Here is a 288,358-nt window from a genome sequence, read left to right on the forward strand (position 1 = left end):
AAAATGAAAATACAAAGACATATATTTAATCCATTAGCCACAGTGTCAGGTTGGACTATAAGGATTCACACTTCCAAACATCTGGACAGACTTTGATTTACAAACACAGAGGAGTCTCTTAAAATCAGGAAGAACTTTCCGAAAAATGTTCTAATTTCAACCAACCATACATGCAAATCATCTCCTTACTGAGAGTAAGTTAGTGCATTTGACTTTATTAAGTTTAATAAATTTTTTACTTGATTCAAAATGTATTTACCTTTACTTCTCTCACCCCAACCTGGTCACAGCAGATGGCCCCGCCCCTCCCTGAGCCTGGTTCTGCCGGAGGTTTCTTCCTGTTAAAAGGGAGTTTTTCCTTCCCACTGTCGCCAAAGTGCTTGCTCATAGGGGGTCATATGATTGTTGGGTTTTTCTCTGTATGTATTATTGTAGCGTCTACCTTACAACATAAAGCACCTTGAGGTGACTGTTGTTATGATTTGGCGCTATATAAATAAAATTGAAATGAATTTAAAATTGAATTTATTGCGTTTTCTGCACTTTGCGGCCACATACGTATTAGTTTAGTTCAGCATCTCTACTTTTGTTTTTCAATAACGAAACATTTCTGCACTGATGTGTAAAAGTTCATCACAGTTATTTCAAGAAAAATATTTTCTTTGTGATTGTGATGATTTTTTCCAGTCATGTTGTGTTCAGACTTGAATTCGTCTAAATGTGTCAGATAGTTTCTAATGTTTTTATTTTATTTTTGTAGGACAGCGTATTAACAGGCCACCATGAATGCAACTTCTGCAATGATCAGTGACTGTTCAGTGCTGCTCTTCAAATGTTAATAAAGCCAGTGTTCCTGTAAGTGTGCAGTCACTGGACACATGGATAAAAGAAAAAACTAAGATCTCATCTCCTAAAATATGGAGTAAATTCTGTACTTCCAGTTTATTTAAAAAAAGAGCTAAACTAAGATTATAGAAATTAAATTAAATTAAACATGAATCTTGTGTGAACATAACACACACCTCGGAAGGTGACATTACTCACCTGCAGAACTTTTTAAAATAACCTAAGTGCACCTAGATAAAGAAAAGGCAGTTGCTTTTCTTCAGTGCACATCTTGTTGTCCTCATCAGTGTTTTACCCTAAACTAAAACATACATATACATCATTCTTCTTCAGTGAGCCCGGCACTTTCCACTGTGTAACAGCCTTAACCTTCACACGATCCACACAGGTCCACAGAGTTGTCTTACAAATGCCCGAGTCTATTTGCAGGCGCCGCAAGCTGCTAACATAATTTTTTGCTCCTCTGGCTCAGGACTTGTTAGTTCGAAGCTGTTAGTCCAGATCAGAAGCTAAGAAGGCACGAGCATCCCGAATCCTGGCTGCTGCCACTTCCTAAGATTTCTAACATCTTTCATGAGAGACTTAATGAAGTTATCCCAGGGATTAAGAGGTGATTTTGTTTCAGGTTAAGTTCGAAACAACACCACGCCTTTGAAGCGTCACAAACTTTCAATCCTCTGGGTTTTATTTATCTCTCTTCTCTGAATACAAGTACCACAACAGCAAATTAAGAAGCTGTTGCTTAATAACGTAGAAAGAAATATCACAAACATGCATCAGGGGATGCCATCAGTGGCCTAGGCTGCCAGCTGTTCCTGGCAACACCCATGTGTGAATGTGTGAATGCTTGTAGCCCTCAGCTGCTCCCTGAAGCCTTTGCTGTGAATAAGAATCTACTATCACGCTGAAGCCGACCCAAACAGAGTTTATGAAATACTCCGTGTCTCCTGCCTTAATGCTCAAAACAATGTCTGGGTATCAGGAAGCATAACTGCTCAAAAGCACAAATAAACCTGCAGTGCTAACAGATACATCAACATAATGGTAAAGGCCACATCCTTGATTGTTATGAGATCTTGCATGTTTGTATGAATGCTTCGCCCACAGCTGTTATATTGAGTGTTTTTTTTAAATTAGTTTTTATTTTATTTTCAGTCCAGTTTCAGATGGATGGATGTTAAAATATTTTACTTTTAATAAGGAAACTTTTAAGTGTTAGTCTAAAACTAGGCAAAAATATAAGCCTGTTGTAACTGATTATAATAAGTTATGCAACTATGCATGCACACGTTTGCACACACACAAACTGAATCTGTGCAGACTATTTTATCCTGTTGCTTCATGAGTGTCAGAGCTGATGTACAAATCTTTTAACAACACATCGCTTTAACATCAGGGGGAAAAAAACGAACAAACTTGGATTATGTGCTCACGTCAATATTGTGTTATTCGGTATGTAAGTGCTTCTGAGTTTCAGATGAAAATCATTACAAATGAGTCACACAGTGTTCCTGGTTTACATAACTGTCCTTGGTGCCCGTTTCCCCCAAGGCAGCTGCATGGTTCTGGGGATGTGTTGGAGGGCGGAGGGGTGGAGTGCAGTATGGGCGAGTGCTGGGGGATAGGGTGACAGTCTAAACTGGGATGCTGGAGCTGTGCCTCAGTGGCAAACGAGCTACAGAACTAACCGGTCTGAATGGGCTGAAGACACACACACAGCAGATACCACACGTCAGTCAGCCTGACCTTTGAGTTTTATTGAGGAGGATTTGTGTTGAAAGGATGCAGTGGAGGGTAAAACTGCACATTAAAATGTGAAATAGAGTTTAGAGACCTGTTATGGGCTGCTAGATATTATATTATTCATGCAATTGAATCAGATATGAACGGGTATCCCTTTGTTTTTCATGTTAGAGGTATGTAGGGGATACATTTATCTGTTTGCTGACTAATTAAAAGCTATGCATGAGTGTCGCTGTTTATATTAAAGAGCACACACTGACGTCCTGTTACTGGTTGTTATGGTAATAAGTGGGTGCACATTCATTCATGCGAGCGCGTGTTAACAGCAGGCGAGCAACATGCAGCGACATGAGGGGAAGACTAATTTGGAAAGCCATGTCTGTGGATGGTCAGGCCACAGCTGTGAAACTGGAGCCCGTTGGTTGATTTAGAGCAAAGGAGCAGAGACTCAGGGTGACTCTCTAAAGTCCTGCACTCATGAACACAACACTCTTGCAGATATCTGAAGCCACAAATGTGCAGAAACGTGTTGTGTGAAGACAAAAGTTGTTCCACACTGACTGTGAAAGTACACTGAATCACAGATGATCCATTTATATTCAAGTGATAGCAAATTTTTAGAAAACTGGGCATTTAAATGACCGGTGGACCGTTTAACCTGAACACAGTATGACGTCCCTGTGACGGTTACTAAACAGAAACGTCTTTTGTTTCGTCTTTGGTTTTGTTTTCTCTACAGGTTTGAATGTCAAACTTGTTCTGCTACAAAATAAGCTGATTTAAATGCTCCACACTCTGGGCTCTACCGTGCATTCACTGCTACTCACAACGACTTCAGAGGCACAAGTTAAAGGTGACCTACTATGCTCACTTCCACTTCCAAAGACACAGTGCCCAAGAAGACCATATAAGGAAATCTGTGCCGAGCTGACATCAGCTTGATGCAAAGGTAGCACAAAAAGTTGTTGCTTTCATCTGACAGGTATCACTTCTAACTACACAGACAAGGGCAGTTAACACTTATAAGTGATTTGCAAATCTCAATTTACTACAGGAACCTCTCTCAGGACAACAAGAGCTGCTTCTAAAACATGGAGGTCAAAGAAAGTAATGCTAGAGATGTATACATAATCTACTCGTCTTCTAAAACCCAGCCAGCAATGTCCGATTCTTCAAAGAGAATAAGAACACAGACAAGAAGACTGCAAGTATCACGCATTAAATTATACTTATTAACATTTATATACAGCACACAGTGTCCGGTTAGTTCACTGGGAAGACGGATGTCCACAGGCGGGCTGTGAGCTCTGACTGTAGGTCAACATTTGTCCTGCAGGCTGGAACACACTGCATGCTTACGCTTAAGCAACCATGGTACAAGTGACACAAGTATGCTACAAGTAATTTCTGTGAACAGTTAAAGCTGCAGCCAAAAAGAGTTTAGAGGAAGGAACGTGAGCTATGACTGCCACAGTCTCAGAGACGTCAGCAGAGCTGTGATTATTGTCAGATGCAGGGTCAGTGTTCCTGCTAACATGTAATCATGCTGATTCCAAACCGGTTCTGCAGCTTTGTACAATCTCCTTCTTTTGTACTAAAATTTCCTCCAGGCTTTTTTTTTTTGCACTTATCTGTTACATATTGCACCAATTTTTATTCCCATCACTCTGATTATTCATTTAGTTGAGAAGATAGGAGGTTTATTTGGTGAGATTGAAGGGATAATTGTAATCCATCTCTTGATATGAATGCATAGAAATATGTGAGATATGAAATGTGGCGTAATCTCAGTTATTGCTGGATCTTACCCGAGACTGCCATTTGCGTCACAGCGCCTCTCAGCTCCACCCCACAATGTCTACTTTCTGTCACATGATGTGGATGATTTAGCATCTGTCTACGTGTAGATTACCCAGGTTTATCATATTACTGCTGGGAGGGTAATGATGCTGGCGCTTGTACATAACAGAGCAGGACCTGAGCAATCTGAACCACACGAGACAGGATACTGAGTGGAACTGGTTAAAATCCAGAGGAGAGAACAGGAAGCAGACAGACGCTTAACTTCTCACATCTTCAGAGATAAACTTGTAAAGAGGCATTCAGGTTTTCTCTTCTCTGACTTGCCAAATGTTTTGAGTTTGCACAGCCTGTCACTATGCATCCCAACAACAAGCAGGGAGCTGTACCCCATATCTAAAAGTCACACATGGAGACTCCTCCACTTAGCAAATTGGTCGATGAGAGGGCCACAGCTCAGTGAAATCCAATCTGTAATCCAGAATATCACGGTGATGTAATCCAAGACAAAGTGGTTATTTTAGCTGCTAAATGTGATAACAGGGAGAACTCCGGTCACTCTGCTCCAAGAACACTTATGAAACACGAAAGCAGGGTTCAAATGCCCATCAGAGTCTCCCACTCTTACTGTAACAAGTGACCAAGTCAAACCAGATTAAAAGCTTCATGCATGATCGACACAAGGCTGCACAGTATTAGCCTGAACATATTTGGTGACAACAAAAATTACTTTTTAGTATGTTTTTAATTAAAATCATTTATAAAAATTGATGTTCTTCCATATTTTAAGGGTTGAACTAAGGATTTTCCTCCTCCCACTCTTCCCCCAAGATATATTTTAAGGACTGGTTAACATAAAAAAATGTTAAACATAAAAAATAAAACAACAGATGAGGCAAATGTTCTTCTAAATTAGTATTTCACAGTATCTTACTAAACGCTAGATACATATATTCCTTTGCATGACTTTGGGATTTTGACATTTGTACCTTTTATCTAAATTCAATCACAGTTACTCTGTAACCAGGTTAAATAACTTGGAACATGTGGACACAATTTCCCTGCTTTGCATGCATATAATACACAGATATTTCCAGATAACCGTGTCCTTTCCTGCAGGCTGCTATGAAACAGTTACATGCAGACAGAAGGTGAAGGGTTGGACCTCCCGCTGCAGCTGTTGCCTTGTCTGTCCCTTGTCTCCAGTGTTGTGTGATCTCGGTTCTTGCCTTTTAGAAACTCAGCCGGGCACGGAAAACCCTTTCTGCCCAATCAAATGAGGTGACCCCAAGTCCAGTCAGCCAATAGCAGCAGAGGTCTGAGTATAAATACTTTAGTCCATCACCTGGTAGAGCTGGGCGACCCCTATATTTGGTGGATAGGATCTGATCCCGGGATCTGTTACTTCTTTCTTTTCTCCTAAGCAGGTAAAAGAAAAAAAACAAACCCTGAATGCAATGTTTCAGTTTGACTTTTTGGTAAATGAAAGGGAAATATTCTGATGTTTTTCCCATTTAAATATGGATCAAACCTTTTGAGAACAAAATTGGTCTGAGAGGGCAACCAGAAAACTGAATGGTTCCGCACCGCTGGCGAACACCGAGCCGTGAAAACGTACTCCCCCTCTGCATTTCTGTCTTGGATTTTTGTGAAACGTTTTTTCTGGGATGGAAGCTACTAAAATAAACTTTAAATACTCTTCTACCGATGCACACTGTAACCTGAAACGTAGGCATTTCTTTGAAAGATTCTTGGATGTGAGCAGCAGTGTGGGGTTGAGGGCATATCCATTTGTAGTGCTGTAGTGTCGCGCCAGCAGTTGCGTCTATCTGTCATCTGTTGCTGACGCCTGCAGCACTGGCTTGAGGTATGTCTTTGAATAGTTTAGGAGCGCTTGATATAGTCATGGAACTTGCACAGCCGTCTGTGAGGCATGCAGGCTTTGACCTTTTCGCTGCACCAGGTGTCATCATCAGTTTAATGCACCTCCACTAACTGAGCTCGGCCTCAAGGAAAGAGACACTGACAGCAAACAGAAAAAGAAAGAAGTGAGGAGGAGTTGCATATTTATTCTTGACAACAACCTGATTGATTATGAAGCTGCAGCGCCTGTTGCCTTTTCAGATTCCTAAACTGTTATTGAATTAATTTCTGCAGAAGTTAAAAAGGTTACGTGACCAAAGTAGTTTTCTTCTTTCTTACTGCTTTTTCTCAGCTAAAAAGGAATTAAATGAAATAAACAAAATAGATCATAGAGCATAGAAAAATAAAACTGTGAACCTCATTTATTTCTGAGAATTAATATTTTCTGCTGTTTTCATTTTGTTAAAGCTATTTTAAAAGCTGAATTACTTCTGTGGAAAACTACTCCATGCAGGCTTTCGCCTCCCTTGGAAGCCATTCATCGTTATGAGCTTGAGGTGGGACGGGTGCAGTGCAGGAGGGGGCATGACTACGCTATTAATAATGTTTGCTGTGAGGGGGAGACAGGTGGTGAGACGTCTGGGAGAAAGGAAGAGCAGGGGGAAGAGGACATAGACAGCACAGCTGACACATTTTTTTCATGGATGCTTCTGTCATATTATTCTGATAAGGGAAACATTGCATGATCCCGCCTAAATAATTAAAACAGCACACTGTCCTCTTTTCCCCCCGTCTCCTGTCAGGTGGAGTAAGAATCACAGCCATGACGAAGAACTGCCACAACGACTACAAAATGAAGTTCTCGGTGGACGACGAGTACCCCGATCTGACCATGCACAATAACCACATGGCCAAGGTACAAACACGGACACTTTACTGCCACACACATGGGCTCAGATGCTATTTAGTTTCAACGACACACGATTCAGGGTTTTGTGAAGAGGCATGTTGCAAAAATGCTGTGATTACTTCTTTCGGGATCTCTTAGATTGAAGACAGGAGAGTCACATGGCTGACCTGCATGTGTTATCTGCTGTAGGTGCTGAGCAAGGAGATCTACGGCAAGCTGAGAAGCAAGTCCACCCCCAGCGGCTTCACCGTGGATGATGTCATCCAGACCGGTGTCGACAACCCTGGTGAGAAGCAAAGGCAAACAGGCACCACGAGACATGAATAACTGTAGCACAACCTGTAACCAAATACGACCTGTGATTAGGTTACTGGCATTATAGGTTTTACTTTTATTTCATTCCTAGTTTGACATTTTTGTTGCCGGTTCAGGAACGATTCACTTCATTTTCAAAGGCATTTAAATTTTTGTTTACTTTTAATACGGGTGGTGTTAGTCAGGCTGTAAGATTTAAGAAGTTCACACCTGTACAACAACACAGCACAACATCCCAGACTCGTCAGCATCTGCTCGTCAGGCTGGTTGTGTTAATGAATTTGACCAAACGGACAAAGATTAAGAGTGAAGACATTTCCTGTATACTTTTTGTTTTACTGCTACTTTATTTGATATACAGCACGGTTAAAATCTTTCCTACTCGCCTTCTTGTCCCAAGGTCACCCCTTCATCATGACTGTGGGCTGCGTTGCTGGTGATGAGGAGTCCTATGAGGTCTTCAAGGACCTGCTGGACCCAGTCATCTCCGACCGTCATGGTGGATACAAGCCCACCGACAAGCACAAGACCGACCTGAACTTCGAGAACCTGAAGGTGAAGAGTCAAGTGTTGTTCGATATTCCACATTTACACCAGCCTAATCACATTCATTCCCTAAACTGTGTTAAAGCTGATGTACTTAAACTGGACTAACTTAGAAGTTAACTTCCACATCCCTCAAAATGTGGGTCCACATTTCATTTCTTTGAGTTTGTCAATGAAAGACGCATTCATTTATTATAGAAATGAAATCAAAATATATACTATGAAATACTATAACATAATTATAATGTCTGTGTTGTGTTCCAGGGTGGTGATGACCTGGACCCCAACTATGTGCTCTCCAGCCGTGTCCGTACTGGCCGCAGCATCAAGGGATTCACCCTGCCCCCCCACAACAGCCGTGGAGAGCGCAGAGCCATCCAGAATCTGTCCATCGAGGGTAAACGCTAAATGTCAAACCTATAAGAACAACCCACATGTTTATAAAACTCATTTTATTCACAGACTGACATCTTTGTGCCGCACACCTTCCTTCCTCAGCACTGTCCAGCCTGGAGGGTGAGTTCAAGGGAAAGTACTACCCCCTGGATGGCATGACTGATGCCGAGCAGGAGCAGCTGATCGCTGATCACTTCCTGTTTGACAAGCCCGTGTCCCCCCTGCTGACCTGCGCCGGTATGGCCCGCGACTGGCCTGACGCCAGAGGCATCTGGTGAGAAACAGAAATGGGAAATCAACCAATAAATCTGAAGACAATTCTATTTTCTTCCTCCTCTTTAAAAAGCAGGGTGATCAGATACGTGCTGTAATCAGCCGAGACAGCAGCTTTTCTCCGTTTATGAAAACACAAACACATTAGAAACATCTGAGAGAAATTCTCCCATCTGCCCTTCCTCTGCAAATCTTTGACATCATTACCATCTGTCTGCATAATATGAAGAAAACACCAATTATTTCTTCTTTTAAACATCTCTTAAAGCGTCTCATGTCACTGAAGCTGCAGTTTAAACTTACATCCTTTACAAATGATGTAAGTCATTTGATTACATCCACAGAGATCTTCAAGGTCAACTTAACAATTTATTGGTTGAATATAGAGAGAAAGCCTGCAAGTGTGGCACAAATTTCTTTAAGAAGTGCTGCTTGTTGCTTGTAAATCAAATAAAACTGAGCTGGGTTTTATTCCTCTAGGCACAACGACAACAAGACCTTCCTGGTCTGGGTGAACGAGGAGGATCACCTGCGTGTCATCTCCATGCAGAAGGGAGGCAACATGAAGGAGGTCTTCAGACGCTTCTGTGTCGGCCTGCAGAAGGTAATACTCACAAACAGGACTTTCTATGGTTTCCTTTTTTGGACTCGCTGGGCTCTTAAACAACAGTAGGATGAATAATTTCTTACTCTTCACCGTTCAGATTGAGGAGATCTTCAAGAAGCACAACCACGGCTTCATGTGGAACGAGCATCTGGGCTACATCCTGACCTGCCCCTCTAACCTGGGAACCGGACTGCGTGGTGGCGTGCACGTCAAGCTGCCCAAGCTCAGCACACACGCCAAGTTTGAGGAGATCCTGACCAGGCTGCGTCTGCAGAAGCGTGGCACAGGTGCGGAAAAATGCTTTTGAAGCTATAAACAGACATATTAAGCATTTAATGTACAAACAACCACCTCAGTGTCACTTTTTTGGGACGGATGATGTGTGTGTGTGTGTGTCTAAGTTCCAGTAAAATTACTTGATGTGGGAATGAGCCTTTAATTTCACGTCATCCAGCTGTGCCTCTGAAACAAGCTGATAAAAGGGAATAGTTGTCTTTGCTGATGGCATGTACTACGTCAGTGGCTAAAGGGTAACTCCTCCTCCCCCTACACCTCCTCTTGAGCCTTCTTGTTCTTATTGTCCTCATCTTTTGACACAGGCGGTGTGGACACAGCCTCTGTGGGCGGCGTGTTCGACATCTCCAATGCTGACCGTCTGGGCTCCTCTGAGGTGGATCAGGTCCAGCTGGTGGTCGATGGCGTCAAGCTGATGGTTGAGATGGAGAAGAAGCTTGAGAAGGGAGAGGCCATTGATGGCATGATCCCCGCCCAGAAGTAAAGTGGACAGACATCCCACGATCGAATGACTGTCGGAGTTTGTTTTGTTTTTTTATTTTATAAAAAAATGAAGCGGTAGCCTTGTTGTAAAGTTATTTTACTGGTTTCGGCCAACTGGCTACTTTCTGCTTTCTTCTTTCCGTCAACAGACACTCCACTTCTCTTCATCCTCCTTCCTTTCTTACTTATTTCTGCCATCATTACTCCTCTCATCCTCTCCTCTACTGTCTTTGGTTTCTTCTAACTCTAACCATCTCTCTTCTCATCATCTCGGTAACATCCTGGGATCAATCCATACATAGTCTGACCATGGCTATGTACACGCACACCAAAGGAATTTTTTTTTTTGGTTGTACAATATAATGGACTATTAAATGATGCCCCATGTGACAATCAAGCTTCCTGGTTATGTCATCTTTTCTTTATGAGATCTCCTGAGAAGAGAACATTAATTTCACTGGCAGCAATCACAAAACAGACATAAAATAAGAACGAGGTTGAAAGTCTTTATTTTTGTGTGACACATTATTTCCAAGGAGACATGCAGGATTGCAGGTCGATCATTTCTGTAATTTCAGCCCATAAGTTAAGTTTTACTGATAACAGCGACGGCTTTAAACACACTACACAACAGAACTGTAGCCTTAAAGCGCGGCCCTAACCGTATCTAGAGAACAGCCCCACGGGGCGAGGCTCCGTTATACACGAAATAAAAAATAAAACAAACAAAGAAAGAAATCTGCAAAACTAGCCCTAAATCACAGCTTCACATTATCAGACAGCGGTGGAGACCTGCCGCGGCTGAAATCTCCCATGAAACAGATAAATTGCTGTAGTGAAAGATCACAAATCTGCTCTAACATCCAACATTTCCATTCCCAGTGTTTTGTCAGATGCTGCATACTTGAAAAGGACAAGTTATAGTTGCGTAGCTTTATAGAGTTACAATAGACGTACAACAACCTTTTGATTTTGGAGTTATCAGTGTCCGTGCACCAATGTGTGATCACCGTAGCGCTAAGCGGAGTCTCTGTTGGTATAATTTTGGTAACTATGATCTTTAATGAGCAGCAAAGTGTTTGTTTTTATAAAAGAAAAATGAATTCTTAAAGGTCATTCAAGGTCACATTCCCCCTTTAAACTACTGCCTCATCAACGCGCAAGCCACAAGCTTTGATAAAGCAGGAGTTCGATTGGTTAACAGTCAAAAACCTCTTACAGCAATACTTAAGTCTGGTTGGTCAACAGTCATACACCTTTCAGCAGTGCTGCAGTCTGATTGGTAAACAGAGGATAAAGTCTACAGTTTGGTAAAGATGTTTCAAAGAAGAAATCAGTGTAATAAAGCACAAAAAAAAAGACTGATGTAAGACAGATTTTCATTTGAGTTGAGAGTTCATCAGAAATTTGGTACTTTTTAAACGTACCTGTACATCGGTTCCCTCCAATTTGGTTACAGTAACGTCACTGTAACCAAGTGGCACATCTACCTGGAAACCTGAAGACGTCACAGCTGGTTTTACCATGTAAAGTCAAGCAGCCATATAAGCAAAGAAAGACATTCAGGATGATTCTTAGTATTCTTTGTAGTGGGCTTTAAATGGGTGAAAGAAAAAAATGGGATGTTAAAAAGAAAAAAGGGGAAAAAGTTTTTAAAAATAGAAAAGAAAGTGCTCAACAAAATTCAAAAAGGTTACAGCAATAAAAAAAAATAAAAATAAAACAAACAAGGAGCCCTGTTAATCGTAATCGGTGCTTATTCAAGTCTTGATTCTTGGCTTTGTGTCTGCATTGCACTACACTCAAGTGAAGCAAAAAGCTGGGATACTGTTTCGTACTGTTAACTGCCCAGTGAAGCATCAGCTCCTACACTACAGCATTTGCTTGGGGATACAATTATGAGGAAAAAACCTAAAGGTCTCTTTCTTCCTTTTATGAATGTTTTTATTAAAAATATGAGTCATCACTTTTGGAAAATGGACCAAGTTTTTAACCTCTCAGCATCTGCCAGCTCAAGCGTTTATGGTTAGGTGAAGGGAAAACAGCGATTCCAGGGTGAACTGATAAGACTTCGTGTGGCATGTGGCTAAAACAAAACCCTGAGCAGGTCATGAGTGATCCAGGAGACTGTCAGAAGCAGGAGGTTAAATCGTGTTTGGATTAGCCTGGTAAAACAGGAAGTGAATCTTTTTAGTTGCCATTTTTTTAAAGAAGTATTCCTTCTTAAAATTTTGATGGGCAAAAATGTATTTTCATTAAATGCATTTTACTCTTTATTTACTGGAACTACTTTCATCAGGACCAGTGCGTAGGAGTCCCGAAGCTCCATTAGCAGAAATGTATATGGCATTCATAGTTATGTTTACATTAGTGTATAAGCACATGTAACTACGCATTGCACATTTTTAGCTTAACTTTAGCCATTTGTATCTACACAGTGAGAGCTTGTCCTGCATCCAGAGCATCGAACCGTCAACTGGGTCAGACTAAGAAACCCAAAGACCGGCTCAAGAGAGAGCCTAACATGTGGTTGTAAGGATGTTTTCCCCAACCTCACTCTTAGATGCTACAAAATCCTACACACTGGTTGTTTAACTTGTGTGTCTGTGTCACAATAATGCACTCCGATTGGCTTGTTGTTTTTGTTTGTTTTTTTAAGAAAAATACAACATAAAACTGATGAAACCAACATGGATACAGGAACTTCCTGTTAGGTATTAAAATTAATTTCTTCTATTGCAAGGAACACATTAAACTTAGCACTTTAAAGGACAAACATTTGGTGAAGTTGTATTTGTTTTTAAGGATCAGAGCGAACGCTTAAATAATCAGGTTGGTCCTGTATTATTAGGCAGCTTTGCTTGTCTGTAAGCGCTTCACCTGCCAGCTATGAGCCCAGCAGGCAGAGAAGCGGTTTACCTGAAATGATGCAAACACGTCAGACTCCCAAATGAGCAGAAACACCAGTTTTGTTCATGGTTGGGCAGAAATTCTGCAACGCTTGTCTTTGCATTTCTGCATGTCTCCCTCTAGAGGCCGGAGGTCACACTACGCCCTCGCTTAAATATGTGACGTTTGCCAAATGTCTGCCCGTTTTAAAAGCACTAAAGAAAGAAAATAAACTTAATACACAAAAATGAAAACATTTCTTTAAATAGCAGCTCTTTAAAAAGGAATGACAACAAATATGATACAAAAGGAATAACAATGTCAACAACAACAACTTATTCAGCTCCATCATTCGCACCATCCCCATCATCATCATCATCAAATATGAAATCATGAAAACAAAAACAGTCTGACTCTATGGGCTCATTTTTTTATAGTGGTGGTGTTAAGCAGGGATTGTAGGTCACTGACAGCTCCAAGGTCAAGGGTCATCATAAGCCTGCAGCGGTGGGCTATCCACATCTGTGTATCCATTTGTCTGCCTGTGACTGGTGGCATCAGAAGAAGAGGGTCTTTGGCGGAGGCGAGGCATCATTAGCCACGCCAGCTGAGGTGGAGCCCAGGGATGAAGAGAAGAGGGCTTGTGACCCTTCTCCTCTTCATCCCTCATCATTCATTAACCTGTCCTGTGCGTTGTCAATCTGCCCCACCCCCGGTTGCCCTCAGAGCTCCAGCTCCTTGGACACTTTGGTGGCAATGTCTCTAAAGGCTAACGGTGCCCCCCAGAGGCGCTTGAACTTTACACCGCTGCTCTGGCCCAGCCCGCTGGGCAGCTGGCAGACCTCGGCCTCGAAGGCCACGCGGGCCCCGGCTGCTCCGTGGGTGCAGGACAGGAGGAAAGGCCCGGCCAGGTGGACCTGGCAGCCGCAGCCCTGTGCCGCCTCACGCAGCGCAAGCACCACCTCGGCCGGGTCGCGGGGGCTCCGTACCCTCACATCCCAGCCGCATCGGGGGGTCCGGGGCTCGGCCGCTTTCTGATGCCCAGATAGATGGCGACTGAAAAGGTTAAGAAAAGGGAGGGGTGATGCAAATGGAGGCGATAGATGGAAAGTTTTTAAGAGAAGAGCAAAGGCAGAAGAAGAGATTTAAATGTAGGATGATGAATGGTAAAGTGTGAAGACAAGTGATTGAATGTGTGGTTGTGTGAGAATATGAGTGGTTAGGGGGAGGGGAGGAGAAGAAAGACAATTAATATCACACACATCACTGCATTTTGATTCTGTTCCTAGGACACAGATGAGTCAAAGTCTATTTTCTACACTAACACATAATTGCTGTTCAAATAAGATATGAAAATAAACATTTCTTCTTTAAAAATGTTTTATAATGAGTAACATGAAAGTGGTCAGTGTTCAGTGTAATCAATAATTATCGTCTGTAATGGACTTCTTGTTCTGGAGCAACACGTGACAACAAACAGCATAAAACCTGCTGGTAAAAAATATAATTTAATGCATTTTCTATTAGTCCAGCATTATAGTTCTATTATCTACCACAGGGAGACACACTCAGCATCTACCACCACAGTCCGTTTGCTAATGTTAGCCTGGTGCAGCTGGTTTACCTGCTGTTTTTAACCTGAGACTGGGCTGGAGCAGCTGAGGCTGAGAGGGAGCGCACACCAGTTTGAGTAAAATAAAAAGAGACCGAGACTCAGTTTACAGAGATTACAGTACAAGAAATGAATGCGACCTCTGAGCTATGATTCAGTGGTCTCATGTGGCTTTTGATTACTGACAAAAATATTTTTGAATTTCATCCAGAGGTGAAAAATATCTCTGTGTGCTGTGTGCTGGCCATGATTTCTGTTCAAGTATGTCTCATATAAATAATATGAAACAGCATGAGTGTGATTTCATCACACGTTCATCTCTGTAGCCTCTCAGTAACAAATAAATGAAGAAAAGAATAGACAGCAGTAACAGCCATTTATAGCAGGTCACATTTCTGATACAGAGGTTTACATACGTCTTTTTATTTTTTATTTAAGATGCTTGCAAGGAAGAGACTTTACATGATGTATCAAGTTTTGTATTTGCCTTTAAACTTGACAAAGACTTTAAGATGATCTAGATGTGCTATAGCACATTATAGAGACTGTAGAGAGGGAATAGAGCAGGTCATTATACAATACACTGAAAAAAACAAACCAAATTTTAATTATTCTTTATAGTGCTGAGTAACTTAATCTATACCTAACAGTAAAGCCTAAGATTCTCTCCTTAATCTACACTACATGGATGGGATAATTTCCTTAATTAATAATTTGAATTTGAAAAATAATCGGTAACTAAAGCCTTTTATCTGTAACAGTTCACAAGCGTTGACCTTTGGCGACAAATGTGACAGAGGCACTCACACTGCTGAGCTTTCTTATAAATAGCCTGATGCGTTTCATTATTCATGACCTGTTTCGGCTGCGTAAGGGGAAAAAAAAAACACTTTGTAGGGTATCGAGGGTTACTGCTGCAAACCTGCATCACATGTGAACCTGTGATTGGTGAGAACATGGCTCTGCTAACTGAACCCTGAATTCAGTGAGTGTGCACGATGTGTCTTCCTGCCTCCTGCGTGCTTCGACATGTTTCCGTGTGAAAAATAGCCTCTGTTGGAACTTTATTCCCTGTACTGGTTAAAACATGTTTACTCACCTTGTGACCGGAGATCTGCTGATTCTCTCAGGTTCGTCTGTGACCCTCAAGAAGAAAAAAGAAATTTATCTGTTAGAAATCAATCGGCCAACCGCTTTCTCACACAACCCCTCCCCTTCTACACCCCCCCCACCCCCATTTCCTGTCAATCAGCAGCACAGCTAATGGACCAATCCACTAAACACGACACAGAACATGATCTTCAAATCACAGATGGATCACCGACCTGCACTCACTGCACTGAAACACTGGATGGATGTGAAACCACAAAAACCGACAAAACGAGTGAGAAGGATGAACAAATGCCGAGGGGGTGAATTTATGGCAGCAGACCAGGTCTCAACACATAGTTTGTGTTACACGACTCACGCAAACGCAGACTTTAATGCTGGTAGAAGCACAAATTAGTGAGTTACAAGATGCCAGCAGGGTACTCATGAGATACATTTGTACTGACAGCTTTTTCACAGGCTTTACGACTGCATTTCACGACTTTTGTTTTAGCTTATACTGGACAAATAGACTGCCATTTTCTACTCCTACTGCACTGCGAGCGGTCGTATGCATCCATTCACGCACACTCACGCACACCACACATTCAGACAGTGCTCTATTCTGTGCACGCCCTTTTTTTATATGATGCCCACATCTCACGCTGATGGATGCATCAGCAGCAATTTGTGGTTCGGTGTCTCGCTGAGGACATTCAGACTAGAGGAGCCAGGGATTGAACCACCGGTCTTCCGGTTAGTAGATATAGGACACTATGACATAGAGCCTTCATCTGTAGTTTGGATTCAGGAGACAGAGCCCTTTCTAATTTTAAGATTAGGATTCAAACTTTCCTCTTTGATGAAGCTTATAGTTAGTTAGTTCCCATGATGCACTGGGCACTTCTTCTTCTCCTCCACCCTCTTTAATAGCTGCATGTCATTGACTTTCTGTCTGCTCTCTCCTGTAGTTTGTGCCGTCTCCAGGACCATATGATTTGCTACGATTACTCACACAGACGGGCTGGTTAATACAGATCCCATCTGTGTCCACCGGGGGCCACTGTTGCTATTCACGCACTTGACTGATGGCTTCCTTCCCGCCAGCATGGCAACCTGATCTCTATTCCTGGAAATGGGGGTGACTTTGAAGGAGCCAGCAGTGAGTTTTCACTGACAGATTAAGTTTGAAAAATGAAACCTAATATGAACTAAGATGACCGTTGCTCTGACTAAGGAGCTGTTGTGGTGCAGAGGTTTTAATCAGGGCTAAACAAATGTTTAGATTGCGTAGCTCAATGTTTTGACTGCGTCACACAAAATAAAAAGTAGAGAGCGATCCGTCCTAATCCCCAGGAATAACCACTGGGATACACCTTTATGGGAAAAAGTTATCCAAGTAATTATTGAGCAAATATCTCGAGGGGAATTCTTTAGGTTTAAGAACACTAAACTTGACCATTATAATTGAGTTTGAGGTGCTCTATAAAGATTATGACCTTGACATCTTGTCTGTGTAAAGAACGAGAATAACACTCCTGCTCCTCCAAAACAAGGAGCATCGCATCCTCATGAAGGAATTCAAGTGTTTTGTGAGCAACGAGTGTGGAGTGGCAGACTGACCAGACTCTGCTGTGAGTCAGTGACTGTGTGCAAACGCTAAAGTATGTAAACTGCAAAAAAACAGATTGTGTGGGGGAGAGAGAAGCAGAACAAAAAGAAGAGGACAAGGACGCAAAAAGGGAGAGGAAAAAAAAGACCGAAACTGGGACGAGAGACAGACAGAGACAATTTGCGGCAGTGTAACAGAACAATCTGCTGGTATCGTGAGGGAGAGCTGTGCGCGATCCCAGTTTAAGACACAGATAAACTGTGGTTATATAACTAATCCTGGTTTAAGACTGCAGTGATGCTGGGTCAGTCGGTTAGGATGACTGTAGCAGGCCCAGATGCTTCTTACAAGCCTCTTCTCCTGCGGAGCGCTAAGACGCACGCTGGGTACATTTACAGTCACGGTTCAACATATTTGTTGTATCGCATTAATTGTCAACAGTTACAGCATGATCCATTCGCTTTCTGACACCTTGTATACCATTACAGCAATCTCCACATTGCCTTAGTCTAAATTAAAACGTCCTGTGCATCCTGTGCACAGCCTTCTAGTCTCCTAATACCAACCTGAAAAACCCTTCAGACCTTTCCTCAGTTTGTTTGCTCTAGAAAGAATCCTTAGCTATGGACTGATGTCAAAAATATCTTTTTAAACACTTGAAATAATATTTTATAACATTAGATGTGAAGAAAAAATCAAGACCGTTATCTAGAAGTGGATAAAAGTGATATTTTTGACATACGTTGCTGCTAAAACCCATTCAGGAACGCACCATACGTCACACTTTTCAGAGGGATAGAACCTGCCTGTCTTCATCTCAGCTCTTCTTCCTTCACCCCCTGTGTCTTTCTTGTATAAAATACACCCCCCCTTCCTTTCTGTCCTGGTTTCTCTGCTTTCTCTGAGAATCCAAAGCCCTGCTGCTGCACGACTGATGATTTGTTAACAGCATGGACAAACATATGGTGTTGATTTTGTGACTCAAAGTAGTGCAGTTGATCTGCAATAAACTCATACTCCAGGGAACGCACAAACATACACACACATCTCCATAGTGTTGTTTATTCTACACTCTGCATGAACAACAGTGTGTGTGTTGTCCATGCGCTTGTTTGTGAGTAGTGATTTCTAGCTATAATAGCTAAAAGACCTAACATCCTACCTGATGGTAACATTTAAAGCCATACTACAGTAAAAAGGAAAACTTAAACATACATTTAAAATAGAAATAATTCACATTTTTGTTGCTTTTAAGTGCTTTGCTAGAAGCAGGTAATGGTGCTGTGCTGTTTACAGCCTGTAGTGAGTGCTACAGCCTAAAGCTGAGCCACTGGAGATGGGAGGAGTGACAAAGAGACACTAAAGCAGACAGCAGCTGATCAGAGTTTTAGAAACACAAACACGCTGGTTTTGAGATAAAGCTGCTCTACTGGAAGAAGCAACCATCAAACATTTCATCAGTGTGGACTAGGCCACAACTTTAAGTCACGGATCTGCAGAGTTTAGTCTTACTGCATTTCAACTTTCTAAAGGGAAGTTTGAATCCTGGATTTTTATAACCTTTTACGTCAGTTAATGGAAACATAAAACCGAGTGTGTACAAACAGTGACCGAGCATGGGTGAATAAGCACATCAAGTAACATAAAAGGAGAAGATGTATCACAACAAATTTCTGCATGGTAAGCAAGTTAAGCGTGGGACTTTTAAAAAACCTTTTAATGCAGCAACAACTGTTTTTATCCGTTTTATGTATGAATGCACAATGAATAACCAGAAAACACAACGTAGCCCAAAGTTATGCACTATTATGTTTTGAGTACTCATATATTTAAGTAAAAGATTTGATCGGACTTGATCCAGATAAGAAGATGGATGTATTAAAAATAATAAATAATAAAGAGATTTTACAAAAATAAAAATGTCTTTAATAAATCGAAGAACTTTTGAGCAGTTATGTCGATGCTGCAGATCAAATAGTGCTGACCAACATAAAGAAAGGCAGCATTTCACATGCACACGCAATGCTCACAAGAACCCCGCCTTTAGTCTATAAGCATTAAAGTGTATTTTAACGGCCTGCAATCACAAGACAAATATGCTTTATAACTAAATTCCAACTGCATATTAGGCTTTTTCATATTTTCTCTCACACGTATCCTGCAAACTGGTTCTGGGTTTGAATCCACTGGTGGGGCCGGACGTTTTGCATACATGTCTTTGGATAGTACTTCAAAGGCCATCTAAGATTTTTTTTAAGACCTGCTTATGTTATTTCATTTATCAACTATTCTTCACTTTAAAAAAAATCTAAATTTTGATTTTACCACCATGAAGCTAAAATATTAATTTTAGTGGAAATATTTGACTGAGACAGTTGACTTATTTATATTAATTACTACCTTTAGAGTAGCTTTGCCTCAGATAAAACTTCATATAACTAAACTCTGACCTGCAACAGACTGCAACAGTGAATGAGGGGTAGAGGGGATGACTGAGCACTGGCAGGCAGACAGACAGTCAGATGGACAGAAGCAGCCAGAAAACATGGGAAAGGAAGACTTACTAACTGTTTTTGTTCCCTGCGGGAGGGTGCAGCCCGACATGGACTTGTTTGAGCTCTGACGTTTAGAAGGGTCAAGAGTGACCCTAGGAGGAGAGAGGAAGAAGAGAAGGAGGTGAAGAGAGGATGAGAGGAATGGAAAAAAATGGAAAATTGAAAGTTTTTGAAAGAGAGACGTGAGTGGAAGAAAAAGCAAGTGAAGGGGTAGACAACACAGAGTGACAGTAAGAAGCACAGGTAGAAGAGGTGAAGAATTCAACATCAGGTACTGTAGTTCAAGAAAAGAAGGATAGAAGACTGGAAGGTGACTGGCGAGAAAAAGCCAAAGTGGTTAAAGAATCAAACAAACAAACAGATAAAGCAACAATAAGCAGCCAAGAACAACCGTGAAAGACATACAGTGTGTCCACCTAGCGCGCAGACCTGGGTCAGATAGGTTATCATTTACCTTTTTAGCTTTAATTGCCAGTAAGGTGCAGTAAGGCGGAGGTGCCTCAGGAATACAGTTCATGGGAGGAACTGAAAAAAGGAGGTAACCATGCTGAATAAAATCGAATTTTTATAAATTTAAACTGGTCTTCATATACTGTCCATCGATGTCGCAGGATTGTGTGGATGTGTGTGTTTACTGTTGGTTTACTGTTACATGCAGACAGCTTTACTTCTTCAGGACAGAGTAATTCATATTCTGTCTTGTAGTGTAGTAAGATGTACACACTTGGAACATTACACAGCCCCCACACTCAAATCTAAATAACTAAAAATGAATTAGTGCAGTAAACGGTAACTTTAGTATTCTGTGATGTTTGAATCTGTGGTTAGCAGTGGGTGGATATTTCCATGAAGATGTGGATGTGGCGAAAAAAAAAAAAGACTGAGAATCTTGAATGTGAGAAAATTAAATTGGCGAACAATATTTGAACACTATTAGACCCAGGTCTGACACTCCGGAGGACAAGTTCTGAAGCCTGTAAAGCTGAATTATTAGAGAAGGAAGGCTGGTAGGTTAGTACTGGTTAAGGAGACGTGACAGGCAGCAAGGTTATCGAAATGATCTTCATGTGCAGAACTACACTATCTAGTTGTAAGCTCATAATCAGACAGGCCTGTACTGTCACTTTACCACAACGATTAGCAGTATTACTAAACATTTAACAAAAATACGTGCAGATTTGTTAACAAGCCACTGTGTTTCTACCAGTTAGCCCCGTCCACTCCCTGTTTCTTTGTTACTTAAAGCTTTCAAAAACAGTAAGACTTGACATTCAAACATCTAGCTTCTCCTCTTACCTGCGAGTCAGCTTGGAGGTGATTTTGCTGAGCAGGTTGGTCGTACCCCGGGTCCTGGCATGGGGCAGTGGGCTGGCATCGTGGGACAGCGTAGGAGACGCTGGAGGAGCGTGAGAGGGAGGCCGGCGGTCTCTAATCTGCCCTCCGTGAAAAGTGCTCCTCACTGTGGATCCCCGGGACAGACGGGAGGAAGGCGTGGAGGATGAGGAGGAGGTCCCAGAGGCACCTGCAATGCTGTGGGTAGAGGGGGAGGCAGGGGGGAGGCGGTGGGATGTGGAACTGGAGAGGTGGGTGAGGGTGGAGAAGTTGCAAGTTAGACTATTAGAACAAGTGCAACTGTTCAGGAACCATACAAGCACCAAACCATTTATACATATTTGATTACGGCTTTTCCAAACATCTGGAAGGAAGCGCGTTCAACATAAACAGAATCAAACCAGAGAAGTTACATTCACATTATAACTGCAGCGTAGGCTGTTTGAGCCAGTGTTAGGCAACAATCACAAAACTGCGCATTTTCACTTCACTTTCAGACCCCAAATAGACCAGTGTGACCCATCTTCACTGGAAAAACACGGCACCTCGAGCAGTGATGTGACTCACTGATGTGTTTGTGACAAACAAAGGCTCGAATGAATCGGTGGCAGAAAACACTCGATAGCAAAATAAGAATTTTTCATCTTTCATTTGGATTTTTTGACATCAAGTGCAGATTATTAGCAGACTTATGGCTTTAAGTTGGATTTAACATGCCAAGTGCATTTAAAAACACTTAATCATTACGTAACTGGGTTTCTTCATGGCTTAAACTGGGGTTAAAGACAAGCTCCATCATTAGTTTGCAGTATTAAACAAAATCTATGGACACTGATAACTGGCTGGCTGATAAAAGGTGAATTATCCTTGAGTATATTTAACAACCTAACAATTAACAATTTAAAAATAATTATTTGTCTGGTTTGATTTTACAATTCTAATCAAAGACGTCAACAGGTGAAATTATAATGAGCTGTTCGCAAACAGACTTTATTTCAGACTTTTCAAGAAAAATGAAAAGTCTGAAAATAAAGTCTAAAAGTAAAAGACAGAAAGACCAGCAGAGCTAGCTGTCATACATTTCACACAGGTTGTTTTCTAACCTGAAAATTAACCCAAAATATTCTCTCTCTTGTGAGCGCCTGCATGCCCCACTATCTCATGTCCAGTTCCCCTCTCCTGTCACACATTTATGCACCTACGCACATAAACCACATACACACACACACCTCTCCACCCCTGACTCTCAGGCTGGCTGGTGGCCTGAGGCTGCTTTTCATAACGCTCTAGATAACACCCACACACAGGGTTCAAGTGGGACAGAGCCATTAGATGGGTTAAGCTGAAGCGCAGCCGTTGCAGAGCAAAATCGTTTAGCGTCAATGTGAACTGGCTGCCTACTGAGGCTCACCTCAGGGGGCACACGGGGGCTGGAGAGAGCAGAGGACAGCGGGACGGGGGATGGTTGAAAAAAATACATTTTCTGTTCTGTAGCTGTGTGTGGTTTTGTACACAAGTTTCACCAGTGCCTCAAACTAATGTGAGTGCTTGATTAGTTAAAGCAGAGATGTCAAACTTAAGGCCCGGGGACCAGAATGGGCTCGGCAAAGACTCCTATCCAACCCAGTGGATCGCTCTGGAAAATGTAAACGAGGCATAAACTTTTAGACTGTATTTTCTGAGGTTTTAATAGTTTTCCTACTGATGAAGACCTCCCCTCTGGCCATTGGTATAATACCAACGTAATTAAGAATTAGTTAAACAATTAAAGGTTTACAGATGTCTTAATCGGTCACAGACATTTCAGTTTTTTTATAATAGGGGTCACCATTAAAAAAAACTAAAACAAACCTGAGGCATACTGTTGAAAATGTTCCCTCCTACATTGAGATATTTTGAGGATTAAACGTGTAATTAAGCTTGTTTACATTGACAGATAGGGGAGTTTTATTGGTCTGACCCATTTAAGATAAAAATGGGCTGTAAAATGTAAAATGTAAAATAAGTTTGACATCCCAGAGTTTGAGGAACTCCTCTGATTTCTGTTTTTAATGTATACATGGATTATTACAGCTGACCCATTGCTCTTTTCATATACCAAAGAGCATCTGCATTATGTCCTGATAATGAAGTTCCTTATCTTCCAGTCTTATCACAAGCTGACCTCAAACATGAACTTTGGACAGTGTCTGAGGAATCCGGGACACAGCTTCCCTTTCTCACATGTAGCACGCCCCAGGAAATGACCCGCCTAATGCTTTGTCATTACTGCAAATACTTTGTGTGCTTTAGGTAAGGGAGTTGCCCTGGTAGAGCGTGCAGGAGGCAGGACACATGATGCCCACTTGCTAGCTGTAAATGCACTCAGCTATTACCCGCCCTGGTCACACATCAATCCCCAGAATCCGATGTCCTAGGTTGCTGGCAGGTTAGAAATCAGCTAATATTCGATCTGACTGCATCAGATATTTGTGCTCTCACGTGCACTTCTGTGAGGTGAGGCCTTGAAATGTTCAGGGCTGCAGCGCATTTGTGAAAACAGTTTCTTCAAACATAGTTTGAGCTCAGCGGAGGACCTGATGTAGGCAATCAACAAACGAACAGTCACGTAAATTCAAGTACCGAACATGCGCAGTATTTTGGGCTTTTATTCTGATCTTTTAGGACTACAGGTTAGACAGTTTTCATGTACAATTTGTGCGTGTGTTTGTTCTTCCATGCACGTGATTTTCCCATCAACCACTCTGGCATGGCATCACATTGACAAGGCCTCTGAGGCAAATGGAGGGTTATGTTGGTGCAACGCCAGTCCTCACTTCATCCTGCTGCTCCCTCCTGTTCACCTCCTCTCCCGTCTCTTCCTCCCCCCTCTGCTTTCTCTTCTCCTCAACCTTCCTTTGTTTAGAGCAGACATTTATCCTGCACGCGCTAACACCACCTGTTAAATCATAACAGTGAGCTACAGCAGAGGATGCTGCCTCGGTGCAATGCCTAAATCGAACAGTGTGGGGTGTGTCGTCTTCTCTGCTCGCAGGAGAGTAAGCGTCTCCTGAACAGCAGTGATTCAGCGTTTCATCCAAATCACCAGTTGATGTTTTTTGTTTTTTAACCCTCTTCCTCGTATCTATTTTGAAAAGCATGATGGTAGGTAGACACGTTTGTGCAGTTTACTGATGTCACACTGTTGGCATTTTTTTCATACCAACATTCACTACTTCTTTGTCGCCATCATATGATACCCCCTCCTACCAAAAATGATTTGCACAAACACTTCATTCATTTTTTGTGCGCTGATTTGACTGACTAAGATCTGAAAACTTGTATGCACTTGATACACCCTTCGCCTGGCCTACCCCTAACTGCCCCATGTGTGCAAATGTTTTTTACTGGAGGTCAGACAGCAGACAGAAACCTTCAGGCTCTCCCTCTGAGAGACAAAATTAAAGCGTGATAAAGAGACAGAGGCGCAGAAAAAAGGGCAGACAGACTGAAAGTGAGACAGTGACCACAGGAAAAGAGAGAGAGAGTGAAGTAGAGTGAGACAGACACAGCAAGAGAGGGGACGTTGACTGCCATGCTCAGAGACCGACAAGGAGACAACCATCTGTCGTAACAACAGACAGTTCACACTGGGTACACAGAGCTGCACACAGAACAAAGACAAAGCCACTGATGTGCAGTGTTAAGCCCTTCATCCTGTCTTGAAGAGACAAAATGTGTGTGTGAAACATGCTAAGCTTTGTGCTAAAAGGGGACAAGCTGTACCAGTCAAACCGGTCTTTACAAAACTTATCAGTGACATGTTCCACTGTACTTGCAATTAATACAAACGCATTTCCCAAAGTGTTGAAAATAGTTAAAATAGATGCAATGTGAAGATGCAATGTGCCAGCGAAACCAGCCATTTAATCACCAGCCTGAGCTTCAATTCTATACTTAACTCACTGCCTTTAAGGCTCTTCAGGGACAAAATGGGTGTAATTTAGAGCTGTCTGAACTGAGGTGAGGGTGTAGCTATCCAGACCTAACAGTCTGTAAATGGAAGCCAGAGATTTTTATCATATTTAAACAAAATTCTGATCTGAGGTTTGAAGTGCGGGCGATTTATCGGGCTGTGTTCTACTAATAAATATATTGATATACATGAATGCTACTGAATGTGGTCCAAATTCACGCAAATAAAGCTAATCTGCCCCCTTTCAGTTTAAAATGATTTCAGAAGAGGCCTCTAGGGAAATAACGAAGAAACAAATTGTCTGCTTTTTGAAAGATCTCATTAGTACCTGCTGAGTGGATCTTATACTTCATATACACATTTGCAACTCTCACCTGTTTTCCTTGCCGTTTTGTAGCAGGGAGTGTCTATCAGAGTTGGATCGGTCTGTGCACACATACGTGTTCCTTCGAGTCATAGCACTAGCAGGGATGTTATTCTGGAGGAGAAGAAAAGCCTGTAAATTATGTGAGATTATGTGAAAACAAAGATTGCCCTGGATTGACCTCTGAGCTCTGCCTGTATCTGCCGTGGAGAACATTAAAGAGTTAATCTCAGATTATTCTGACTGCAGTCTTCAACCCTTTGCATGCAAACTATGCTCTTCATTTCTCATGATTAATTTCTAATTTGATGATTTATCTCAAAACATGTAATAGTTTTACTTCTCTGATTGTCTCCAGTCTGTGGAGGATATTTTATTTTTGGTTCCCATTATATTTATTTTAACGTAGCCTTAAAGGGCTGTAATCTGAGGTGATTGGATTAGGTGGACTGTTAGGGCTCTGCCATCTGTTGTATTGATAAGGGGGTTAAAAAGTGACAGATTAGATTCACTAGACGGTTCCTCCCACCCGCACATAAACCTTTTGGGCTTACCGTGGTTGAGTTAACCTCCTTACGCCGGTCAGGTATCTCAGATTTATTTGGGTTGTGAGCAGAGCTAACCATGGGACTGGAGGGGGTGGGGATGCTACGGGAGCCAACAGTGTTGGTGCTTGGCTTGCGTATCGACAGCCGTTCCTCTCTAAGCCCCGCCCCTTCAGCTACACCGCTGGGACTTCGTTTTGGGTGTGTTGATCCTGGAACAGCTGGACCGCCTAACAGAGCAAAGGTTCTCAGTGAGCTAAATTTATGCAGATTCAAAGTCTCAAGATGAATAGAAACAAATAAAAGTCATCAGTATTTTGCCTTACAGAAATCAGAGTGTCGTCTCTGGCGGTGGTACGTGGAGGCACTGCGCTGTGCCTTATGGCCAGAAGAGGAAGACTGTGCACCCGAGGAGCAAGAAGAAGTGGAGTGCTTGCTTGTTCCGTTGGTGATGCCGCCGGGCCGGATTCGAGCCAGACTTAAAGTGCTGCTAGACCGAGAGTCAGTGACCTCCGTCTGAGATACAGACATGCACAGACACACAAACGATATAAAATTACAACTGGACTCGATCATTGATCTTCATCAACCGAGAGCAACAGAGGCCAGTTCATATGTCAGTCTTAATTAGTCTGGGTGTCATGACAGTAGCACATCACAAGTGTAAACAAATTAGGAAGCGATGGCACCAAAACTATCTTCTCAACCCTGTTTTACTGCTATGTAAGCATAATATCTAAGTATTAACCATGACAGCTTATTAACAGCGTCATCGTAAGGTCAGGAGCAAAGGAAACGATTTACCTCCGTCTTGCGTCCCAGCAGCAGGTATGTGGCAGTGAGCTCATTGTATTTTCGATTGGCCAGCGCATCTCTGATCTCTTCTCTGGTGAATCCCATCCCAATCATCACATCTAAAACAAAAAAATACTTCAGAACTTCTGTACAACGAAACGTTCTGGACAGTTTAAAATTATGGTGCTAAATGGTAACATTGTACTGACATTTTACTTAAGAGGCTTAGCCTATAATATTCCAGTGTTTGCTCAAAAGCTGAAAATTAGGCCACTTTTGAACATCAAGGCACCCACTATTATTTTTTATCTTAACCTCCCACTGAATAAAGAGGAATGCCTCCAAAGGTTTAGGGATAAAAACTCTGCCTATAGGACCTTACTGAATATTTCTTTAACCCTTCATTTCAGTAACCTCATGAAAAGATATCATTTAATGTTAAATTATTAAGAAAACATATTAGTGATTAAGATATTTCTCACCAATGCGGCCGGTATCGTTAAAGTCTTCCACAGGCTCCATGTGAGGCTTCAGCTCATCGCCATCATGGCCAATATTAATCCACTTGTCTTTCATTATTTGCTAGTCATGAAAGAAAATGAGAGAAAACACAGAAAGCTTAAAACTGCCATGTTTGATTTAAAAAAAAAACATCACAAATCTGACATTTATATTTTCTTTTTGGATATTTTCTGTGTATGCGTCTTGGATTTATTCCACTGAATGTGCAATAAACCTGTCTTCACCTCCAGCGAGCAGCGCTTGGTGGGGTTGAGGACCAGGAAGCGGCGAAGGATTCCCTCGCAGTCCGTTGACATGTAGAAGGGCACGCGATATTTCCCCCTCAAAACACGCTCTCTCAGCTCCTGAACACAACACACATCCGGACACCATTAGTTTAAACTACAGGTGCACTAAGACATCAACAAAAAAAACAACAATAACACAATTAAATGGAAGTTTATTGTTTTTCAGAATTGTACATTATGTGATCCTGCAGCTGTAAATGGGCTAAATGTAGAGAGAACTGAGATTAAGAGCTATTTATAATGACTTCAGACAAATTAAAAACTAGTTAACATTGTAAATGTAAACTACAAGGTTAGTTTTTGCAAAACTGTTTAAATTTCTCTAATAATCTGGGCTTCAGAGGCACGTGACTGTATCTAAATTAATGCACAAAAACATCTCCGTGATGGATTATTCTCAAAAAATAAAAAATAAATGAAGAGGAAAAAAAATCAAACAGATAAGGCTGTAAGCTCTGAGCCACTTCAAATGACATTTCAATCTGAAAAGCCCTGGCCTGATGTCACCCACCTTTAGGTTCTGTCCGTCAAAGGGCAGGGACCCGCTGACAAGCGTGTACAGAATTACCCCCAGGCTCCAGATGTCCACCTCTGGACCGTCATACTTCTTCCCCTGGAAGAGCTCGGGGGCAGCATAGGGCGGGGAGCCACAGAACGTGTCCAGTTTATTACCCGTCATGAACTCATTACTGAAGCCAAAGTCGGCTATTTTAATGTTGGAGTCGGCGTCTAGAAGCAAGTTCTCCGCCTGCAGCAAACATGGTAGACAGCGGAAAACTCTGAATACAGACAAGGTTCATAAACTCAAGAATAACTGACTATTATTTTGAATCTATAACACACTTTGGGCCTAAATTAAGCTTTGTAGCTTTGAAAATGTTACAGGTAATTCAGTAAATTCTGTAAATAATTTACACTTATCTAAAAGGAGGAATTTTTAATATCTTGTGCCAAGATTCTGGGTAATCACCTTCAAGTCTCTGTGAACAATGTTCTTCTGATGACAGTAGTGCACCGCTGAAACAATCTAAGGAGACAGAAATACAAAATGAGCTCATACAACTGAACCTAATGTTGTCCTTCAAATGAATGGCTCCTATACTACAAGCTCAATTCAAAGATGCCAATGCCCGCTTTCTAAACTAAATTCATAAATAAATTGATAAATCCTTTAAAACTGAAAGACTAGCTGTGCATGAGGTTTAGGCTGTGACGCACTCAGACATACGGTTGAGGCCAGCTGTGGAGTTTCACTGACCTGTCTGAACTTGGCCCTGGCCTCTTTCTCCTTCATCCTGCCATGAGCCACGAGGTAGTCGAACACTTCCCCTGAAAAAACACAAAAACATTGAAAACTTCCTGTATTTAAAGTGGGCGTGGAAGTCACCAGTCGGACTGTTAAAGGTATTGTGGGGCGATCGTGGCTCAAGAGTTGGGAGTTCGCCTTGTAATCGGAAGGTTGCCGGTTCGAGCCCCGGCTTGGACAGTCTCGGTCGTTGTGTCTTTGGGCAAGACTCTTACTGGTGGTGGTCAGAGGGCCCGGTGGCGCCAGTGGGGTCCTTAGGGACTAGTAAAGCGCTATACAAATACAGGCCATTTATTGTTCTTATTTAATGAACCACCCATTAACAAAGACTAAGAATGATTTAAAAAAAAAAAAAATTAGCAGTACTTAAATAATTCTCAGTTTTTTTCAACACTCAATCTACTATCATTAGACTGCATTAAAATTTGAGGATTGTAGTGAGTGGGTTTACAAATGTGCCAAACAACATTTGGTTCAAAATCAGAAGGAGACAAAAATCTCTTTAGCGTTGCATCAGGAGGGGAAAAGATTTGTAAAATTTGTCAAATCATGTGCGCCGTTTCCTGCTGTAGTGACTCCTTGAGAATAAGGGACCAAAAGCAGCATCAGTGCATTTAAAACATCACAGAAGTTATTAATTCGACTTATTAAATTCAGCAATTTTCACAGATTGCGGATCCATCCAGAGAGCCCTTTGGCAGCCCGGCTTTGGACCCTGGGCCATCTCGTGTTTTAGAGCATTTATGGCCATCGCGGCCTTGCCGTATTGGTCCATTTGATCGACCTTTGTTGTTATTATTTATTTTATTTTATTTTCAGTTGTTACAGACGGGACAGACATGACTGAGAGATAGGGAAGGGAGAAAGAAAAAGACAAGAAAACAAGCAAAAAAACCCCCAAAAAACAGCAACATACTAAACACAACACCATCGCATTAATCTAGCTAAGTGTAAACAGCAGTAAATACTAAATATTGAATGCTGTTGTGCAGCACGCAGGACCGACAGTCCACAATGTGCCTTGAAGTAGCAGTCAAGAAAGGTGTAGTTTATCTCTATGAACAGTGAACACCCGTGTGCACACCTGTGTGGATCAGCGCGCTTGTATTCAAAAGGTTTCCCCATGTAATGATCTGCTAGAGGATGTAGAGAGCCATAACTCTGTCCCCCAGGGCATGAAGCAGGCATGGAGGAGATCCAGGCCCCAGACATCCAGAGGCCCCAGAGTGCGAGAGCCCAAGGAGGACCACCGGAGGGGCATCCGTGCCACCCTCCGGGGAAGAGCTGAGGAGAGCCCCAGACGAGGGGTCGCCCAGTAGCCACGGAGCAGAAACCAGAGGGGGCTGCACCGGCGTGCCCGCCGGCCCTGCCGGCAGCCAGCTGTGCCAGAGTGAATCGAGCCGCAGGCCTAGAGGCCGGAGGCCCGAGGGCCCCCTTTGCCCTGGAAGAGGCCTGACCAAGCAACAGGCGCCATGATATAAGCAAAGTAATTGGACACACTATATTCGGGAAACATAAAGTATGAAATCCTTTTGTTTACCCGTCCTCCCTCTAAACATTTAATTTGTTAAACAATGAAGCAGGCTGAGCTGATCTGAGCTGCATGTCTGCTGGTGAGCTGATGTCTCCTTATTAGGCATTGTAAGTAAGAGATCACACAACATACAGAGAGAGCAGGGAAGAGAGATTAAGGGATCACGAAGACAGAAGAAAAAAAAAAATAAAGACGCTGCAAAAATAGATTAGTGCCTGGGAAACTGCTGAACAATGGCTGAGAGCAAGATGAATAGAAGAACAGCTCCGAAAAAGACGGAGGAGAAAACATTAAAGTAGTGAAGCAAGACCTCACTAATGCAAATGGAGTAAATACTCTAAGTTAATTATCTCTTTGGTTGGACTGTACAGTTCAGAAGTAATGAAGCTAATTGGCACAAATCTATACTTGGCAATGCAGATGAGGGAGGTGATGGTGTCACTCACCTCCGCTAGCGTACTCCATAATCAGGTAAAGTGTCTTCTCGGTCTCAATCACCTCAAATAACTGGACTGTAATACACAGAGAAAGATTTCAGCGCAAAGGCCATCGTGGAAAGATACATATAGAACAAAAAGTTGTGTGAGTTGACTCACCTATGTTTGGATGGTTCAGAGTTTTCATGATGCGTACCTCTCGAAACACCTGAACAGGAGAGGAAGAAAAAGAAATCTCAAATGGATACATGATGCAAACGCATGTAAAGGATGAAGGTCATTTAAACTGCTGCTTTTGGTCAATCGTGCCGTGAAAATAACACCAAAGTAGGAGCCGTTTATTTGTGGGAGAACACAAAATCAAAAAATGCTTTTATTAATTTTAAATGAACCGTTTAACCTGTCATAGGGACAACACACACTTAATGAGGATACAGAGGAAACTGTCAGAATCGCAGCTATTTTTAATCTGGCTTTTTATAGATTTCACAATAATAAACTTATAAAAGAAGACACGGCAATTAAAACTACATCAAACTTGATGCATTTAATCTACATCTGAATCTCTTTCAAAGTACTACTTTTATTTTGTTTGTAGCTGAGGTCAGGTCAAGAAAAGGGCAGGAATTCAGGTATATCCATCATTACTCTAATTTATTCTCCAAATGAACAGTTAGTTCATACAGTTCACAGCTGGTGTATATACTGCTCCCATCATTCATCTTATCCCTCCTCACCCACACACACACACACACACACAGAGACGCTCATCTTTCTGACCACTAGTGCTCGGGGTCACCCAAGGGAGCGTCCCACTGATGCTAGGCTGACAATAAGGCCTCCTCTCCAGGGTGGCTTTCCCTGAGGACCCTCCCTACCCCCCTCCCAATCCATCACTGAGCTCCAGACTGCTGCCTCATCCTGCCACTCTTATGCAATCACCCTCTCTCTCTCTCTTTTTCCTTCCATCTCATTAAAGTAATGCATTTGACTGGGAACACCATTTAAAAGATTACAGAGAGAATGTGCCAGGACTCACAGTGAGACATCCCAATGGCGAGTCATAAATTTTTTTTAAAAACACTCATTTCACCACAGAAATGAATCAACATCAGAGAAAACTTCAAACAAACCACCTGCACACTGAACAAATGCAATTAACTCCATTCATCAGTCATCAGTTAGGTTTCATTTTGTTATTCGTAACTATGAAGGGGGAATGGGGCTTCACTGACAGGAGTGTTTCAGCGAAGCTAAGAAAACATGCTAAACTAAACAGAGGTATAGAAACATATATATTACTGTTTGTGTCATTTTCCCTATTCAGAGCGCTGCCGCAAACCTGCCTCATTAACAATTCTTTGAGAAAATATTACACATGAGTGAAAAAAGTGAAAGCGTGGAAAAAGAACAAAAGACAGAGAGCAAAGCCAGTGAAAAGAACCAGAATACAAAAACAGGAATGCTCCGATGCCTTCATTCTGGTCGCAGAACCTCAGCTGCCCTGGGAAACGCGCTCCTCCCTTATCTCGCCCTCTCACTCTCTGACTTTTCATCGAACAGAAAACCCAACGCCACTCATGTTTTCACGTCAGCTTCAGGCTTATAATTCCATTTTGAATCTCTGCATCTTTTCATCTAACAATACATAATTAAACGAAGGATATTTCAGATGACATACCGGCTAATTTCTGCAAGTATGAATACATGTATAATTTGACATTTTGTACTGCTTTCTCCACCGTTCTGTCATATTACACACTAAACAATGGGTTTCTACACATAAATCTTTAACAGACATTTGCTTACTTACAAGAATTTAAAAAAACAACAACACATTTCTCAATTTAAAACCATTACTTATCCAGTAATCCTGGGATTAGTCTGTGTACATTTATCTACATACGCTGCAGATTCACAGAAATTCAATTTTACAGCAGGCTGGTTTACTGCTAAAAACAAATCGTCGAGAGTCTCAAGTATTTAGCCCGTGGTCGGGGTTGTCCCCTTTAGAGGTGGTCCTGAGGGTCATCGACCCATTATTGATCATCCGAGTCTTCACATGAGCCGAGGTGTTAAGCTCTCTAGACTACTTGACCTGGTAGACTGAGAGGTTACACAGACATGCATCCCAGGAATTTGCTTTTTCACATTGCGATAAAAAACGTTCCCCGACGACATTACAGTCACCTGAGGCAGCAGTGCTTTACGTGCCTGCACCTGTGTCGGACAGATTCCTCGTAGCCAGTGGACCCAGAAGAAAATAAACACTTTGGTTTGCCTACATAAGAAGACGTCCTCTCACAGACTGATTCGCATTAGAGCAGCCAACACAGAAGCTTCCTGTTTGTTGTCGACTGGTCAAAAGTGTGACAACGAGCTAACAGCCAAGATGCAAGAAGTGTTAAACTAATTTAAGAGTTTACGCTTTGACACACAGGAAGAACTGGATATGAATGTCAAACATGCAATGACAGTAAACAGAGTTGAAAACAACAGGAAAAGGAGACATAAAACAGAAAGCATTAATATGAATAAAAAGCAATAAAACACCTAACAACACCAAATCATAAACAAGTCTGAAATTTCACTTGTTTTTGAGTTTTGGATCCTCGGTCACACAAAGAGCCACGCTGTGTAGGAGACGCATTCACATATAAGAACCACAGAGGATGTTCTCTAATGTGTTATTAACACGAGTTTCTCTTCTTCTGTTAGATATTTTATCTATCCTGTGCTCCTAAAATGGGAAGCTGCATTGTCATAAACACAGACACAGTGAGTCCAGTGGGAGTGTGTGTAATTGAATTAGGTGCACCGTGCATCAGCTGTTCATCTGAGCTTTAAGAAGTATTATCAGTTAAGCCTGTCCTCCCTCACCGGCACACTCATTCACCTCTCTCCTTCTCCTCCATACTCAACTAACCCTCGCTCTCCCACATTTTCTCTCCTTTTTCTTGCCTGCTCGGTCTTCCAAGTAAGAAATCAATCTGTGAGCGCTGCTTGCTGAGATGTTGCATATTTAAAGATGTGAATGACATCTGGGAATTGTTTCCAAAATGGGGGTATGTGTGAAAGGAGACTTTAGCAGCTGGCCAGGAAATTGTTGAGTCACCAGTATTGATCCATTTAATCCTCAGCTGTGCTGCTGTAGAGGCAATAATGAAGATTCTTATTGCACTTTAGGTCCATTTTGAAGATTACTAAGAATTAGCGTAATGTTATAAAGGTTTTTTTGGATTGTGATTAAATGCATAATTAATTTCAATATTTGTGTGCCTTCTTAAATTCATACTCCATTTAATCACTTCCTGGGTCTCTCTCACGGTGATGGCTCCGCGTCACAGTTGCCATGCAAACCCAGGTAATAATCCCTGGATCTCCTGCTGCCCAGGGGATTGTGGGAAGTCATGAAATGCCAAACACATGCGAAGACACAGACCCGCAGCTACTGCCATATGGTCCTTTTATAGCAAAATATTGATTTTGGGTCTAAAATTTTCAGGTTTAGAAAGCGAATTGTTCGCCAAATGCAAATATTTACACAGGAAATTAATCTGCATTCTGAATGCAGCCTTCACGTTCCCTGCCTTCTCCTTGTGTTTTTTTCTAAGCAGCTTTATTTTCTTCTTAAATGCATTTTTTGTCACCCTTTATTTCTCTCTCCTTGCCAGGACACAGAATTCAGTGTTGCTTTTCTGAGGATTTACACTAAGCAACTTAATGACCCACTGCTGCAGATTTTTACTCTTTCTCATAATGTGAGGAGTACTGCACACTTTTGATTAATGTGTCTGGTCTGCCAAGTCTATTAACCTTTGACCAGTTCATCCATGCTGGGTGTCTGTTTTCTCCCCCTAACCATCCGGACAAGTATGCTCTCACAAACACACACAGAGTTAGCGAAGGAGCAGAAAGAAAGCAAACAAGCTGAAATAGAGAAATGAGGTATTGATAACTGGCCCCTTCAAATATCCACTGCAGGGTGTACAGTTTAACACACTAAAGAACTCAAACCATGAAACACACTTCCTCTCGTCAGCTGAAGCCAATCACAAGACCAGAGAATCTGAAGGGAAAAAAGGGAAGAGAGTGAAAGACAAAGAGCAGCAAAATGATGGTGACGAATAAACTCTCCACTCCCACGTCAGAGTACTTGCTGTGAATAACCCTCTATCTGTGAGTGTGTGAACACTCTGAATGAGAGAGCCCCGCTCCTGAGCCCATGAAACATGGACGTCAGTCTGTTGTTGGGAACTACTCGCTCTAAAACTTAGCACGATGCATCGTCTGTGTGTTTATGTGCGTTCTGTCGTGTCCCTGTATATTAACTGTAAAGCTTTACGTAACCCACAGTTCAGCTCAAATTGGCATGTTTACATCTTATTATTTTATACTGAAATCCATTACCGTGAGCTGTCCGCGTGAAATAAACACATTTAAAAACTGCATTTGTGTCACGCCCACAGGCTTTTAGGCACCAGCCCTCTTCAAACAAAAACACACAATTAATGCCATTTTCCCCTTCAGCGCGGCACAGTTCGATCAAAGGCGGTCCATGTGCACAAAACACTACAGATCATTTGGTGTTCCTGATGTGTTAGCAACAGTTTGTTGAGATACTGTTGCTGCTGATGTATTAAAAAGACACTTTAGCCTTGTAGCTTAAGGGGAGCTTCTTTCCCTCATGTCCAGCTTTATATTTGTATTTTCTGATTGCACTGAAGAAGCTTTGCATGATTCACAGTTCAAAATAATCATTGTTCATCTTGTACTGGATCTTGGTGCAGCTCCTCAGTTCAGAACAAGGTGTTTTAGTTTCTTCCCCTTTAAGGCCAAGCTCTTGCAACCACTTTAATTTCTGATTAGCTGCCCCTCGTTTACAAAATGTTTGGTCATTGTTCGAGATGAAGTTGGGTTTTTTGCTTTAAAGGCTGAGGTAACAGCTGATGTGTGTGGACTCCAAGTGTTTTCTCTTTCAGATGAAGAAATAATAATAATAATAATAATAATAATGATAATAGCAGCAGCATCATTTCAGATCTGGATAACTAAACATGTCTATAAACAATCTCAACTTTGGACCTGATAAAGTGATTTGCTAGAGATATTTTAAATCAAGTTTGTCCAGGCAAACATCTGAGAAAAAGCCTGAAGCTAATGAAGCACTTCAGCATGCGTGGCTGCTTGTGTAGCACGGTTTAAAGCAAACACAGTCTAATAAGCTGCACTGCTAAAGGGTTTTGCTTCTTTTGCTCATTGCCAGGGACCATTTGCATACATGTTTGACCTTGCGTATCATTGATCCTGAAGGAAAAGCTCCCACTAAACTCCTGCTAAATGAGCACCTCCCAGTCCCCCCATTCACTGAATGCACAGCAGTAATAGGAGCTCTCAGGGATGTTGATAAGAGAAGATGAATCATTAATGAAGAGACGCTGGAGTTAAATTCTGGCCTTTTACTGCTTGGTGTTTGACCCAGATCACAGGAATCCTGGCTCAGCTCTAATAAAAACGGAGACATATAGTTTTATAGATGTTGTCTAAACCAGACACAGTAAGCGGAGGGAGAGCACTTGTGAGAAAACCTTCTGCTTTTGGTCTGCCCGCCCTCTTGTGCCTTTATTGTCTAATTATTCCCATCACAGACCGGCACAATAACAACAATGCATACAGCAGCAACAATATGATTATGCGCAGACACCCACACAGGAACAATATGCAGCGTAGCAATCCAGATAATGGCATTACACATCCATACAAAGGCAGAGCTGAGAGTGTTTTGGACAGTGGCTTTATCTGCTTGTTATAACCCATGTAGTCTTATACAAACACCGTCTGTTGTCTTCAGTTGCGCTCTGTATCTTGTCTTTCTTAGGGTCCCTGCTCCTGCTCCAGTGCCCCAAAGCCACCCCCACCTCCCCATCCCTACATGACGGCCTCTTTTGTTTGCCTGTCTGGAATTTAGCTCCTGGCTGAAGGGGCCTGGGCAAGGGACAAAACATACTTCACAGCATTAGATAGTGGCTCAAACAGTTATTTTACTTTTTGCACACTCACAAAGTTGAGCGGCTGCCCACAAAATTCTCCTGTTCTTAAAGTAACACCAATCTTTTTTGTGGGGCCCTGCATAGTCTGGGTGATTATCCAACGACACACACCACAGGGGAAACAAGGACAATGACATTTGTTCCTGTATGTTGCTATTAGAGCTCAAAGATATGAACACAAACACAAGACTGTTTGGAGTCCACAGCCAAAAACTCACAAGGAGATTCATCTAAAAATCATTGGAAGACCTTCTTCTTTTCCTGCCAATGTGCAGTTTTAAATGTCTGTAAATGTTCTGCTACACTCAGTCTGGCATCATGATTTCCACCTCATTATACGATCTCTTCTAAGACCATAAACACCTAAAACTTTGAACTAACATAAACTGTTTACAGAGGGTGCAGCTTTGTAATTTGGAAAAGCTCTGCAGAGAAGCAACACTGGCAGAGATCTGCAATCTGCTGAGGGCCACAGCCTGCGGGTACAACAACAGAAGATAATACCTGGATTTATAATATTAACAATAACCACACACTTTATTTATACAGCACTTTTCTTAAGAAAGGTACAAAATGCTCCACAGAGAGTAACTGAAAATAAATAACATCTACAACAGTAAGAAGACGCCCTGAGATTTAACGGTCTAGGACGCAGTGCTTAAATGTTTTTTGTCTAACTGCACATTAATATATCAATGCCACTTCAGGTAGTTGGACAGATATGCATCTGATTTTGATGAAATCTGAAGCTGTTGCTTTAATCCTTTTATTTATCACGCCTGCATCAGTCATGTGGTTGATCTGTTGTGTGTCAGCTGCAAGTGAAGGTGGAAATTTGGCAGTTCTCTAGAAGCAGGATACGCTTTTTAAAGTCTCATAACATGACAGTGCCTGTGTCCCTGTAGCTTTAAACAAGTGTACTGTAGACTACAGATGGCAAAGAGTACAGCTGTGATTACAGTAGAGCTACTACTGCAACACACCGCCCGGGGAGAAAGGCAGGAAAAGTGGGACGCAGTGTTACAGTAAAGAGAACAAAATAAAGAGATGACGAAGAGGAGAAAAAAGAGAAAGTGGAGCAGCGGGGAGAAGAGAGAGGTAAGTGGGGCATAAAGCTACAGTTGACAAAACATAGATTGAGGCACCGCAGCGTGAGCTGCTAGGAAGACCGAGATGAAGCGAAGAGCTTTCGTGGAGAGAATTGAAGCGTTGGAAGAAGCCCGTGCGTGTTTCTATTTCAACTCGACTGTGAAGACGACAACTTTTGAATATTAATGCTGTCAAAATTAAAATGCAAATTGTGTGCTTTTCCACTAGGTACACTAAAGCGAATCAATCTTCCACGAAAGACAAAAGACTGATTAATATTGACAAATATTCTTCACTCTGAGCTACGGCTTTACTTCTTATTTTCCTTTACAGGATGACATATTGGTGAAGGTTCTGACATTTTCTAGTTTCACAAGGACATTCGCCAAACTTAAACCATGTCAACTGATGAACCACATTATTTAGCTAGTAAAATGTATTTTTATCCACAAAAATAATGAAAAACATTATTTACAGTGTTCCCGTTTTATGTGTCACTCCATGGAAAATCAATCAGGCCCTCCCAACTTGACCTCTTCAGAATCAGTAAAACCACTTCAAGTTAGATTCTAAGGCCAAAATCATAACCAAGTCTGAACATCAATATCATGAACATACTATAGTTTCGATTTAATGCACCGATTCAGTGACGTAGAGTAACAGAAACCCCGGCACCCTGAATGTTTGATCTGTCTTCATTGGTAAAAACGCCTAAAGAGCCTACCACCAGATGTGATAACTGGCTGATCAAAACAAGTTACAGCACATAAAAGGCCTTTTTTAAACCAACATTTTGATACCTGTGGATATTTGATGTCTTTAGGAAGTTATGAGGGGTCAAGAATGTTGAAAAGTACCAAAGGTTCTTCCCCTATGGTTATTAAGACCTGTAAATGTTAACAGTAAAATTTTATATTTGCTAACAACACAACTGTCCAACCCAAACAAAGTTCGACTTATTACTAATTTATCATAAGCTGGAGCTTTATATTATATAAACATAACATTGAAATTGATTTATAATGAAATTCAACACTTTTTCAGCACACACAGAAAGTGATAACTGGAGAAAGAGACGGGCAGTGAGTGAGTGAGGGGGAAAGTGGCAGACAGACAGAGAAAGAGATGGAGAGAGACAGTGTCACCTGGCAGCATGCATATTGTCCTACACCGGCTACAATAATGCTGACAGGACAGGACGCAACGGGCAGCCCCTGCCCCGATACAGCTGCGCTATGCAGCACTACACCACAACCAGGCTGCAGAATACACACACACACACACACAGCTCTGAACCACGCCTTGTAAAACCAGGATCTGAGATTCAGCACTTGAAGAGCAGATAAATGGTGTGATTAAGTCGGCGTATCACCACCGGAACCGAAGGCAATTTCTGTTCTAAGAAAGCCCGGCCATTCTCATGACTGCTGTTCAGCAAAACCACTGTCTGTGTTCCCAGCAGACACACACAATCCACAAATTCATCCCCCAGATTCACACACAGTCTTTTTCGCTGCATTGAGGAATTATTTGCAGCCCCTGAAAAAAAAGGTTTTTGTCAGAGGCAAAAGGAAAGCCACCAGCAGTCTAATAAAGTTATTTATCTTTCACCAAATACAAATAATGTACATTTTTGAAAAACAAAAAAGAAAAGACACCAATTTGTGTTAATAAATTGGTGAATTTTACAGAGTAATTGCCTTTAATTACTGATAGGAGGACTTGGATTGGGATACCAACTAACTTATGTTTTCATTTTGTTGACAAGTGGAGAAGCAGCGTCATCAATCAGTCATCCTGGCCAGAATCTAGGCCAAGTGGACCAATAGTCACGGACAACCATACGTCACCAATAACACAACTTTGTGTTATCAGTTGAGCCAAACCTAGCCTGGACTAGTTACCTAACCAGCTGAGAATTCATCAATAGGCCAGTTTGTATGTGTGTATGTGGTGCAGTATTGATCCAGATGAGGTGAGAGAGTGTGCTTTTTGTTGTGCACGATAAAGTAAAGTCATAATTGAACAAGGACAAAGGTTGGTCAGCAGGGTTGAGGCTGTACAAAGAAATCCCTTGTTAAACTCTGGGAACGGTTCTTACAGCTGTGAGTCCATCACACAAATACACAAGGTTAAACCTGCAAATGACAAAATGAACAGCCAGAAAAACCTGCTGCCAATCTGGGGAATAAAAGCTTGTGGTACAGCTCTGCTTCTTTAGTCTATTAAAACGATTTCCTACTTCAGATGTCTGAAGGTGAAGAAATAAGTAGCACATTTCTTTAACCAACTAACATTTCCAGAACAGAGCAAACAAAAACTAGCAGCACGTTTTACAACCCATAGTATTTTTTTTTAATAGTACTCATTGTATTTTTTAAATTACAAACGTTTAATTAAGCAATTTTTAGACATTAAATGGTGAAGCTGCATGTGAGACCAGACAGTCAACTGTCTTTAGCCTGCCAGCTTCATACTACTAAGTCCATGTGATGTCTGATTGATTGTCTGGTGAATTCACAGCCAGTGGTCCTAAAATAACCAACACCTAAATCAAACTGTTTCCATTAGTGAGAAAAGATCTGATGTTAACTATCTGCTGGCTAAATGTGGGAAAGCAAAGCTGATTCAGCTGCCACTGTCTGGAGTTCACATGTGAAAACCGCATATTAGTACTACATGCAACCGATAACCGAACCAATGTCTAAACCACAGTCTAGCTTTGACATTAGCATAGGCAGTAAAAGAAATATGGACGCAGCCTCTGGGTCTGAAAAAATAGCCAATGCTTAAGTGTTTTAAATCTGCATTTTGTTTTTTTAAAGTGACCAACAGGGGGCGATTGATGTGGTAGCACAAACACTTGCAGTCATATAGAAATCTATGGAAAAACAGCCCTGGGCTCCTTTGCTCTCTGACCTTGGTAAACAATCTCCTGATGATTTATGGGCTCAGTCACGACTTTCTGGTTTTATTGAATAAAACATGAAGATAATTTTGTAAATTAAGGTCATTACAGGAGTCAGAAAGGAGGAATATTTCTGTATGCTGATTGGTTAGTCAACGGTGAAAGTTCACACTTTATTAACCACTGGGTGACGTCACAGCAGCTACCCAGTCAAGCTTTAGATATTATGACAATGGAGGTATGATGCTATAGTCCAGTGAATAATGATTAACTTTACTGCTCAACTATCTAAGAGGTCCACCTTAAATTACAGGTTGGGGGGGGGGGGACATCACAATAAAATCACATGGAGCAAAATATAAAATCATGCACTCAGTGAAGACATTAATATTTCAGTGCTGCATTATTAAACACCATCATAGCTGAATGAGAAAATACCGCAACTTTCACTGCTTGAAAACAGAAGACAGCCCTGAGGCAGTGGTCGATTCTGTTTCATTAGATTGTGCTCAATTAACACATGCACCGCACACAAAAACACAAATAGATGCAAGCAGTCTGAGCTGAGACAGGAAAGGGTTTAATCTCATTAAGGACACAAATGCAACGCATGTAGTTAATACATAACCCTAAATGTCACCGCAGAAGCATACGGTGACGTACGTTACTCCAAGTCTTTGTCCGGCTTTGTTCTGGAGGACTGAGTGCACATGTGACGGATGCATTACAATGACACAAAGCAAAAGTCACTGCTTCGCTGGCTTCTTTGAATGAATATACTATACCGAGTTCACAAAAGATATAAATAACCCATAAAACTGGACAGGCAGGCCTTTTATCAAGCAGCACTGCAAGAGCTGAAGATGGAGAGACGAATCTTCCCTGCAACCACTGACAAAGCCAACGCAGATGCCTCAGTGCTTAAATTCTCCCCGAACTGTTGCTTTTGTGTTTTTCACATTTTAACCGCATAACAACCAAAAGGTAAAAGGTCAGATGACTACAGCACACAAAGCTCAACTGAGGGTTTTAATCTAAGGCATCACAAATAAGCACACACAGGATGCCACAGGTTAAAAAGAAAAAAAATCCTGCACTCTTACTACAAGAATTATTAAATCTAGAGTTCAGTTGAACGTTAAGTGACCAGCTCATTAAACTGATATACACCGGCTGATCCAGTAACGTGTCACTCACCTTCTGAAGGCTGGTTGGGTTCAGTTGTGTTTTATCGATGATCTTTATTGCAACCTGGGAGAAAAAAACAAAAACAAACAAAAACAAAATAAATACAGAGAATTTATCACACTTGCCCAACAAAAACTGGCTTATTTAACGCCAGCATAGCTCACTGGTTGAGTAGGTGATCGCATGCCACACGGCTGAAATGTAGCAGTTCGAGTCCGATCCGTGGCCCTTTGCTTTTCCCGTCTAATTTCCACTGCTTTCATTTTTTAATCAATTAATTTGCTGGTTTTTTTTGAGTTGTATTTATTATCAGCCACTTCAGTGTCCATATTGACAGTCAAGACAGTCTGACACTTGATGGCTACTGAAAAATATGCTTAGATCATGAGTTTACTCCAGCTTCCGGACTAAATAAACCCTGAACTAGAATAATCTGAAGAATCTTTAGCATTGGGTAATACTGCTAGCAAGCACAACACAATCCAATAGTCTTAAATGAGAAAATACACGTGAATCAAAACAAACTGTAATGAGGCCAAAGAGTTCAAACCACGCCATGTTTTACAACACAGAAAAGACATAAAAGCTAAAACTTACTTAATAAAGCAAGAGGTTTAACAGCATGTGTTGACCCGGACATACCAGTACAACTTTAAACCACCATATTTGTCTTCTGCTTTATGTGGGTGGAAACAGCAGCTATCACATGATTAAGCCAGTGGCAGACACACAAAGTTTCTTGAGCCCAGAGTTATCAATTGAGCTAATGTAGGTCAAGGGTTTTATGAGAAGAAAGACTACAGTGTATTTAAACACATGCATGTACACCCACACACACACACACACACACACACACACACTGTCTTTCTTCAAAAGGTTCAAAGGCCTTGACTGCGCTACAAGGATCTGCAGTATTTACTTCTGCTCCAACCCCTAAACTCTTTTCTTTTAGCCTCATATGAGCCACTGTGCACGGCTGCCCTTCAGCGTAATAATTATCAGGATTTTTTCTGCTTTTTGTTTTCTGTGCATTGTTTTTCTCTCCTTGTTTCTTTGAACTCACCTCTCTGCCGGTCAATATGTGTCGCGCCAGTTTAACCTTGGCGAAGTTGCCTTTGCCGATGGTTTTGAGCAGTCGGTAGTTTCCAATGTGTGGCTGTTCATCTGAACACAAGGCGATGGAGTTACGACATCTGGCACCAAGTGAGCGGCTTGACCAGCCCGTGCCCTTCTCTGAGCGGCTGGCCGACAGGGAGGTATGCTGAAGAAAGACAGAGATAAATACATAAACTACTGTGACTGACACCATTCCTTCTTAATGAACAACACAGTGGAATCTTAAGAACTGTATCCAATGTGAAATCTTAGATGTGATACTCTCTAACTGTAAGAGAAAACAAATTTTGCTTGAAAGAGGACTCACACTCACAGTTCGTTAAATAAAAACAACATTACAGCTGAATGGTTAAAAAAAACCTACATTTTTCAAGCAAAACAGTTCAGTTGTGCAGCTCTCCCTTGAAAATAAATGATAGTAGATGGAATATACCTATTAAATTTTATATCTATTGAATTTTTAAGTATTTTTTCACCTTTAATTGGCTAAATTATTATTTAGGTGGAAATTTAACTAGTTGCAGACCGAACATATTTAAAATACTTGCACCGATGTTGAAAGAGTGAAAGAGAGTCACAAGCTCCAAATGATCTGCATGCCTATAGATACCTTGTGACACTAAGTAACTGCATGCCTGAACCAGACACCAGAAGTTGAAAAAAAAAGAGCACCCAGCACCCCTCGATGTTTTTATTCAGCACACTCGTGTGGCTGCAGGGTCAGTGACGTTAGACTCGTGTTCCTAATGATGGTGGTGGGAAACCGATCTGGCCTTCACACCTGAGCGTCTGTCGATACTCACAACATGCTCATACCTAAAACTATCACAACAGTCTGAATTTAATCACCCTTTAAAGAATAGATCGGTGAGTGAAACAGCAGGGTAACTGCGACAGCCAACCAACCCACACTTCATCATCTTCGTCATTTTTTCACAGTGATGAGGGAGAGACAGGTAATATAGGTCTGACAAATGTTACGCTCTGTGTGTCAGCCAGACCCAACTCTACTCCAGCAATATGAGTGCAACACTATCATTGGCCTTTGGTTCTACTGACTTTATATTGATCATGTTTCATATTTAGATTGGAGCAAAATGTATTCTGATCATTTATCTTTATTGGTTTATCTCCCAGGCTTGACTGTCGGTTTTATTTGACCGCTTTACTTCAAGTTTTAATCTCTCCATTTGCTTTCCCGAGCACTGAATGGACACATAAATACCCATCTGCAGTAAGGATGACATGCGGAACAAAGAAACAAGAAAATAGAGGAAGCTTCAGGGCAAACGCAGGTACCTGACCTGACTACAATGAAAACAAACATCTGGAATGAAGGGTGAACATTACTATTGTAAAATCTCAGCATTAAATGTTGTTTGTTAGCTACAAAGTACTTTCACAATCAATTAATGATGCAGAACCTTGTTCCTGACAGTTGTATCAGTTTTTACCTTGTAACTCAAAGGCGAATGAGATTCAGTCCTTCCTGCAGATGACTTGCTACACTTTTCACTATATTTAGCAAATCACCACTTTTCTCTGTGAAAGCCATCAGGAAATGTTCCAGCTATAGACCGCTTCATTTGGAAAACTGTAAATAGCAACTAAATATTCATTACTCACTGTGTTACAGGGTGATATTTCATGCAAAGCATGAATAATTAGCATTATTTTCAAAGGACGAAAAAGTGCCCCGTCATTGCAATCAATTAAAAATGAAAAAGCTCAAATAAATTGCATAGCACTCCATACAGATGTCAAAGTTCGGCATTAAGATCTGTTCACTCGTCTGAGACAGCAATTTTTTTTCTCCCACCTGATTTCTTTAAATTCAGTTGAAATGAATTGCTTTCATTTCTACCCCAGATTAGCGGCGTCTCTGCCTGGACAAGCAAAAAGTAAAAAGTGCCAGAAAAAGTTCATGCCCAGCCCTGTCAGATGAGACCTTTCAGAAAAATGAGAATTACTCAATATTCAAAACTACATGTCATAAGAAACTGCAGAGACTTGTAGCATCATTGATGTTAAGTGATGTAGAAAAAAAGAAAGAAAAAAAAAACCCAAAGATTTCTACAAAAATCATGTCTGTTTTTTTAGATGACTCAACAGCCGACCCTATTTCCACCAACTCAGTAGTGCAGGAACATATTTGCTTCTCGTTTCAGGAGCCAACTCACATTTTCATGGGTTTGAGAATAATTTTTATCTGGTAAATGTTGCCGTGTTGGTATATTTCCACAGAAGCAATATTCTGTGAATCACTGGTAAATTTCTAGATTAGGCAATATCACTGGCAGAGTGTTGCCTAAGAAGAATCTGCAGACGAATGAGGTTCAAGTCAAGAAGATCTGTGATTCCACCTCAGACTGTATCACCATTTGCTGTTATTGCTGTTAGGACCTTTTAAACCCAGCCTCTTTTACCCGTTTGCATCTCTCAGACATCAAAAAGCTTTCATCGCGCCTCCTTTTTGTCGTTCTCTTTGTGGACTTCCATTCTTAGATTTCATTAGCTTTCCAAAATGTATTTTTTTGAAACACTTGAGGCATTTTTCCCTCATATTTCTAATACAAAACAGCAAAGACAAAGAGAAAAGCAGGTTTTTGAGAAATGTGCTACATCCCTGGGGGGAATTAACTGGTTGTAAATGAAAAAAAAAGGAGATGTTTCTAGCTCATATGCTATGTGAAGAAATTACTATTAAAAGCTAAACTACCATGTAAAAAAACAAAATGTCGAGTTTATTGTTTAGAAGAATAAATTTGATTGTGGACTGTCTGCAACATTAATCAGTACACCAGAAAACAAATAAAAATCGCCCTCAGCTGATATTCTTTCATCTCTCTTTCTGATGCTGATCACACATCAAGGTTCGGACCAAAATAGTACAAACTGAAACTAATGTTTTATTGAAGGATTATAACTAAAGAGTTGGAATATGATATTTAAAACGCCATAGCCACCAAGCAAATGTGTTCCTTCATTTTCTCCTCTTCCTCTCCCTTCCCCCCTTTAATTTCACCTCCTCTTCTCTCTCCTCTGGTTCATCCCTTCCCCCAGACAAATCAATTTGCCTCCTTTCCCTCTATTCTCCTCGCCATGCCCGGACACGCCCTCTCTTTTGTCTCACGACGCTATCTTCATTTTCAGCGACCTCTCATCATTTTGAACATCCCGGTGGCCTCCATCACGCTACTCCCATCTCGCCATCTCCCCATCTTCAGGGAGTGCAGTCTATCGATTCACCCAATCCTGCTGATTACCACGCAGTTTCATTCACAAGCAGGCCCGTGCATGTGTGTGTGTGTGCGTGCTTGAGCAAGATGTGATGGAGTCTATATTGCTGGTAGACTGCAGCAGCAAAGATATCATAGGGTGGGGAGTGGGGCGATTAAAGCCCCCACCCTCCCCCTCCAGTATGGGTGTAAGGTGACATTTGATATAGAAGATGGATGAAGGGCTCCGTGTGTGTGTGTGTGTGTGTGTGGGTGGGGTGGGGTGGGGTGTGGTGGTTGTTGGTAAATGATTTGCACATTCAGCAAACAAGCTGCACCTTGTCCTTGTAGACTGAAAGCACTGAGATTTGGTGTCCATGTTCTGCATCGTTAAATCGTAGCAAGAACGTATGCGAGGTTAAACCAATACAATGTTTATCCTTATTACAAAATCAGATTTTGCTTCTGTCCAGTATGCATACTCCGGAGCTGAAAAATGATAAAGTACCAAAAACACCACTTCCTCTAATGATCCTTAGGGTAACTCCTTAGGGTATCCCCAGATCCCAGTATTAAAATTCCCAACTTTGAACCATTAAAAGCACATTTATGGTCTGGTTCAAAAAAGCGTTGAACCCTGCTGATAACAGCTGCATAGTGGGAAGCTATTTTCAGAACTCACTCCACTTGGATGCTGCTAAGGTGTAAAATTAGTCACTAAAGTGGACTGCTCCACTGTGTTTGTACTGTTGGTGCCTCTTGAAGCGTTTTTAATTAAATTATCCGACAATACAGCTTGTTGACTCTTAAAGACCACCAAAGAAGTTTGTGCTTCAGTTTCCTTGAGTGAGATTCTGGTGTTTTGTTAGTCTCTCATTTTACAGTTTACACTTTAGTCTCTATGAAGAAAAAACAAGCTGAAATGTTCTTTGTTACTTTCTGAATAATTCCTTTGACATCATCTTACAGAGGAACACACTGTTGACAGGCAAGGCTCCTGTCAACGACTCAACAAAGGAAGCATGCCAGCTTTTTCCTATAAATTCATGTGTGGCTTACACGAATGACAGCTTGATGTCAATTAAACAACAATGCGCTGAAGGTGTGAGCGTAGCTGCCAAAGGGCCTGACATGATGCCGAAAGATCTGACGCCGACTTTTAGCTTGAAAAGTTGTTTAAAGAAATTTCTACACTTTATGCATAGTCATCCACGTCTATAATCAGCTTATATACACAGGTGCAGGACATTTTCCCCACATCAGGCAACACCACATGTATGTCCGAGCACCTTAATGGTTTTATTCCAAACCTGCAGTGCTCATTACACTTTACACTCTCTGTTCTGACACTTTAATATGATCTGGTGTTTGCAGTTTTCTGCTTTACTTGCTAATTTACTTCATGTAGCCATTTTATTGTATAGAGTAATTTGATTTTGTGGAGCTATTTGCTTTTGGCTGATGTTTTCTTATTAGATTTTGTGTTAGTTTAATATAAGCTGGCTGCTATAACAGAATAATTTTTATCTTATAATTAATAAGATAAAATAAAACTACAGCCTCTTGTGCGGTTTCTCAACATTTTCAGATCTTTATGATGGCGTGACATGCCTGAAGGATGATGATCATGATCAGGTGTCAACAAAGCAGATAAAGATCTGTTCTTCAACCAAGAGCAAAAGATGATTTAACACTAACACATTTAACTGGTTTTTCTAAGCAGATCTGCAGCATTCTGGTCCCGTCTTTTTCTGTGAAAAACTACAGAGATATGAGCTACAAATCACAGGAAACCACTTTTAGTTTGCAATAAGAGGTAAGTGTTCGCTCAGGTATGTGGTGGCATTGCGGTGGCATACATGTTTGCATGTCTGGCTTGGCTATTGTACAGCACAGGAGTTATCTTCCATCGGCACTGATCTGTGTGGGAGTAGAGCCAAACAAAATGGATATGAATCGATGAATGGAAACTCATGAATCTCATCTACTCTCAATATGGGCCTAATCTGCCTGAGGAACATTTTCCTCTTTTATACTCCGTGGAACATGCCTGTCATCTTTTCTAGTTTATCATTTCTCTGGATGCTGTTTCTCTTCTGTAAATTAAACTTTTGTTGTTGTTGTTATAGGGATTATTGCTTATATGTTGTAGCGGGACTCATAAATAACTCAAAAGACTCAGCTCATTGTTGCAAAGGCAGAATTAAAATGTGATTTTTCTGTGGTCTGTTATATTAGTTTTAAATTAAGCTGGAGGAATGTAAAGGCGAGGCAGGCACCACTACGTCAAGACACCCACTATGACGAATACAAATGTGCTTCCACACAATGGACCACACCCTGAGGGAGGTGTCTTGGACTTACTTTTGCTCTGAGTGTGTGTGTTGGGTAGGGAGGTACTAAGTAAAGACAGGATGTGTGACCTTATGCCCAGCAGAGGAATGGTGTAACCTTCAGCCATCGTCACAGACACAGTGACCTACAGTACCAGTCCAGCTTCCTCTTCTGCTCCAGAGGCTCTCGGCCTCAGACTGGTACGTCACTGGCTCTATTACACATGACTGCAGACACGTCATCTCCATAACATAACAGAAAAAAAACAAAGAGATAAGAATCCTTCTTATCTTATGCTAAAAAAGGAAAGAGAAATTGCTGTCAGTAACAGTGAGTTGGATATGTTAGATTTCCTGTCCTGCCCGAGAGGTTAAAGCATGTTCAGCTGTAAACTATGTAGGAGGGAAAAACTTAAAGGTATTTAAAGGGAAACAAAGAAACAAACCAGTTTAGGGAAATACATACTTATTGCAGTGATAGGAAAGTCCCACAATGACTTTATTCCAATAGGTTGTTTTGAATGTAGCCGACCAGGTGCTAGTTTCACCGAGACAGTTTTGACTTTTCCTGCATTAGTCCAAGGCAGTGCTTTTCTCTGTGGGGCACAGCAGGTGGTCTACACTGATTATTTGCTAGTATTTGTTTCAATGAGAATTCAACTGGGGGAGCACTGGTTTCTGGCCACTTACACTACGACATAAAAATAAAGATTGACTTATTTTAAGCCAAAGCTAACTATATCCTTACCATTGTAATGCGCAGTTACACCTTCATTTAGAAGAAGCACCCCCCAAAAAAACCCAACATGACTCATCATGTGTTGCTAAGAATAATAAACACATAACAAACACTACTTTGTTATCAAATCCAATTTATGGTGTTTACTGAAATAAGCTGCTTTAAGCTGCGTTAAATTATTAGTCAAGCAGCTGCACCCAACATCAAAATTAGCCTACGTAAACCACTAGACCATTAGAAAGTACCAACACGAGGGTTACACTACCCACTATCTCAGCAGCATTTTTTAGGCTTCTTAGTCCCTCTTCCTTTTTTTAGACTAACAATTTCTGCAGAAGCTACTTAGTGTGCCATTATTTTTGATGTAAGTATCTTTATTTACTTATTAATTGTGCTCCTGCTTAAGAAAGTTAAGGTCTTAAGGTCTTATGGTCTGAATTTACACATCTATTTTAAGTATATTTCCATTATCTAAGCCATAGTAAACTCTTATTGTGAAACTGGCCGCAGATCATATAATTTGAGGTTGACTGGCAGCTCTACATTCCTCTCATGCAACCGGCAATCTAAGTCTAACTAATCTAATAAGTCTAACTGCTAGTGGGAGTACACATTAAAGATATTAGCTTTGTCCACGCTCGCAAGACAGTCTTCCTCTTCCTCTCTAAGAGCTCAGGATCCCTGTATAAACCTGTCACATCTCACTCATCCATCAGGAGTGTGTGTCAAAAGCAGCAGGAAGTTGCATGAACTTAACCAGCATCACATCCTGTTCTGGAGACAGAGATGTCACAGCGATGACAGCAGACGTGTCACATGTTGCGCTGCAACACTCAGCGAGCATTTCCTGGCAGGCCCCAAAAGGAAGAAAGAGCTGAAAAAAAACCCATGCCAGTGACCATAACAGACAAGCTGTCTGATGCAATGGAGCTTCAGCTCAACCAGCTGCTGTAGCTTCACTTTCCTCATAATGTGATCGATTCCATGTGATCGGATTTGTTTGAAAAAGCAGGAAGCATTTCGTGTGGCTTACAAAAAGGAGCGAAAATCGAATTAGTCATCTTGCATCTGTTTATTTCTGAGAACGAAAGAGGAACCAGTACTTTAAAGCCAAAACTCCAAGATATTGCCGTTCTTAACAGTACTGCACTAACAGATGACGATCTCAGGGACCATACACGTTGACATATGAGAGTGTGATAAATAAGAGTGTCAACCAAAGAGCTAAAATCAGCTAGAAAATGATGCAAACTGCAACATACATAGAGGGTGGTTAACCGTGGACTTGCAGAGACAGTCATTTACATCCTCTCCTAAACATTTTGTCTCACGAGGCATAGATATCTGCGCGTGAAAGACTCAAGTCTTGGTGGCAAAGGCACGGTGAAGAGTGGAGAAGGAACAACACAACCATTTTATACGCAAATATAAAAACAACATGGCAAAGTTAGTAAAACTAAAGCCCGGAAGAATAAAAGTAAAGAAAGTCGAGGCAAATGTTGTCGTTTAGCTGATGTCCATTCAGTGTTGGTTGCCAGTTAGGGTTAAAAACCCTCATCATGGATAAGACTACCCAGCTCCATTTTATAAAAAGCATATATTAAGTCTATATCAATATACAAAAGAAATCTAATGGCTCATCTATTTCACAACACTCAAAGCTATGCTGTAAAGCTCAAGAGTTCTGTTCTAATTAACTTAATACTGACAGTATTTATGTAGCGTAATTATCAGTCCTTACTCAAACATTTCAGCGCTTACACTGTGTCACCACCATCGTGTTGTGTTCATCGCAGGAAATAATCTTTTGGAGTTGATATTTCTTCATGAATCATTTTGTAACACTTTCTGCTGTACTAGTAAACAGATGATAAAGAGTGGCAGGATATGTGTGAGAGAAGAGTATGATGAATAGATGAAGGTCAAACTGGACTAAAATGTGTGTATTTTTGGAATAAATGAGAGCGGAAAGAAGAATTGACTTTATTTCAAAGGGAGTCTAAATAACCCACAACTATTTCACGCTGTGACTAATAAGCATTGCTTCCACATGTTGCCCCTTAAACAGCATAAATGACTGATATTCAAACAGAACATCCCTAAAGCATTTTTTGTGTTTCAGATTATCCACGGATGACTAAAGCAAAGAAGCAGATAGACATTGGTTGGCTTCTGCCACAGTCACTAAAATTCCTACCAATACCATTAGCCCAGACTTGAGTCAGACCAGTGTTGCTCCTCTCCCTCTCTGTCTTTTATGGCAAGTCCAATGTTAACCTTCTGATTTATGATCAAAATACAATAATACAGCAAGGCATTTAGCAGTCTCACTCAGAGCAGCCTGATTTGATTCCACTGAGATTTGCATTTTCTTATTTTTACACGCTTAAAACTGGTTGTATGGGCCCTCGGGTCAGGCCAAGTACATTATAGCCAGGGGTGCACATAAGTGGTCTGCAGGTGCGCATTCACTGTCTTAGCTGTTACCAGATAAGAAGTTGCAATGCGCGTTCGCGTACATAAGCTTTTCTGGAGGAGGACAGACATTTGTTTAGAACTCTTAAAGATGTCAAGAAGCTCCTTTAAGCAGTTACTTTGGTGTTCCTCCACCTCCAAAGAAATGTCAGAAGGAGTCCGAACTGCAAAAGAAGCGCGTATTCTCGGAAAAGTGGATGCAGGAGGTGAGCTGGCTTCAAACAAATGATGAACGCACAGAGATGTGGTGCAGAATGTGCCGTGAAAATCCCACTCTAGCGGACAAAAACACTGCCTTTTATATGTACGCAAACGCACGTTGCAACTTCTTATCTGGTGCGCGTCTTTTATTTTGACAGCGAATGCGCACCTGCAGACCACTTATGTGCACCCCTGATTATAACACTTATTAAGGCTTAAAACCATCATTAAATTGACCTTAATTTGAAAAATCAAGACAATGTTAACTACCCTGTTAAGTGTCAGCTGCTCTGGCTGTTATTAAACACCCCATTTAAAAAAAAAAAAGTCATCTTGTGATGACCAAGTCTTCACTAAAAGCAGTAATTGTGCTGAAAAAAAATCAAACCGAATATGAATAAATCACTGTTTTCTGCACCACAATGCCCCCTTTGTTAAACCCATTACCCTCTTAGGCTGAAATACCTCGGAGAGGTTTTAAGAGAAGACATTTAAATATCATCCCCTACATGAAGCGGACGGCACAAATATTAAGAGGACAACTACCCAACACTGTGGGTTAAATGCGGCCTCCTTCCTCCAGTGTGACATCATCTGGCCCCACAGTATGCAAAATGTAACTGGATTCCTCTGTCTGGACAAGGCAGGACTGCAAATGTACACACACGCTTTCTTTTTGCCTCTGGAAATGTGCCACATTACTCAGCATATCATTCGCCATGGCTCTGTAATCATCAGTACAGGCTGAGTAAGGGTCAGATTTATTCTGTTTGGATCAACAGCAGCGGATTAAAGAGCTGAGTCACTCCTTGGCTAGACCTCAGCTCCTCTCTCTCTCTAAACCCTGCATCACTGTATAAATTTACATCGATAAATGCAAAGAAAAGGCACAATTCCCTTTGGGAAAAAATTTACTGTCCATTTCAGTCATGTCCTCACAGTGTCAGTCTCTCTGCTGCTTTTTGCAGTCATGTATGATCTCATTCATTTCTCTCATAGTTTGTGGTAGGACTGAGGGATTGAGCATGCACAGTAAGGGAGGTACAACGGTGAGATGAAAACAGCACATGGTTCATGACAGCCTACTGCAAATACATTGAAAACTTCCCAACATGTGTTAATTAATCTAAAAGTGTTTTCAGACAAGTCGGCATCTTCCACGCAAACGACAGCCGCAGCGATCTGCTAGTGATCACAGCAAACACAAGCAGGTTTATGGTACAGCAACCTCTTTGCAACCAATTTCACCTAGCAACAGCCAGCAACCACTCACCAACAGGTCAGAGAATGCACATTTTTCCATAGCAACCAGATGTTACCAGGTGGCAACAGAAGAAACTTTTGTATCATCTGTTTTTTTGTGTACTAAATAGAAAAGCTGGGGAGCCCCCCACCCTCACCAAAGGAATCACCCAAGTGGAAACACTGACTACTAAGATTAGTTTTAAGTATTCGGCAGTATTCAGTATTACTCAAGCAAAACCTGTGGACATGTAATAATGGAAGGTTCAGTACACAGGGCGAAAGTCAGAATAGAAGTCAAACCATAATAATAGTTTCCATTTGAAAGATTTTTGTAATAATGTTTTAATTTTTAATTCATTTTCTGAGCTAGCGGCTCATCAGGCTTTTTTTCAGTAATGTCAGAGATGAGTGCGATCGAGTGTTATCTCTGGTGGGAGTGATAATTGCTAAAACTAGGCAAATCGTATGAAATATTTACTTCCTTTCATACATAAAACTTATGATGCTGATCATTACTGGATTAGTCAAGACAACTTGTAATCTGTGAAACTAGCAGCCCGTCTTACTCACAGTTTGCGGCATACTTCCACATTCATACCAGTCTATGTCAAATAAGCATACACTTTTGAGTCAGGTCCTCTTAATCATTTGACAGTTGACCTCTTAATTTCTGTTCAGTACCTTCTACCCACTCCCTTTTCCATCATTCCCACAGCTCAGTCTTTGTTTCTGGTCTTTTTGTTACCTAATGTAAAATTACAAGACCTACACAACCTCTCACAATTATGTTTGTTCCTCATGCCCAAAGCAATTTGTCTAGAACATGAAACCATGCACACTGATCGGAGAGAAACATGACCTGCTTGGTAACATCTCTTAAATTAAATGTAATTGCTGGTTTGGCTTCACAGACAACAATTTTGCAGACCCTCTGACTAAGCGGGTGAAATAATGGATGTCAATGTTAGTAGTAGTGTTCTTTGAGATTATGGTCTGCTGCAGGAAGCTATTAACCACACTGCCAAGGGGAAGTCACACTATAGTTATTGACAACACTTGCAATGTACTTCTAGCTCTCTGTCTATAACCAGATGATAAATGCAAAAAAGTCAGCTTAGCTCAAACAAAAACACACAGAGGAACAGGAAGTATTGTGACAAAGCTTGCATCACAGGCTCTGCGTTTATACTGACCACAATTTAAAAAAAAAAAAAAAACTTTTGGTATGAGCTAGAGATGTTGGACTGCTGAATATTTTACTTTAGTTACTAAAACATTATCACGTGCACACACGAATCATGCGATTCCATCATAATCACATACAGCTTTTAATAACTTTAAAAAGTTGGTAAGCAGAGTTTCATCTGTAAACAAGACATCACAGCACACATAGAGTTTTTGGCCTTCCACCAAAAAAAACCACCAGAAATGTGACAGATATATTTCTCACTTCTCTTAACTGAAGCACTAATTTAGGGCCAGAACTATCGGGAATAGCCTCAGACTCCTTGCCTTAAGTACATGAGGACCAACTGTTGTTAGTTGTGTAGAAACCACCAGAGTTTCATATTTTAGGTCTGATATTTGACCAGGCGTGGGAAAAAGATGCCAAAGAAGGCAGCTGAATGACACATCACACGAACCTTCACTCCCAAACATCCAGCTCGCTCTATGGCTCCTCTCGAACACCCAAATTGGGCATGAAATTATTTTTTTCAAGGGGCACACAAGTTTTGCAAATTTGATGAGACCTCCCAGCGAGCACTAAAACTGCAGTTATAGCTCATGGAGAGCGACCTGGTCTTTCTGGTTGAAAAACACTGGATGGCTGTTAACTAAAAGGGCTTTTGGTTAAACTGCAGCAGCTGAGGCCTGAGGAGAAACACTGAGGACAGTAAGTCGACACCTGACAGCCGAAGAGGCCCTCTACACAATGAACACAACGGCCTGACTGTGTGCTCTGACTATGAATATCTGAGTGTCTTTTCTTCTTGTCTCCTGGTTCAGATTTTGTAATTGTGCAAATCTGCTTGTCTGCAGGGGTCTTTGTGAGCGTTTGGCAGTTAGCATAGGCTCTGTGAAAAGTGTCATTCTGCACATGGTAGCCTGATCTCCAGAAAACGCCACCTGTTCAGCGTTTGTTGCCTAACCACTTAACTAGAATTACATAATTGCTGGAGAGAAAACAATCTGTGTTGACAAAATGCCAAGACAGTTAATTTCGGATTTGGTGCCAGCAAAGTTTAATCACTGTGTTTATTCTTTTTGGCTTAGGCTCTTTAACCTGCATCTAACACAGTGTTCCTTCTTTGGAATGATCATAAAGCTAATTCCAATTATTATCTCCCCATTTCAGCGTTAATTTAAGACCTTTTCAATGATGATCTTCAATGCATTTTTTTAAATAACTACATTTCTATCAGACTATAGGTAGCTTTTGTTGATTTTACATTTCTAACAGTAGCTATGGGCACAAATGAAACCCCAAAAAAATCTTCAGAAATTGCTCAAATTAAACCAACAGGAACCATACAGCCCATTGAATGGCACACTGGGTGTTTGAAAAGTAATTTAGAAAATGCAATTCAAAAACAACAGCTAGAGGCTAATGTCAATAGTATTTAAGACGGTAATGTAAGCAGGGAATGCAAATCCTTAAATTTTCCTTAAAAATCTGCCACTGAGAGGCTCTTGAGCAAGCCATTTTCAGGAAGGTCCAGTAAGCTCTTAAGCTCTTTTCCTGATGCTGCCCTGCTTTACACTCATGCTTCTGCAGTTTCACTGTTTACTACTGTACGCTGTAAAATATAACCAGGGAAACTGGGGGCTCTGTGACCCGCTCATGGGCAACATTGCTGTAGCTGTTAAGGCTAAACAGAGGGTAACTCAATCACGTCTCCAGGGATCTGAGCTGGAAACTTCCCTCCAAGTGTTCTGCTTCTCTGACCTTTTGGGTCCGCTGTTGCAGCTGTAATCCAAAACGCCTTTAAGTTGGATTCAGTTGGCAAGGCTACAAAAAAGTAAACATCAGCAAGCCACTGCGATCAGTACAGAGTTTCAATGCACCTTGTGCAATAATCACAAGCTTTCATCTGCAGATTTGTATTTCTGGGCATGAATTTTCATGTGTACTAATGATGTCTTCCACTTTTAAAGGGCAGAAAGGTCCACATGCGGAGGCTTCGTGGGGTTTTGCTGCTCACACAAGAAACCTCAGTCAAAGTGCTACAAGAATAACAAATCTTTCCATTTCATTTGTTTTTCATTTATTTTTAAAGTGTCATTAATTTCAAATATGTTACTGTTGGAAGCGGCTCAGACAATAAAAACAACTATGTCAGGGTCAGGCTATTAAAGACGACTCGTTTTGGTTGGGAATTAAAAATAACTTGATTAGGTTTAGAAAAAGATTGTGGTTTGGTAAAAACAAAAAGTTTTTCGTGACTTTTAAAGGTCGGTTAGCCTCAGTGACACGTCTTGGCTGAAGAATCTAGGCAACATATGTGCTACGTGCACAAAATATACCTCCTATTGAAGAATTTCAGTTTCAGAGTTGTGCTGTCACAAAACAACATGACAGTTTATATCTATAAACACAAACAAATAGTTCTCGTGATTATTTCACATTTTTCTATAAAACTGGGCAAGCAATTTAACAGCAGCCCGCTTAATTTCATACCCATCATGCATGGCTCGGCTGGCCTCGGCGGACCAGATGATTTAAAGCCTAAGGCTGTTTATGACTGTATCTGGAGTGTTTCTAGGTGAAATGAATGCCAACGTGGGCATCAAAGGAGGGTGCCAGTTTTCGGGTAACATGTCTGGACAGCAAGTACTTGAATCTTTTTGCTTGTCCAGGGAAACACAAAAGCCTCGCCGTGCCCTGCAGTCGTGCACTGAAAGACATGTTGGCCTTTTTGTAAGAAAACACAGCTGTGCATGTGCACACAAGCACTCACCCACACCCTCTATACGACTTCCTTCTCTCTCACACACATTAAAACCTTATGACTAGCCCCAAGCAAAAAAGTGTGCCCATTCCCACAGTTCAGCATTAAGAAGAGCAATGCAACCCATTTATTGTTTATTAAAACCTGTTTATTACACCTGTAATTAACTTTCGCTGTTGAGACTTTAAAATATTCTAAACTCAAGAGATAATCCCACGAAACCTTTTCTTCTAAAAACACAAATACACAGCAAAACAACGTTAAAGAGGAGAAAAGATCCTGTGATTCAATAAAAAATTTAAGATTTTATGAAAATTCTCACAGGCCGTTTGCAGATGTAGGTTTAGCAGGTTGGGTTAAGTCACCCGCATGTGGAAACAAGGAAACTACAGAGGGAGATGAACACTGACACAGATGCAACTTCAAGACAGATCACGTTGATTTATTGGAACGTTTTAATAACACCTCATATAAGTTTAACAAAAATATTAAGTGAAAATATTAATTTTCAATTTAAGAATTTAAAGCTTTGTCATTTCCTTATTTCATTTAAATACAAGCCTATAGCAAGAAGGATTTGAATCCTGACAGCTTGCTCCTGCATGTTCTGGCTTCTTTGTACTGGTCAAATACATGCATGATTGCCTGACTGGGGAAAAGTGCTATATCAGTGCGTTTTTGCTTCACGTCGTTTTATTTTTGTACCCTTAGATTAAAGATGTAAAACTGTCACAATAAGCTCAAGACTGAGCTCAGTAAGTTACAAAGAGATGTAAAATATTAACAACATCCTTGAAAACAATTCAATTATCCATAGCACACAAAATAAGAGTGGAAGTAAAAAGCAAAATGTAATTTATTCATTCGTCCTGAAAGGTGACCCTAGAAATTATTTGCTATTCATGTCGCCTACTGCAAACTGTTGACGTGCCTTCTGTCAGTGATTCTTTACTAAAATGCTCACAGCCTACAGAGAAGCATAATCCTGCCATTATGGATATTCTGGTTTGGTTTGTTCAGGTTTGAAGTATTGTACAACTAGCAATTTTCTGATTAAAAAAAAAAAGCACAAGACAATAAAATACAGAAGAGTAATTATAAGGACTTAAAGCAGTTAAAGAGTACAAAAAGCAGCAGGGACTTTTTTAACTTTGGGGTATAAAGGTGAAAAGGATGGAGGACATGTCGGGTATTAGTTCTGGTTTCGGTGACTTTTGCGACAGTCAGAAATATACACGGGGAGGTTAAAGGAAATGACAGGACTGAACAAGAGAAGAGAGCAAAGCAGAGAACAGAGTGAGAACATGTAAATTGCAGAGCGTGGCGTGAAAGTGCAGACTGTCATGTCACTGAATGATAAGTCAATGTGGTGTTGATGATCTCAGAAGACGAAGCCACAGCATGATAATATCATGCGCTGTGCATTTTTAATGGTCTCGGAGCCTTTTGCATGTGAGACTTTCCTGTCTTACATGCAGAACACACAAATACATGCACCAACATGTTCAACCACATGTGTGCCGCATTCAAAACTTCCATTTACTTTTATTTGTCTTTCTACCACCATCTGTAACTACCCTGTAATGAAATCTGGCATTCAACGTGAAGATCCGAAGCACAAACAACATTTCTAATTAATCAGTGTTGGAAACTGTTCTTGGGTGGGTTTAGAGTTCTGCATCAAATCCCAGCAGCCCCTACACCTACTGAGCAACATCACTGCTTGCGTTTATACTTGTGCGCTGGTGCAATCACAAGTGAAATAGGGCTAATCCTGTTGGACTTGGAGGTAATAAATATTGAACAACAGTTTTACTACAACACAGGAAGGAGAAAGACTTCAGAGGTGATGGAGCTAAACTATCAGAGCGATGAAAATGGGAAAATGGCATATGTCTATATTGGAAGAACGCTAGCTTGTGCATTAGCTTTGTGAGAGACACTTACTGCCAATTACCTTGTGTTGAACTGTGATTGTGTTTGCACTGCATATTAACACCAAGCGGATCTAGTTGTAGGCAGCTGTTTTTGATTTGTGTCGACATGTAGTTACTTTTCTAGGAAGGTGCACCAAGCACAATAATCGAGCATCATTCAGCAGATTTGAATGATGATTCTAGGGCTGTGCAAACTGATAACGTTTAATTTCAATTACAATTTTGGCTTGTTGTCAAATATGATTCTTATTGTTTTCTTGTAGAGCGACCGTTTTATTTTCAAGGAAACTCCCTGCCAAGCTGCAGCACGTTAGGTTCAGTTAACATTTTCATTGTAATGAAAGAACAAAGAAATCCACTTTTGAAATTTCAATAACTCTTCTATTCTTCCAGAGTCTGTAAGTAATCCTGTCAATTATGATTTCAGTATTGATCGAAATAATTGTGACTGGGATTTTTTCTATAATCGAGCAAACCCGGGTGACTGCGAAGATGCAGTGAAGCCTGAAATATAAGTTATTGATGTCTGACCATTCATTTAGATAAAGGCCTTAAAACAGCTGCCAGGATGCACTGTCGAGATGTCTGCCAAGTGGCTAAACTTGCTTCCGGACGGACGTCGCTATAAATCAAAATGGGACAAGGTCTGTAAGTTGAAGGCACAAAGTCGGCGAGTGAACGTGTGTGTGTGAACGTGTGTGTGTGTGTGTGTGTGTGTGTGTGTGTGTGTGTGTGTGTGTGTGTGTGTGTGTGTGTGTGTGTGTGAACGTGTGTGTGTTAAAATGGACAGGAGAGGGTGAGGAATAATGGGAAGGTGGGGGTGGGGTGTGCAGGACCCCATGTTGTAGCCATGGTGAGGTTACTAAGACAAAAGGCTTGTGTTTGAGCAAGGACAGCAATCATTCTGGTTTATTCCCTGCAATGCTGAGTTCTCACCAGCTTTAATGCTACATATGCACTTCTACAAGGATCATTTTTGACAAAAGTAGACTGCATCAAGCATTTAACAGGCTCTATTATTAGTTTACTGCTCTGCTTCAGGAGAAATCGTTTTATGACTCTTGCAGTTATTAAAAAACAGGGGAAAGAATCCACCAGTGGCTCTCGCTTTTATTTGGTATCTCACAGTGTGGACAAAACAGATTCTCCTCAATGTGAAGACTGAGCTTCTTTAGTCTTAATCTTTATTGTAACACAAGCCTCAATCTAACTTTAATGTTTTTGAATTTTTATTATTTGGATGTGGTGTAAATGTCCAAACCAGCTACAACAGGTTTGCATAAAAGTCAAAGAAGATTCTGCCACCTCTAGAAGTACTTCAGCGTTCCAGCAAGCGGTATAAACAATAAACACCTAACTGCAATCCAGAATGAGTTGTGCAATAAATTATCTGAACCAGAGTGACCTAATCATACCTTTCATATATTCCATACTTTACATTACAGGAAAAGCACACTTTACTGATGTCAGTAGATCAACTCGAAAGGTCAGCGTGAACACCAAGGAAACCAGCTGATGCAGGCCAAGGGTTCTCAATGTTTTGATGACCAAGTGCCAGTCGATCCCTTACAGTGTCTGAAATGTTTCTGTTCAGAGAATGGTTTATCATTTTTAATCTTCTTCTAATTTTTAAACATTAGCAAGGAAGTATTTCTAGACACGTCTCGACACAAAAGTACTTTAAGATGGCAAGAACAGAGGAAGTGACACTTAAAAGCAACACTCCCTTGGTTCTACGTTGCTACATCAGTGTTTCCCACTGACTGTACTTAGATAATTTAATATGCTATAAAATGATATATAAACTGGGGCAATAAATGATGGAGCACTAGTCAGCTGCTTCTCCAGTTAGTTTCTTATCCAGTCTATGGACTCAAAGTCCATGGTCCTGGACTGCTGCTTGCAATCGTGGTACTCTGTGAACTTAGTGTAGTGTACTATCTTTCTATATGGTGCAGGTTCCAGATTACTGCCGGCAGCTGCAATCCAAGACAATGGACTTCAAATCTGTCTGAGCAATGGATCGGACAGTAAAGACAGCTCAGAGCAACGACATCCTTACAAGCCACCCAGCAGGGAAAGACTAGACTGGAGACACTAGCAAGTTCAATTTAGCATCCTCTTTTAAAATAAGAGCAAGAGGACTGCATAATTATTAATCAATAACAGTGTTGTCTTGGATGGATTAAAAAAAAATATATATGCTACTAAAAATTAGGGCTACAACGATTCATCAACATACTCGATGACGCGGAAGCAGAATTTTATTGTCGATGCGTCATATACTATACCACATAAATGTGTTTTTGTAACTGTAATATACTGCAGGAAGCTATGGTGGCCATTATCGCCCTTATCGTCTGCCAAGAATGCGCTCAATACCAACGAAGAAGAATGTCTTGATGCATGCTCAATGATCCAGGTAAGGAAATCCCAAACAGTTAATTCTGTTCATCAGGACAGACAGTGCAAAGCAGAGACAGCACTACTGCAGTGCACAAGCATTTAAAAACACCGCTGTTGTGCCAAAAAATGATCATCTGCTTAAAACTGATTTCCAAAGTTTTTATGTGTCATGTCTTTACTTATATTGGTAAATAGACTTTGGTGAACATGATTTACAAAGTGATTATATATAAAATGTAAAAATGACCTGTTTTCCAAGTATCTTATGACTTTATGTGTTATTGTACCTACATTCAAACCAATCCGGTTCTTTTTGGTCACATAAGACATCTTTTTAAACCTATTATTATATTTGTTGCAATTTCTGCGATCCTCTTGGTCAGATTACTCTTAAAAATATTTTTTTTAACGTCAATGAGACATTTTAACTGGATAAATAAAGGATATAAACGTCACTTTTGGGCTTCCACCTTTTGATAGGAATGCTGTTTGTGGCTCAAGATGACTTGATAGGTCATTTGACATTTGTTTCACAAATTATAGGCCAAAACGTTATTTAGAGCAGTTTAAATACGGGCAGTTAATATTTGGCAAATACTAGAAATCAGTTTTTGGCAGAAAAATCTCTTTTTGGCAGCTAATGAGTGAAATGTGATGGTAAAACAATAAACAGAGATAGCTACACTGTCTCCTAGTTTGTTTGTTTAGTTTTTACACACATTAATATTATAGCGAACCTTTTCCACCTAACATTAAGTAGCTAATCTGTGGGGAGAGAGAGAGAACAGGGTGATATTCACAGGTGGGTAGACTTGGGGAGGTGAGGCACTGGAGCCTAGAACAGGTTTGCCCACAGGAAGAGGAGATAAGAGTTATTGAAATAATTGTTGACTAATCGAAGAAAAATTGGCAGATTAGCCGTCTACCAAAATGATCTTTGGCTGCAGTCGTGCTAATAATGCACTTGTTGTCAATTCATAGAGGCACTGCATCTAAGTAAAGTCTAATTCGCCCATTGAATGCTCGAAGATTTGTACACCTTCACAGGAATGCTGTTTGTGAGCCTAACTTCAGGTCTTACACTGCCTAGATTCCAGTATATCATTCTCCACCAACTTCAGCATCATATATTTCAGCTCCTTTCACTGGAATGAGTCTGATCCTCTGATATATCCTGAGTCAGTTAGGCTAAAATTTGTCTATTATGTCTGAGTGTACTGAGGATGGATGCTGTTAACGTTAACTTCCTTGGGATGTCAGTTGCTGTTTCACTGAGCAGGTTTCTCATCAGTAGCTACTGATACACGTCTGCAACCCTTCAAGTTTACATGTTTAAAAGCTGTCGTTTGTTAGCTACACTTCTAAAGGTCTTGCATTCTTATTGTTGTAGTGCAGCAGTCCAAATCTTCCACACGTTTGCAATAATTAGTTATTACCAATACCTACAATCCCTTTGTGAAAAAGACAAGACACAAATAAATGTTACTAAGGGCCACCACCGGCCTCGGGTCTGCACTTTGAGAACCCTGGATGCAGGAAAATTCAGTGAGAGACACTACTGGTATTGGAAATATTTGCACCTATCTAAACAAAAGATATACAGGGCCTGAGGCAGTGACAGCATACACTTTAAATAACCTTAAAAAGCAGGAAAGGAAGTATTCGGTGTTTTGTTAGCTGCACTAAGAGGAAGTGGTCTTTGTTAGACCTTCACATCCAAAAAGAGAGGCTGCTTTGAGCTGGGTGCCCTTGAGACAGAGGTGGGGATATTCTGCACAGCTGCTCAACTGATGTCATAGGACATTAGAGAGGTTCACAGTAATTACAAGTATATTTACAAACACTAAAAATTGAATCAAGAACAACTCAAACCCAGTCTGCCAAAATCCCACGCTGCCACAGACACAGAAGGCTATCAGCAGGATGGACCAGGCTAGCCTGACACAGCAGATTTTGCAATATTGAGCTGCCCACTGAGCTTTCTGTCGCGGTTTTATTAAAGTGGAAACTGGGCGGGCCAGACAGGGTGGAGGTGATGGAGTGGAGGTGAGGGTTGGCTGGGTGGTCTTGCATCAGATGCATTAATTATTGATCAGCTGAGAGCTGAGGGGGGGTAAACATGCGCAATGAAAACACCGGTGGAGGTGAAAGTCTAATCTTCATATCTCCATCCTGGACAGCATGTGTGTCCGACTGCACCCTGTCCCAAATGAGCTAGGGGAGATTAGCGCGTCTACGTCGCCTTGCTTGATTGCAGCTGCTCTTTGCACATGGCAGACTAATCCCCGGGCCCGCGGGCTGACGGGGGTTATTATGATCAGCTCCTTGAAAAGCATAATAAAAACCTAAGTGCAACCTCTCACAGACAGACGCCTATGGTTTTTAATTATCTACTTACATGGTCCGGGTTCCGCTCGTTCCCAGGCAGTGCTGTGCGTAAAGACATTTTTTGTCCCTGAGTGAGCTTCGCCGTCCAGGAGAGGAAAAAAAAGTCTGGGTTGTGTTCACACCGGGTGAAAAAAGGAAGAAAGAAAGAAATGCCACCCCAGACTAGCCTGGCTGTATGTAGATAGAGGGGGAAAGGCTTCACTTCTCATAAAATCCTCATTGTCACAGTCCGCGAAGGCAGCACAGATCACCAAGACAGTGATCCAGCTTAAACTGATGCTTTAAAAAAAACTGAACCGGTTGGCTACATCCACTTCATGTCTTTATGGTGTGTCTGCCTCATCTGAAGAAGGAAAACCAACACTGAACCCCCCACTTAGCGCTTCGCTTTCCCCCAAATCCCCTCCCAGACGCTATCCTCTCATCTCTGTTGACACGCTGCTGGATAGTTAACAAAACAGCCCCTGTGGTCACCGGTTTACCTCCACCTGCATCGTCTTCTGCTGAGAAAGGAGGAAAGCGCGCACAGCCGGTGGAAAACACAGCAACCGATAGGGGCTGATAAGAGGAAACAGAGGCGAGGACTCAGTGTCCCTCTGGCCACCACGGTCTGAATTCAGAAGAAAAAAAAGCAGGGGACTTTGTGTGTTCCTGTTAGCTTGCTGAATAATTCTGGGGACAGTCCACGAAGACGCAGTCAGTTTAAAAGGAAGCAAGAACCGGCTGAGGCAGCACTTCTGGACGCCGGGAGACGTTCAGGGCCCGGGTAAATAAATCAATGTATTGAAGAGAGCAGGCGGACGTGCAGCCTCCCAGTGTGTGAGTCCTATGGTTGGTTCTTCCTCTCTGTCCAGTCCGCCCTTGGCTCCTCTCCTCTCCTCTTTGATTTGGTTAAAAGTGCTGCAGCGGTAATTGAAGAAGTCGCCGGCGTGTGAGGGCGAAGATACGTCTCCGCCGGGTCACGAACACACCATCTGTTTTCTAAGAAAGACGAGAGAAGAGCGGACCTCTCCCCCAGTTCGCCTCCCGAAAAACAGTGACAAGAGAAAGAGTGGGGAACGTCAACGGTAGGCAGGGCTGCTGCCTTCCACGCACGCGCACACAGACACGCGCTATTCTCTCATCTGTCGAGCTGCCTTCAAGTACCCCGCAAAAAAATCTGTCTTCCGGCAATCTATCAGAGCTCGGAAAATAAAGATACTTGTAGACCCATGGTAAACTTTCCAGGATGAAGAAAAGCCTATCCTATAATTTAAGAAAACAGCCGCTATGACTTTATGTCCCATACAGATATATATTGTGTTAATAAAGGTTGATTAAAAAAGGCCTGAAAAGTGTCTTTTATCTGCATTCCTTGTAATGACCAGCAGGAGACAACCCTTACCTCAGTGAACTCTTTCCTGGTGCGTTTATGGGCTCCGTCGCTATTTTCATCTCATATTGCATAGAAAATTAAAAGGTTTGGCCATTCTGTGTTTCACATAGGCCCACGACTAACGACTCACTGACAGTGGAGTTTTACAATCAGGTTCACCACTCACATATCACATCCAGTTTCAAAACACTAAGATGGTAGTGGTGAAAATGCTTAGCTCTGGGCTTTATAAACCAGTGGGTGACTTCATAATGCGTAGATACATCCTTTATAGCGTCTTACAAAATGAAAAATAAATAAATAAAAGTTCCACCATTTAAGTTTGAAACAGAGCCACGCAAAACGTACGAGAAACTCTTAAAAGTAACTCGTGAGCTAAGAAATGACATCTTTAAGTATATATAATCTAAACCTTCAAAACAAAAGAGAAGTCAGAAAGAAATGTAAAAGTTATTTAAATTCTTTAAAGCAATATGATATGATAATAACTAATAAGTGTGAGGTGGGAAATTAAGCAGGTTTGTGGCTGAAAACCTCTCTTTGTTATGGAAGCAGCAGGAAAGACATGAGGTGTTTTAAATGAAACAAGTAAAATTTTAAAATCAATTATAAAAAAAAAAAAAAAAAAAGGACAGCCATCGAAGAATAATTAAAACTGCTGATAACTGTGGAAGACTCATTATTGGTACTTCTGCTCATTTATACTAGAACATTCAATCAGGCAAGTCATTATGAAAAAAGAAATATTTACAGTGCAAAGCCGCTTGAAGAAATGGAGGCAGGGCTAAAAACTGAAAGTCAAAAGCACACCTGTGAAACACCGCCCCCTGGTGGTGGAAGATCGGGTTAAATTGTATAGATAGTATTTACAAAAAGTACCTTTAAAAATAACATTTATTAGATAACAAGTACATTTAAAGTAAGTTTTAACAAATTACACACAACATACAAAGGGCTGTTTTATATGCATGGCCCACAGACACACTAACTAATGACTATAAATCAATAGTGAGTGAATTTGTTGCATTTCCAAGCCTTTCAATGTGAGGCACAGAAATGTGTGTTTGTTTGGCACAAGTGAGAGGACACTGGTGGATTTGTTGTTTTCTTGAATATCTAAATCTGCAGCCAGCCTCTGTGAGGCAGAGGGAAACACTTGAGAAAGGACTGTGAAAAATAAATAGGGACAAGGCAAAGTTTAATCCCTCTAGCCTGTAGTTTTCCAAAAGCCAGAGCTTTGCAGAAACTGGACCCTAAATTTTGGGGACCATGTCGAGGATACGGCTTCTAAAAAGTCATTGAACCACATTATGGTGACTGACCTCTGATAAATTGAGGTCACCATCCTATACACTAGTCCTGACCTATTATGCCCCTTTCTGGCTGTAAATGAGAGCTCGAATAATACACCAGCCTTATTTCTGTGGTTGCTTGAAATTTGAAGACACTCATCATGCAGGCTGAAATATTTACCCAGATAAGTTAAGCTCTGTGTTTCATGTGCATGCAAAGCTAAAACAAAACACCACGTTTCCAACAGCATCAGAACACAACACCCTTCCCCCCCAGTGTGCATGAAGGCACAATTACTCCATTCATAGAGACATGCTTGTGTGTGTGTGTGTGAGTGTGTGTGTGAGACAGAGAGAGCAGGCTAATATTACCAGAAATCTGTTTCTGCTTTTGCTGAAAATCACAAAGGAAGTAACATTTGTTGATAATTTAAAGTATGAATTAAACAGCAGGTCTGCTCATTGTTAAAAACAAGTAAAAAATAACAATTGAAAGGAACAGCTGCTGCACGTCTCCTGTGATATTTTTGCTGTTATTGATTAACAGACAAGAACTATTAGCAAATAAAACTGTTTCATACTAAACCTGAAAACATGCCCCCTTTAAGAGCTCATTGACAGATAATCAAAACCCCAGGAAATCAAATATGATCACTTTCTGTTATCCTCTACATAATCAAGCTGCAGTGCACTACAGCATTATGTTGATTCATTACTGGTTTTGAGGGCATTTTCTACCCCACAGTGGAGGTTTTGAATTGTACTGCAGATCTTTTATTGTCATCCCTATGATGTAAAAATGTCATATATGCACAAATAGTAGACAAAACTTTGAATGGGAGATCTGAGGAGTTTTTATGCTTAGAGCCAGAGATGCCTCCAGTATAAACCAAAGCATCTAAACCTCTTGGCTCACACAGTCTTTAGAGGACATGACATGGTCATCGCCCAGCTCACTTCTGATCACACGTAGAGAGAGAAGCCCATCTTATGCTTCTCTACACTGAACCCCAATGATCACCAGTACACTGTTTTGTTTTCAATTTAAATTCACATGTTTTATCTCGTATCATGCTGATTCAATCAAAGCGTCTTTACCTCCACTGTGAATCGTCTCTACCGCCGCAGAGATAATGAGGAAAGATTTGCAAAGAGAGGCATCTGCAGCAGAATTCAAACCCGACACTTTTATGGAAGCTTGCAAATTAAATATGAAAACAGATATATGCACCAAACAGTATAATTCAGGATTTAATGAGCTCATCTGCCCAGGAGGGGGATGTGTGCAGTTTAAAGCCGGTTACTGCTGTTTGTTTTTGCTAAGCAGATTTATTGCTGCAGTGTGTTCACAGAAAGAGCCCAAACACCTTTTTTTCTAAAGCTAATGCAGACTAAGTCCTGCAGCAAAGCCTGCATTCATGAAGGTTGTAAAGTTCAGTTTTTGGTAAAGCCGTTTAAGGGAGTACTCTTTTCTCTCCTTTAACACTTTAATCTTTACTATGACCTTTGTGTTGTAGAGGGTGTGGATGGGATTGGACAGAGTATTATTTTTCTATTTTGATTTTATTTTTTTGCTGATGTTTGTACACTTTAATCAGGAGTTTTCTGAATAGTCTAATAGCAGCGCTGACTAAAGCTTGTAGTGTAATTTGTCATTCTTTTGAACACTCCTCCATTAAACTACATTAGTTATTACTCTAATTTAAGACAGTTAAGACTATCTTTATCTCCCAAGGTGTCACGTGTTTACATTTTGAATTAGAAGCACAAACCTTACCTGGACTGATCTGGACCTGTTGGAGCGAACCCAGGGCCTCATCCTTCCTCAGCACTGCTCCTTCCTGGTTGAGACTGAGCGCTTCAGTGACCTGAGCCCCTGCAGACTGAGGGCCTGATACTGTAAGGGAAAGGTGAACAGCACACAGGCACATTCACTGGCATCCCTCGGAGAACAGAGGCAGAGCTGCTGCTGCAACTGCACGCGAATCGATGCTGGAAAGAACAACCAGAGCAGCAGTCCGTATTTCCATGGAGAGCCTGTACTCAACGCAATGTCACAGAGTATACCGGCAGCATTAGCGCTACTGCTCGGTCAGCTGTGCATAAACCTATTAGAGCAAAAAAAAAGACAAAAACAAAAGTGAATGTGGAATTGTCGATATATCTAATGGGCTACGGAAAAGGTGGCGGTGGTGGTGTGTGAATGTGTTTGTGTGTGGCGTGATGGGCTTGTTTGTGTGTGTGGATAACAGATAGTGATTTGTGCTGCTCTGAGCGCGTCAGCAGGGATCAATACAGGCGGTGACTCATGCTCGCCCTGAGGGCATCAGAACTATCACAACATCACTCATAACCCAATTGTTTCTCAGTCTTTAACCTACTTCTTATCTTAATCCAAAAACCAGTAGATAACCCCCAAGATTTGGAGTCTAGGGTCTAAAGCAAGAAAAAAGACAGAAGGACAAGATAGAAGCACAGTTTTGCTTCTTTTTGATCCCAAAGGTTAAAGGTGAAATTTCTCATGTTTATATCATCATGGTACGATGTCCTTTGAGGAGCACTTTGCAGGAATTCCTTCTGCAGGTGAAGATTTATGTGCTTCTTCTTTCAGCTGCTTCCTTTAGGGCAGGGGTGGGCAACTCCAGGCCTCAAGGGGCCGGTGTCCCTGCAGGTTTTAGGTTTTTTGAACCAACACAGCTGATTTAAATGGCTAAATTAGCTCCTCAACATGTCCTGAAGTTCTCCAGAGGCCCGGTAACGAACTAATCATGTGATTCAGGTGTGTTGACCCAAGGTGAGATCTAAAACCTGCAGGAAACCGGCCCTCGAGGCCTGGAATTGCCCACCCCTGCTTTAGGGGTTGTCACAGTGGATTATCTATGAACCTCCTCTGAGGTCTTCCTCTTTTCCTCCTGCGATGCAGCTCCATCTTCAACATCCTTTGTCCCATAAATCTCCAACCTTCCTCTGCACATGTCAAAACCATTTCAGCCTCACCTCTCTAACCTTGTCTCCAGCCTCTCAGCCTGAGCTGTCCCTCTGATGTACTCATTTCTAATCCCGTCCCGTTCACTCCCAATAAAACATTTTCATCTGCAGCTCGACCTCCTGTGTTTTTGTCTCCAAATCACACATCACAGCAGGTCTCATTACCATCTTCTCCTTCACTCTTGCTGCTATCCTTCTGTCATAAATCACCCCTGACACTCGTCTCCACCCACTCCACCCTCTTGATCACCTCTCTTGTGCATTGCTCATTGCTTTGGATGGTTGACTCCAGGTATTTAAACTCCTTTAACTTTCTACACTATCTGTGCTCCTTGCATCTCCAACTTCTTCTCAGTCACACATGTATTCTGTCCTGCTTCTACCGACTTTCATTTCTCCTCCCCTCAGAGCATACCTCCACCTCCCCAAACTCTCTTCCACCTGCTCCCTACTCTCACTAAAATGTGATCTGCAAGCATCATAGTCAGGACTTTTCTAAGATTAAAAACCAATCAATCAATCAATCAATCAATCAATCAAGTCCAAATTATCTCTTTGAACTTTATGGCAAAACAGACTCATTTATACTGAGTACAAACATACACTTTTAAATTAGTGAAAACTGTTTCACTAAATTTGATTATTGTTTTAAAAGAACCCCTAAAATCCACATTGTAACATATAAAATGTATATCATGTAATAACATGTATTATATAAGGTGTATATTATAATATAAATATTTGTTCCTGAGGTGTATTGACAGACTGTACAAAAAGAGAATATTAACAAATGATCATTAATCAGTATTTTAAAAACTGTGAAACTGGGAGGTGTGATTTCTCCCATGTGTGATATGAAAAATATTCAGCCTTCTTTAAATCAGCGTATAAACATTACTGAATAAAATATTTTCCTAAACCTGAAGGCGTTAAAAAAAGAGAGAAGAAGAACCCAAACATGAGAAGCAAAACAAACAGACTCTCCTTGTCTCCTCTTTGGTAGGAAGCCAGCTGTAACAAGTTGTTTCTCTGCCAATCCCCCACACTTCCTCCCACGATACCCTGGACTGTAATCTGGAAGGGATTACAGCCAGTCTGACCCACTGTACAGCCCTGTGGCTGCTCAGGCAGTCGGTGCAGCACGGAGCTCATAGCCAGCTGCTAAATGTGCACACTGACGTCATTTACATGGATTTAAAAGGAGGCACCAATGAAACAATGAAAACGGGCACCAGGGAACAACACTGGTCTTTCTCAGTAAATTCACAGAAAGAGCAGTTTTTAACAAGCAGTCACGACAGGCTGAATGTTCTTGTCTGTGAAAAACCCCAAACAAACCCTGATGATGTAGCTAATGAAGCCCGCTTTCTGCTTTCCCAGAGGGTTAAACAGTTCAAATGTGTTGTGTAGTCTTTGTTTGCAATTAAACCTAAAAGCTAGAGATGAAATGCTGGAAACGTAAGGAAGAATTAAACACAAAGACACCTCTTCACTCATTTAGGAAAATAACTGAAAATAAAGTTCCCCTCAAAAAGGCGAAAGAGAACTTTGGACCTACTCTGCAACACTGAGGAGAAATGAGTGCCATCCAAGGAGCTCCATAGATTTATCTGGACTATAATATTAGTTTGTAGCGCCACCTCTTGGCAAAGAGGTGAACATAACAACAACAAAGCCAAACATCTTGAGGATGGTGCAGTTTGCAGCTTTCTTCTAAGTCTCATTGCTCTGTGACGTCCTGCCAGGATAGACAGTAAAAGAAAAATTTAATCTATTCATGAACAGATTAGATGACAGCACAGTTAGAGTAAGGCCCAGCAGAGCAACGTGAACATCGGCTTAAATTACTAAATATTGTAAATTATTTGTGGGATACCACATCAGCTACACACAAATCTATTCATGAACAGTTAAACTGGATCAGTGGGGGATTATTAATTAATATGACTTAAGACTAAGAGAAACAGTTTTGAATTGATCTCAGATCTTTTTTGGTTTAAGAAACATTTCTTCTGAAAATTATTATATATAATTATTTTCTTTGCATTTCCGCTCTTGACTTGAAAGTATTCTTGTTCAAAGGCAACAGAAACTTTAAATTGAATACCTCTTTCAGTAAGGATGTGAAGGCGACGCATGTGTTCCTGTAAAACTGTTTTTTCTGATCAAAAACAAACATATTTCAAGCTCTTTAATCATTAAGAAAGACAAAAAGGAAGCATGTTTACATTTCACTGTTTTATGAAGTGAACTCAGTTACAAGGTTGAGTGAATATCATCTCCACAAGAGAAGTTACAAAATAATACTTTCAGTCTGTTATGTTCTCAGCACGCCGGTTCTTTGTATGCATACAAGGCATTTACGTAGTAACGGTCATCATGTGAGATGATGTTAAAAGAGAAAAAGACAGAAAAGCACTCTTTGAGTTGCACCGTTATAAATATCAGACGTCCCATTTTTACACATTATACAGCCCAGATGAGGAATATAATGTAACAGCTGCCCACAGATTACCGCTATACCGAGCACAGCATTTTTTCTAACAGGCCACAGAGGCAAACTGAATGCCTTTAGGCTTTCCATGTATATGTGCGGAAGGACGGGAAGACCTCAAACAGAGCCACAGCGCCAAATATCAATGACTTGCGATCCTATTTCGACAGAACTGTAACTGTGGAAAGTAAAACCGTTCATGCTACCTCTGAAAGCACGAGCACGTGTTGCTCATGCATAGTGAAGCTTGCTTGCTTGCTTTCACACGTGTGAAAAGGAGCTGTGGTGGTGCTGCACGTGATGCAATGTAAACACAGCCCATCCTCATCGCGAGCACTATCGGTGAGTTGGTACAAATTCACACAGAAAATACTCACGTTTCAATACAAAATGTGTTCGCTAGGTAAGAAAAGCCAAACTTCAGTCTCCCTGGCAAAGAGCTTTAAATGTTACACTGAGCTGAAGCATCTGGCTCGTCCATCTGCGAGTGAGTCGCGATAACAAGAAATCATTACCAAAGGGCAAAATGCTGCAAAATGCTGCAAAATGCTGCAAAATGCTGCAAAATGCCTCGTCTTTAATAAGGATCAGCTGTTTCTGTGGCTCGTTAATACCAACTGTGGTGGTAAAAATCTGCTTTTGGCTTTTCAGTTACATCACGCTGACAAAAGGCAAGAAGCTGAAGATCATTCTGACCCAGGCTTTTCTTAGTTCAGTGATAAATGCACTCACATCAGGAGCTAAAACTCTCTCTGTCCGTTCAGTTTTAACGTTGGAAATGCAATTTGTCAGCTATTCTCACAGACAGATGCTGTAACACTCTTCACATTGTTTTTCCACCATTACAAATTCCACGCCGTATCTACCTGCATCACTTTCTTGGCAGTGACAGAAGAAATCTGGGAAAGCCAGCTTTACGATCACCAAAATCGCTTTCAGTGTTAACTCGGTCCCAGCTAACCTGACTCCAGCTTACAGGAGCTGACATCGCCTCACAGATTAGCTTCAGACATAGAAGCACTTGTGGTCTTTCAGGTTCCTCAGGTAGGAGAAACTCTTGCCGCACTTGTCGCACATGAACTGCTTCTCCCCGGTGTGAATCTGCTGGTGCGCCTTCAGGCTGTTGCCCTGGTTGAAGCTCCGCCCACACGTGTCACAGCTGAACGGCTTCTCCCCCGTGTGGATGCGCTGGTGTCGGTTCAAGTTGCCGGTGTTGCTAAAGCATTTCCCGCAGGTGTCGCAGCTGAAAGGTTTCTCTCCTGTGTGGACCACCTTTGGCAGAGAACATTGAAACAACATGTTTAAATCTTTACTAAATTACCCACAAGGTTACTTCCACTGCAGCAGACGTGTTCAGCTACAGCTGCTGCAGAAGGTGGAACTGCGACACATCTACACAAAGTGTACTCATAAACATACACATGAAGTTAATCTCAGACCAGGTTGGTATTGCTTAATTCTAACAATCATCTGTCACTTTACGGGGTTACTCAGGGTGTAGCATTTCAATCTGGGCCTCTAACCACTCCTTGATTACTGGACCACAAAGCAAAGAGTTATTTTTTTATCTCCATCATAACTAATGAATAATGAGCTTCATTATTCTGATGCAGCTGCAGTTCAGGAGACCGGCACGTTAGCTACGACGAGTCATGGAAAGCCGTTAGTTAACTAGTGCCTTGGATCTGCTGTGCAGAAAGCAGACCATATCAGAGATGTTTAAAAGCAGCTGTTAATGATGGCTCTGCTTGGAGAGCAGATTTTTTTTGCAAAAATTTATGCAAAAAAGTAATCGCTATATCCTGATCACAGAGTTTTTATAACAGCTGGAAGCCAAAATCATCAAGCATTACTCTCTATCTGAACACTCTTTGCACAGGGCTGGAGTCTGGGTTTCAGACACGCTGACAGATTGCTAAGGTGTCCGTCCTAATGTTGAGGACTTATTTGCATGAATGAGTTTCACGTTGTGCAACAAGCAGCAAAAACCCACCTGATGGGACTTAAGGCTGCTTTGCTGTGTAAACATGCGACCGCAGATGTCGCAGGAGAACGGCTTCTCCCCGCTGTGCGTTTTCAGGTGAATCTTCAGGTAACTGGACGACTTGAAACTCTTGCCGCAGAGCCCGCAGCTGTGAGGCCGGTCCACCGTGTGATGCTGCTGGTGCGAGCGCAGTTCGGTGATGGAGCTGAGCCGCTGGCCGCAGAGCACGCAGGTGCACGGAATAGTCGCCGCGTGCGTCTGGAGGTGTTTGCGCAGCGAGTCGACGCAGGCCACCGTGGTGCCGCACGCGACGCAGGCGAGCGACTTCTCGTCCACGTGAGAGGTCTTCTGGTGCATCTTCAGCGCGCTCTTCTGGATGAAGCGCTTGCCGCAGGTGTCGCAGCTGAAGGGGCGCTCGCCGGTGTGAATCCGCTGGTGGCCTTTCAGAGTGTCGGCCTGGTTGAAGCTTTTGCCGCAAGTCTCGCACCTGAACGGCTTTTCGCCCGTGTGTATGCGCAGGTGGCGCTGCAGGTTTCCTTGTATTGTGAAACGTTTGTTGCAGTACTGGCAGTTATAGGCACGCTCCCCAGTGTGGACCATCTGGTGCATCTTCAGGCCGTGCGCCCGGTAAAAGCTCTTACCGCACTGCTCGCAGCGATATGGCCGCACGTCAGCGTGGAGACGCTGGTGGTTTCTCAGGAGCTGCTTCAGGGTGAAACCTTTCCCACAAACATCACAGGTGTGTGGCCTCTCACCTGTATGCAGAAAAGCAAAAACACGCTCACCAACAAACAACGATGAGTACGCTACAATTCTGATGTAATTTTAAGCCGATTAACCGAATGAGTCTCATTATTCTCATCAGTGTAAAGAAACAATTTTCCAAAAACAGTCACGTGCTTTACATGAGGCATGACCAAACATTTCTGGGAGTCCACAAAAATCAACAGACTGATTTAAATTAGCTGTCTAGCCTAGCAACTCCAGGTAAATGTCGGCTGTCCTGCTCCAAGTTCATCAACAAACCTGCCTTCACGGTGTGCACGGGTACGTCGTACAGACTGTGCCTGCTTTAGTATGAAGGATAAAGCCGGAGCTCACCTGTGTGCAGTAACATGTGAGCACTGAGGCTTCGCTGGAACGCAAAGCCTCGGCCACACTGAGAACACTGGAAGGGCTTTTCCGCGCTCGCCCCGTGGACGGCCTGGTGGGCTTTGAGCTGCAGCAGCTTGGTGAAGGTTTTCCGGCAGTGTTTGCAGCTCAGAGGCTGCTCCTTCTGACTCTCCTTCTTTGCTTGAGCTTGGTGGGACTTTCCCTTTGCAACACGCTTGGATCTGGTGGTGTATCCTGGGTCAGCATCATCTGGATCGTCTGGTTCCGCCTGCCAGAGAAGAAAAGGGATGATTAAATGTTTATTCGTTTAAACGTTGTTGATTGTCAGGTTTAGCTCATCAAATGTTACCTTAACTCATTCAATTTTATGGGCGATGAATATTGCAGTGAATAAACTAATTGTTTCCAGTGCTTGAAAGGTTTCTGGGCATCATAAATTCTTATTTAAATAAAAGGGTGTTAGTATAAGTGAAGAAATATGCCAAAAAACCCAACTCTGTCTAAAATGTTCATCAGCTGACATTAAATTGGACCGATCTCTTAATACAGTACAACAAAATAAAAACTTGTATCTAAAAGCATATATAAAAGTTATTTTTAAAAGCACATGCAATGAAATAATATAGCTGCAAGGTGAAAAAAGAAATAAGTTAATATAAAAACATATTAATGAAGCCAACCTGGTAGTCAGGGTCGTCCTCATCCTGCCAAAACTCATCTCTGTACTGACCAGAGTCAGACGACATCCGGTCGGCTGAGCACTCAAACCCTTCTTCTTTTATTATAACAGGCTGGATGCTGTCCTGACCAGAAGAAAGGATGAGGACAAATTTAGGTTGGCAGGATCCCTCCACACAGGATGTTCAGCTCTGCTTTATTTTTAAGTTGGTCAGATTTTCTGACTAATCTATGCGATTTGGAAACAGTGAATAAACATGTTCAAGTGATGCGAAGATGAGAAACAGAAATGGGAAGAAGAGGCGGGACAACGCAAGACTTTACATCATATGTTCTGCCTTTCCACAGATGAATTATGGGCGATCTCTTCACTCCGGCGTCCCTGCTAACCACACCTACACAGAACAAAAGACAAACATCAGAACCGGTTTGTGGTCACGTCTGCTTCGTCAAATACAACAGGGACAGAGTGGAGACGGCAAGAGAAATGACATCAGGGGGAAAAGGTTAAAAATATTTTCCTTTCAGTCATGAAATTTGAGTTTTAAAACAACACCACAGCTGATTTTGACTTGATGCAGTTTGATTTAAAATATTTTTCTCTAAAAACTTGTGGAATACAAAAGCTAACTAATGTGTTTAAAAGGAAGAACTCCTCACTTCTGCGACTCTTCCTCCCTGAGCGTTGCTCGAGCTGAACAACCTCAACGTCCACCCTCCCCTCCTTTTGCCCGCTGCCTCCCTCCGTCAGCTCCTCCGCGTCCTTCTGACCTCCGCTGCCCTCGAGCGCCAGCTTCAACTCCGTCTCCGCGACCTCCAGTCTCCTCTTCAGGTCCTCGATCTCTGCCGCACCCTGCGTCACCTATAAAACAAGGACTACTTTAGGATTTCTTGCTGGACTGTTTTAGTGGGTGGATGAATTAAAGCACAAAGGTCGTGTACTTCTAGCCGCAGCGCAGAGGAACATTCATGGAAGAGCTGGCAGATCTTCTCCACAGCTTCTTGAGCCAGAGACGACATGAAGACGCTCAACTGGATCACCTGATGGGAAGAACACAGGCCACTGTCAAATAATGAACCTGATTTAAACTCATTCTGGAAGGTTTATTAAATATTCCAAGTTGAAAGATAATCAGAAAATCTGAGACAGCGTTGTTCAGTAATGTAATGAAGTGGACATTGCACTTTGTCACGCTGCAAGATGGTAAAACTTTTCCTTTAAACTCAGAAAAGTGGAATAATTGAAAAGTCCTGACCTGAAAAATCAGGTCTAACACTGATGTGATATATTGATCAGCCAATCAGATCCCGGGATCGCAAGTATACAAGGAAAACCCCAAAACCGCACAACAGGGTAACACTATGTGGCAGTCATTATGATCACAGAAGAGTGTGTTATTGATCAGATATCAGCTGATAGATCGATCCTGCGCTCTGTGGAAACCTGTAGCTGAGGCGCTTCTAGACATACACTAGATAGATAAGCCCGGGCCTGCTGCCCAACCCAAAATGGCGCCCAGAGGTGGATTCTCCCAGACTTCGTGCACCAGCCCCTCATATTTACGCGAAGTTGAGCCTAAACACATGCTCCATACAGCAGGACAGCGCGGCACCCTGCTGCCATTTCGCAGCTAACCGGAGCTAACTGCTAGCTCTTCTATTTCTATGCTCGGCCGGTTGTCTGGACGACAGTTGGAGGAAGCGTCGGCTCGGGAGAAACCGGGACCAATGCGGGGACCAGAACCGGCCCGGATACCTGACGACCGTAAACCACCTTGTACCTTATCCTGTACCTTATCCTCCGGGGACCCGTGCGTGTCTTCGGCCACACACGATGTCTCTTGTGGACGCGGAGGATCCGAGGCGCCGATAACTTTGTTCATCTCTGACACCGCCGCGTTCACCATTATCTCCAAAATGGCGCAAACCTGCGGCTCCAGGTCCGCCATGCTGACTGATTGTGATGTTTATTTCGCATCTACAAATGCGTCATGAAACTTCTGCGCTGCCGCACTGTTGTTGTTATGGTGAAAAAAAACTCATGCCGATCATTCACAACACGAAGCCTAGTACTGTTTCCTAGTTCATACTTTTCAGAATAAAATCACACGTTTCTAATTTGTCTTTTCAGTTTAAATGCTAATCACTGTATATCATTTGTCTTATCTTATCAGCTTTAACTGTATTAACTTGCAAGAAACGTGCCACACTAATTTTGTTTATTTGAATTGTGTTATTTGGATAAAAAAAAAAATATAGTAACAAAAATGTATCCATCCGATTTGTTCAATATACCGTATACCATACCATGTTTGATTTTATTGCGAAAAGCCCTAACGGAAACGGTATAGCATCGAGTTTACATTGAACCTCCCTCCAGTGGTCAAAGTGAGTAACTACAACACTTACAATTCCACGATCAGCAAAGACGTTAAAACGTTAAAATTAGCCTTTAACAGTCAGGGTATTCACAGTCTGAAGTTAACAGAGTCGTAAACATTTATATAATTCCATGTTATCAAGCTATATTAAGCAAACACGGGTAAGAGGCGGTGGACTGTGCTTCTGATCACACTGTTTTTAATTTCAAAATTAAAAAAAAAAAAGTCAATTGAGAGATTTTTGTTGTCTTGACCATTTTATTCAATACTGTTGGAAAACTGAGACTTTAAACCAGGTGAAAATATAAATATATAATGTATAAATACAAAATTTTCATATTTTAAGTCGTGCTGAGAGATCACTAAAAGACTGCCAACTATATCACAATCACTGGAAGGCAAAATGGAAGAAAATACAAATCTGAATAATGGCCCAGCCTTGAGCAACGCTCCCAGAATGCATCACTCATCTGGCTCTGTGGACAATGACTGGTTTGCTCGAGTCGTCGCCATCAGGACGCTGTGAGTGCGTCCCCCAAAATTTTCTGGAATTTCTCGCTGCAGTTGTGTTTCTTCAGGAGCCTTGAGTCTGAGAATCCAAGTCCACAGCTGCTGCAGGAGTACGGTCTTTCCCCCGTGTGGGTCTGCATGTGAAACTTGACGTGCCCGAGCTGCCTGAACCTCACGCCGCAGACCTCGCACTCATACGGCTTCTCTCCGGTGTGGATCAGCTGATGTCTCTGGTAGTTCGTGTACATGCGGAAGGCCTTGCCGCATTGCTCGCATTTGTGCGGCTTTTCTCCAGAGTGCTGCAGCTTATGGATCTTGAGCGCCTGACGGATGATGAACCTCTTCCCGCACACGTCACACCCGAAGGGCTTCTCTCCCGAGTGGACCCGCTGGTGGTAGTCATAGGTGGCTTTGTAGAAGAAGGACTTCCCGCACGGGTCGCAGCGGTACTGCATGTGACCCGTGTGAATGAGCTCGTGTTTCTTCAGGGAACACGCAGTGTCGAAGCCCTTGTGACAGGTGCCGCAGCTGAACGGCGTCACGTCCACTATCGTCCTATCCTGCCGGTAGATTACTCTGCGCCTGCCCCTGCTCCCGCTCCCGTCTCCTCATGACCTGCCCGTGCTTCTCGTCATGAGTTACGCTCTGGTGTCTCCTCAGGTGGCAGTTGTACAGAAACGTCTTCCCACACAGGTCGCACATGTACGGCTTTGAAGCGCCGTGAAGGAGCATGTGTGCTTTCAGCTTGTTGGCCTGAATGAAACCCTTCCCGCACACCTTACATTTGAAGGGCCTCTCGCCCGTGTGGATGTGCATGTGTCTCTTCAGGTTCTGAGGCAGGGTGAAGCCAGCACCGCACGTCTCACAGGTAAACATCTTCCCTCTGTGGACCGCCTGGTGCGTCCTGAGCGATCGTCTCTTTATAAAAACCTTGCCGCACACCGTGCATTTGTACGGGTGCTCTCCAGTGTGGATGCTTCTGTGACACTGAAGGGTGAAGGCGTATTTGAAGCTCTCTCCACACTCGGAGCATTTGTGCGGCTTCTCAGCCGTGTGCACGAGCTGGTGGGACTTTAGGCTGTATTTGGTCTTGAAGCCCTTCCCGCAGGTGGAGCAGGCGAACGGCCTTTCATCCGTGTGCACCACCTGATGCGTCTTCAGCCCCATTTTTGTTTTGAACTTCTTCTGGCAGAGCTCGCACTCGTAGCTGGCATACTTCTTCTCTTCGTGTCGCAGCAGGTGGTACTCAAAAGTCGCTGCGTTCCTGAACTTTCTCGGGCACTGGTCGCAGGTAAAAGGCCGCTGCTCTTTGTGGGTGTTCATGTGCTTCATCAGGTGGAAGAGTCGGTTAAAAGTCTTGTTACAGATGTCACACACAAACACTCTGCCTTTCTTCAAAACCTCTGCTTCCAGACGCTTTTGGCTCTCGGTGTATTCGGGCTCCGCTGAGTCCGCGGAGGTGCAATCTGCTGTGGCGTCTAAACAAAAGGAAAGATCGAAGTTCACACATATGATGCAGGAGAAGAAGCTCATTTATCATCACTTCTTACTGTGAAATCATCACGGCCAAACAATCGTGATTGATTTGTTAGCTAATGAGCAGACTCTGTATAATCCTCCTGTCTGACGGCAATATGTCTGTGAAGGTTCTCAGTCATCCAGGTCATCGTAGTCAAAGGAGCTTGGAAAGAAAAGCGTCTGGACTTCTTTCAGTTGCTTGAAGACGTTCCACCTCTCATCCGAGAAGCTTCTTCAGTTCTAGGGTCAAATGGTGGAGACGCTTTTCTTTCCAAGCTCCTTAGGCCTCCCGTCTGACTTTAATAATGAGAATAATTTACAAAGTTACCTTCATTTTCTGACCACCTGAAGCTCATAAACGAGGACTTCACTAAAGTCTTTACAGACGTCACAGAGCGGGAACCCCAAGTTTTCCCATTAAGACTAAGTTTTAGCAGCTTGCACACTGGCTTTACTTTTAAGACGCAAAGGCTAATTTAATGCTGTCTAAGGTTAGGATGCCAGCCCCTACAGCATTACAAGTCATCCATCCAGCCATCTAACATCTTCTACCACTTATCTGGGTGGTAGATAAGCCCAACGATATCCTGTCAGTATCTCCTGACATCATGCACATGCTCCTTTGCTCAGGAGTTGATGTTCCAGGTGCCACAAGGTGATTTTGGAAGCCAGGGATCAGAGAGCCATAACCTCCACCTCCACCCAATCCACAAATCACCAGACCCTACAACCCTTCCTGTGGGCCCCATGGGCTAAAACCCGCCCACCAGACCCCTCTACCCCACAAAGGCTCGTGGGTAGGACCACAGTAAACAGGTCCCATGCAGGGTACGCTGGACCTTTTTATACTCAGCACAGGGGATGTCTGAAGATCTGATCTGAACTGCTCTTAGTGTGAACGCTCACCCACGACCAATTTGTCATGTTTCTGGTTATTTTCTAATTTAAAATCTGAAATCACACATTATCAGACTCTTTGTTAGTTTGTTTTACTGAAAATAATTTCTATATTAACCATTTAAGTTCTCACCCGGTCCATTGCCTGGTAAAGAAACCACTTCCATCAGCTCCTCCATCGCCTCTCCACCTTCTGAACCTGAAGAATCTATACAGAATGAAGACAAAGACAGATAAATCATGGCTGAAATCAGCTGCAGGTTGAAAATTTGTTTTCCTCTCAAACTGAATTTGTGCAGGAAGCCCATCTAGCTGACAGCTGACGAGAGTTGTAAGATTTTCAGGGCTCGTATTTACACCTTGAACCAGGATTTGACACAACAGGCGGCTCAATGTATCTCATCAACAAATGTATCCACCGATCAGCTTTCAGAATGTCAACTGTGAAACAAACTGCCTATTAGCAGGCAATTTCTTTCTTGCTTCACTACCATGTTTTCAAAATAAAATAACAAGGCTTTTCTTGGTGCAGTGGAAAGCAGGAAGTCTGCGGCAATGGTGCAGGACTCCACAGTGCAAGCATTTCACAGGGATTTGTGACTAAAATAGATGTGTGTGGACTGTTAAATGCATTTAGGACCACTTAAAGCTGTGATGAGACAGTGAAGCCTTTTATTGAAAGGACAGCAGCAGCACTTGTTACTGTAATCAACATCGATAAGAATACTTTATCAAAGCACCTGTTCAGCAAGTTAAAGGCAAAGCTCCAATCCACCACTGGTCTGTGTCACACAGTGACAAAGCTACAAAATAACGAACAAATATAAAAAATAAAAGCTATCTGATTGGAGATAATGTCCCAACTTACTTTGCTAGAATATTTAAATTTGGGAGATTTTTATGACCCTTGCTGCAGGCTGAAAACCGCTCTGTGTTTCTAGGAGAGACACCTGCAGCATGCAGGGTGAGTCTGAAGAGCAATATGGGATGTACCACTAAAAAAAAAGAAACAACCCATATTTTCATCATCTGGGACCTTTCATGGAAACTTACCAGCATCGTGTCCACCATCCACTTCAGCAGCAGGAGATGATGTGGAGACGCTCTGCACAGCAGCATCAGATGTCTGGTTGACTCTTTGCACTCGTGCAGCAGCAGCAGCAGCAGGAGGTGGTCCTGTGAAACCCTGCACCCCTGGAGGAGCTGCAGAAGCAGGAGGACATATATGACCGACTCTTTGAATTCCAGCAGGAGCTGGTGAAGAACCACTGCCTCCCTCTGCTACTTTATCTGTCTTTATGTTTAACTTCCCCAGTGGCTTCAGGGTAAAGACCTGCCCGCTCTGCTTAAACAGGACTGGGCAGCCATTCAGGACGTTCTCTCTCCACACTCTGGCATTTTCAAAGCTTTCAGTCACGGTCTTTAGCTCACTCTCCAGCTGTCCCACTTTGGCCTTCAGAGTCCTGTTTTCAGCGAGCAGCAGCAAAGACACCTGGGAGAAAACTGTGCTGATCTTTCTTGTTGCCTCACATGCTAACATCTCCAGAGTGCTGTCAAAATCCAGCTGTGAGGATTAAAACACAGAGGAAACAAAGTTTATTTAGGAAGTAAACCAAAGCACATGTAATGTAAACACAACATCAGTAGAGCTTGTATGAAGCGTTATGATAAAAACCATAATCACAATTACTTCACTACTTATCACTGACTGCGTGATAAGTAAATCTTGAAAGAAAAGCGAGAATTATCGCAGCACATCACTGTTTAATCACTACAATCTTGTTTTAAAAACTGCCGGAAGTTAAAGCTAACTGCGCAGCCCTGGAAATATTTGAACAAAGTAAACGCAAAGATTTAAACCTAGTACTATAATCCAGCTCCTGTAATCTTACAATAACATTCACTTTATTTAAAAAAAACAAAAACAAAAAAAACAACTTTGAGGGCTTTTTTTTTTAGCTAGCTTCAGCTTGACGAACGTCCGCCATCTTTGTTTTGCTTGGCGTCGTTGCCCTTCTTCGTGATTTTACTCCATCCGTCCACTCTCACCCGAGCACAGCGTCTCTGGCGTTTTTAACGTATCTGGTGTGCGTTGATAATAAACTAACCGCTGACTTACCTTACGGTTCATAGTCTGTTCCTCTGCGTCGTTTTCTACTTTGGAATTTCCAATAACATCGACAGCGACCCGGATAACAGTCTCCATGATACACTTTGTTTCTGAATAAAACACCAAGTTTTCTGACATTTTCCCTCTGAGGATAAAAACTGTTCGCTACAAGCGCAGAGAACTTGCCTCTGTGTTAGCCCCATTCATTCAGGAAATGGAAGTAGTGCAACTGTAGAAATTTCAAAATAAAACTCGTACAAAGTGCTTTCACTGCAAATGTTATTTAATTGCAATTTCGAGCAAGAAAAATAGACATATCTCAGAGAACTGAAATACAAAGTTATTAGAAAGTCACTTTACACTTCGACTTCTATTTTAAAAATGATTACACCTTTCACTGGGATTTTTGGGAATTCACAAAACATAAATTACTACTTTAAGAATTCTTAAAAAAAAAAAAAAAAAAAAAAAATCAATTAAAATGCCCAAATTTTCACTTAAATTTCAACTGGCAAACTCCTACATTACCTTCAGAACATTTGAAGATGTACTCTACCTTAATATCTCAAATTTTAGGTTTCATACAAGTAACTTTCATGTTTCACCAGATTTTTAAACAGCTGAGGTTAAAGAAACAAAATAATACTAAACATAAATGCCACAACAATACTGCTAACCTCTACTGATAAAAAAGCTGATATCGTATTGACAGCTATTAAATCACGCTTAATCAGTCCCTTAACTCTAACATCTAAAGGGTGAGAGGTGCCAGTGTCATAGCTGTTTTTCACACCCACTTTCCCCACATCATAAGGACGAATGCACAGATCAGTATCAGCTGATATCAGCAAACACAAGGACAATTATCTACATCAGTGTCTGTCTTACATTATATTAGGCTGGCATAAACCTTTAGTCAAGTTATTTGTTGATGCCCAGATTAGTTAACATTAGTTGGTTTTAACATAGTTGCTGGTCCAGGATTTCACCAAAACTTTAATACCTCTTCAATCACAGGTAACCCTACCAGCTCTCCCAGTACATTTTATTAAGTTATTTCTGTGTCACACTGGAGCCGTTTTCATACATGCACTGCAGCTTGCAACTGATCTCCTAGTTGATTAAACTCGAGAATAGAAGACAACTAGTCAACTAATCTGATGGATGAATATAAACATTAATCTTACAAATGTTGTATTTGTATTAAAGAGCCATTTGAACCAATTAACAAATTCTTTAAATGCCACTGAAATGTGTGACACCGTACACTGTGTAAAACTCTGCTCAGTTTTTTTTGCAGACTTGCTGCATAAGGATAAGTCAAAAGTTCCTTAACAAAAATTAGTGGGAGGATTTTGCAAAGCCAGAGGTCCAAAGAGCCAATCAACAGCTGTACACCTGCAGCCACATGTGTTTACTCATTACTGTAGCAAATATGTAGTTTAGCATACTTGTGAGTTATATCTAGAGTTACTGTTTGCATTTTGAATCAACTCAGAGCTGTCTGGTAGCAGAAAACAGACTCTGGCTTGAACCCTTGAGCAAACACCGAGCTTGTAAAGCTTTTTGTAGCAATTTTTTTTAAAACAGATTTGACAGGTGAGTCAATAAATGTACCTTCAAAATAAAAGCCCAGATTCATCCAGAGGTGGCTGTGAAACCTGTGAAACCATGCCTGTGCAGAATGTGCTTATGCATCGCCCCAGTGAAACAGAGTTTGATCTGACACAACATATAACCGTTCCTGTAGTACAAAGTCGTACAGCACTGTGCTGATTAGCGGGGCTGCCATCCATCTTTCAGTCATAGAGAGACATCGAGAGCTGAAATACAGTGCCGTGTGAGACCCAACAGCTAACTGGCATTAAATGAATAAAAGATAACGTTAGTTTAAATGATTAATATTGCCGGCACCATTTAGAAAGAGCGGCAACATTCAAATGTCTACTCTATTAACCAAGGACATGCCAAGATCAGTACCTCTTCTGGGTACTTTTTGTTATACCCATGTGCAAATTGTAACCAACCTCCAGGGGGCACTGTCTCACTATGCTTTCAGACGTGAGCTGCTCTTCTTCTAACTTTCGATATTTCACATTTTCCTCAAGAGGCTTTGCACTTTCAAGGCTGCCACTGCCTCGTAATGATTTGCCTGGTTTACTCGCTGCATCGGCTCATGGTACAAATTCACACTACACAAAAGTACGACCCCAGCTGATCCCTCTTTAACACAGTACTCAGATGTTTCAGACATGAAGTCATAACAGCTGTTTTTTTTTTAAACATTTTGTTAACTGTTCTAGTTGATGTTCGACGGTTTTAACCAAGAATTTACAGAGAGGGCGCTGTTAAAAACCACCAAGGTCACCGCAGAGTTATTTAGCAGTAGGATTAGGGTTAAGCTGCACAAGCATACAGATGTTACAAACTTCAACCCTACCGCTAACCAAAAGCAACGACCAGGTGGTTGAAGAAGAGGTTAACTGATGGAGGTGCTTGATGCAGTCTGTGCAGTATAGAGTCCACATGATGTGTGATGGGGTGCATGTGAGAGAAGAGCAGACAATTGTCCAGTGAATTCACAGCGAGTGAATGGAGGTCAGGCGTCCGGTCTGCTTCACTAAACTGCGAGTTTCTAGAAAAGCGAGGCAAATAATTTCCTGCTCAGTGCTGCAGTTAAACTACAGATGACGCCCCGCCTGATTCTCTGGACTTCATGTATGAAAACAGCTTTGTTCAGCTGAGCAAAATTGTAAGCAAAAAGGCACCGGGCCATGGGTAACTAATGCCTCCATTTCGTTTATTAGTCCTACTTGCTATCAGGTGATAGCAGCCCCACGTCACCTACGACCCGTCACAGCTGTGCTTCTTGAGCTGCCGTGAATCGGAGAAGCCTCGGCCACACTGCTGGCAGGAGTAGAGCTTCTGCCCTGTGTGGATTTGCAGGTGGGACTTGAGCTGATTGGACTGGTGGAACTTCCTCTGACAGTACACGCACTCGAACGGCTTCTCCCCCGTGTGGATCCGCATGTGTCTGTAGAAGTTCCCGTCCGTTCTGAATGCCTTGCCGCACTGGTCACATTTGTACGGCTTCTCACCCGTGTGAATGCGCTCGTGCTGCTTCAGACTCGCGGCGTGGAAAAACCGCTTCCCGCACACGTCGCAAACGAACGGCTTCTCGCCCGTGTGGCTCCGCTGATGATAGCTGAAAGAGTATTTGTTGTGGAAGGACTTCCCACAGATGCCGCAGTTGAACTCCTTGTGCTCGCTGTGGCCTTTTTCATGAAGTTTGAGCGAGCACGCGGCGCTGAAACCTTTCAGGCATATTTTGCAGCTGTACGGTTTAACCAGCGACTTGTTCTGCCGTCGAGTCTGGAAGAAATTCTGCGTGCCGTCCGACTGCTCGCTCCTGTCGGCGTGCACGTACCTCTGATGTATCTGCAGCCTGCAGTTGAAGAGGAAGGTCTTCCCACACAGATCGCACATGAACGGCTTTCTGGCGCCGTGGATGAGCATGTGGGACTTGAGCTTGTTGTTGTCTGAGAAGCTCTTGCCGCACTCCTGGCAGCTGAATGGCTTCTCTCCTGTGTGGATGCGAAGATGCCTTTTCAGGTTGTTGTTCAAGCTGAACCTCGCTCCACATATGTGACAGGTGAAGGGCTTCTCTCCCGTGTGGACCACACTGTGTCTTTTCAGAGCCGTGCCGGTCCTGTACGACCTGTTGCACACGGAGCACACGAAGGGACTGTCGCCTGTGTGCTTCCTCTTATGCACAGTCAGCGAGTGGGCATATTTGAAGGTCTCCTCACACATTGTGCATTTATACTTTTTGGTGTTTGTGTGAACCATCTGGTGGAAGCGAAGCGTGTCTTTGCTCTTGAACTCCTTCCCGCATGTCACGCAGCTGAAGGGCCTTTCTTCCGAGTGCACGGCCATGTGACACTTGAGCTGAACCGACGTCTTGCAGGTCTTGTCGCAGAGCTGGCACTTCAGCAGCTGCTTCCATTTCTCGTGGCGTAACAGGTGGTTTTCCAGAGACTGCTTGATTCTGAACGTTTTCCCGCACTGATCGCAGGAGAATGGCTTCGGAGGCTTCGACCGCTGGTGACGCTTGAGATGGTTCTGAAGCGACTCCTCTTTCCTGTACGATCGTTTACACTGAGGGCACGGGAAGGGCAGCGGGGCTTTAGTTGCCTCGTGGCGCAAAACGTGATTTTCCAGAGACGCCTTCTCTAGGAAACTCCTGCCACACTGATCGCAAGGAAAAGGCTTCTTGTGGACCTTCATGTGTTTCTTCAGTTCGCCTTTCCAGTGAAAACCGAGGTCGCAGTGCTCACAGAAGAACCGCCTCGCTGTCTGCGAATCCGTCTTTCTCAGTCGTCTGCCAGGCTCTTCAGCTGACTTGCTTTGTTTCTCCTCGCTGCCGTTGTCAACGGAAACTGGAAATTAAGGCGCAAATGTACAGATTGTTATTATCCATTTCCACCCACACAACCCCCTCCTAAATCTCAAATCAACATGTTTATAGTCACATCTGAAAGCAACACCAGTACCTGTTTCACTATTAGCAGCTGCTCTTCTCGTTCGTCTTGTCCTCCCAGAAGCTCCTCCTTCCAAAGACTTCTGTGACACAACAGAATAAATCTGAGTTGGCATGAAAAGACTTTCTAAGCATCTCAACTAAAACATCCTAACACGCTGAATCTGTGAATGCAGCTGACAAGAATTAGGATCTACTGTTTTCCAAATGGAGACATGAATGTGTCAAACAGAAACATCCGACCTTCTCCTGTGTCGAGTCGAGACCGCTGACAGTACTGGAGTCGGGACTGGGGACATTTTGAGGTGTAGAGCCCGGCGAGGCCGCCGGTTTGAGCACGATTGCTGCAGCTCCCGTCGTTTCTGAGACGGCCGATGACTGCGCTACGATTTGGCTGGCACCAACCAACAGCACCGTGGGAGCGGAGCTGACTCTGCCCACGAGCACCACGGGGGCGACCGCAGGTTTGGGGACGGTCACCGATGCAGCCGTGGAGGTGGGGACGACTTCAGCAGCTCCTGCAGAAATGGGCAGCGGGTCTGGATTTGATTCTTCTGCAGCCGATTCTGGGGCGTCTGGACTGGTGGACACTGACAGCACAGGACCTCCTGCATTTAAAGACAAAGTTACACATTGTTATTTAATGAACTCACTTGACTACTTGGCTTCTTCTTCTATGAAATATATGATAATCGACATTATGTTTAACATGTTTATCATCATCCCAAAAACTCTAATTTATTTGTAATTTAGTTGAACTCGAGCTGAGACGACTTGCTAAAGAGGTTCGATCTAGAAGAAGGTTACAAAAAGGTTTCCACATCAGGAACAGCTGCCTGAGATAAATAAACACAAAAAGGAGACAGAATAAAGCCTCGCTACTAAAACTGTGTGTGAATGGATCAGATGTACAAGTGATTCACTTTTAGAAACCGAATCACTTGGCTTATTGTAAATTGCCATTTTGCTGCATATTGCACAATTAATCAGCACACCAATTAAAAAAGGACTCTGCCTCGAGGCCCAGTTTGAAGCTCGTGTGTTAAACTAACAGCATGTGGGGTTAAAACTTTAATCATATGTACACATTTTCAGCTATATCAACTTTTGTAGCAGGAAATTAACTAGACATATAATTCTTTTCTTTCTTTTTTGCCATAATCTTAACCCTATATTTGACAACAGCAAAATAAAACTGGAAATTATGTTTCTGGTGTGCCACCCCAATATTTTTAGTGGCCCCCATCTGGAAAAACGAAACATGAAAAAGAAAATGAGAATGCGTAGCGTGTGTATAGTCATATATCTGGCCCTTGATGTGATCTGAACTTCCCGGGTGAATTTGAGAAAATACCCCCCAACTCAAAGATGATCCTTCAGAAATCAATCTCGATCAGAATGATTGATCGATTAGTTGATATGTGACTGCTTCTCACCCATCACTGAGCCGTCTTGCAGCAGGACGTGAGTCGGGCCCTCGCTGATGGTCTTCAGCTCCTTCTCCAGCTGCTTCATGTCTCTGCCCAGCTGCCCCACTCTGGCCTCCAGCTCCTGCTCGAGCTGCCCGGCTTTCCTCTGGAGCACGTCCTCCAGCTGCTCCACTTTGGCCCGCAGAGCCTCGTTCTCCTCGAATAGCTCCGAGGAGAACTCCGTAAACACTTTGTGGATCTGCACCACCAAAGACTTCTCTATCTCTTGGATCTCGCCCATCCTCGCCTTTTCCCACTCCGTGTTTGGCGCCTCTTTCGCCAACACATCCCTGAAGACAGACAGAGTCGCCTGGATGGCCACTTCCACAATCGACGCCACTTCGCTGCCGAATCTCGGCTCCATGTTTGTTCACATGAACTCTCCGCCTGCTGTGTCCGAAACTCCGCAGCGCATTTTGAGCCCCAGTGAGGGGTTAAACCGGGTCCAGCTGGACTCAAAACACAAAACTCCTTCTTCCGTATCAACCGTCCCGTCCTTTCGTTCCCTGTGCACCTTTGAAAACCTTCCGTGTTGCATTTCCGCCTCCGGGGCCACACACGCTTAGAAAATAAAAGCCCCTTCTATCTACTTCTCGTTTATTCAACTAAGATTCTAACTTAAAATAACTAAAATAAAAAGTAGCAGCTTTTTTTAATTAAAAGTTTCAGTGAATTTCCGAGATAATGCTTTTATTAATTCATAATATTCAAGTGAATGTTTTACACTTTTGTGCATAAAAGCCCCAAACACATTCAAATTGAGTGAATGAACTAACATAATTAATCTTTAAAATTTTAAATAATAACTGTGGGGTTTTTTTCGGAACGGTAAAGACCCGAATTCTTAAGTGTATAAAGCATAATCTGTAGTTTCTGATGCCAAAATACGTCTTTTATTTGTATTAGGCTACAGTAGTACTCATATTTGTGCACTTTAGGATCTCTCCAAACACATTCAGATATAAAATCATTGTCGAATCACTTACCTCATTTACATATCTTAAAATGATATTTCCTTTTTTAATTCATAAAAAGCACTTTGAAGGCTTAAATTCTGACCACGTCAGATTTCCCCACTTTTCCCTCTTCTGCATCAATCTTAGATTTAAAGTGAACTGTACTCATTGATCACTGTGCAGAGAAACAATAAGAAAACCACATTTGGGTCTGTTAACAGTTAAACTTGTTGTTGATGTAAATTTCAAAGGGACACTTACATGTAGTCACTGAAATATGCTGAAGTTGAACCTGAACATCAGAATGTGTTCGGGTGATTTACGTGACTCTGAACATGGCGTGGTTGTTGGAGTTAGCTGGGCTGGTCTGAGTATTTCAGAAACTGCTGACTTACTGGGATTTCCCCACACTACCTGCTCTAGAGTTGACAGAGAATGGTCTGAAAAGGAGAAAGTGCAGTTTTCTGGGCAAAAATGCCTTTTTGATGTCCGAGGAGATTGGCCAGACTGCTCTGAGCTGATAGGAAGACAACTATAACTAAAATAACCAATCATTACAAGCAAGATATGAAGAAGAGCATCTATGAATGCTTGGAGCAGATGAGCTACAGAAGCAGAAGACCACACTGGCTGCCACTCCTGTCAGCTATGAACAAGAAACTGATGCTAAAATTCGCACAGGCTCACAAGATAAGATTGGAGAATGATGAAGTCTGATGAATCTCAGACCAGGTGATATTCAGATAGTAGGGTCAGAATTTGTCAAGAACACTGTGATGAAAGTGTAGATCCATCCTGCTTTGTATTAATGCTTCATGCTGCTGCTGGTGTAATGGTGTGGGGGATATTTTCTCGGCACACTTTGGGCTTTTTAGTACCAAGCGAGCATTATTTAAACACCGCAGCCTACCTGAGTGTTGCTAACCATGTCCATCCTTTTATGATGACAGCTTACCCGTCTTCTGATGGCTGCTTCTAGCAGGATAATACGTCAGGATGCATCTCATATCATCTCAAACTGGTCACTTGAACATGACAATGAGGAACTTTAGAAATGAAATGAGTCAATATGGCTTTTTTTGTGTCTATAAAACTGACTGACACAGTAGGTAATGCGAATTATACTGACCCTCAGTCATAGTGGAAATAAAATAGGAGCCCCCAGACCTGCTTAAATGACTCACAAAAACACACACACTCACACACACACAAAAGATTATCTTTCAATCTGTACTTTTCAATTCAAAGAAACAACTGTACAGAGTCAGTAATTTGCAGTTGGTTCTGATCATTTTGTACATTATTGGGTCATTTTTTCACCTTTTTTCCATGTCGGTAGTTTGTGTCACCCCTGTATGTTACAGTGATCGTAGAATGGGACTCAAAGACATGCACAGCAGTACTGTAATAGAGACTATGTCATTCATGCAACCTCTTTGTCCTGATCTGTTTGTGTGCAGGAGGTGTACATCACTTTCATCTAGGCTTGTGGCACAAATAAACAGTCACACTTCAAGACAGACTCAGACTCCAAGATTCAACATAGCAAAAGACAAGGGGCGGTTTTCCCAGTGTCACCATGGATAAATTATTTTCACGTCTGTTTTTACAGAAAATACTTCTGAGCAAATAGATTTGTACATTTCCAGGCTGCAGGTTGCAGACAGGCATACAGAGAGACAGGCAGGCTGAGGGCAGACAGACAGTGGTGCTCAGGGGCTCCTGGGAGGGGACACGCTGTGGCAGCAGATCAGCTAAAACACCAATTTATATTCAGTATTTATTATTTTTTATCTTTGGCTGGTGATAAAAATGTCACCACATTAATGAGGTGGTCAACAGCACCAAACTAAAGCATAATATTATTCATGACGTGATGATAAAAGTGATCATTTCTAACGAGTATCCCTAAAGAACATCAATAAATTCAACCTCTCGTCCCACCTGAACATCCACTGAACTTAGCAGCCCTGATTGTCCCCGTTTGTGTTTGAGAAAATAACATTTGCTTCAGTGTACGAGCCCTTTTAATGTCTGCGAGTTTTCTTATGACTTTCTATTCAGGCAGTGTGTTCACGAGGTCCAATTTTTCTCCGCTCTTGACGTGGAAACAGAAGCATCAGTGTTTTCCTATCAGAGGCAACATATCAGGATCGACAGTGAAACTAGTGGTGATTTTCACCCTTAAAACAATTAATTGTTTGGTCAGTAAAAGATGAGCAAATACATAATCCTCATCATTGTTACTTTGACAAACTTTCATATATTCAGTTAATCCTGTAATAAAAATATTTAAGAAATTTGAGCAAAAGCATGATGGTAGTTTTTTGGTTGTATAGAGAATTAAGACCTAAAGTTATAACAGGGCAGTGCAGTGAAGCTAAAGAAAGAAAGAAAGAAAGGCGTGTCCAGGTTGGGTAACAAACAGACCATATAAAAGATGGACAAAGCTTTAAACCTGCATTCTTGCTGATGGCCAGCAGAGGGCGACTCTTGTGGTTATAAAAACAGGTGGAGTTGCATGGAAAATGTCCCTCAACTCGACTCCTCTGTGATCTCACTTTCTCGATTAGATTATGGGCTCAATCACATTTTTTTTCACTTTTATTCAACACAACAAGATGCCTTTTAAATTTTTTGTGAATTATGAATTATTAAAGTCACAAAGGAGGACCAATCCGAGTATGTCCAGTGTTGGTTTCACAGCGAGATCCACACCCCTTCTGTGACATCTGGTTTCAAACAACTAAAATAGCAAAGGTTGAAAATATCTTCAGGCTTCAAATCAGAACTTCACTCACTAGTGGCCAAGTCCATCTGTTATATACAGTCTATTTAATAAGTACGTAGCACAGTGTTATGTGTCGCTAAATATTAGCTTCTGATTGAAAACAGGACTTCTTCCAGGTTTAATTTTTGCAGTAATGTCACTGAACTTATGTTTCAATATTAATTACAGTCAGTGCTGTCAAAAGAAAAATGTACTATAACAAAAGTAGTGTTTGTTTAAAGTTTGTTTATAGATTTTTCTATAAAAGGCCGGCTCTGCTGAGAAGGTTCTAGGACCACTCACCAAAACGACGAACTGATTATTAAGCAGTTCGTTCAGTTAAAGGTTTTAGCTCTTGCATAAATGTCCATAAGCTGTACACGAACTTTGAAGATCAAAGTGAATTTCACGCCCTTCTCAAAGCCAAACTGCATGTGACTGAACCTGAAAAGGTCACTCATAATACTTTAATCTTCTCATTTTGGTAACTTTTAACTTGTCCGGGTCTGACGTCCCTCTGCTGGATCCCCAACACCAGTGAACACCAGCCCTCAGCCCTGCAACAGGCCAGCGTCCCTAGTGCAAAGAAAAGGTTGCATAAAGTTCCATTGCTACCACGGACATCATCCTCGCCATCATCGGCAACATTAATCCCTGAACACACCGCTCTACAATCCTCATAGACTTCATATTACTGCATACTACTGAGTGCTTTTGGTGTACAAGATGCAACATGTCAAAGTCTGAAGTGTCTGAATGGCATCAGAGAATCTGCACCAGTGTTTCCCTCCGCTTAAAAAACAGTGCGTTTCATTTTTCGGGGCTTTTTTGGCCCCTGATCGTGTAAACAGGAGGAAACACTGATCCAACATGAAACATTTTCAACATCAATGATCTACATTCATTTCCAGGCAGAAAAGAAAACACTTTCAATACATTAACAACAAACCAAAAGGTATTTTTATTTATTACTTCGCGTCTGCCGACAGAATGAGGCTGATGTGAGCACAACAGACAGACGGGCAGGGTATCGGCACACACGCCCAAACCGTCGAGCTTTCATTTGTCCCAATGTTTACCTTTCACATATTATCTCAATGTTTCTGCTCTCCAAAGTGTAAAGTTATTTGACTCGTTATTGGTTCAGCTGTACCCTGCGCGATCTGTTCTGTGTGTATCAGCAGAAACAAATCATGGAGGTTTATTATGATGCTGGATTCATAATCAGTCAGCCAGCTGGCTCGGTGTCACTTTAAACATGGAACTCTTTTCACTCTTGGTGTGTTTGTTGTGTCTGACATGCATGCAAATGATTGCACTCGTGTGGCATTCTCATGAAATAAATTACAAGTTCTAAAGACAAATTTTATGAGAAACAGAAACGAGGTCTGTAGGTCAGGAGGGAATTTAAAATCCAGCAATGAAAACCTAAAATAAACAAATAAATAAATAAATAAGACCCAACACAATCAGCTGACCGATAACCATATCTTTAACAAGCCTTAAATATGAACTCTATCCTAGCAAATATAGACACGAGCTGGATTCTTGGGCTTTACAGCCTTCTTACAAATAAATGTAAATGTTTTCTTGTAAAATATTACTGAAAGTTATGTGAAGTCCTTCATGTTTGAGTTAAAAAATAACCTGGTCTATGATTTAAAAAATGTAAGTATTGGAGTGATGCGTCTTTGATGAGCTGGCAGACTCTGTGACATGCAGCAGAAAGGTGAGAGAGCAGGTAAAGACCATGGGCAGACGGTGTTTTGAAAACTAAAAACACCAAAAGGCTGCATTCGAAGCTCTGTGAAGCAGCTGTGCACTGACCAAAAAATTTAATCAAAAAGAGAAAACACCTTAAAAAAGACAACCTGTTAAGCTCATTTTCAGCTCCATAGTTTTACTCTTGGACTCTAACAGCGTAGCTTTGCATGATTTACATTTATACCGAGCCCCGGTGGAGCCCCTTAGTTTATCTTCTGTTTGAAATAAGCTGTTGTAGCTCTTCTCCCTAAAAGGCCATGCTCTCTTTAGTCCTGATTTCCTTTGAATGGCTGCCGCTGGCAAACAGAAGAAGATAAACAAGCATTATCTCAATGGCTGAACACAAGCGCTTGTGTTTCCTATTCTCCAGTGTGGCTGCAGGGATTTTTTTTTTTTAAATTTTCTCTTGCATCATTTCCACTTTAGAAGTCATAGTTTGATTGGTTCTAGGCCACAGGTGTGGGTTAAAATGCACCACATATCCTGAAACTGTGCACACAGCATCAGGGAGCATCAGGAGCTAATGCTCCAAGAAACTAACTTGGACGTGTGCCCTACGAATGAGGCCTTTCTATTTTATCTAGCTTTCTGTTTCACATGCAGTACAGGAGCTGCAAATAATTAATTATTAAAAATAAAATAACAATTATGCAAATGCATTTCAGCTGAACTTTAACAGAGAGCATCAGAAACACGAGAGCTGGAATGAGTTTTCATACGGCAGCGGTGACAATAACGCACTTTAAAAGAAGTTTAAATGCAGTCTGGCCCGCATGCATCTAACGGGGCAGGAAATTAATGCCACCATCCACCGCTGGTGCTTCACAAAGCTGCATTTACCAGATAAACCAAACCGTGATGATTCTCATTTCCTGCTGTTTATGGCATTGTGGTGCGTTACCATGAAATGAAACATATACTTGTAACAAGGATGCTAAACTGCAAAGACGAGCTTCTTTAGACGAGTGATTTCTCTCCAAGAAAAGCATGCAATCTCTCACTTATGAAATATTTTGTCAGTGCCGTGTCAGCTCATTCGCTTTTTTTAATTGATCGCTTCAGTCATTTCCACCTGATGACTTTTAAGACTCGTTTATAACCTCTAACATTTTCAGCCTGATGGGTTTTACGTGTGCGTGCGAAGATGTAAGTCTATCTTTGTGAGCGAGGACATATTTCCAGGACCTGAATTTGAAAGACGCTCTGAAAGGTTTATTTGAAGGTTCAGAATCAGGGTTAAATTAAGGGGTGAGGGAATGTAGCATCACAAAGATAGAAGTACAAATGTGTGCATGGGGTGTGTGTAGATGTGTGTTGTGAATGGGACGTATTGTATCCGGAAGACTGAGGCGGCATCTGAGGGGATGAACGTACTGACGAGTGTGAAGCACACACCAACACAAATAACCTGAGAGCTATGGAGACCCTGGGAGCGGAGAGCAGCAGCGCACACGCACACACACACACACACACACACACACACACACACACACACACACACACACACACACACACACACAAAAACAAGATTTTGTTTTAAACTCTGTATAAAAACAAATTTGTATGTATAATAAATCAAAGAGAATATCCAGTAGTTTGATGTTGTAAGAGAATAAAAGAGTAGATGAGGCCTGTTTTCATCCCTGAAGGCCTCATTCATTAAAAACATGCAGATTTTGTGCTTATGACCAAATCATGAAAAACTGATCTAGATGGTAAAACAAGCAGATGACAATGAATGGTTTCATTTTTATTAGAAATATCAAAAATAAAGATTTTTTCCTATTTTATTCATTAATTTAAGTGGACCTCTTAAACTTAAACCACCACCTGTTTAAGGCCAATGATCATACTAGGAATACCCACCTGCCCCGTGTTTAATATGAGCATTTATCTACCACTGTAAAAGTCTATATATGACAGAATATAAATAAAACTACAAGAGGTCCACTTTTAAAATCGTTTTAATGAATGAGGCCCCTGGGAACAAGACTTTTTATTTCTTCTGACCACCTACTGCTCACTAGAAAATCTATAATGCTAAAATAAAATCCTACCCAAGGGAAGGGAAACTGCTCTGTATGCCCTGGGATCTTGATTTGATACATTTCTTGTTTTTTGTGTGCGTAACAAAGTTCTGAAGACCGACGTCTACTCTTCTCTTCTCTTAAACAGAGTCAGCACAAACCTGGAGATCAGTGCTGACTCATCCAGGGCAAGTGCACGCGTGTGTTTACAGTGCAGTTTGTTATCCAAGTAAAACTATTAGAATGTCTACATGTTTTCATGGCCAGACCTCCAGACAGATGGGACACAGCGGAGAAAGTAAAAGAAGGTCTGTAAAACATTTTGGCATAATTTCATTCTGTTTGTATTTCCAAGGAGTAATAAGACGTAGTGTAGGATGTCTCGACTTACAGACAGATATATACAGTAAATAGGACACACAGACGAGAAATACATACAGACGGAGCTCGTCTCATAGAAAAAACAAACATGGAACAGCATGAGCTACGTTTTATCGCTCTACCAGCCGTCAGCCTAACAGCCTTCCCGTTGACCGTGATGCGCGTCCCGTCTCTCTCTCGCGGCGACGCTGCCCGGGGCTCCGCAGCGCAAAACGCCACCCTGCTCTCAGGCAGTTCTCCGAAACAGCCGCCAGGGGGCGTCGGTGACTCTGTGCGTTCTCACAGAGACACAGAAGAGAGAGAGAGAGAGATAGAGGGGGAGAGCGAGAGAGGTGTCTCCTGCTCCAAATCAAATCCGTCCCGTCCGTCCTATGAGTGAGCCCGGGTCAATCCTTCGATTTCCATCCAAACACGACTGCTCTGTTGACAGTGTTGGAGGCGAAGAGGAGGAGGGGGGCGTTCGCAACCAGTTTATGGCCCCGCCTCCCAGCCAGAGTTCATACTGTGAGCTTCAATCCCAGCTCCCGTCCAAGCTCATTTTTTCTTACTGGACTTTTCTGATCGTTTTGCGTCCGACTTCCCAGCCCGTTCTGACCTCTCCGACCGTTCGCCCCTCTCCCTCTCCTTCTCTTTATCCCTCTCCTTCTCCTTCTCCTTGTCCCGTTCCTTCTCCTTCTCTTTCTCAGCACGCTCGATTCGGTCACCCCGGTCCGAACGCTCGCCGCCGCGCTCTGACCTGTTGTCCACCTTGCTCCCGTCGCGGCGCGTGCCCTCGTCGGTGGATGAGGTAGTTGGTTGGGGCTGACCCCATTTGGCAATCTCCTCGTGCTCTGAAATACTGGCGGTGATATTAGTCACCCACGTTTTGAGGTCGTCCTGCGATGGGAGAGAGGGGTGCACAGATGTCAGCTGGCCGGTTCAGTTGTTAACATGAATGTTTTTAAGGTTTTCGATGACGTGCAGATGCACAGTTACAGCTGCTTTCACTATTCTGAGGCGTGCAGGAAACAGAAAAAATGTCTCACCTCATCTTTTGCATGAAACAAAAACTCGCTGCCGTCCTTCGTTCTGCAAAGAGAGAAGAAGAGTTAAACTCAGCCTTAGAGCAGTGGTCCCCAAACTGTGGGGTGGGCCCCATCTGTGAGCCACAGAACGACAGTGTGGATGCCCGGGAAAAAGTGCGAGTCATTTGCTACTGCTCTGCCTTTTACTTAACTAAAATTCAACTTGGATCAATTTGGAAATCACCGTGTCTGTGTCGCTTAGACTACTTTAAGTTCTTCTTTAAGATTTGGAAAGATGTTTTACCCCCACTGTATCATGTGTTCTATTTTTAGATTTCTATTTTAGTAAAATATCTTTCTGTAATTATTATGAGGTGTCAGACACTTTAAGGCATTTGCCTTTTTAATTTCAGAGATGAAGTAAACAGCCTTCTGATCTCAGTCACCTTCAACCAGCTGCTTCTGAAACACGACTCTCAGCTGTGGTTTAACTACGCTTCTTATCGTCTGTAAACAGGTTCCATCGAGGGAGCTCATCACATCGTGAATCCTTAGCTGACCAATCAGCATGCATTAGCAGGATGCTAACGATTCATGGCCAAAAAAATGGAAGAAAGCGTTGTTTCATTTCAGTTTGGAAAGATTATAAGTGTCATATTTTTGAAAACTAAAAGAAAATGTGACCTTTTTTGTCTAGAAGCAGGTTTTTAGCTATTGGAACACCAGAATTATGTACAATGGGTTTACTAGATCAAATCTGGGTTTGTCGTTATGACCAAATAAATTACTCACACTATTTATTTTTACAATGTGCCCAGGCCCTAAAGAGTGAAAACACACTAACGTGAAGCATGAAAGTGCCCGTCTGCAGTACATGTGAGTGCGAAAACAGCCGATTACTTGAGCGTGAAGACGTTCTTCTTCTTCTTGTAGCCATTGGTGACGTCGCAGTGGCAGTGGGAGAGGTTGAGCAGCGGCTCGTTGTTGTAGGGCGTCGTGGTGTTCTTGGCGTCCTTGTAGAAACCCAGCTCCCCTTTATTCAGCACGCAGTACAGGTTGACCCATGATCTGCTGTGGTGGGGGGAGGCGGGAGAGGAAGGGAGGGGAAGAAGAGGAGGGAAAGGTGGGAGGAAAAGAGGAGCATGGGGAAGGAGGTTGGGTGGAGGGGTGGGGGAGGACAGGAGGAGTCAGGAAGAGCTGCAGAATCACAGTCGCTACACTAACACCTCACTCACCTGACCAGAGCAGACAGGTAGGTAGGCGGGATGAAGCAGCCCCAAGAAGGGAAGAGGAAACACACTGCTGAACAAACACAGACGGACGGACAGACAGACGGAGGAGGTGGGGGGATGGAGGTATGGGGAGGAAGGCTACGTACAGCTTGTGTGCACCTGTGTGCGAGGCTTACATGTGACTTACCTTGGAGGAGACAAGAGGAGCAGCCAGCAGCACCGAGGAAGAGAGGAGAAAAGAGACAGAGGAGTTTGGTTAAAATGCCATTTTGGCAACAATGAGGCTTAAAATCCAGACATGCTCGTTTTCCCTCTGTGAGCGTGTTTACATGCACACAGCATTCCAGTTAATAGCTGACATCGGCAGTACTGTGCACAAGTTTCAGCCACAAGAAGAACAAAGAGTTCTGCAGCAGATGGTGTGGAAGCCAGTGTGAGATTACATAAAGAGACAGCCAGGCTCCACAGATGATCTGTGGCAAATCTCCACAGACCTTAAAAAGAAGTTTAATTTTTGTTTACTTCACTTTGTATTATTTTATTTTAAACATTCTCCTTTTACTTTTAGCAACTAAAACATTTGCACAGTACTGCCAGTGTTATTCAGAGCAAGTTTCCGTGTGCAGCTTAATATCCTGATTTCAAACTCAACAGTAGATACACGGGTAAAAAAAAACAATGGTGCAAGTGATAAGTGATGTCTGAACTGCTCACAACACCTATTAAAAGTTCATTCTTGAAATGTTTTTCTATTGTTGGCTCTGTGTGATGGCGGGGAGTGCAGATATCCCCGACGTGGTCATCTCCAACCACATCCAGAGCTTTGCTTTGCAAGGCAGAAGAAAAATGGCTTAAAGGAGCGGTAAACTAAAGAGTTAATAAGGAAGAGCCAAAACTGTTGGGAAGAGTTGGAAATGAGCGCAACAGGTTCCCTTTAAAAACACGTGAGCTAAAAAAAATGTTTCTTTTAATATCTCTGTTCCTTGGTGTGGGTTTTTTAATGTATTTTCCTAGTTTACAGTAGCAGATATTACTTTTCCTGTACATTATGAACAGGACACCTCGGGAAGAAGTTAAAACTTTTTCAGAAGAAATTTGACATGTGAATGCGCTCACAGCTGTAACCTCAATTTAATGCGAAGCATAGATGTGGAAGTTTGTCGTCCACTTTCATACACCTTTCACAGGCACCATACCCTAACAAGGTACCAGAATATTAATGTGCACATCAACTTACTTAGTGTCTCATCGCGTAGAGATGTAACAGAGACAGGTTGAATCTCAGTCCTTCCCTAAATGCATCCTCGCTTTCTTTCTCGGCATCAACCGCTAACAACGAGGAGCACTTTGGAGATTCACACTTGTCCGGATTTAAGCCATTCGACATTGTGCTTTACCTTGCCATGTACATAACAGGGCATGTACATACGACACACTCATCCATTGCCTTGAGTAGGTGCGTGAGCGGGACTCATCCACAGCTGGGAGGGGATGAGCTTTTAGCTGTGCAAGGTCAGCCCAGCCCGCAGGGGGCAGTGCAGAGAGAGACTTTCTTGCTGGTGTCTCTCTGGAAGAAGCAGGGTGGTCATCAGTGGAGGGCAGGCTGTGTGCATAAGTGTGTGTGTTTGACCAGCAGCTCCATCCCACAGCATTCCTCAGCCAGTCAGTCAGTCTCCTGTGTTTTATTCTGTGGGCTCGCGTTAGATCAGGAGGCATCGTAAGCGTCATGCATGAAGTTTTCACATGCGGTGGGAATCCTGCAGGCCTCTGATCTAATAAAGTGCTCTAATTACATCCTAATAATCAGCACTGACAGACATAATATATTCAGAGGCTGACATAAGATTTACATTAGTGAATCCTTTTCCTGCTTCATGTACTCATCACTGATTTTCTTACTCTTCAGTACAAATTAACAACTGGAGGACTGGGCGATATCTCAGTATCTGCTATGAAAGAAGATCTTTATAGCAGAAAAGTGCAGTAAGCCTTCAGGTCCTTCACTACATGTACAGACTTATCAGTATAAAATGCATTTACAAACCATGTCGGACATGGTCATCAGCAAAATGTAAAAGAGCCAAAGTTAGTTTGTATGGTATATTCAGCATGTACCTGCGTTACGTATTTAAAATACACAATATGAGTAACTGTATTCCGTTACAGTTACCGTTTAAAAAGGTGGTATTCAGAATACAGTTACTTTGTTGAAATAAAGAAATCACACAGCGGTCTTCTCCTGTTTCATATGTTCGGCTATGCCCTCTCTATTTCTGGTAATTCCACGCCGGCGGAAACCCAAACAAAACACGCATTAAGAGGCTCTAATGTCTGTGTCTCAATCCCGCGGCCCATGTCAGCTCTACTTGAGGCCCGCATAATGACATGAAGAAATATTTTTAAAAATTATTGTTCAAAAATTATTTAATATAAAGGCAATAGGCAGAGTGTTCGGAGCCGCAAACCTGTTTTATATACACGCAGAATAGTTTTAATACGAGATCGCTGCTAAAAGTGCAGCCTTACCTAACGTCTACCTACTGTTACTCATTTATATTAAGATTGAAACATCTAGTTAGTATTGGTATGGTGAGTAACCTGCAGTAATAGTAATAAACCACACAGCAATAGTACATTCATGTAGTTGTAAAAAGTATGATAATATATTAAGTAGTCAGAATACGTTACTCTCATTGAGTAACGTAACGGAATACGTTACAAAATACATTTTGGGGCATGTATTCTGTAATCTGTAGTGGAATACATTTTAAAAGTAACCTTCCCAACACTGGGTATATTTAGTACATTTTCACCACTATACTATATTTTCAACCCCAGGGAGAATAGCTACTGTGTTGCTGCAGCTAATGGGGATCTTAATCTATTACACTCAGCTATACCTGCCTTCAGACAGATGTTTCCAGCAAGGAACTACTACTCTTTACCCAGCTGCAATGACCAAAACAGTTATTTACCTTGCAAAACATCTACTGCTACCTAAATTAATTTGTTAGTGTAGCTGTGTGTTAACCTTTAGTTAAATAACTCCTTCAGTTTTTATTTTATTATTCATTGTTTGGCAACGCTAACATGACTTCTCCTCGCGGCAGGAAAACCTTAGGTGCAAGCAGAGGTTGCATGAGCGTGCTGACAGGTTAAAAACTCGATATATCGCCCAGCCCTAAACAGCTGTAATCTCCCACTGCCAGGCACAGGCAACACCACAAACTGTGACTACCTCCTTCTTTCCACCACATACAAGCACAAGACAGTCTAGAACTTTTTTGTGTCAGAGAAAAAGGTAAAAATTCAAACTTCATCTCAATAAAAATATAAAAAGGTAAGCTTTTGCTTTCCTGAGAAACTCCAAAGCTCTTCTGAGTATTTTCATGTTGAACACACGATGGAATCAACCCGTGAGCCTGTGTGTGTCATGCATCTGTTCAACATGTCCGTGTGTTAGCCTGTTAGCTCAACATGCTAAAGTCATGCCTCTGTCACTCCTGTTGAATTATTAAATGGAGGAAGCAGCAGTGTCATGAGAAAGTGGTACTTAGAGGGCTGGAAATGCTTTGTTCAAACTAATATTTAAGAATAAGTCGATGAAACAATCATTTTTTCTGCACCTCAATAACCCCTGTGGAACATAAATAGCTTTTAACTGATTAACTGGAATCCCTAAAGTTTGATACTCATGACATCACTGTCCATCCTCCTTCTCTATAACTCCTATCAGGTATCAGGTATCATTATGACCCTGAACACCCACCTATTGGTGCTCTTCTTCAGGCTCTCAATGTCCAGCTTGCGGAAAAGGAAGCCCTCGTGGTGTGCCGTATGTGTGGGCGGTTGGGGGACGATCGGGCTGCTCTGGGCTGGTGCAGATCTGGACCGCCGCGTCGTTTCCCCGGGCTCTTTGGGTCGTGGCCGGCGTCGTGGTTTGGGTCTGTCCCGAGCTCGAGGGCGTTCGGGACGGGAAGACTTTTCTGGTATCCCATTAGGCAGTCGGGGCACCTCACCGCGGGCCTAAGGGTTGGGAGAGGCGATGAGTTTGATTTATGGCTCAAAAGTGAAAAACTTTATTACTTATCCCAGTTTTCTCTTTTTAGGAAGTTTGGTCAAAACTTAGAATTAACCCCTAAACGCCCCCAAATATCACACTCTTTATTTATAAAGACTAAACCCAGACCTGCGCTGCTTCTCTTTCTTGTAGCTGCTCTACGATCTCTGCCATGGTGGACCTCTTGTCTCTGTGGAAAAATACCTACTGTTCACATCACAATTGATTCAACTCCAAAAACTGACTACAATAACATTCACTTCTTTTCTGCATAAATATCCACATCCAGATTAAAATGCACTGCAGTACTCTCAGTCTCACCCTCCTGCTGAGCGTCTGTCTGATTGCTCCTTCCCTGTGTCGTGCTCACTGGATTCCTGTCTCTCCAGCCGGTGCCTGTCCCTCTCTCTCCGCCTGCCCTCGTGGCCCCCGTGACCTTCTTGTTCGCTGGAAGTTTGCCTCTCCAACGTCCGTCTCTCCCGCCTCTCAGCCTGTTCCCTCCACACCTCTTGAGGCAGCTCATCCCTGCGCGCCTGGATTAGCTGCTCGCTGGACAGCTGCCGTTCTATCCTGTGGTGATAAGTGTGTGTCTGGCCCTGAGGCTCAGCGTGGCCCAAAGGGTCAGTCCTGGATCCTCGAGGCCCTCTGGTGGGCTCGCTGTGCAGACGCTCCCGGCTCGGCTCCTGAAGCACCACCTCGGCCATCACTGCTACCTCTGCTCTCTCCGTCCCCATCATCATATCTCTCTCCCTCCCCCGCTCTCTTGCCTTCTCCAGCCGGCTGGCCACAATCAGAGGCGTCACAGCATCATCTAAGTGTTTGATTTTGGGTTGCCGGAGATACGGGGAGGATTTTGCCTCAATTTCCCTCGCCGCTTGTGCCGGATGCAGGTGACTCATCACCTTTGCTGTCTGTTCCCTCGCTGTGCTGGCACTTTCTCGTGCCTGGTTGGCTGAGACTAGCATCGCTGCTGTGGCTATAGATGCAATCGAGGATGCAGCCGGGCGGCCTAGACCTGCAGCCACACCCACTACGCCTCCATCCCGGACATCCAGAGTGTTTCGGTAGCTGGAGCCGTTCATCACAGGGGTGTAGTTGGCGACTGTTGATCCCAGGCGCCGAGCTGCAGATGACGGAGAAGGTGTTGGGGTGGCCGGCGAGGGAGATGGAGGAGAGCTGGCTTCGTTCTGTTCATATATAGTCTGCCTCATGACGGGGGAGACTGGGAGGCGGGGGAGAGTGGGTGGACTATGTGAGGCATCTTGGGGATCCAGGAAGACTTTACGACCCAGGAGGGGAGTTGGGGGCAGTTTACTTTGCTCTGCTTTTAGCTTTTCTACCTGCAGAAAGAAAACAGAACCAGAGATGAAACTACCAAGTCTTCATCAACAATTTGAGCATGTTTGGAACGTGCTACTGATTTTGTCTAAACTGAGGACATATTTGCACAGTGAGGATGATGATAATACCGTGGTGAGCCGCCGCAGTGAGCTGAATCGCTCTTCCCAGGTGGCAGCTGCTTTGCGGAAGGCTTCATGTCGACGAATCAGCTGTTCCACCTCATCTACGCTCCCTCCAAGCTCGTTGCTGTTGATAAACGGCTCCTGAGCAGTCAGCCATGCCTCTGCCACCACCGCCTCCTGGGCAAACTGGTGAACCTCCAACACTGCAAGCAGGACAAATAAGAACACCAAAAAAGAGAGAAAGCATCTTAATTTACTTCTAAATGCCAGATTCCTGCACATCCCTCTTTTTTACTTTTTAAGCCATTGCATCCACTCACATTGCTGCAGGACTTCCCAGTGCTTGTCCCACTTCTCAGACAGCTCACGCTCCTTAGCGATCACTTTGTCCAACTTCTCTTTGATCTGAGAATAAAGATATCACAATTACATCATGGGTCTGTTTAGCTCTATGGATGCTCAGAAAAAATTGAAACATTATAGGGAATCGATTCTTTCTCACACATAAAATATAAAACCTTATGTTTCTTAACATGCATCTCTAAAGTTTTCTGTCATGCATATACTGTCACATGGGTGCAGTGAGATCAGTGTAATCATTAAGAGGAAAAAGCTCAGGCTTCATTTGGTTTTCCACACTTAGTTTCATTGTATAGCAGGCACATCCTTGCTGGTCAAACCTTCTGTTTGCAAGAGGCAGCCAATTAGAACAATTTTTCCTTAAAGGGGGAGGAGCTATAACAGAGATACAGGATGATTGAAGCTGCACAGCCAGCACGAACAGGTGATTAGGATCAGTAAGCCCTCTAGTAGAGCCTAAAACTAGCAATATGACTCTGCAGAGGAGGCTAATCGACTCGTGAGCCCACTCAACCAGAGTCTTCAAAGTTATAAACAAACTGAGGTTTAGATATCCGTGTTTAAATTGGACTTAAAGTGACAGTCTTTATCATGTTTACTCATCTCACCTCTTCAGCTGCAGGGTTTCTAGCCGCCAGCAGGGTTTTTCCCATCTCAATACACTCCAGGATGCTCTGACTGCGAGCCTCTACTTCACTCTTAAGACTCTGGTGATAGTTCATCAGCACCTCTACTGAGGACACGTCCCTGCAGGAACCACACAGAACCTGAACTCACTGAAGACTTTCACTATGCCCACGAATGCTGACTATCACATGTTATTATAATGAACCATAAAAAGCAAAATGATATTTCATATGTACATTTTTTTAAAAGAAAAATAAATGAGTTTGATCTTAAACAGTGCATGTGGTGAACAGATATTGAGGGTGCCACATGCATATGTAGAAGGTATTGTAGATACCTGGGCTTCTCTCCTGTCCCTATCTGACAGATGATCGAGTCCATCCACATGATCTGATCTCGGACCATGCCGAAGAACCTCAGCTTGTCAGTCTCTGTGGTGATCTGCACCCGACACTCTTCGCAGGATGTTAGCAGCTCTTTCCAGCACTGCATCACTTCGTGCTCACGACACGCGATGGCTTCGGCCTTCTCGCCAGCGTACACCGTCCTCAGCTGGGCTGCGCTCTCTTGCAGCTGACGCACCTGGCAGAGCGTGAAGGCAAGCTTTAGTAAACAGCTCAACTGAACAGGGACGAAACAGAATTGAAAAAAGGAAAGAGAGAGTTTGTTTTCCGAGTGACGCACGAAACACAGCTGCCAAGACAGCTGTGTTTCGTCAGGGCCAAGTGGTGCAGGCTCTGTCACCTGAGTAGGCACAGAACATCTGTGCTTTTGCATCTTTCTTGAGTAGCACTGTTCCTGCTGCCCAGGTGCACGACAGAGACTAGATCAAGCAAAATTAAATGCAGAGTAAGAAGATGGTGTTGCCATGAAAATGGCAGACTCACAAAGAACCAAAAACTTTACTATCAATGAAATAGATTTTATGTGAATTTGATTTAATTTAAACAAATTCACATAATTTAGTTCAGTTCAGTGTTTTTTATTGGTTATAAAAATGCATTAAAGTCTATAATTTCTGGATTCAGTTTCTGATATACTGATATTCTTTACTTTTTAAATCCACATGGGGGGGCACTGCACCAATTAGGATTACTCAGTTAGCCAGGTAACTTCTAAAATAGCATGCAAAAAATGATTTACACTTTTGTAATCCATATTAACAGTCAATGCTAATGATTAATTCATTTTTTTTTCAAATTCCAGATGTTATTCCTTTCACATTTAAACTGTTTGCAGTCAGTAGCACAACTGGCTGTTAGCTACTGTCACGGGCTGCCGGGGCAGACCATGTGGAGAGAGTAGAGGACCCAATTGCAGACAGAGGCGAGGAGACAAAAACTGGACATGACGAAAAGCAAGCCTTTATTTAGGGCTGAAAACTCACGAAAATACAACAAGGCTAAAGTGAGGAAAAACCTGAACATAACCTGGGAAACTATGACTCTCACTGTGACTTTATACTATGACGAGACAAGATAACAACTATGACTTGACTGGGAAACTGTGACAACGGGTAGGGAAGGTAACACAGACGATGCGACAATGAACAAAGGGAGACAGAGGACTTTAATACACACATGAGGTGATGAGGGGAAGAGGAGACACACGAGGACACAGTGGACTAGAATGAGACATAATGACAAAGGGGAGAGTAAAACTAAACGTAAAGAACCAAGAACACAAGACTCTTTCAAAATAAAACAGGAAACGTGGACATGACATGAGCAACATGAAAACACACAGACAGAAAATACATGACACAGAAAACTGGGACAGACTCATAACTAAGGCGACGTAAAAGGACCTAAACTATACTGCAACTCAAGACAATAACAAAGCCAAGACTTAACATAATTTCAGAATTTCATGAACAGAGCACAATGTAAACATAAGAAAACAATACAAAAATAAGACAAAACGCTGGTTCAGAGACCCAGCCCCTGACAGCTACTCGCCATATTGCATCTGTTATGGATTTACAAATAAAAAAATCACTAAATAAGTTTCTATAAAGATTCCTGCAGACCAAATATAGATAATATCAATCTTCTTCCTTTAAGTCTCCTTTAATTTTTCCTTAAATGAAGATTAGAGGAGGGTCTGTTGATCGATGTGCAGCTGTACCTGTGTGACAAGCAGCTGAATGTCCTGCTCGAAGGTGTGCAGGAGTCTCTGCAGGGTGCTGGTGTTGGAAGTGCTGCCCTGCCGAGCCCGAACCTCTGGCAACCTTCGATGTTTGTCATCAATCTGGGCTAAAACCTGAAAAAAGGCAGTGGAGAAATTTTGCCTGTTTGTAGCGAAGAAATGCTCTATCGGCACCTGATTTACATTTTTCCTATTTTCTTTCTTTTTCAAGCTGTTCTCATCACGAAGGCCAATGTACACTGTGGTGACCCGACATAAAAGAAGATAAAAGTGTGAAATTAAATTAAATGGATCTGCTCTTTATCATATCCGGCATTATATGTGTGTGTGTGTGTGTCCTTTGGTTTAATTTGTGGCCCGTCTTGGCTTTGCTCCTCTTACCTCTCTGCAGTCGAAGAAGAATTTGTGCAGCTGGTGTGAAGCAGCGAGCATCTGACCGCGGGTCTCCATGAGCTCCAGCAGGTCGGCCCAGGCTTCGTTCACTCCGTCCTTCCATTCGGCGATGGTGGCTGCTTCTGAGTGGCCGTAGTCGATGAGCTCATCCACCATCTGATTGACGGCTGTCACTCGCTCCTGGCCCACGCTGCCCGTTTCTGACGCAAACTCTGTAAACTTCTCCTGTAGGACCTGGAAGTGTGGCATGTTTTATTTACTGCAGCAAATCGGTCTGCTAATTTTAATGTATTCATTCATTCATTCAGTATTCATTCAGTATTCATTCAAGTCCTATTAAAGAACATAATTAGACATTACAATCAAATGAAACCCCTTTTGAGATTTTACTTGTAATATTTAAATTTCAGGTAATAAAATCTGTTACCTGAATCTATTATTCATGTGCAGAGGCCATCTGTCGACACACTTACTGTGACATGCTCATAGTCTTGACCCAGTTCAGGCGAGCTGGCGACCACCTCCCTCTGCGCGATCCACTGCTCCAACTCATCCACCTCCCTGTTGAGCTGGTACAGCCAGTACTGCTGCTCCAGGCGGCTCTTCCTCTCCTCCACCAGGTCCTTCAGAGACACGTACAGACGGTCTATCTGTGACTGACGCTTGCTGATCTGTTCGCTGTGGAAGAGAGGAGGAAGAGTGTAAGGTAAGGCACAAAAAAAAAAGCTGGGAGGAGTGTAGCAGTAACTGCTCCCCCAGCTCGAGAGACAGACATCGCTTCTACTTTCAGGATTAGGATTTAAACTTTCCTTTCGGATTATTTATGGATCAGGATCTCGCCATCACTCTCCTCTTTTTCTTTCCCCACGTGGTTTTATTCCATTACTGCAAGTCATTAACGTCTACTTTTTACTGATTGTGTTCTCTCTTTTCTCTGCTTTCCTCTCACACCTCCACACGGTGGCAGCAGACGACTGCCCCCGAGCCTCCTCCTTCCTGTTATAACAGAAATCTTTCTCCCCTTCATCAGAGACGATCGTTTTAAGGTTGGTTTTCTTTCTCAAGTTTCTTGACCTCATAACACAAAGCTCTTGTTGTGAAATACTGCTATAAAAATACAACTGAAGTGAATGATGAAAAACCTTTTATAATCCAGAGATTCGGTGCTTTTCTGTATTTAAGATGTTGTGACAGAAATTTCTGTCAGATTTTGTGCATGTGTTTAACTGCTCACCAGTCTGGATGTCCCATCTCCAGCAGCTGCCGGCACTGCTGTGAAAGCAGGCCGATGGTCTCAGCGTAGTCTTCGATGGTCTGTTCTAGGACCAAATGCTTCTTCAGCAGCTGCAGCGTGCTCTGCTCATCCTGGCAGGAGGAGGAAGCAACACACGAGAAATGACACTTTAATTGCAGAATACACACACAGAATAAAACTGCATGTAAAAAATCCTGCTCACATTAGAGTCCAACAAACACAGTATCACATATTCATATGACAATCGCATATTCTGCAGAGAACTGTGTGTGTAAGACGGCTCCTGTGATTTTAAAGAGTTTTGTTTTTTACTTCAATGATAAATATTTCAGACAAATAATTTTACCTTTCCCTTCTCCTCATTCATCATGTGCAACTCCTGCTCACTCAGCCAGGCCTCGACCTCGGCTGTATCGAAGTAGTACTGCTGGGCCTGGTACATGGCATCCAGGACCAGCTGCCTCCTCTCAGTCTCGGCCCAAAGCAGAGCCCACAGCTGGGACAGCTGGTCGTGACCTGCCCTGATGCAGTCTGCCTCAGGGCTGCGTATGGAGCCAATGATCCCCGCCCTCTCCAGGACATCATCGATTCTGCTCCTGTGGCTCTGCAGCTCCCTCTGAAGATTCTACAGCACAGGCAGAAAGAGCTATTTAGATGTTGAGAGTGTAAACGGATGGATCAGAACTTAGAGGCTTTATCTTTATCACAAGTCATCAGTTATTTAGTGACTTGAGCTCTGAGTTTAAAGCTTTAGGGTGCAGGGGGTCTATCGTGAAGAGGAACGGGACCTCTGTTAAGGTTTCAGGCTAAGGCTGCAGTTTAATTAGCAGCTATTCAGGTTTTCTTACCTGGTTCTTCTTCATTAGCTGCTGGACAGCCTGCAGAGTAGAGCCGTGCTCCTGAGACATGGCCATCGGGAGGCGTTCCTGGACCCACAACTTCAACCGCAATGGTATGAGGAAAAGAAATGAATATTTGTACATGTATGAATATGTGAACATGCATGTCCACACCTCATGTACAGATTAAAGAGAAGCCTGGTATATTTCACCTCAATTACAAATAGATAAAAAAGTAACAATAACAAAATTACAACATGCAATAACACGACTCCTGTGTTTTGTGTAGTGAGTGTGAATCTTGTTGTGTTGTCAGCTCACAATCTCATCCTCCAGGTCTCGCCCAACTTGATGAACTTCCTTGGACGCCAGCAGGATGCGTCGCCTCTCCTTCAGCGGCTCGATCAAACGCACCATCCTGGCCTCCACGGCGGCCTGTCGCTCTGCAACCGTCTCCTTGACCTGCGTCTGCTGCGGGATGGAGGATGCCTGCACCTGAAGCTGCCCTACCTCCTTATACCATTCCTCCATCTGGGTCTCCAGGGTCTGAGGAGGAGGAAGAGGAGAGGGTGAGTGTAGTTACCGGGCAGAAGAAGCAGGAGAGAGGAGACAAGAGAAACTGGATGGAAGAAACATGTCAGAGATGTGAGATGAAGATGTGAGAGAAGATAAAAATGACATGAGTGAGATGAAAAGAGTGTGGCAGGAAACAAAGTTTACATGATTTTAGTTTTTTTCACTTTAATGTAGTTGTTTTATTCCCTGCAATACTGATTTTATTTAACTTTTTAACTTACCACGTCAAAGTTTATAAAACATCTTTTTAAAAACTGAAATAAATTCAGTAGATTTATATGTATTAAGCAACAGATGGATAAGATGAGACTGAGGATAACCCAAAACAGCACAAGAACAGGTGGTTAACAGACATGAAGTGTAGTGAAGGTTACTGTACCCCTTGCCAGGATGGATGCTGGGTAGTGGAGTTATGATGATGTGGTAAAGCAGTGCTAATGGCGGCCTGTTAAAGGAAGCTGTAAGCGGCATGCTGTGGGAGAGGAGAGTGAGAGATGTCTGGTGAAATGATGAAGCAATGAACGGATGAATCTGTGCGTCAGCCCGGGTCGAACCTGCTGTATAAACGAGTTCCCGCTTTGCCCAAACCACCACAGCTGGAGGGCAAATTGAGTTACATCCCAAGATCACACGTTCACTGGCAGATGTAATGCAGGTGTGCCCAAATTTGGATTCTTTTATTGAGGTGACAGACCAAAAAAAGAAAGAAATGCATATTCATCAAACTAGTAACCCAGCTGTTTAAGAAGCTCAGGCTCCAGACTTTTCCAAACGCTCAGTTTTCTTTCACTCTTGGTTTTGTATGAGAGGGAATATCTCTAATATGGTTAACAGGTTGCTGACCCCATTTGCAGTTCCTATCCTAAAGGGAGGGGAAAGGAGCTACAACAGTAGATGAACAGAGGCGCTTCACCCAGGGCCAGTGTAAGATAAAGGAGGACACATGCAAAGCTTTAACCTTGATCTGATGAACGTTCAGCAATTTGTTCTCTATGCAAACTGTCATGCATGCAACAGGCTTTTTTTTTTTTTACTAGATCTATCGACGAGTCCACAAATGCGAATAAAAAATGAGTCCAGTGCTGTAACAGAGACCCGTAAACTGTCTGACTTGCACAAATCTATTTATTTGCGATGTTCCAAATATCACCTGGGTCCTGGTTCATTGACCAAGCGTTTTGGTTTCTTGGGTTTTGTTTATTATTAATGATCCTCGTGGCGATGCTTAGGTTGTTTATTTTTTGCGTACAGCTTTGCCCTGTGTCATACCTGTGCTCAACCTGTTTTATTTTGGTAGTCTCACGTCTCTTGTTCCCAGTATTAAGCTCCAATAAACACTGATTATGATGGTGTGTCTCCACTCTGGCCAAATCGCCCTTCAGTGTATTGTATTGTATTCTATGTATTGTATTATGTACTGTGTACTGTTTGAGTCTCCTCTTGTGCTTTGTCGAGTGGTCCCTCATTGCTGTACCCTTGTTCCATGTTCCTGAACTTCTAATATTCCTGAAATTCTAATGTTTTCTGGACATTTAAAGCCTGCTCTTTATTTTGGATTCTTCTGGACTTTAGCTTTTGCATCAACAGCATTAAAAGCTGATGCTTTGAGGCTAGTTTCTCTGTCCTGCAACTCACTTCTCACACAGCGACACATGACCGGAGTAATTTCACTTTTTTCATGGTAAACCGTGTGTGGACGTCTGCTGCGACACTGGATCTGTTTGCCTTTCTGACTTGCCTTATGAAAAAGATGTGCTACACCGTTCTTCAAATATTTAAAAATACCTGGAGTAAACAGCTACAGTGATACTAGTACTAATAAACGTAACAGGGGTCAACTGAACATTGAAACTTACTAAAGTTAGAGTATATTGTGCTTACAAATAAATAAGCACTAGCTGCATCCACTCACAGATGCCATGTTTATGAATAAGCACAGATTACTATTTTTACTCAATAAAACATCAGTTTTCCCACTACAGAGGGCTTATCTCTCACTCTGATAGAATTATACATGAACCAGATGTCTAGTGTTTAAAATGAAGATAAATGAAGATTAATTATTACCCTAATGCTAGTGTGTGCCATAAATAAATTATAACAAAATAACCAAATACGCGACAAACACAGATTGAGTCCAATAAGTCACAAACAATCAGCCTTTAACCAGGCAGAACAACCAGCATGATGCTGGCAACTATATGTGAACATATTAAAAACTTGTCACCGTCTGTATTTGTAAAATGATCTTGGGATGAGACTTGTGTTAAAGCTCACCTGGTTTGCACGAACACTGACGGCTTTTTGTGTCCAAAAACCATCAACGCAAATTAAAGATTAATGCTGGCGCGAACTTATGAGAAGCTGACTTTGCTGAAATGAGATGGAAAGCAAACAGAAAGCTGTGCAGGCGCAGCGAGAAATGTTGCTGTTAGTCATTTTCAAACATGAGGTTTTGTTTGAATATTAATGAGCTGAGGCCATCTCTGTGTAGCGACAATAACGTAAACAGTGATTCACTCTGAGATGGTTCAACATGCAAGGAAGCAAAGATGCAGAATTACGTTAACAGTTTAGGGCAAAACTGGGCTAAAACTACGGAAAAACTAAGAAAAAACCCAAAAAATCCACCCAAGAATACAGTTATATAAGGATAAACCTCAGTTAATTTACCAGATGTGCTTTTCTGTTCATTTACAGTTAAATATTTATTATTATCAGGTTAAAATTCAATAAAAGTCTAAACTCTGGAAACCAAGAACTCACTACCTGACAGATGAAACAGAAAAAGCATCTTTGTACAAAGAAATCATAACTTAAGCCACTTCAGAGGTTAGAGGAACGCATCTGTGGGTGAAATGGCTGCAGCAATGTGCCAAAAACCACTTGAATGTTACGTACATGCAGTTTTTTGAGCTGCTTGTTGACGGTGGTGAGGTCCTGTCCCTGGTCGACGTAGGCCAGTTGACCCTCGAGCTGGCCCAGTCTCTGGTCGAGGCTTTCGTAACTCTGCACCAGCAGGTCGGCCTTGTTGGCTTCAAAAAGCTGGCGGGCTTTTGCCTGAGTGGTGCTCTCCAGATCCTGCCAGCACTCCCTGATCTCCTCCAGCTTCTTCCGCACCACCGGGCTGAGCTCCGGCTTCTCCTGGATCAGTTGCTGGCCCTCCTGGATGGACAGGAAATGAGGGGGAACACAGAGGGAGACGGGGGAGAAAATTAAGACCTTTTATGTCTTAATGCGAAAGGATTATTCATTAACATACCGAAAATGTATAATTAGCCCAGAGTACACGTAGATCAGAGGCAAATGTGCAAATAGAACATTTACTACTGAAAACAAAAGGCAATTAAGCTACAAAATGACACTTCATAATCACAAAGGCATTAAAAACACACAACCTATTATGATAATAAGGCCATTATGTAGTTTAATTAACACATCAATCAGTGAATCGACATCTCTAAATAGCACCTGGGGAGTACCAACATAAACGTAAAATCTCTGAGAATATATCGTTTTCATGCAGATCACTTTGTCTGCACCGCTATGCAAATTTTATTTAAGCAAAAACCTAAAATGTTTATGGAGATTGCACTCATAAATCTAAAAGTTTATGTCAAGAGGACATTAAAATAGCTTTATGAAAGTGGGGTCGATTTCTCTATTTGTAATAAAAATAATTATTGATCTCTAATCCACTTTTCACAATAAAAGCGTGGTTGAAAATCTGTGCAGTGTAGGATATCAATGACGTTGTACATAAATAAACGAAACTATGAACCTAAAGCATTGAAAATGAAAAACTCATTAGTATACCAAATTAGTATTCGACCACCAGAAAATTAAATAGTAACAATTTTAAATATTTTTATTAGAAATATCACACTCGTTAGCGTCTTCACTCTTAATTTCATACATTTCTAGCTGTTTCTGGGTTTTATAAGTGATTTTTGGAAGCTTTGGACAGACATTTAGAGACTGCACAATAAATTGAGAAAATACTAGTAAACAACAAAATAATAATCATAATCATTACATGGAGCTGTGACGTAATAATGTGTAAAAAAATAATATATAAAATACAAAACATATAAAAAATGAAGCAGGTATAAATTTATAAATGTGCTTCATCGCATTTACAAGTCTTCCTGTGTTTGAATATTGATTCTGTGGAAATGTTGTAGGACGTGTGTGTGTGTGTGTGTGTGTGTGTGTGTGTGTGTGTGTGTGTGTGTGTGTGTGTGTGTGTGTGTATAAAGAGATTAAACCTCCTCCTACTAAAATACCTCATAAATTACCCCACACGTCCCTTCCCCCATCTCTCTCGCCTTTTCATATTTCTGCCCCTTTTGTACCTCATCCCATTCAGAACCATTACACACACACACACACACACACACACACACACACACACACACACACACACACTGTATGAATATCAATTAGATGGGGGAGGGATTTCACTGAGGAGGCGAAATGAAAAAAGTCCGGGAGCAGGTGAACATGAGGTGCTGGTTTGTGTGTTTATTAGAAAGAAAGGGACCTAAAAACATCCCCCAATATGAACAAAGAACAAAGGATTTCCTATAAACAAACATAGAAAAGCATTAAAAATCTAAGGAATTAACTGTGGGCCAAACTTCCAAAGTCCATTTTAGGAACACGGACTTTAAATTATTTGATGTACACTGGAATTAAAATTCCAGCTTAACTTTGAAAAACAACAAACTGGCACTCGTAGCTCGCCAACTTGTCTTTATCAAAAAAATAAAATAAATAATACTTGGTAATGTGTGGATTACTGTGGATGACCGTGCTTTTCTTTGCATCTCAGTTCCTTGGTCAAAAGTTACGGACTGAAGCCTGCTACAAAAACTCCTCTGACCGCTACGGATAATCTCCCTCTTTATAACAACGTAATAACAAATATACACGGGGTGAATACTTTTATAACTTATTCATTTGTATCCTTTTAGTTACATTAAAGATTACGCTTTATCTGACTAAAACTATGGCTTGCTGTGTGACACAGACCATCCACAAAGCTCTTGCTTTAGTCACTAATTAGCTGATATGTGCATATGTGTGTTGGATGCAGCTTGCTAACATTAGCAGATAACTTTGATGAACAATATATGGTAAATCCTGCATAAAAAATTAACATGCAGTGGCTAAATTGCTAATGTTGAAGCTTCGAAATGCACAGTCCAAAACCAAAAGTTGACATCAAAACGCGTCTATTCTCAGATCATATCTAAAGTCCTTTCAGGTTCCTCTGAGGACCACAAACATGGGTGAAAACCGCACCTGTTGGAGGCGCTAGGCAAAATATGAGACAACCATAGCCTGTAAGGTTCATGTCCAGTTTGAATTAAAAGAATAAGTAAAAAGGGTTAATCGTAAAGATGTGAAAATGTGCAAAACTTTATTTTAGATTTGATTTTACTGTGCAACAGAAACTGAAAGGACGGACATTTTTTTAAAATATTTTTTTTGAGTTGTCTGACCTATTTTTCTGAAGAAAAGGCTCAATTTTCCACCATTTGGTTCTTGGTGGGTGGTACTTTTCAGACTGCCTCGAATTTTCACCAGGATGCTAAAGTATCCTTGAGCAGTGACTCATCATCCACAGAGGACAACATCCTGTCTCACTCACTCGAGTTATCATAAAATCTGCAGACATACAGAGCTGCATCATGACTGGAAACTGGAGCCCAGTGATGAGATAAGACAGCTTCCGGTCCAGACACCGAGATAAGCAGGGCAGTTACGGGAACCTCTAGGCAACACCGAGGTGTAAATGTGAGTGAGAGTAGGTCATAAAAACATCACTCACTGAAGGTCAGCCCAAACCAACAATCTACCGAAAAATAAATTTGATATTTGGTTTGATATTTGAAAGTAAAATGTATTGATAAGCCTGGATTTATGAAACAATAATCAGATTTATCTCAATGCTCTACTATTTACTGTTTGTTTGTGCAGCTGTCCATTAAAATATAAAAGTATATTTTAGATCATGCTTAGGAATAACTGCCCAAAGAAGTGCCCGGCGTTTCCCGATGGTTGCTGAGTGGCCAGACTTCCTTCTAGAACTAAGGAGGATGGAAGACAGTATACTGTAGTGCATATGGTACTCTATATCTGCCGTACACACACCATATCTGCAACTGCTAACTTAATTGCCACTATCCGGGTACAAATGGAGAGGTGAGAAGAAAAAGAAGCAAATATCTTCACACAATCCTGCACTGTTTTTACATCAACACACATAAACACAAAGAAGGAGAAGTGGAATTGTAAGCAGACAGACCACTTTCCGATCCTTTCCACTGCTAGTGCGTTACGTCAGCGTTCATTCTTGTGTGGTGTCCCTCCGGCTGCTGGTGCGTGCCATCCTCTGCGGTGAGTGGGAGGGTTTGTGTGGGCTCGAGCAGCTTCACCCACTAGCTCAGAGCTGCTACTCCACACTACTCATACTGTGTAAACTGAGTCTGCAGTTCAGAGAGGAGCACAGTATTCCACAGCGCATACAGACAGCATCTGCAGACATCCCACGGCAAGCGGGGAAATCTGTGTGAGCCCCACCCCGTACACTGAACTTGGAGTATCTTTACAAGATGGGTCAACTCACTGTAGAAATACTCAGCCTGTGAAATCAGTTGAATAATGTCTTGTCATTAGATCAGATTACAGATGCCAACAGGAAATAAAGCATTAACCTTTTTTGGAGATTGGGACTTCACGTTAGCATCAGTGCAACTGTTGCACTGATCCTAACTATTACTTCTCCCTTTAAGTGAACACCCTTGCTATCAAAAATAAGAATTTATTAAGTAAATAAAATTATAAAATAGTTGTTTTTTAGGGAATATTCCATTACTGAAGGCCGATTAAAACCCCACAGTCACAGTTAGAGTTAAATCATCTGTTACGCAGCAGCTGCCTTCAGTCTGAGTCAGAACTGTCAGGATATTTTTATTCTGAAAGGACAGAAATATGTTGCTTATCGTTTTCTTCTTCTTCAGTATTTGCAGTAGTGATTATGGTGTGTCAATGTTTAGCATAGAGAGTGCAATCTCCATAAACATTATTAACAAATATAACATGCCAGCAGGGAGCGTGACAATGAATTATTTAACGTGGAACATTATTATTGTGCCGTGGGGCTTCAGACTCAAATACACAGTGGTACTGCTCCATGTGGGAGGGCCAGTTCACCAGTGACCAAAGCTGCCCATGTACTGGAAGCTGACACACAATGTTCATACGTAACTCCCCTCCACAGCCCACAGTGTGTCTTTTTCACACTGAAAACAAAAAGTGGAGATAATTAGGCACTAATATAAAATACAATGACACTATCGGTTGGTTTTCCTCCTGTACTGTTCAGTTCTTTCAGGTCACCACCCACCTCTGCTCTGTTACAAAAAGGCTGAAAAAGGTGTTTAAATGGACATATTTCACTTCTCTTTCATGTCTACTCATCCATAATCTTAACTGCTTTCAAAGCTTAGGGTTGCAGGGCAGCTGGAGACCAACCCAGCTTACATCGTATATAGTATATAGCATTACAAATGTTGATACTATTATTATACATACGTTTCAGATAATGAGGGTAGTGTATATACAAGTAATCCAGTCAAAGCCAAAATCTCACTCTTCAGACTGCTCTAAAGAATTGTTTACTGCTTTTAAAAAGACAGGGGCTCCATAAGATCCACGTATATGGTAAAAATAATTATTTCAAACTAGAGATGGACCGATCCGATATTACGTATCGGTATCGGTCTGATACTGACCTTAATTACTGGATCGGATATCGGATATTAAATATCAAAAAAGCACCTCACAAAACTTGCGACATGGCATAACTCGGCTCATAACCGTAGCACGTCGGAGCAGTGTGCATCAGGTGATAGAGCGGCTGTGGCGTGCAAGACCTGTCGGTGGTCTGGTTCAGCATTTGGAGCCTCTCTACCAAACCGGCATTTCATCTCCGAGAAAGTGATCCCAGAGAGAAGTGAAGCAAGTGTGTAAGTTCATCTCTGAATGTTTGTAAAGCATTCCAGCGTTAAGCTTAACAACCGATATATGGAGCGACTGCCTCTTCTCTCCCCCTCCCTCTCCTGCTGCTACTTCAATCATGAAACTGATCAATGATCAGCTGATTGGCTTTTCTGTCGCGAGTCCGTCTCTCTTCTTTGTTTATTGCTCACTTTGCACCAGAAAGAGGAAACCAGCGGCTGAACAACAGCAGCACGTTTAAGCTTGATCAGCTGTTGTTAGAATTTATTTAATATTACTTTCTACACCAGGATCTTTTTCTATGCAGCTGACGGCTGGTAACTGTGCAGGGGCGGATCTAGCAAAGTTTAGCCAGGGGGGCCGATAGGGCATGAACAGGGAGAAGGGGGCACAAAGAAATACTTTTCTTTCTTATTCTCATTTAAAATGTCTAGCTTTTAATAAATAATTATCTGAATCTTACACCCAAAGTTTTAATCTGATGTAAAATGTATAGAAGTCCATTACTGTATATAGTAACTGTTAAGTCTATTATAACCTAGTAAGCTATAGTACTTTTTCCATCTTGCAGTCTGCAATTCTGTAGAAGAAAGATGTTGAATCTATTTAATTATTCTTGAAAAATAATTGATTTCTGTGCATTTTTATTCACACTGCATCAAATTAAAGTTGATTACGTCGATTAAGCATCATGAGGTGGAGGTATTTTTTATTTTTTTGCTGGGAGTTTTAGAAGCCTATTAGTTAGGTTGCTTACTCTTTAAAATACCAGAATGGGGAGGATGGAGTAGGCTTAAGTTTATTAGATTGATCAGTGTTGCTGAACTATGAAATATTTTGGGTGCAGTGTATTTTTTGCATAAAGGTATAACAGAATAGCTTTAGTGTTTTGTTTTTTTTAACTTGAGTTTGAACATATACAAAATGCAGCAAGATGTTAAAAAAACAGTTTGAATTCATATCGGTATCGGCCGATTTCAAATTTATGATATCGGTGTCGGTCATAAAAAAGTGGTATCGTGCCATCTCTATTTCAAACTACAAGTCACTTTAAAAAGGAAAAATATCGCTTTAAATCTCTTTTTTAACCTCTTAGGACCTGGATGTCCACATGTAGACATCACATTTTGGGCTGTCTAGACCAAAATACTAAATTCTGCTCTACAGGGGCCTGATGTCCACTTACAAGGACATTATACTGTCACTATTCTATTGAAATGTTCTCATATGTGGAATGTTTTTACATTTATCAAAATGCCATGAAAGAGTTCGGGTCTTAGGAGGTTAAAGTACTGATGATGAAAAGCACCATGTTGATGTGATTAAAGATTATTTAAATACTAAGACCCAGAAGGATGTGAGAGAATATGTAAAGTGAACAAAAACAGGAAGTACAGTTGTGCAGGACAGACAGGGAGAGTCTGATGGAGCACTGATGCTAACAGCAACAGATCGTCCTCATTCTGATGTCTGGTGTGCGCTTCACAGCAGACATCTGCTCCCGAGCCTCCCCTCTGCCGCTCTGTTGGTCAGTGGGTCTGTCACGCTCAGGCCACTGAAGCTACCGTGTCAATATTTACATGTAAAAAAAAATCTGCTCGTCCAGGCAAATGGAACTGCTTGCTTCAATCCAGGTTGAAGTTTTAATGTCAACTCTGGGTCAACTCTGACATAAGGTAAGAAACCAAACACAGGGTCCAATGAATTCTAAAGACTGAAAACATATTTATAATATTTGCTACGTGTCCACAGTCTTCAAGGAGATACAACTACAAATCAACATTACTTCTTCAAAAGAAATATCCAATGGCAGCGACCCGGGGTGATGGAAAGAATGTGATGGCTGGTATATATAATATGAAACTGAGGCACTGGTCACGTGATTTTTTGATACCTTGCACTTAAATGGAGACCTGCGTGACCGTCGCAGGGTTTCTGTAGGGTTGCACAGTATGCAGAGGGTATAATTTCCTCCAAACTGTAATTGCAGACTCATTTATTCATATCAACACATGATTCCACTACTCATGCTGTTGCTCATAAGAAAAGCTGATGATAAAGGCAGCCTGCTCTGGGGTACTACATGCACTCACTCACACACGCACAAATGTCCACATACCATCCAGAAAATGCACAAATACAGAGAAAGAGGACGGCTGTTCTTCCATCTACCTTAAAAATGCCCCCATTTGTTCCTCTGTGCTGCTGTAAAAGCGTCACTTTGACTGTAGGAACAGAAGGACTTCATCCATCTGCTGAGTGCCCTGTTGGCTCGAGAGCATTAGAAAGCCAAAAGTGCTCCAGGACTGGGCAGGCACTTAAATTGTATGAACCTAATAAGACTTTACTCAGACTTAACTTGGGTTAGCTACCTGTGTTTCTTACATCCTGTATTTTGCTAGTTAGCATTTTAGGTTTATCTTTGCAAACATCCACTTCATAAACAGGAGACGAGAGGAATTAGTAGGAGGCTGTTTCAAACCGTTTTGCCTGATGAAAGTCTAACACAGAAACATTAAAAATAAATGCATTTTTCCCATTTCAGTTACACAGCATGCAGGACTCTGTTTGCTATGTTTGTTCTCACTTAAAAATTAGCTAGCTTCAATCCTTCCTGTCTGCTGTTTTGGAGGTCTTGGAAGTCATTCAGCTACCTCTCCACAAGGTCTTTTTTCTTGTGGTCGGGTGGACTCTAGCTCCACCATGGAGGTCTACAGCAGCTGACAGGAGCCCTTATTCTGCTTTAGAGATGTGATGTGAGCTGGAGGGCTGCTCCAACCACAGAGAATAGGTTCATGTGCTGCTGCGGAGGCTGCAGAGCAGAACAACGACTGTCTCTTGTTACTTATTGCTTATAGTATAAACATAAAGTATGAGTAAGTCATTCAAGAAAACACCTTTGGCATGCACACAAAGATTCAGAGCCACAATAGAAGGATTTTAATCAGAAAATGTAAATAATTCTTATGCATTACTGCTTTCAGACATTTCATATTTGAAAACTTAATTGGACAATTTTGCTGATTTAGGTTTACACCATCTGCTAGTTGACACAGAGCTGTCTTTGAAGGCTAGGAATATCAGGGTTGCAGTGCAGATAGTGCAGACAGACAGACCCTATGGCTTAGGAGCTCTGTAATGAGCACATATATAGAAAGACACCTACAACAGGTTCCCTGCAGAAATAAATAAAAAGAAGCTCCACATAGTGATTGTAGGGTCAACATCATCTATCCAGCTGGGCTCTATAATATGAAAACACCTATCTTATACTATCTTTCAGGTCTAGCACCTTCCTCAGCATTATTCTCTGGGTTCAGTTCAGTTCTGCGTGCTTTAATGGGTGCAGCATTGTCTGAACGGTGCATTTAAATATAACTGGCATTGATTGGGTGGAATAAAAATATATACGGTCAGATCTCCATCTTAGCTTAACATCTTGCTCTGAGTGCGAGGGCCTCATTGATGTTTTGCTGCACTTACCCACACACAAACCTGCCCATACTCCCTCATTCACGCACACATTCTCTTATATACTGCAGCACCACAGGTCAGAGCTTAATGCAAACTGTATACTGTATGCAACTCTATATAGTATACAGTTTGCACTCGCATACAGTTATAAGGAAAGTAAAAAGGTGCATCAATGGCCAGACAAAGTCGTATTTTTTGCACAGCTGGTAATTTGTTTATAAAACTTTTATAAAGCTGTACCGTACAAGCCACACAGATTGTTTTATTCTATGCATTTCAAGCATTCAAACCTAACAGGCAATTTTTAATCAATAACATGACTATCGTTACTTCCCCACACCCCCTGGACATCCTGGGGAGCATAACATAGTATGTCTTTGGACAGTTTGCACAGGAAGGTTCAAACCTAAAAACCTCTTGATATAACTGTCCGGGTTATATAACTGTGTCGCAGGCAAGACTCGGACCCAAATACAGGACATTAAGGACTTTTACCTTTAATGCTGAACTCTTCCCAGACATACAAAAGCACCAATGGTAGCTGAGCGGGAGAATTCAATCCAAGAACTAGGAAACTCCAGTGAAACATGGAAGGAGGTGTTAAGTCTAATTGTTGAATGTTGTCATTGTGTTTCTTAAATTTGTAAGGTCTAAGTTCAGTCTATAGGATCAAGACTTTCCTTTGTCTCTGACCACCTCCCCCAGCCACTCTGTGCTGGGGGAGGTTTTATTGCAGATACTAGAAGATCTAGAAGATCTGTTTCTTGTGATGTTGCTTCCTGCTTTTATGATCCTTTTGGTGAGCAGGAAGTCATGCATACAGAGACACATGCATACAGTGAGACACACACACACTCTTGCACATGCATACAGATGTTTACACATACACACCTAGTGTCTTGTCTTAGAACCATTGGGGGGTTTTACAGAGGGAGGTGCTTTTGCTGTGATGTGTATTGTGTGAATTGTTTTCCCCAAAAGCAAGAGGAGGCCGTCGTCGGGGTCATTTTGCGGTAGGATTCAGAGTGCTTTCTGAGACACCAACCGGGGCCTCCCTTGCTAGCAAGTAAAAGATGTTCGTCTAGTTTTTGTCGTTAACGAGAATAAGTTTCTAAACTAGCGAGGATGTGGAAACACAGACCCAACAGGAGGAATCACACAGGTCAATCTATATCTATACACACAAGCCAGGTAACGATGGGAGAGGAAACAGGTGGGAAGACTGCTGACACTAATTGGGAAAATGAGACACGGGAAGTGAAATCTAACACAAATCACAGAACAGGGGTCAACCACCCGCCTCCAGCCCAAAGAAACTGATTCAGCCCGCCTTAACTAGAGGGCAAAACAATATAAATGGATAATGGACAACATTTCCATCCTTCTGTTCTTATTCATTGTAGTCTTTTAGTGCTCATTCTGAGTGCTTAGACCAGTTTGATCTAAGCTTTCGATACACTGCATGTCATTATCCACTCCTAACATCAACACGACAGTGAAAACACCGAAGAAAACACGAGTCCAAAAAAGCACGCAAGCGTATCGAAAGTGGTTTCTCAATCCTGTAGCCACAATTAAACTTGACTCATAGAGAGAAGTGCACAATACACAAAACAAACCCTGTTTTACTTAACAGGAGATTATAGATTTTCCTGATATTTCTGTTTTATGCTTCAAACAGTGGATGCATCATGACCGGCATCGCAGTGACTCAGTGGTTATCACTGTGTAGAGCCCTTCTCTGTGGAGTTTGCATATTCTCCCTGTGCTTGTGAAGCTTTGGTCCAGTTTTGGATCATAGTTCTCCCAGATCCCACCTGTAACCCCCCCCCCCCACCCATTTATCACTATTACTATTTATAGAGTCATTAATTTCTTTATTATTATTACTATTATTGTTATCACTACTACTAGTAGTAGTAGCACTAGTGGTGGTGGTATTATAATTACTGATGATATTGGTCCTATTATATTGTTGTAATCGTTTGAATTATATGTCTTAAATATCCACATAATGCACATTCACATACATACACATACAACTCACACATAATTTTCATTAAATATGCAATTATGTACAAATTTTTTGTTGCTGTTGTTATTAGTTTTGAGATTTTCAGCGCACATTTTGTCCTGTCATCTATTCCACAGTTTAAAAAAAAAAACTTTATCAGTGTGCAGTTAAGAATGAGATTCAATATGCAACTTTTCTATACAATGAAATAAAAAGTGATATAAATGAAATGACAGAAGAGAATAGAAATATGCACTCTAAGAGAAAAACAGGGTACAGTGTGCATATAGTGCAAAAACGTTACTAAAAGTGCTCAGGTTATGCAATATTACAGCTGCAGAGCAAGTCTGAAGTGTAGTTAAAACCACACTTAGTTATTTTTCCAACCATATAAAAACAATGCTTTCTGTGTCGACACAGGACACAGTCAGATTCTTACTTTTGAGAGTTTTGCTTCAAGGTCTAACGTATTTTTTTTTACATTTTGAGCTTCCTTCAAAGGCCAAAGCCGGAACTGTGAGTGAGATATAACACAGGCTACTATTTGTTTTCTGGTATTTGCAATCTATTGCAATGGTGGATGATTAGTGATTTTTTATTTCTATTGTACTCTTGGTACATTCACCACAAACCAATCAGCTCCAGTCAGCCGTGATGTAACGTAGAGAGTGTGTGAAACTTGGTTCCAGCAGCAGACGCTCAGATTGCCATTCTTAACGAGTTAATGAGGCCAATTAACTGTCAAGGATAATAAGTGACGAGGACAGGATTCAAAAGCCCAGTGGGTTTTGGGCGAGCAACTGGGTGGGTTAAGAGGGTATTTTCACTGTGCATTCACACATCCCCCCCCCCCACACGCTCACGCACACACTGATAAGCACAATCTGCTGCAACTGAACCAAATCTCCACTAACAGCGAGCAGCCTCTGTTTTGGATCCATCACAGTGAAGCTACATCACAGACATTACAGAATGACTCGGCAGCTCTTTACAAACAGTACATCGTCTTAAAGCGCGCAGATGGCAGTTACATCAATTCTGACCCTGTAAACAGAAAGTCTCAGGTTTTATTTGCAGTCGGAAAGAAGAAACCTGCACTAGTAGCTCAACAAAACCATATTATTACATCTGTGCTCTTTGTTTCTGTTTAGTACACCCCTTTCGTCTTCAAGCTTTGACTTTTAATTGTCACTCAGGCCATCCATTCACAAACTTCACTACAGAGATTATAAGCCACACATATTTAGATTTGTTTATCCGGCCTGTCATCAGGAAGCCCAGTCATCCTGCAGCTACAGTACGGTTATTGATTAGACACTACATTATACATTCAGAACACTGCAAACCTCAGCTTATTAGATTTGGACCTCTATACTACACTACATTAACATCTATTGCAGCAAGCTGAATGCCAGTACACCAAGACCTTTGTGTCTTACACTGAGACTGAGCGAGAGGGAGCTTTACATATGGCTATAATGGCTCGTCCATCTCAGTCGTCTCAGATTTTCTGACATTGACAGAAAGATGGAGGAAGAGGAGACGCAAGAATGGAGTCAGTGTGATTAAGAATTAGGACGTCTTTCTCTCTCCTGAGTCATTTTGAGGAGATGGCACCTGTCAAACGTTTAGAAATGAGAAAAGATGATTGTTTAAATGCAAATGTCTGGCATCTGATTACTGATGCTTCAACACTGACTATGGACATACCGAGGAGTCATGGCAACAAACAATATAATTTGGCAAAAGTATAACCAAAGAAGACAACAAATGCATTTTTTCTTCAGAAGAAGTCATATTTTAAGTTTATATTTGGGGATTCTGGCAAAAGACAAACTCTAAATAATACTTGGAAAGTCAGATTTTTGCCAAATAAACTTTAAATCTCACTCCACCTGAAAACAGTAATTGCATCATGTGTTAACCAGCCAGATGACACCTGTCGGACTGAAAAGCAGCTGCCCACGAGCACTTCTATCCTCCCTTTGTTTATTATTGAAAGTTAAATCAGAGTATAAATGATATAACCAGATTAAATCACTTGTGATAGATAGTTCGGTGCCCTTTTACTACTGTTAAACAGCTAACAACAATAACCACAACTGTAGAAATGTATACAACAGTGAGCTGTGGCATTAAAACTACACACAGGTGGAGTCAATAACACTGATTATCTGTCAAGTTCCTGATCTATGTTTTTGATTTTTATTATCATTCTCTCTCATGTTTCTTGTATTCGTGTCCTTCTGGTGTGTCTTCCATGTTTCCTCGTCCAGTTTTATTTTGTGATTTTTCCCTCCCTTGCATGACTCGTGTGGCCTCTTATTCTTGTTCCACCTGTGTCAGGTTTCCCACTTTTAAACCTTTATCAGTTTGTGCGTCTAATCAGCTTCGTGTGTATTTGTAGTCGCGTCGTTCTCCCTGTCACATTGTTGCCGTGTGTTACTTGTACTTCTGTTTTCTGGGTTTCTGTTTCGGGATCTCCTACTAACAGCAGAGGTGCAGGTGGTTCCTTTTTACTGTCCGCTCTGATCACATCACTCATCCTTAATCTGATTCATATCAGACGGGTGTTGTGAATTACTTTACATGGGATGAATTTGTTTCCTCACTCTGTGCTCTTCATCTCTTATCCAACATTTTAAAAGGACTTAAGCATCCTAAATGATGGTGGACCTCAATCGATTTTCCAGGTCACAAAGCCGCAAAGGCAGACACGAGGAAGCAGAATTAGCAGAACGTAAAGCACCCAGAGTGAGAGAGAAGGGGAGGGATGGAGGGATGACCTTCACACATGAGCTCTACGAGGAGAGGAGGGAAGATGGGGAGAAGTAAGAGGGGACTGGGCAGCAGTTGCTTGGCAACCGTCGCCAGTACAGGAAAGAGGGGACACATTGCTCCAGTTGCTGCTGGCGGCTTGACGTCACAGCAAGCTGACGAGGCACACAGTGCTTCGTGATGATCTGCTGGGTTATCCCACGTCACCCAGTCGCACATCCAAACTGAGGGAAGATCGATACTTTAGTCTTCATCGAGGTCTTTTCACACACACACAGTCAAGTCCTGAGTTTTACAAAGATATAATCGCACGGTTTAGTGGTTAAAAACACTTCTAAACTGAAATGCATTGTGGGTGTGTTGCTAAAAGACACACAGAGCTGAGTAAACATAGTTTGACTCATAGAGTTTATTTTTAAAAGTCTTTTCGGGGCTTTTTTTAGGCCTAGATTTACTGTCTAAGTGCAGCAAATTAGCAAAAAAGAAAAAAAAGAGGATGGGATTGGTGAGCTTCTAACAATAAGTTAATTTATAAACACAGACTCAGCCAATTCATTTCACTAATGACCAATGCAATCTATCAACAGCACAAATGATCAATTCAGACTTGATGAAGGAGCATCTAATCAGCCAATCAAATGATTACAGTGTAAATCCATGTTTAAACTGCGTGGACACTCAGATCAAGGCAGCTGATGGAAAATCAATATATTTATATTTTAAGGGCAAACTGTTCACTTTCAGGGAGCTGTCTGAGGTCTGAGCACGTCCTGATAACATCTCCCCCTGCAATATCAAATAAATCAAAATTCTGTGTTCTCCCATAAAAGGTCTTGAATAATCAGACCGCATCGACTCTTAAGGACCCAGCAGAGTAGTTTGCTCTCAGATGCTAGTTTAATTGTGGTTCACGTAATAGTTAAAAGTAGAATGGGAGGCAGCGCCTTCAGCTTTCAGGCCAAACACCCTCTCTACTTTTAAGATTAGGCTTCAAACTTTTCTTTTCGATAAAGCATATAGTTACTGCTGGATCGGGTGACCCTGGATCCTGGGGGATTCCCATGATGCACATTTTTTCTCTGGCTCTCTTCCACAGCATGCCCCCCTCCCCTCATCCCTCACTGTCAGGCCCTGCCTGAGCATGGTTTTGCCGGAGGTTTCTTCCTGTTCAAAGGGAGTTTGTTCTTCCCACTGTCACCAAATGCTTGCTCAGGGGTCAAATGTTCCTTGAGGTGACTATTGTTGTAATTTGGTGCTATATGAATGTATTTATTTATTTATTTGTTATTTGTATGTTTATTTTGAACATCCATCCATCCATCCATCTTCTTCCACTTATCCGGGGCCGGGTCGCGGGGGCAGCAGCCCAAGCAGAGAAGCCCAGACCTCCCTCTCCCCAGCCACCTCCTCCAGCTTATCCGGGGGAACACCAAGGCGTTCCCAGGCCAGCCGAGAGATATAATCTCTCCAGCGTGTCCTGGGTCTGCCCCGGTGGGACATGCCCGGAAAACCTCGCCCATCCTTGTCAGATGCCCGAACCACCTCAACTGGCTCCTTTCGATGTGGAGGAGCAGCGGCTCTACTCTGAACCCCGCCCTATCTCTAAGGGAGAGGCCAGCCACCCTTTGGAGGAAGCCCATTTCCGCCGCTTGTATTCGCGATCTCGTTCTTTCGGTCACTACCCACAGCTCGTGGCCATAGGTGAGGGTAGGGGCGTAGATCGACCGGTAAATTGAAAGCTTTGCTTTTACACTCAGCGCTCTCTTCACCACAACAGACCGATACAGCGTCCGCATCACTGCAGCCGCTGCACCAATCCGTCTGTCGATCTCCCGCTCCCTTCTCCCATCACTCGTAACAAGACCTCAAGATACTTAAACTCCTCCACTTGGGGCAGGAACTCGTCCCTAATCGGAGTGGGCACTCATGTTCATAATTTGAACATGTTAAAATATAATAACAACAACAACAACAGAGAAAAAAAGAGACCAACAGAGAAAAATAAATAAACAAATAAACAAAATGAATTGAACTGAACTGAATACTGCTTCTATTACAAGCACATATTCATATACTGTGTGTGTTCTTTCAGTCAGAAAACTGGCACTGTGCTTCTTTGGTGCAGCCCAGCTGAAGCTTTTAAATGCTAAACGAGGTTCTTGCACCATCATAGAACATGTGTCACGGCATGCTTTGACCCTGATGGTAGCAGTAGGAATAAAAAAGGAAAAAGAGCTGGAAACTTGGCTTTAACCTGCTTTATAGAGGCATGTCAATTTGAAACACGTGATCTAGAACTACCAAAGAGACTCTGCGGCATTTAAGGTGCACAGGTCAGATAACACGTTTTGGGCAGCATTTCAATCCCATGTTAACTGTGCCAACTGAAATACAGACACACACGGCTCCACAGATGGAAGCAACTTAAAAAAAAAAGACACTGTACTTCAGTTCTCTATGACAAAAAAGGGGTGCATAAAATAAGTGCAAAAATAAGCTGCAGAGTCTCAGAGGACCCCACACAGAGACACAATGAGGACACAACCTACAGACTGTTTGGACAGGAAGTACTACAACGAGCTGGAGCACGAAAAGCTTCACGGCATTATAGCTCGTCTTTCCTAAGCTTTCAGCGTATCCTTCTATGCGTCTACTTCTTTGTCTGTTTAAATTGTTTTAAAAATTTCTTGCAAATGTTATTATTCTCTAGACCTTTTTATACAAAGAGAGAATAAAACCTTTCTGGGGGGCTATTTTGCATTGCTTTGACGGTAACTGAGCTGAGGGTATAAAGTGAAGGTGATGACATACAACAGCACTAATAAATTGTACCAGTTAGATGGCATGACCGATTAAGATTAGCCCGGGGATGCCTCTAAAACAATATTTTTATTTCTAACACTTGTCAGGAGTGAGTACAAATCCTTATCAGCACTGCCATTTAAAAAAAACAAAGCCAAATACTGAATATTATCTTTAAAAAATGCAAGTTGCTAAGCAACAGCCACTGAGAAGTCTTGTGGGGTGAACATGGCTGCCACATATGACTTCAGAAGCTAAACCCTGTCTATCTGCCAACAGCTAGACATCCTGGTGTGACTACAGTCTGCTCCTGAAGAGCAAGACTTGTGATTCTAGTACTGATCACGTTGGCATTACGCATCACTATCCGACCTAAACTAAAATTTCTGACACGTAAACACCTCTTTGAAGAAGCAAAGAAGTGACGATGAGCCAATGAAATGTTTCACACAGCAAAATTTAAGAAGTACGGAAACACAGCTAATGTCTACGGTCTGTTCACTGCAGTGTTTTGCAAGCACTTCTTATATATAGGTCACACATTTCAACAGCGCTGTGTTTCGAAACACTTCAGGTAAACTACTCTCACATGCTCGCACTGGATTAAAGATGGGTTAAAAACAAAAAGCAGGAACACATGCTGGCTGTTAATGGCAAAAATACAGAAAAGAATTCATTCATATTATTATATTATATTTTTTCCAGCATGCTCAAAGTTGAATTCATTATATTTCCATTTCTATTTTACACTCTTAACCGTCCCGCTAATGAGAAACTGCCAGATTAACCATTGGACATGCTGGAAAGGACTGGAGAGGAGAGGAAAGAGGCTCATCCTGCAGTGTGAACAGGCTTCACAGATGTCTCGCCACACTTTTAATTTAGTTGCATGCTGTCCTGTTGGTCCTGTTTTAGCATATATTATCTTTTTTTTTTTTAGTATATCTATCATTTGGATAGAGAAAATCTAATTTGTAAAATTCAAAGAGAGGAGATGCTGCGAGAGTCTGTAGCTCTCTAGGTTGTTTTGTGTCTCCCGGTGTCGTGTATTATTTGTCCTTACATGTCACTTTTGTGTGTATTTTTAAATCTGCAAAAATAAAACCAAACATGTAGGCTGTTATTGTTCATTACTGACAGCCGGACTACATATTTTCCTCTGAAGATGAAAGCAAAGAAATGCACTTAGCATTATTCTGATACTTCAGCTTGTGGGCGTTAAAACTGCAGTGGACGCTTTTATACATCAAAGTGGTATCATATGTGGTGTGTCTTAACAACAGCAACATAAGCTACCTTTAAATTGTTTTCCAGTGTAGTCACAGTGTATTTTTTGTCTAATCATTATTTACACGGATTATTTATCCCAGATTGCGTTACAAACACTAACAAAAACACGCTCCATTATTTTTTTCTTCGAGGACCCTGCTTTAATATGTGATATCCACTCTAAAAGGTGAGTGACTGGGGCAGAAACATGGTCTCAATTCACCACTTTTGCTTATTATCAAACAATTCAGAAACTCTGTTTCTCATCTGTCTCTTCAGCATCACCTTCTCCATCTGTAAGCATTCTGCAGTAACCTAAATCTACCCTCAGAGCATATGTTCCCTAAATGCATGTGACCCCTAAATGTGCAACAGAAAGGGCTCTGTGGTCAGAACATGCAGTGCTGCACCCTCAACAGTGAACCAGCCCGTGTTATGATATGTTAGGACTCTGCAACCTGGCTCATGTGTATTAGCATATACCAACCTCACAGTGCCCACTGTAGGAGAAGAAAGTAATCAGACATAATGAGCAGCTTGAAGGACAGAAATATGTACAGCCATCATCCGCTATCTTACATCGAGCTGACTGATGAGGACATAGACATAATGTAAAATGGTAAATGGCCTGTATTTGTGTAGCGCTTTACTACTCCCTAAGGACCCCAAAGCGCTTTACACGTTCAGTCAACACATTCACACACTGGTGATGGCAGCTACATTGTAGCCACAGCCACCCTGGGGCGCACTGACAGAGGCGAGGCTTCCGGACACTGGCGCCCTCTGACCACCACCAGTAGGCAGCAACGGGTGAAGCGTCTCGCCCAAGGACACAACGACCGAGACTGTCCGAGCCGGGGCTCGAACCGGCAACCTTCCGATTACAAGACGAGCTACCAACTCTTGAGCCACGATCGCCCACATGAAACATGAAAGTCACACGACAGCAACAGAATTTTGTTTTTGAACTATGACCTTTATGGTTGTGCAAATACTACTCATCCCTAACACTGCGTAAATGCTTTGAGGCTGACTATTGGTTGCTTCTGGACATTCCAGGGCCTGGTTGCCTAGGTAACAATATAATGTATTTACAACTAGGTCATATGTCAATCCATGGTATTCTGTCCTTTCATTGGTGGTCGCTTCAAGTGCTTGCCTGAAAATTTCTAAAAGTTTATCTCCGGCCCTTCCTACTTCATGTCGCTGGTGTTATTTCACCCAGAATTGGCGATTTTTATTTTGACAGTCAGTTACTTTTATTAGAGCCCATCCATCCATCTACTTTTGCTTATCCACTTTAGGGTCACAGGGGAGCTGGATCCTATCGCAGCTGTCACAGGATGAGATGCGGGTAGATCCTGAAATCCTACTCACTATTCAGTAAGATAAGGCAGAGCTACAATTTCTCATATTTCATCAGCTGGAAATTTCAAATAATTTGCATTTTTGTTGGACAGTTATAAGACTAGTTGCCACTTAACTGTCTTTAAACAGATACTTAATCATTTCTGTTCTCGTCCCAACATATCAAGAGTTTATGCTTTACAGTACAGTATGTGCACAAATATGAGTGTTGTGCCTTGATTCAGTTCCCCTCTGCTTCCTGCAGGGGCGTTCACGTTTAGCCCTGCCCAGTATGACACTGCAGAGGATTGAGCCACTATGCCATGGTCAGTGGTGCCCCTTCATTGTGATGTGATATGACTGAACCACAATACACTCGGCATAGCCTTTTTCAGGTTTCAGTCATCAGCATAAGAGCTCAGACTGATGATAATAAATGTAGTGTCAATGTTGTCGCTTCACTAGAAATACTGTATCTCTGCGTCTTTCCTCAGAGCAGATGCACTGCCAGGATTTGTTTATACCATACAGTCCATCAGATATAACTGCAGCCTGCTTACTAAACAGTTGCATGTTTCATTTTCTACAACAGCCCATATGGGTCCATCGATGTCCATGTGTCCTGTCAAATTTCTTTTGGCTGTCATTCTGCAGGGCCATCACATACAATATCTAATTTTCTACTGGCAAGCCATATACTTGCCCTGATGGTGTTAATAAGCCTCGGTAGATCAGAAGAGTATCAACTTCATCGCAATATCGACCATAATGGATTAAAATGATAATTTCCGGGCACAACAACCCGAAATTAGCATTTTGCATGAGTGATTTCTTTGTCTCCAAGTCACTGTTGTTGTTGTTTTTTACATAGTGTTTAAACACAGCAGCTCAGCGGTTAGCACCACTGCCTGACAGCGAGCAGATCCTTGTTCCAGACCAGGCAGAGCTCTTCTGTGTGGCATTTGAATTTCTTCGTTTAATCTTCAAAAGTATGGGGAAAAATATGTGTCAGAGATGGTTTTACCTTGGCATTTAATAACACACTAGTTTAACGCTGACCAAAGATATTCCTTATTTCAAGGGTTTCACTTTCTGATTAAATAAAGGTTAAAATAAGAAAAAAAGTCTGTGGTCAACATAAGCTGCAAAAACAAAAGTGTCATAACAAAGAAAAGTGTCCACTGCTGGACTATTGTGGCACTTTGCAAACCAACTTTTCAACTACTCAGCACTCATCGTATGCAGAGTGTCATCATCTCTTTTTGAGGGATTGCATGGAGCATGTCCCCGTAGCCTCTGTGTTTATTGAGTTCGCACAAGCCCAATGCAAGCAGGCACCAATGCAGAACCACAAATTCTGCATGAGTATCATAAACATATATTTTACACAGATGATAATCTCTCTGGCTTTTTATCAGAGATGACCAGAGAGATTCCATGTTGGCCGATAAACAAAAAAAGTCATGTCAGTTACTCATATTATTTTTAATTTATCAAGTTTGTTTTTATTATTATTACCAATAAAAAACATAAGAACAACATAGTGCGATTAAACTGAAAGCTTTCTGTGGTATTACAGCATATTCCAGGATAAACATATGTCTTGAAGTATCACCTTCTTTACTCACAGAAGCACACAAAGGAGTCACAAGGAGCCACTAAACACAGTGATGCGATAGCGACTGCTAAATGATGCATGGACTACAGCTCTACTGACCAGTGCATCCAGATTTATGTCACTGCAGGCAATCAGAGCCCTTAACACAACCGCTCAAAGTCAAACATGTGCAACCTTGACATGCAGCCTGGGAAACACTGGCTAACCCAATTACATCCGCAGCTTTAGACGAGAGGCTGATGTGCTGTATAAATCTCCTTAATACGAAACAGATCGTATCAGGACAGCGAGCAGCACAGAGGGCCGCGGCGCTCCCCTGCCTATTTAAAAACCCCTCTGTAATACTTTCTGCCCTTGCCACAGGCTTCGTTACACTTTGATTAAGTAAGTTTTGTACTTGAGTGTTTAATACAAGGACTAATGCATGAATCAGTTTACAACAAATATGGCATTGAGGGTCATTTTTAATCTTCAAAATGATTCTAATGCATCTGAACCTTCTGCAAAATCCTTTAACGGGTGTTTTTAAAACAGAGATATATCACCAGCTAATACAAGACACACACACACACACACACACACACAAAGCCAAAATGATTCAGTGAACAGTAAAACACATCTTTTCTTTTGTTCCCATATGTACAGCAGTTTTCATCTTTTGTTCCTAAAAGCTTTTTAAACCGGAGGCTCATTGGTAAAATTGCAAAGAGGCCTAGTTTTCACTTTCCAGAGCAACAAGCTACGTGACAGCAAACAAAACAAGAGCAATTTCCTGGGAATTAGTTCATTATGTCAACCACATTTCTATTATTTACTCATAATCTGAACCATTCTTTTGTTACGTTGGTATATAATTCTACTAAAAATGCCATTTTTATCAAATGTGCATGTTGTATCTGTTCCTGTGTTTAACTTAATCCGACCTACGCACAACAAGCCTGAATTTGGAACCCATCGTTTACATTTCAAAATCAAGATGGAGGGGGAATTTCAGGAGCACTTCGTGACAGTTAATTCCTGAATAATTTTCCAAATAAAAATACACACAAAAGATGCCATATTCTGTAGTATAAACAACAGGAAACCATTGATGCCCAAAGAAATTTTAGAAACACAACTCTGTGTAAACATCTGCTTTTCCGGTGTTGCACTGAGAGCATTTGTTCTGCTCTGATGACGGCACGCATCGATGAACGAAAAACGCTCCAATCTTTTCAACTTTCTCACAATTTGCAACTTCCTGTCTCCATTATTGTGTAGGTAAGTCATGCTGACTAGAGATTTGACCGTTCTGTCCACCTGCACAGAGATTAGCTGCTCAAACGCTTCCTGAGTAAGGTTTTGCATCTATGGGTAGATGGCTTTCATACATGACATTTGGATAGTATTACGACAATTATGGATACATGTATTGCCATTATTCATATTAAAGTCACACAAATTGTGAGAGAGTCACAAGAGAAAGAGCAAAAGTGCCCCAGGAGATGTTGCTAAGATATTAGAGGAACCCAAGAAAATCACAGGTGTTGTTACATCACTACATCGGTAGGTCAAAGTCCACATGAAATACTCTTTTGTCATTTACTCTGTGTCTATCTTGACATTGGTCAAAGTCAGACTCTATACCATAATATTTGCAGTAAATTTCAGAGTTGCACTATAAAAAAAAAAATTTAAATGGCCAAAAAAACAAAACAAAAACAGAGCGACACTGTAAAAGGAAATGTGCCTGCGAGGCTACATCACTGGGACGGCCAGCTGCACTTACCTTTTCAATTTTGTCCAGCCATTCCTTATTCTGGGCCAACTCGGCCATAAAAGCCTGGTGCTTCAGCCATTTCTTATGAAGCTTCTGGGTCTCGTCTCGACTGCTGTCCCTCGCCATTAGCATCTTCTCATACACCCAATCCCCCAGCTGGGTGAGAGACACAGATACAGAAGGAGGTGTCAGTACTGGACAGTTACAGTAAATAACTGAGGAGCTGATGCTGCACAGAGGAATTCCTCACTTTAACAGACGTGACCAGACCAAAGCATTAATCAGTAGGTACATATATTATTCTAATTCATGCATATATGATTCCATTAATTTGTTATGCAGAAAAACTGAATTATAAATAAGGTGCACTGTAACTAAACAAGGTCAAACACACACACGTTAAAATTTAATGATGCACAGCAAGCACATGTAAGCAGACACACGTGTACCAACAAGCATGGCGGCAGGGATCTACATGTGCACAACCCCTCACAGACAGTATCCTCAGCTTCAACACACCCACGCAGAAATCACCCCCCTACACACGCACACCCCCGCTCTCCATCAAAGAGTAAAATGTGTACATTTTCCACACGGGGACCATCTGCGAGAGGCAAACGGTGAAAAAAAAAAAAAAAAAAAAGAGCCTCACGCCTGCGCTGAGAGCATCACCAAAATATTCAGGTCAGCATCGGCTCCCTCGTCTCTGCCTCATCAACATTCTCATTCCTGCGTGTAATATTTCCACCTGCACCGCCAGCCCCGCACCTAAACCAGATATGCAAATAGAATAACCCGTTTACCGGCAGTGTTTAAGATCAGCAGCCCACGGGGTTGTGGCAGCTGCAGGCAGCCGCTGGTATCCGCATCCTCGCTCGTCTGCTGTCACACGCATGCAAAGATGCTCTTCACCGCAGAGCCAGAAAGAAAAAAAGAAAAGAGAGGACGGAAAGAGAAGAGGGGTGTCTTCTGCAGAGCCAAATACCCTGGGCAGTGATGCAAAGGTGAAGGGAAAACGCCAGGCAGGAGGGTAAATAACAACAATCCTGGAGAGAAGAGACAGACTGGAGACTTCAAACTGAGGCTGCGCTACCCTCTCTTCCCTCTCGCTCTGTCTCTCTCTTGCACTCAAACAGGAGAGAGAGGAGGGGCGGGGGCAGAACAGTGACGAGGGAAAGAGTGAGGATGACTGAGAGAAGAAGAAAAAGAACCCCTCCTTCCCAAAACAATAAAAATGGCAGGCAGCCGAGCCAGTACGCGGGCGCCCCTCCCCTTTCCTCACACCTTCAGCGAGCGGGCAGCTGAGTGAGCGAGTGAGCCAATCGGCTGGTTGGCTGGTTGGAGGAGAGATGAAGTGTATAAGGAGAGGAGAGGGAGGAGCTAAAGCCTGGGATTAGAATTTTTAGGGGGGCAGGGGGAGCAAAGCCTCCGGGCTCACCGGTCACGGCTAATGATGCCGAGCTGGGGAAGGCGGAGGGGCGGGTGTGGACTTTTTGCACGAAGATGGATGAATGAGAGGGGCTCAAAGCTTTAACTGATTGAAGCCCGTCAGTGTGCATTAACAGCTGAGCTCACGACTCTTCTACAGCTGCTTTTGTTTCATCTTCTCCTCCCTCTCCATGTACATCACCTTCTTCTGTCATCCCTCTCTTCCTCTCTGCAGCAGTCCCAGGCAGCTGCACTCTCTGTCTCCAGCTTGCCTGACACTGCTGCAGTGGTAAAGCACAGAGAACAGCGAGAGAGAAACAGCAAAGGGACACTAAAAAGAAGGGGGCTGATAATGGGTAGAGAGGTAGGGAACGACTGAATGATATATTTATATGTTTGACGGCTCTACTGCTCCCCTTTCCTTAAACAGGCCACGGTCAGATTTCAGTCCACTTTCCCTCAATCTGTCACCTCATCCTTCACCTATCATCACACAGAACAGACAGGTAACAGGCCTCACATATTTGCACACATACATGAATTTGCAGACAGATGTGTGTGTGCCACCTACTTGCAAAGGTCATGGGTGTACACACACACACACACACATACTGCAACTATAGCGGTCATGGAGGGTCACAGGCTGATGCCTCTAGAGAGTGTAAATTAAATGAATGAGCAAGGAGGAGGAGAGCTTTTAGGTGCATTGGGGGAAGGATGAATGAACAGCTGACGTAAAAAGCAAAGAGAGGGACGGGGTGGGGCGTAATGGAAGAAAGAAGAGGGTCAAAGGAAGACTCAGAGTCATCATCATGCTATCAGGCTTCATGACTACTTCATCACTGTCCCCTAATTTTCCACTAATAGACATAAAAAAAAAAAATGTACATCAGGAAAGCCACCTTGGAAAACTGTGTGTGTGTGTTTAGGTTTTAAAGCAATGGACTTAAGGAGAATGTTTGGATAAAGACTAAAATTACATTTCTATACGTCACACTTTTTCACAAAACACAGGTGTAGCTATGCTGATGTGTGGTAGTGTCTGTGAAGAACCAAAAGCTCGAAGTATCGCTGTTTCTTTTTTCGCCCGCAGATGCTAAATGAAAGGTTATCAGCAGGATGAGCAACACCTGAGGCCCTTTAAAACTTTCCCAATCTCGCAGTGGGTCTCTCTAATGTGATGCCAGTGTCAATGCTGAGGACAAATTTAGAACCAGCGCCACGAATTTTCATCAACAAAGAACTGATAGTGATGTCAATAAGGTGTCACCACAACTTTACTGGAGCTGATGTTGGAACCATGTGACCATAGAAGTGTTTATAGGAGGGATTAATGCTAGAAGCTCTCTCCTGACTGGCCAATGCCGCTCAAAGATTCTGTCTGTCGTGATCTTCTTCCTTCTAAAGTTAATCCATCTTCTGCAAGTAATCTTATGTATTTATTCAACTTGTAAAAATATAGTGTTTCTCATTAGACACCAATGCAGATCTGACTCTGCCCTGTCACAGCGTCAGCATAAACAGGGCTTCTGACACTCAGAGGTGTGATTCCTTTTCTGGGCTTGGCTACAGCTGTTGATGTCTTGCTTTTGCGCTGTCGCACATTCTAATGTGCCGATTCCTACATGCAATTACAAAATGCATTGCATTGCCCATTTTGTTGATGGCAGAAGACAACAGTGTCATTAAATGAGAAGACCCAATGAGTTCAGGGCTAATGCTAGTTCACTGCAGATATTCTATGAAAGACACCACAAAAGGCTCAAGATATCAGGAATATCAAACTCAGTACTTTTCCTCCTCAGCATGCAAAAAGTCATCCAATCTAAAAGCCTCTGTGACAAAGCAAAAGCACTGGCAGGCTTGAGGGCATTTACAGAGTAACTTAGCATGTGCTACATCTATCTTTATAGATACCCACTATATTTAGCCTGTCAGCCTCTGGGCATACACCTGCTCTTTACTGAGAACAGTTCAGGAAGGGAATCCAGGTGAAAAGCCACTGCATGATCTGTAACTCAGTGTACTTCTTTGGTCCCCTTTTGTCCTGAAGACATTGTTGGACTGTGGAAAAAGTGGAAGAGACAGGCTGATGGGAAACTGTAAAGATGCAAGAGGAGAAAAATCAGCTTCGTTCTTTTCAGCTTTTTTTGGGCTGACGTTGACAACACCATTTCCTGATACAGTGTCACATGTGCAAGTTCACTGAGGGGCCCACCATCACCACCCTGTAACACCATCTGTCCTGTAGCCCTGCTCCTTTCCATCTCCCCTTCATATGGATTGTCCAGGGTATTTCCAAAATATTCATCAGCCACAACCTCCTAGACTCTACAGGATATTTTAATAAATGCACAAACTTCTGCACAAATTAAAAAAAAAAAAAAAAAGTATAACAATCCTTTAAAGAAATATATTTTTATACGGTCATTTCATGTTGAACTGCTCTGTCCACAAATAAAGTGATACATGGCTTTGGGGCTGACAGTTGCTAGTAAGCACCTGGTATTATGGGTGATCCTATAAAGTGTTTACCAACCACTCCTAAATCAGTTAGTGGTTTTCTTTACAAGTCGGAGCAAAAGAGAGGTACTTTATTTAGTCTCTCACCTCAACGTTAGGTGAGAAGAAAGGAAGTGCTGAAATTCACAGATGGTGAAATAGGTAAAAGCACAAAGAACAAAATCCAGGAACACTCGCTAAAGATCCTGCGGTGCAAGTATGATCAAAGTGCTGAATACAGGGGTGTCCTTCATCTACCCCACCGACCAGACCGAAGCGTTCAGTATAAACTGTATATGTGATGCAATTTTGGATAAAACTATCTGATTTTGTTGTAAATATGTCAGCCAGTGGATAGAGAGCAGCAGTGAGTAACAGGAAGCACGAGGACGCAGCCTGGCCCGAACAGAAGAACACACCCTGCCAGCAGAGAGCTCAGGTTCCAACAGACTGACGCAGTGTCACTCATCCACTGTACACACACACACACTTACGGACACACCGACACACACTCAGCCTCCTTTTGCATGCTGTGTTTCTAGAGATATGCATTCAACGCTTCATGTACACACATAAACAAGTCGTTGACACACACACACACACACTCATGTATACAGTGAGATACACTCTTCCTCCTTTGAATTAGTGATGAGGGACTGAGCTGCTGAATTATGTAGGAGACACAAAGAGAGAAAGTTGCTGAAACTACACATGGTTTTGACCCAGAAAGAAGGAGGTGACTCTGCTGGGCGAGAGAGCAAAAACTGCAGGGGCGAGCAGAGGGGAGCCGTGTGCAGCGTAAACACACACACACACACACACACACACACACACACACACACACACACACACACACACACACACACACACACAGGCAGGAGGTGTGGACCATATCAATGATACTTTCCAACAATAGCAGTATGATTAACGCGGGCATGCTCAGACTCCATTTGTATCTCCGCTCACTGTTAGCATGTGTTTGCACAGCATAAAGCTGCACATAAAGGACATTTTGAGGAACATAACACCTCCCCCAAAAACAAAAATATTTCAATAATTCTTTTTAACCAGTTTTGCTAACCGAGGCTTCATTAGCTAGAGCATAAAATAAATTTTTGGCTATGAAATGGTGTGAAATAGCAGGAGAACACTTTGTTTTCTTTGATAAGCAGCACAAACCCCTCGTCTTTACTGTATGACGGCCATGTGCATAGTCAGCCCCCAAAGGCCCATTCTGAGCCAGCAAAATCTCTGCAGTAACTTGAAGAGATGTTTACTTTTGAATCTAAAGAACAGGGAAGAAACTGATAAACAAACACAGATTTTTGGGGTTTTCTTCTCTATTAACGTAGGGCCTTATCTTACAGTATTAAGCGCCTTGAGGCAACTGTTGTGATTATATAAATATATAAATAAAGCTGAATTAAATTGAACTGATTTTTAGCCTCTTACCTCATGACAGTCCTGGAGAAACCTCTGAAGTTCCCACTGGTCATTCAGTTTTTCCAGCCACTGCTGGGCCAGCCCTCTGTTCTTGTTTCCCCTGAAAAAGCAAAAGAAAAGGAGACTTCAGTCAAAATAACTCTGATTTCATTTCAGTTGTTTAGATGTGTGTGTACATTAGAAGCATTAGGTATTTACATCAGATTTAGGCTTAGTGTTACGCATTATAAGAGTGGTTAACTGAGTATGTGCCCAACAATCTCTACGGTTGCTGTAGATTATAGAATATTTCACAAGCGTGATCAGTATCAGAGAGACATGGTAATGTTGCTAAACGAGATCCATGTTTACTGCTGTTAACTGTAGATAAAGTAAAATATAATCACTTTATTTCTAACAAAAGCTAATGCAGTAAAATTAATTATTACGTGAGCTAAATAAAGTCCATAAATTGCACTGTGCTTTGTTCATTTGTCTGTCTCCAGCACAAAAACAACAACATATGCTTCTTCTCATTTCTATTGTGAGGATACACATAGAAATCTATAGCCACAAATAACCAGCCCCACCCCCCTCACACAACACGCTGCACAATCTCAGCTTTCACAGAGATTTCACGGACGGGTGTCAGTCCTGGACCAAACACACCACACTCTGCTTTCTGTCTTTTGTCTTGCTCTTGCTTTGATTTAAATCCTTTAGCTGCAATTATTCTTTGTATTATGTTAGCGCGGCAGTTTTTGCGCCACGGACCGGTTTATGTCCGACAAGATTTTCACGGACCGGCCTTTAAGGTGTCACGGATAAGTACAACAAAATAAAACCAGTACCGGTACCAAAAAAAACAAGATTTATTCATAACAAATGGGAAGAGACCCAGGGAAACCGAGTTAATGAGAAAAACAATTAAAAACAAACAAACAAACAAACAAACAAAAAAGATAAAAACCCTGAAAATAGCAGGTAACTTTTTCAAGTTACCAACTGCTTGAAGTGCTTTCCTGTTTATAATTTGAGATTACTGTTATATACACTATGTAAATATATAACCGGTATAGTTCAACAGAGTAAAGCTACACACAAAAATCCTCCAACTTTCATTCATTCTAAATGTGTTCATAGACAGTGTTAGCTGCCAATGAGAGAATTTAAATGTTTTTATGCCTTTTTGATTAACATTAAACCTCAATAATGAAACTGAATCACTGATCATCACCGTCCTCTGTTTCAGAGCTTCTAGTTACAAACTGTCATCAAAAATGTACGGGAACAGTCCCATAAAAGTCTGAACACCTTCCTGATTTCAGTTCGGCTCTTCTCTTGCTCACGATCATCGTCCTGTACCTTTCTGTACCATTTTTCAACCCGGCTGCTATTTTTAGGTCACTGCTCCTGGAAGTCCCGTACCAAACTCGTGTCACGCTTCGGGTGAGTTGCAAGATCAGGATTGTACTCGTATTTTTTTTCACATTAATGAGATGTTGCAACCAGAATTTGTTCCCCAGGGTCAGACTGACCATGCACAGTTCCGCTGAGCGTGTCAAAACGATCGTGTCCACACCACGCACAGAAAGTTTTCTTAAGGTCAGTAGTTCTTAAGGTCCTTCTCCACAGCTCCCTCCTCCAGCTTTTTTGGAGGGATACTGAGGCGTTCCCATGCCATCTGGGTCTGCCCCAGGGCCTCCTACAAGCTGGACATGCCCTAACCACCTCAACTGGATCCTTCTGATGTGGAGAGGCACCAGCTACCTCTAAGGCTCATCTCCACTGCTTGCATCTATCAACTCTTTCAGTCTCTACCTATAACTCATGGCCATAGATGATGGTTGAATGTAGATTGACCAGTAAATCAGCAGCTTCCTACCAGCTGCATCACACTGAATGAGTTGAAGGTTTTTACTCAAAGGGAAATTTGGTCAAATTTAAATCAGATCAGGGCTTTGATTTTTTTAATAGACACCTTTCTGTCATTATTTTTAATCACACTTCATACTTCAGGCTATTAGCACTTACATTTCTTTTCTCTATATTGTTTTGCATGTACAGCACGTGGTACCTGTTGGCAAGAGTGTCGATGCGCTCCTTAATGCGTTCAGAGTAGATGTTGTTCTGGCTGATCAGACTTTCTCCTGCCTCGATCACAGCTTTGATCCTGTGCAGGTTCAGCTCCATGGTGGTGGTGAAGTCCTTGTGTTTCTTTATAGCCGCTTCCACTGTTTCCACTGTGGTGGGCAGCTCCACGTGAGCGAGCGCAGACTCCTAGAAGATAAAGACAGGAGAAGTCACATGATTTCTTTTTTCTGGTTCAAGAACTAAAAGTTAAAGTGAAAGAGAAGAATAAATCTGATTGACACGAGTTAATATTGTTATTTTCAAATACTGATGGGTGGATTGCCGTTATTTGAATCCACATTCAAGTGTACATCCTTTTAGATAGTCAGCTGATCATACATTATCCATGTTTATCAGAAGGCTATTTTTGAGGATATCTGCGTTAGTGGTATGGTAACATATATATGACCAATCACAGCTCTGATTGGTCAACTGATTTTATAAAGGAAGATAAAACTAAGACTTCATCTCTTTGTAGAATTATGAAGCAATAACACAAAAATAGGCTGAGAGCAACACAGAAGTTGAGGTGTGTGCAAAACAAAACACGCAGTAGTTCAGCATTAAAAGAGCCACATGAATGTGTGTGCGCTTGAAGTACTTTAATCAGTGAGACTGCAATGAAAAAAAGAACATGTTGGATTTACTTAACACAGTGGTTGCACACAGATGTTTCGCTTTGGCAGCGACACAAACAACTGAGTTCAATCAACACAAGTTAGTCATATTTAATAAACTCTGTGCAATTTGTGTTGATAAAATGTGATTGAAACATGTTTAGATGAAGTAAGTTGAGCTCTTGGAATATTTTAATCCTTCACAATTTTCTCACTTTATTCCAACACTATTCAAGTTATTGAATAGTGTTGGAATAAATACTCGGTCACTTGAATATTACACGTTATCTTCATATTACATAATGTTCAACAAAGTCTAAAGTGGTTAACATAACATTTTAATAGATTTACAGCAACTTCCACTTCATCCATCCTATTACCTTATCAAGGTTGGGCGGGCCTATCATAGATGTGATAGGGTGAGAGGTGGGGTACACCCTGGACAGGTCGCCAGTCTATCATAGGGCTAATATGGGGCGATCGTGGCTCAAGAGTTTGGCGTTCGCCTTGTAATCGGAAGGCCCCAGCTCCGACAGTCTTGATTGTTGTGTCCTTGGGCAAGACACTGCCTACTGGTGGTGGTCAGAGGGCCCGGTGGCGCCAGTGTCCGGCAGCCTCGCCTCTGTCAGTGCGCCCCAGGGCGGCTGTGGCTACAATGTAGCTTGCCATCACCAGTGTGTGAATGTGTGTGTGAATGGGTGGATGTGTAAAGCACTTTGGGGTCCTTAGGGACTAGTAAAGCGCTACACAAATACAGGCCATTTAATACATAGAGATCAGAGAGTATCCACTGCAAACTAAAAACCCAGGACCTTCCTGCTGTGAGGCAATAATGCTAACCACTGCACCACAAAGCTGTCAATCTAGACTTAACAAAAGTACAAGGCTTGATGCTGAGTGTGTGCTGTCTGCCTTTTATCCAGGGATTTTCCTGTGCTTTGAAATCTCCTGTGATCTTGTGGATTTCATGAGTCGAGGCAACTAACCACTCTTACTAGATTGTATCATGTGATCTCGACAAGAACAAATCAAGTTGTTGAATTTCATACAGATCCCACATGATTTAATTACGTTCACCATAGAAACAGGAAATTATTTTGTTCAAATTATAACTTAGACTTTTGTAAATGTAACAACCAATTTCCTTTTTTTGGGGGGTGTGAACAACATGACTATAATAATAATGTGTAACCTATTTGGACCCAGGTAGCAAAGGCGTGAAGCAAAGATGGCAACTGTATAAAAGAAGAAGTTCACCTCTTTTCCCAAACATATTCTGCTCCACAGCATGTTAGGTTACAGCATAAGACACCATTTCAATTTATCCTAGTAACAAGTGACCATCTTTTGTAACACAGAAAACTCAGGGTCAACCTAGAAGTTACTTGGTTTACTTTGGTTTACGGCTCATTAGTTTCACCTGTTTGTTTCCACCTGCATCTTCTCATATGTATTTTTTTTGTATATACTTTATATATATATATCATGTCTGTTTTGTTTATTTGCATTGGCTAATTGACCTTTCTCTGCCTCATGTTCTTTATTTAAATATTTTGTTTGTTTTCTGTTATTTGAACATCTTTAGGTTTTGATATAATAGTCAGAAACTGAAGCCTTTAAAATTGACTCTGCAGGAAAATGGGTTTGTTTCTTTGCCATTGAGTCAAACAGAATAGAAGAAGAATAGGCTCATTCACTGATAATGAAATTCTTATTTTAACGACTAAACGAGCCCATATTTAAACTCTACAATTTAAAAATGAACATCCTCTGAAATGGGCTGTACCATAAGCAGGAAGGACTATTCCTAAAAGTAATTAGTTTGTTCTGTCAACAGTTTAAGAGCTGACTGAAAGACAACAATTGCATTTCGTCTGTATCTACAGTTGTCTTCACATTCAGAGAAAATAAATCAAACTGAGGAATTAAACAGGGAGATGAAGACAGAGATCAATGGCCTGGAACATCTTTGATACTTATTGGAAAAAAAATGCTGCTCTCTCTAAATCAACTCCTTCAGGCTAATAAGAAGAGCTGGTCCCTGGTAAAGATTTGTTAGCAAACTGAAAGAGAAGTCCCGGCCAACACACACACGGACGCACACACATCCGCGAGCAGACACACACGGTCAGTGTCAGTTTTGCCTGTGACATTTCAGATCGGAAAACTAAACCTTTTTACATGTAATACAGACACAAATGCTGACTGCAGAGCCAGAACTGACTGTTGGTCTTCACCATGTGGAAAAACTTCACCCGTAGAGCAGTTGAGGCTTTGAAAAAATATTTATAAAACAATATAAGTATGATGTTTTAATGCAGCGCTTTAATACACTAGAAAAACAAAAGCCCGGCCAGTATTTGGCCATCTGACAATTTCTAAATCTTCTTTTCTCATCACTTTAGAAACACTGATCAGGGTGGGAGGTGGTCATATCTTCTGTTTGAAGAAGGGCAGTCAATTAGAATCAAGCTGACTTAAAAGGGGAAAAAAAAGAAGGTGGTTTTAAAGGGGGCGGAGCTTGTTTCACACAGAGGTTGAACTGAGAGGCTTCAACAAGCACAATAAACCACGCAAAGCTACTCTAGCAGAATTTGAGTATAAAAATATGAAGCTGAAAATCAGTTGTCACTTTTATTTTGCTAATGCGCTGAAAAATAAAAGACTGATTTTTGCAAACAAACGCGTAGTTTCTATTTGAAGAAAATCTAGCAAAGTAGAACGTGTATAATTGGCGCAGTCCTATAAATACCACCGTAACATCATATGGTGGTAACACAAAAACAGACATGAGCATCAGAACACTGCCAACATCTCTTCCTCCTACACTTCATCAAGAAGCTAGAAAATACATATAGAAGTACTAGAAGCTGCTGCTCCAACACCCCATAACACAGACACACTGCAAGAAGACACCTGCTGACGCACACGTGCGCACACACGCACACACACACACCCTCCCTCTCCTCTTTCTTTTGCTGGCCGAGCTTTAGGCCAACGCCCAGGCTAGCTGATGCTCTGCTGCAGTCACCAGGCATCATTAAATCTGTTTACAGAGACTTCAAGTTGTTTTGATGCAATAAAAAGTATAATAACAGAGTTTATTCATTATCATTTAGGCTGACTTAAGGATGAAGTAGTAGTGGTAGACTATTTTCTCATCAGATGCTGACCTCAGTTCCAAGTTTAGCGTATAGTAACATATGTCCATTTCAGCCAACTCTTTCTTTTTCTATTCCTGCTCCTTACTTTGGTTCACTGTAATAAACGCAGAGTAAGTAGGATTTATTTCTGCTGCTCAAAATAAGGATAAACAAATGACGGCATTAGCTGGGCTGCATATTCTTTTTCTTTACTGATTTTGTGTGCACTATAGAGCTCACTCTGGTCTTGTCACGGTCCTGGATCGGTGACCCGGTGTTTTGAGTTTTGTACTTTGATTTTTGGTGTCATCATGGTTTATGACTGCTAGTGTTTTGGTTTCTGTTTTGTATTTCTAGCTCTCTAGTTCTTCTTTGTTCTGTGACTTCCAGTTCTTAGGTTTTGTTCCTGTGGCCTCATGTTTAGTGTGGGTTTAGTTCCGTCTTCATATTTATTTTCTTGCGCCACAGTCAGTCGTCTCTCATGTCGCAGTTTGTTTCTCCTGTCTCTGTGCTCCCTGTTCCCTCTATTCAGTGTCAAGTTCGTGCCTCTGTGCCTGTCGTGTGTTTCCTGTTTTATTTTGATAGTCCCTGTCCTGTGTGCAGTGTGTCTGGTTTTGCGTCCCCTTGTCTCGTTAGCTCGGATTACTCCCAGCTGTGCTCTCCTTCTGTGTCTCTTTCCCTCGTTATCCCTCGGTGTATTTAAGCCCTGCTCTTTGCTGTGTTATACCCTCACGGTGCTGTGGTTTTCCTCTGTGTTTATGGTAATGTTCAGGTTCTCTGTCTCCTGGTTTTCTAGTTTAGCTTTCTTGTATCACATATTAAAGTTTTATCCAGCAATAAAACTGCCACTTTTACTTTATCATTCAGTCTCAGAGTCCTGTGTTTGGGTCCTGCATTCTGCCTGCCACCTTCTGAAGGAAAGATATGATGTCAAGGTAAATAAAAGCACAGCGAATATGATTCGCCCCCTCTGTAGCAGCAGTCTTGAAAGGCTCACCTAAAAGCTGCAGTGTAGAAGCATCGTCTAGGCTTTCTGTGATTGGAGTACTTAAAGAAACTTCATCAAGAACATTAGTCTACTGTACATAAGGTAAATAGTGGAGATTTTCTATTACACAGGGTGTCAGATAGGGACCCAAATTTCAGGCCAATCCCACTAAAATTTCATTTTGCACCACTGAGAGATGAAGTGACGCTGCCACACAGACCTGGTTGTTGAGGAAGGATTCGGCCTGTTTGACGTCACGCAGGAATAGATGGAAAATGTGAGCCTGGACCAGAACTTCTCTCCTGCTTTCCCACATCTCCAGCAGCTTGTTCCAGCCGACATCGAGTTTCTGGAGCCACTGCTGCAGGGCGGCCTGTGGGAGAGGAGCCTCCTCGGACTCCAGGAGCTCATTCATGGCTTGCAGGCGCTCGTAGTCCTCTTCGTACCTGCGTGAACAGAGAGCTGCCCAGTTATTCTCTACACAGCCTGAAATAACATCACATAATATATTGTAGAAAACATTCACCTACCGTCCAATCTCTTCCTTGAGAGCAGCGTGCTCGTTGATGAGCTTCTCTGCCTCCTCCAGATTGTTGGGCAGCTGCTCTGAGGCAGCGGCGGTCTGCGTCTGGACCAACCAGGTGAGGAATGAGTCCAGGTCCTGACAAGACAGGGTAAGGAGCATGAATCACAATTCATTAATTATACATTAGTTCATACTCTGGAAGTTTGTGTAGACAGAAAAACTTTCTTTATGACCTCTACACGACATCCACATACTGTTTGTACTTTTTCACTCTTGCGATGTGGAATTAAGGACAGCGTGCTTTCAGATTACCAGCTGCTCTTTTGTTAATCCACTGCCATTAGGTAGCTGAAACAAATTAATTATTTTTATAGCACCCACTTCTCCCCTGCCACTTTCTCAGTCTTCACAGTACCGGAAAATGGAGTCAGTTATTCCTTAATAATGACAGGTTGGCTGATAATTTAGCTTGAGGTCCTTTGGCCCTATTTAACTTCTATTCTCTTTGAAACTTTTCAAGTTGGTTTCTTTATTGAGCCCTGCAACAACGCCCTCAGTTTTTATGTAGAAATTATTTATCTAAGAGTTTATAAACATGTTTGGGGTTTAATCGTTCATAAACATAATTTCAGATTTGATTAAAGAGTCAGCAACTGAAAGACAGGCTCTAGAATTTATATCTCTGTAGGATGTTGAAGATGGAGGTGCCAGGAGAAAAAGGGAGGACTGGTGTGACAGAAGAGGATGCTAGAGATAGGATGAGATGGAGGCAGATCATTTGCTGGGACGAACCCTAAAGGGGCAGCTGAAAGAATAAGAAATATATGTACATGAAGTCTTACCACTGCCTTGGTCTTTGACAGTCTACCTTCCTGCTTGCTCCTTGCTGCTGTTCCTGTTCCTTGGAATTGCTCCTGGTGTCTAGTTTTGTTCTTTAAGATTTCTTGTTTACATTTATAGCAAATTTGAATAAAGGTCAAGGTCATAGTGAGGAATAAACCTCAGTTTTTGCTCGCTGATGAATTTCAGTAGCAAGTGGTGTCCAGAGTTAAACACTTCTTCCTTATTTGTACCTGTATGAAGCTCTGCAGCCTGCTAGCCACCATCAGTGAGTCCTCACATCCCTGCAGGGTCCGTTTGAGCTCCTCCCACTCCACACTGATGCCATCAAACTGCACAAGAACCTCCATTGCCCGAACCGGGTGAGCAGTGGCCAGATGCTCTGCCTCTTCCTGCATCACCAAAGAGAAACGCTATTATATGGTGCTGCTAGCCTACTGATACCTCAGAGTACTTAAAATCATATATACTTTTATACCTATTGTTTGGTTTCTTAAACTCACTTAGCCACTAAAAAAAATGAGAAAATTAAATCCCTGAAATACAAAAAAATCATCTCTACTTGTCCGTTTAGACTCTCCAGTTAAGTGTAAAATATTACTTTTAGGGATAGATTTCAATTCTACAGCTGAAAAACGTCATATAAATGTTTTTTGTGTAAATGTCCTACCTGTAAGTGCAGTAGTTTGGGCTCCAGAACAGACAGGGCTCCCTCCATAGTAGAGAGGCGTCTCTGCAGGGCGAGGACCCCTCCCAAATCACTGCCCACATACTGGGTGGCGTCAATGGCTTTTCTCTTGTCCTGGATCTGGGACTTGATCTCGGCACACTCCAGCAGGTAGTTCTGCAGACGTAACATCGAGTCCAGTTGATCTTTCTTCTGCTCGACCAGCTCCACGATGCTGTTCCACCTGGAGAGGTGTGACAGACGGCGCACAATAAGACTGCAAGTGCACTTCAAGAGAGGCGAGTGTTGTTGTTGTGTGGGGGGGAAAAAAACGTGTGATTCACGCCTACCACTTGCTTTTTGTAAAAGATTTGTTTTAGTTGTGGATATTTACTAAGTGTGTAACAGTTTTAGAACTGTTACACACTTAGTAACACGGTTTGATAAGATGACATCCTTAAATCTGGATTACATTTTTACCTAATAAGTCAATATAATCCAAATAAGCAGCAGACATATCAACCACCAATAACATCGAGGTGAAGCGATTCAGATTCAGTCATCTTCGTGTTGATGATGTGACGCTGTTTTCTTTGTAAGTCTATTTTTAACATTTCCTTTGTGTTACTCCTGACTTTGAAAGAACTCGTTGTTATTTTGACCTGATATGACCTGCTCTGATTCACGTGAGACACTTGTTTGTGCTCCACTCTGCTGCGGCTTCGGCTCAGCCTCACACATCGTCATCCAATATGTTCACCTGAATCTACTCCAGACCAACAGATCTCAGTACACACCCATTCAGCCAAGATACACGCGCACACGCGCACACACACTCACGCACATATAAACATATAAACACAAATCCTTGTGACCGTACTGAGGTAATGTCAGACAGAGCGCTCAGCAGGAAAACATCTCAGTGACACTGACCTCAGGGCTGGAAACCTGTTTTAAAAATGTTCAGTGAAAATTTTCATTGAATAAATCTGTTATAGAATTGGAGTAGTTATGTAATTATTAGGGGTGCAACGATACTCATATCGATATTGAACCGTTCGATACAGTGCTTTCGGTTCGGTACGCATATGTATGAACAATACAAAATTTGTCATTTATTTTATCAACTTTCCTTCTAACGATGCTGTCTGTGTTGAGCGCTCAGTGAATCTGCGTTCGACTACTCCGCCTAGGCTGCACTGTCGAGCGCAGATCCACTGAGCGCTCAACACAGACAGGATCATCAGAAGGAAGAGCGCAGGGCAAGCTAGCGAGACAGAAGTTAAGCTCTCCTTGCAACATGGCAAATTGAACCTCCCCCACCCTCATTCAGATCTGGCATTTGGAATTATTTTGGTTTTCATGTGACACATGACCCTGAAGGTAAGGGCGTCATGGACTAAAGTAAAACAGTATGTTGGATGTGCCACGCAATGCTCAATTACATGGGTGGGAACTAGTGTGTTAGCGCAGTTAGCTCGTTAACGTGTTGGCTGTCTAGCCCAGGCAGGGGTAGCTCTTTAACGGAGATTTGCCGTGTTGTGGCGTTAACATCATTTCAACGAGATTAACGCTGACAGCACTAGTGGGAACACAACGAATATGACTGCACATTTACGCCGACATCATCCTAGTACAAAGACAAGTGGAAGCAGACAAAAACAACAAGCATGCATGCTACAAACTTTACCCGAGTCATTTAGACAGCCGTTGGCACATGATTCTCCTTATGGGGACCTGCTATGTTTAATATTGTGGCGAGCTCAGACAAGGAGGAGACGAAGGTATCGTTTGGTCTTGCTTCCCGTGAGCTAGCCAGGAAGCACAGCCGTTTATTGACATCTGCAGAAGAACACTGCCGCTAGCTAACTGCTCAGCACGGCAACCGCACAGCAACAACAACAACACACAGGGCGCCCTCTGACCCCGGAAGGACACACCTTCACAGCGAGAAAGCGTCACCTGTCACTATGGCAACATAAACAAAACATAACTGTACAAACAGAACCCCGAACAGCCCTGACCCGCTACATAGCCCCCACCTAAGGGGTCAGTCGTCCCCGACGACCCCATTACCCCACACAAAGTCCTGCAAATGTCCAGGTGCCTTCTTTTGGCGCACCGGCCGGTCACGACTGGCGGGGGAAAAGTCACTCGGGTCAGAACATGGGATGCCACCATCATCCCACTTCTGACACCAATGTGGCGAGCTCAGACAACGAGGAGACGGAGGTGTCGTTTGGTCTTGCTTCCCGTTAGCTAGCCAGGGAGCACAGCCGTTTATTGACATCTGCAGAAGAACACTGCCGCTAGCTAACTGCTCAGCGTGGCAACCGCACAGCAACAATAACAACACCACACAGGGCGCCCTCTGACCCCGGAAGGACACACCTTCGCAGCGAGAAGGCGTCACCCGTCACTATGGCAACATAAACAAAACATAACTGTACAAACAGAACCCCGAACAGCCCTGACCCGCTACAATATGCTGCTGAGAATATAGCCCAGAAGAAGCGTATAGTATAGCTTTTATTTTGGAAAGAGCCATTTCTCTGTAATAAACTCTCTTTTCCAAAGATGAGTGATTCCTCAATCAGATACAGGTGTTACCGCGCCAGGATCCGCGGCCCCGAACCGTAGTAAGGAAACCTCTGGCAGTTACTTGAAGGTTCCGTAACTGACTCATAGCCGGCAACAGCTTACTATACAGGTAAACTCCGCTAGCAAAAAGATCGAAGGAGGCATAGGAAACTGCTTCACCGAACTTTATTTCTTATCTAAGGCACGAACACCGCGTACAGTGGGCTGAAACAGTTTACTCACAGCGAGCATCGCCGACACAACTCTGGCTGTTGAGGGAGTTATTATATTCCTTTTATTTATTTTCTTTTCGTCTCTTCTGTAGCTAACCGTTACTTTTTCCCCTTCTCCGCTCTCTCTCTTCACACACACACCAGGCAGTCCCGCTACACACATCCCGAATACATTTCCCATCAGGCTTCATCCTTAAAGGGCCATGCCTGTAACTCAGGGCTTGCAAAATCGCTAGCCCGACGTCCCGGGGCTAGCGATTTTTCCAGTCCGGCTACCAAAATCTATCTCTGCCCTGCCCGTCGGACTATCATAGGAAGGAAAAATATATGTCAATGCTTTTGCATTCTTTCGGAAATGTAGCTGGGTAATTATGTCATTGGCATCGGTGAGCCACTATCAATATGTGACATATTGAAATCGCGTTTGAATTTGCGCTTGTTCTTTGCTTTCACTTTGCAAATGTCCAGGTGCCTTCTTTTGGCGCACTGGCCGGTCACGACTGGCGGGGGAAAAGTCACTCGGGTCAGAACATGGGGTGCCACCATCATCCCACTTCTGACACCAATGTGGCGAGCTCAGACAACGAGGAGACGGAGGTGTCGTTTGGTCTTGCTTCCCGTTAGCTAGCCAGGGAGCACAGCCGTTTATTGACATCTGCAGAAGAACACTGCCGCTAGCTAACTGCTTAGCGCGGCAACCACACAGCAACAACAACAACACAGGGCGCCCTCTGACCCCGGAAGGACACACCGTCGCAGCGAGAAGGCGTCACCCGTCACTATGGCAACATAAACAAAACATAACTGTATAAACAGAACCCCGAACAGCCCTGACCCGCTACAATATGCTGCTGAGAATATAGCCCAGAAGAAGCGCATAGTATAGCTTTTATTTTGGAAAGAGCCATTTCTCAATATGTGACATATTGAAATCGCGTTTGAATTTGCGCTTGTTTCTTGCTTTCACTTTGCAATCGCGCGAACTGTGTATAGAGAGCGACAGCACTGATTGGTGAGTGATGATAATTTGCGCACCAATTCCTCTGACATAGTCTTATCAATCGTTAGCTTACTATGCAAACATGACAAGTGAAATCTCCCGCAGCAAGCTTAAACATATGAGAGGTTGATCGCGCAGAGAATCGCTGACCGTGTGTGTGTAAAAGTAGCAGGATATATATTTCAGTTCTGCTGAGCCAAATAAGACAGGTCAGTGTGAAGAAGTGACAGCCAAAGAAAAGCTTACCACAAAACGGAAAAGTTATGACAAATCAGACTATAAGGCAAAAAGAAAGTGCAGCTTTATGGTTTCATGGACAAAATAATTTCTGTGGCTGCAATACGACAAGCTATATAACCAGGGCTGCACATAAGTGGTCCGCAGGTGCGCATTCGCTGTCAAAAAAAAAAAAAAAAAAAAACGCGCACAAGATATGAAGTTGCAACGCGTGTTTGCATACATAAGATTTTCTGGAGGAGGACAGACATTTGTTTAGAACTCTTAAAGATGTCGAAGAAGCTCCTTTAAGCAATTACTTTGGTGTTCCTCCACCTCCAAACAAATGTCAGAAGGACAAATGTCACAAAAGAAGCGCGTATTCTCGGAAAAGTGGTTGCAGGAGGTGAGCTGGCTTCAAACAAATGATGAACGCACAGAGATGTGGTGCGGAATGTGCCGTGAAAATCCCACTCTAGCGGACAAAAACAGTGCTTTTTATATGGACGCAAACGCGCGTTGCAACTTCTTATCTGGTGCGCGTCTTTTATTTTGACAGCGAATGCGCACATGCGGACCACTTATGTGCACCCGTGTAAATAACATAATGTTCTGCCGGGTGTGTTGTTGGTTTTCTCTCGATTTCTGAGTCGACAAGCGCCTTTGTTACTGGGACCAGTCATTTTAAGAAAGGCCCCCATTAGAACCCATGAGAAATGCAAGAAATGCATTATTGCTCAGTCTGCAATATCTTTCCCAGAACAAACACCAATTGCAAATAACATACTAAAAATAAACCTGAAAAAGCTGTTTAGAACAGCGTACTATGTTACAAAGAGTGGACTACCACTGGCAAAATTTAGCAGTCTTTGCAAACTTCAAAAAGCAAATGGCCTAGATCTTGGTTCCACTTGTCTCTTACCTGTGACTTCAGTGGAAATTTCAAATTCAGGATCTGACACAGACTGATTCACGTCCTACACAGTTCTTACAAGTTCATAGAAATTTCTGTTCAATTAGAACCAAGTATTTGAGTTGATGATTGTAATTTTTATACAATGTTGTAATTTGTTTTTCAACAATTTTTTGATTAATGTTTTGTTTCCTTTACAATATTATACTTTAATGTATAATATTGTAAAGGAAACAAAACAGGAAACAAAACATCAATCAAAAAATTGCTCTCTTTTTTATTCGGGCTACTTATATTTATTTTGGGCTACCAAAAACTGAAGAGTCCCTGCCCGAAGGGCTACCAGGGATTTTGAAATTTTGAGAGCCCTGAGATAGATTTATTTTTTTAATTACTTTTGTTTCAGCAACATTAAATTTAAAAACTGTATTTTTGAGTTAAAATATATATTTATAATTTTAATAAATGACAAATTAAAAAGGCATGTACATTTTTTTTGTATCAAAAAAATATCGAACCGTGACACCAAAGTATCGAACCGAACCGAACCGTGAATTTTGTGTATCGTTGCACCCCTAGTAATTATGTTGTAGTTATAATAACCTGACTGAAAATTAGGTCACTAATACTGCTTTGATTCTGCCATGGTCTTATTTTTTCCTCCTTCTTTCAGCTGCTCCTTTTATTGTTCATCCCAGTGGATCATCTGCTATGCTATCCCTAGCAATCTCCTCTCAAACCAAATCCCTTCATGTCCTCCTTCACTGCATCCACGAATCTCCTCTGAGATCCTCCTATTCCTCCTGTCTGGCAACTCCACCTCCAACATCCTCTCTCCCTCTGATGTACTCATTTCTAATCCCGTCCATCCTGGTCAATCTCAGCGAAAATCCTGATATCTTTAATTCTGCCACGTCTAGCTTAGCCTCCTGTCTTTTAGTCAGTGCTACCATCCCCAAACCTTACACCGTAGCAGGTCTGTAAACCTTCCCTTTCCCTCTACCCTTCTGTCACAAATCACCTCTGACACACGTCTCCACCCACTCCACCCTGCCTGCACGCCGTTCGTCACCTGCATTGGCTGTTGTGTTGGATAGTTGACCTCAGGTGTTTAAACCTTACTACCGCTACTAAAACTAAATTAAAACAGGTATTGTGATGTGTTTTTTTTTAAATACCATATAATCATTTGTAGTAGTAGTGGTAGTATTTATAAAATGTTATTAGCAAGTGTTAAATGTATGTTATGTTAAATATCAGTACTCTTGCTGACTCTTGTTTGGCTTTTTAACAATTTATAGATATATACCAAACTGTAGATATTACATCAGGAATCGTTTTGAAAGACGGAGAGTAAAACTGAGTGAGCTGTAAGCACGATAAACGTCAGGAGATTAGACAACCGTGTGCTTTAGAGAGAGAAATACACCTTGAATTTTCCCTCCTACTGTTATAGACTGATGTTCTTTGTGCCACTTAAGCTGGGTAGAGTCGCACTGTGTTTAATATCATCAAATTAAGTTAATATATTATGCATTTAGGCTTTTACTACTGGAACACAATTCTATTAACCAATACAAGAGAAGGCGGTGAATAAATATGACTGCTTGTATGTTTGTTTTTGAATTTGGGACTCTTGGCCAGCCCCGTCTTAAATGAGGAAGCCAACACAGATGGTCACCCCAAGACCGACTCTCCACGTGCCAAGGTCACCGGACTCACGAACACCCGGCTGTCATGGACTCTGCTGCCAGACATAACTGGTCAATGAAGCGGGCTGAGACATTTAAGCAAAAAAACAAAAAACGCAATCCTATCTCAGGATCTACGTGGACAGAGATCGGAGGGAGGATGGTTCCAAGGTGCTACGATGTAAGAGCTGCATGTCGCATAATTACGATGAGAAGGCAGGTTCAACTCCCAAAGACGGCAATTTAAAAAAAGCCGTTAACAAACCCCACAACAATTCACACTCTTGGTGATTCTCTTCTTTCCCTGTGTGTCAGCTGACTTCCCTCCACCTTCCTCTCCACCCACCTACTACGCCCCTCCTCCTGCCTCTGGTAAAATCAGTAAAATCAATTCATTTTTCAACAGAGAGCAATCAGTTCGCAAGCTGCTCTCCACAAACATGTTTACGCTGTTAGAGCTCATTTTCTGAAGTTTGAACCTTTACTAATAAATATTGTTTGTCACATATGGCAGTGCTACAGTACTACCATGTATGTTATGTACTACAGCACTGTACTTTGGCAACTGAGGCTGATTTAAATAATGTAACTTTGACCTTATTCCACTCAATCACATTTTATCTTATTTTTATACGTTGTACTCTCAGTGTCTTAGCAATGAAATTGTACACAGAGAAGTCACAGCACTCCAATCCAACCAATCAACAGCCGACACAGGAACTATATTAACTATATTACTAATATAAAGTTCATCTGTGAGTTGGTAGGCACATCTATTTGTTACCGTGGTAAATGATGCAGCTGAGCGTCTATAATGTGAATTCGCATGGCATTTGTTCACTGCTCTGGTGTTATGAGCAGATATGCTGATGTGCTGCCACTAAGTTGTTAATGAAGCTGTGATGTGATACTGACCGTGCATTTTTAAATAGAACTTTCCAGCACTTTAAACAAAGTACTTTCTTATGTATGAAAAACTGCAAACAGGCCTTGACTCACATTAGCAGTATTAGCATGATGATCAGCAGTGGTTGTGTTCCCAGTTTAGGATTTGAGTATTCAGTTACTAACAGATGGATCCAGCCAGTATTACTCATGGTAGCTGTAGTAAAGGTTATAGTACTGAAAACATAATTTGTAATTACTGTTATCACTTCGATTGTTGCTTTTGTTTCAGTACCTAGAGTTGAGGTGGTCCTGACAACCTCTGACCTCTGTAGAAGATGGATGACCTCCATCCAGGAGCTGCTGAACTATCTGATTAACATCCAGGATCCTTCCCATCAGGCTGTTCATCTCCTGGTCCAGGCTCTCAAATCTGCAACATGAGGGTTGTAGTTTTGAACTGCAAAGGTTGGACTCAGCCAATTCTCGGTAACAGTTTAGACAACAAGACAGACACTGACCACCCGGCTAAGCTTTGGTAGCCTTTAGCCATTCTGTCCTCCTTCCCCTCCTCCTCACCTGTGTGCCACGACCTCCACATCCTCCAGTTTTTCTGGGATCTCCATCCTTTCCAGCCACTGCTCCTTCTCGTCAATCCACAGCTCGCAGGCGTTGACCTCGCTGAACATGCGGTACACAGCGAGGGCGTCGTGAAGCCACTGCTGTCTGAGCACTGCGATTTCAGCAACCTCTGTGTACAGCTGCTCCACCTCTCCCATACGAACCTGCACCTCCTGCAGAGAGGAGGATGGAAGAGGAGACAGGACGAGATGGTCGGACAAAAAGTTTATTAAATAATAAAGACATGGGAAGTGAAACATCCTTTTTTTTGTTTGATTGTTGCGCCCGTACCCACCTCCTGTTCACGGTACCGCAGGGGCAGCGCCACCATGTGTTTGCGCAGTGCCACTACATGCAAACGATGTTTGTCAATGGCTTCACTGACCCCTCTGTGTTTCTTTAGCAGCGATTGAGTGGAGTACTCATCGTGTCCAAAGTCTTCACTGGACACCAGGCGGTAAGCGTCCTGCAGCCAGGCCACGACGTCGTCCGTCTCTGTGGAGAACTGGAAGAAGTTGAGCGCCTCCTGCAGGTGGCTGAGATGCTGCGCAGCCTGGTCCTCCAGCCTCTTCCACTCGCCTTTAACCTCCATGATGCGCTCCTGGATCCCCGCTGTGCCAAAGCTCTTCTCACTCAGAATCTGCTTCCCTCGCTTCATGGTGTTCTGGATAGGAGGAAAGATATATTTGACTCATTTGAAAAATGGCCACTTCTGGCTTGAGAAAACGCTTGATTTGCATGTGGCTGAAAAACAAATAAACCCTAAAGACCAAGAGACCTGGAGACCCTAGATCTAACATATTCATATTGTTCTCTTTCTTTTTTTCATTAAAAAGACCACCTGGTGCTTCAAAGTAAAGTTAACAAAACAAGGAGAACATGAAATTAATATCAACCAATAGCATATAAAAGCTATTGGCTGATATAGCTTTTAATGTGGGCCAGCAGATACATCCTCAAAACGTGAACTCCAAATGTTCTGTTAGGAGAAGTTGGATGGGTTTTTTTTTAGATAAACTAAAAGAAATGTATAAATGTAAATGCATAAATTTACTGAAGTCTGTGAAGTTTGGAGAAAAACTCTTACAGCAGTACATTTACCAGGTGCAGAATTGAAAACACGCACCTGCAGCAGTGAGCGGTGAGCCAGCAGTTCCCCAGCCAGAGTCTTGTGCTGTTGCAGTAACCTCAGCACACTGCTCAGGTCCTTCCCGTAGCCCTGAGCTCCCAGGATGGAGCTTTTCTCTCTGATCCAGGCCTCCGACTCTTCCAGCTCCTAATAGGACAAAAGACAAGTTTTAAAGCAGGACAATATTTGTAATGGAAAACTGAACAGGTTTAATGATTGGGTGGGGCGATTGGTGGTGCCTGGCCTGAATCCAGGGTGGGGTCTTTCTGTGTGGAGTTTGCGTACTGTCGCCATGTCTGTGTGGAGACTCCTGGTTGCTCCCATAGACATGCATGGGGCATAAAAAAATGTTCAAAGCTTTCTGAAGCATCCAAGCTCCTCAGATACTGGCTCCTAGGAATAATCCCGGCAAGTTAATCCCGCCATTTTCCCCACAGCCTGCTGACCCATCTCACCTGAAAGAAGGCCCACAGTTTCCTTGACTCCTCGAGCTCAGCACGTCTTTTAGTTGCCAGGTGTTTCAGCTCCTCCAGACAGGAAGAGACATGGTTGACACGGTTACAGATCACCTGTGGGTCACATGGTTGGTAACCTGTAAAAATGAGACACAGCATTAAATTTATTAGAACCATGAGCCAGACACAGGATATCAACCTACTCACACCAAGCCTTAAATACCAATTTTCCAATCATTGCTAAAGACAAATAAAACACTTTCACTGCAACACAATGTGTGTGTGCATGGGTGTACCCTCTATTGTGGTGAACTTGAGTGCAGCAGTGTTGAGCGTCTCGACTCTCTCAGCCTGCACAGTAATATCGGCCTCCTGCAGGCCGTGCTTCTGCAGCAGGTCGTCCACCTCCAGTAGATGTTTCCCAAAGTCCCTCGAGAGCAGCTGGACCTGAAAGGAATGAAGCAACGGGAGGGAAGAAAGGCGAGAGAAATTAATGGAAGAAGAAACGATGAAACCAGGGGTTTCAATAATAAATTTTGATATCTGTGTTTATATACACACATGAAAAAACTAAAGTGTATGTAGGACTCTAGTTACAGAGTTTCTTTTGACCCCAGTACTCGTATTTTAGGTGTAGTGTCCTTTTCATTTTACGTCTCTCACGCTCTCTAGTACCTGCATGTCCTCCATCCAGTCAATCATGTACACCATGTCCTGGAAGGTCTTCTGCAAGGCCAGATTCTTCTCCAGCCGGGTCCTTCTCCCAGCCACCAGCTCCTTCAGCAGACTCCACTGGCCCAGGATATTCTCTTTACGTGCCAAGATACGCCGGATATCGTAGTATCCTTCCACCTCCATCTCCGCGGCGAGTTCCACAACCACGCCAATTCTTTCCTCGTATGAGGCTATGTCTGCCTCGATGGCTTCGTGCTTCTTCATCGCTGCCTCGACTGCTGGTAGGTCGTAGCCAAAATTGTCCTGAAGTCGAAGGGGAAAACAAAGAAAGTCGTGATCTTAGATTTAATGAAACAAGTACCAGTAATACACTGAGACATTTGTCCCCCCTACCTGCGATACGAGTCTCTGATTCTCATTGAGCCAGGCTTGCCTCATGGTGGTTTTGTGGTCAAAGCGCTGAGCCAACAGCTCAAGCTTCTCCTGGCGAATCAGCTCCTTCCGTAAAGCTACACCCCTCTCGTGCTCTGCCTTCTCCAATCTCTCCCAGGCCTAGAAGATGAATGACAAACTGATTAACAGTGTTGGAGAAAGGATTAAATGCTGTATATAAAATATAAACAACACAGCTTATGGGTGTATGACCTTGTTAATGTCTGAGATGAGCTTCCCATCATTAGGCACATAGGGTTTCTGGTTATTGGCTCTGAGTTTGCTTTGGATGGTGAAGAGAAGGACCTCGAGATTACCCTTCTCCTGGAACCTGGATGAGAAGCAGGAAGCTTTAGTTGGTGGGTCAGTGTCACAGTCATCTCAGCAAAAAAATCACTCAAACAGCACGAAAGCTTGTTGACAGACGTGTTTCTGTCTGCTGTCCAGGGTTGTGCTCATTAATTACTCACAGAGAGTCTACATTTAGTCTGAGAACAGTCTTCTATTAAAATATCCACTAATATGTATGCACATCTGCTTTTGTGCCAGTTTCACAAGTCAACAGCTGGCTGTGAGCTGCTTAAGTCACCCAGAGCCTAACAAGGCCTATTGTATCATAGCAAGAGTGTGGACGTGTGTGTGTGTGTGTATCTGCTCTGTGGGTATCATTGCTGCTGACAGTACACTCTGAGGTGTCATGAGTCTAGTACTCTGTGCTTTTTCACTGCAAAAAACCCCAAACATTCAAATGTATAATTTTACAGTTAAGGAAGAGAAATCATCCTGTGAGCAAAAAAGGAGCCAACAAATTCATACACTGCTTAGGAAAGCTGCACTTTAGTAGGAGTCACATAAAATTACACTACACAGCTACACACATACACAGCAATCTTATTTTTCTCTAATAGGGTGAAACATAAAACGTATATGGTATAAGCACAACAGTATATTTTTCCCAAGACTGGCATAAATTAAATGCATTAATTACATTAATAAATAATAAATTACTTAGTAAAGCAGATATAAGCAACTAATTCTGACACTTGAGAAGCTGTAGATTAACTGTTTTGAATCACAGCTGGTCAGAATATCACACCAGGTTACTGGTAGCGGTCACAAACCGAAGCTTATTTTACCTATATGTGATGTGGTACAGTGGTCAGTCGTTTATTGTGGGAGTTATGTTCCAAAAATAGGTGATAGATGAGTAGCAAAGTAGCCAACTTTATTTTTTCCAATTATTATAGATGTTTTAAGACCGTAAAACCCCTCACTACACGCTTTATACACTTTTCTCAGACAGGCATGAACATTTTCACAATTTTCTCTCTTGTTTGATGGCGCAAAACGTTTCGTCGTTTGTTGGGAGAAACCTTACAAACATACAGTACAGCACTTCAGAGTCACACTGCTAGCGATCAAAGATTTATGTAAATTTGACAAGCTGAACACATTCTGTACTGTACAGGAGACACGGCACCAGATTGATTGACAATGGTCTGCAGCCAATCAGGACGCAGAACACAATGCGCTGTTAAAAAAAAAAAAAAAACATGCAAAATTGCACCCAAAAAATCAGCGAAACAGCGAGGCTGCCAAAAGTGAACCGCGTTATAGCAAGGGACCACTGTATTACATATTTACATAATTAGTTGGTGTTGTTCCTCCAGCTGCTTCTTTTTAGTATCACTTTGTTTTCCAGCTTTAAGTTGGCCCCAAGGTTTTGGAGATGCGTTGCTGTCGTCAAATTCTTCCAATTATACCGTTTCTTATGAGTTTAAGACATTTGCAAATCAAATCAAACGTTTTACACAGCGTCACAACTTTTTTGAAATTGGGTTTGTACATGTGGTGTTAGAAAAAATGACAAAATATGTTAATCTGGTATTTTTAAAGAATCATCAAACTTACTTTATGGGCTTCTCTATAGTGCAGTAGGTGGTGAAAGCCTGCAGCTGCTGCTGAACTCCGGTCAGCGAGTTGGCAAACTTCTGGTTGCTGATGACCGCGATGGTCTTCTCTATCCACTCGAGGAGCTCAGATGCCAGAGCGTCATAGCGGTTAACAATCTTCTCTGCCTCAATGCAGTTGTCTAGCACCTGGTTCAGAGAGAAGAAAGTTGCGAGGAGATTCTGAGAGCAAGATTGAGGTATGAGGCGAACAAAAAAAGGCAGGAATAACCAAGAAACCCTTTAAGAATCATAATACTTAAATCCCTCTAAGATCTGCACGTGCTAGTAAAGTGATATTACAGTGATATTATTTGTTTCAGACTGCCTGCCCTTCATGTTTTAAAGCAATAGTGGCTCATTGATCTCCTCTCTGATGCTGTCAGTATGCAGGTTTTGTAGGCATATTTGGGAGAGCATGTGCATTACCTTGCCAACGCGCTTCCCCTCCACAATAAGAGCCTTCATCTTAGAGAAAGTAGTGGTAATAGGAAACCACGTATGTAATGATGGACTTTTCATCTGGGTTCTCGGTGTTCACATCTGCACAGGAGGGAGGTGATAGAAACGGAAAGATAGAAGAGTTAGCATCACCTTTAAGACCGGCACTCCTTCCTCTTAACATACAAGGATCTGATTGTTTCTAGTATAGATCAGCACCACGGTCACTCGTCCATAAGATTTGAGAGTCTGAGTAAGTCTGAGTAATGGCTCAAGTCTTATTAATACATCAGGTTTTGCACTGTTTTGGATGTTGCAGCATGGAGTGTGGTTTGCATGACTCTCACCCTCAGGGTCCAGGAGTTTCGTGAGGCCCAGGTGCTGCTCAGCGATGTTAAAGGCTTGCTGCAGGTTGTGGGTTGCATTGGATCGTGTCAGCTTGTGGAACTCTATTAGATCAGGTCTGGAGGGCACAACATGAAAAAAACAAAAATTTGTGTATGGTTGTGATTTTAAAATTTCATGTCAGTCACACCCGCTTCTCCGTGTTTGTTTAAATGTGTGTGTGAATATTTTTCGTCTTTTTGTTGGTAACGTGTTTGCATCTAAAAAAAGGACTAAAAACGCATACTAACAGTGCTGGTTCTATGCTGTGCAGGTGTGTCCTACCTGTGTCTATGTATTAGGGCGTTGAAGGCAAGGCCGTCCCTCCAGCAGGTGGTGAAGTTCTGGATGTTGACCTCAGAGTACCTGCGACATGGAGAAATGCTTTCTAATCTTAAAGAGCTCCAAATTACCCTCACTACATTCTGACTAGATATACAGTATAACACCTAAATGATCATGAAATCTGCAGTTTGAGCTTCTAGTTTCTGTGTTTTTATTTCACTGCTCACCCTGCAGTCTTCATCTGGCACCAAAGCAGCAGCGCATCCTTGGCAGAGCGGGTTTCTCTGTTGTCCTCCGTCTCTATTTTGATCACCTGGATCTGAACAAGAAGAAGACGAACCAAGAGTTTAGTGTTTTCTGTCTGTCCCCGAGACTCATATAAACACGCTGCTGCTTCATTTTTGGAAGTATAGGTTCACCTTAAAGACTCCACGTCCTTAATTTTCTCTCACATGTGCACAGTTGTAATGGTGCATTCTCATATTAAACATGGCCAAAGTTTTCCTATGATCCCTATGATGTAAACACTCAGGTCTCTGACAAATGCAGTAATCAGGATATCGGAAGCAGAAAAAAGCAGGTTCAAAGTGATGACGGCCCTGAAGGAGAAGAGCTACAACAGTTTGCCTCACACAGATCTGACAGAGTGCACCAAGGCCCAGTACAAGAATCATGCAAAGCTACTCTAGCAAAGCCTCACTGAATATTTGTTGCTGTGTTCTGGAGTAGTTCAGTTGGTTGAGCAAGAAATCTATATGCCAAAATACCAGTGCAGGGGCCCAGGCTCAATTCTGCTCCAGGCCATTTTATGTGCATTAGCCCTTCTGCACTCTCTTCCTACTTCAAACAAATCAGTGCCAGAATTAAGCAAAATGGATTCACTTTAATAAAAGTAAATCAAGCTGTAAACAATCAAAAATGCTTCTGAGTGGCCACCAGTTAACCTGATTACAAACTCAATGAATGGATGTGCAAAATGTATTGTACTGTATGTGTATTGTAATTGTAGAGGATGAAAGCGTTAATAAAGGAGTTAAATCTGCCTTAAGATAGAGCTGGTTAGCTTATTTCTTGTCCACCTGCAGCTGTACCTCTGATATTTTAAATAAACTTTATGGACACAACTAAGCAGTAAATAAATAAAATGTGCAAGATGTCAAGTGACAAAGCATGTTTGCAAGAAACGAAATGGAGCAAAGGTCTGAGCCCCGACTTTATTCCCGAATGCTGAAAAAGAAACAGCAAAGCAAGAAAAACTACAAGCAAAGGAACAAAGAGAAATATGACATGAGGCGAGGGTTTGGGTGTTAAAAACACACGGCTCTGTGTGCCTCCTGAGGACAACACGCTGGCCGTTACAATGCCTGATGATAGGAGACAGTGACAGCCATTCAACCAATCACATCACAGTGACATGATCCAAGGTAATTGGGGACATGGCACCCTGGAATCAGCTGCTACCCAAGTCATTAGCCGCAACACTGTGCACGCACACACACACACACGCACACACACACACACACAACCTTTTTAGTGATTTGTCTGTTGTGATGTAAACTGTGTCTCAATAGTCTGCTTTCTTCTCTAAAAAGGTACTAGAAAGTAAGAAAACACTTATTATCTTTAACATTTCATGCTAAAGATAATATGATTTATAAATTCACATTGAATGTATAAAACATTAGAGCCTGACATTAAATATACCTCCAAACTGTGTCAAATATCATCAGTCAATACCTGAATCTGCATATACGGCCTTTTTATGACAATAAGTTATAATAAAAAAGGTAAAAGATGGTCAATAAGTCTTGGATCAGATACACTGCCAGTGTGTAAGCTAAGCAGAAAAGCACTGCACACAGTACAATGCCACTCAGCCAACCATATACAGCAACACAACTGAAGTGACAGCAAATAATAAGAGTGTTATTATTTGCGTATGGCCCTGTAAATACGGTAGCTTTACCTCTTCCTTCGCCTGTCAGTCCTCTCCCTTCTTTACTGCTTTTCCCTCCCTCTCTCTTTCTGCCTGTGTACAGTTACTGCAGTGGTCTGGCTCTACCTGCTGACTGGGCAAAGCAAACTCTCACTTTCACTGCTGGGGAAAAGGCGGAGATGAGGGCAGAAAAAGTGCAAGAGGAAACGATAACTCAAAGCTACCGTGACAACAGAAACCTCAGCTAACCCTGGACCGCTCTCAGGCCTGCTGACGTTACTCTTAGCACCTAAATGTTTGATTAAATCACCTTACTGATGATCTAAAAGGGCATCGGGATTTGAAATCCAAAAACTATTTTGCAACAGAAAAACTCCCAGTGCTACAACTGCTATTTATTTCCTATTTACTTATTTATTTCCTCGCTGTGTCACTTCCTTTCTTCAAATTTCCACGTCACAGATTCCTCGTTTCATTCCTACCTCATTTTCCCAGTTAAGTTCACCTGAATACTCCCCAAAAGTTTAAAGTTTAATTAAAGTTTAAACAGAACCTTAATCTTCATCATTTTAATATGAAAATGAAAGATTAAGTTTAGCTTGTTTTCCTTGTTTTCCAAGTTTAAGACTCCATGTGTGTCTGTTTTTCTTATCTTAAAGACACTTGAGTTTAGAAAAGCAAACCTTAAAAGTTCATATTTATTTCCTGCATCTTATTTTGAGGCCACTGATAACGGATGACTTTCTTGGCTTTAAGATAAAAATGAAAATTGAGAAAAGACAGTCAGGAACTTAAAATGTGGGTGAACTCTAGGAAAAGTGTTCTTATTTAAAAAAAGACTAAAAGAAGACCAATTTTAGAGACATAAATACCGTTTGACACTGGTTTACTTATTACTTTGTAAGTACTGTCAAACTGTTTAATAAATTCATTCATTTTTGCTTCCTGTGAACGTTAAACGTTATTGCTGTGGTTTCTCTGATTTCAGGTTTTTGTCTTTGTTTTGCATTTTTCCCCTCATTGACCTGAAGCAGCTTTTTGTCTGGTTGTCCTACAACTTAAACATGAAGAAGTGTGATAAACTTTACATCATCTTGCAATAACCTTTCTGATTTTATTATTCTAACTGTGACCATAACCATGTGTGAGGTCATCAAGCTCTGAACTTTGATTTCTTCCAAAACGAGATAGTAAAAAAATGTCATGAAACAGTGTGCGATGCTCTTGAGAGCTTTTACTTTGAAAAGACAACAGAGGAATTCAACATAGCCTCTGACTGGATTGTTGTTAGTGAGTTAGGTTGACACATAACTTGTGAGGAAGTGAATCAGACGTACCGTAGCCACTGAGAAAATAACTGTTTCTCTCCTAACATTTTAATTTCAAGTAACATAACAGTTCAATTATTTGCATGCTGTTTTATTTCATTGTTTTATTCATACAGCACTTATCTTCCATATATCTGTATGCACAGCTGCTCCTGGAAAACGAGGAAGATGCATAAAACAAACCTTTAAAGTCTTTACAAGTTATGATTGTGACTGTATCAAAACTCTTGGACCTAGTTTCTGCAGAAGTGTAGCCTTTTCTTCTGGTTATTGGAGCACAGGTGCTACACCTCAAATATGAAACATGAAGAAATATGTATTTCTAAACCCTGGTTCTCGCCCTGATTTTAATGTGTGTTAATTATTAAGTTCAGGGAACAACCAGCGCTTATTTATCGGAACATCTCTGCTCACCGCTTCCCATCAGCCAGCTATTCTTTCCCTATATGAGTACTTGTCTCATAATTAGACACACACACACACACACACACACACACACACACACACACACACACACACACACACACACACACACACACACACACACACACACACACACACACACACACACACTGCTGAACAACAGTCTTCTGCACTACTCTCCTTTCTCAGCACATGCAAAATTGAAGAGGCCATCGACTGGTGGCTCATGGGAGCAGGAGGACGGGACAACGGCTAATGGTGGGAAATCTAGCAGACAGCTAACACTATAGTAGCCTAAACTGTACAGATTCAGCTGGTCGGGTATATTCAGAAAGCACGTAAGGAGTAAGTCTACTGAAACAAATTAGCTTATAAATATGAGCTCAGTTTTCGTGAAAAATACTTCTCTCTGCGGTTTAGCATATGCAACGTTCACGTGACCTTCTCATAAGCTTATGCTTCTTCCTGCTCCTTTTTGAACATGAAAGTTATTTGGAGTTGTGGTTGCTCGTTTTCCTTTTGTTTTGCTTTGTTCATTTGTCTCTTTTAATTCTATGTTGTTGTACTTTTTCAACATGTTCAAAATAAAGATTCAGTCAATCAATCAAACCTTGTTGTGTCTGTGGTCTTCACAGCATGGCAAAACAAACAGGACAAGGTAATGAAGCTAGGCAACGTAGAATAGCACCAGACACGTACGCGTGTCCTGCATGTCCACATGCTGCATTTTTTTTCCCTTTTGTATTATTGTGATGGTTGAATTCACATAGAAGCTAAAAAAAAAAAAAAAAATGCATTTACAGCAATATATCTTTAATTCTCAACATCAAAATTTCATTTTTATATGTCATGTTGTAAAACAAACTTAAACTGTATTAAAAACAGCTTTTATTTTTTTTTTTTCCTTTTTGTTTAAACAAACTTTTAATCAACTTATACAACTATATCTGGCTCATGACATAATTCACATTTCACATAGACTGATATAAGTGAATCCTTATAAACAGCCTGATTTGATGGTTAAATTAACAGTTTTGCCAAGAAGCACTCAAACAGCACAAACCTCTGCCAGAGCAGCTCCCTCTCTGCACTGTATTTACTTTTAAGGGAACATTATTATATTTCATATATATTTCTCTCTCTCATATTTGTATTTAAACATACAAACAAGAGGTTTGCAGTGCAGTAAAATCATTATGCAGTAGCAAGTGTTGGATAATTGGTATGGATTTGTAAAATAATAAACATGAATATCTTGAGTTGATTGCAAAAAAATTATACTACAGTATGTTTCTAAAAAACTAAGCTGCTCGTTCTCCTTCTCATCACAATGCTTTTTCAAAGATATAATGCATTTTGGGGTCAATTTGAACATACAAGTTCCATTTGTTGTTTTAACCATTTTTAAAGATGAAGGGATTTTATGAAGGTTTGGTTTTATCTGACGTTGAACAAGGTCAGAGGTCCAAAGCGACATTTAGAATCCCCATATATATAACTCCCAATATTCCTATATGTTGTACTGTCGACATGCTGACAGTACACACCACACTTATTACAAACATAGTTTCGAAGTTATGAGGCTTTTTCATCAATTTGCAACCAAGAAATCATTAAGCTGACCTTGGAGACCTTGTTGGATGTTGGGCAAATTAGTTAATGGACTGCTAACATGACCCCCTGTCTCTACACCCCTACAAATTTTATCAGAATTCTTTCAAAAGGTCATGTTAGCACTTACAGATAGGATGACATGCACGTATGTAAACGCTACCAAAAACACAACCATCACGCAGTAATAATCAGCGTACATCAACACACTTATTGATTTCTGTATCTGCAGATTTCTGTATCAGTGAGCTGTCTTGCACACAGTGAACGTTGATCCTCTCTGTCTCATGAGCATGGCCTGCAGAGGGTTGCACACGCTGCAAGATAATTCTATTAGCAGTGCTGGCAAATGTGCTTTGTGGTGGGTAGCCAGGTCTAGCATGACAATACTCAGTCCCAGGAGAAAAGCTGATAGGCGACTGTGCACCGTGAATGTTACAGAGGCATCAGAATAATGTCATGTTAGCAGTGTGAGCCAATGCCACGCTGTAGCACTGAAGCAATATAAAGAGAAGCCATAGATTTCTGCTGTACTTACAGGGAAGAAGGTGATCCTGTATCACTGCTGCTGAGGCCTGGAACCCTGTGTGTGAGTGTGTGCATGTGTGTGGTATGTACATGCCAGAGGGTGCGCGATGAGACAGATGAAAGCCGGCTCAGGTAAGGTAGATAAAACAGTGTGCCCGTGTGTCCTTGCTGAAGAGCAGACTGGAAGGCGACTGCTGCCGGTCAGACACTGAGTGACATTAAGGCTTCATCCACTAAACACGGCTGTCGCACACTGGTGACGCAGCGCATGTGACAGCCTTCCCCAAACCACCAAGAGATAAACGAGGCACTGCTGATCACAGCAACTTTGCACAGCAAGTTTCCGCAAAACCAGCATTCAAATATTACATCCGTAAAGAAACACTTCATATCCTGGAATAGAATAAAAACACCTTTTCTCTATACAGTGACAAAGTTGGCTCATCAGATGTCCACACTGCTGAAATCTGTCACGATGAATCTGTGTTTTAAATTTACCTGAAAGCGAAGGATGATGGTCCAGATAAGGCCCAGGGTAAGGCGATGGTTTCCGTCCACAATGTCATGGGAACCGACGTTTTCCAGGTGAACCCTCTGCTCTTTAAGAAACTGCAGTGCTTTGTCGACGTTCTCCAGGCAGTGGATCCGCATTCGACCTCGTGTGGGCCTCGGCTGTGGCAGGAAAAAGAGTTTGAGTACTTTTAATAAGATAACTGTTATTATTGACATACTACATGTGGGACTATAGCAAACATTGTTAAAATAATAACAAAGACAGTCAAAAGGCTGGATTTACTTTTAGAAATGACAGAAGTAAAAACCACTGAGGAGAATCTGGGGATATTTTTAGTATAGGGGCAAGTCCTTTCTTACAAATGCCCCCACTGTGAAATAAAGGAAAACTTAAGGAGACATCATATACCAGGCAAAGTGGTAACTGACTGGTAACAAATAGATAGACAAACAAAGACAGAACCGATTACATGCTCCCTCCTTTCAAGTGGAAAATAACCAGAAAAGGGTTTTCTGCAGAGCCAAAGACCCTGGACACTACGGGTCATAGGTTTTTTTTTTTTAAATGTTCTAATCTCTGAAGTTTACAGACGCCCTTCAAATTTCTTTATTCAATTTTTTAAAAGTCCGTCAATGAGGGCAAATATTCAGTCAAAATGAAATCAGTCAGGAAGAAACTGACAGAATGAACAAAAATGAAGGATTACAAAACTAAAACCATGACGGCTCCTACCAGCAGCTCTCCACTGAGGACCTCCAGCAGTCTGGTGAGCATGTATCCATCCCTCAGGTCGTTGTAAAGGTCAGATATGCGACAGGACACCCTGGCTAAATGAGAGTTGACCCACTTTGTAAAAGTCTTCTTTTGCACTGCATCTCGTTCATCTGAGGGAAATTAGGAAAGACATTTTAAGTTAAAGGAACAGATGCAATAATATCAGCTTTATATATGTGAAATGATTAGATCGGAATCACTTCAAATGGCCCTGAAAGACCTTTTGTTGCTTTCAGCTGCATGCACGCTCATGCTTGCCCCTTGCCTGACAAAGTCGATCTAATACTTTATGAAATATTTTCTTCAAATACCTAAAATACAAGGTGCACATAATTCACTATTAAACAGTTAAGAGATGAAAAATCTAAAAATATAAAGCACTTTGAAGCAACTGTTGTTGTGACTGGGTGCTATATAAATTACATTTTATTAAATTGCATTTGATTAATTGTTTAAAAATGCCCTAAAAGTAGGTATTATTCATTTTGTATATGAACAGATAATACGGTCAAATGTCCGAGTGTCTGTATTTGTGTAAATGTGAGTAAGCATGTGCACTGATCTGCTTGTGACCTCTGACCTGCCAGGGCCTTGATGCGGGAGCACTCGAACAGTTTGGAGCTGGTACACTCTGTCTCCCAGAAGCCAGAGCCGATTGGTCGGTTGTTGTTGTTAAGCTGGCGCTGGGCTTCCGCGTTGTCCAGGTCTGGAGAGGCATTAGCCATCGCGCCCGACGCCCTGCGAAAAATCAAATACCTGATATCAGCCTGTGTGTGAAATAAAGGATGGGATAAAGTCTTCCTGGTAACATATAAAAATTAAATAAAAATAAAAAAACATCTGTACAGTCATGCTTGATGAAATATGTTTTGAATGAGCCAATATAAATATCAGTGGATTTGCTTTAATGTGCTACTCACATACAAAAATACATATATATGTATGTGAGCACACTGGCACATGCAGAGGAGAGAAAAAGAAGTGCCATTGCTCCATCCCCACAGGTGAAGAGCCTTTCGCACCTGATAATTAAACTCTCACTGACTTCACACGTCCTTATTAGATATCTCTTAACCCTTATTCAACCACACAAGTTTAGCCAGCAAAGAAATTCAGACTCAAAATTCACGGTTTAATAAGGAGACTTCTGCAGAAATAAGGAGTCAATAGGTCCTTTCCTGTTCATGAATGATGCAGTACCTGTCCTTGGCATCAAAGCATTTTACAATAGCAAAGCTTAAAATAGACTTAAAATGATTTGGGCATCTCATCTCTTCAGCCCGTCCCTTTGACAGCTGAAAGCAGGTACATAAAAATAGCTTCTAAACCTCTGCATGAAATCACACTGTGCCGGCTGAGAGTTAAGAAACAGAAACATTCGAAACAAACAACAATGAAAAACCTCCTGTTCAATTTTCTGATATTCATCAGCTTCAGCTGCATTCATTTGAAGAGCTCACAGAGATGTTTGATATCAGTTAGAGGCTTCAATTAAAATTAAAATGAAACCTTAACAGTGAGCACTGGATAATGTGGTGTAAATAGTCTGCTTCGAGCAATGCATGGTTCGGTTTGTGGCACTCGCGACAGAATTCAGAGCGCACATTAAAAATCAGCAGACTGGGTGAAAACTTAAACGCGTCTCTGCTAGAACAGCTTGGAGGCTCTGAAATAAAAATGTGGGTTTTTCCAAATTAAGGCACCAAAAAGATGGTACTGTCTGTTTCAGCCTTCTTCATACACACCCTCTTCAAGTTTTTTTAAATGCTTTTTTTAACATATAAAGGATGTGTCATTCAAAAAATAGATGGTACCTCCTGTCTTTTCCTGAATTTGACAGTTTGTTGTTTTCAGTGTGTGTGTGTGTGTGTGTGTGTGTGTGTGTGTGTGTGTGTGTGTGTGTGTGTGTGTGTGTGTGTGTGTGTATACAAACATGTTTAGACATCTTTGTGAGGACACAAAATTGGCATGCTACTATACTTGTGGGGACTAAATGCCCGTCCCCACAGGTTTGAAGGCATTTTTGAGGCTCAAAATGTGATTTTAGTGTCAGGAGTACAATTAGGTTATGGTTAGGTTTAGGCTGAAGGTTAGAGTTCGCATTGATTTTTAATGGTTAGGCTTAGGGTAGGAACTGGTCAGATGGACTGGTCTGACAATTTCAGAAAGTGCTGAACTGCTGAGATCTTCCCACACAAACCATCTCCACGGAAAATGGTTTAAGAAAGAAAATATCTAATGAGTAGATACCATAGGTCAGAGGCAAATTGCCAGACTACTTCAAGCTGTCAGGAAGGCAACAATAGCTCAAATAACCACGTGTTATCACCAAGGTATGGAGAAGAGGGACTCTGAACACACAACACATTGACCCTTCAAACTAAACAAGAAACTGAGGCTACAGTTTATACTCACCAAAACGATATAAAGAATGTTGCCTGGTCTGAGTCTCCGTTTCTGTGACATTCAGATGGTAGGGCCAGTCTTTAGCACAAACAACATGAAAGGATGGATCCATCCTATCCTGTATCAGCGATTCAGCCTGGTGCTGGTGTGTGGGGATATAATCTTGGCAAACTTTGGGCCCCTTGGTACCATTTGAACACGTTTTGTGATCATAGTGTGCCCATCTTCTGCAGGATAGCACACCATGTCACAAAGCTCAAATCATCTTTCACATGACAGTGAGTTCACTGTATGGGCTCTACAGTCAGCTGATCTATGCATCACTGTGCGATGCTATGATGCCGACATGGACCTCAAGTCTTTCAGGAATGTGTCCAGCACCTTGCTGAACCTCCACAGTGACGAATTAAGGCTGCTCTTAATTCTTCATGTTATTAATTAAGCACTTGCCAGGTGTACCTAATAAAGTGACCAGGGATTGTACGTATCACAACAGGCATTAGAAATATAAAAGCTCGTGTTGGTAATGATGTATAGAGCAGTGCACTGGACATTAAATCAATCATAAATATTTTAGATGCACATTGGGAATCTGATAAGAATTCCCAGGTAAATATCGTTAGTTTTCTCATGTTCTCACTCTTTGTGTTACACACACGATGAATGGAAAATACATGCAATGGTTTCTCTTGGTGAGGAGCAGATGTGCCCACGGATATAAAAGATGCCATTTGGTGCTCTTCTCCAAGGCTGCTAACAAAGGGGAGGGAGGGGGAAGAATACATGTTTGTTTCCATGGCCCCACTGGGAATCAAACCCACAGCCAACTGAGCTTTTACACATGTGGGTTCAAGGGGAAAGACTGATGATAGAAATGTATTCTCTGTATATTTATCCAGAGGGCTTCTTTTGTCATACACTTATTTCTCTTTAAACTTCTTACAAAGATAGAAAGTGATGTTTAAAAAACTGCTGGCTCATTTTTGTGGCTACATTGTTTCAGTATGGTTGTTTTTTTTTAGCAGATACAGCAGTATGTTTGGTGGTCATCCTTCAGCATCCTAAAATCATCGGCCTTTCCAGTGTGCACTCATTAAAACCCCTGTCCTTGAAATGCCTCACAAGATAACACAGAATGAAAAATGTTCTCCCCCCTTTCCCCTCCCAGTCCCCTCCCCCATTTCTCCCTATACCCTTCTTTCAACACATAGGAAGAATACACCCAACAGTTACATGCCCTGAATTTGTACTGTTACTTTTTAGTTAATGTTAATAACACTATACTCACCCATTAAGTTCAATTTATGTGACTGAAGATTTCAAGTAAATAAAAGGTCAAATAAGCATTTGATGTTACTGTTTAGGAAGGTTTCTCTGAAGATTCCTGCCTCAGACTTTTTCCCTTTTCTCTGTAATCTCTTTTTCCTCTCCTTATCTGGCCCCTTTTTCCTGGCCTCCCCCTCCCTCTGCAACAAAAACCCAAGCTCACGGTTGTCACTATACCTAAACCACTGGAAAAACAACATAGCCATATCGAGTAAATGTCAGCGTGCCCTGCAAGACAGAAAGAGAAGAAGTAGCTGTGCACATGCACTTAGCTGTCCTCCCTGGAGAGGATAAATATTATAGAGCTTTCTATCTGGTGATGGTGCAGAAAGAGGACTGCAGTGAAATCCAACAAAGTGAAGCCTACAGTAAATCAGATAAATTTATAGGTAACCTGAGTGAATGAAAAGACAACAACACAAAATGTTCTTTTCAATTAACTTTAACCTTTAAATAACAAAATACTAATAGAATTGTTTTGGAAATGTAAAAAAAAGAGATAAAATTAAGCCCAACCTTTCAATAGATACATCTTCTCTACTTTATACAGTACATTTTATTCAGTAGAATTTATTCAACTCATCGTTATCTAATAAAAAAAAAAATTAAAAAAAAATACAATTTGTGAGAAATAAAAATCATGAAAATGCTGTATTCTTTGAACATTTGGATACTTCTAATGAAGGATTTATTTATAATATATTGCCAGGTTTATTCTGTTTTCAAAGAAGAACAAATGAGTCAAATGCATATGTTTACATTTATACTACAATAATTAAACAGTTGGGTTGCAAAGGTCATTCCTACTACAATCCTTCCAAGCTCTTGCATGACTGCTGAATATTAGTGCAAACTGATGGCTCGGGACAAAAGCCTTTTCTTTTTTCTCGACACCAAAGCGCGACCTTTCCTCTTAAACATCCCTAAAACACGGGCTCTCCCTTTACGGCCGCACTAAGAACATCACGCAGCGCTCTATTTTGTGATTAGTTTTCAGATGAGTGGCAGCTGATGGTGTGATCTCAGATGTTGTAAATGAGCTAGCCTCTTGTTTAATGTCCCCAAATCCCTGTACAGTTTTCACTCTAATCCCCCGTGTGGACTAAAGTCACTCGCCAGCATTTTCCTTCAGAACGTGTGAGAGCCACCTTTGAGGTTGGCTGCAGAGTCCCACCATGCTCTGTACTGACTGATATCGCAAGCCATGAAGCCAGCAGGCTCATGTGAATGTTTAGACAGAAACACCCCAGAAAGAACCAGGAGTACTAACATGGGAACCTTCACTGAGAAATATCTGTGGCCAGACTGATGTAATGACTATAAAGCAACAGAAGAGGCCTGCAGGTGAATCGTGTATCTGCAGAAAAGAGGTCCAATGTCTGATGTGTCAATAATTTATCTTTTGATTGCAGTTTTTACTTAATTTTTGCCCATTTGCAGCATTTAGACTGATCATGAAATCTGCAGGGTTTTTTTTTTTTTTTTAAACTGAATTTCAACCAGATTCAATATCAGCCGATATTAGTTCTTTATAGACTTACTGATGTTAGCATTTAAAACAGACAACAATTTTGCTTTATTTAGGTAAAGGAAAGAAATAATCTTCAAACATGAGCTCTGATGTTCCATCAGAAGGCTCTCTGCACCGACACATGTTCGGAGCACCACAAACCAGCAGAGTCAGCCAGATTAAGTTCTCCACAACTGTGCTGCCATTGCATCTCATTAACGCTCAGAAGTAACAACACATAACAAATGTTAGCGAGATCTGCTTACGTTTGTGTATTGGATTTTTAAATCACCACATATTAGTATCAGTCTGTAAAAAACCCCACTTATATCAGCTAGGCTCTGATTTTAACTCACCTCTATCACCGCATTAGGTACTTTCATGCAATCCAAAAAATAGTGTTGCTGTTTCTGTTTCATATCTAGCTCGTTTATGACGTAGGCCAAGTTTCTTTCAAAGATGTTTGCTTTCTAAGTGCCTCCTTAGCTTGTGGCAGCATGCTAGCATTAGCCCTCCTGACATATGACCCACTTTGACTGAGGGCTGCTAACATCCACAGTCCAGCTAAAAGCTAAAAGACTTGTAACTTTAAAGATACATTTTCTTCACATGGTGGATCATCCAACAAGCTTCCCCCTTTATTAACCTCTTGTTGTGTCCTTCTCTCATAATTCTTACCATTTGATGATGACTAAATGAAGCTGGTTGTCAAAATTATCCTGTATCCAAACTGTGTTAGGTTACCTGTGGTGGACGTTTAAAACCTCTTTAGTTGATGACGACTGCAGGAAAAAACCTGTAACTGTATATTTTTGCAGGGCGATAAAACAAACTGAAATACGGATTAAAGCCGGTGATTGGATTGGAAAAGCTGAATCACAACAAAAGTCTGCATCAGTCAAACTGCAGCCAAAATACATGACTGCTGTATCTGCGCGTGTGTATGTGCGCGCGCACGCACGCGTGCCCTCTATTCTCCTTGCCTTGTTCTTTGCCGAACCTCAACCACCTGGTGTCCTAAAATCAGTCAAATCAAACACAAGGCTGCTCTGGTGTGTGTGTGTGTGTGTGTGTGTGTGTTATCACCTTTATTCTAATAATCAGACTCAGCTGTTCAGGAATCAGTCAGCCGTAGGCAGTCACACACACACACACACACACTGCTGGCTATCTGTTTTATGCTCTGTTTTGACACACTGAACACAGCCTGCAGGAAAGTTTTAAAAAAATGTGACCGCAAACTTTCATCTGTATTCATACTTGTGTAACACTAAATTCATTTTAATATTGGCAACAACAACAACAACAACAACAACAACAATAATAATAATAATAATAATATCAAACTTCTTTAAACATCATTCTGGAAAAACAGTTAATGTCCATGAGATCTTAAGATATTGTGTGATGTGTCTTTGTTGAAGAACCAGGAAAATATGGAAATATATTTGGGGGACGTGGTGGATTTTAACTCCCCAACAAAGCTGAGGTGCCTACTGTGGAGTGTACATGCAAACATACACGTGTTACTACTTGTCCTAAGTCCACAGGCAGCAATCCTGTGCTTCACGAATGAGAATCAGAGTCATGTATGATAACGTGACCTGATTCTGTGCTGTCTGCAGGTGTGAATGTGAGCATGAATGGTCATCTGTCTGTTTATGTTAGCCCTGTGATGGACTGGCGACATGTCCAGGGTGTACCCCGCCTCTCATACAGCAACAGCTGGGTTAGGCTCCAGCCACCCCCTGACCATGAATTAGATGAGCGGTTAAGAATGATTTAATAAATGACTGACTGTGTCACAGAGTAGCAGAGCTTCACGGATAGTAACACCACTGTTTTCGGTCATTGTACATTCGTCTCCTTTTCCTTGTCCAACTTCAGGGAAAAATACCACTGTGGGCAGTAAGCTAGAAGGATCACCACCCCCCTTTCTTTGTCTGTATGAAGTATAAAATCAAAAAGCAGAACAAGCTCACAAGCAGGAGAGACAAAGAAAACAGCTTTATTATTACTTCTGACATCTGTTGTTTTTCTGCTGTAATACATTTTAGTGCTCAAATCAGATGCATCTTCATCAACTATTGATGTAGACTCCATCGACATCTCTCTACATCACTGCATATCAAATATTTTTGTCACCAGGTTTTTTTTAAAGCTGCTTTTTGTGCTTCTTTGACTATGATCCAACTCAGAATATGTTATGGTTTAATGGTTTTACTAACCACTATATTAAGAACACTTTAACTACCAGGAGTGTCGTGATAACATCAGATGCTACTGGACAAACAGAAGACACATTTAAACTACTACAGGCTTCAAAATAGTTCTGAAAATAATGAAAATCAAATCAGAACAAGTGCCGATGTTGCCTGGTGAAGTTAGCATGTCACAAGTCCATCATAATTACGCACAGTCATGTCCCAGCAGGTGCAGGGAGGTGGAGAAGAGTCAGATGAACCTGGTGGATCCTGAACAGTTGATGCTGATCAGGGCTGGTGAGCTTCAAAATGGAAGTGCTGAGTAATACTGCTGATGATCTTTCATTCAGCCACATAAATACAAAACACCTCCAAATGTTTTATTCTGTGAAGGCGACGACAGAAGCGAGTCCACCATAGTGTTTCACACTGCATTCAGCGCACATGCAGACATCTATTAATCTGACCGCACTGGTAATTCAGCAAATATAATTTCAGTAGTTTTAAAAAAAAAAAAACTGTTAAAAAACAACAAACTTGGACCAGAAAGTTTTGATAAATAAAATCAAAAACACAGATTCAGAACGGGGATCTTGCTCTGATGTTTATGTTGAACTCTCGGGGTTACAGAGTTCGTAGGAGGCAGCTGTGCCAACACTGAAAGATCAAACCTTTAAACAGCAGCGTCCTCTCTGAACTCTCCATGGTGTTGGAAGAAAGAGCATGAATTGCATCTGTGGCCGTGTGTTCTCTTTGACATCTTCCATATATTGTTAAAGCCCAGTAGATGCAGTGGAAAACCGCACAAATAAAACCAAACACTGTCATATTTACGTATGGAACCTGATAATATGAAAGAAGTTATACAAAATAAAACACTCGTGTTTGGTAAGTTTTTACTGCTTAAATAATTTGTTAAAGAGTGACATGTCCTATTTTATTTTGTAAATATTTTTATATTAAAATATGATATTATTTCATTCCAATGTCAAGATCTGCCTGTTTCACAGTAAACTAAATTATCTCAGTAAGTCACCTTGAACTTGGCAACCTGTGATGATAATACTGAAACAAATGAAATTAGCGCTGGTAAAGACAGGACAGCAAAAATGGGAACTTTGCCCAGAGATATCTTCTCATCTCTCACTTTTAGGAGAGAATCTAGATCATATGAAGCTTTTCTGTTTTTCTCCAGGTGGACCTGAACCCTATATCACTGTGGTTTATAGGACAGCATCTAAAAGGAAATGTTCTACATCCAGGGTGGCCATCTCTGTTTCTCCCCAGGTGGTTTGAGTGTGTTTGCGTGACTGCGTTTCAGCTCAGTCGTGACTCTTTTAGCTGTTCTCTTTACTTTGAGGTTTTATCATCCAGACTTGTATCTGTCAGTCTTATTGACATGGGTATGAGAGATTGTGTCTCAGTTTTTCCTGTACATTTAAACAAGCTTTTGAACGTTAACCCTTAATCGGTTATTTTAAGACATGCCTGTCACATTTCAGTTGATTTCTTTTGCTTAATCAATAGCCTAGAATCCACAGCTATCCATTAGGGCTGTTTGAGTAGAGCAGAAATGAAAACCACAATTAATTCGGTCAATATTGAGATTATGATCTTTTAATACAACTGCTCGTAGAATTCATTTCTTGGGAGTAAATTTTCTTGAACTTTCATCCAAAGATAAAAAAGAAAGATTTTGAATTAAACCCTCCACAGCCTGGTAGTCGGTAAATTTAGAGAGTACCAAAAGCAAAGTAAGAACCAAGCACAATAATCATATAATCTCAGAGATTTTGTTTTGATAATCACTGGAAGCCAAAATTGTAACTGAAGCTTAAAATCTGACTAAATGCACAAGCATATTATCCCATTAAAACAAAAACATAAGCCGAATATCTGCACAGAACTGCACTCTTTTTGACAAAAAAACTCTAAATGGATTTATTCTGCTCACTTCCAACTCTATTTTCTTTCCTTTTTCTCTTTTTTTTGCTTTTGAAGTAGCACTGCGTGGTTCACAGTTTTCTTGCGCTAAGCCTCGATGCATCCACCGCTGTCTGAAACATGCAGTTTTAGCTCTCCTCCCTTTAAGATAACTTTCTTCTGACTGGCTTAAAAAGCAGGTGGGAGGGGCTTCTGTGCCACAGCCAGACTCGTTTGCCTGAGATGACCATATTTGGAATATCTGCACTCACTGACCATATTAGAGACAAGATTTGTATTTTTTTATTTTTACAAATGTTGGAACCTGAATTTTTGGCTTACAGAAACTACTTGAAAATGTGTTCAAGTTTATTATAAACTTCCATTATTGTAACAATATACGGCCATGGTAAAGAGACAGCACAACTCTTTTATGGTCTAGGGTTTTACATATCAAGATACAAATAAAAATAATCTCACAAAGTCAACCATGACTTAGTTTGTCACTGTTGCAGTTATTGTTACCCATAAAAAACAAGTTGTTTGAAGTTTACTTTAAACAATGTATTATTGGTCAGAGTTATCATTCATAAGTTTCCTGTTGCTTTGTTATTCAGGGATCATCTAATAGTGTAATTACTACTGCATGTCTACATCCATACATGTGTGAGATTGCAGAAATGTCAGTCGTTACATCTTCTCCTCTAAACCACTCAGTGTTATTATGGCCTTCTCTCACTAGCTATGCTGCTGAAGTGAGCCACCACAATAAATCACAGTTTCACCAGCGACGTAATGTAAACACCCCCACGCCCCTCGCCCCGCCTCCCTGCTCTCTCCTTTTATTATCCTTCACACTTTTGCAGCTGTCCTCTCTCTATTCCCACCGCTCCCTGTGTCCTAACCTCTCATCCTCTTTGTCTGGCTTCCACAACTTGTGTTTTGGCAATTAGTATCTGACACTGATGCCTCTAAACTAACTAAAGAATGACCATAGCCTAAATGCTAACCACCCGGTGTCCTTGAAACAAACACTTAACCCTGAAATGCTGCATTGAAGCAGTTCCGTCATCAATGGTAATGTACAGCATGCAGTGACCACAGAATGATGGTAACGTGAACGAGTGCTAATATAAACTGTGTGACTGTGGAGCTGAAAGAAGAGCTGATGGATCCCATGAGCTTCTCTGGGTCGAATGTTTATCCCATCATTACTAGTCTGTAAATTATATACACGTTTAATTAAGTCTACTTCCAGCTTCAGTCACGTATTCCAAAACCAGGACAGGAGTTTAAATGTCATTGTACTTTTTAAACTTTACCACTTAGTTGAGTCTTGAGTGTAATTTTACAGCCATCTGTAAAACTCATTGGAGGCACTGATCTTTAACATTACTGAAGCAGTGTGAGATCAGCTTGACAGAAAACAGAACAAAAGTCCTTCCAGAAGCCAGGAGAACTATTTCTAAAGACAACATAAAGAACTGACAAGAAAGCTGACAACTTATTTCCCATTTTTCTTGGAAGACATAAAGAAATAAGGGATGGCTCTAGCACCTACTGCCCACCACTGTTCTCTTTTATGCCATTATACTTTTTTTACTATCTTTTTTCCCATCTTTCCCAATGCATGTGTAACAGGGGCACCAACCAGTCATATAATATGTACCCACAATGCAGTTTAACAAAGCCAGTTTAACCCAGCTAGCTGCCTGTGACTCCTCTGATCATATAAAATAGGATGATAGCTCATGATGTTCTCCTCCATTCTGATGTTGATAAAAAAAAGAAATGTCTATAGTGTTCTTGTTCATCTACTGCAAATATGTGGCTCATTGTGATTTTAACAGTTTTGGAAGGGGGGGGGATTCAGTTATATCAGGCATTTGCTACACACATATATAGTGGAACAAATTAAAACTGCAATATTAATTTACATGGGTACATTTTCCACAGAGCCTGTCGACAGAAACTTCATAAACTTCCCACTAATTCATATTCACGCCACATTTCTACCTCAGATCTTGCGTATGGATCAATACGGCTCCCGTGCAATGATGAATTCTCCAGTCAGCAATTTCTTCTCTTCATATTACTCCACCAGTGATCCAAGAATAGCTTAAAGTACCTCACGGATGCAGGACTGTCCATCTCTTTTGATATAGAAGTTAAATTTAGAGATAGAGAGAATGAGGGAGAGACAAATATATAACCAGACGAGGTGAGAAGACAATAAACTAGAAAGATGAAAATGAAGTGTGATATTGTGGAATATAGGTGTTAGAGAGATAAAGGAAGGAAAATATGGAAAAAGAAGTGAAATAGAAAGACATTGGGAAAATAAAGAAACTGATCTGAGACAGATATAGGGGCATATCACCAGAAAGATGAGTCGAGTAAGAAAGAGAGACAGCTGCCAGTGTTAATCAGTCAGCGGCAGCAGCTCTGTGTCTCTAAGGCTTAATCTGGACCAGACCCTCAGTGCACCCCCTCCCCTCTTTTCTTTAGTCTTCATCAATATCGTCACATACACATCATTTGGGGACATTAATCACAGCCTCTCCTAGCTCGCTGATATCCCATCTGCCTATTGACAATTGTGAGGAGAACGCTCGGTTACTAAAACGTCTAAAGATTGATTAAGTGATTAAGTGTCAGACTCTGGAGGGTTCGAGAAAAGTTCAAGACGCCACATTATTCTCCATTAAAACATAACTTTGTCAAAAAACGCCAAAGTTAAAGATAATACAAGACGCGACTGTCTCATATCAGTGCTTATGTTCTGTTTTTACAGTTTTACAAGCATTATTTTATCAGTATGAAAGAACATCCCATCAACCACTGCCAATAAAATCAATTTTCTGTGTGATCACAGCCATCAAATCAACAGGAAGCAAGATGTGAGCATGTTCATGTTGAACACGTGAACAGAGTGAACTAAATTCTACCAATTGTAGTAGCTAAATCGCACTAATTCAGCTGTCTGTACAGGAGCAACAATGATGGCTCGTTTAAGATCAGATTAGATTTAAATGCCTATTGTAAACACTACTGTCTTTTAATACTATTACAATAACCCTGAAATTAAATAATAGCGCTTACCTGTGCTTTAAAGATTAAGAATTTCTTGTCCTTTATCTCCACGTTGGTAGAATTGTTGAGTCATTGTCTTATATTTCTGTTTGTATGTTCTTGTTTTTACTATTGATCTAACTCAGTTTACTTGTTTCATGCAAAGACTGTATTTAAAAGATGATGCCACCCATTCATTAGTGAAGTCGAAAGCTACGACTTGAGGATTTGTTGGTGTTTCTACGTGCGAAGGGTGAATCATGATGCTCCTTTCTGAAACCTAGAATAGCCAAAATTGACAAAATGGACCTCGTCTTTTGCTTATTATAACCTGAAATGAGCGACTGAGCCCATAACCCTATGGCAAAAATGTTTACAGAGGTCACGTTTAAGGTAAGTTTTTCTGTAAACCTGGAAGTTTTTTTTGCAGCCACAGGAATCAAGAGGAACGCAGGAACTTTCACATTTGGCTTCGCTTTTCAGACCCGGAAGCTACGTCCATCTTTTATGCTCTCTGAGTGTTAAAGTGCTGGTGGAAAACTGGGACATGTGAGCTTTCAGAGCATTCATGTGTTGTTTCAAATAGGAAAAATGTTTGCTGCCTCGTGACTATAACAGATACATAGCAGTTATAGAGTCAGTGCAATAGCTTGTAAATGTTAATTTAAAGTTTATAGCTACAGCTACATTTGGACATTTTTCTGCTGGAAAACCGCCAGTGAGTGCATGGTTGCAAATGATAGAATGCTGACACTCAGCCTTATTTCCCCCTGTAATTTCATTGTTTCTGTACAATTTTCATCCTTTTGCTGCAGTCAGGTTTCTGTTATTGATCTGTGTACAAACTCAAATGTGTAGCAATAATGTTCTACAGCTCTTACATTAACATTTAACAGTGAGCCGAACATTGAACATTTAATCCAATCTAACTTTACGTTTGACTGTCATTCTGACCCAAACATGACCCCAGGTTTAATCCCAAACTTTATCCACACTGATATTACCTGACAAAATACATGGAATCTGGATCATTCTTTGAGGGAGTGATGCTGTCTCTCCTTCTCTCCTTCACACTCACTCACACACACACGCACACACAAGATCCTTCACTGTGACGTCACACAGTACGCACTTTACACACTGCACTGAGTCACTTTGAGTCACTTCACCTCAGCACAGTGAACCCGCATCTGTAAGCAAGGGCAGCAACCACACCCAAACTCTGAGTCGACAAGAACACACCTCTTAAAACAGTGACCTTGTGGTCTGATAAACAGCAGAGAGCTTCAGTATCCTAAAGATGCTGTTGATCATCCAGAGAAGACAGGGACAACAAGAAGAGTAATTCTATCTAGCTGAGAAACACCATAAATGTATACAATATTCACACTGCTGTGCAAAGATTTTAGACATGGTGTTCAAATATGATTCCATCGTGCAATACAAATGTAGAAGCAAGCTTGCTCTGCAGCAAACAAAGTCCCCAAAACATGCAGCCAAGCACAAAAAGAACAAGTTGTGCTCCCAGTCGCTGATCCCAGCCCTGAAGTCTGAAGTCTAGGGTTACGGGAATAGACACAGGAACCACGATAAGTCCTCTTGGATGATTGGAACAATCCCCCAACAAGTCCCTGAAGAAACCTGAACAACCTGTGCCATTTTAAAGGTAAAGTGTTTTTAAATATTTAAAATACATGAAGTAATCTTGCTTACCACCACGTGTTTTGTTCACTTTGAAATGGGATCTAGCTGGGTTCAAACTGTTAAACTTTTGTATTACATGAGTGACTCAAGACAAACTGAAATACCACAAAATGCAATGGATTCAGGTTATAGAAACCTGCTGAGCACCACATGTGGTATGAAAAGGTTCACAGTACTGTGTGCAACATAAACCCACTGAGAGACACTGGAGTAAGGGGCTCAAATGGGTCCAAAAAAGTCACAAAACTTACAGTAAGTACCGTTAGCAGTTTGGTATTAATGATTAAATGAATTCAGATAACCGCATACCTCTGTTCACTTCTTCCCTCTTCTTTTATTCATGTTGTTCCAGTACAGTCACAAAGTAGAGATAACCAACTAACTCCCACCTGCATGCAAACTTCAGATCAAGACAGAAAGGACAAACAATGGCCCGTGACATGTCTCCGTGCACAACAGGGGTTGTAGTCACTTTTTTTGCAGCAGTGATCAAACAGACATTAGACAGGCTGCACTGCATCTCCTACTTGTGTTGCTGAAGCAGTGCATGCTGCTTCAAGGCCTTGTCAAACTAAAGCATGAATTGAGTCAATCTACAACCACCCCTTCCAAGACAGCAAAATCCCTCCAGGATTTGGAAAGAAAGGTGCAGAAAAGCGAGAGTAATGTAAAGTCACATAAGGAGACCACAGGCACATTTTAACTTCCTACTAAAATACTGCATAGAGCATTACTGTCGATATTTATTCTTGTGAAGTTCTGCTGCAGTGTGCATACGGGTACAGTGTGCAGTCTGTAGCTAGAAACCAAATAAATGATCTCTAATTTAAAGTAAAGGTTACACAGAAGCTAAAACATGCAACCGCGTACCATAGCCCACAAAAAAACTAGGCCGCTTTCTGTTTCTCAGCTCATTTCTCCTTTTAAATTAGACAATCAGATCCAGCAGGCATCATAAGCACCTTTCCAGGCGTGCATCACGTACACATGTAAGTGGAAATAAGACACGAAACGGTCCGTCCCTTTGCCGGATCACTGCGGTACCCTGCACCCAAATGCAGGCCGGCATCCCGGCAAAAAAGGAGGAAAAAAATCCCATGCATCTCGACTCCTTGCTCTCACACGGGGAATGAGACGACAACCAAGTGAAAAGGAAGCATCTTTTTGCGTTTTTATCGGCCTTACCTTTAGCCTCAGTGTCAGTTTTTTGGTTTGGTTTCGTCCTCCTCCTCCTCCACCAAGACGTCGCTGGCTCGAATCGATGAGGAGCGCGGTTTATCAATGGAGGAGACTGACGCTCCGCTTTTATTCCAGCAGGGTTTTCCCTCGATTAGTCCCTATTACACGAGGAAGCGGCTGGTTTGGGTAATTACTGAAGCACCGCGGGGGGTGTGCACTGTGCAAAAACTGCGCCTTAGCGCACGTTAAGAGCGCTGCGTGCCTGCAGCGCTGACCGCCGGCCGGGAGATGCTGAGGTTCAGTGCCGGTGGAGGGTGATGGTGATATCCATAGAGGTCCCAGTTTCCACCTGACACAACCTCTCCTTCCTCCTCCTCCTCCTCCTCTCCGCTGGTGATGCTGAGGAGAAATATCAGCATCAATGGCAGAGAGAGAGAGAGAACGGGAGAGAGAGAGAGAGAGAGACGCTGACGGTGACGAATTTTAACAGATAACCACAAGAGGCCGTGTTTCAGCAAATTGATTCAAAGGCTAAAGAAGAACAAAAAAGAAATATCACAAAAGTTAGAAATACCAGCACATAATACATCTATGCGAATTTCTCTTTGAGATCAATATTCTTATTCTTATCTGAAAACACTGGTAAATATTTTAATTAATACACATTTAGGAAGAAAGTCTAAGTTAGCTGTTGATTTTTCCTTTTTTAAAACTCCCTTTTAACTTTTATTCTCTTTTTTCAAATAACATTTTTTTAAGACATTGTCACATGAAATAAGGACGTTATTTCATGTCTTTTAAGCGTGACGAAGGCTACATATAAAAAAAATTAAAAGAGTTGCAGTACACCTGCAAAATGTTCCTCTTCCTTTTTTCATTTGCTCTCTTTAAGTGTCACCACATAATCAGGCTCCATCTTGTTTTAAAGAGCCCATAGTCCTGGATTAGGGCTTACTTGTGGTTCCTGGGAATTTTAAAAGTAGAATGGGAGGCAGAGCCTTCAGCTTTCAGGTCGGTCAGTCTATGGAACCAGCTCCCAGTTTGGATTCAGGAGACAGACACTGTCTCTTCTTTCAAGATTAGGCTTCAAACTTTCCTTTTATATAAAGTTAGTTAGGGCTGGATCAGGTGAACTTGAATCCTCCCTTAGTTATGCTGCAATGGGTCTAGGATGCTGGGTGATTCCCATGATGCACTGAATGCGATTTGGTGCAATATAAATAAAATGTAATTGATTCGAAAAGCATAGCAGATCATCTGCCTCCATCTCATTTAGTGTCTTGCATCCTGACACTCAAACTCTTTGTGTATCCTCCTTTGCTACATCCATACACATTCTCTGAGGTCTTCCTCTTTTCCTCCTACCTGTCCTATCCTATGTCCAGTATATCCACTATTCCTCCTCTGCTCATGTCCTAACTTTGTTTCCAATCTGAACAGTCATTCTGGTATACTCATTTCTAATTGTATTCATTCTGGTAACCTCCAACAGAAATCTTAAACTTTTTAACTCTGCCACCACCAGCTTTAACTTGCATAGTTTCTAAAACTATTAGGAATAAATCAAACTAGGTATATTCAACTACATCTATTAGTGATTCTGATTGGCTAATTTATACGTAATGAACTGTCTCACCTTCATTTTAAGATCAAATATATTTGGTAAATCTTTATCTTTATCTAAAAACATTTTTAAAATGTCTCTTTCATGGTAGCGGTTGCTATTCCTGCCCTGGAGCGACGCACAGGAGCTGAACGGCTCCTTTAACTCTCCATATGGGCGGAGTCTAAGATGCGGAAGTGCCTTCCTGTCAAGCCAAAGAGGCGTTTCGTTAAAGGCCAGATGTATTTTTAAGTGAATGCATCTCCTACTCCGGACACTCTTCAGCTGACCAGGTGTTGCTGTCTCGTGGATCCCGCTTATTAAGAACGATGTCGGACTCCATTAAAAACGTCGCGATATTTGGAGCCACGGGAATGACCGGGCTGGCGACCCTGCCGATAGCAGTAGCTGCAGGTGAGGAATAAGAGTAATAAAAATAAGTTACAGACGAAAGAGAAGAGATCATGTATTTGTGTAACCGTGCGGGAGTCACACTGGGGTCTCTCAGGTGGGTTTCAGTAGGCTTTTCATGCATTGTTACTGTTGGAGTTAAAGTTGGAGTTTTCCGCACAGGCAAAACAAACTTCGATGCCTCAGACTGTTTTCTGAGCGTCCTCGTGCACCTGTAACAGGGTAGTTACACGTCCACCTGTGGAGGTCACAATAGGGTGATAAACATGAGGTCACGGGATTCCCTTGCGTAATAACCACATCTTAACTGTAACAGTTTCACAAAAAGCTGGTAGAAATGTTCCTCAGCCTGTTAAAATCAGAAGTTTCACATGAATATTTATGACATAATTATTTTTTTTATATCACATGTATTTGGTCAAGTTTTGTTAATTTTTTTTAAAGGGTTGAATGAACTGAATGAACACATTTCAAGGCCTGATTTGTAAACTGTAAACTGTAATCCGTGATGAATGTCACTCTCTGCTGTAACTTTCTGTAACCCCCATTAGAAGTACAGCTGCAATAACCCACTGCTCCTCTCACAAAATCCCATACACAAACACACTGTGTCATATGATTCATTCGATTTAGCAACATTTTCATTTCCTTTCCTTTTGCTCACCCATGGCAAAAAAAGTCGACTCATGTTTAACGGCCCAGGCAGCGTTTTGCTGAGTCACGGCAGTTTGTAACACAGAGAGCTGATAGTAAAAAGCTGTTTGCTATCTTGCCCCCACAGTAAAGGGTGGGATCTCTCCTGAAGCTGTCACAGAGTCACCAGTCAACCTGCATTTGTATAGCACTAATTAAACAAATTAAATTAAAAGTACAGGGAAGACTAGAATACTGCTAAAAACTACAAAATTACATAGGAGCACATTAAAAAACAGTACAAGCAACAAAAGCTTCTGAAGCAGTTTGTTGCTAGCAGTTTCTGCACAGTAACCAAACAGGAGAAAGTGACATCTTGAGTGTGCTGGTTGGCACCCAGGTGAGATGATCTGTTGTCATTGTGTCACCAAGACAAGTCCCTGCTCCTTTGATAAAAACAACACATTTCCATGACTGTAAGATCCTGCAACACGCACAGAAACCAACGACTTCAATACAAAACAAAAAGCACAGTATGCTATAAGTGAAAGTGTTTCATAATTAGGTGTTTATGGTCGAAGTTTAGTTTAATTTCCATGTTTGTTTGTTTTTCTCTCTCTCTTTATTTTTAGGATACAATGTGACGGTGCTGGTGCGTGACCCCGCCAAGCTGCCTGATGACCACAAGGCATCCAGAGTGGTGGTGGGAGATGTGCTCAAGAAAGAGGATGTAAAGAAGACGTTGGAGGGCCAGGATGCTGTTATTATCATCTTAGGCACCAGGAATGACCTCAGTAAGGCTGAAGAATCGCACATACAAGCAAATATAACAAGACATTAAATCAAAATGCACTCTTGCAATCATATCGCCAGCCTACCTGAACTCAAGAGGACTTATTTCAATGCTTAAACTAATACCAATGGAACTGCATGGATTTAAGTTCATGTGGTTTCATGTATTCATAGTAATTGTAATCGCATGCAGTCACTGAATCTTAAAATTCAGTTTCCTTACTTACATGTTCACCTTTCAGGAGAAAGACTATATATTTCAGTGATGTAATGATGTAAAACACTCACTAGAGGTCACCAAAGCATTCTTATTACATGTAAAACATGACATTGGGTCGGTTTGACATAATCTAAAAGACACAGTATAGAGATGAATGAGAATTATAGCATAAAACTAAATAACATATGCATAGCTTATTGAATAATTTAATAAATTAAGGACTGTATAGAAACTACTAACTCTATAAAAACTGGAGAAGTCTCTCCCCTCCAGGGCTGAACATTTCCTCCACAACATGCATGAACTGACTCCGTGGATCCAGGGGGATGTTTGGCTCTGGATTACTTTTTGATATTTTCTTCAGAACATCAAGACAGTGTTTCTCAACTTTTTACTATTTCCTATTTCACAATGGTAAAGAAGTCTTTCAAATATCCCTGGATGCAGATGTGCATCAAGCCAAAATATTGTATCACTTCAAATTTGGACCAAAACCCACCTCTGGGAACAATTTTCATGCAAGTCTATCTACGACCTTTGAGTAATCCTGCTAATGGACAGACAAGCCGAACAATCACATAAACAACATTTAATTGACTAATTTCCCACCAAAAACAAGACATTTCTTTTAAATTTTAAATTAATATTAACTTATAAGATCAATTAACTCACGTTATTGATCTTTTAAATCATCAGTTAAGTCACTAAAGCACATAATAGAGATTTGAGTTTATTTTTATGGTGTTCTCTAAAACATTGGATTTACTTTTACCCAGTGGAGCATCTGTAGGAATGAAGCAAAACAACAATCAAGTGCTGTTCTGCAGTTGTGTGTGTGTAATATCTCTAATCTAATTTGTATTCATTAGGCCCAACTACCATGATGTCTGAGGGCACAAAGAACATAGTGGAAGCTATGAAGGCGCGTGGAATCAGCAAAGTGATCGGCTGCATGTCAGGTATGCCTCGCTGCGTTAAAAAAAAAAAGGAAGTTGAAGAGCTCATCGAAGTCTGTACAATCAATCATTTTTCTCATCTCTTTTCTTCCCAGCCTTCCTTCTGTGGGATCGCTCCAAAGTGCCGCCACGTCTGGTTCCTGTGACGGAGGACCACGACAGGATGTACACCGTGCTGAAGACATCAGGGCTGGACTATGTGGCTGTCATGCCTCCTCACATTGGAGGTCAGTAGTAAGAGGAAGCCGAGAGTTTTGGTTGCAAAGGTCCATTTTTCAGCTTTATTCAATCTGGAAAAAAATGAAACCAGCTAAAAAGAAAGTCCAGAAAAACAGTTTCTGGCATAGTTCAATATAATTTTAACGTTTATGTTAAAACTTATAACTCATCTGTCTGTGCATAAAAATATAATACTAGGTTGGCAGCACAATTATACCAAAACATTCTTGTTAAATGCTGCCCTCTTGTGGTGAATTCTTGTACTAAATTTTGCAGACGGGTTTTACAAAAGGTGTCTTTAATCGTGGCCTTGCCTACTACAACGAAGTGAGACGATTAAGGAAAGGAGTTACTTTTCTACACACATGTCAGACTGCTCATAATCTCTTTTCTAAATCAATGGTTAAAGTAAATATCGTCAGAATGGACTTGTACTCATTTACACTCAATGAAGGGGAGATTTTCGAGTTTGTTCATCCGGCTGTTACTTAGCGGTTTTGCTCTTCAAGCCCATTTGAGATAGAATGGGACAGTATGTGGGTCGTGGTCTAAAAGGAGTGCAGCGTCTCTGCTGCAAATCAGGAGAGCGTTCATACATCCTCTTGTATTCATTAAATGTTTTGTTCTGCCCTCATCTCCAGGTGACCTTCCTCTGACAGAGAATTACGTGGTGACAGAGAACACGCTAAAGGGAAGAGCCATCTCTAAACACGATCTGGGACATTTCTTCGTCAAGTGTCTCTCCACGTCGGAGTGGGACGGCAAGACTGTTGGAGTGTGCGGAGAGTACAAATAGTCCTGTAGTGCACACTGCTTATGCCCCGTTTAAAATCACTTCCTGTTATTGATGTTGAGCGATGAATGAAGGGAAGAGTTTTGTGTTGAACTGCTAATGTGTGGGTTTTTTTTTTTCCTTGCTTCGGTCTTTTCTATTCCCTTTTGTAACTATGATTTAGCATCTTTTGCTTGGTGTTCTTTTCTTATATTTTCTTTCATTATTAGCTGCATATATGGTCATCTTTTTTTCAAAAAAAAACAAGTGCCAAACCTGTAGTGTTACTTCAGCTCTTTAATTGCTTCTTTCTTCTTCTGCATTTCAATCATTACATCATGAGATGAGTCTTACTGTTCTCACCATTGTCCTAAAAATAAAAGACTTTACTGTACTAAAAGTTGTGTTGAACTTTACCACATTTTCACATTTAAAAGAGAACTGAATCTGTTTTCCACTCCTCGACTCATGTTCGAGCGGGTGAAGTGGTAGGGTGTATTTTAAGCCGAAATGGTTACAGTCTCCCTTGTGTGTGTCCTGCAGAAAAGACAACCAAGCATATCTAGCTTTTGCACAGTTCTCTGACCAAGCTGTACCAAATTCAGCGTGAAGAGGCTGCACAAATAAGGAAATCTTTTCACTTCAAAAATAAACTGGGTGTTAAAAAAAAAGAAAAAAAAGAAAAAAAAAGTGAGGCGTGAATACGCCCTTTTCACCATTTCTAGTTTCACACATTTTACAGCGCACAGCAGTTCCACTCATTGACATTTATAATGCAAAGGTTATATTCAGGCACATTAGATTATAAAAAGAAGGGACTTGGGATTCAAAGAATCCCACTTTAATACTCCTGGATTATAACCTGTGAATTACAAACAATACTTAAAAAGTAACTGCCTGCAAGGATTCAAGGATGGCTGCCAAGTGGGAAGACATTTCTAGCAGGACTTTAATATAATTTAATTTCTTATTAACTGAAAACTGTAAGTGATCACTTTGAAACTTGATATATACTATCCATTGATTTTTTTTTTTTTTAACACTATGAGGTCTTAAGTAATCTTTGACGATGACCCCAGCCACTCCCCCACCCTGACCCTTTATTTTGGAGAGACTCAAATACATACATAGATTTTTTTTAAATCCCCAAACTTTACCCGAGACTAGGGAGAACAAATAACAGAACTGCATATTTTCAGTGTGTAGAGTTATGATTAGGCTTGACAGGGGGGAGGACTTTAGTTTTATTTTGAAAGCCACAACCGGAACTTACTTTATATTTCGAGCACGTCATGCTTCTCAGTGCAGAAGCAGAGGAGCAGCTACAGCTGTCCTTTTAAAGTTGACTATCTGGTTCTTCATGTGACTGAAACTCGGGTGTTACAATTAAAATCGAAACCATAAAAACATAAACGCTCGTGATCTGGGGCAGTAGAGTGGGGCCTTCACTGACGGTCGCTTTCAGGTAAATAACTCTCATCTGCTTTGAAGAAGACTGATTCAAACTAATTAATTTTACTGGGCTTAAAATGACCTTTGCTGTGTATGACAGGTACATGTGGGATCCATACGTATTTTCCTTTTCATTTATTCTTTCTTGTTTTGATTTTTCAGTGCCATGCTCAGAAATGTGTAGACATTTATGTGTATACATTTTAAAATTCTGAATTGGATATAAAATCAAATCTACTGGAATCATTTCAATCTTAAAAGTCTAGCATTTAACTTAAAACACAGATGAATTAGTACTGAATTTTAAGTTTATTCAGCAAGTTTTATTCCAGTTTTCTTCTTCTTTTAATAAAAGAGTCTGTACTAAAGCCAGTATAAGGACTGGAATCCAACTTCACTTGGTGATGTAATCATTTAGGAATTAGTGCAAAGGATATTATATAATAAGAATTTAAACAAACTGGTAATTGCAGCAGGGGTTAATTTACACTATTTCCAAGTTTAATAAATGTAAACTTTAGAATATATTAGCCGTACAGCTCGTTTAGCGTGTATTTAATGCGTTTCGTACATGGAAACTACTCTGGTGGAATGTAACGTATAAAAACTCCATTACCCACAATGCCTTCCTATAGCCAACCCCCAACTCTGAACCTCTTGGTATGAAACTCAAATCACGGGCGGGAGAAGGCGAAGGCAGACTTGAAGCTAACGACGTAAGAGCGTTTGGGGATTTTTAAATTAGAACAAGAGTTTTAAATCGATGTTTAATCGTTAACTTATTTATGAATGAACCGAGTAAAACTTAAGGGTAAATTTGCCAGTTCAGGTCGAAGCGAAGGCAGCAAAAGCATTGACGACTAAACTCACGGCGGAGAGACGGGAAGTGATTCAACAGGTTGGTTTGCTTAAAACAACTCTTACTTTCCACATGTGTTTGATCGCGAACTTATTGTTTGGTGGGCTAATTAAGATCGGTTTTAACTCCGTTCAGTCGATTATTTCGGCTGTAAGTCGAATTAATTTGTATTTTTACCCGATGGCCTCGGGCGAGACTGTTTCCCTCCTACGCGGTGAAACCAGAGTTACAACCCCCACTCTCCATTTAAAGTACCCACATTGTTATGCTCATTTACAGGCTCACCATTTTAGTCTGAGCTCTACAAGGGCAGGTCCTGAGATTGTTTTAACTGTTATTTTAAAAATCCATGTGTTTCCAAACTTTATCCAGGGGTGTAGTGTTACGGATCGTCTCATTAATTTGCAGTCTTTTATTAAAAATGCTATTTGGTGGTGTCGCGATTCCCACACAAGACTGAGACATGGTTTGAAAAGCTGTTTTACACCTAGATAAGTTGTTTGGATTATAAAAATGAATAGTCTAGTTTAATGCAGCAGTTTTCTCCACTGGCCTAGAATTTTTTACAGTAGTCAAATGTAAAGGCGAAAGGCTGAGATTCTTCGAAAATTGCCCCACTTTTTGCATCTTAACAGGCATCACCTGGTTTGTAAAATCAGTTGTGGGGTAAACAAAAAGCTTAAAAAAGGAAGCCAGTCAGAATTTTTAGACTCCTGTATTGTTATACCTGACAATCGAAATGTATTTTATGTACTAGTAATTTAACTGTAGTAATTAAATATAAATTACTTGCAATTTTTTGTATTGAGATCGAACTTTGTAATTAATTAGTAGTTAAAGCTTTAAAATACATTTACTGGAGTAAGTGCTTTCTTTAGGCTTGCCCCTGTGCCGTTATCCTTCAGCAAAGGGTACAGAAAAATCAGTCACATTTATAGGATTTATTTTATGATCTTATAATAACTATATTATAAACTAAAGAGTTTATCTGCATACAGATAACTTTAATTTTTGCTTCTTCTTGATTTGCACAGTAAACTATCTCAGCAGATATTTTGATAAAGGATATGGTTAATTTAGTCGGTTTGCTTCCGACGTGATGTGAACAGCCAACACACTTTTTACTGGGGACATCAAGACGGGGACAGTGGTTATGTTGAACCCTGCTAGTTACAGAAACCCTGTATGTCCATATGTAAATATAAAGGTGAGAGGCTGAGATACTGCACTCTGTTTTGCATCTTAACATCGTTCGGGCATCATCTGGTTTGTAATATCATTTTTGCGGTAAACAAGAAATGACACCTTTTGTTGTCTGGCACATTTTTTAAAAGTGGGGTGAATTTAAGCAGATCTTTCGCAGGCTTGTGGTTTGAGTTTGTTTGTTTTTTGTTTTCAAACATAAGGCCCGAGGGCCAGAATCGACCTGGCCAAGACTCCAATCTGGCCTATGTCCGGTTTTGGAAAATGTGAGGGTGGGGATAGATTGTGTAAATTTATTTTGGTATATGGTGTAGTATTACTAAAAAAATGATTTTTTTTCCCCCCCACCGTCTACTTTTGAAATTATTATTAGTTGTTTTTCTCAGTGGGTTCATGGGGAGAGAAAATAGAAATAGTCTGTGAATAAATGTGAATGAGCAGTGAGCTACTGGAAAATGTTCTGTAATTTGACACATTTATTTATTCGTGTTGACAGATTTGCTACAGCAGCATTTCTTTGTCATGTAGAAAAGCTGAGGGGAGGCGTGCTGGTTGAAATGTCACTTTTTCTTACAGTAAACGTCTAGTTAAATATCTTCACTTCTACAGAAGGAAGAGTTTTGCTGGCTCGGCCCATTTAACTCATTCACTGCCATTGACGTCTATAGCCGTCAATTGCAGTGAATGAGTCAATGGGTTTAACTCATTCACTGCCAATGGCTGGCAGTGAATGAGTTAAGATCAACGTGGCTCACAACCATAATGAACTTGGCATCCCTGGTCTAAATAGTCTCTGTTAGTGAAATTCAATCTTCACAAAAATCCTACTAATTTCTCTAAATATTTACTGTCTTAGACCATATATCTGGTCCTCAATTGTACCTTTTTTAATTTAAAATACATTATAATAAATAAATGCTTACCACAGCCCCCAAACTAAAACAAAATCCTGTAGTTCTTTTTTTATTGATGAATGCTGGTCGATTACTTTGTTGGTGGTTGCAGCATTTTGATATTATTCTTTTGCAGCTTCAGTTTTTGAATTCAAGTGATTCTAAATGTAAAAACTACAAAATATGACCTGTGATATATTTATTACAACCCAGTAACATTTGTGCCTTATTTTGCAGCTTGATGACGATGATGATGCCGAAGGGGCAGAAGCGCAAACTATCAATAGAGGAGGAGGCTTCAGACTATAGAGCTCCCACCTGGGAGAGCCAGCAGCAGTTTCTGCTCACAGTTTCCCTCAACAAGTATCAGTTCTCCCAGCAGCTACGTGAGCCCAGCCTGCGACGGTCCGTCCTGATAGCCAACACCCTGCGGCAGATCAGCCTGCAGATGTCTATGGTGCCATCAGTCAACATGGAGGTGTCACAACCTCCAGGTATTGCTTCATCTGCACTGACAGCAAGTATTGCCGCTGCAGCAAAACGTCATTCTGCTGTAACGGTTGACAGCTGCTCAGCTCTGGCCACCTGCCCCATGGTTTCCTTAAATTACTCACCAAATTCTACTGAAAAGACAAACTACTCGAGTGAATCAAATTTCCATATCAGTATAGAGGATGATGAGGACTGGGGATCGATGTCCACTGATACTGATTCATCTCTTTCAGCTGTCATTTCCTCTATTCTTGCCGCACTGGACTCTACTATAGACGGGAATCCTCAGCCAGCTCCACGGATACCCCTCAGGCCCTTGGAGAACATGTCCAAGCCCTATGAGGGAAGCGTGGCCTTGGTAAATCACGGACTCAGAGATCCCGGTGACTGCAGGGAGCAGCAGGAAGACGGCAGCATGGAGGTAATGAGGTCCAGCTACCTTGGGGATTTCACTGTGGAGGACTTGTTCCAGGATATAGACACATCCCTGGTGGACATAGACATGGGAGTGATTGGGCACAGAAGCACTGAAGGTGGACACACAGCTGGGGATGACCTGTTTATGTACCTGCCACCTTTCTCCCCCCACTCCCCTTTCTCACCACACTCTATAACACCCACCTCCCAAAATGCCCAGCCTGCTCTGATTGGCCAGTTGGCATGATGAATACAAGGCAACACTTATTATGTATAGTGACTGTTGTAAGCCCCCTAAGAGCTGTCGACCGCCTTTAAAACAGTATCTTTGGGTTAACTGTGGAGCGACTACTTGTTTAAAAAAAACATTTTGTGAAATGTTGTGGCCCTCATTTAAGAATTTTGATGTTGTTATTTTTGTGTATGAATTTTTAAATTCAGCTATCCTTTACACAAAACTACAGCGCTCCTAAAGTCCTTTAAAGGTTCTTTCTTTCTTTAATTAAAATCCTGTGTGCACAGGCTTTTTTTAAAAATGTGCAAACAGGACAAATAAGTCGCTGGACTAATGTTAAAAAAGAGGAGGAAAGAAATCACCTCACTGGACTTTAAGGTGTCTGTACAACACTGAGGAAAAATAACAATTATGGATTTAATCCATTTTAAGTACAAATTAATGGTTTGTACATTACTTCGCAGTCTAATGATGATCCCGAGGGGGCAGAAGCATAAACCCTCCCCCTCAATCCAAGTCTGATGTACCCATCTTCACTCCCCACCAGCATCTGCTTCAGTCTCTTATCAAATTCATGTGAGGGGAAGGAATTAGCTCGAGCATCTTTATCATAAACTCTGGTAGAGTTTATAAAAACGGCTTGCGTGCATGAACACCCTTCACTTGCCGTCTGCTCTGTCCTCTGTCGATCATTACACAGCCTTTAACCGCGGGGACAGGTGAAGGTCTGTGCACTGTCTCAGCACAGCTCTGCCAGTTAATGTTGAGGACATTCAGGCCTGCAGTGCATGTGTGAGCTACTGTGTTTTCAGTAAAGTTCTGGGTACATCCACATTAATACAATTTAGTTTTAAACTGTAACCTTAACTGTGTTTGGACCTAACAATCTCACCGCTATAGAAGACGCCTAACACTGAGAGTTTTTAAAAATGCAGTCTGAGCTTGGATTTTTTTTTTTTTTAATGGTCGGCGGTGATGGAGCAGGCAGACATGCTTGTTTTCTAATGTGTCAGAAACGCGTGTCTGCACGGAGATCTTTTTCCTTTTAAAGGACCATTTTAAGATTTGCATTAGTCCTCGGTGTGCCTTCTTTCTCTTTACACCGACGCAGGCTCGCTCAGTTTACCTGAGCAGTCAGCATGCTAGTTTAGACGAGTGGTTCTCAAACTGCGTGGCATTGACAACAGGGTGAAAAATTCTAATGAAACTGATGTTTTTTTTCCCCTTTGTTGGGTGGAGGAATACGTTTGATGCTGTTGCACTGATGATATGCACCTTGTATAAGTAAAATCCAACTTTTTTTTTTCTCCCCCCCTTTGTTATTTGTTGGGGATTGGGGTGTGTTTCTTTTTTTTTTTGGCTTCTGAAGTGGGGCATGCCATAAAAAGTTTGAGAACCACTGGTTTGGAGAGATTTATAAAAACTGCTAAAACAATCAGAATGGAGATCATTTTCATTTAAAGTGTTAGTGTGGATGTAAGAAAAGGCAGCTTTCAGTCATGCACTGGTGTTCATCCATGCAGCGATTTGACTGTCAGAGCAGCACATGAGACGACTCCTTGTTACCACAAATGTAAAGTGTGAGCTCTGAGATTTGATTTGACTGATATTGGATGGAGAGGATGGCTGAAACACTAATGTTATAGGTCAAATCTTCAGTAGAGAAATCACTTAACCTCTTTTTTTTTTTTTTTTATTAATGTCAGGATTTCAAACAGTAGAAATGGGCAGGAATCAAAGATTATCATCAAAAGTATTGATCGGGTGGATTGGCCAAAAGATGTTCACAGAAACAGCATTTAGTTCATTAACAAAATAGTTACCGCGTTTGGTGGATTTTGGCGTTTCACGCAGAGACTGAAAAGCGTGAAAGCAGAATTAGTCTCGTCTGAAGAGTTTCCTGAGTGCAGCTGTGGCTCAGGAAATGATGCGACAGATGGTGGTTGTGAACCGCTCTGTGCACTGTTGTATTTTAGTTTTTTTCCTTTAAAAAGATGTTTTAGAGCCTTTACAGTACTGTGATGATATACAAAGCATCCTCACCCACTCAAGCGTGACAGTCCAAAGCCACTGGTCACGTCACCTCGGGTATCTGCAGCCGTTATGCAACAGCACTTTGTTGTCCAGATGTATTATTGATCAGGTGATTGAGTCCAGATGGTGCTGACTTCCACGCTGTGAGCAGTTCATGAATCAGTAGGTCAGTTTCTGCCAGGTTTAGCAGGCTTCACTTTCTCAGTGGTTTCTTTTGTGGCAGTTTTGTCATAATATCGATTTATAAGTTTGTTCAACTAACAGTATTTATTTTAGAAAAGGTGACATTGCAGGGAACAAGTTCATTTTCAGTTCTGTTAGATGTTACTGTAGGAACATGTAGGAATTTATACCAACTTTGCTAAAATACCCGACGGGATGAAATGTTTGAGGAAGCACCCGCAGTGCTGGTTTTTGTATTTTTATATCCAGGTTATGTATTGAAGTTGCTTTCTATGCATACGTCCTTTCTGAGTAGCTGGCTTGCAACTCCAAAATATTTATGAATGACTCGTTTTGTCAACAGTGAGTAATTTATTATCGTATCACACTGACATATTACTAATGGTATATTAAAATACCGTCATGGCAGTTGTTTTATTTACTTTTTTTTCTCTACGCTTTAGAGATTTGTAAGATATGTTTTAAAGTGTAGGGCAGAATGCCCAGATACTGTGTATTTTTGACAACCTGTTTACCTGTACTGATGTTTCGTAATAAAATATGCAACTGTGTAAAGAAAAAAAGACTCTACTTTCATTATCTTTGTGCATCACATACCAGAGTATTTTTTATGTTAACCTTGCGTAAGAGTGCAGGGAACTTGTCATAAAGAAACCAGTTTGGACATGATAAGCGACAGTACTCAGGCTGTGGTGTTTAAATGCCCGACACCAACAACCACACAACATTCAAAGTCTCTTGAATATCTTTTGTTCCATATTCTCATGCTTGAACTTCAGCAGGTCACTATAACCTCGTCTACATGCCTTGATGCAGGGTATCGAACTCCAGCTCTTGAGGGCCAGTGTCCTGAAACTTAAATGTGTCCCTGCTGCAACACATCTGAATAAATTAGGTCATTAGTAAGACTATAGACCTTGACTGCATGCGGAGGGGGCAACCTCTAACTACTCAAGTAAATTAAAACAAATCTAAGTGTTTGGAAAAATGTACTTTTATCCATGTTCATTCACTCATGAGCTGCTGTGACGTGAATCAAATGCCCGAATTGCCACCTCAGCATGCAGTCAAGACTCTACAGTCTAGACCTAATTTTATTCAGGTGTGTTGCAGCAGGGACACATTTAAATGTTTCAGGACACCGGCCCTCGAGGGCTGGAGTTTGACACCCGTGCCTTAACGCATCGAGCTGCTGCCGTGCGATTGGCTGATATTTGCATGAACAAGCAGATGAGCAGGTTTACGGTACAAAGTGGCCCCATGAATGCACATGGAAATAAGATTATGTAAGCTGGCCAACTACCAGTTCAGCATACCAGTAACTGAACTTAAAATGGATTCTAATGCATTCACACACTTCAGTAAAACACACACTATACCCAAAAGGAAACTGGCACAAATCCAATGTTTGGCTTTGCTCTCACTTAAACTCTGAGTGAAACAGTTGAAATGAAACTAGTTGGGCATTAAAGCAGACCTGTTATTTTCATTTCCAGCATCATATTTTCCACTTTGACCTTTACTAAAATAGCTTTGCATGACTCTCAGGTCAAAAATAAACTTACCTTATTCTAGGCTTTGGTGCAAACGCTCAGTTGCTTTAACACAAGGGTGGCGGAACTCCAGACTTCAAGGGCTGGTGTCCTGCAGGTTTTAGATATCATCCTGGGTCAATACACCCGAATCAAAGGATTAGTTGATTACCAGGCCTCTGGAGCACTTCAAGACATGTTGAGGAGGTAATTTAGCCATTTAAAATCAGCTATGTTGGATTAAGGACACATCTAACACCTGCAGGCCACCATCCCTTGAGGCCTGGAGTTCCCCACTCCTGCTTTAACTCATCTACCTTAAGTCAGATGATTTGGTTTTTGATTGGCTGTCCCTTAAAAAACAGGGTTGAACAGCAGACAACACAAAACAGCTTTTAGCTCATTATTTGCACATATTAATCTTGCACCGTTACACACGTAAAGCTTTTAAACATCACCCTCATTTAGTAGCATCCAACCTTGTAACAGTAAGGCAAAATAAGAATCAGTTGTTATCCTTTAAATAATGACTTGAGGGTTTTTTTTGTAACTTCTACAGTTCTTATATGTAACATTTTAAGATTCTGAAAAGGTACAAATGCTGTGAATTGAAGAATAAAAAGACAAACATGGCAACATATTACAAAGTTTCTTTAATTTACAACTTTTCATAGTGAATACAAGCTACATTTTACTACACTACAACACACACACACACACAACTTATTTTACAGTATTGGATAACTTCACTACTTTTAACTTTACTGTTCACATCAGTTTTACTATTAAAGTGCATTTCAAGTGTTTCTCTGATGGACACCATTCCAGATGTTTGAAGTCACAGATGTGGACAGGTTTGTTTGAAATTTGGTTCTCTCTTAAAATTATTCACCACAATTAAACGCTCAGTTTTATTTATCTGGTGTCATTTTCTTTTCTTCATCCTTTGTTCACTCCCTCCATTCTTATGTTGAACATTTAAAGACATAATTATCAATATGTTGCATTACATACAGGCAGACGCTAGGGGGCAGCAGCATAAAGCAGGAGGTAAACTGCTCATCTGTGGCTTCCTTGTTCTTCATGACCTACCCACATAAAAACGACTACTTAAACAATGTCTGATTAAATAAGATTCCCCTTAACGCTCCTGCTGCTTCAAATACTCAATCTGAGGTAATGATCTCAAGCTTTAGTAAGTTTAATTTATTGCAGTTGTGATCATTTGTGGTGTAAAGATGGAAAGGTTCAAACTAGCTCAAGTCTGATCAGTGCTATGAACATAGATGGATGGAATAAGTGGGAGGTGTTTTGACCAGGAAGAAGAATAAGGAGATAAACAATGAATGCACCCACATAAAAAATGTAAAATATTCAGCTTCAGCACAAATACATTAAAGACAATATTTGTTTGTCAGTGAGACAAACCTGTCGCAGAAAAGCAAGAAGAACAAAGAGGAAACAAAAAAAACCAAACAACAACAACAACAACAACTAAACTGTATCAGAAGTTTTAGGCCGAAGCCCATCATGTGCAATCCTGACTGTAAACAGCACAGTTACACTGGTGTGTCAGAGGGAGACGTTTTCCTTTTAGCCTTGGTTGGGAGAATCTGTCCCTGTGTGCAACACGAGGTGCAATACCCACTCCTAAACTCTTTGGTGGCCCTCTATTTCTCAAATACTCAATCCTGAAACTCATCTCAATCCTCCTTAATGTTTCCTCCACTGGATTTTTTAAATGAGTTGAAAAGGAAGAAAATAACCAAGAAGAAGGGAAAAAAAGAAAAGAATTCAGAATCAGCCCACCAAGTCCTCATGTTCCATCAGTGGTTCAAGACGTAAGGATTTGTGAGAGATGGAGCTTCTTTCCCTTTTCTCTCCGTCCTCACAGCTCAGCCCCTGTTGATGGTGTTGTAGGACACCTGTGATCCCGGCTCAAGGTGATTGCTGGCACCCTTTTCTGTCTGCCTCTGGGGACTCTCGCCGTGATCCACGATGGGCTCTCTGTCCTCATCCGGGTCAGAATCTTCACAGCGAGGCAGCTGTAGCATGGTAGTCAGGCCATGCACATCAGACATCTTGTGGAAGGTGCGTAGCAAGAGGTACATCATCATCAGACCCAAGAACAGGTACACTGGAGACAGAGAGAGAGAAGCCAGGAGGGAAGGGATGGATTTTTTTTTTTTTAAATGTAAGGATATTTAACAGAATTTGACTGGTGATTAATTTCGATAAATGTTTCAGCCTTTCTGCTGTGGCTCCAAATACCACATAAAACCACATGTAGGTATGCTCTCTTTGACTGTGCTGGTGATCTGTTTATTATGCAACACTGAGGTTGGAAAAAGCAATACTGCAGCAGGTGTGATACTAAATCTATCAGCTTATGAAAACCAGCAGGTTATGAAAATGTTAAAAGCTCTTTACAGCTTTTAGGCATTGGTAGACTACCAGTACATGCAACCACAAATAGCTGTGTGGTGCATTATGTGCAGAATTTAAAGTATATTATTTGTTGGTATTAATTAAAAATAAATACTACAAAGATGCATGGTTACTTTATGATCTTAGACAAGCAAGAAACTTAAAAACTCATGTAGCTGGTAAAGAGAAAATAAGTCCGAATACACTTGACTAACAACCAATTTTTAAACATTCATTTAACCAAAAGGAGAACAAAAGTGCCCTCAAGGTGGCAAAGGTGAAAATAAAATCTCAACCTTTGTTACTTCTGCTCTGATTCTTGCGAGCGCCTTAAAGAAATCCGTGTGGTTTTACTGTGTAATGTGTGCATTAAGTGGTTCACAGAGTTCAGGCCATGAGCAGCAGTCACTCACAGCACAAGCAGGCCAGCTCTAAGAAAACATCATTCGATGTTACAAATGTAACGCATGTTTCATATGAATTAGTCTGACTAGGAGTTTGAATCTTGTTCTCACAGACTATAAAACTCATCATGGTTAAAAACAGCAGCTGGTGATGAGTTTAAGATTGGTTTAAACTCCAACCTTCCCAGAAGATTTACCTCTCACTGTATCTGTGTAGGTTGCCAGTCATTCAGGTTATGGTAGTTTTATTTAAAGGCTAGCAAGACTTGTTTTTTAGGTTCGGGGATTCCCGGGTATTTATTTGCAGTGCAGTGGAAGAGCCCTGCAGCAGTTGGCGAGTTGTTTTGACTTGTTCTTACTTAGGCAGCGATCAGTCTCTTCAGTTTGCAAGTTAATAGGGTCAAGCTGGCAGCTACGATCAGTTTGTGATTATAGATGTTATCGGTATAAGTTGCCAAAAGGTTGTGCTTATTGGTGCAAACTAACTCAGACTGATTGATTCCACATACTGGGAATCAATCTGTTTTTAAAGTAGACAGCAATTACTTGCAAACAGTCACAAATCAGAGAGCGATTCCAGTCAGTCACTGTGACTGTTTGGAGAAAGTTTGTCTCCCACCAGGCAACCTGTACATAAGGTTAACAAGGTTGTTCTTCTTCAACTAACCAAGGTGCATATTTATCCAGCATGTCCTGGGTCTGTCCCAGGATTTCCTCCTACTTGGACATGCCTGACACCCAAGTATGAGGGTATTAGGCCAAACTAAGGTTTTGTTTGCTCTAGAACATCGTTTCTACAACTTGACTGCAGTCGACCAGTCGATTGGACATGATTTGGAAAGGCACGCACACAGAATAAGTTAGCAAAAACTGATGTATTCAACTGTACAAAATACGTTTCAACATGTCTGAAGCCTTTAAATAGCATAGCTTTATAGTACACTTCATTGTACGTATTGCATTCAACCTTAATTTCACACAATCCTGCAAAGAATGACGTAAATACCACCAGCAGGAGCGATGGAAAACTCATAATTCTCATAATGTTCAAGAAAATGGCACGACGACTGAAAATGATAGAAACGTCTTTGCTAACAGAAAACTGCTTAAGCACCCTGTCCAGAAGATTACCTACTCTCATTTACCACATCCACATTATTTTCTGAGTTATACATAAATATATATAGTTGTGTACAAACAGCATATGTAAAGTGACAGAACACAGTCCTATAGCATGCAAACGTAGGTCTGCAACGCTCTTCAAAGCACCTACACTGCTACCAATGCATAACCATGACAGCATATTTAGAAGGAAGAGGAGCTAAAGTAGTTTTTCAGTTTTCAAAATAGGTTCCTTTTCAATTTTACCACACAGCGCTTCGGCTGAGGAACAATGCATCAGGCTGCAGTCTGTCACTAATCCTCTCCAGAACCACCAGGGGCTGTTTGGGTTAATCTGACTCGACCTACACTGTTATATAAAGCAGCCTGAGGGACAAGAGAGCAACATCGCCGCTCCCTGTGAGCTACTCCACTCGGCCTCCTTCCAACCTGAAGTCAAGGGATTAGCTGTGGGCAACACGAAAGAAAACACAGCTTTCAGCAGAGCTCCTGAGCTCCTCATCAAAATGAAACACGTTAACAGGTGAGATCAAAGGAGTTAAAGTACTACAGGGTGAATTTTCCTTCCTAGTTAAGTTGCTGGAGGGCTCTGAGGAAACTTAAAGAAACTGTGAAATGCTGCATTCTCTCAATCCTGTAAACAGCAGACCTCATTCATCCCAGTGTGTGTCTGTCAGATATTCACTGTAGATGTTCACTCTGACCGAGCCCACAGAAAAAAAAACAGCAAGCCTGCTTTTAGACACAAAGGTCATTCCAGCTCTGACTCAATTACCGAAAGGAAGCCCACAAAGAAGCTGAACAACAACAGCCGACTATGGAAATAACCTCCATCATGTGATAACAGAGTTTTTTGATTGCCAGAAAAAACAGACGGGCATCCAAGTAAGGTTTTAAACACGACGCACACATGCACATTTGACTCATATGGGAATACCCTCCTACACAGCGGTGGGCAATTGAGAAACGGGGACTGTCGTGACAGACCTCAATTCTGCTCATAATTATCTCTTTATAAGCTTATTAGTGCAGCCCTCTCACAAATACCCCTTCCATAATATCATACACTAATAAACATGTTATGGAAATGCACTCTATAAAGAGCACAGTCTTCATTTACTAATAAAACAAACAGTTTAGAAGCTCGACTTTAACTGATAACTGTTAACATCAGCCTGTTAAAATGCTCAGAGAGCCTTAACATGCAGATGTTAAGTGTGTATTGATCTCCACGGTCACCTCCTTATTTTAGCTGCACTGTAAAGTATGGCGAGTGTTGGTGCAGAACGAAAAGGATTTGAATGCATGCACCAGAGTTCATAATTATCCCAATAATTCCAGCGATTTTCAGACACAATTGGGAGATGTTGGTCAAAGTCAGAGAAATGAAAACCCTCCAGAAGGCGAGGCAGCCTTAATGCTCATAAGTAACCTTCAAACACCTGTGAGCATTTATCTGTCATTTTTATAGCATTACCTAAATTAACTTTTATTTCAATGGGTCACAAGAAAAAAAAATGCACGCATAGAATAATAGATTTCAATTCAACTCCATCCTGAAGACAAGAGCTCTTTGTTTCCTATGCTTGGCATGGACATGGATGTCTATATACCACTAAACAAAAAGGTCTTCCGGGGTTACGTGGGCTATAATTACAGCCGATGATTGATCTAAGCACTTACGCCCGACTTCACAGTCTGAGTGCTGTTGCACTTACCGAAGAACAAACGTCAAAGTCAGATATCACTTTATTTTGTTTTTGTGCGATTCTCCTCAAAGTCAGCTCAACTTCAAACGAGCTACACAGAAGAGTGAACTTCAATTTACAATTTATGAGGAACCGCCAACCTGTCAACCCTGACTTGGTAGCGAGAAAAAGGCAGCGAGAGGTGTTACTTCTCACATCAGAGGTGAGAATGAAGACAAAGCCACAAAGGTCAACTTCTGTCAGAGCAGCAGGACAAAAAAAGATTCAAGAGATTTTAATTATCTGTGAGTGTAGAACATATTGCCAATATGTTCTACACTCACAGATCTCAATGCATCTCATGCAGTTCCTTTTATTGCATTGAATCCAGTTCTCTTTAAAAAAAAAAAAAAACTATCAACTTTTCGGCCCCCAGTTCTTCTCTCTTTAATGATTTTTGGAAAGGCCGCCCTCCTCTCACTCTGTGCTTCTGCAGGTGTTTCAGATATTGTGGTGGACCTGCTCCCCTTTACAGCTCTGCAGGCATGTAGCAGCTACGCGTGACCCTCACAAGACAAACCACAGCAACCTCGGCGTGTGCCATGTACCCAGGTTATCAACCATCGCTACCACACCCACAGGTGCAGTGGAGTTTCAGCTATATTCTTAGCCATCATCAACATCAAAGCACAAACACCATGCTGGAACAAATCTCTAATGTTTTATTTTAATTTATGTTAGAGGTAAATAAATGATACCTTTTCTTTTTAGTGCAAGTCACAGGTCACATACAGTGTGTTTGGTGGTTAGTTACAGGAGCTGTCCAGGTTAAAAACCTGGTTGCTCCCATGTATTTACTCATCTTTAGTCACCACAGTTCAAACAATGCGTGGAGATTTTTCAGTAAATAAAAGGTTCACATTCAAAGCACACTGTACTGGATGTATTATTCTATCCATGATTACCTTCTTCCCCACCTCTCTTTGTGTATTTCATTTCACCCTATTCTTAGCATACTACTGTGCAAAATTTTAAAGCAGAGTTCAAATTTTGGCTGGACTGTGTGCGGCATCACAGGCACGCATATCCTCGTGCACATGCAAGTTTTTATACAGAAATTTCAGACATGAATATAATCACCTAAGCACTGAACCCCAACTCAGAAGGTTGCTTTTACTTATTTATGATACATTTACTGTGAGATTAGGACTAAGATTAAAAATGGTGGTATGCAATTTTAAAGCATGTTTGTAAGACCCGACTCTGAGCTTAAACATGCACTGATATGAGCTCTGCTGTGCTCTGGGACATGATGAGACAACACCTTCTTCTCAAACATACAGATAAGCAGTCTTAAAGGAGAGGTGTGTTAGCCTGGGACTGAGCAACTTTGGATAGAATAAATCCACTTAAAACATAGTTTGACAGCTTGCACTTCATCTGTGTTAGCATAAAATCCAAACCAAATAAAAGCTTCACTTTCAGACCATAAATGAAAGATGCAAGCGGTTGCCATACCACCAAATATTAGTTTTGAATTCAGCATCTTAAAACCTCGCTCCTCACAGCCAGAGGTGACCGTATTTGTATGAAAAGGTGGAGTAATACGTTACAGACTAGAGCTAAATTGTAGTAGTGTCTGCTAATCAGTGCCAAGTAATAAGGGGTGCACAGCTGATAGAAATATAGTCTTGATCAAGATAATCATCTTGATATCATCTGCTGTTAGGAATGATCTTCTTGTGGCCACTAGATGAGCTGCAGTTTTCAGCTCTTTGTTTGATTTTTTCAGAATCAGATTATGTTTATCTGTACACAAAGAATTTGTCTGTGTCATTACAAAATTAGCTTTCTTTATGCTTTCTATTAGCTTAACTTAACCTTAGTCTGCTTCCTCCTAACTGTGGTTATCAGCAGTATACTAAGTGGATTCACATCAGTTTTTGTTTTTTTCCATTTTTATTTTATGTTAGAATCCGGCCGATCTGATGATATTACAGATTCATTTCTCTTTTTCTAAGCCAACTTTCCTAACTCTGTGTCCTAACTCAAATTTGACCTGAGCCCCTTACACAGAAATTATACGTGAATTGTTAAGCGTTAATGCCTTATGTTTTAATCACAGGCAAGTCTGACACGATCAATGAGAAAATCTGTGTCTGTGAAAGTAATGTAACATCAGTTTGATTAGAAGCAAGTCCCCCGCCTGTAAGAAAAAGAGCCAAAAATTACTTTAACAATGTGGTTTATCTGAGCTGTAAGCTGGTTCAGCCCGTGGCTGCACATGAATTGAGTGCACTGGATGAATGCATTTCTAGTCTACAAACAAACGGACTCACCCATGACAGCACCGAGATACAGTGTCCTATACTTCTGCTCTGGCTGCATCCCTGGCACAAAATCCCCCAGTCCAATGGTGCACAGAGAGATGAAACAGAAGTAGACGCCATCCAAAAAGCTCCAGGACTTCTCCAACTTGGTGAAGATGGCTGCTGGCACCACAAAAAAGCACAGCACCACCAGAAACAGCAGCAACACAAAGTGGACAGCAGTGGCGGGCCGAGGCTCCAGGCCTGATCGCTGAAGCAGGCTCACCGGAGCGAGGACCAGAGGGTACAGGAGCCTCTGGACACAGGCGGTGAGCACCAGCATGGTAAAGGGAACTCCTAACAAGGCGTAGAAGATGGAGAAAGCTTTCCCAGTGTCAGACAGAGGAGTGGATTGACCATAACCTGGAGGAACAGCAACATGACAAGTTTTAGAGGAAGTGGGAAATTAGATGAGATGATAGAAAAGACACGATAGAAATTGTTGTGCTTTTTTCTTTACTTTCTTTACGAGAGTCATTCAATAAATCTAAATGTAATTTAATTAAAAACATTAATGTAACACTTTAAAATATTTGAGCTGTATTGTGATTTTGCAAGCTGCCATTTCTGGTGCTGTTGAACTGTATTGGATTACAAAAAAGGGATCTTATGTATTTTGTCCTTACTGATATAACTCAGATGCACAAAAACAATATAAACAGTATAATGCAGTCAAATCAGCAGCCTCCACATTGATCATCAGCACACAAGTCAAAACAGCTCCAAAGGTTTCTAGCAAAAATGGAGCATTATAACATTAATGAGTTACTGGACAGCTGTAGAGCATAAAAATAGATTAATGTGCTAATGAGCACACTGATGTTACAGAGTCAGGTAGAGTTATTGGCTGCAACAGCAGCACGTAATTTGCCCCAGACTTTTTAACTTGAAGCTACAGAAAAACAGCAGCTTTAGTCAATGTCAGGGTACCAGTGCTGGTAGGAAGACAATAAAATTCAGACTCCAGCATAAGCAACTCACTGAGGATCTGTCACAACTGCCTACAGGGATTATCTACCAGCAGAAGTGAAACTACTGCAAATGAATCTTCTGCTGGAGCTTTAACCTCGTGGCGTGATATAAAAGCTTTACAGCAACACAAAGGAAAGGAACGAAAACAACAGCTGAGTGCAGTTAAAAGTACCTCAGACTGAAAACACTGACGCACAGAGTACTGACCAGAGAAAGATAAGACCAGAAAGGACTGTATCCTGTAAAACTGTTTATACAGTGTAAATATATATGTAAATAATCAGCCGGGGTGGGGGTTAGGAGGTTCCTTTATATTTGGTTTGTGCAAACAGCACACCATCTGCTGTATGTGATCACAAAACAGCTTTCATTTTAAAATGGAGCTATAAAACAACCATCCAGCCCGCCGCCTGTGCAGAACATCTGTAGCCCTTTAAGTTACAGCTGTTCGAGAAAAAGTCTGAATTCTGCCTGCATTTATTTAAATAGTATTTTCAGCCTGTAAAAGAATGACACAAACATTCCTGAGTAATAAAGAAAACATTATTATCCAGTCCTGCCATAATAACGTTATCCAAATCACTGGCCACATTTGGATGATGTGTTTAAAAAGGTGCTGCCGGGTGTTCAAAGTACAAAGCTGTCTTTGTCAAAATCATCTCCAAAGGACATGGACATGAGCTGTGTGTAAAGTGTACGACTACAAAAACCTGGGCAAATGTTTCTATTGCCACAGACTGGTCCGCTGTCTGCAGCGTGAACGTGGTCACAATGTTGATGAGACAACGTTGATGTGCACGCTAAGAACGAGCACAGCCTTTGTTTTCTAGGGGGTCGTGAACTCATGCTTTAAAAACATGACGTGTTTCTCAAACTAAAGATTTGATGTCACTTTGACTACAGAGCAGCTGAGATGACGACACAATCTCCTGTCAGTTAAACCGAAGCCTTCGGGCGTTTAACAGAGTTCAGCGTGAGCTCTCTTTCAAAGCAAGCACAGGTTCAAGGCAGATGTAGCTAAAGTTACTGTGACGTTACACACACACGCACACACATATGCAGTGGACTATACTCATCCAGACAGCAGCAAATACCATAGAAAGTACCATTTCCCACTTTTAGTGTAAACTGGAGGGCTTGATAACGGACACATGGAACAGTTTATCTCTGCTGATGAAATCTGCATCACTCTGACCGAAGCAGACCGCTCCACACGATGATGCCCAGTGCTGATATTGCCCGTTGGTTTGATGTATTTGGCTTTGATCTGACTTTGCAGTTGTCACTTCAGTAGTTGTCACAAATAGATTACATTGAATTAACACCCTTTTACCCTGTTATGCCTCTGACACTACCAAAGCTCCACTTAGAGCCTCAGTGAGATTATCTGAACTAAAGTTTCTATCCAGGGGCTTATTCAGTGCAAAGGTACACAAAACTAGATAAGACAAATACATTTCAAGTTCAAGTTCAAGGTTCTTTATTTGTCACATGCATATTTAAAGCCATGGCAGGGTCGGAGATAACGTTTCTCATATTTTTTTAAAACCAGCAAAACACAGGAGCTTACAGGCCTGTCTTAGTGTGGAGCTATTGTTCTTTGTGTTCTTTGTATTGCATATATACACACAAACATTAGAAGACTGAATCAAGAATGTAAACAAATCAGGGTAAAAAGTATCGCCCTGTAAAATGGATTTGGGAAATTGAAAATTTTGCTTCTCTTTGTGATCGTTTTCCATGTTTTATGATCATTGCACAGTTATTAGCACCTCGCTCCTTTTTTTGGTAGCTTCTTGATAGCGCTGCAGTTTTGATGTAGATCTGTGGCCATCTTTCTGTCGCACCTTAGTAGTTTTTGTTCCTGGTCACTTTGTCCTTGTCATTTCTGCTCTTATCTTCAATGCTTTTGTGTGTAGTAAGTGTTGCGTCTCTGGGTGTGTGCGCACAGTGTTTGATCAATGATGTCAGCCTCTGACTAGAAGACATGTAAAATCACATGGAAGCTGTTGTTTGGTGTTTAACATCTGACAATATGCCATTTATCCAATGTGCAGTGTAACATTTCATCCACTCGGTCCCAGCTATACCGGCTCATCAGCTGTTAGCTGCCTGCAGACTTTTTAGTAAGTCCCCCTCCCACCTTTGCTCTGTCCAAAAGTTCAACAGTGACACTGACAAACATTACAAAGAACATGAGCTGGAGGTTTTCTCCCTGCTGTTAGGGACACATGTCAGTCACTAAAGCTTAAATCTAGATGTGGTGTGTGGTAAAGCAGGTTGAAATGTTTTTTTTAATTACTCCCCAAAATGTCCACTGATCGTAAAACAAAACAAACTATTGTTGCTTCTACTCAACATACTTGTTGGAGTGAGAGACTATAAATTTCACTATCTAAGTGCATCTGCTGCTTCCTCTTTTTGCCTTGAATTGAGTACCGGCATGTTAAAAAAAACTCAGTGAGATCATAACGCAGCTAAACACGTTACACCATTTAAGGAAGTGTCACCCAGCCTCTGCTGAACACAAAGGGCCATTCTGTTCTGCTTCATGCATGAATTTGCATTTCTTCAGCGATCATGCGCCAGTGTCATTTATAACAGCAAGCCTGTGAATGTGACCGCCTTCGCAGCAGTTTGCCAACACAGCGGAGCAGCAGTGCAATAAGAGCGGCACGAAGACAGCTGCTGCAGATGTTTGATTGTGACATTCGTCAAAAACTGTCAAGCTCAAGTCGCCAACTTGACAGCTAATTTCTGACAGTTTTATCTTAAACAGTTAGTTTACTCTTTAGGTTGGTTATACACACAGAGACACTGGGAAGACTCAAACATGAGGGCGTAGCAGACACATCGTTTGCTCTGTAGTTTGACCTTCGCCCATTATTTTCTAGTCATTGATACATGCATACTCTTTCTGTAACTTTAAAGCTAGAATTAAAATCTAAGTGTACAGGTTTGTATCTAGTATGTCTTTAACATTAATTCAGATTTGCCACCACATCACAAGCTAGTGTGAGACAAAGTACTTCAGTGGCAATATACTGCAATATCTTTGAAGTATAGCACAAAGGGAGGCAATATTGCCATGTTAATATTGAATAATAATGATAATTCGCACAAAGATACAGCAATGATAGATAATTCCAGCTTTTTTGGGGTATTTATTTATTTTTCAGTTACAAAGATATCATGATATATTGTGCATGATTGTTTTGCAACGTATCACAGAGTCACTGGATTGTCTGCCCATACCGTGATAATAACATGTCACGAGTTAATCTGATTCCTACCCCTAGTCTCATCAGAAATACCCTGAGTATTCAATTCAATTTCATTTCATTCATAAAGCAGTAAATCACAACAACAGCTACCCCGAGGTGCTTTATATTGTAAAATAGAGCCTCTACAATAATAGAGAGAAATCCCAACAAGCAAACAAGCCCCTTTGAGCAAGTATCAGTTAACAGTGGGAAGGAAGGCTCCTTTTTAACAGAACCGGGCTCAGGGAGGGGCAGTTATCTGGACTGAAAATCTGTCACAGTTCCTACACTATACAGAGGCACAGCAGTGAGTGTTTAAAACCTATCTGTAAAACACAGTGGAGACTCTGTCATGGTTTAGATCTGCATTTCAGCCACAGATGTTGGCGATCTTGTCACAATTGATGGAATTACGAATGCAGAAAAGTACCATCAGACTTTTATCCACCATGCAGTACCATCTGGAAACAGTCATTCCAAACACACTAACAGTACAAAAAAAAGCACACAAAGCTAGTTTTCCATTGTGTTTTTCTCCATCAGTCATAAGTTGGCTCCATCAGCGCCTGGACCTTAACATAATACATTTCAATTCTACTGTGTATCACATATGGTGATTCAAAGGGCTTCACATGCATAAAAAAAAAAAATAGTCCACATATAAAAATTCAAAAACTGCAACAGATGGATCCCCAATTTTTCTGTCAGGAGTACTGAACAGATTACAGTTTGGCAGTGGAGGAGCTAAAAGGGCATGTTGGACTATGAGGAGACAAAATGTCAGATATGCAACATTGTACAAGTTCAAGTAAGATTTTATATATATATATATGAGTATTTTAACTTTAGTTCTGTAGGATACCACAAGCCAGTGTAGCTGAGACTGGACCAATACACTGTGTTTTATAACACAGAGAGATTTGCAAAACAGTTGCTAAAGAAACTGTAAGCACCAAAGTCCATCATTTTACATAAGTTGGTCTGAGTGGAGAATAACAATTCTTTCTTCCCAAACTGATAACTGCGATACCATGAGGATAGAGTGGCAGTTAGTGGAGCAGCATGACAGAATAGAGCAAATAAGCACTAAATATCCAAACAGGAGCTTTTAATGTCCTCCAAGAAGCCTGAAGAACTGATCCTGGAGACTAACTAAAGAAATTACAAGAAAGCTTGGCTAAGAGAGTTCAGGCTGCGCTGGCGATTAAAGGCGATCAGACCGAATGTTGACTCTCAGGTTCATCAGAATTGTACAAACTCCGCTTTTGCTTTATGCACTGAATTTACATTTATGTTTGCACAGGTTTCAATAAAACATTGCATTCCCATTTTCCTGGCAAAATTAAGAAATAAGGACAGGCTTGAGACTTTTGCACAGCACTGTACTTCACAGCAATTAAAAATCAAAACAAAAAGTATGACCTGAATGCCATCTCATTACAAACCGCCCATCTGGCTGGGCTTGTTTTTCTAGTCATTTTTCTTTCAGCTGAGGTTAATTACGTGGCTGAAACTGCAGCTTTAATCACAGACACGAGAACGTTGTGACAAACATTTTTCCTTCCTGTTACTTAACATCTCAGAACACGCCTTGCTGGCAGGCCCACCATGCACTGCTTTTGCCTCAACATCCTGTTTAAACAGGAAATACATAAAATTAAGTGCACATTGTACCATTTTACTGGGTGTTGAAAAAATGTAGGTAAATGTGCATTTTTAATGGCAATAACTAAACCGGCTGAGAAGCTCTGGAAGCAGAGCGTGAATTTGTACCTCTGAACGACAGACAGCTCTGCGGCTCGGCTGAGAGCGTCCCACAGAGGCCCAGTGTGTCTAATTAAATGTCAAGGGTGTTGTTTTATGACACTGTGTATCCACAGCAAACCTTCACTGGATATTTTCAACAACACGAGGAGCTATTTGGTAAAAATGCATGAAAAATAAAATGAAATGTGTAGAATGAAGGGCTTTTTAAATGCAGGATTTTGTTAATCCATGTTAGTTGCAGGTTTAGCTGCCCAGACAAGGATCGAACCAATCTTTGCTCAAACCTTTTTTCAGCTGAAGTTTTCAATGAATTTTTTTTCCCAGCCTGGGACACCAGAAAACCTACTGATAATGTACAGTCATGTGAAAAAGGAAGTTTTCACTGGTCTCTGCACAATCTGGTCAGAGCATTTGAGCATTTGTGTCAACAATTCCACCAGATTCCCAGGAAGCATGTGGAATTGTTAACATCCCTGCAAACTTACCCCAAGGTCAGACTGTGCAATGCCCAACAACTACATCTGAGACTCCACAGGCCCCAGAGTGGGTGGCTTCACAAAGATGTGAGAGACTGCTAATTATACAGAAAACCTTTAAGTTACTGAATCACTTAGTTTTCTTTTCTTTTCTTTTTTTAAAGAAACAAGAGTCCTTTGAATACTCTTTTTCACATGATTGTATATTTAACTCCCGTGATTGCAATGACACCATAGAATAATTTGCCAAATTTTAAGGTTATTTGTAATGAAATTCTTGCATTGTCACTTAACTTCTCTCATAAAGTAGCAGGACTTAAGAGGAAGCCTAAACCCTCTGTTTTAATGTGAAATGATCTGATCCTACATTTCCCATCATGCAGCAGTATCTACTCCTCTGGTTCTGTCATAAGCTCTCCAGTTATGACTTTAAAGTCTCCAAGCCCATTTCTAACACACGGACACCGCTGATATGAATTTTGCGTGTACAGAATACCATTTTCCCTCCAGCCTAAAGCCTGAAAAACAAAGCAAATATATAAACAACTAAACTAATCGTATCATCAAACACTTAAGTAACTAGCATTTGGTGCAATGTGCTTTATATTTGGGCCTGCAGGTAAGTGAGTCGTTCAAGGCCAGCAGAACACCACAAAGAACCCAGTGTGGACAACCTGGCTGGTCCCACAAAAACCTCTGTGATGTATTCTGCTCTCACCCAGCTGAACCTTCACTTCCTGTAACATCCAGGTCAGGCTGCTACATACCGAACACCGAACAGGTGCTCAGATCGCACAAGACCCACGAATATTTTGGTAACATCACCGATGTATGATAATCAATTTATGATAATCAATTTCCCCTTTTCTTAAATACCTGCTTTCATACTTTCAAAGTAAGACCAGAAATAAATCACACGATGAGGGAATTTCCCTCATCTACACGCAGATTTGGGAATTTTACAGATTTACAGATTAAAAGGAAACAACGTATAGTGGAAACTTTCCCCCCCCTGAGGTCGATACATCGGTTTGCGTTTAGGTCTTAAATAGCTCAAGCTTTGAGTCACAGCTACAACATCCATAACACGTGGCAACATAACTCCAGAAAACTGCCACCTGCATTTAACCCAGCATCGTTTTTGTGTTTCCCTCCTCACACTAAAGCCACAGACGTCCCCTCAATGGACTGCAGACTTTCTTTGGTTCAGCCTGTTTGCAGTTTACGGTAACGCGTAACACTGCCGAGGCTCCACTGTGCGCAAAAACGCCCTCAGGTGTTTCCTCGCCAAACTTTCTTCACACTTTTGTTTGCACTCACCGACAGTGGTGACCAGAGTGTTAGCGAAGAACATGGACGATGCCAGGTCCCAGTTTGAGGTAGCGGAGGCGTTTCTGATGAGGAAGACGCCGTACTTGTTGGCCGCCAGCACTTTGAGCAGAAAGTTTTCGAGGGACGCGGCGCTGACGCAGCTCTGGTTCAGAAACTCCTTCTTCAGAACTTCCATATCATGTCGCAGCTTGTCCTCCATCGGCCGCTCGATGGTGGAGAAAATCAGGGCTCCGAAAAGCAGGTAGATGACATAAAACAATATAAAGCCTACGAGCAACAGCCACGACCTGCCTACTAAAGCCATGTCTTAGGTTTAGTTCTGGAGCTACTCACTCTGTTCCTCTCTTTTCCTCTTTGTGTGAAAACTATTCGGGGGCTGTCCTAATTGAACTTGAACCCCTCCTTGTCACTGCATCCTCCTCCCACAGCAGGAACAGGGGGTGTGTTCAGCTCAGAGTCCGTTGTGCATCCTGGGTCCTGCACGAATCCAGGTGCGTTTATTCGTTTATTAGACTTAAATGATCACATCTTTCCCGTGATACACCCGTCCCTAATTTCAAGAAAAGCCTGAAAAATATTACCACTGTTCTTAAGAATCACCAGAAAAAATAATCTCTGTGCTTGTAATAAAAAAACGCCTGAAAAGAAAGAAAGAAAAAGACAAACTAGAATAATAGCGTCTTTTGGCTTTTGGAATTGAACTCAGGACCTTCTTGCTGTGCGGCAACAGTGCTAACCACTTACAGAACAGTAATACCGTTTTTTTTCTTGCGTATTACGGCCCAAGGTGTTTTTGCTTTTATTTCGCATGTTTTGGGCTCAGAGGAAGTCCACACCCTTCCACACATTTAGCCCTCCTGTGTCCTCCTCTGAATGTGCCATTCAATATTTTGATAAGCAGAAGAAAAGTCATTCTGGATCCTGATGATGATAAGAAGAAAACACCCTATGAAATCCGCTAAATTCTTTCAGTGTTCATAACTTTGTTCAGTAGTTCTTCATGTAAACTGAGTTTATTCTGCCACGGAGGAATTCTGGTCAGTTTCCATGATATCCATGATCATCCCACTGCCTTTCCACAGCATTTTTAATGCTCACATGGACAAAAGATGTATGATGATTTATTCTTGGACTATATTAGAACTGTTTATCTTGATTTAAAATTCAAAATAATCTTTATTTGTCTTACACTGGGCCTTTGTGTGGCACCTCAGTTCATCCTCTATCTGAAAGGTTGTTTTACTACCTTTACCCCTCCCTTTAAGAAAGTTTTTCGTTTTGCTGCTGATCAACTGCTGCTCACTGAACAACACCTGAACAACAGGTGGGTGGAGCTGTTGTGCCTGAGCTGACCAGGTACCGATGTCATCATAGAGAGCCAGGGAGAGAAAAAAACCCCAAAACTGTTTGAAGCATGAGCTTTTGGCTCAAAGGGATTGCTTGTACATTCATTGGTCTTATTTTTCAAAACTTCATGTCTCATCCATCCATCTCTTCTGCTTATCCAATTCAAGGTCACAGGGGGCTGCAGCCTTTCCAAGCTACCATAGTGGGGGACATCCTGGACAGGTCGTGACCATTACAGGTCCCCTTTTATTAAAAGTCCCTTCAGCAGCTACAAGTGTGAGTGTAGTAATTTTATCTCTAAGTACACCATGTTACAAAAACATATAATTTGTTCCATTTGTTTATTTGAATCTATAGAAACTGCAAAAGATAAGGCATAAAATGGTATTTGTGCAACAACAAGGGGATTCCCAAACGGCTCTTGGCCAAAAACTTGGCATATGTCAGCATATGTAGTGTGCAGTGTGGCCATAAAAATTTAAAGAAACTGGACAAGTTAGTCAATGTTTTGGGAAAAACAAAAGTTCAATTATCTGAAATTCACGTCCTTAAAGGGGAAAAAAATCCTGCAAAGACCTGACACAGGCCTGAGAGACACATCTGGCCCTTCAGTTGATCCAGCTGTTCATGAAGCCTCAGCAGAAATGGTCACAGTGTAAGGGAGGCTGTCAAGAAGCCCATCTTAAGGAAGGGAACAGAGAGAAATATGCCAGATTACACTAGAACTGGACTGAAACTGGTCTTATACCGCGATTAAGCCAAATTTAGTCCTAACCCCACCATCATCAAAGCAGCGTGGAATCATCATGACAGAGAACAAGCTGCAAAGAAGCGCTTTGAATGTCCTTCAAGAAGCCTGGACAGCTATGCATGTCATCTGTACTGTATTTCCCACAAATGTTGGACTTCCCCTTTAACTCAAGTTGGCGGAAACTTAACTGATCTGCCGCTTCATGTGAAGGTCAGATGGGAGTTCCTGGGCTGTTCGGCTCTTACCCAGCGGTTACTAGGTACAACAAAACACTCTCACTGTGCTCTGTTTGCTTCTCCTGGAAGTAATCGCTGGCTTGTCTGTGCTGTTTATGCATAAGGCCAGCTGACTCATGCGGTGTAAACGGTGAGGTCAGGGCAGTCTGCTGCTCATCTGCCTGTTTTCTACCCTGCAGTATAAAGCTCTGTTATGATAGCACAGCGGGCAGGCAGCTGCTCTGACTCAGCAAATAAAGTGCTTAACTCTCTCTGCGCCACTGATCTCGGAAAGAGGTGATGGTGACATGCCACACAGGACAATCTCGCTAATACTGGATTATTTATCACATTAAAAAGTGAACCAGTCCATGTCTTCAGCTTCTGATAAAATAAAATAGAATTTATTAGGCGATAGTGCTGCTAAAGCTGAAATAAAATATGATCTTCTATAAATATGAAAAAATTCCTTTACGTTGTATTTACAGGCATCTGTATGCAGTGATTTTGGGAATCACTTCAGCCCCTCTCGCAGTCTGCAACATGAATTATTACATGCAAGAACACGGCTTGATATTTTACACGCTGTTTTCCTCACACGATGTCCCAGTTGGTTATCACAATGTGCACTATTATATGTCCTTGTATTAATAGTCAGGCTGTGATGGTAAACAGCCGACAGGCCAGAAATCTTTTGCCGTGTGACCAGCAGCTTTTTACCAGTTCAGCAGCTGTTATCAACTTTGTTTTTTTGAAGCCACATTTAAAACACAGACCAAGTTTAGCAGACGTTTGGCTTGTTTTCTGATGTTCCACACCGTTTTGCATGTTACAGAAGCAGCATTAAGTGTCATTAATCCTGCAGAAGTTGATGACTGTTCACATATTCAATACCAGGGATTTTATTCTAAAGTAGACATTTACAGATTTTACTTTTCCTGATGATGTAATATTTTCTAAAAATCAACATAATGCAATGTTTTTGCATGACAGAGTCAAAGTGAGACTAATTTTAATTGCTTTGCAGGTAATTAACTGAATTCTGCCCTGTAGACTAATGAAACCTTTGACCTGCTGGAGGGTACGTGACAGTAAAAGGCAGATATAACAAAATGCATTAGGCTCTATGTGCAACAAATATTTAATGAAAATCAATTAAATAGATGTCATTAAAAGCCAACGTTAAATGGTGCTAGAATAACAGCGGGGACATTATCATGAGTCCTTCAAACATGGCCTGCAGCTCTGAACTTTTCCCAACACCGCCCAACAGTGGTGACCATCACACGGTGTTTAACTCTCCAGTTCCCAAAATACGACAGATTATGAAACTGTGAGGACAGAGCAGTAAATATTTACAGCTAGTGAGAGGACATGTGTGTTACGCCCCCTGTCGGTGCAGCTCCTTTGCCTTGAACCATGTGGAGTATCTCCAGAGGTGGAGACATGTTTGAAGCTAAATGTGAAACAGGATGATTGCGGAAAATATCGTGACCTTATTCTCCTCAAACTTCCTCAAGTGAAAGTGTGAAAATGACAGTCTATTAAATGTTTGGTCAGTTTTTAACCAAAGCAGAAAAATTAGTTTCTATTTTGGTTTCACAGTTAATTTCAGATTTTCTTGTTTCAGTTTAGTTTACAGCTTCTGTTTGTCAGGCGCACAACAGTTTCTATTCTCGAGAAACATTCGTATCAAAGCCTCTTCAGGTTAAGTTGTCTTGATAAATTATATCAATGGCTTTCACAAAGACGAGACATATTTCCTGTATAAGTATAAGAAACATGGACCAAAGTTATGGACTTATGAACAAAGTCCCACGCTAATCCATAGAGCAATAAAGTAGATATATGCTAATATATTAATTAGAATAATGTGCAGCAATTTTGGCAAAGAGTAAACCTAAAAGATATTTATGTTCATTAATTATTTGGTCGGATTCCAGAAATCTGAGGATAGGTCATCACCCACTGACAGCTGGTAACCGTGAATCTGATAAGTGGTTAGGACAAAAGATGGATGGGTTTGAATGTTTTTCATGACAAGCTCAATGAAAAACCCTCATTGACTCCATGAGACGTCAGCTGAATTACGTCAGGTCTGACTTCTTCTTGGTCTGTCTGGGAAATATTTGTTCGTTTCGTAATATTTACAAAGGACGAGTGAGTGGATTTCAAAATGTTCAAACATGGCCCAGAAGAGCAGACCATGTGATGATTTTATCCGAGTTACTAGTCAGCCAGTGGTTCCCTCTTCATGAAATCAACAGGTCACATAATTCTGCATGTCAGGAGGAAGCATTAGCCAGCACGCAGTATCATTTTATTACATCAGTCAACAAGGCGACAGCTGGATCCTCCTCATTGTGACAGAAAATATCCAATTTTTTCAAGAATTTGAATGTTGTATAAATGGCGCACACACACACGCACGCACGCACGCACGCACACACACACACACACGACTGATTCTGAATTTCATCACAGATGACAGAGTTAACAATTGAAATACACAACAGAGCGACTTAAAGTTTTCTGAGGTGGCACAAATTAGAAACGCGGCGCATGATCGGCATAATGTGAACAATATTCTCATAAAATATCATTTTGACTGGCAGCTAAATTCAAGTTTTGCCCATGAAGTGGACTCGACTACAGAACGGCGCTGAACTAAAACGAATGCACTGAAACATTCGGCAGACAAGAAGCGAGACAGAAAGACAAAGAAAGAAAGAAAAAGGTGGAACATCACATGCTTTTGTTTGAGTCCACTTCAGTGTGTTTGAGAAACAAGACAAACATTTCCTCCTGAAATCACTTCCGTAACCTCGTAAACATTGGCACTTTCTCTGTTGGCACTAACTGGAAGACAAACTTGTTTCTCTGAGGAACCAGAACAAAGTTGAGACCTGTTCCTGTCACTGGCTTTTCAGTAGCAAATACACAATGAAAGCACATGCATCAAAATGTCAAATGTAAACAAAATTAAAACAAAAAGTCTTGATCTTTCTTTAGTACTCATTATTATATCTGCTCTAGGCTTTTGAAAAAAATAACAATGCTCAACTTTGATCTTCTGTGTGATGACACGACTAGACAAAAGGTTTTTCTGTTACTTCTACTGAACGTGTGCATGAATCCAGGTGATGGTGACATCTGTAGAGGTGCTACAGACAGGAAAACTGAGGAGGAGTGAAGCTGTTACAAAGGGTCAGGCCACCACATTAATGGAGCTACAGAACAAAAACAAGCATCGTGTCATCGAGTCTTCTTCTCTAATTAAACCCAGAGATCTTTTCCGGGAGGAAGACTGGAACTTTATGCTACTTTCATAAAACGTGGCTGGAAATATAACTACAAATCTAGTTTTCTGGATAGTTCCCATTTACCTGACTTGGCACTCAATAATACAGACATGTATGCCTCCATCACAATCGCTTATTAGTCCAATTTGAAATAGCTGAAAAGCACAGATGCTTGGGTAATTTAACATGTCACACTGGCCATTGATGCAGCCGCCCAGCTCATACTCCGTCTGAAAGCTGTATTAGAGCCTCTCCTGATTGGTTTGAACACAGGTAGGTGGGGCTTTAGTGCTCACAGCCACACCTGTGTGACTGAAATGATATGTAGGAAAAAAGTAGAAAAAAAAAGTGTGTTTGGAGTAGTCTGACGTCAGAGCTTTAGGCTCAATATTTGAACCCATGTTTAACACGAGCATCCATCAATGTAAGAGTATATACATGACAGGAAATAAGGAGAAGTTGCATGAAGTTCCCCTTGCATGAAGTGAAGCTGTGTCTTCATGAGTTATAAATGGCTTGAAACTTAACCAATAACCCCAGATGTTCTTCCCCTTTCAGCCTGACATATTCTATGAATATGCTTACAGTATACAGCATATAGTATATGAAGAATGCCATTTTTTCAGAACTGGGATTTTCCTACTTAATAAAAAAATCTATTTCAAATTTAAACTGTAGTGTAGTGCAACATTATTTTGTTTGTCTGTTAGATCAGCAACACTGGAGGCAATAACTTTTTGCCCCAATTACACTCTTCCATATCTGCACGACAAAAAACGAGAGACTGCAAATGAACGCTAAACAACCGGCATGTCAGAGTTCCAAAATCATGAATAACAGGGCCGCCAATGTGTGTAAAACGATGTCTTGTATACCCCAAAAGGTTGATTCTGTTCATCTGGACGTAGCGATTTCAGTGGGAGAAACGTTTCGTCACTCATCAAAGTGACTCCTTCTGCCTTAAATATTTATTTTTATTATTTAAGTTCACCCCATGTGAGTTTTATCTCCTTTATATTTATTCTACCCTTGAGACAAAAAGCAGTGGTACTTCAGATCTATTTCTGTTTATGGAGGAAAAAATTAGAGTGCCTTTAAGGTGGCGGCGTGTACCTTGTAACGGGTCACAATGCTCCAAAGAATCTCAGTAGATAAGGTGGAGACTTAATGGGTGGTAGTGGTGATAGTGAACAAGGTGATGAACACGTGATATAAAAAAAAACCACTCCCCCAGTATACATCAGCAGGTGGTGGAGGAGACACCAGCTCTCCTCACTGTCTCAGGCTTAAATAACCAGGAAGTGTGCAAAGAGTCAGCAGGTCGATGAGTGCTTGACTTGCAGTTTAACATGCTGTGAATCCGGAGCCTCGGGAAACATGTTAAAACCTGGAGTCCTTCATTGTGAATGCTGACAGCCAAACCAGAGCTGAGGTCCACAGAGTTACTCCATGATGTTCCTGTTGTAGTCATAGGACAGCCGTCGCTTAGCAGCGGCATGTTGAGCATGCTGATTGGCTGAGGGGAGGCCAGGGGAGAGGCGGCAGTTTGCTGTCGAGGAAGCAGGTCTGCTTTCCTGCAAAGATGAAAACTAAAATCAGCAACACAGCTGACTACAGCGTAGTTTATCAACTAGCCAGAGAGAAGGTTACAACAAATATGAACAAACGATAAAATCAAATCCATAATTATAGAATTATTGACTTGTCGTAGGCTCAAAGCCCACAGTGCCATTAGCTCTGATTAGGATGACACAGCAGATGTGAGCGTGGTTTCCCTGCGGATCTTACAATGAAGACCAATTATCAGAACTGTGAGGTGTGAGCCCAGACGAGGAGGGGGAGCACTGACAACCTTGTAGAAAAAACACCTCACACTCCCCTCTCTCTTTCAGGACGCCTGATCTGTAAATAAACTGAGATTTCTAATCTGAGAGTTGAACTGGACTCTGCCTCCTTATAACAAAACTTCCATTTGGATCTGCAAACGCACACATGAACACGCAAATCTGGAAAACATCAACATCACCGGATCGTACCCAGAATACTGCTGGTGCAAGTGTCCTCAGCTATGCTGCCACCTGCTACTTTTCCCTTTGTTATCTTGAATCTATTGTTTGAGTCTGTCCTTGTTCCTTGTCAGATTGTCCCTCATGGCCGTGCATCTCCTTGTTCTGTGTCTCCTTGAAGTTTGCTAGTATTTGAATTCTTTGCTCTTGCTTTAGATTTTGTATTAATATGAATATTCAGTATTCAAAACTGTTTTTTTTATATTTCATTCCTGTTTCCAGTTGTTCTGAGTTTGCGTCCACAACCTGCTTGTCACATAGCCATCATATAACACACGATATCTATGGCGGTGAGTTACAGTCAGTGATTACACTGCTATGTTGTCAGTTTAAAATGTAGTAATACCTATAATGAGCATGAACCATTAGCAGTAGTTCAGGCAGACCATAAAGTCGAGCTCTGCCACAAGATCAGCTGATATTGATAAAAGCTCCAATCAGCTGATGGTTCAGCTGATCCTCTTACGGGCAAGAAATGCATGCTGTGGATCTGCAGCCTGATTTGCAACCCAACCACAGCTTTTTTCAGAGCCATACCACCAAATATAGATTACTCCAGATAAAAACCCATTATTTGACTCCAGCTGTCCTGGCTCCACATCAATCATCCAGTTCTAATAAGTCTGTAGAGATTATATAAAGCATTTCGACACAGTTCCTCTAAAGCAAGCTACAAATGTTACTTTAAAAGGCATCAGATCTTTTTGGATCAAACAAAACACAGCTGTTACAGAAACGGCCACCTACCAAACCCCTTTCCTGAGTAAAGCACTGTCAGCTATATTTACTGCAATATACAACTTACAAAAAGCAATGAATCAAATTGAAATTGAACATATTTGTTCACATTGGCAGCTTTGATTGGTAGCGAGGAGGATTACAAAATTTGTGAGCAAGGGAAGTTATCTGAAAAATATGGAAAAAGACATTCCTGTGCCAAACAGAGCCATCTATCAGGAAAATCTAGGTAACGCTAACAAGGGAGCCGAAGAGACAGTAAACATCCCCTCTGACAGAAACGTGGCCTACTTCAAAAGAGCACTCGATCTGAACCAGAGGCAGCGAGACTGCTGAAGGTACTGCGTTAGGTCCAGATGCTGCAAAAGTGCCTGCAATCAAAAGACATACTGACAACATTTCAGACTATTTTCTGCAGAAATAAACAAAATAAAAGTTCACCTTCAAATTTTGGCTTGCACTAAACACCCGACAGCTGAAACACCACCCTACTTCATCCTGTCCTCCACTGTTGTCGCCTGCGTAAACAATATCACTTTGACCTTCAGTGAACATTTGATTTGTGCACGCTTTATCATTGCTGCACAGCCAGTACGACACATGTAAACATCTATTGTCTGATAAACTGTAGGCCCCCATGTCAGCGCTGCACGTTTGCACATCTGGATATAATCCAGATTTCAAATATATTACCTCAAGTCCCGTCTCTTTTCAGCCGAGGGCGTCTTTAACCTTAAACAGCAACACTTTGCTTCTCCTTTTTTTGGTCATTCCTTCCAATTACCTTAAAGCTCCACACCTCTTTTGTTTGTTTTCTCAATGTGTCTAACAATATTCCTCTATTATAGCCCATCCTGGTGGTAATTTCTTGTAGCTTGTATCAGTAACCTTTGCTATTTTGTTAATCTGCAGAGGTTTTAGCTTTTGTAGTTCCTAGCTTAGCATAATTTTATCGTACCAGTCTCAATTTGATTTTTTTTTTTTTTAAATCAGTTACCTTTCTTTAAAAATTCAAAACATCATAAACGTTATCACATAGAACTATTCTCAGTCTTCTATCTTTATGTCTGAACTGTTAATTAGAAATGTTACTGAAGACTTTATTTATAATTTAATAATTGCTCAATTAGAAAATAACACCCCAGTCAAATGATAATGAAAACCAAAAAGTGGTATTTTCACACCACATTCAGTAGCAAAGTAATTAAACAGCAATAACTTATATTTGAATTTATGTAGAGTGAAAGATGCAGCATTGTGGAAAAATTAACGACGAAGACTATAATTGAGTAAAATAAGACCTTTGTGATGAGATGATTTATCTGCTGCTGCAAATTGGCCCTCTGCTGTAACCCAGTTTAAAATATAACGAAGCAGGGACAAGTGAAAAAAGAAGCATGGATAAAATGATCATTAAATTCACATTTCACGCACTGTGATAATGTTGATTGCTGCTTCTGGCCTGTAGCAAGCAGTCACACAGTGGACGGGTAAACCCCACACTTGCATATTTCGAAGGTGCCTTGTAGCTTTCTGATGTGACTCGGTTCAGCAGCGCGCTCGGGGCTGTTCGTGTACTGAGCGTTCTGCATAAAACAGCAGTCGCATCATTTGAATGAGGCTGCAGGTTTCAAGGCTATCGGTCAAACAGCACTATCAGTTCATGTTACATGTTAAGGCTGTGTTGACGAATTCAGTTTAACAACCGCGAAGCTTCACAAATTGAAAGTGAACACTAAGTGCTCTGTGCTAATTCCCCTGCAGCAAATTATGAGTAAAGAGACGGAACATTTGCTGTAAAATTTGATTTCTTAAGTGTTTTCTATCAGATTGTGAACACTGAAACATGTCCGCAGCGAGCGATTAAGACGCACTCGTCTCCAAAGCTGCTGGGCTCGCATTTCCATGTGCATGGTGCCGGTCTTTACTCACAGTGTGCGGCTGCTCCAGGTGTAAAGTCTTCAGCAGCAGGTTACGAGACACGCCGTTGGCTCTCTTGTATCTCTGGCCGATCATTTTGTTCAAGTCGTGGAAACTGTCCAACAGCCTAAAAGTTCAAAGACACAGACACGCGATTTCATGCACAAGAAGAACATTTGTTTTAAATGATTGCTTTTAAAAGATTCAAGATCAGATACAGACTGAGTGCAAAACTTGTCTGCACCAGGTTTAAGGGTTATTTCACATACAGACATCTTTTAAATCTGAAGAACATAAAGTGGGCCTGTTAAGATTCTCCTTTTTTCCCCCCCATATAATTCTGTCTAGAAGTCAAAAGCTCAGACTGCAGACTGCTCCAAACGCTTGGTTTCCTACTCTGCTTCAAGTGGTATAGTGGTTAACACATTCATCTTACACACAAAAGATCCCCAGTTCAAGACAGGGAGGAGACGCATTCCCAGCCTGAGGGGTCACAAGCCTGGATAAAGAGGAGGGTATGTGGTGTAAAACTTCTACAAAATCCAATATGGATGCAATCTGCTGTGGCGAACCTTTGGGATAGAAGTACGTTTCTTTCTCTGTCCTATGTGACAGTGTGGTCAGCATGGTCATCTTTGTTTGTGACCACAGAAGGTGGTTTTACGACCACTAGAATAGTTCCCAGGTTTTTTCAAGGGTAGCTGCACAGGCAGAGAGCACCCTCACCAACCCAGTCATTTTGTTCTGTAAGCATATCTGAAATTCAAGGGTTGGTCCTATTAGGCTGTCCAGGGGTACAAATTCTAACAGTTCCTTGAAATATAGTTGCACTTCACACAGTCACCACTAGGTGGCCACATTTTCTTTCAACTTGTCAACGTATAGTGTTTTATCTCGTAAAACCACCGACACCATAAAAGAACATCAAGTTATGCATTTTGTATTCATTCCTGTTTGACTCGAGTAAAATGACACAAATGATTTAGAGAAATATTCAGTGTTGGAGGGACAAGGAGGTAATTTTGTGAATAATTCCATTAAAAAAGGGCTTGTATGTATAATGATATTTTTTTTAAATGAACCCATACAGATTGTTTAAAATGAAAGTTTCCCTGAATGATAGTTTTTGGTAATTGTTACGAGTATTTTCTTTAAAAACAAGTATGAATATTTAAGAAAAAGAGTCAACATTATGTAAGGAAAACACAGTATTTCTGTTAAAATGGTGAATTTATGGAATAGTTTTATGAAGAAGAAAAAGTTCAATATTTATGAGAAAGATCTAAAAAGATCTTGTTGTTCTCTTTTATCAAATCAATTTGGAGAATTGAAGGGTTTGGTGAAGGATGACAATCTGTCAAAATACAATCATAAAAATTTGCAGGAGTAAAACTGAGTCTGACGATTTTGGGGGTCTGATCCATTCAGTACAGAGTACTTATGCAATAATATAGAAATAAAAACAGTATTTATGACTGGTTTCATTAGCCCTGAATCACAGCCTACTTTATCATCCTTCTAGACACTAGTGGGAAACATCCCATCTAATCTCTTCCGCTTATCTTTGTGGGAAACGGTGGGAAACACACGTTACTAAATTAAACTTGTGCTGTCTTTGGTGAAAGCTGAAACTAATGATTGAAACCAGGAAAGTGTTTACTGATGGCATGGATAAAGAGAGCTGAAGAATGTACATTGAAGGTACTTGTGCACCGACTTCACTCAGGTTCTTAGGTTTGTTCCCATCCATCTTTTATCTAGAGCCATCGCTACACATGATGGCCTTCGTCAGCACGGTTCACCTACCCCTGGTCGTGGCTTGCTCCGCCTCTGAGGAGCTGGCTCAGTGTGGGAACAGTACTGAGGTCACAGGAGTCACTTGAGGATGAACCAGTAAATGAGGGGAAGGCTTCAGCAAAGACAGCCGCCTGCAGTAAATACAGAGAGAGCTCATCAAATACAGCTTGAGAGCTCAGCACACCGCAAGAAAACAGTCAAAACACAAGCATCAAAAACACATTTGCAGCATTTAGGAGAAAAAATATGCATTTATGGTTCATTACATGAAAAGTTAATACTTTATTTTCATAAAGGTCTCCTTGTGGCACCACAGGCGCATGAACCAACTTATTTAAAAACAGCCAGTCTCCTCTCACTCTGCTTCACTGCAGTTTTGGGCAGGGCTCATTTTTCATCTGCATCTTTGCACTGTGCTTAATGTCCACTGGGAGACTCTCCCCGCAGTGCTGACTTCTTATTTTTAAATTTTATTTTTAAGGAAAAAAAAAAAAAAAAAAAGCTGGGGTAATGTGAGTTATACCGCTGGAGAAAATACTGATTAATTTTTACTCATAAAACTTAGTCGCTCCTCCCGCAGGGTTACATCAGGGTGAGCCGTGTTTCCATGGTAATGGCACAGCCAACTGAGAAAAAAGGGGAAATTTTAGGTCACAGACATATGCACTTTCAACTGGATAAGAATTAGTGACCCACACAGATAACACTAAAATCACCCCATCTCTCACCAAAAAACAAATCCTGCATGAACAGAGATTTGGACGTGAAACTAAACTCCTTCTCTAAGTTATAGCCAAGATACAATACACACACGAAGGTTTTTGCACATTTCACCCAGGGCCAGCTATATCTACCAGACACTAAGAATAGCAGATGGAGCAAATAATGCATAGATTTAAACTTGAATAATTCTTTTCTACTGCATGATTCACAGGGGACTGAGTAACTACACAAATAACTCCCTGAATCCACCGAGCATCCCTGATCGATGGTACAGGAAGTGCAAACAGAGGTTAGAGTCACAGAGACAAACCACGCAAGACAGAAATTCAATGCTGTGACACAAATGAACCAATCCTGAGGAGTTTGTGGACTCAGTGAAGTGGATGTAATGGCCACTTTAGCTCTTACTGAACAAACAGAACCGTTTTTATAGCAGTTACTGAAGGACAACTGTACCAGGTTCTGATTGGCTGAGAGTCTGTCTCTCCTCTCCTCCACAGCACTGGCTGGCCACCACTGCTCCACAACGTCTCCACCTTCATCTGATGAATCCTGAGGGAAGGCTGTCCAGGTGTCGCCTGACTGGTGGAACGAGCTGTCCGTCTTGCCTGGCGTCCAGAGGGTCGACTCACTGGTGATAGCATGCTTCCCAAGTGCTGTTATCAAACACACACACAGGCACATGCACATTAAGTCTTAGTACATAGTATGTACTTTCGATGCTCTTAAAGGACAATAATGGGCATTAACCCTGTATTATAATACAGCAACAGCAGCATTGGTACTAAAGGTGACAATAACTACTAGGATGGCTTCCAAACGGGGCCAGTTTATCCAAATGAATGAAGAATCCTAATAACCGTTTTGTACAAATGTCCACAATCGTTTTTAAATGCTGGAAAATTAAATTAAATTCTACAGACCCTACAACACATCCAACTAATAATTTAAGAAATCTCTGTCTGATCTTTGCATATCTTCACTAACTGTTTATTCAGTCTACTTAAACCTTGACAAGATGGTTTCAATTCATGGAGTCTTACTGTTGCAGACTAAGCCGTTCCTGTCGTCCTCATGTGCTCTGTGCAGATGGATGCAGCTAACCTATAAAATAGACCTGATGCTTTTTAAAGGGAGGTACAGTATTTTTCATGCGACACCTGGAACAGACTTTAGTCTTCTGTGACCAAGAACTGGAAAAGCAGTTCAGAAGATGGACGGACAGACAATATGTGCATCCAAAATACTGTTGACCAGTCCTGTCCTGTCCAGTGCTGCCCCTCCCTTCCACTGGAGGGTTCTTCCTGTTAAAAGGGAGTTTTTCCTTCCCACTGTTTCCCAGTGCTTGTTAATAGGAGGTCGTCTGATTGATGGGGAGTTCCTTTTTCCACCGAATGTAACATCCAAAGCAGTAACTTTGTTTTTCTTGCATGTGATGCATTTAGGGGACACCTGTAAATCTTGGTTACGGAGGCACCATGCTAATATTTTAAATTATTATTAGATGTGCCAGAATTAAAACCCACGGTTTTAGTAGCTCTTCAGCTTTCTATTTGTCAGCAGCACAGCAAGACAACTTGCATTTATTATTCTGTTAATCACCTTGTCATATCATTGTGTTGTCTATGGCTGTGACTGCTTCCTGCTGTTGCTTAAAAAGTTGCCTGCTGTACCAGACTCTGCGGGACTCTTTGAGTTTGTATGTTGGACTTTAATCTCACCGCGACATCTCACTGCGTGGAAACATTTCAGCGAATATTTGTATCTCTCTTCGATCCCTGCTGCTTTGACACATCTACACGTCGCTCTCCATTGCTCGGTGTATTTATCCGACGATGTATCTATCAGACGCTTGTCTGTGAGACTGTTTCCTTTTCACCCGTTGCTCAATAACCTGAGGCTAACAGGAGAGCTCACTGGCCTGTTTGCTTCCTCCCCCTCTCTTAGCTCGACTCTGAATGATTAATACCGTGTAGTGAGACGGGGAGATCAGTTAGGAATCCAGGTCAGGACAAACTACAGTCTTATTTCCACTGTGCTGGTAAGTGATGCCTACCAAGGCAAGAAAGAACTCTGCATTTTTATCACAAGATTAAAAGTACTACTGGTCAACAACTTATTTACGTCATCTAAGTTACAGCATGTGCTTGAGTGTACAATGATTAGCTGTATGATTATCAGGCTGCCTTACTTTAACTCTTTACTCCCATTTCAGGCCTGTTTACAGAACAAATTGACTAAGTTTGCATCACATGTTAGTGAGGGTGGTCGCTGCCTTTGCAGGTACCCTTCAAACGGCATCTTTATTGATATACACTGAGGGATCAAATGTATCATTATGGAGGAATGAGTTAAAACAACCTGTTCCGGAACACACTTCCAATCAAATGTTTTTCCATGTTTTTTCTGCCTCTCACTACTTTTATTTCAAGCTAATTTTTTTCAACCTTGTTGTTATATTCAGTGTAGATTTATAATATGTATTTTCCCAGATTTCACACAGGCACAGCCAGACCTCTGTTTGCAAATGCTATGAAAGGTGTTTGTTACACTCATTCTTGTCTGTTGAAGTTTCTGTCTCCATCTTAGTACTGTAGCTATTTATTAAAAGACTTTTGGGTCATGGTGAACTACTTCACTTTATCCACTGTGTGAAACAAGTAGATTTATCTCCTCCTCCTTTTAAGCCAGCATTTTCCTGATTGGCTGGCCCTCATTGAGACGCTTAAACAGAATGTGGGTGGGGCTTCAGTGCCTGAGATTGCCTTATTAGGGATGCCCATCATAAGTGACATCATACAGAGCCATGGATAGAAAAAAAAAAAAACCCTACTTCAGCTATGTTTAATATGAACATTTGCTATTGTAACTCACATGTTTATTGAAAGCCCATTTTAATTACTAATAATTAAAACCAAAATAAACTAAAAGGCCAGATAAGTGTGAAAATATGCATAAGTAATGTGGGTGAAGCAAGCCTTTAGGTTTTATAGCTGGTCCTTTAATTTTTGCCCTTTTACATACATCAGTCCCTCTGATGATAAATGTTGACTGATAAGCCATCAGCAACATGTTAAAATAAACAGAAATACTTTTCAGTAGAACAGACTGAGACATAATTATGCACCAACCTCAGCACAGCCTCATTTAGCCCCCCTGTGGAAACTGGGCTTAACATGATTTAGGTGATTAGCTAAACGGAGCAGAATGAGGGATCATTACGACTGATTAACACCGGCTGTGAGAGAAAAACAACGAGGCGCAAGGAGTAAAAGATCTGACGTACCTGCGCGTGTCTGCTTCAAGAGTGTAGCAGATAAGAGCCATCATACTGTCAGACTACTAATTAAATTCATTTATTTATGATTCAGGTACTAGCACTGCTTTATTTTGTTCATCATACAGTTCTTTGAAAAATCCAATAAAAATATTTTCTTCTCAATTACCTTCTTGCACTGAATGATGGTGTCCAATATTTTTTAATTCCGCGTACCCAGGAAGCTTTGAGATGGGTTTGTTAGCAGGATTAGTCGAAAAGAATCAGGTAGATTTGTAGGAAAAGTTGTACCAAAGATAAGGAAGGGCCCAACTGCTTTTTGGAGTTGATCTCAGTCCAGTGTTTTTATTTTATTTTTTTGAATGGATCTTTTGAGGGCGACAATATTAAAAACCTGCAAAATATCTTGATGTTCTCTATAAAACACTAACTTAGATCCAGATAATTAGATCTCAATTCTTGAGGAGGGAGTTAACAAACAGTAAAAATTAAGTCGGCAGTATTTAAATAGTACATAGTAATGCAGTTTAAGTAAGGACTTCCAGCTGCTTTATCCCCGCAAACACATCTTCATAAAATAGAAACTATAACAGCAGCAGGATTTTGGAAAGATAAAAGTAAATACCCACTTGTGCATAACTACTTGTGCGCTTCTTGAAAACAGATTGTGTACACTTGCATTCCTCAAAGTGTACAAAAGGTTAAAAATGCACTAATTCTCTGAGGGAGTCGTTGCCATTCACTCTTTGTTTCCCCAACACAACACAAAGAGTGTTAAAAAGTCTAAATCTGCACATTTCTGACTTTTTTCTGAAAATCTCTGAAGCCTTTCTGTGTCAGCCTTGTTGTCCAGGACCAACAGATCCAAGCCTACAGCACACAGAAAGGCAAATTTACTAAAGATCCCAAAGGAGTGAAAGAGATACTAAAATGAGAGGAAAGCCTGGCTCGTAAACACAGAAAGGGACAGAGAATGAACAACCACGAGACTCACCAACACTCTCTCTGCTCCCACAAGGCACTGAGGCAGACATGGTGAACTCCTCGCTCCAGGCTGGCTCTCCCTCCGCCTGCATGAACACTCCAAACTCATCTTCCTCCTCCTCCTTCCTCCCTTCGTCAGTGGCCACGGTGGAGCCACTCTCCACCTCACCCTGCTCCTCCAGCTCTCTTCTCTTCCCTTCTTGGCCTCCTTCTCTGTCTCCTGCTGTTGCACTGACTGCCTCCTCCTCCTCCTCCCTCTCCTGACAGGGCAGGCCGGTTGCCATGGATCCCAGGGTGGGCAGGGAAGGGGCAGGATTAGCCTGGGAGAGCGCAGGGGAGGTGGGGAGATTGGTGCAGGCAGTGTTAGTGATGTTAGTCTCTCCACTTGGTTCAACAGGGGCATTGCTTGTTTGTGCACAGGTGTATCCATCCTCCTCCTCCCACTTCCTGTGTTCATCTTCAACCTCCTGTAACCTCCAGTCTTCCTCTGAAGCACAGTTTATCTCTGTCCCTTCATAACTATCTTTGAGTGTGACTTCTCCTTTACATTCATCCGACTTCCGAATTTCCCCAGCTCCGTCTCCATGTTCAGGATTGAGGTTCTCTTCTAAATTTCCTTCTTCTGACTCCAGCTCATCTTTCGTCCCACATTTGCTGCTCTTGTCTGCCACAATCCTCTCGCCTGACTCAGAGATGGAATGATCTCCATCTGTGAGGGGTGAAGGTAACACTTCCTCCTCATTTTTAAACACAGATTGAGGTTTATTATGTAATACCTCATTCACAGTGGTTTTCTCATTGGGCTGTTCTTCTACCTCAGAGTTTTCTTCCTCTTGCTGATACCCCTCAACGTGATTCTCCTGCTCAGCCTGAACCCAACAAGTTTCACGGTCAGCACTGCAGTCGCTGCCCTCTATGGGTGCGGCTGACTTGTTAAAAGTGAGGGAGACTGCAGTGCTGCTGGAGGCAGGCGTAAAGACTGCACACCAGCTGGAGAATTCATCAAGAGCCTCGCTGATGTTCTCCTTTTCATCTTTAACATCTGCACACTCAGCCCTTTTCTCTGATTCTTCAACTGCTTCATCGAGATCAGAAAATCCGTTTACATTAGCCCCTTCTTCTTCTTCACGGGGACATTCACTTGGTTTTCTCTCAGTAACGCTGTTCTTATGTCTTAAATTATCAGTCAACCCAGAATGTCCATGGGTGACGATATTTCCTTCAGTGTATCTGTCCCCTTGTTCCTCTGAATAGCCATCCTTGCTCTGAGAAGCTTGTGTCTTCTGCCCCTCGCTGCTCTCAGTTTCTCCCACATCGCAGCTGTCGTGGGAGTCACTGTAAGAACGGGTAGATTCTAGGTCAGGGTTTAGTTCAGTCAAAACAGAGCTGGAAGACTCTAACTTGCCGAGGCCTCCCTTATCCTCCTCTTCATTCTTTTGCCTTTCCTTCCTCATTCCCGTCACCTCACTGTTCAGCCTGTTCGGGATGCCTCCCTCGTGTCCATCCTGGCTTTTCCTCCTCTGTGCTCTCCTTCCACACTGGACGCAGGATTTAGGAGAAACGCTGTGGCTGCATCTGGCTCGCCGGCTGTCCTGCTGTGGGGTGGGAAACTGTTTACAGTCCAGGCCTCCTTTGTCTTGCTCTTCCTGCCTTTCTTCCACAGCGATTTCACCAGCAGGAACTTCCCTGCTCCTCTGCTGCCTCTCTCTGCTCACGCCTGTTTTCTCCCGGCACGCTGCATTGCCAGACTTCCTCCATCTCCGCCCCGATCGCACCCTAACCCGGTTTGCTCCAGTCTGTGCCGGTGGAGTTGGCCCAGCTGGAGTGTCTCTGCGTCCTCCTCCTACTCCAGTCTTTCCTCTCAGCCATCCTCCGACCACACTGGATGCTGCACTGGTTGTCACTCCAGAGTTGGGCTTAGCTGCTGAATACAAACAGCTTCCTTTCTCAGTCCGGAGGAACAAACACTGAGTCTGAGTCTTCCCGCTGCCCTCTGAGGTCTTCAGAGTGGCAACTGTTACCAAAGCTCCGATTCCAGCCTGCCTACTGTCCACCCCGAGCGGAAGCCCATATCCCATGCGACCCCACTCGCCACTCAGGCAAACATCTGCAGGCCTGGGGCAGGACGCTGAACTTCCTCGACCTGCAGGAGGAGCTGTGGGTGCTTGTCCTCCCAGCAGATTAGCAGTCTTGTGGCGATTCCTGGAACACAGGGCCCAGGCTCGGAGACCCCGAATGAGCGGCAGATCTGCCAGTCCCAGCTCCAGTCGGCTGGGGAAGGGCAGAGAGGCTCTGGAGCATTTCTGGAGCATCTCCCGGCTAGAGCCTGACATGCTCAGGCACGGGTAGTTGTTGTTGTTATTCTGCTGGAGCATAGTGCTTGTTGTGGGCCTCATCTATGTTTTATTGGTTGGTTTTTGCTTATCCTTTATTAAAATGCAGCCTGTCGGCTCAAGTTCAATTCTCATTTGTGAGAGGGAGCGCTGCCACAATCAAGAATCTATTCTTGATTCACAGCCTGACAGCTCAAAGGTAAAAAGATCATGATTTAGAAAAACATCACTGGGCACTATGAAACAGCTAAAACAAATTTCTCACTGATTAATTCTGACAGTGGTACCGAAGACGATGTTTCCTAACATGGCCGGAGGGAGATGAATCTCCTTGTAATCTCATATCTTAGCAGATTATTCTGACTGCATCTGAAGACAGAATCAGTTGTTTTTCTGACGGGCGACCTGCCACTGTTTGCATCTATAACTCCTCAACTTAGAAAGTCTCCTGATGAAGAAGAGAAACATGCAGGTGTGATGTCCAGCTGTCAGTGCTGATGAGAGCAAGGGAAATGAGAAGTTTGTTTTCTTCCAGGCTGACGCTCAGTGACGCCGTCTCCAGAGCTTCGCCGCCCTCCCCGTTCACTGGCCTCTCCTCACTGAGGACTGACTCAGCTGTCACAGAGCACCCTGCAGGGGAATGGGTAAAATAAATAAATAAATAAAACAAACATGGAAATTAAAGACTCATAGTGCAGACTTATTATAAGGTAGTGTGATATGATTAAAGAGCAAGGATCCCGCCAAGAGGAGGCCCAATCCAGTAAATGAATAAAAAGCTTAAATATTAAAATTATTTAATGCTGACTTCACTTTGGTTTGGCTCAATGGGTTGCAGCTGTAAGTCAGTGTGGGAGGTGTGAGTCTGTCAGAGGTCATGCATTTGAATCCAAAGTGACTTCTTTTCCCACTACTCCGACCCAAACAGGCTCTTTTATATATATGAAAATGGGAACTGACACCATTTGCATTGTGGTGAGAATTAGATTAGTTGTTGCATCAGCCACACACAATCATCCAGTAGACTAAAAACGAAACACAGGTGGCCATAAACCCATAAATCCACTTCTCCTGCCCACACAGCTTAAAGGATTTATCCGAAGAGCATCAATAACCCGCCACATAAGCGACGAAAATAGGTTTGAGCCACGTATGTCATACTTAGCCTACTCCTATCAGCACCACTGTGATGAAGATGAGCCACGTCAAACCACACAGTGTACCAGCACTACCTGTGTTCCCAGCCAGCATGTCCTGAGAGGGATGCCCACAGCCGAGTGCTCATTGTTTCTTACCTTTTTCGAAGCCCCGGGGTCTCAGGTCCAGGCTCTGGATTAAGTGTCCTTTACTTAATGCCCCTCTGCTTCCTTATTGTTTACAGACGAAGCCTATTCTCCCTCCTCTCGGGCTCTGGAGCATCCTAAAGTGGAATCAGCGCCGCCTCATCTTTCTACTCGGCCTGCACCACAAACGTTACAAATCGCTCGAACATCCATTCAGTCCTGTCCCATCGTTTAAATCAGAGCACAGCCTCTTTTTTTCGCTCTCTCCTCCCGACTCGTTCAGCCATTGCGCATCATCTCATCCGCCGCGGCTCGGCATCGTGCGCCGCCGCATCTTACCGCAGTAGCCTCCGGTGTGCACAGCGAGCAGGATGACGAAGAGCTAATTTGACTTACAGCCCACTCACTGATAGGAGGCGTGATTCGTGCCACACAGAGCAGGGAGAGGTGAGGCGAGCGGAAGTGTATGGAGGGTTCGTGATGCCACACTTAGGGAGAAAGAACACACTGGTCTAAAATAGAACAAACAGAATCTATTTGTTTGCTACTGGGAGCTTCAGACCTAGATCTAGAATTTAACACAATATTTATCATATGTACGTTGATTTCTGACATTTTCAGAGGTGAATATAACATGTAATAAAAACACACTGTCTGGAATTTTAACCATTCCCCATTAAAATAGTTTTAATGTGTTTATTCTGAAAAAACAACCAAACAAAATGGGACATTTTAGACGAAATGTGTTTTTTAAGTACAAGTGAAAGAATCCCAGTAGCAAAATTATTATTGACTGGTGAGTTAATTAATATAACTATTAGAAAAAGTAACAAATCACAGAAACATATGGCTACTTTTGCTTTTTCTGGGCACACTCCCAGTTTCCCTGATATATTCCTGAGATATGACAAGCAGCTTTCTCTGAAAATACTTAACAATAAAATTAGTTGATTTTTTTCCCCAGTGTGCAGCAGAAAAATATACACAAGAGAAACAGTTACGGAAAGTGAAAATGTCACCCACAGGTCACCTATGAAAGTATTTGTGTTCTCTCCATATTTCTATAAGCTTTTGAAATAAAGGAGTAAATATTCTGAAATTTTAGAGGTCATTTTTTATATTACTTGTTAGCTTAATTTGCCAAAATTACCAGTAGACTAGCCACAGGTGTCTGTGTTTACATAAGTCACTTGGTCTACAGTGCTACTGTTTATGTAATGGTTGAGTTTCATTGCATTAATAACTGTTTATTTCTCTACTCACTGTATTATCTACATTATCTATATTAGGACAGTGAGTTAGTCACCTATCAGGGAGCCAGGACCTGTTCTTGTTGTAGTAAAAGTGCAGACTAGATGCTACTTTCACCCATTGTTTATGATTTTACCGTTTTTTTGTGTGTGACAGCATATTGGATATTAAGGTACAGTGTGGAGTATGTTTAAATTGTTATGACACCATCTAAGAGGCGTTGATTTTAGTTACAGTGATTAAAATTCTAGTAATTTATGTTTCTATTGCTTAGCATTAGCATTTACCTTGCTAACCTCTTGCTAACGGAACTTGCAAGGATTCATCCAAATATGGTTAATTCCGGCTCCAAACAAATACAACAACAACAAAAACACCCTGGTATTAGCCAAAAGAAACTTTATTTTAAAAGGGATGAAATTACGAGATTTTAAAAATGCTGAAATTGTTCAGTGAACTGAAAACAGTAAGTTTGTAGCTGGTGATGCTGCACTTTCCCCTGTCTCTGCTTCATGGCATTGTTTACTCCTCATACAGCATTAGTGTAGCCTCACATACTCTCACCAGAGAGCCTACGTTTTCACAGCATCATCACAGCAGCAGATGAGTAGATTGGGAGACACACACAGACACACACACACATAGAAAGAAGACGTCATACATCCATGTGCACAATTTACTTTTTTCCTCCAAAGTCCTCCTCTCCAGACATTTTCAATAAGCCTCATTCGTGTGCTATGGATCTTTTTCATAACTCTAATATAAACAGGCCAGTAAAACCGAGCTTTGGTATCATATAGTCAAAATATTCAAAAAGAAATACATTAAAGATTATTAAGAGTCTTAATTATTTTTCTGGATTTAAATGGGCTTCCAGACCACTGCGTTTCTTATATTAGGAATTTAAAATGTACATGTTGTGCTTTGTTCATATGTTCTGTCATACTCTTAAATGGTGTATGCTTATATTAAATAAAGCTGTTTTCAAATAATGAGGCCAGTATACACACACCATAAATTGCTATGTACTGCTTTAAATAGCCTTTTCAGTCATTTTTTTAATACCCTTGGCTAGGGATGATGTCATAGAGGGAGGATCTCCCTAATATGGTCAATTAAGGCACAAAGTGCTACACACAAGCTCCACCTACCCGTTACCCCTGTGAGGGGCATCGATTCAGGGGGCAGTTGGTTTATGAAAGTTGGGTGGCCTTAAAGTGAAGATCTAAAAACAGCTTGTTTCAGACATTTAATGAAGTGAGGATCTGCACCAAGGCCCAGCTTATGATGAACAATAACTCTGAGATGAGAATTATGCAATATAAAAATATGGAGTAGGAAATAATGTTGTCTCTTTGAAAATTTCACTGAAATTTATTTAAAATTTGACTACAGGACAGAAGACTTTTTGTGTGAATATTACTTTATTTAAGTAACATCTTTACAAACATTCTTTCAATGCAGCTCTGACAAAACACTTGCCACTGAAACCCTTAGAATCAAAAAGAAATTCGAAGACCTCGTTAAACCAGAAAGTTAAAAATCTCTCTGCATGTACATCCTGCCTCAGTGCGCGTTACCTTCACATGTCACTACTCGTCTCAGCTTTTTTTTAAAGCTCTAGTTCTCAGCTGCAAAAAAAGGCACTGTGCTAAACGTTGTTAATGAGACAACTCTTTTATGGATTCATGCATTTTACCACGCAGCTTCATTCCATCAGTCAGCCAAATAAAGGAAACATAAAAGTGTTTATTCTTAAATGTTTTACATCTACTTGAAAATAGAAAACCGTTCAAAAAGCCTGATTGGTGTATCCTCTAAGGTAGGACGTTTTAACAGAATACCAGAAAAATTACAAACATGTTTATAAATGGTAAGTTCTTTGTTTATAAATTAAACTTAAATATCAAAATTTAGAGACATAAAAACTGATATTCAAGAAGATTATTCCATTTTGAAACAGTTTATACATTAAATAGTAGATACATTGTTTAAAATGTACTGGGTAAAGGCACTTAAAGTTTCAATCACTCTGACAGTTATTTTTGGTGTTTTTAGAAATATTTATAACTCTGTTTTCTGGCCTTTTTTTCTAACACGATTGCTTTGCAACAAGATCAAGACACGCCAACCCCACTAGTCTCACTCTAGCAGCCTTTTAGCAACTTGGATCAACAGAATAAACTTTACAGTTTCCTCTCTAAAATTTCTGAATTTCTGGTTTAAATCCCCAAATTTCCGTCCAGCTCACTGCTGATGTTTTGAAACGCAACAATACTTAACAGCCGAGCTTCAGAAATATCAGTGTATTTTAAAGCTACAGCCTCATTCACAAAAAAATACAGTGGTGCCCTTTTTTTTTGGCATTGTACAGTAAAAACATTAATAAAAAATATATTAGCAGCAGGTTGGGCTAAATATTTGAGAGCAACCTATAACCAGATAGTCACAGGTTTGATCCCCACAGCAGATAAAGAGTCCAGAGCATCCTGCTTACTCACTGACCGTCTCTGGGAAAAAAAAAAAAAAAAAGCACAGGCTAAATGTGCTAATATATAAAACTATGGCAAAAAAAGCCCATAATCTCAGAAAGTTCACACTTTTTCTTCAAGATAAACAAAACATCGTTTCAGGTCAAAACAATATCATTTATGCTTTGGTAAATATGAAAATACATTTTGAACTGAAAAGGAAACAGCTTCAAAAAAGCAATTATATTGTTTTATTTACATAAATATTCCTCTGGCCTACGTTGTGATGGTTCATAATGAAATATTTTTAAATGATCATGGAACTGAATCATGAACCATGAAGTCGATGTGAGTAAAAGACTCTTTCCAGCGCATTTCAAACACAAAACAAAAATAAATAATGAAGCAGTCCGACATGTTTACATTCAGAGTGAAACCTTTAAAAACCAAACAAAATCGGATAAATAATTTGGACTAAACTAACAAACCGTAACAAAAAAAGTCGTCACATGTAAGATGAGAGAAGGAAATATATAGTAATCTTTAGCTATAATAATGACAATAATACTGCTTGATGTAATGTTATTGTAGTTCATCACATTCATACATCATCTATGAAAATATAATATAATTTTTTTTGTTAAGGCACAGATGAACCCCAAATTAATATACACGGTGTTCCTCTGGGCTATGTTACTATTTATCCATCTAAATTGATTTGGTTAGAGTTGCCCAGTTTTGGCGATATTAGCTGGAGAAATGATGCGTGGAGCCCACAAATAATCAGTTCAAAAAAGTTCAGTAGATAAACAGCACTACAGGTCAGAAGAAAAAACTAATGTATCACTAATTTGGGGATGAACTGTCCTTTTATTAGAGGTTTACTTTATATTAACACGGCAACCTCACAAAAAAACAAAACAACAATAACAAGAAAAGTAAAATACATTAAAGATACCATTCCAGCATCTTCAGTACTTTGACACCTGGTGAGCTGCTGTTGTTGTCTTTGTTGTTGCTGTGGTCGTTGAAGACTCGTCTGTTCGTGTTTCAGCCAGGTGGGTGATTCTGGTAGTCTTTGTCACCATGGTGACAGTTCCCTCCTTGGAGGAAGAGATTTGGTGCTCTTCGGTCATTTGTGAGGTGGTGAAGTCGAGCCCTGAGGTGTGGAGGCAGAAAGACCCCGAGACATCTGCCTCACCCCCTACCTCACCTTTCCGCTGGGCCTGAGGAGAACCCTCTGGAGTTATCTGGAGGAAGCCTGCGGTAGGTAGGCCAGGAAATAAGAGAAATGAAAGGAAAAGAGGAGGATAGGTGAAGAAATCAAGAGGGAAAAGAAACTTAGTCTTATGTAGAAGAGACAAAACAGAAGAGTATATAGATTAGTGATTTATTTACCAGGAACACAAAAAATATACAAAAAACATCAAAGGTAGCAGCAAGAATAAAGTATAGATAGTGTAAAGTATATTCTAATAAATCCTGTGGTAATATAGTGAAAAAACCCAGTAAAATCCAGACATAACATATGAGAACCACATGCAAAATTGATTAAACATCATTTTTGAATGTGTAGACTTTTACAGTTTTTCATTTTCTCATTTATATGCTTTATTTTCTCATTTCTCATAATGCAACTAAACGGGCAAATTTAATAGACGGGGTAGATACAAATTTTGATTTTTCTAAATTTTCTATGTAGTGCTTTGATAAAAAAAATCTCTATTTTCTTGTCCTTACTATATCTATTAAAATATATAAGAGCTCAGGCTATGCATTTTTCTTAAAGAAACATCAAACACTGGATGACTAGTCTTTTAGTGTGGCAATGCACAGTGATTCAAATGAATGCAGAAGAATTTAAAGCTGACTGGGTTGGGTTCAAAACCTGCACTAAAACTTTCTGGTAAAATGCTGCCATCTTGTGGTGAAGTTTTTAATTAAATATCTCAGAGGGTTTTTACAAAAAGTGGCTTTAATAATAACATTAACGGCAGTATTGACGTAATGCCAGCCCAATAGCATCTCCTTTAGCCTTACCTGTGGCATGTGGCTTCAAGGTGACCTTTGGGACCTTAAACCATGACGAAGACTCTCTCTCTTCTGATTCCCTGCTTTTGCTCTCCACCTTGCTCCAAGCTTGAAACTTTGTTGAGGTGAACTCTGTGGCAAAACCAGAAGGGGACTCTGAGCTGTCCCTGTCCAGCATTTCTGTTCTGGCACGAGAAGACACCAAATCCTTCAAAGGCTCCTCAGTGAAACCCCCTGGTAACATTGTGCTTGATTGTACTTCTTCTGGTGATGAATGCTTTCCCAGTTCCCCACTTGTTTCCATGTCTGCTCCTCTTGCACCCGTCTTCCCATATAGACTGGTGAACTCCACCTTTGGGAGTTTGATTTTACCACTGAATGCCACCTTCTCTTCCTTGGAGCCCTTGTGAGGGCTTTCACCATTGAGACTTGAACTTGAACCTTCTCTTTTGACAGTGTCACCACCAAATGATGCAGATTTGCCAGACGAAAACGACACTTTAGGCATCTTTATTCTTCCCCCCTTTGACTTTTCTTCTTCTGCCCCTTCTTTTTCTGCACTTGCAGCAGCTGACTTTTCTTTGGACTTTCCAAAGCTTGGCTTCTTTTTGATTTTGGGCATCTTCACTTTGACAGTCTCTGCCTCAGCCTCAGCCATTGCTTCCCCTTTTAAGGGACTTGTGCTTGTAGCAGGCTCATTTGTTGGAGGAGTGTCTACCAAGACAAAAACCGCTTTCTTTACTTTAGGCATTTTAGGGCCCTCATACTGAATTTCTGGCCCATGGACATTCACACTTTCCTCTGGTGAGGATAGGGAGGGTAATGGGACGCCAAACTTAGGGATTTTGATTTTCTTTCCTTTTTCTGTTTTGCTGTTATCTCCATCTTGAGATGAGCCAATATCAAACTCTATGTCTGGTATTTTGGGGACTCTGATTCCTGCATGTGGAGATGAGGAGCCACCCTCTCCTTTCACTTCTGTTTTTAGACTTACACTTGGTAATGTAACTTCTGGTACTGGATGGTTAACACGATTTTTGTCATCTTTATGACCATTCTGGGTTTCAACTTCAAAATACTCAAATCTTTCTCCACCGTTTTTCTTTTTTGGCATTCCAATCTTGAATTTTGTTCCTTTGACTTTAGGCCCTTTTACTTTGCTGCTGGTTTCTGTAGTGACATCTAAGTCAGGTAGATCAACTTTTTTCCTGTCCTTTTTGCCCTCCCCTTTGTGAAGTCCAGTATCAAGTTCTAAGCCTCCTTTTGGACCTTTGATATCTATTGTCGGGACTTTTAATTTTAGGCCTTTGTGCTCACCCTCAAAATGCAAATCGGCTTCTCCAAGAGCCCCAGTGTCCAGATCAGCCTTACCACTTGGTAAGTTAATCTCTGCTTCAGTGGTTTTAGCCATTGGCAGTAGTATTTCTCCCTCTGGAACTTTAATATCAGAACTGGTTACTTTCATCTCTACAACAGATACCTCACTACCTTTACTTTTGCCTTTCGGGAGTGAAATATCAACTTTTGGCATCTTGATATCTGGCAGTTTGATGATTCCTCCCTCTGTCTCCATTTTCTCTGCTGGTGTATCAATGTTTACTTTTCCCTTGGGAAGTGATATGCCCACATTTGGCATCTTGAACTCTCCTCTATCTCCCCTGATATCTGCCTCAGGACCTTGCACTGAAGGTTTTCCTTTAGGAAGAGAAATGTCAACTTTTGGCATCCTGAATATTCCTCCCTCACCCTTAATTGCAGCGTTGGCACCTTCAGTCTCTCCCTGTTGGAAGTGAAATATTGACTGAAGGCACTGTCATATGTGGCATTTTGCTGCCATCTCCCTCAATTTCAATCTCTCCTTTAATTTTGCCAGCTTTTCCTTTGGGTAGAGAGACGTTAAAACCTGGCATTTTGACCTGAGGCATTCTGATCCCCCCCCCTGCACCCCCTTCCAGCTCGATCTCTGCACCTTCTGTTTTTCCTTTAGGTAGTGAAATATCAACTGAAGGCATATTGATGTGGGGCATCTTGAATTTTCCAGCTTCTCCTTTGATCTCTACATCTCGAACTCCTGGACTTTCAACTTTTCCTTTAGGTAGAGAAACATCAACATTCATTTCAATATCTGCACCTTCAATCTTTCCCTTGGGTGCTGAAATATCAACTGAAGGCATTTTCATTTGTGGTGTTTTGAATTTCGCTCTTTCATTTCCTTCTGTTTCAGTCTCTGCATCTCCAGTCTTTCCGCTGGGCAGTGAAATATCAACAGAGGGCATGCTTAGATGTGGTATCTTAAATTTCCCACCTTCCCCCTTTAACTCCACTTCTGGACCTTCAATCTGTCCTTTGGTTAGAGAGATATCAACATCTGGCTTTTTCCAGTGAGGCATCTTAAATTTTCCTTTCCCATGTCCTTCTACTTCAACATCTGGACCTCCAATCTTCCCTTTGGGCAATGAAATATCAACAGAAGGCATGCTTAGATGTGGCATCTTGAATTTTCCACCTTCTCCTTGAATCTCTATCTCTGGACCTTCAATATGACCTTTAGGCAGAGAAACATCAGCATTGGGCATTTTCAGATAAGGTGTTTTGACTTTTGCTTCTCCTTGTCCATCCACTTCTATTTCTGCCTCAGTACCTTTGAGTTTTCCTTTAGGAAGCGATATGTCAATGTTGGGCATTTTTATGTGAGGCATTTTTAACTTTCCCTCTGTAGTCTCCTTCATTTCTAAATCTGGTGAATCAGTCTTTGCTTTTGGAAGTGAAATATCAAGTGCAGGCATATTAAAATGAGGCCTTTTGAATTTTCCGTCACCCCCTTTTAGCTCCAGGTCTGGTCCTTCAATCTTTGGAGACTTTCCTCTGGGCAAGGACACATCAAGGTCTAATTTGGGGAGAGAAACATCAATCGTTGGCATTTTGGGAATTTTAAGGTTTCCCTCATAACCTCTTATATCAGCCTCTGTAACATCAACTTCTGCTTTTGGGAGAAGAACCTCAGTCTCTGGTGTTTTAGCTGCTGGTAACGAGAGCTCAACAGAAGGCATCTTGACCTTGGTTTTAGCTTCAAGGTCACCACTTGGCTTACCTAGGTCTTTTTCTTTAGAGACAAAGCCTGGGATAGAAAACTTTGGCAGTTTTAAAGAGACGTCAGGTGCATGGAAGCCACCTTTTGCCTCTACATCTGCATTCAGTTTTGCTTCAACTTTTTCCTCTGGGAGTTCACTTTTGGGTGATGATATTTTTAACTTGGGAAATTTCATTTTGTATTTTGACATGTCATCTGAGTTGTCAACATTGATATCTGGTTGATGAATGTCAATTTTTCCCTTTTTCCCTTTAACATCAACATCAGGACAAGAGACTGATACATCTGCAGCCTTCTTGGACATGCCAAATGAGGGCAGTTTGATTTTAGGTTTTTTCACCTTGACTTTTCCACCTCCATCAAACTCCACCGACGGTGCTCTGATCTCTCCTTCTACATGTGGTGAACTGAGTGAAGTATCTCCCTTAGGTACTGGTATTTCCAAGTTACAGCTCTTTGTCTTTCCCCCAAACCTAGGAAGAGTGAAACTAGGTACTTTGAGGAAAACAGGTAGATCAAAGCTGCCCCCTGAAGAAGGCCTCCCTCCTTCTGCTTTCAGAAGTTCTACTTCCACATCATCACCTTTGGGTTTTGTAAGGCCAAAATTGAGATCCATCTTTGGAGCTGAGATGTCAACTGTTGGTAGTTTTACTGTGGGAAGTTTTAGGGATGCACCTGGACCTTCTAGACCACCTGTCTCTATATCTTCATTCTTAACTTCCAATTTGGCAGGATTAAGGCCTCCTGTAAGACCAGACATCTCCAAATCTCCAGATGCATCAGGACTTAGAGTATCAACTTTGAAGCCTTTAGCTTTTACACCAGAGGGCAGGCTGAGGTCAAGGTCAAATTTGGGCAGATTTATGTCAAGAGTTGGCATATGGAATCCACCTCCTTTTTTATCAACTTCAACCTTCGGGATATCAAACCTTCCTTTTTCAGAGAGTCCTTCAATATTGATATCTCCCTCTACTTTACCCTCTGGAACTGTAACCTTTTCTCCCTTCACGTTGGGTCCTTCCACTTTGATATCACCTTCTGGGAAGTTCATCTTTGGAAGTGAAATATCAACTTTGGGCATTGTGAATTTGCGTCCTTTATTGCCAGGACCTTCGATGTTGAGGTCAACTTCAGCTTTTCCTTCAGGTAGTAAAATCTCAAACCCTGGATATGCACCTTCTATGTTGAATTGAGGTCCCGTTGCTTTGATTTTAGGAAGAGAGACAGATGGCATATGAAACCTTCCACCCTTTTCAGCATGCCCGTCAATTTCTCCGTGTGCTTTTGCTTTAGGGAGTGAAATATCAATTTCGGGTATCTCAGTTGTCCCACCTTTAGTATCAGGGCCCTTTATTTTTACACCACCTTCTGGGAGACTGACTTTAGGCAAAGAAACATCAAATTTTGGCATTTTGAATTTGCCCCCTTTCATCTCAGGGCCCTCGACATCAAGGCTGCCCTCAACCTTTCCTTTAGGAAGTGAAACATCAACAGATGGAATTTTGATGTTCCCTCCCTTGAAATCAGGACCCTCAAGAGTGACATCAACATCTGGAGACTTCATTTTGGGTAGTGAGAGATCCAATGATGGCATGTCGACAGTGGGCAATTTAAATTTCCCCCCTTTAATATCTGGACCTTGGAGGCTTATATCTACCTCTGGAGACTTGATTTTAGGGAGTGACATATCACCTCTGACTTCAGGCCCTTGGATATCAACATCAAGTCCCTTTGCTTTGATTTTAGGAAGAGAAATATCAACTGAAGGCATGTGAAACTTGCCACCTTTACCAGTTTTTCCTTCAATGTCAATATTCACATCTGCTTTTCCCTTTGGAAGAGAGATATCAGCAGTGGGCATTTGAAGTTTCCCTTTGAAATCTGGTCCTTCAACATCGACTCCAGCCTTTGGGAGACTGACTTTAGGCAAAGAAACATCAAATTTTGGCATTTTGAATTTGCCCCCTTTCGTGTCAGGGCCTTCGATATTTATGTCACCCTCAACCTTTCCTTTAGGAAGTGAAACATCAACAGATGGAATTTTGATCTTCCCTCCCTTGACATCAGGACCCTCAAGAGTGACATCAACATCTGGAGACTTCATTTTGGGTAGTGAGAGATCCAATGATGGCATGTCGACAGTGGGCAATTTAAATTTCCCCCCTTTAATATCTGGACCTTGGAGGCTTATATCTACCTCTGGAGACTTGATTTTAGGGAGTGACATATCACCTTTGACTTCAGGTCCTTGGATATCAACATCAAGTCCCTTTGCTTTGATTTTAGGAAGAGAAATATCAACTGAAGGCATGTGAAACTTGCCACCTTTACCAGTTTTTCCTTCAATGTCAATATCCACATCTGCTTTTCCCTTTGGAAGAGAGATATCAGCAGTGGGCATTTGAAGTTTCCCTTTGAAATCTGGTCCTTCAACATCGACTCCAGCCTTTGGGAGACTGACTTTAGGCAAAGAAACATCAAATTTTGGCATTTTGAATTTGCCCCCTTTCATGTCAGGGCCTTCGATATTTATGTCACCCTCAACCTTTCCTTTAGGAAGTGAAACATCAACAGATGGAACTTTGATCTTCCCTCCCTTGACATCAGGACCCTCAAGAGTGACATCAACATCTGGAGACTTCATTTTGGGTAGTGAGAGATCCAATGATGGCATGTCGACAGTGGGCAATTTAAATTTCCCCCCTTTAATATCTGGACCTTGGAGGCTTATATCTACCTCTGGAGACTTGATTTTAGGGAGTGACATATCACCTTTGACTTCAGGTCCTTGGATATCAACATCAAGTCCCTTTGCTTTGATTTTAGGAAGAGAAATATCAACTGAAGGCATGTGAAACTTGCCACCTTTACCAGTTTTTCCTTCAATGTCAATATCCACATCTGCTTTTCCCTTTGGAAGAGAGATATCAGCAGTGGGCATTTGAAGTTTCCCTTTGAAATCTGGTCCTTCAACATCGACTCCAGCCTTTGGGAGACTGACTTTAGGCAAAGAAACATCAAATTTTGGCATTTTGAATTTGCCCCCTTTCATCTCAGGGCCTTCGATATTTATGTCACCCTCAACCTTTCCTTTAGGAAGTGAAACATCAACAGATGGAATTTTGATTTTCCCTCCCTTGACATCAGGACCCTCAAGAGTGACATCAACATCTGGAGACTTCATTTTGGGTAGTGAGAGATCCAATGATGGCATGTCGACAGTGGGCAATTTAAATTTCCCCCCTTTAATATCTGGACCTTGGAGGCTTATATCTACCTCAGGAGACTTGATTTTAGGGAGTGACATATCACCTTTGACTTCAGGTCCTTGGATATCAACATCAAGTCCCTTTGCTTTGATTTTAGGAAGAGAAATATCAACTGAAGGCATGTGAAACTTGCCACCTTTACCAGTTTTTCCTTCAATGTCAATATCCACATCTGCTTTTCCCTTTGGAAGAGAGATATCAGCAGTGGGCATTTGAAGTTTCCCTTTGAAATCTGGTCCTTCAACATCGACTCCAGCCTTTGGGAGACTGACTTTAGGCAAAGAAACATCAAATTTTGGCATTTTGAATTTGCCCCCTTTCATCTCGGGGCCTTCGATATTTATGTCACCCTCAACCTTTCCTTTAGGAAGTGAAACATCAACAGATGGAATTTTGATCTTCCCTCCCTTGACATCAGGACCCTCGAGAGTGACATCAACATCTGGAGACTTCATTTTGGGTAGTGAGAGATCCAATGATGGCATGTCGACAGTGGGCAATTTAAATTTCCCCCCTTTAATATCTGGACCTTGGAGGCTGATATCTACCTCTGGAGACTTGATTTTAGGGAGTGACATATCACCTTTGACTTCAGGTCCTTGGATATCAACATCAAGTCCCTTTACTTTGATTTTAGGAAGAGAAATATCAACTGAAGGCATGTGAAACTTGCCACCTTTACCAGTTTTTCCTTCAATGTCAATATCCACATCTGCTTTTCCCTTTGGAAGAGAGATATCAGCAGTGGGCATTTGAAGTTTCCCTTTGAAATCTGGTCCTTCAACATCGACTCCAGCCTTTGGGAGACTGACTTTAGGCAAAGAAACATCAAATTTTGGCATTTTGAATTTGCCCCCTTTCATGTCAGGGCCTTCGATATTTATGTCACCCTCAACCTTTCCTTTAGGAAGTGAAACATCAACAGATGGAATTTTGATGTTCCCTCCCTTGACATCAGGACCCTCGAGAGTGACATCAACATCTGGAGACTTCATTTTGGGTAGTGAGAGATCCAATGATGGCATGTCGACAGTGGGCAATTTAAATTTCCCCCCTTTAATATCTGGACCTTGGAGGCTGATATCTACCTCTGGAGACTTGATTTTAGGGAGTGACATATCACCTCTGACTTCAGGTCCTTGGATATCAACATCAAGTCCCTTTGCTTTGATTTTAGGAAGAGAAATATCAACTGAAGGCATGTGAAACTTGCCACCTTTACCAGTTTTTCCTTCAATGTCAATATCCACATCTGCTTTTCCCTTTGGAAGAGAGATATCAGCAGTGGGCATTTGAAGTTTCCCTTTGAAATCTGGTCCTTCAACATCGACTCCAGCCTTTGGGAGACTGACTTTAGGCAAAGAAACATCAAATTTTGGCATTTTGAATTTGCCCCCTTTCATCTCAGGGCCTTCGATATTTATGTCACCCTCAACCTTTCCTTTAGGAAGTGAAACATCAACAGATGGAATTTTGATGTTCCCTCCCTTGACATCAGGACCCTCAAGAGTGACATCTACATCTGGAGACTTCATTTTGGGTAGTGAGAGATCCAATGATGGCATGTCGACAGTGGGCAATTTAAATTCCCCCCCTTTAATATCTGGACCTTGGAGGCTTATATCTACCTCTGGAGACTTGATTTTAGGGAGTGACATATCACCTCTGACTTCAGGTCCTTGGATATCAACATCAAGTCCCTTTGCTTTGATTTTAGGAAGAGAAATATCAACTGAAGGCATGTGAAACTTGCCACCTTTACCAGTTTTTCCTTCAATGTCAATATCCACATCTGCTTTTCCCTTTGGAAGAGAGATATCAGCAGTGGGCATTTGAAGTTTCCCTTTGAAATCTGGTCCTTCAACATCGACTCCAGCCTTTGGGAGACTGACTTTAGGCAAAGAAACATCAAATTTTGGCATTTTGAATTTGCCCCCTTTCATGTCAGGGCCTTCGATATTTATGTCACCCTCAACCTTTCCTTTAGGAAGTGAAACATCAACAGATGGAACTTTGATCTTCCCTCCCTTGACATCAGGACCCTCAAGAGTGACATCAACATCTGGAGACTTCATTTTGGGTAGCGAAACATCAAGGGATGGTATATTTAGCTTCCCACCTTCAACCTGAGGGCCTTCAACATTAATTTCAGGACCTTTGGCTTTGATTTTAGGAAAAGACAGGTCAATAGATGGCATGTGGAACTTTCCACCTTTTCCAATATCTCCTTCAATTTTTCCTTTTGCTTTTCTTTGGGGAGTGAATATCAATGTCTGGCATCTCAATCTTTCCAGTTTAATGTCAGGACCTTTTATTTTGACACCACCTTCTGGAAGACTCTCTTTGGTAAAGAAATATCAAATTTTGGCATTTTAAACTTGTCACCCTTCACTTCAGGGCCCTCAACATCAAGGCTGCCATCAAACCTTTCCTTTAGGAAGTGAAACATCAACAGATGAATTTTGATCGTCCCTCCCTTGACATCAGGCCCTCAAGAGTAAAATCAACATCTGGAGACTTCATTTTGGGTAGTGAGAGATCCAATGATGGCATGTCGACAGTGGGCAATTTAAATTTCCCCCCCTTTAATATCTGGACCTTGGAGGCTGATATCTACCTCTGGAGACTTGATTTTAGGCAGTGACATATCACCTCTGACTTCAGGTCCTTGGATATCAACATCAAGTCCCTTTGCTTTGATTTTAGGAAGAGAAATATCAACTGAAGGCATGTGAAACTTGCCACCTTTACCAGTTTTTCCTTCAATGTCAATATCCACATCTGCTTTTCCCTTTGGAAGAGAGATATCAGCAGTGGGCATTTGAAGTTTCCCTTTGAAATCTGGTCCTTCAACATCGACTCCAGCCTTTGGGAGACTGACTTTAGGCAAAGAAACATCAAATTTTGGCATTTTGAATTTGCCCCCTTTCATCTCAGGGCCTTCGATATTTATGTCACCCTCAACCTTTCCTTTAGGAAGTGAAACATCAACAGATGGAACTTTGATCTTCCCTCCCTTGACATCAGGACCCTCAAGAGTGACATCAACATCTGGAGACTTCATTTTGGGTAGCGAAACATCAAGGGATGGTATATTTAGCTTCCCACCTTCAACCTGAGGGCCTTCAACATTAATTTCAGGACCTTTGGCTTTGATTTTAGGAAAAGACAGGTCAATAGATGGCATGTGGAACTTTCCACCTTTTCCAATATCTCCTTCAATTTTTCCTTTTGCTTTTCCTTTGGGGAGTGAAATATCGATGTCTGGCATCTCAATCTTTCCAGTTTTAATGTCAGGACCTTTTATTTTGACACCACCTTCTGGAAGACTCTCTTTTGGTAAAGAAATATCAAATTTTGGCATTTTAAACTTGTCACCCTTCACTTCCGGGCCCTCAACATCAAGGCTGCCCTCAACCTTTCCTTTAGGAAGTGAAACATCAACAGATGGAATTTTGATCGTCCCTCCCTTGACATCAGGACCCTCGAGATTAATATCTACATCTGGAGACTTCATTTTGGGTAGTGAGAGATCCAATGATGGCATATCGACAGTGGGCAATTTAAATTTCCCCCCTTTAATATCTGGACCTTGAAGGCTGATATCTACCTCAGGAGACTTGATTTTAGGCAGTGACATATCACCTTTGACTTCAGGTCCTTGGATATCAACATCAAGTCCTGTTGCTTTGATTTTAGGAAGAGAAATATCAACTGAAGGCATGTGAAACTTGCCACCTTTACCGGTTTTCCCTTCAATGTCAATATCCACATCTGCTTTTCCCTTTGGAAGAGAGATATCAGCAGTGGGCATTTGAAGTTTCCCTTTGAAATCTGGTCCTTCAACATCGACTCCAGCCTTTGGGAGACTGACTTTAGGCAAAGAAACATCAAATTTTGGCATTTTGAATTTGCCCCCTTTCATCTCAGAGCCTTCGATATTTATGTCACCCTCAACCTTTCCTTTAGGAAGTGAAACATCAACAGATGGAATTTTGATCTTCCCTCCCTTGACATCAGGACCCTCAAGAGTGACATCAACATCTGGAGACTTCATTTTGGGTAGTGAGAGATCCAATGATGGCATGTCGACAGTGGGCAATTTAAATTCCCCCCCCTTTAATATCTGGACCTTGGAGGCTTATATCTACCTCTGGAGACTTGATTTTAGGGAGTGACATATCACCTCTGACTTCAGGCCCTTGGATATCAACATCAAGTCCCTTTGCTTTGATTTTAGGAAGAGAAATATCAACTGAAGGCATGTGAAACTTGCCACCTTTACCAGTTTTTCCTTCAATGTCAATATCCACATCTGCTTTTCCCTTTGGAAGAGAGATATCAGCAGTGGGCATTTGAAGTTTCCCTTTGAAATCTGGTCCTTCAACATCGACTCCAGCCTTTGGGAGACTGACTTTAGGCAAAGAAACATCAAATTTTGGCATTTTGAATTTGCCCCCTTTCATGTCAGGGCCTTCGATATTTATGTCACCCTCAACCTTTCCTTTAGGAAGTGAAACATCAACAGATGGAACTTTGATCTTCCCTCCCTTGACATCAGGACCCTCAAGAGTGACATCAACATCTGGAGACTTCATTTTGGGTAGCGAAACATCAAGGGATGGTATATTTAGCTTCCCACCTTCAACCTGAGGGCCTTCAACATTAATTTCAGGACCTTTGGCTTTGATTTTAGGAAAAGACAGGTCAATAGATGGCATGTGGAACTTTCCACCTTTTCCAATATCTCCTTCAATTTTTCCTTTTGCTTTTCCTTTGGGGAGTGAAATATCGATGTCTGGCATCTCAATCTTTCCAGTTTTAATGTCAGGACCTTTTATTTTGACACCACCTTCTGGAAGACTCTCTTTTGGTAAAGAAATATCAAATTTTGGCATTTTAAACTTGTCACCCTTCACTTCAGGGCCCTCAACATCAAGGCTGCCCTCAACCTTTCCTTTAGGAAGTGAAACATCAACAGATGGAACTTTGATCTTCCCTCCCTTGACATCAGGACCCTCAAGAGTGACATCTACACCTGGAGACTTTATTTTGGGTAGTGAGAGATCCAATGATGGCATGTCGACAGTGGGCAATTTAAATTTCCCCCCTCTAATATCTGGACCTTGAAGGCTGATATCTACCTCAGGAGACTTGATTTTAGGGCAGTGACATATCACCTTTGACTTCAGGTCCTTGGATATCAACATCAAGTCCTGTTGCTTTGATTTTAGGAAGAGAAATATCAACTGAAGGCATGTGAAACTTGCCACCTTTACCAGTTTTTCCTTCAATGTCAATATCCACATCTGCTTTTCCCTTTGGAAGAGAAATATCAGCAGTGGGCATTTGAAGTTTCCCTTTGAAATCTGGTCCTTCAACATCGACTCCAGCCTTTGGGAGACTGACTTTAGGCAAAGAAACATCAAATTTTGGCATTTTGAATTTGCCCCCTTTCATGTCAGGGCCTTCGATATTTATGTCACCCTCAACCTTTCCTTTAGGAAGTGAAACATCAACAGATGGAATTTTGATGTTCCCTCCCTTGACATCAGGACCCTCGAGATTAATATCTACATCTGGAGACTTCATTTTGGGTAGTGAGAGATCCAATGATGGCATGTCGACAGTGGGCAATTTAAATTTCCCCCCTTTAATATCTGGACCTTGGAGGCTGATATCTACCTCTGGAGACTTGATTTTAGGGAGTGACATATCACCTTTGACTTCAGTTCCTTGGATATCAACATCAAGTCCTGTTGCTTTGATTTTAGGAAGAGAAATATCAACTGAAGGCATGTGAAACTTGCCACCTTTACCAGTTTTTCCTTCAATGTCAATATCCACATCTGCTTTTCCCTTTGGAAGAGAAATATCAGCAGTGGGCATTTCAAGACTTCCTCCTACATCTGGTCCTTCAACATCGACTCCAGCCTTTGGGAGACTGACTTTAGGCAAAGAAACATCAAATTTTGGCATTTTGAATTTGCCCCCTTTCATCTCAGGGCCTTCGATATTTATGTCACCCTCAACCTTTCCTTTAGGAAGTGAAACATCAACAGATGGAATTTTGATGTTCCCTCCCTTGACATCAGGACCCTCAAGCGCGACATCTACATCCTGAGATTTTATATTAGGTGTAGAAAGATCTATGGATGGCATGTTTGGTTTTCCACCTTTGCCTTGAGGACCTTCAGTATCTATATCTGGTCTTTTAGATTTTATTTTAGGGAGAGAGATGTTAATAGAGGGCATGTTGAACTTGTTGCCTTTGCCAGTGTGCCCTTCAATTTTCCCCCCTACTTTTCCTTTGGGGAGTGATATGTCAATATCTGGCATTTCAATCTTTCTTCCCTTTGTTTCAGGTCCTTTTAATTTGACATCACCCTCAGGAAAATTTACCTTTGGTAAAGAAATGTCAAATTTTGGCATTGTTATCTTTCCTCCTCTACCTTCAGGCCCTTCAGTGTTTATGTCAATGCCAGTGTCAACTTCTCCCTCTTCTTTACCTTTTGGAAGTGAAATATCAACAGTCGGCATTTTTACAACAGGAAGATTAATGTCAACAGATGGCAAATTGAATTTGCCTCCTTTCCCATTACCTTCAAAGGTAATTTCTGGTCCTTCAACATTTATATCACCTTGCTTTGATTTAAACTGAGGTAGAGAAACATCAACTGAAGGGATTTGAAAAGGTTCTCCTTTACTTTTTACTTGTATGTCACCCTCTGCTTTTCCTTTTGCTTTTCCCTTTGGAGGAGAGATGTCAAGAGAAGGTCCTTCTAGGACAAGATTTCCCTCAGGCATCTTCATCTTTGGTAGTGAGACATCCAAAGAAGGCATCTGGAATTTTCTTCCTTTGACTTCAGGGCTCTCAAGCTTTACCTCTCCCTCTGGTGATTTCATTACAGGAAGAGAGAAGTCAAGTGATGGGACGTTGAACTTTGGTCCTCCTTTTGCTTTAGATTCAATATCAAATTCTCCTTCTTTGGTGGGCACCTTTGGAAGTGAGATATCAAAAGTTGGGAGCTGGAACTTGCCACCCCCACTGCCACTGAGCTCCACATTGGCCTCAATGTTTGGCTTGGATAGTGAAAAGTCAACACCTGGAAGTTCTGGTCCTTCAAGTTTGACATCAGGGTCAGGTAGCTTTATTTTTGGAGGAGAAATGTCTACAGTGGGCATGCTGAGTTTGCCTCCTTTTACTTCACTTCCTTCTAAAACAACCTCTTTTTCAGATGGCTTCAGTTTTGGTAGGGATATATTGCATGAAGGCATTTTAAAATTGCTTCCTTTTCCATCAGTTTCAGCCCCTCCCTTGTCTTTTGACAGAGAAACATCTATTGATGGCAGTTCAATTTTCCCTCCTTTGATATCAGAACCATGTAAATTAGCCTCAGTTTCAGATGTTCCCATCTTAGGGAGTCTGACATCAAGTGAAGGCATTTTGAATCGTCCTTTAGCAGAGGGAGCCTCCATTTCAATTTTGCCCTTTGCCCTTCCCTTTTCAAGAGAAATATCAACAGAGGGTATCTGCATTTCACTTGGTGGTAAATGAAAATTTCCTTCCCCTTCAACATCAGTCACTCCTGCTTTGCCTTTGGGAAGGATCAGGTCCACTTTGGGTAACTTGAATTCCCCTTCCACACCTTGTCCCCTTATGTTTACTTCTCCTGGTTGAGAAATGTCAAAATCAGGCATTTTGAATTTTCCATCACCACCAACATAGTAGTCCATATGGACATCTCCACTGTTGGAGACCTTTGGGAGTGAGAGCTCAACAGAAGGTAGAGAGAATTTTCCTTCCACTTCTGGGCACTCAGTGTCCACCGATGATCCCATCTTAGGTAGTGAGATATCAACCTTTGGCATAGAGATCTTGGGCCCTTTAAAAGTGCCCTCGACCTCATCAGGAATTCTCCGTCCGCTGTCTAATTCCAAATCAATATCAGCTACAGAGATGTCACTGGCGGGCATGTTGATTGCAGTCTTCCTAATTCCTTCGTGATCTTTGATCAATATGTCAGTCTTTCCCTTCACTTTAGGCAAAGAAATATCAACAGAGGGAAAACCGATCTGTCTGTCTCCTTTGATTTCTACCTCTGGAGGTTTTATGTCAGTATGAGGCATTTTGATGCCTCCAGCTTTTACCTTGATGTCACCATCAATTTCATCTGAATGGTGTGAGAGTCTAACTTTGGGTAGTTTCAACTTTGGCATTCTGACCTTTGCATCTCCTTTGTCTGCATCTACATGAACTTTTCCTTCAGTTGTTTCAGCTCTTCCTTTGATGTCCATTTCAGGAGCTTTGATTTTGGCCGTTCCCTTCACACTGGGCAAAGATGTCTCAGCTTTTCCTGAAGGGAGAGCAAACTCCACATCAGGTAGGCTAACTTTAGATGCTCCCTTCTCCACATCTTTATTAGCAGACAAACTGAACTCCACAGATGGCGGCTGGATGTTTACCCCCGGAGGCTTCAGCTCCACAGATCCAGTTTCCAAAGTAGAGCCTGACTTTGTGTGTTTGCTTGTAGGAAAGGTGATGCCAAACTTGTGTCCTTTTCCTTTGCTTTTCACTTTAGCTCCAGGCATTTCAGATGGGGAAATATTCACTTGTCCTTCAAACCGTCCTGTCTCCACTTTTGCTCCTTTTTGCGGGAACCTTGGAAAACAGTGTTTTAGAGAGGAAAAAAAGAAATAGGAAAGAACATTGTAATATTTCCCCAAAAGATTATATCTAATTTAAAGCACAACATTAAAATAGATATAATTTAATGTTGTGCAATTTAATGTACAACAAGCATTGTATTGTAGTATTATTTGGAACTACCAAAGAGAAAGAAACAAACAAAAAAGGCCAACCTCATCCTCTTCTTTGCCTTCCTCTCAACTGCTGCTCCTCTGGCTTCCTCTACTTCAACTTTTGGACTTTTCCTTTGTTTGAATTTGGGAAGAGAAAACTCTACATCACTCATCTCCAGCCTGGGAGGTGTTCCCTCTACCACCAGCTCCTCTCTTCGCTTCTCTTTTAGCCTTTTCAGACCAAAACGTCCACCTCGTTTCTTCTGAGTCTTGAATGGTTTGGTCCCCTTCACACTCTGAAAGAAACGCGTGTGACAAGAGCATCAGTCAACAACATTTGAAGACCTGCATCTATCTGTAGTAATTGATCACTCACAATATATTTTTTCAGCACAATGGCTTTCAGGATTAAAAGTGATTACAATAAATTGATAAAGCTACTTTACCATTTTGCCCATCTTGACTTTGGGACCTTTGACCTCCACACTGGGAACCTTTGGGCGCACGCTGCCATCCGCTCCAGGGATGGTTCGCTTAAGCTGGAAGCTGACCCTATATGGCTCTGCGCACTGAAGGATTTTTAAAGCGTCTTCATACCTCACATTGTCAAAGTAGACTTTGGCACTTAGCAGCTGGTCACCTTCATACAGAAAAACAGTATGAACAATATATTCATGTACATCAGTTTGTGATGTATATTTAGTATAGGATGCATTTAGTGGAAAAAGTAGAAAAAGTAAAAGTGATTTATTAAATAAAGTTTGATTAGAGACACAGTTAAGCATTTTGCAATTTTGCATGATTTTAAAAAGTTTAAATTTGTACAGAATTGAACAGCAGAAATGAGGCTTTCTTGTCGGAAGTAAGCAAAAAACCCAAAACAAACCAAAACGAAAAAAAACCCACAAACAAACAGCGGCCGACACCTAAGACTGGTGGGTAAGTAAGCGACTAATGCAGAAAACAGAGATTTTTAAATGGGAAACTGTTCTTGAAGTGAGTCAGGAAGTGTGATTTTTATCGTGGTGGAAGCAAAACAGCAAAAGTAAGAGGAAATTCGTGACGATGTTTATGTGAAGCGAAATGTGAAGCGTAGTTTGGATCTTCTTTTGCTGCTGGTTCAGTCAGTATTGTTTGGAGACAGATAAAACCTGCAGCTTCAGAATCTAGCACAAAAAGCACAGAAACACAAAGCGCCCGCCGACGCTTCAAAATCAGTGAGCAGTCGGCTTTCAGCCCCGACGGCGTGTCCGTGTCCGCGTACGTGCCGTCGGGTGAAAAGGCGACATCTCACTGATTCAGATGCGTTGGGTTGTGTTTGTGTTTACGTCTTCGTGCAGAATCCATGTACCTGCTCTCATTTACTGTTTCAGCTGTTTGGTGGTTGTAGAAATTTTGTGAGGTTTAACCTGAGATTCGGGCGTTTCGGGCAAAATAAATTTATATTTAAAAATCGATTCAGGATTTTAATGAATCCATATCACGTTATCCAAGCCAGAATCGTTTTTAATCGATAAATCGATAATCACCCCCCCCCTTAATGACAATGCCATCAGAATAAATGCATTTAAAAAAAAGTGGGTTAGAGTTTGTTAACTCTTTGGAAATTGCAGACTCCCTGATGAGTCAGGAAGTGTTTAATCAATATTTGAAGATTTTTACAAAAATTCTGCAAAATTCTGCAACAAAAATAGGCATCAACTGTTGTTGGAATTTGTAGATTTCCACCTTCTGGGTCAAGACTTGTCCTATTATCTTCTATTGATATCATGTTACATTAGATTTTCCCCCCTTTTAACTTCAACTTAATTTCACCTTAATTTTATTTGCTTTATTTGGCCCCAACTTTTTGGCTTTTTGTTTCATATTTCATTATATTACTGAAGCAGTTCATGAACTTTATTTTTAAAGGTGGGATATAAACAAAGCTGATATGAAATAAAATGAGAACAGATGATGTGGAAAATGTAATATTGGGCTTTTCCCCCAAATAATAAAGTTTTCTGTGCAAACTCCTTAAAAGAAGTCTAAATATCTTTTTAATTACCTTTTAAATCTTATATAAATGTTATGTATGCTAGTAGTGCTTTCTAAATGAATCAGGTGTGCTTGCAGGCACCTTGCTGTAGACTGAGGTGTTTAGCAGCTGGAGAGTCTTTGAGGACGTCTTTTACAAAGATCCCTCGCTCTCCTCCACCAGTCACACTGTAGCCGCTGGCTCCAGCCCCTGCCTCTGTCTCCACCACAATCTCCACAGATTTAGAGGCTTCCTCCACACTCTGCGACACACAGACACCAACACAAAACTTCGGTTATCCACGAGATTCTTTTTTTGTTTTCTTATTACCAATACTAGTTTAGTAATAGCAAAAATATAGTTAAACACAAAATTAGTAATTATTTCAGTCTTTTAAAAGAAGTTAGTCAGTGCATAAATCCTGTGGTTTTGTCAGCCTGCATCACACTACTGCATCAGAATTGAATAGCAGGTCAAAAGCAAGTAAAAAATTGCTAACGACTTTTCGGTCTTGAATTTTAATTGTTTTTGGGCTCCAATGCTGAGTAAAATTTTGCACTTGTTTGAGTAGGTGCACGTTTTACTGTACTGTTCTCAACTTTACTTCAAAGTTCATTTTATCCATGAAGCTGTGGCAGGAGAAAGGTCATTCTATTCTTAGACTACATTCACTTTTCCACAGGCTGAAGAGAGGAAGTAAAATGCAGGAAAAAGTTAACAATTTTCTGTGTTTAGCTGTGCATCACCTGGCACATTACAGCTTTAAGCCACTGATACATAGAAAGGTGATGTATTTCAGCCTGAAAAGTCTATCAGACTTCTGCTTACTGTCTGTTCATTTGCTGGCTCAGAGTCCATCTCTGGTTGGGCCAGCTGGCAGGTCGACTCTCTCAGATGACTTCTCTTCTGGCTCAGTACCTGCTTCAGCTCGGCATGGAGCTTCTCCTTCTGCACCTGCAACAGCACAGATGACAGGGGTTGAGGTGCCATATCATGATGCAGCAAAAAAAGAAGAAAGAAAAACACCAAAGTGGATTTGTTATGCTTTTCCTTGTTTTCTTAGTTTGTTATTTATGTTTTTTGTTTTCATGTGCTTTGAACTTCAAATTCTTACTTCCAGGTTCTGTTTGTAAGTTGTCACTTGCATTCCCTTCCTCCCTGCATCCTCCGATGTGTGAAAGTTCAAATCTCTACATCTCCCGTGTCAGTTATTGTCACTCACTTCCTGATTTATTTTGGTAGTTCAACTGTGCTGGTAGATGGAAGGAGAAGCGTTTCCATCTACCTGACATCTGCCTTCATGTGTAGAAACAGTCTGTCTTTATTCTAGCCTTTGTTGTCTTTTCAGCATAAGTCTCTGTAGTCCTGTTTATAGCCTTTTGGGAACCAGCTTCATATAATCTTGGATTACACTTTATTTTTTCCCTTCCTGGACTAAAGCTATTAGCTTTGGAATAAAGCTTACCTTTTGTTTGTCAGCCAACAAACAAACATTTGTTTGTCTGTTGCTTAAACTTTGCAGTTCATGACACTCTACTGTATATCCCAAATTTTGCCTTCAGAGTGCCTTAAATCTTCAGTTTTAGACATTTTTCTCACGGCATTTTAGACCCACCACCTTTTCAAACTACTAGTTAACTTCTGGCAGCCATAATAAGAAAGCTGACTCAAAGTGTGAGGGCTTAAAATGACTTATCATGCATAGCTACTTCAGTAATGGAAAGAATAACTGTGTAAATCTTTGACATAAATATAGTTTAACATAATGAAGATAAAAATAGATATATTTTCAGCAGTTTATTGTGTTACTTTCAAGCCTTTGGAAAAAATAAAGGACAAAACTGTAAAATAACTGAAAGCTAAAAGATAACTAATATTATTATTTAGTGTAATACCTGTAGATGGTAATCAAGGAAAATAAACTTAAAATCAATGACATTTTAAATAAAAAAAAACTTGATTAATTGGATACATTTGTTATAAGGCACCCACTTTTGTTTTTGTATAGACTGTCTTGTTAATTGATAATTACATAAGAATGCAAATTTACAACATTACACATCTAAATGTGAAAAATAAGAACTGAATTTTAATTACATGCATTGTTCAAACTACATATTTAACCATGTAACTAAAAATATCACCTAGCTAATATTCAAATAATTTTGGCTAATTGATCCCGCCCCCCCTGTCCTTCCAGCTGTTGTTGTTCCCACATGATAACAAGATAAATCCCATTCAGCAATGCAGACAAATGAGCACAAAATAACTGCAACCAGTATGTGTTACTGTCTGGTCCCATCCAACAGCAACCGCCTTTTGCGAAATCCTCCTAAAAGTCCTCCTCCTAAAGTTGCTAACATTCTAGTTTGTGTGTTGGGGTGTTTACAGAGTCCCAGCACCTGCACTGTCACTTCAGCTTCATCATATTTAGACATTTTGTTGTTCATTTTGCGGCTGGCGGTCACCTGCTGCCGCGTGAAAAGACTGTGGAGTGACATTCCTGCTGAGCTGGGAGAAATGAGAGCTTGTTTACGTGTGGGACAATGACCTCAGCATATCTGTCCCGGGCTATTGTATTCCAGTTTGAATGGTCCTGGTTAGTGTCCAGGTCAGGAGGTCAGTCACCGCTCTGCTCTGAATATATCCATATACCAACATCGTTTTTTTTAAATAGACATTTTCTGAACGTGAGTGGAGCTGCGATGGCTTTGACCCAAATCAAGGAAATCATAAATAAATATGAACCTAGCTAATAAAATTAGTGTTACTTAACTGAAATAAAGCAAAAACTAACTAAACTGATACTGTGTATAAGCTAAATAAATAAAGATTTTTTGTTTTTTTGGTTAAATTTATAACACTAGCACTGAGAATCTGATATTTACATGACTGATCAGAACCCTTTACACACACAGAAAGCTCCACAGCTGAAAAACGTTAATATTTAAATGGCTGTCAGTTCCTTCAGCAGCCACTAGAGGCTGGCTCCAAAGGTAAATCAATTCCCCCTAACCAAATTTAATTCAATTTATTTTTATTTATATAGTGCCCCATCACAACAGCAATTACTGCAAGGTATGTTATTTTGTACGGTAAAGACCAATTCTGTAAAATTCATAAAGCTAGTGTAAGATATTGCCTGGTAGGAAGTGGCATTTGTTATTATACTGATCACAAAAAGATGGATTACCTAAAAGTCTTTTCAGATACACTTTAAAATGACCCAAGGTTTTTACCTTTTATGAAAGATGGACGAAAAAGATGATTTGTCAGCGCTGTTGCTTTTCAGACAACCTTTTTTTTTCCTTTATTGACAATTAGATTTGTAAACACCTTTATTCTGACATATGGATGCATGGCAGTAAAACTCAGTTTATGCATGAAACCTTCATGTGCATCCTATCACTGCAGGTCATTTTCTGTGTCTCACCACTCTCTCAGGGCTCTCCTGTTCCTCTGTGGAGCCGCTGTGGTGAGGGTTGCGCTGGGGGGCGGAGGGGGATCTGGAAGACGGGGGTGACCGCCTCTTATCTTTTACCTGCCCAGACAACAGAAAGTGAGATGTTTGAGCGCGTGAGGCAGCAGTTTCTGGTGGTTTTACCCTTTAACTCAATTAATAAGATTATTTTGGCCCTGTGAACAGCTCTGCAGTGGAAGCTGTGGGAAAAATCTTAAGAACAGGGAGACGTATGTTTTAAATTTTAACACATATTGACATTTCTTTCTCTGCTGCTCCAGTGAAGCGGTTTAACAGAGGAAAACTGTACTGGGAATCTCCCAGATGTGAAAAAATGTAAGCTACCGTTGTTGTTATTCTGCTGCTGCCTCTAATTTGCAAATAATATTTTTTCCTGGACTGAAACAGTGTTTCTCCCCAAGACTAATTTTAGACTAAGTCAAAGTTAAAAAAGGGGGCATTTACCTCTCGCCCCCTTTTCTAGAGGAAGCACACCATGTCCAACCCTCCTATATCTCCTTCCTCTGCTTGTGACATGAACTCTTGCACAGATGATCTTGTCAAAACATTATGTTCCAACACTTTGACAGTGTAACCTCTGACACAAACTATAAATTCCCAGCACACAGTGAAAGCTGAATGCCTGTGATAATAGATCTTATAATTGTTCCCATTAGAAGAATTCAGTTTGAAACCATTTTGCTTACCAAATGTAATATTCCTGAAAGCTGTCTTACCATGCTCATGTCTTTAGTGCTCACCCCGCAAGCTGCTTGTTCACAGATACATAAATACACACATTTCCTCTCACAGAAACACAGCAGTCAGCAGGCATAAAACTTAAAGCTGTAATGACTTAGTGCTCTGTTTATGAGGTGCTACGCCACCAGAGATAATGTGCAGCTCGCTTCATAAATTGCAATAATGCACTACATTTAAAATAGATTTGATTAGAGCAAATGAACAGCCACAGTATAATACACGGCTGCGCAACATGACAAACAGTCACGTCTGTCGACGCTCGTTTCACTTAAACAGCAGTCGCATAAAAGAATCGCTCCACTGACTGAAAGTGTCCTCTGGGTACTTAGAGATGAAATGCTGCATGTTTTTTATAGTTACAGAATCATTGTTATTATTATTATTATTATTATTATTATTATTATTATTATTATTATTATTATTATTATATACAGTCAAATGGAAATTGCTCAACTTTTTTCTTTGTGTATTGGGATAAGCAAACAGTTGATTCTTGGTCAAACACTGCAGTTACTTAATTAAAATGTAATATACTCAATTGACATTGAAAAATTACATTTTTGTTTTTTATGTTGTAATCTAAAGGCGACCTCTTCAGCTCATTTCCAGTATCAGATTTTTGTTGTTGGACAAAAAGTAGCATTGCATGATTTTTTTGTGCAAAATCATCATTATTTATTTAAGACTGATTCCTTGGTTTCCTTTTTAAGGTCAGCTTTCTTCTGATTTGCTGCTTCTTGTAAACAGAGGGTTTAAATGGCAGGTGGGCGGGACATCTGTGGTGACAGCCACAGCTGTTTGCCTGATATGACCACATGCCTTCACTGTGACATCATACAAATCCAAAAGCAGAAAAAAATGCATGAAACTGAGCATTTGGTGGAGTCTGAATTATTAATTTTTTTACTTAATGTTTGAGTTTCTGGTGGCCATGTTTCACATGATCATCGACATTGTGGACAGAAAGCAAGAAAAGGGTATAAAAAAAACCAACAACCCAAAACTGTCTAATGGAGAAGTGAATATTCCTTATATTTATCATGCCTAAAAATCTATAAAACTTTAAAATCACAATAACATTTATGTATGAGATTATTTGCCACTGATTAGGGAATAATCTGTTTAAATTTCTTGAATCTCAGCTCTGTATTTTTAATAGTTCATGAATTTATGCCAAGATCTAAAGAAAGTCTGGTACGGGTTTCTTAAACCTTTTTGAGACCTTTGTGCACAAGAACAGACTTAGTTGCATTTCGTCTCAAATGACGGAGCAGTAGATATCTAAAGTCCAGATTCCATGACATCTGTGTGAATTCTGCACTCACAGACTCGGATCTACAGACTACGGATGAAATTTTGGATTTGAACGATGCATTTGTCTCCTTTTATCTATTTTTATTCAAGCTGTCGAAAAAGCTGAACGTAGTTTCTGCATGCACCAAGATAGTTTAGCTTTTGTTTGGTTGTTTATGTGCAGATCTGCACATTTTAAAGTGAGAGCTCAGTTTTTACATACACCTTGTTTAGAGTAAATTCCAAATTTCATTCATGCAGGTAACTCTTGGTACTGTTCGTATCAAACATTTTCTCTGTAACACCTGTAACATGACTTATGGGTATGTTTGCGTGAGCAGGAAGAAGGCTGTGCACTTACGGCTGGATCTCTGGTCTGGTTGAAAACATGGCTGTCCTCTTGGTCTCGGTCTAAAACATTAAAAGAAAACCACTCATTGTTAATTTGTTAATTTGTTAATTCATTGATCATCAATCAGTGATGAACAGAATGTCTTTGGTATTATCTTTAGATACGGAGCATGTTAGTGATTTGTTGAGCGGCATAAGGAATGAGAGTGGAAGGACATTTCCTGAATTTATTCAGCCCATTTTCCTGCATTTGAAAGAAGATAAACAAGGAAGAATGCAATTGTGCAATTACCTCAAGTTTCGTTAGAAAAAAAATGAAGATGGTTCAGATGTGAGTTCATTTTCATGTATAAATCAAAAGCAATGAAAGGGCGGATACTTGGGAAAATTTGCCCAGCAAAAAGAGCAGAATAAAACTAGAACAAAAGACGCCTAGTAATTGTTGTTTCAGTGGACATTTGGTGACATAAAGCACTTTCTTTAAGACAGCAGGACACCAGTCACTATTCACATGCCATCGAAATATAACAGCATCATGTAACAGTAAATTAGCCCCGGTAGTGCTCTTGAGAAAATGAACATCTGGTATTCATGTCAGGTTTAAGTATATGGAGTTAGAGGCTCTGATATAGTGACACAGCTGTCAGTCTGAAGCTTCTGGAAGGGTTTACATTCTTTCCATAGTCTCAGTTATTGCTCTGCACTGACTGCCCGAGCCCAGCCATCTGCACAAACTGTCCATTCACACCTTTAGGAAACCAGTGGTCCCAACAAGCCTAAACTAGTGTCTTATAAATATTCTGTAGAAATACTAAAATGCCAAAATTGTTTCTTTTGGTAACTTTTCATGTCAGCAGCTGCTCCGAGGTGATGCACACCACTATGCTCCCTGAAGGCTGATAAAATTATACTACCGCAGTGGCAATATGCAAAGTTTGGAATAATGGTAGGAAAGAACTGACCTCCTTACAGGTGCACTGTCTGACTCTACTCACCACAAGAGTTAAAATGGATGATAAAGCAGGGCATTTTTTTTCATGTGACACTGCAAGCTTCTAGCCTATGAGAGTGCAGCGTTTCTTGGTTTTTGAGTTATATAAACTGTTCACATGGCACAAATGAACTTCATTAAACAAAGGCGATGTCCTAGAGACTGCAGTGCAGATACAAGCATGACAAATCAAGCTGTTTGTAGGTCAAATAGTAAAATACAGGTTTAGGTTTGTGCGTGTTTTACAATGAGGATTGATCAAGGCAAGAATACTTCCACTGCTTGTCTCAACCTTGTGCATCCTGAACCTTTCTGTTTATCCAGTGTAACTTGGCTGACCCTATGTGAAAAAGTGCCTAAAGTACCACCCTTGGCAGCAAGAAGTGCAATCAGGCATTCGCAATATTGGAAGCTTTTTCAGCATGAACAGTCTGTTTAAAGTCATGCCAAAGCTGTTCAATTGGATAAATCCAGACTTTCAAAACGATCTTGGCGTGTTTCGGATCATTGTCCTGCTGTATAATCCAAGTGCTCTTGAGCTTCACGGCACAAACTGATGCCCGAACATTTTCCTTCCGGATTTTCTGGTACAGAGCAGATTTTATGGTTCCATCAATTATGACATATGGTCCAGGTCATGAAGCAGCAAAGCACTTCCAGAACATCACTGGCGCCCACAAGTTTGACTGTTGGTGTGATGATCTCTTTTTGAGATACTTTGTTAGTTTTACACCAGATAAAACGGGAATCAAATCTTCTAAATAGTTCAACTTTTGTCCCATTAGTCTACAGAGTCCTTTTAACAAACGTGAGATGTGCCTTTGTTCTTTTTGGTAGCAATGATCTTCTCCTCTGAACTCTCTCATGGATGCCATTTTTGCCAAGTCTTTTTCTTATTGTTGAATCATGAACTGTGACCTTAACTGGAGCATGTAAGGCCTGCAGTTCTTTACAAGTTATTCTGGGCTGACTTGTCAATGCACTATTTTTGAAATTTTGGTAGGCCAGCCACTCCTAGGAAAGCTCACCGCTGTTCCAAGTTGTGGATGAAACCTCTCACTATGGTTCGCCTTAGAAATGGTTTTGTAACTCTGAGTTTCTTTAGATCACGGCACGGTGTGTTGCTTTTTGAGGTCTTTTAGACTCCTTTTAATTTGTCAGACATGTTCTCTTTAAGTGTGGCTAGAGAAATTTGTCTCAGCTTTGCAAAAGCTGTTGCTAATCAGAGTCAATTAATGATTGAAGGAGGGTCAGGTAGGTTTGATTAGTTTTTGTTCCCACACTGTATTCACTCATGTTAAGATTACTTTGATGATCTGAAACATTTAAGTGAGACAAATATGGAAGAAACAAATAAACTAAGAAATCAGGAAGTGGGCTAATATTTTGCCCCTGTGCACAGTGCATCTCCTGGACAAAGTTTGGTTTGTTGGAAATATTTTTAAGAACGTTCTTGAATTCATGGACTTGCCAACAACAGCACAAGTCTGCAGGAATCACCTCTGTTTCTCTGCAATCATGTGGTTACTTTTCGGTGCCTCAGCTCAGCTATGTGCGTGTGTGTGTGAATTTGAGTGTGTGTGTTTGGGCGTGTGGTGTCAGCGTGGATGCCGTGCCTGTTTGGGTGGGTAGGGGGTATCTGGTGTCTAGCGGGTCACAGGAACACATAACATACATTCGCTGCATCCCAGCCGTCAGTGTATCAGTCACGGAGGAGCAGGGGCACGAATTGATGGAACAGAACAACATTTTGAAGAGACTGATGCTTTTAAAAGATCCGCGGAGACATCAGAACCATCCCAGAGTACCTGCTAATTCACTGAATGGTGCTCTAGTAGAGACAGAGACCTCGCCCTCACACATGTTTATTCTTCAAGGTTTTAAGACAATTATCTAAAGAATAACGATCTACTTTTAGACACTGAGCTCTGGAATAAGATGTTTTCACTCTCCGGTGTTTTCACGTGCATTTGAATATAGTTTAAACTTAAAATCAGACACAGACTAAAGACAAAATATGATCTTTAGAAACAGAATATTTTTATTTAGGATATTCTAACCCTTTCTGACTTGTTTTTGTGCTACTGAGAGGGACTATTTATCAAGTGCAGCGGCAGTAGGAGGTGTACCCACTGCACTGCTGTACTAATGGCCCATAAGTGGCGTCAGAGTCTAAATGGGCAGTTGTTACTGAAATGTTTTATTAAACTAAAGTAGGCATAACGGAGACAGAAATTTCCAGAGAATGATGTAATTTTTAAATGTATATACAAACTATATAGAAATCTGTTCAATTATTGAAACGGTAATAAACGAAATAAAAATAAAAGACACTTAAAACACATTTTTACATTTCCTGATCTGTGAAATTAGAAAAGTGAAGAAACATTTTCAGGTGAGAATATTACAGTGAAAGTGTAAACATGCAGATGACTGGGGATGGTTAGGCTTGTGTAGGTTTTCACCTACAGCAGCTTTAAACTGCAGCTCTGTGCTGCAGATGGACAGCAACAGGTGGAGGAGGTGGCACTCCCTGGATGGAGCTAAGGAATGGAGGCATGGCAGTGGAGGAGGAGGAGAAGATTTGAAATGCCTCACAGAGTGGTCTTATTATAGATCAGACTCACATCTGCAGGCCCCCACACGCCTCACGACTGCCCCACAGACACCCCAGCATGTGTAGGTGTAAAGTAGTGAAGTGGGAGGTATTTTTACCCACAGTTTAAAACTTCCTTCAATGAAAAGAGGATGTTAGAAAAGTATCATTCCTCATACCTGACTACATCACTGCTTGATTGCCTCTTTGCTGCTGCTCTGATTAGTAAACAACCAGGCAAAATAGAGACATAACACTCGATTTATGCAGTCGCCTTGATGCCAGCTTTCGGGTGACGACACCCTGGAGTTCAGCTATGTATCCCCTATGTATAAGAACCAGAACCAACTCGTTCAGGCATTAAGGCGTTACACGGTGCAGTTTTATTTTCATATTTTTCATAGTAATTCACACAAATTACTTTCTGATTATTAGTTTTTCTGCCAACGTGAGTCTAGTTGGAGCAATATCAGCAGAATTACAAGGAAATTACTGAGCAGAGTTTCATGAAACATGCTGAGGACCTGGAGGGTGAGCAAAAGGATCCTTTACATACCATCAGGAAGTGTTCAGAAAGGCAGCCGAGTATAATTTGCAGTAAATAACACAAAAACGTGACCTGAAAACACAGGAACTAACAAACAACTAACAGAGTATGGCTGTTTACTGGTTTCAAACTGATTCCCAAAATGTTGACTGACCCTCATCCTTTCAATTTTAATGCAACTATGGCCAGTGGGAATATATTTAAAGCTAACCACTGCTGCAATCAAAAATAACAATAAGATGCTGGATGTTCACCCTCTCAGGGGTCGGGAGTGCATGAAGACTCGTGTGTCCAATGTCACAGCCAATAACAGCATCTCTATGCTTTGGTTGTCCCTGAGAAAGATTACAGTTGGCAAAAGCAGTACTGCAGAGGGAGACTGCATGGCAGCTGTTCATTCATTTTTGAGGGAGTGCCAAACTACTTTGCATGATACCCGCTAGGTGGATATTATGTAAAATTGGTACATAGTGGTGCAGATAAATCAAGAAAAATGTGGACTGCAAAAAAAAAAAGAAAAGCTATCTGGGGCAGTTTAGAAGACCTGTTTTCTTTGGGAGAAAACTTCCTTGATTAGGACTTTGAAAATCTGTGGAACTCATAAAAATATGAAAATTAGCCTCTTTTAACAGTGTTCTACAAAGCATTAAAGTAATATTTACCGGTACATAAAACAGGCCAGGGTGTGCACGGGTAAAGCAGCTTTGTAGTATTGTAACTGTATTCGTTTAGTTATAACTGCAAGTATTGCAACCATACTTACTGCTCGTTCGTGTAAATAACTATTCTGCTGCATCACAGGATCCACTCTTTTATTTTTCCTCAAGGCAGAAAAACTTTCATTTTTCATATCACAGGGTATGGACTGAAACAACAGCCCAGGCTGGGAATTTGACTCATCTCCAGACCACTGTGTTCCTGTAAACTACCAGACTGCCGGTTTTGCAGTCTAACCCTCTGTTACCCTTTTTTGGGTTCCCAGAAGACTTCTACATTTCTACTTAAAACTACGAGAGGAAAAGGTTAAAGCGGATCAGTGTGTTTGCTGTAGCTCACACAAATATACGAGGCTCAGCACACAGACCAGTCACACAAACCAATCTGCCTACACAGATGAGGTGGAAATATTAATGATTGCATTAACAAGCAAACCATCAAACATACTGAAGCGTTCTAAAACTTCAGGTACAATCATTTCTTGAAATTGAAAACTACAGGCCAGAACAACCCTCGGGCCAGCGGGAAATGTTCAACATTATAACAGCGGCTGGAAGCCATTCAGGGATAACTCTCCTGGTTAAGACTAAGCATGTGTGTACGGTTCTCCTTCACACTCATCTCCTCTCTACACTGTTGATTTCACGGCCACTGAAGTGAAGACAACACACAGAGAGCATAATGAAACTGTAATGCATTTTTTAAAAAACAACATGTAAATGTAATCATGGCCACAGCTTTGAATTTGGAGATGCACATTATGCAGGTGGTCTGGTGTTTTCTGTATTCTGGTGAATTTTCAGGCAGTTTATTTAAAATTTCGAGTCCCTGACCTTTAGCGCAGATGGCCTGAGGTATGAAGTGAATGTTTAAAGCTTCTGAAGTGAGTGAAAACAAAATGAACAGGAAATACTTCCTTAAATTAAACCTGAAAAAGGTGGCCAAAAAACTTTGCCTGTATATGCACAGAGTCACAGTTTCTTAGTTAAACCTGGGAGAGCTTGTCTTATTTCAAACTATTGTCCATCCATACATTTACTCCCATTCTGCCTCCACCACACATCCGGGTCTGGGTGGTGGAGCTAGCACTCTAAAGAAAGACCCCAAGACCTCCCTCTCCCTGATCAGCTTGTAAAGCTCGTCTGGAGGGAAACAAAGATCTTCCCAAGCCAGCTGAGAGATGTACTTGTGTATTTACAAAATATCCAGGAGGTTACAATTAAGCCCAAACGTGTACAGTCGTATAATTTCTAAGCAACATGTCCAAGACAGATACAGTAATATGTATTTAATAGTCTTATTCCTTGGTGCCTGACTGTTTTTACGATGGGCCCTGAATCTGAGGAAAAACTTGAAAGCCAAAGAGTGCGTTGCTGCTGTCAGCCACTCTGCATTTTGCCAAACAGGAGCTGGATTAAGTTGTCTAAAGTAGATTTGATGGTGTGGGTGGGTTTATTTATGAAGTCAGAGTGGAAAGAAACTTAAACGGGGCCTGACAGTACTTCACAGCTTCACTGCTAAGTTTGGGCAAAAAGCTTCTTTGCCAGTTTCACATGTAAATCGTTATGCAGTGTTTATCAAAGTATGCTGGGATTAAGTGGATTTATATGCTAACTACAGCTCTGCAACATTTCTATGTCACTGCAGGTCAGTGCGCAGTAAAAACTCTGGGGGATAGATGCAGCCTTTCCTGAATGGAGAGCGTTACTTGGTTCGTCTTTACCTGTTGCACCAATATGATCAAGTATTCACACTAATAAGAGAGATGTCCTCTCAGAGAAAGATACCGGAACTATTTTTCTAGTTTTCTAGTGTTTGCATTAAAGAAGCAACAAATTCTCATGTCCCTTAAAATGCAGTGGTATTGTGTTGTTTGTGAAGTAATCATTTCAGTAAAATATATTGACCCCAATCACCTCCTGAGATTATCCATTCTTTCAGTTTAACTGTCAGTGAGCTGCAAGGAGAGCAAGGAGTTAGTTTTGTTCGTCACAGCTTTTCTGGCTTTGGAGTCCACACAGTACGGAAGTGAGTGATTTGCTGGACAAATCTTTTAAACAAATGTGTCTAATGGTCTGTGAACTCCAGTGATAGAGAAAAGAACTGCTTTCCATATTAGCCATGGTACATGTAAACATTTGGACGACAGTGATGCTGAGCTCTCTGACACCCTGCTGCCTGATTTTCACATATTTTAAAACCCTCCAGCTTTTTTTTTAATATTTAAGGATTAGACTTTCTGCACCTACATTTGTTCCAGAACATTAAATGAACAAAGTTGGGACATTATGGGAGTGGGAGACATTAAACTTAAAAAAAAGTCCTTAGTAGAAATCTGTGGGAGAATTCTGCAACTGCAAAGATAGTTGTTCCACTCTTAACGCTTAACACGGACCACACATCAACCAGTCACACTGCTCCACTGACATGTGTGGGAGAGGTTCACGCCTGTTTCTGAAGCAAAGACTGGCTAAAATAAACGACTGGCTTTTAGAAAGGTTTTGCCCAAAATCAAAAGCCTTGCCGGAAGATTCCTAAAATACCACATAAGCATCTTTAGCATTTACTTCCAAGGCTTAGTTAGATGGACTAGGATTTAATGGGTGTTCTATGATGTCCCTGGGATTTCCCTGGGTCTTTCGTGTGTATTTTATGAATAAATCTTCTTTTTTTGGGTACCAGTACTGGTTTTATTTTGTTGTATTTATCCGCGACACCTTAAAGGCTGGTCCGTGAAAATATTGTCGGACATAAACCGGTCCGTAGCGCAAAAAAGGTTGGGGACTGCTGTCCAACACTAGGAACAGTATTAACCCATTCACACCAACTCATACAAGACCTTACTTTACGCATTTTAAATGGTTATTTTTTTCAATCATGTACATGGGCAGAGTGTTTAGCTGGTAGGAGCCTTAGTATCAGCATCCAAAGACATATGGGATAGCCTCCAAGCTACCCCGTGACACTGAACTGGATACCCAGTTAAGAAAATGGATAAATGGGCATTCATGGGACACCATATCTGTTTTGAGTTATGCAGAACTGAGCTCCAGTTCAGCTCCCCAGGTTACCACGACTCAACACATACCCATGTACCACTTTACACCACAGGTAAACGCGGTTGAATTAGACATTTTGCCCTCACAACCCATTGATTTCTTTTTCTATCACTTTAACAATGTACAGCTGCAAGAAGGCACTTGTCTGAACAACCAGTATCGCTTGTCTGCTGTCAGTGTGTGACTGATAGCTGTGATTCCTCGCACTAGTTTGGACATCCATCACGAATTGTGATGATGTGATGTCAGCTGAATCGTTTTTGTTGTCCCGCAGTGCCTTAAAGACGAAGCCTCATGAAACTGACCCTGCTGCTCTAATCCTGTTCAGCGGCTGCTTTAAGCCTATTAAAGACGGACAAGTTAATGATGTTATAGTTGGCTCAATGACGGCTGGACTTGAGCATCAGGTGTCCACGCAAAGAAAACAAGTCTGCCCTTTAAAAAGTTGATAACATGTCTTTGACGTAACACATTACATAGCGCCTGACAAACAGCTGAGGATGTGTTTGTGATTTATTTCTAGAGAGGAGTATTATCAGCACAGGCCACATATACTCTAGATAAAAATATTTTTTCTCCTCACACACTTACGCAAGAGTTCACACACAGAGGAAATACCGCCACACTTTTTTACAATTGGTGGGAGACTGAGCAGATAACACAAAACTTACTGGGTCTAAATTTAGGACAGAGAGCAAAGGAAGGAAGCTGTTTCTATTCCAGTCCCCAGACTGACTGTAAATACTTCAAAAAACATCAGCTCTTAAAAAAAGGAAAACAATGAAATCTGTGATTCAGCATCACTGGTTTGTTCTGACACAGTCTGTTCACGGACCTGATGAATGAAGTTGAAGTGGATCTACTTAGTCTAAACCAGGGGTGGGCAATCTCAGTCCACGAGGGCTGGTGTCCCTGCAGGTTTTAGATGTGTCCTCGAACCAACACAGCTGATTTAAATGGCTAAATTAGCTCCTCAACATGTCCTGAAGTTCTCCAGAGGCCTGGTAATGAACTAATTATGTGATTCAGGTGTGTTGACCCAAGGTGAGATCTAAAACCTGCAGGCACACCGGCCCTCGTGGACTGAGATCGTTTAGACCAGGGGTGGGCAATTTCTTTCAAATTTTTAAAAACCTGTACAGTGGTCCCTCGCTATAACGCAGTTCACCTTTTGTGGTTTTTGTGCAATTTTGCATGCTTTTCTTTGTGTTTTTACAGCACATTGTGTTCTGCATCCTGATTGACAGTGGTCTACAGCCAATCAATCTCCTCCATGCCGTGTCTCCTGTACAGTACAGAATGTGTTCAGCTCGTCAAATTTACATAAATCCTCGATTGCTAGCAGTGTGACTCTGAAGCGCTGTACTGTATGTTTGTAAGTTTTCTCCCCAACAAACACAACAATATCGATGAAACGTTTTGCACAATCAAAGGCGCCTGCGGTAGCACCCAAAAGGCAGAGGAAGATGCTAACCATCGCACAAAATTTAGACTTCTGGACATGCTAAAGGAAGGTAGAAGTTAACGTATTTTTCAGACCATAAGGCACAACAGATTATAAGGCGCACTAAGCGAAACAAAACAGTCAGATAATTCAAACTTTACTCAACTCATTCTTCTTATTTCTTCTACTTCTGTACCATTGATTCATTGATGTTGAATTCTCTCGCAGCTGCTCTATTCCCAGGTTCTGAACCTGAAACCAGGGTTTGATCTTTGGTTTCCTTCTATAATACTGAACTTATTTTTCTACAAAGGTTTGAACTTTGAGAGTGTTCAAACAAGAGAGAAAAGTGTGAAAATGTTCATGCCTGTCTGAGAAAAGTGTGTAGTGAGGGGTTTTACAGCCTTAAAGCATCTATAATAATTCACCTAGTATTTTATTATTTTTAGAGCCTAACTCCTGTGATAAACGAGGGACCACTGTATGTGCTTTAAAAAATTGTTCTTGTCACCACTGGAAATGCAAAACTGCTAATGGACATGTAGAAAAACATTCACTAGAACATTACCGTCCACACGAATGAACAGAAAGAAAAAAAAAAAACACACTGTTTTGTCTCATGTCATAGCGTTTGCTCTGAATCTACAAGCCACTTTGCAACCCACCTCCGATACAGCTCCTTCGTGTCTGATGCAACTGATGTTCGCTTTATTTTGTCCTCACTATTTTTCTGCACATGTGAAGGAAGAAGCTGAGATGTCCCAGAACAGCACCATGGTGCCAAATGTAAATTACTGCAGATGGAAATAATCTTCATTCGATTGTTTTTAGGGAAACGGATGTTTGTCTTGGGGAGTGATAACAAACCTTCCGTTTGCCTGTATCATGACTTATGTACTGGACTCTAATACCGAGTTGACTCTACTGGTATGTTGGAGCTGCAGGTGGAAAATCAGAAGAAATGCATGATGTAAGTGAGTAATTAAGTATTGGCAAAGAGTACAAGTTCTCCCTGACATGTTTAACAGTAATTTAAAACAAATGCCATACCTTTTGTTCAGGGTGTGTTACATACAATGTTTTTCATATATCTTTTTTCCCATAATATCCAACTCCCTTGATGTATGATGCTTATACTGAATGTCATCTGCATACACCGTAAATTCCTCATTTTGAAACAAATGGTTTGTGAAAATGGAATATCGGAAATTCAAAATATGACAATTTAGAAGTGATGCAACAAACAGACAAAGAGGAGTGATGTGACTGCAGTTGCGCTCATACATTAGCGTTATATCATGCAAGCCCACACTGCGTTGATTTTATTTCAACTTGCACACAAGCCAGTGAAGCACTGTCCCAGAAACACATATTGGCAACAAACAGTGAACAGTATTAAACAGATTATAGTGAGAGGGTCACTTCAACCACATTCAAAACAAAAGTTTCCCACCTAAAATATCAGCACTTGTACGTGCAGAGAGTTTTGATGTTTGGATATGTGCAGCTCTGTGTTTTTATGAGGGACTCTGGATTAGTACCTGCAGTATAATACACACTGGAGTGTTTATAATGAGGCTTGTCATCATTCAATCTAATAAGGACATTGTTTTAGGAAAGATGCTCCACTGGTTTTAATTTACAGATAAATGTTAGTTTACAGCTTAGCTATTTTATCGCCTGTCTAAATGTTACATAATATCTTTTCCACTGGAAGTCTGCAGAATACGTCAGTGGTGGACTTTGCTACTGGTAACAATATGGAAAATGTACAATTTAGCATTTTAGCACCCAAGAAATGCTCCAGCTTTTTTTTATCCTGTTGGATATTGAACATTGATTGTAAAAAGACTGATTACCTGAATCTTAAACCTGTAATTCGTTACAACAATCTGGAGCCAAAAGGGAAAATGGTCTTCAACAGGTAAATTTAAATGCACTGTGATTGGGTGACTATGTGCTGTCCTGTTTGAATAAGAAGACAGAAACTGTGGAGCTCAGTGGCCTCTAAACCACGGGTGGCCCCGACTCCCACCGGGTCTTTTCCAACTGCAAATTTCGGAAGTGTTGCCGCCGTGCGCCACTTTAGATAAAAGCACCAAGCAAACAGCATCATGTCCAAACCATTGAAGATGAGAGAGATAGATCCCAGTGTGTTTCCTGCCCCTTTGAGACATCAGATGGGCAAAACAAGGCACACCCGGAGGCGTTAGCCTCTGGACAGGAAATGCCTCTTATAAACAGAAGTTTGGTTTTATTTTAAACGATTGAATTTTCACATAGTGAAAGACAGTCACGGCTCAGGTTAGCTTAGGATAAAACACACAAACTATAAGCATCTTATAATTTGAACAAACTGACACAGTTTAGAAAGACGTAAAATAGTAGAGGTAGTTTTTGCAGGGAAGGAAGGAACAAAGAAAGGTTTTGATTGGATGTCTCACCAATTATTTATACTTATTTTCTATTTTTGATTTTTTTTATGTATATATAGATACATGTGCATGTATATGTATTTATAAGTGTGCGTATCTATGCATACCTATTTCTATCTGTGCGTCTTTTTGGTGTGTTATTGGGCTTATACAATAAATTTATAGAAAGAAGAATGTAAACAAGGATTTATGAGCGAGAAGGAAAAAAACAGGAAGTAAAGTTACTAAATATTGAAGATGGGGTGTGATTAAATAACCTTATGCTTCTTCCCACTCCTTCCTTATGTTTTATTGTGTTATTTTACCATGTTTAAAATAAAGCCTCAAAGAAAAGCAAAGCAAAGCAAAACAAGTGTACTTTCAGGTCTTTTGTTTACAGGAGTCTTCCTTCCTGTAACATCCTCTCAGCTCTCTGCGTGCACCAGAGGAAGTTCACCCTGCATGTACGTCAAGTGGTGTTTCCTCATGAGGTCTCCCCCATGAACTACCCCGTCAGCTCTTAACCCCACTCGACCCCTTAAATGCCGGTCTAAAACTGACCCCACCCATAACTGCAACCACCACCCAAAATCTGTCGCCAGGAAACTGCTATCATCATCCATCATTTCATTTCTGACGTCATTTATTCTCAGTTCAGTGTGGACACACACATCCACACACAGTAAATGTGTTCACCTAAACCAGTGGAAAAATGAAACCATTTTAACCTTTAACCTTTAGGGCGCTGGTGCAAATGTTGCTGGAAAGAAGAATCTGCCTTCTGGTTTCGCTGGTCTATTTTGGTGTTGTTGTCAAAGATGTAGCTTTTATCGCATAAAAATGTCCAGTGCATGCATTATGTAATCCAGAGGGACTTATTTGTTTGTGATCTTCAATCACAGAGTGGGTGTGTTTTGGCTGTGATACCTCTGTACCCACTTTAAGCCAGCGTACATACCAGGCTGGTAAGCGGTGAAGTTGGACCTGGGGGCCAAACAGATCCTGTGACCGTCACACTGCAGCTGTCACTGTGTGTAACATTAAGACAGGGACTACTGGAAATGACTGCGTGCTCTGCAGCATAAAGACGTACTAGTGCGTACACCAGGAGCTGGGTCACTTGGTGTTTTTACAAAAAAACCTTGCTGGGACATGAGTAGTTTACTGACAGTTGTTTAAAAGAGCAGTAAACTACTTACAATGTTGAGTGGTTTATTTATGATGAGGGCACTCTGTTATGTGGGCTGAACAAATGGCACTGCCAGATACACGGTTAAAATAAGTGCTCTGATTAATCTTCAAGTGTTATTTCTCTTGGGTCTCTTGACAAAACTCCCTTATAAACTTGGAGCATAACGACATGTCATGCTGCAAATAGTTACCATAAACCTCAGTGAATACTCGAGTGTTTGTAACCAGCAACTGGCATGTTGGAATAAACACTAGCAGCAGCTGTCTTACTAAAACTGTCTTTGCATTTAAACAGCACACTATTGTTATGCTCTCCAATGTCAGCAAACTGGAGTCTGCATGCAGCTCCATAAACTATTCTGCCCAGCTCTCAGCAGCTCCTGAGCTGCCAAATGTTAAACCAACCTTTCAGAAAAACAACAATGTGTTTTCAGGCAGATTTATAGCTAAATTATACAGACGCAGAGCAAAAAAAAGGGAAAAAAAACACTGCTGCTATTCCATAACACAGAGTATCAGGAACACATGCTTTCATATTTGCTCTAACCAGCAAAAATCTTCCCCATCTTTGAGCACATTTTCCTACACAGCAACAGACTGGTATCCACAGACTGCAGTGTTGCATGAGCACAGACTTTATTAAACCACATCCACACAGCCTACCTTAATTTTCAACCTCAGCGTGTCCTCAAAGGTGACAGGCCCTCCACCTGCAGCAGCAGCAACAGAAGCAGAGCTTCACTCTCAGGCTCGTCCTCTTCTCTTGTTCTTATGACTCTTTCACACTCACTTCGTGTTGGTCGGCTGCTGTCATTAATTTGTTGTTGGTACTTTTTTCTCTTTTCCCCCTCTCTTTGCTTTAAACATTTGCCCCTTGTCACCAGCCAGCCTGTTGCTCCCCTCACTGAAAGCTCAGGCCTGGCCAGTGCCCCATCTCGAGGAGGGATGCATGCAGCCACCCGATTGGCTGGAGGGTAGAGATATGCCCCCATATTAGGGCACCTGGAGGTGGGGCTGAACGACCATAGTAATAAAGGAGGGAGGAGAAGAAGATAACAAAGTTTGTGTCATAGTAGACTGCAGGAGCAGCGAGTGTTTCTCTGTCTCTCAGTGCCTGCTGCAAGCTATTAAGACCGTGAATGAGAACAATAGGAAAGATGAACTTTATCATCTTAAATCTAAAAATGAGAACTTGTTAAAGCTTGCAGAATACATGATGCCAATTATTTATAATTATGATGCCAAGGAGATAAGCAGACTTTACTTGTTTTAAAGAGGAATGTAAATAATGCCTATAACAATACTGAGTTAATGATATATCATTTCTGAAACACAGACAACAGGCTATAAAACAAAAGCTCAAAGGTCACTCTTTTTACTTTGAAAACGCTCCTCCTACTCATCTGCTATCCAACTGCACATTGCTGAGCTTGCAAAATATGCCAGAGTCATTGATCTTCCAATAAGTTATAATGACTTAATATGCAAGAAAAATGGGACTGTTTCCAAAGAAAAGTGTATTGAGTTTGTGTAAGCGCCTGCTGTGTGACATCTGAAAGGTGGATTTTCTTTCCAGCAAGACGCCAACTGTTGGTTGCTTCGGTGTTTCAGCTGAGCCAATATAAACAAGAAAACAGCTCTAATAAAAACTCAGCTCGTCTTTGCTTCCAGTAAGTATCAGGATGAATTTATCAGTGAGTGATGTTTCTCCCTAGAAGCTATTTTTATCCCAAGTGGCTGAAAATAGGAACAGCAGGCCTTGGATCTTGTTTTAGAGAAAGTGTGATGTATTTCAAGGAAGCAGCTGCTGTTGTGAGCTGGATGTTGTGTGTGTATTTATATATGCTTGTCTCTGTGTATTCCTGCCTGAATTTGAGCATTGCCGTGTGTGTATGTCTGTGTATTTGTGTATGTCTCTGTATGCTTCCTTGAATTCACTGATGATTTGCAGTAATCCAGCTGGTTGCAGAATTTATACATGCCAGCTGGCGAGCCAAAGTCCTCTCAACTGTCATCTAGAAACCAAAAGATTACCTGCTGCTAAACTCTCTTTTCCTTTACACCCACTGAGCTGTTTGGGATTCAAGGATCTTCAACACTGTGGATGTTGTCCAAATGTTAATGCAGTGGCACTGGGAATGTTTTTCTCCTCTCCTTCCAGAAGCATTAAAACATCTACATCTACACTGACATTTTCTAAATAAATCATTAACAGTATTATATAAAAAAAAGTTCAGATTCACTCCATATTTCCTTCCCTTGACATCCCCACTCATCTGAGAACTTGCATGTTAGTGTATACAAACTCATACTTGGCAGCTGCCACTTACAGAAGAGATCCAAGGTGGCACTCGTGCAAACCAAAACACAACCAACAACTTCACACTCACTGAGGTGAAACGAAGTGGAGAGGCGCTCACTCCAGTGGAAGTAACTCAGCTGCATAAAAGGAATTTGATCCTGGAAAGTAAACAACTTCATCAACCGTAGCTGCAGGTTCCACTCCTAAATGCTTAGTGGTATGTAGGATAATTATGCAGATCATCGCAGCTAAACTCTCCAGAGAAGGTGCTCCTACCCAAAGCATTCATAGTGAATATATTAAATGGACTGGTTCTGATATGCGCTTTTGCACTCAAAGTGCTTTATGCAGCATGTTCATTAACCTATTCACACACATTCATTTGTAAGCAACTCCGATGAATGCATTGGGAGCAACTCAAGGTTCAACATCCAGTCCCATGTAGACTGGAGCAGCCAGGGATCGAACTGACAACCTTCCAATTAGAATATGACCTGCTTCCTGTGCCAAAGGCACCATATAATATTGTTTAGTCCAAAGATATGGGCTACTGAAAGAATGTGAAAAGGGATCACGTAGTGAATAGACGGAAAAGTAAAAAAGTAAAAGACATGCTCATGGTTTACTCACATGAAAAAGGAATTCATTTTCAGTAACTGCATGGCTAAATAACCCGAGGAGCAGAGAAGGAGGGATACTGTCCATAACAAATAATCAGCAATAACAAAGTATGTGAAGAAAACTTTGGATTTAATTTACAACATGTAGAAAGATGCATCTTGCTGTACCACCTCCAAAAACTCAAAACATTTCTTGCCAAGCCTTCTTTCGTCCCAGAAGGTGAATTAGTTTCATTTGTAAACACAAGGGTCTCACCCTCTAGTGAACTTTGTATAGTAGAATTATTAATCGCAAATGCTAAAGGTGTCTTCAACCAAAGTTTATGTTTTCTCTGCCCATGCTCCTCCTCTTCACCAAGTTTCAAGAAATTTAGTTTAGTGATTTGTACAATTCTCTGCTGACACACAAAGACAAGCAAAAACACTGAGAGCATAATGCTCAGCCTTGGCTCAGGTGGAGCAATTTAAAAACGAACATGTTTTGGTGAACCGATGAAGTTCATGGATACTTGAATAATACAGTCCCTGCACACCTGCAGGGCAGCTACACACCTCTGCTCTGGACTGTGGATATGACCACACAGCACTGGGCTGACATCTTTTTAATTAGCCAAAAAAACAACTGAAAACACCTGCAGACCATTTAAACCTCCACTCAAAGCCCAGAGCTTTATAACCCATCACCTGCACACCACTGCACACCAACCACGTAACCCCCATAGAGCCGACCCAACCAACCAGCCCATAGCCCTGCAGATGAGCAATAGCTATCTGCATTTCCAGTAAGCCAAGCAGAGGTGGGGTTGAGGGGGGGCTTGCTGTCAGCGCAGATCAGACAGCCAACACTGTGTCAGCTAACATGGTCATTGTTGCATTTCAGCTCCAACACAAAGCCAGGATTTAGATACAGAGAAGGCCGGGGATCCTGAATCAAGGGCAGGGCCAGACAATAGCGGGACGAAGGCTGAGAGAGAAAGAAAGTGGAAGGTATCTGTAGGTATCTTACTTTGTAGTAATAAATTTTTTTCACCCGGTCTGAAGGATTACATAGTCCTATGTCAGAAGTATCACTGAGTAAAACACATATTTTTGCTAATTTCAGCAGAAGCTTTTCATAAAACAGCAACGATCTGCTGATATGATTTTATGTTATTTGGACTGAGGGATCAGATAGAGGAGAGCAAACACGGGAGTGAGGAGCGGTGCTTCTAGAGTGGGACGGGGGTGGAGGAGGCGAGACGGGGCGAGGTGTGGCACTGGGCACGAGGTCCCACCAGAACCACAGTTATGCCCTCGTCAGCGCTTAAATGGGCCAGGAAACTGGAGCAGGCAGTGTGTAGGTATGTGTGTGTGTCAGTGTGTGTCACGGTAAAAACATCGTCTAACAGCCTGTCTGCGTGCATGGGGGTGGGGGTGGGGTGCTGGGTGATATCATAGCTACCACTTCTCAGAGGTTATTACTTTTTAATTTATGCCTGCTGCGGCTGCTGAAAATACCAGTTTCTGATTGGCTGGAAGTCATCCATGCACATTATACATCTTATTGCCTTAAATACAGTTCTGTTTAGCAGTTCAGCTGCCATTAGAGCATAAAAACATGATATGGCTTGAAATTTAAGTAACAGTTTAAAAATACATTAACATATCAATACAAGTGAAAACTATTCTCAACAGACATTTCTGCTTGAGGTTAGATGTTCTTCCAGGTGGACACGATAAACATAACCCAACCTGACACCTTCAGAGTGAAAATGCAGTCTGACAACAAGAACATTTATTTTAGATACATTTTGCAGGACTTTCAGACAGATGTAGCTGTATGTGTTAGAAGATTGTTATTGTCTATTTCTATTTATATCTGCCACTGTGTCTCTTTCCTGGTATGTCCCATGGACAGTAGCAGAAAGTCCCGCACACAGAACAAAACAGGCATCAGTGACAACAGATATGACATCGATTAAGTCAGTTACAGCATGAAAAGAGGTGGCTTGCATATACAGAGCAAACGTGTGCTCAATGCGATACCCAACTGGATGAGAAGAAGGGTATCGTCTCAGTCTGCCTGGACTTACGTCATGCTGGATTATATGTCTTGGAAACACACAGAGGAAGCAGATTGTTGCTGTTCTCTCTCTCCTACTTGTACACACTTCATCAGCATGAGCAGATAAACTAAACAGCGACTGGAAAATGTTATCAGTGACAAAATGCTCACTTCCTTCCCTCAGCTTCACCTTAACCTGTGACCTGATGACCGTTCACCGCACTGACCTGACCTGAGGGTATTAATAGAGATGGGTGTGAAGGATTCAGCAGCCTTTGAATTGCATTTTGACAAAGATTGATTGTTGGATGTTTTTATGACAAAAAAAAAAGAAGAAGAAAGAAAAAAATAGAAATGTGTTTTTGTTGGAATGCTCATCTTCTGTGTTTACAGCTAAAACGAAAACTTGGAAAACTTGGTTGGGGCTGTTCAATGCACAAAGTATAAGCGGTAGTGGGTACTTCATAGCCCAAAATTAATGTAATCATTTACAACTTTTATCATATGAAAATTGATAAAAGCAAGTAGTGTACAAACAAAATGGCAACTACATTACAAAAGAAAACTTGTCAAGTGACACAAAAATCTCAAACAACTGTTAGACTTCATTCATCAAATGCTTACATTACTGTGATCTTGGCACATATGAATGTATCAGAATAAAGATATTGTTATTCTATTACTAGTTTCTTCTTCTGCTTATCTTCCCTCCTAGTGGTCAACATTACAGTAAATGCTATATCAAGTGAATTCTATATATGCGACTCCTTTGTGCCTTTTATTAATTTGTTATTATGTAAAAGAAAAAATACATCTGACTAAAAGTTTTATTCCAATTAGGATAATTTTGCAAGTAAAGCAAAATCTGCTGATTGTGAAGATCCAAAAATGTAAAACAGTCTAACTAGAAAGTACGTACGTAATTGTTTGTAACAAGGCTGATTCTAATAATGTGCAGAATACAGTGTGAATGAAACTGAGTTACATGTAACAGGATACATTTTGACTTGCTGCCTGGCAGATCTACTAACAGCCAATAAGTCACTATCAGCTTGTCAAGCTGACATCATTTTTGTTATTTTTACAGCGATTTACAATGGGCAACAACAATTTTGTGACCGAGCTTTGGCCAAAGTATCACCAAATACTGAACAAGAACAAAGACCAAATCACCATGCAGCCCACATCTTACGACTAAAAATCCAGAAAGCGCTGTTCCTGTTTCAAACAGCATGCAGCAGAGGCTTATAACTTGAAATCAACCCTTAATATTTTTAAAATTTAAGCCAAGGTACAATATTTGCGTTAATCACAAACCAGTTCTGATGAACTTCAAGGTAGGTCCAAGATAAGATGAACTAAATTCATCCCAAAAGTGGGAAAAAAAATCTTATAAACAAAGACAATAAAAAAGCAGAAAAGTAAAACCACGGAAGAGGATGTTAATCCATGGTAATGAGCCTCAATTTCATTATCATAATTTACTCCAGATATTTCTTTAAACTAAAGTGAATGAAGTGGACATTTCTTTTTCCAAATGTAACTTTTTTATTTTAACCTACTCACAGCCGGAGATGGTCCTAAAGCTTAACAGAAACAGTAGAGAATCATTCCTTTGATGATGAGCAAATGTAATTTAGTATAAAATACATTTTTTTGCATCAAATACAAAGTTTGCAAAATATTTCCAGGGAGCTTGTGTTTCTCCGGGCAGTAAAGCAACACATAACTGATTCATCCTGACCTGCATCGGAGGAAGGTGTCCAGGTGACTCTGAATATTCCACGCAGACACTCACACATGGTCCACAGTGGGAATCCGAAGGAGGAAACACACCGGTGGAACAGCCCAAGCGCAGGCTGCGGGATTGGAAGAGCTGGGAGGCAGAGCTGGGGGAGGCAGGTGAATGTTGGAGTTTATCCAGGGGTCCGTTTGACTGTTTGGGCCCGAGGGAGACTGAGCTACACGCTCGGCATCGACCACAAACAGAAAGAGAGCAATTGAGAGAGGGTGGAGAGGTCTGAGGGCTGGGAGGTGGATGGATGGGTGGAGAGATGGATGGATGAATCTATGGATGGATGGTAAATGGATAGATGGTGAATGGTGAATGGAGCTACAGGAGTATAGAGGGGCCATCTTAGTGTATGGACTTATAAATGTAACGATGGCTAAAATCCCTTTTTCTTCTGCAAACCACCGCAAAGATGGGAAATAGATGTTGAATATGCACATATGTGTAAGTGTGTGTGCATGTGTTTGTGAAGGAAGAGTGACACCACTGAGATAAGACAGAATAGGGGCGTATTAGCACTAGTGGACAGTCAGCAGTTTGCTTCGACCCATCATAAAGCCCTGCTCCATTGTTTGTGGTGCTGGAGGCTTTAGTTGTGGCCCTAGCAGGGCCTTGTTACTGGGCTTAGAGGGGCTGGACACTGGATACCAGTCAGACACAACGACACACAGTCAGTTGGACAACATGACCTCTGCTTATAGCAGTTCATTACGGAGTGGTCAGGAAACTCACTTAAAAGCTAAAGGTAGTTATTGGATATTGCAGATATATACAAGATATATGGTAAGCGGGTGATGGGTTTATTTCTTAACTTATTATTAATAGCACTCTTTTGTATATTTATATACCAATACTAGCTTTATTTTTCTTAAGAGGACAGATACATAGAAGCTAATTGGGAAGATGTCCTCAGAGCGTCTTGTAATGACAAATGATACACAGGACACAGGAGACGATAATAAAATCCAAATCTTAAATAAAAAAAGTTCATGGTGGTCGGGTGGCAAACTAACCAGCTGATGGACAGAGAAAAAAGACAGGCAGAAGGTTATTTGTGCAGAGAACATAATGAAGCAAAATAAACAAAAAAAGTATGGCCCAAAAAACATTGAAACTCAAGAAACTGCTGAAATACCTCAACATCTGGTTGTAACAACCCAATCTGGTCAGTGACAGGGAAACACCGAGGGGAGAATGTTTACTGGGGAGAGGGATTAACTGATTGGGAGCAGGTGGTGCAGAAGGTGGGAAAACTACCATAGCAAGGGAGGGAAATTGAAAGCAGTATGAAATAAAACAGGAACACTATTACCTTCAAAACAATTACATATATGTGTAACTA

General features: G+C 41.4%; 11 protein-coding genes and 2 long non-coding RNA genes across 31 annotated transcripts; 4 read left to right on the forward strand and 9 right to left on the reverse strand.

Annotated features, from left to right (window-relative positions):
* Window positions 1–5,687: 5,687 nt before the first annotated feature.
* On the forward strand, window positions 5,688–10,473 carry ckmb (creatine kinase, muscle b). The gene is made up of 9 exons (XM_040037855.1): window positions 5,688–5,816; window positions 7,056–7,168; window positions 7,352–7,448; window positions 7,878–8,032; window positions 8,288–8,420; window positions 8,522–8,693; window positions 9,173–9,296; window positions 9,397–9,586; window positions 9,899–10,473. Exons 2-9 carry the CDS (start codon window positions 7,076–7,078, stop codon window positions 10,075–10,077), a joined length of 1,143 nt encoding a protein of 380 aa, XP_039893789.1. The 5' UTR covers window positions 5,688–5,816; window positions 7,056–7,075; the 3' UTR covers window positions 10,078–10,473.
* Window positions 10,474–10,562: 89 nt separating this feature from the next.
* On the reverse strand, window positions 10,563–69,456 carry mark4b (MAP/microtubule affinity-regulating kinase 4b). 8 transcript variants are annotated; one of them, XM_040037846.1, is made up of 18 exons: window positions 69,202–69,456; window positions 68,598–68,812; window positions 43,209–43,406; window positions 42,155–42,208; window positions 31,070–31,118; window positions 30,920–30,985; window positions 28,892–28,962; window positions 28,604–28,660; window positions 28,145–28,381; window positions 27,571–27,690; window positions 27,307–27,406; window positions 26,834–26,943; window positions 26,356–26,545; window positions 26,039–26,259; window positions 25,495–25,598; window positions 21,130–21,408; window positions 15,677–15,721; window positions 10,563–14,021 (listed from the first exon to the last, which is right to left on the reverse strand). In XM_040037846.1, exons 2-18 carry the CDS (start codon window positions 68,637–68,639, stop codon window positions 13,688–13,690), a joined length of 2,277 nt encoding a protein of 758 aa, XP_039893780.1. In that variant the 5' UTR covers window positions 68,640–68,812; window positions 69,202–69,456; the 3' UTR covers window positions 10,563–13,687. The 8 variants fall into 8 exon arrangements, with proteins under 8 accessions (XP_039893780.1, XP_039893779.1, XP_039893777.1 ...); XM_040037845.1 differs by having other exon boundaries at window positions 68,598–68,857; XM_040037843.1 differs by having other exon boundaries at window positions 68,598–68,928.
* A 2,528-nt stretch (window positions 69,457–71,984) lies between these two features.
* On the reverse strand, window positions 71,985–78,576 carry LOC120737253 (gastrula zinc finger protein XlCGF26.1-like). Of its 2 annotated transcripts, none has more exons than XM_040037850.1 (8): window positions 77,871–78,576; window positions 77,020–77,118; window positions 76,738–76,939; window positions 76,402–76,472; window positions 76,080–76,202; window positions 75,388–75,667; window positions 74,296–75,041; window positions 71,985–73,574 (listed from the first exon to the last, which is right to left on the reverse strand). In XM_040037850.1, exons 1-8 carry the CDS (start codon window positions 78,024–78,026, stop codon window positions 73,308–73,310), a joined length of 1,944 nt encoding a protein of 647 aa, XP_039893784.1. In that variant the 5' UTR covers window positions 78,027–78,576; the 3' UTR covers window positions 71,985–73,307. The 2 variants fall into 2 exon arrangements, with proteins under 2 accessions (XP_039893784.1, XP_039893785.1); XM_040037851.1 differs by having other exon boundaries at window positions 77,334–77,986.
* Window positions 78,577–78,696: 120 nt separating this feature from the next.
* Window positions 78,697–84,664, reverse strand: LOC120737254 (gastrula zinc finger protein XlCGF57.1-like). 3 transcript variants are annotated; one of them, XM_040037853.1, is made up of 4 exons: window positions 83,503–84,664; window positions 82,437–82,947; window positions 81,517–81,591; window positions 78,697–80,446 (listed from the first exon to the last, which is right to left on the reverse strand). In XM_040037853.1, exons 1-4 carry the CDS (start codon window positions 83,629–83,631, stop codon window positions 79,524–79,526), a joined length of 1,638 nt encoding a protein of 545 aa, XP_039893787.1. In that variant the 5' UTR covers window positions 83,632–84,664; the 3' UTR covers window positions 78,697–79,523. The 3 variants fall into 3 exon arrangements, with proteins under 3 accessions (XP_039893787.1, XP_039893786.1, XP_039893788.1); XM_040037852.1 differs by having other exon boundaries at window positions 81,502–81,591; XM_040037854.1 differs by lacking the exon at window positions 83,503–84,664 and adding an exon at window positions 83,074–83,445 and having other exon boundaries at window positions 81,502–81,591.
* A 1,110-nt stretch (window positions 84,665–85,774) lies between these two features.
* LOC120737250 (zinc finger protein 708-like) lies at window positions 85,775–90,039 on the reverse strand. Of its 2 annotated transcripts, none has more exons than XM_040037840.1 (4): window positions 89,470–90,039; window positions 88,277–88,641; window positions 88,026–88,116; window positions 85,775–87,932 (listed from the first exon to the last, which is right to left on the reverse strand). In XM_040037840.1, exons 1-4 carry the CDS (start codon window positions 89,864–89,866, stop codon window positions 86,338–86,340), a joined length of 2,448 nt encoding a protein of 815 aa, XP_039893774.1. In that variant the 5' UTR covers window positions 89,867–90,039; the 3' UTR covers window positions 85,775–86,337. The 2 variants fall into 2 exon arrangements, with proteins under 2 accessions (XP_039893774.1, XP_039893775.1); XM_040037841.1 differs by having other exon boundaries at window positions 88,047–88,116; window positions 89,470–90,038.
* A 1,362-nt stretch (window positions 90,040–91,401) lies between these two features.
* Window positions 91,402–187,468, reverse strand: LOC120737248 (spectrin beta chain, non-erythrocytic 4-like). The gene is given in 44 exon segments (XM_040037837.1): window positions 91,402–98,276; window positions 98,426–98,468; window positions 99,305–99,475; window positions 103,406–103,662; window positions 103,826–103,886; window positions 104,018–105,036; window positions 105,166–105,362; window positions 105,480–105,564; window positions 106,128–106,266; window positions 106,484–106,728; window positions 108,274–108,408; window positions 108,676–108,921; window positions 109,161–109,365; window positions 109,922–110,052; window positions 110,289–110,567; window positions 110,791–110,880; window positions 111,103–111,327; window positions 114,259–114,522; window positions 136,456–136,602; window positions 141,829–141,919; window positions 143,876–144,078; window positions 148,900–149,125; window positions 149,210–149,340; window positions 150,279–150,437; window positions 150,716–150,956; window positions 158,526–158,663; window positions 158,810–159,024; window positions 159,147–159,515; window positions 159,978–160,127; window positions 160,436–160,572; window positions 160,732–160,882; window positions 161,111–161,413; window positions 161,504–161,662; window positions 161,756–161,873; window positions 163,454–163,641; window positions 163,921–163,968; window positions 163,970–164,034; window positions 164,280–164,395; window positions 164,602–164,682; window positions 164,829–164,920; window positions 170,926–171,099; window positions 171,674–171,825; window positions 172,296–172,453; window positions 187,046–187,468. Coding segments are annotated over 43 exon segments (8,133 nt in total). The 5' UTR covers window positions 172,441–172,453; window positions 187,046–187,468; the 3' UTR covers window positions 91,402–97,934.
* On the forward strand, window positions 148,427–158,632 carry LOC120737261. Of its 3 annotated transcripts, XR_005696710.1 has the most exons (5): window positions 148,427–148,452; window positions 148,559–148,781; window positions 148,876–149,353; window positions 157,299–157,717; window positions 158,523–158,632. It is a non-coding gene; the product is annotated as an uncharacterized LOC120737261 (long non-coding RNA). The 3 variants fall into 3 exon arrangements; XR_005696708.1 differs by having other exon boundaries at window positions 148,436–148,781; XR_005696709.1 differs by having other exon boundaries at window positions 148,436–148,781; window positions 148,876–149,320.
* A 1,366-nt stretch (window positions 187,469–188,834) lies between the features above and the next one.
* Window positions 188,835–193,045, forward strand: blvrb (biliverdin reductase B). The gene is made up of 5 exons (XM_040037863.1): window positions 188,835–189,056; window positions 190,319–190,480; window positions 191,568–191,657; window positions 191,750–191,881; window positions 192,515–193,045. Exons 1-5 carry the CDS (start codon window positions 188,972–188,974, stop codon window positions 192,667–192,669), a joined length of 624 nt encoding a protein of 207 aa, XP_039893797.1. The 5' UTR covers window positions 188,835–188,971; the 3' UTR covers window positions 192,670–193,045.
* An 875-nt stretch (window positions 193,046–193,920) lies between these two features.
* Window positions 193,921–200,969, forward strand: sertad3 (SERTA domain containing 3). 6 transcript variants are annotated; one of them, XM_040037861.1, is made up of 3 exons: window positions 194,395–194,995; window positions 197,290–197,965; window positions 198,661–200,969. In XM_040037861.1, the coding sequence occupies exons 2-3, from the start codon at window positions 197,294–197,296 to the stop codon at window positions 198,691–198,693; spliced, it is 705 nt and encodes a 234-aa protein (XP_039893795.1). In that variant the 5' UTR covers window positions 194,395–194,995; window positions 197,290–197,293; the 3' UTR covers window positions 198,694–200,969. The 6 variants fall into 6 exon arrangements, with proteins under 6 accessions (XP_039893794.1, XP_039893795.1, XP_039893792.1 ...); XM_040037858.1 differs by having other exon boundaries at window positions 194,400–194,813; window positions 194,922–194,995; window positions 197,290–200,969; XM_040037859.1 differs by having other exon boundaries at window positions 194,400–194,813; window positions 194,927–194,995; window positions 197,290–200,969.
* A 1,610-nt stretch (window positions 200,970–202,579) lies between these two features.
* On the reverse strand, window positions 202,580–218,299 carry kcnk6 (potassium channel, subfamily K, member 6). The gene is made up of 3 exons (XM_040037856.1): window positions 217,754–218,299; window positions 209,926–210,318; window positions 202,580–204,082 (listed from the first exon to the last, which is right to left on the reverse strand). The coding sequence occupies exons 1-3, from the start codon at window positions 218,067–218,069 to the stop codon at window positions 203,841–203,843; spliced, it is 951 nt and encodes a 316-aa protein (XP_039893790.1). The 5' UTR covers window positions 218,070–218,299; the 3' UTR covers window positions 202,580–203,840.
* A 3,400-nt stretch (window positions 218,300–221,699) lies between these two features.
* Window positions 221,700–238,896, reverse strand: si:ch211-14c7.2. The gene is made up of 6 exons (XM_040037838.1): window positions 238,514–238,896; window positions 234,896–237,848; window positions 231,081–231,280; window positions 229,911–230,032; window positions 228,117–228,231; window positions 221,700–224,954 (listed from the first exon to the last, which is right to left on the reverse strand). The coding sequence occupies exons 2-6, from the start codon at window positions 237,279–237,281 to the stop codon at window positions 224,823–224,825; spliced, it is 2,955 nt and encodes a 984-aa protein (XP_039893772.1). The 5' UTR covers window positions 237,282–237,848; window positions 238,514–238,896; the 3' UTR covers window positions 221,700–224,822.
* A 6,875-nt stretch (window positions 238,897–245,771) lies between these two features.
* Window positions 245,772–263,155, reverse strand: prx (periaxin). Its single transcript, XM_040037421.1, is given in 9 exon segments — window positions 245,772–252,955; window positions 253,189–254,032; window positions 254,573–254,726; window positions 254,728–255,779; window positions 255,781–259,276; window positions 259,477–259,712; window positions 259,863–260,056; window positions 261,536–261,695; window positions 262,262–263,155. Coding segments are annotated over 9 exon segments (13,230 nt in total). The 5' UTR covers window positions 262,424–263,155; the 3' UTR covers window positions 245,772–246,023.
* Window positions 263,156–263,360: 205 nt separating this feature from the next.
* Window positions 263,361–281,199, reverse strand: LOC120737260. The gene is made up of 3 exons (XR_005696707.1): window positions 280,922–281,199; window positions 267,310–267,359; window positions 263,361–264,974 (listed from the first exon to the last, which is right to left on the reverse strand). It is a non-coding gene; the product is annotated as an uncharacterized LOC120737260 (long non-coding RNA).
* Window positions 281,200–288,358: the final 7,159 nt, after the last annotated feature.

Source organism: Simochromis diagramma, unplaced genomic scaffold, assembly GCF_900408965.1.
Source record: "Simochromis diagramma unplaced genomic scaffold, fSimDia1.1 OVJJ01000463.1, whole genome shotgun sequence".
Lineage (NCBI taxonomy): Eukaryota > Metazoa > Chordata > Actinopteri > Cichliformes > Cichlidae > Simochromis > Simochromis diagramma.

Bases quoted from the DNA above. Each gene is read 5' to 3' on its own strand.
- ckmb (XM_040037855.1), top strand. From the start codon at position 7,076: ATGACGAAGAACTGCCACAACGACTACAAAATGAAGTTCTCGGTGGAC. The intron at 7,449-7,877 runs GTGAGAAGCAAA...TCTTGTCCCAAG, and splicing joins GACCGGTGTCGACAACCCTG to GTCACCCCTTCATCATGACT. The intron at 9,297-9,396 runs GTAATACTCACA...TTCACCGTTCAG, and splicing joins TCTGTGTCGGCCTGCAGAAG to ATTGAGGAGATCTTCAAGAA.
- mark4b (XM_040037842.1), bottom strand. From the start codon at position 64,211: ATGTCTTTACGCACAGCACTGCCTGGGAACGAGCGGAACCCGGACCAT. The intron at 42,209-43,208 runs GTGAGTTCAAAG...TTTTTCTCCCAG, and splicing joins ACATATTGACCGGCAGAGAG to GTTGCAATAAAGATCATCGA. The intron at 21,409-25,494 runs GTGAGAGTTGCA...CCACCTCTCCAG, and splicing joins CAAAACGGCAAGGAAAACAG to TTCCACATCCCACCGCCTCC.
- LOC120737253 (XM_040037850.1), bottom strand. From the start codon at position 78,026: ATGGCGGACCTGGAGCCGCAGGTTTGCGCCATTTTGGAGATAATGGTG. The intron at 76,940-77,019 runs GTACACGACCTT...CTTGTTTTATAG, and splicing joins CCTCTGCGCTGCGGCTAGAA to GTGACGCAGGGTGCGGCAGA. The intron at 76,473-76,737 runs GTGAGGAGTTCT...TGTTCTGTGTAG, and splicing joins AGGGAGGAAGAGTCGCAGAA to GTGTGGTTAGCAGGGACGCC.
- LOC120737254 (XM_040037852.1), bottom strand. From the start codon at position 83,631: ATGTCAGAAAACTTGGTGTTTTATTCAGAAACAAAGTGTATCATGGAG. The intron at 81,592-82,436 runs GTAAGTTTCCAT...CATTCTGTATAG, and splicing joins GGATGGTGGACACGATGCTG to ATTCTTCAGGTTCAGAAGGT. The intron at 80,447-81,501 runs GTTAATATAGAA...CCTTTTGTTTAG, and splicing joins ACCGGGTGAGAACTTAAATG to ACGCCACAGCAGATTGCACC.
- LOC120737250 (XM_040037840.1), bottom strand. From the start codon at position 89,866: ATGGAGCCGAGATTCGGCAGCGAAGTGGCGTCGATTGTGGAAGTGGCC. The intron at 88,117-88,276 runs GTCGGATGTTTC...GTTGTGTCACAG, and splicing joins TCGACTCGACACAGGAGAAG to AAGTCTTTGGAAGGAGGAGC. The intron at 87,933-88,025 runs GTGACTATAAAC...CTTAATTTCCAG, and splicing joins TACTGGTGTTGCTTTCAGAT to TTTCCGTTGACAACGGCAGC.
- blvrb (XM_040037863.1), top strand. From the start codon at position 188,972: ATGTCGGACTCCATTAAAAACGTCGCGATATTTGGAGCCACGGGAATG. The intron at 189,057-190,318 runs GTGAGGAATAAG...CTTTATTTTTAG, and splicing joins GCCGATAGCAGTAGCTGCAG to GATACAATGTGACGGTGCTG. The intron at 191,658-191,749 runs GTATGCCTCGCT...TTTTCTTCCCAG, and splicing joins AGTGATCGGCTGCATGTCAG to CCTTCCTTCTGTGGGATCGC.
- sertad3 (XM_040037860.1), top strand. From the start codon at position 197,294: ATGACGATGATGATGCCGAAGGGGCAGAAGCGCAAACTATCAATAGAG.
- kcnk6 (XM_040037856.1), bottom strand. From the start codon at position 218,069: ATGGCTTTAGTAGGCAGGTCGTGGCTGTTGCTCGTAGGCTTTATATTG. The intron at 210,319-217,753 runs GTGAGTGCAAAC...CTGTTCCTCCAG, and splicing joins CACTCTGGTCACCACTGTCG to GTTATGGTCAATCCACTCCT. The intron at 204,083-209,925 runs GTGAGTCCGTTT...CTCTGTCTCCAG, and splicing joins GTATCTCGGTGCTGTCATGG to TGTACCTGTTCTTGGGTCTG.
- si:ch211-14c7.2 (XM_040037838.1), bottom strand. From the start codon at position 237,281: ATGAGGCCCACAACAAGCACTATGCTCCAGCAGAATAACAACAACAAC. The intron at 231,281-234,895 runs GTGAGTCTCGTG...GTTTGATAACAG, and splicing joins TGGGAGCAGAGAGAGTGTTG to CACTTGGGAAGCATGCTATC. The intron at 230,033-231,080 runs GTACAGTTGTCC...TATTTACTGCAG, and splicing joins TCTCAGCCAATCAGAACCTG to GCGGCTGTCTTTGCTGAAGC.